General features: G+C 48.9%; 2 protein-coding genes across 3 annotated transcripts; one reads left to right on the top strand and one right to left on the bottom strand.

Annotated features, from left to right (window-relative positions):
- The first annotated feature begins 94,730 nt into the window (after nt 1-94,730).
- Nucleotides 94,731-258,279, top strand: ZNF618 (zinc finger protein 618). 2 transcript variants are annotated; one of them, XM_074608346.1, is made up of 17 exons: nt 94,731-94,894; nt 167,476-167,519; nt 185,671-185,927; nt 189,708-189,803; nt 192,626-192,703; nt 199,604-199,642; nt 213,387-213,470; nt 218,893-218,982; nt 220,397-220,432; nt 221,213-221,290; nt 222,350-222,439; nt 229,913-230,101; nt 233,655-233,738; nt 234,852-234,908; nt 250,039-250,116; nt 255,384-255,485; nt 256,627-258,279. In XM_074608346.1, exons 1-17 carry the CDS (start codon nt 94,847-94,849, stop codon nt 258,138-258,140), a joined length of 2,964 nt encoding a protein of 987 aa, XP_074464447.1. In that variant the 5' UTR covers nt 94,731-94,846; the 3' UTR covers nt 258,141-258,279. The 2 variants fall into 2 exon arrangements, with proteins under 2 accessions (XP_074464447.1, XP_074464448.1); XM_074608347.1 differs by lacking the exons at nt 189,708-189,803; nt 213,387-213,470.
- Nucleotides 258,280-268,576: 10,297 nt separating this feature from the next.
- On the bottom strand, nt 268,577-283,661 carry LOC141751611 (cholesterol 7-desaturase nvd-like). The gene is made up of 7 exons (XM_074608720.1): nt 283,313-283,661; nt 277,854-278,042; nt 275,580-275,758; nt 273,418-273,543; nt 273,007-273,126; nt 271,367-271,543; nt 268,577-269,958 (listed from the first exon to the last, which is right to left on the bottom strand). The coding sequence occupies exons 1-7, from the start codon at nt 283,659-283,661 to the stop codon at nt 269,800-269,802; spliced, it is 1,299 nt and encodes a 432-aa protein (XP_074464821.1). The 3' UTR covers nt 268,577-269,799.
- Nucleotides 283,662-285,048: the final 1,387 nt, after the last annotated feature.

The following is a 285,048-nucleotide window of genomic DNA, read 5'->3' as shown; positions in this document are numbered from 1 at the left end:
TCAGGCACAAGCTGCACCCATGGGGACAAGCCTGCACGGGCCATTTTGCATTTTTTATGATATAGTAATAATGTTAATGTAACAATCAAAGCAGAAGATCAGAGAAAAGCCCGCAAGAGCCAATAAAGCGATCTTTCACTTGGAGTCAGCTACAGCTGTTAAGTCCCAATGTACAGAGACTGTTTGGATTGTGGCCTCCACAAGGAGACGACAAAAAATATTCCTTAGTATTCGTCAAAACCCATCCATTTAAAATTGCTTCTCTCTTGTGTAAAAGTCAGACATTTGAGTTAAAACAAGGCTTTGATCTGCTTGTTTGAAGTGAGTGTGTATACTTTTCACAGTGTTTTTTAGAATAAGAAGGTACAGCTCGCTCTGTCCCACCTGCACTGTCTCTAGCCTTTATCCCTTTAATAGACGTGTTTGAAAACAACAGTGTGTCCTTTCACCATGGCTCCTGTTGGCAGATTTACATGACTCGACTCCAGCTGCTCAGGACCTTAGTTAGAAGCTAACTCCACGCCAAATCTGTTCATGGTTGTCTATACAGCTCTGTTCTTGCGCTCTCGTCGCTCTTTAGAGATCCCTTACTTCCCTAAAGTTTACTCTGCTGTTTAATTTATGAAGATCAATCACTCCTATTCCAGCCTGGCTTCACAAGGCAAGCTTTTCATCTCCTCCTGGAGAACAGGCTCTTCACGCCCCTTTGTTGCACTTGGTCCAATTTTTACTCACCTTTTTGAACCGCAGCTGTACACGGTGTTTCAGATGAGGTTTGATCAACAGCTTGTGCAGCAATCATAACATGCGAAACCTCCTGTGGAAATGCTTTGTCTGTTATTGCCTCGTATCTTTCAGAGTTTGCAGCTACATCATGATAGTGGCAACACAATGACTGTATTTGAGTATTTCTCTACCTCTGTTTCTTCCAGCTGGAAGCCCTATAATATAACAAAATTCTAGTCCTGAGCCCACAAATGCGTGAACTGAAACCTTACTTTGGAATTTCATTACATTTCTATTTCTCCAGCCCTCAAAGTCACCAAATTCTTCAGGTCCTCCACTGAACCACCCTCGCCTTCCAGTTCTGTGTTGGCAGTAATTTCATGACCTCATTCCTCCTTCCTCTGCCAAGCGCACTGAGCAGGAGATCGGTTTGATCTGCTCCAAGGTTCAGTCCTGAAACCTCAGCCCTCCCCTCCCCAAGCCCGACGGCTCCCCTTCCAGCACAATGCGTGTGTGTTTTTTCCAGCTAAGTCTTTAGCTCCTTACAATTCTTGCACTAATCCTCATCTTTTCCAGCTTAAATAATAATTTCCCAGGAGGCACTGTATCAAATACTGTACTGAAGTTCTTGCAGATGAGATCTGCATTTCCTTTGCCTAGAGTATCTGGTATCTAACCAAAAGAGGGTACTGGGATAGTCTGTCTGGAGCTGCCTTGGATAAATAGGTGTCCCTTTTCCCCCTAGCCTCTCACCTTTCTTTGGAAATTTGTTTTAAATCCCCATGCCCCGTGAGGGTCAAACGGCACCGTTCCTGTGCTTTCCACACTATCTTGTTCAGTTCGGCACAGAAATTCAATGTATTAAGTGCTCTGATTCGGGCTCTCGCCTCAGGCATGGGAATGTCCAGTTCAAAACTCTCATTCATCAGCCTTTTCTAATCCAAAGTTCATCTATTAGCATGGAGCTGTTACACCTCATTATTCTAAGCCTTGATCCAGCCTTACTGTCCGGTAGCCCCACATCTCTCCTCAACCTTCTGTTACTCATAAACCTAACACAACCTTTCCTATTCGGATCCCACAACACCGTGGCATGGTGTAATCCTCCTCTGCTGTCTGCTCTCCTCACCTCTCCCACGGAGCCAGCTCAGCCCTTCGCTCCCATCCTCAGACCTCACCACTCGCTGCTGCTATCCTTCCTCAGGTTGCTATTTGTAGAGTCAAATGGGAGACTTCTTCCCTACCATTTCCTCCCCCATCCACTAAGTTGCAAAATCCATGGTTTTGGACCCATGACTTAAAGAAACCCCACACCGCCTCCACATTTAACTCCCTGAGCCCCTGTGTCCAGTTGACTTCCCTAAATAGCTTTCTTAGTTTCTCCTAACTTGCTCTTTTTGAAACCAAAACCCCACTTAGAGGCTTAGTTGTTTTTTTCCCCACCCCTTTAAGTCAAACTGAATAAACTCCCAATCACACAACTCAAGGTTAGCTTCTATAACAAGTTTCTCTATAGACTCTTCATCCCTTGCCAAAACCACATCTAAAATAGCATCCACCTCTTATTGTTTCCATGACTAATTGATGAAGAAAGCGGCCACTGTTCCATCCAGGAATACCTGGCTCCTTCTATTAATAGGACCACGTATCCCCCAATCTATAGCCTGTGAGATGATGCTTACTGCTGTGTTCTTGCTACCAGACTTTTCAGCTCTCAGACGAGGTCTGTAATCCTATTGACAAAATCTTGAATGGATTTTGTGTTGACTCTAGCTATGTAGGAAGACAGGTTTAAGGAGATCTACAAGATCCACAATTGCTATCCAATGCTTATGCTAGAAAACTACTAAAAATACTCAAATAACCCGTCTCCCTACAGCAGCTCTGCGATGAGGTACAGGTGAGCCTATCTGCAAAGAAAATTCATTCATCGATAGCTTTGAAAAATTATAAACTATCATTTTAGACCCTGAAATGTGCAGTGATTTTCCAGTACAGTGCTTAAACTAAACGTGCCCATGGTTAAATCATTCGTCCGTATTACCTTGTGTTGGACACAGTCTCCAGGAGAACACACAGCATGTTGGTACAGGAATGGCAGGGCACACGGCTGGGCAGGAATTAGCCACTGGCCTCTGCTGCTTTTGTGTCTCTAAATATGACATTTATTAGCAGCAGTACCAGGGGAAGATAAAGTTCAGGTACAGTGACCATGACTGTGTAATTTTAATAGACTCTTAATTTCAGTTTTCCCAGCTTAACAGTATTTTAAATCACACTTTAACTTTACAGTCAAGTGATTTCTACAACCGCAGAGTGAAAAACAGAATTAGATTATTATTCCATGTTTACTGAGCCTTGTGGTTTCAGAATCACAAAACAGGGACTGAACCCAGCTTTGTCACGGGACGTCATCTGCTTATTTCCATATTTTCTGAGAAAAAAAAAAAAATCGGTATTTGAGGCAGACGGTGTGACAGTCTCCCTGCAAAGGGCTCAGCAGCTGGAATGGGTTGGGGTTGTACCCAAAGGATGTCATTGTGGACCTTTTCACAGGCGATGCTGCCCACCCGTCATTCCCGCACATGGTTGCCTGAGGAAGACGGGCAGACCCTTAACACCTGGAAAATGCTTCACTTTTTGAAAAACTGTGATTGCCTTTGGACCGCTAGAGGGAGGTGCCTGTGCTGATGGGAGCTCCGGAGCCCAGCAAGCGCTGCGACTTTAAAGCGTTTGTAGATAACATGAAAACATCAAAAAGGAACTTGAATCTGTGTTACGGGGCTGACAAACGGCAAATGAAATATAAAATAAAAGCTGTCAACCAACAAATGTGCTGCTGAGGGTATGGAGAGCTGTCGAAGGAATCAGGCGGGAGGGGAGGCTGTGGGCGCAGCGCTGCCGTGGGGTGACGGTGGGGAAGGAGCTTGGGGGGGGGTCATGCCACAGAAACAGCCGGGAAGGGAGATGGATTTGAAGCAGAAAAGGTGCCAAATCCCCAGAAATTGCACTGCAAATTCTACTCTCTGTCAAGTGTCTGGTCTTGAGCATTGAGAGTCCTCCAAACACCAGCCTTTTTCCTGCCTTCATCCCCCAAGATGTGGGAGCAAAGCTGTCGCCCGAGGCTGCGGGGTGGGCTCGTGGGAGCTACGAGATGGCTACGGGGCTGCGTCGACTTGTGGGAGCAAATGGGTTGTTGGCCCAGGTGTGGTTTATTTTCAGGTTGGGATAGAGGGGGCACCTCACCCAGCAGCATGTGCAGGAAAATGATTTGGGCAATTGCCTTTCTCCCAGCCTCCAGCCGAGTGCAGCAAAGCTGAGAACGAAGAGAAAAAGAGGGCTGTGGTGCGATGGGCCAAGGAGAAGACATATGGAGAACAAGTCCCAAAAACTGCTGTGGGGAATGAATTTTCCAGTTGTGGCATCTGCCCCTCAATTTCATCAAACTGTACGTACTCATGCGAATTCGCCCGTTCATGTGCTTTACCCCCTCCGTCATGGGACGGTGTCGCTGTCACCGTGTCTGCCCCGTGGGTGCAAGGTACAGGGTGGGAGACGCGGTGCTGCCGTCACGTGCTGCCTGCCACATCCATCCCAGCACCCAGCCTTTCCTTGTCTGTCACTTTGTTATGGGGAATGTACGGCAATTAGCAGCTCAGGCTTCTGACTGTTTCCTGGTTTTTGCTTTTTCTTTCATATATTATTCATTTTTCCTACATGTATTAGATGTTTGCAAGTCTTCCTGCTTTGAGCTATGAAGAGAGCATTGGGCTTGAAATGCTTGATGGTGATGACATCTTGGATATATTATGCTAGTGTTTTCTTGGGCAATTTTGTGTATGAAAGTGGAATCGATGAGCCAGGAAGAGAGGCGTGTGATCCGCAAAGCGGGCTCCATCGCTGCCATGGGCGCTTCTGGCTCCCACCAGTCCTGGAGCTTGCTCCTAACCCGCTCTGCACACAGGCTCCTGCCCATCCCAGGCCAGATCTACCTGGGAGATGTAGGATGCTGTAGAAGAATGAGGCTTGACTAGTTTTAGATCATCAAGTGGTTTTTTGTGTACTTTCTGCAAGGTATCTGTCCTAAAAGGCCCCTCATAATGCAAAATGCCCAATCTATGTTCACCCAAAACAGAAAGAACTGAGCTCTGTGTCCCGTGTCATTGAATGAATTTGCTAATTGTTTCTAAGTAGATGCCTCTCACTTCTGCGAAATTCTTTTATCTATTCCTGAAGGATCTATTAACAAAAACGGATAGAAAAATTATTTTAGCGAGTTGGCTCACGCTAACTCACCCCTCGGCATTTCCCAGAACCTTCATGTGAACGTGCGTTTCCCTCAGCACCCGAAAAGAGCTTCTGTGAGGTGCTGGGGTGAAGTATTTCCTGGAGAAGGTTGACTGGACAGGCAGCAGGTCCAGCCAGAACGGCTGAGCACATTTCCAGGCTCAAATGCCAAAGCTAAGATGATATCAGACGGAATATTAACGGCACAGACTCCAATATAACTTTTATTTGGAGACTGCCAGGCAGTGATTTTAAAATGCGGCTTCTAAAAAGATGTCTGCCTTTCAGCATTTAAACAGTGATTTTTAATTCAGTTCACACATCAATAACGTCCTTTGAACACAGGACCTGGCATTTATTTCACCTGGAGTTGCAAGTGCTGGGGTCTTGTGAAGACAGGGTCTCAAGAGCAGAGCTGTCCACAATTGTATTAAAAAATCTTGCTCTTAAATTTTTGAAACATACTACACGAGTTTTGAAGGGTCTGCCTTCAGTGCTAGACATATTCAATACTCCTTTAAAATCTGATTATGGCCCAAGCATCAACATCCTGTTTCAAACTGAGATTGTCGGAGAACAGAAGATCTGTCCAAAAAATTTGAGGAAGGAACATGTATACAGGGGCATTTCTTGCTTTTTTCAGAAGAATGAAGCACCAAATTTCAGCAGATTTTAGACAAAGAATGGGAAGCTAGAGCTGGATAACTTATTTTTCAGAAGGATCAAACTGAATTGCTGCAAATGACCCTTTCATACAATGTTTAATTTGATCAAAACAGAAGAAGAACACCCTCACTCAAGTATTTTCCTTCAATAATGGTATTGGTGGTATTTTTTCCTCTTCTAACCATCCTTGAACAGTATTGGACGCGCTGATATACCCATTTATGATTTTAGTGGTAGCAGTGTTTTATCATACCAGAGGAGTGGGTTTGCCCACTCTTACTAAGATTTTGGTTAACGTATTCAGGTCTGGTGGACGCTGGTGTTGTGTCCCCAAAACCTCCCCCAGGAAGAACTGATCCCCCAGGACAGGTATGGAGAAATCCAACGGGTCAGTCCCTACACACTGATTATAGAAACATCCGCAGGGACTTTGCTTTGGTCAGACCTGTCTTGAAGGAATAATTCTTTCGAAGTGGATCAACTCATGCCATCCGGGATGGACTGAGATGCAAGACGGGGAATTTTTTGCCATTCTACAGAGATTCAGGCCTGTGGGGAACCATTTCTACAGCGGTCGGCATGCTGGCTGGCCGGTGCTACCAGGCAGGTTTGGGAACAACAAACACCAGGGGTTTTGAGGGAGATCAGTTTTGTATCTACCACTTGTCCAGATGCATTTTATTACAGTTGCTTTGCAGCTGTGCAGGAATTTTAAGTAGGATGGAGACTGGAAGGACCTGGCAACGATAATTAATGTGGGAGCTGGGACTCATCTGTGTGAGAAAACAATAACAAAGTTAAAGCATTCCAGCTCTGTCTGTAGCAATCTGCAGGCTTGGGATAATTCTGTTAAAAGGCCTAAAAAATCTTTAGCAATTGATGCTCTGTGTCATTGTATTCGCACACGAACCGAGGAGGAGGAAAAGCTGTCCTAAACAAAATGAAACAAAAACCAGTAAAAAATCCACATTTGCTTTTCTGATGGAAAATAGTAATGAGACCAAGGGAAACACGGGGAAGTTGAAAAGGGTGCTGTGGCGCAGGGCAGAGGATGTGGGGCAAGCGGTGAGTTCTCTGTGTGTTGTACAACTTGTTGGGCATCGCAGGTTTGGTCCTTGCTCCGCTTGATGGGTCTCGCACTGACCGAACTGGATGCGGTTCCTGACCTGTTGGGGTTGTGCCCGTGTAAGAGGACGTCACCTCATCTTCAGTTTCGCGCAGGTCTTGCACCCACCTTCCACCACCTACGGAGTGAAAGCCAAGGTGAATAGAGAAGGCCAGCAACAACTCAGACCCTGAAAGTCCTCAAAATGGGGCAGCAGCTCAGCACCGGGGGGATTCAGAGGCCACTTTCCCATCGCTGGGAGAAGCCTGGGGGGAAAAAACCTGCCTTTATCAAAATGGGTAGGTTTGAGTCATGGCACAGGTCCACGGGCTCCATCAAGCAAGGTGTGATGGCGAGAATGGACTCTCCTCTACTGGGGGAGCCCAAGCCTTTTAATATTAACGAGTGTCAGGGTTTTGTACTCGGTACAGACATGCCTGGAACTACAGAAACAGCTCCAGGGAGTTGCAAGGTGTACAAAAAAAATTACATTAAAAACTGTCCAAATTGGAATAATTTAGAGAGAGTTAAAAAAGGGTATTCAAGAATAGACTTGTTCTAAATGTCTCCATGCTGATTTCACTGCCTCTAAATGTGAGGTACAGGTATTTGTGGAGTTATAAGTAGGTCAGTTATTTTTGTCACTCATTATTACTTGTGAAAAATGTGTGTAGCAAACGTACTAACATACTGTAGCAGCTGAATTTGGGACGCTAGTATTTCTTTTACACGTTTTTCGGATATGTCTAAATGACACGATTTCCTGATTGCAGTGTAAAAGCCAATTATTTCCAAAGTCCAGTATATTGGGACATGCCGCATGAAACCGCATTCTGCTGTCACAAGACGGCCTCTGAAAATACCTGTGTCAATTTGCTGGTCTGCGGTTCTCAAGGGAGCTGGAGGCACCTTGCTGAAGGCTGGTGAGCTTGGGTCTCACCTGAGCCGCAGGATTAGTTCTTTTGCTGTTATTTACAGAAATGTGTTCATCCACACAAAGCACACAGTACTCAAGACCCCCTGGCAGGGCACGCGTAGTGTGCCTGGGTGGGATACATCCCCTCTTGCTTCAAACATCTACGCTGGCTGCCTCCATAGTCAGCAGAGAGACTTGGGCACCCTCAAAGGGGAATCCACGTTGTCTGGAGGTGGCAGATGAACCTTCTCCATGCAGCTTTCATCTCTCTATGGACTTGAGCTGGAGGTGGGCATCTTAGATGTTAATGTTAGGAGAGATGAATCTAGGGTCTATCAACATCAGCAGGGACATTTCCACTAGCTGATGGATGCCCTTGGTGTTCACTCTTTACAAAAACCCTGTTGTAACCGGATGCTGTAGTTGTAGCGTGGAGAAGCTCAAGTAGCAATGTCGGGGAGCAATTCCTGAATGTCAACCCACTGCAGAGGCTCAGGTATGGCTGGAAAATGCACACATACCTTGAAAGTAGGGCTAGGCTGGGATGTGGGGGCTGGGGACAGCTCTTGGAAGAGCCTGAGCTCTGAGCATGTTGGGTAGATGAGGTGCAACCGAGGGCTGTAAGGTCAAGGACAACGGCTGTAGGGAAACGAGGTGCTGCCTCCTGAACTTCCCGAGAGGAGACAGGGACAAATCAGTTTGCAGGGCTGTCCCTGAGGAGTGTGGGTCGTCAGAGGGGAAAAACGCAATTCTGGGCCAGGTGGCGTGCGTATTGAGCTGGGCGCCTGGCTAGGGCAAAATGAAAATGGCAGCTACACAGATTTCAGGATAACTCAATTCTTTTTGGAAAGCTGCTGAACCATGCTCTTTCTTCCTGCGTCTTTCCAAATGGGATGTCATCTTCCAGCATCCTGCCTTGAAGGGGGAACTGCATCTGTCTGTTCACAGTCAGGAAAGAAAATTTTTGCTCCTTTCTTATTTTTCTTTTGAAGTACAATGGATTACAAATATCTGAGTGTCTCCTGGGTTAGGAATATCCTGATAGAGATCTCCCTCTTCCTCTCTGACCGCATTTGCTTCCCGCACTGCCAGCTGTGGCTGATACATGGAACATTCCAGCAAGAACAGAGTCGCTTTTGGGCGCAGAACATGCACAGCGCCCACAGAGACGCCTACAGGAAGGTGAGGTCAGCCCCACGGGGCTTTACTGGGATTTTCCTCATGCTCCTTGGAGTGCGCAGGGGTGATGGAGGGAGGATGGGTTCCTGCACTGAAGTCCCAGTTTGCACTTGGAAATGTCAGTGGCAACCTAGACGTTCTGTTGGTGTTTCAGCTCCTGTGCTGGCAATGTTCACTACAGCTCAAAAGAAAATTTTAGATATTTTTCAGGTAAAACGAAGAAATTTTTTCCCCACTTGCTCATTTCGCATAATCTCTTGGGGCTTTTCTTTTTCCTTGGGGATAAAGACAAAAAGAAAAAAAAAAAAAAAAAAGGGTTTTCTACTTCTTGCACTGGAGGCTAAAATTCTGGCCTCAGGGCTAAATTGTGACTTTGAGTCCCTCAGAGTGATCATTTATTACATTTGCCTTCAGTATTTTTAAATTTCATGTCATTCAACTTCACAGAATATTCTTTGGTGTTCCAAATACGAAAATAATGAATCAGAAAATTACTTCTTTCCTCTCGTCCATTCATTATTTCCCATTACCTTACCCAGTCCCCACTTTTTTGTGTGTCATTCAAAACTTAATACTCCCCATCTTTGAAGTCTCTCTTCTATTCTCCTTCTGTAATACCTGTTTTGAGATGGAGTTCTGCTATTCAGCGATGCCTAAGGGTGATCCTCAAAGATGTTTAAACATCGAAATTCCACAGATATTGAAGGGAATGAGCTTTCTAAATGCTTTTGAAAAGCTGGGGCTTGTACATCTACATTAGGTGTATTTGAAAGCCCAGTTCTGAGCAGAACTGAATGCAGCCGCAGGGATGACACGCAGGCAATCTGGGCAGCGGTTTTAGGATGTCCTTTGGATATTTTATTTTTTTTTTCACTTGTTCCAGTAAATCAGTCAAAAGGCATTTATAGAAAATTGTTGGGTCCATTTGGACACGCTCTCAAAGTGAATCTGTAATTTCATTCTAACAACGGTGTGCGAACAATACTTTGAAATATTCCCTCACTTAAAAATCAGAAAACTTGACCAAAACCAGAGAAATCACAGACAAAATTATAGATGATACTCAGCAGGCAAACAAGGCGTTTGCTGTTGAGCAGGTAGGCGCTTGTGAGCAATCCAGAGCAGTGTTGCCAGTGGCCTTATTACAATACTGACCTGCGGACCCAGATATCCATGGGAAATTTCCCATTCTCCTTGAATAAATTTTCCATCTCCCAAACCTCCCCCTGCTTGTTTAGACCATTCCACTCGTTTGATTTGGCTTTTAATATGTCTGAGACAGAGAAGTTTAACTCACTTTTAAAACTTGGACTCTCATTAAGGTAGTATGGTGCCAGCAAGACCCGGATTTGGCTAGGTACATATAGAGATATATATTTTTATTTTTTTTTCCTCAGCTCAAGGAGAACCCAAATTACCACGTGTCCCAACCAGCGGTAACCAACCCCTGATTAAACCAACACAGGCAGTCAAAAAGGTAGCAAAGACTTAAGCAGAGCCAGAGGTGCAGGACTGAGAAGTGAACATCACCTGCAGAAGGAAGGAAACCCGGAGTTTCGTTATCTGCGCAGGAAAGCACCGCTCCTCTGAATTATGTAGGAATCCCAGTTCCCTTGTGACTCGGTCCCAGGAATCCTATGCAAAAGCAAAAGGTACAGCCTTCTGAATGCTGTGGTAGATCCCTGCTTCCACAGAGACACGAGCTTCAAGCTGGAAATTACATTTGAAAAAAAGAAAAAAAGACAAAAAGGAGGGTGGGGAGGTGCAGTGGAAGGAACACTGTCTTGCATAAAAAACTGCCCTCTTCCTTTTTTTGCATTTTTTTTTCTATGGCGTTTGCTCTGCTGGCGAGTGGTAAAAGCTCTCACCACCAAGGATCCCTCCTGGTGTGTGATGAGTTGGGGGCTGAGGACGCCTCCAGGTGAAGGGACCGGGGCTGCTGCAAGCAGCCTGCGCCGGGCGTAGGGGAGTGGAGAAAATAACTCACCGGCCACTCACCACCCCGCTCTGCCCACAGCAGGGCTGACAAATGGCCCCGTCCCAGGAGCAGAGGAGGAGAAGCGCTTGTGGGCCTTCTCCGTGTTACGCGCTCCCCAGCCGTGTCTCTACATAAGGGGAGGTGGAAGAGTGGAATAAAGCAGGCAAAGATTATTTTGTGAAATGCCCACTGCTGGTGCCGAGAGATATTACTGAACAGCCACGGTCAGAAAGGAGCTAGAAACACCCTGAATCGTGGACGTGTGATTACCCCGATTTACTGTCTTCAGCCACCGAGCGGGTTGAACCATGTCGTGTCCTTCTGCTGGGCTCGCAGTGTTTAACGGAAGGCAAAACCTGACTTGAATCTGTATTATGCTGTGGGTTTTAAAAATACAAACAGAACAGGCTAATTCCAGACATCATTCCTTGTTTTCAAACCGGGCTTTCCTTTGCTGCAGCTTTACAAACCATTTTTAATAACTGAGATGAAACATCAGACTGTGACCTATCACATCACATCGCATCAGTCAAATTGTGTTACATCCAATAATAAACTACCGCAACTGATGTTACCCAACATGACAAGCCAAATATAAACCTAGAGCTGGAGAATTCAAAGAAAAGTGCAGTTTTGATAAGCCAAGATCTTAAAAATATCTGAGCTGCTTTTGATGGTGATTCTTAGATTTATTCTGAAGTCTAAAACCCTTGGAGAAATTGGACTGGCTGTGTGCAGGCATATTTTTCTAGACAGTTTTGAGGATATGTGTCCTATAATTACTTTTAAAATAAACTTCAGCTACTGTTTCTACAGAAACAGCACTTCCTTGCGTGGAGTACTGGAGGAACAACAAGAAAACTGGGACCTAGAACTAGACATTTAGGGTGACAATTGTATCTGGATTTTATTAATCCAAACATCCAGTTTCAGGATGCTCCAGGCTGGTGGTGACTGCCTGTCAAAAGAAGAATGGGTGAAAATGTATGGTAAAATCAGAGCATTTCTGACTTTTCATTGTCATGTGGTTCAGTTAGAAATTTAGTTGCATGGGAATTTTTACTAAAGGCAAGAAAATCTCATCAGTCAAGCCAAACCAATTCGCTCTGGGTGAAACATTTTGGCAATTTTGCATTCGGAGAGCTTTGTTGGTTTAGGACACAGAAAGGACACAGAAAATACATTTTAGATAGATTTAGCTTTAGATGGAACGCAATAAAAATGTAAAGCCCTTCAATTTGGAGCTGAAATAAAAACTCAGTTATTTGCAAAGTCCTAATTCTTTCCCAAGGAGTAGCATCGGCTTCTTTTCCTACATCCACTGTATTGTAAGGGTGTGCACAGGGGGATGAGCGACAGGCTCAGATCTGTGTGTAGTTCAGCGGAGTCGTTTTCAAAATGTGAGTGTCTTGGCACGGTGTAGCCCAATTTGTTCGTGGCTACTTTTGGTCTGGTTCAGTTCTGTATTTTTTCATGGCTAAAAAAAATGTGTACCCTGTAGCAGTAGTATGGTATGATTTGGAATCATCCCATATCTAGTAGGCATCAAGGATAACATTTCAAAAGTGCCCACCTTTATAAACCACTTTGCACCTGCATTTCAGAGGTGCTTATGCGTTCAAGTTGTAGATATTTACACATAAATACCTACTAAAAGCTACTATCTGAGAGTCTAAATCTCATCGGCCATACTTTCTGGTCCTTCTGAGCAGTAGGCCAATCAGGATCGCCAGCGGTGACAAAATCATCATTATTTTGAACTGTGAAAAAGCCATGAGATCAGTCAATTATGTTGGTAAGTGCTGTTTTGGGTCAAAACCTCATGACTGCTTCCCTGAAAAGTCATCCAGAGCCTGTTTCCTGTTGTTCTGGGGTCCGTGACAACACATCGGTGTCTGTGACAACAAATGCTTTCACACAGTGCAATTGAAAGACTGGGTGATAAGGCCACAAGTATTTTACATAACGAGTCATGAGTCATTCAAAGGAAAAATCATATTAATGCTCAAAGTATTTTACTGCTAAAATAAAACAAAAATTGGAAATCCCCAAATTTTGAAATATCTCAGTCTGTTTACTGGACGCTTTGGTATTAAACAAAACTCTATCAAGTTGCATCTACTCTTAATATTTCTGTGTTTGTGAGGAAAAAAATCACACATAGTATATCCACTGTTTCTTACTCCTTTTCCTTTATTTCACACAAAAAGAGAAAAAGAGATTGATAGAGCTGAAATTTGAAGCCAATCTCAAGGGATTAGTTTCATATTCACTTAGTTTCCTGTAAAGCTTCTGCGTTTATAGTTATTTTTAAAGAAAAACTAAACTGAAGGTTGAAAGCCATTAGCAATAACTCACTTGGATTTTAACTCATTCTGATGTTTACTTATTTTGATTTTAATGTATTCTGATATTCTTATGCCGTTTGTTGGCATATTTCCATGTATTCAAGGAGCTGAATTGTTCTTATTTGCAATACTGCAAGCAGGAGGGAATACCGAGTACCAGACCCACCAAATCACCAAGTTCCTTAAGTTTTAATCTATAGATTTAATTTCTATTGATAAAGATTTAGTTTAACCCCTTCCGAAATTTTGTCTTCATCCGGTCTAAGGGATGGCAGGAATCAGTGCTCAGCACAAGAGGTTTGCAGAAATCCTACAACCACTGTTTGTGAAATAATAGTGCAGATATAACTCACGCTATGGGTGCTCACCAGCTTCACCAAGAGCAGAGGATGGGTGGGTTTTGTCCAGCACTGTGTCTCCAGACCACGCGCAGCCAGAGGGTAATTCGTGGCACGGCTAATGAAAAGACTGAGCATTAGAAAGCCGTGGGCCTTGTCACGCTGGCAACAGTGATGATCTCTTCCATCCCTTACGCAAAATGTACCAGAAAGCTCGTAGAGGATCCCCAACCGCAGGGCTGGCAGACTACGCAAACTCAGCGCTGCTCTGCTGAGATGCGGGGGAAGCTATTTTCAGCCAGCAAAAATGTTGACGGTGTTAACCTTAAGACAAAATGTTAAGACAAGAGGTCCCCAGCCACATCCTGAGGAAGGGCCTGTGCTTCAGATGCTGTGATCACGCGAGGGTTTTGTATTTCAAGGGAGCTTGAGGCTTTCTCCGCTGCCTTACTGGTGTGCCGAGGGCTGGCGTCGCAGCTCAGCTCCAGAGGCGGGGCAGAAGGATCTGCTTTTTCTCGGTGCCAGGAGAGGTTGAGCAGGACTGCTAAAAGCAACGCCTCTCCTCCACTGCGTCGCCCTAAGCGGTTGCTCCCGCAGCGACCCTGCCCAGCTCTCCCACAGGTCTCCAGGTCTGCCTGCCCCCAGCATCGCCTCCACCGCATGTTAGAGGTGAGGGGCATGTGTGTGGCTCATGCCTACACCGTGGATGCATGTGTGTGCCCAGCATGCACCCTCCCAGACACCACCGCTGGGTCTTTCAGACACAGAATAGTAAAATATATTCCCAACACACCGGTTCACACCAGCACACGTGTGTGAGTACGCACCCACCCACCACATTTCCACTCATTGACTCATTCCCAGCCAAATCCCCCAGTTGTCCTAACAGGGAGTAAACTCAAGCCTACAAGGCATCCAGGCTTCCCTGGATGGATCCTCATTTTCTGCTTGCAGTCTCCATCAATCTGCATGCCTGTGAGCAGTATTCTTTTTCTCCAACTAAATAAAAAGGTATCATCAAAAAAAGTGAGTGTACCTCTGGCTGGAGAGACCTTACTCTGTTCCTCTTGCATGGGTGGCATTTCCAACAGATTTCACCAGGATAAGAACCGGTTTGATTTTCATCAGCCTTTCTTTCATAATGCGCGTGGTGGCATTCAATGCATACTTGTGAAATCCACCCCTGGGCGTGAGAATGGTTGTGAGCGCTTCATGAACAGCATTCGTGATCATGAGATGTTGGATGAGGAGTGGTCAGCATCTTGGAGAGAACAGTAAAAATGATGAGAGATTGGTAATTATGACCTCTGACGACAGGTTAAAAGAACTGGGTTTCTGTAGTCTAGAAAAGTGGAATAGTCAATAATTTCTCATGGCTGCTTTGGAATAACTTATAGGAAAAAAAATTACGCTATCTTCAGGGTATGGTATTGGCATGGTTTTGCGTTGGACTAGAATATCTGGAAGAGTTGTAGAACATCTTTGCTGTGATATTGAGAGGTGGGGAGCGGTACGCAGCACTTCTCAGAGCAGCACAGCGCACTCTTGGTCAGAAGGTGTCAGCTGAGGTCGCGCTTGCAGGTTCCCAGCTCTCAGGAGTGGAGGAGGGTGCCCTGACTTGCACTTTGCTTCAGGAAATTGGGACCAAATCCATATGCATGGACACCAGTAGCTTGTCATTGGCCAAAGGTGATTTTCCGAGGAGGCAGCCCTGGCTTATAGACATTAGGAGATGACAAAACCATCACTTTCCCCTGTAGTTTCTCCAGTAGTTTATGTGCCTCGCAGTTGGAAACTTGAGCTTTATTTCTCATTTCAGTTAAGTCTGCTTTCATCTTCCAGCCGCTGCTTCGAGCCATGTCTTTGTCTCCCAGGTTAGTAACCACTTGCTCTTGCTACATAATATACCTCCCCATGAAAAATGTAGTTAGGTCACTTCACCATCTTTTATAAACTGAGACCCAAATCCTACTGGACATGTTTGTTTTAGATGTTGTTCCTCACTGGCACCTACTGCATCTCATCTTTTATTAAAGGAACTGATAACATTGAAAAAAAAGAAAACCAAAATTGAAACAAAAATTTGAGCCATCAAAGCTATAAGACCGTAAACGTTCAGAACACAAACCTGTTGTCTGGACCTTTGACTGTCAGTACCTGCAGCCACTCACCATGAACCTTACTCTTCTGCCATCTCCAGGCTATCACAGCCACTGTATTACTGTTACCTTCCGCGATTGCTCGGCGTTAGCCATCTTTTTAATACACAGTGATATCCCTGAGTGCAGTGCTTTTTTCCGAATGCCGGGCAGCGCTGCAAGCGGCGAGTACGATGTGAGCTGTAATCTCACCTGATGGGAGGGCAGTGTCACCAAAACGGAAACGAAGCTGCGAAATCTGCTTGGAAACCTGGCAAAATACTCCTAAATCTTCCAAGCTGAGCTTCACTACCAATTCTTCATCTGCTTAATTCAAATTACCTTAGCGTTGACTACACTAGCTCCATTGCTCCCCCGGGTTGCGGTGTAGACACTCTGTCACGCTGCGCCCCATCCATTATGTCAGCTGCAATGTGAGAAAAGGAGGAAATCAGGTTTGTTTGAAATGGTCTGTTTTTCCATAAAATCCGGTTGATTGACATTCGCCATACTGCTAGCTCTGCGTTCGTTAGCAGCTGGAGCCGATTCCACCTTCTCCATTATTTTGCCGGGGCTGATGTTGGTTTGAAGTTTCCTCAGGTATCCTCCCTGCCCTCTCGGCATACAATTACCGCAATATTTTCTAGATTTTTGCATTGAACTCCCAGATGAGTTCAAAATGAACATCTGTAAGACAGAGACCTCAGTTGGCTCTCTCAGGGCTTCTGGTACAAGCTGCCCAGGCCTGCTGATCTTAAAATGTTCTTGCATCGCAGATGTAGCATAATGTTTTATCTTTGGTTACTGATGATCTTGGAAATACTTCATTGACTTTATGTAGGAAAAATACATCAGCCTCCTTCTTTCCCAGCATATAACAAGTATTTATTGCGTATAGCTATCCCCATTTTTAAATATCCTCTTGGCGGTAAATAACTACCAAAGTAACAAGTATTTTTAAAGTGCCACTGCTGGGCAATCTGCTGGAAAATAAGCATGTGGGTCGTTGTCTCCAGGCAGTGTGGATGCAATTAGCCCCTCTTCTTTTTGAGATGTCCAGAGCGCTGAGGCGTCCCTTTCAGAGAATATAAAGCTGTATCCTAACTCTATCCCACGGCCTCACGCAATGGTAGAAATACTCTCCAGAGTGGTATCACCACAAAACCACCCTGCCTGGGGTCACTGTCTGCAGCACTGATTGCAGGAGACAGAGGAGGATACCAGAATGCAGCATCTAACATCAATAAGGAATAAACAGCAGGGCTGCTAAAAAAACAAATCACGCCAGGCAAACCTGATGGCTTTTATTTTGCTGTATGGCTGAATCGTTCGAGCTCTGTGGCTTTTTTTTTGCTGGTGAAATGAATCTTTTTCAAGCTTTTTATAGTGAAGGTCAAAACACAAAATGTTCAGGACAAGGCTTCTCTATCCTGGAATGATCTGATAAACTCGGGGAAGAGAAACAAAAAATCAGGGGGGGAAGTGTTTGGAGGGATTTGCTCTTGCAGAAAGAGTGAAAGCACTAACTGCATTAAAATACTTAAATGAATACAGTAATATCACAGGGCAGATTCTGTCCTCAATATGTGCCTCCGAACATGAGTAGTGAAATAAGTGAAAGAATCGGAGTTTTATGGATTTGCATCATCAGCCTCCCACAGATAAGAGGGAATGGGATTGAGTACCGCTCTCCTAAAATATTGTTGAAATGATCTGCTGCAAAGTTCTCTGCTCAGATTTTGGCAGCAGACCAGAACTTGGATTTCACATCAATGACAGCACGATACAATGGGTTTTCCCAGCTTGAAAAGCCAGTTGGATGAGACAGACTTTTGTCTAATTGATGCAAGAGCGAGGATGCACAAAAGATACCGGATAATACTGATATAAGATGATCTATATGTCTAATTTCTGACTTCTTTCTTCCCATTGCATAGTCTGGATGCTCCACCTACTGCTAGTGGTGGTTTTGCTGCAACGGCTCTAGCGAAAGTGCGTTCAGGTGCCATGTTGAACTGTGCTGACTGAAGATGTCCACTCTGCAGATGAACAAAACTACAAACTTTCACTTAACCTGCACACTTTCCAGCCCCAGTCTATTGAATTGAGTCTGGTTCTGACTAAAAAGGGATTTCAATTGCCCTCCTTTAGGCAGCAGCACTGCCGGACAAGCAGGCGTCCTCTGGAGGTACATGCACAGCTCCCAGCGTCTTGGTCTGAGAGTCGTTTAAGAGTCTGTAAAAATTGCGTCAATTTAACCAAGACCATATAAAATGGTGCCTTTCATTGGCAGAGTCAACTCAGCATGCAACAAAACCCACTGATAACAGGGGCTGGACCACGTCGGGGCAAGGATAAGGTGTGTTGCCCCAGAGATGGTATTCGGGAGCTTCAGTCACCTTGAACAAGTTACAGGCGTCCCCTGGTACAGCCATCCCGGCGTGACAGAGGTGAAGACAAGACTTGTTCGCTTTTGTCTCAGGGTCGTTCTGCTAGTGCTATAAACAAAAAATATGTGACGTTACCAGTTCACGGAAGAAATTGGTTTTCTTCCAATTCAGAACATGAACAAAATTTTGAAACATCAAACTGGAAACTTTGGCCAGCTGTGAGGGGGAGCTCCTGCTGGTTCAGCCCAGCCTGCAAGCAGAACCACAGATGCGGTGCCAAGAATAAGACACAATTAGTGAGTGGTATTTCATCTTTCGGTGAGATTGAGGATGTCCCCCTGCTGCACGTGGGATGGTGAGGACGCCTGCCATAAAATAACACAGCTGGAATGACAGTGTCTGTCTCCAGGGTTTAGCAAGTCAGAAAAGGGAAATTCCTGCCTTCATCCAGGAACAGCTCTGTACCTCAGCTTTTAATTCAAGCCAGTTTTGTACTTCAGTCTCTACCCAGCTTTGAGAAGAGACTGAAACTGCCACTCCCAAACCAATCACATCCCAAGAGCTGAATCCAACCTAGTTTCAACCTTCTGGTCGAGTGCAATGGGAAGGGGCAACAAGGAAATTATTGCTTTTAGGAGCATATTCACCTGGTATTCCTTAAAAATACACAGGAAACGTACAGTGGTTAATGCCAGTGATCAGCACCAAAGGAAGATTAGGAACTTGCTCAAATACAGTGTTTCCACCTTTGATGTATGCCAATAGTTTAAAGAAGTGTACCTATGCTTTACACTTGATGAGCTGTGGTCTTCAAGGTACTTATTTTGGATGGACCTTGGTCTAATCCATTTGTGTTGTGATTTATCAAACCTTATCTTTTCCTTGCCATCCTTTTGGTCTGCTTGTGGCTGTCCCTCAGCCCATGGTTCATAAGATTCCTCTTAGGGCTGCTGCTAGAGGGGATAGTTGGCACACGTTTTGCTATTTCTATCTAAAAAATCCCTTCTCTAGATGATCACCTTAATCATAATTGAAGGCGTGTCCAATGCCTTGTGAAACACTGAAATAAATGGGAGTTGCAAGCTCCTCTGTTGCCTCTGACCTCCATAAGCTCTGGAAAGCAAGAGGAGGTCAAAGTGGCGTTGGAATGGAGCAGAGGCACCAAAAGGGCCTTTTGGAGCATCTTCCGTCCATATGAGGGCTTCCTGTGCTTTGAGCCCAGCAGGTCTCAGGATCAGCCCTAGCTGACTCCGCTGTAGGCAGGGGGGTTGGACTAGCTGCTCTGCAGAGAAACTTCCACACTCAGTGGTTCTGTGGTTCTATTATCCAGTATAATTGCACTCTTTTTCTCTCTTCTCTCCTCATCCCATCCCTTGTTATTCTGCCTCCTGGCACAAATGAGCTAATACATTGAGATCAAGCCATCAGGTTGCTTTAAGACCCATCCCTGGTTTGTAAAATGAGCAAAATAACCGTCTTCTATATGGCAGGAGAACAACAGTGTCCAAGCTACGGTAAATCACCTGCCTCTATATCAAAATGTGTAGTAACAGCTCATGCAAAGCACTGAGTTGGCACAAAACACGCTGCTAGTTCAAATTTCTCGGAGATTGTTTACAGGGGAAGTTTGCCTTAGCAGGCTTTTGCCTGATCTGGTGTTGCCTGTCCCACAGCCAGCAGAAAGACAGCATTAATGCAATGTCACATGGTCTGGTTAATCCAACAGGAATGCAGTCCATGCTCATGCTTGATCTGGACCAAACTTGGAACGAACTGTGAGCTGAGACTGCACAGATTGCACTACTAGACACAGCCTAAGAAATGTCACTCACCTTGAAATTCAATTAGAGTAAACCTATTCTTTTGCTAAAATATGAACATTAGGAACCCCCTCAAATATTACATTAACCTGCATCTGCAGTGACAGAGCGTTATCAACGAGCATCCTGCAGCCACATCCTTCAAACCTCCTTCAAACCTCCACCGTCTTAGGACAAGGCCCTGTGCAAACGCTGTTGGCAGAAAGTCTGATCACCCCATGGGGCACCCGTGGTTCATCCCTCTTAGCTGTTTCCAAAACCCTCCTGTCACCGAGTCATTTGTGGGCAGATCTGTCTCCCTGATCATAGAATCACAAAATGGTTTGGGTTGGAAGGGACCTCAAAGACCATCCAGTGCCACCCCCTGCCCTGGGCAGGGACACCTCCCACCAGCCCAGGTTGCTCCAAGCCCCGTCCAACCTGGCCTTGATCCCTGCAAACAAGATAAAAGCTCACCTTCTCAACGCGCCCCTTTAGCACACAGGCAAATTTGCTAACATCCTGAAGAGAACTGAAGTGTACAAAATAAAAAGCAAGTTGCAAACCCAGCCGCAGCCGTCGTGGCTGGAAGGAGGGTTGAATGCTTTGCTTCTCCTGTGAAGTGCTGTCAGTTCAAACTGTGGCTGGAATCTCAAATAAAATGAACTAGTTTTTCCTGCCTGGAAACATCCCAGGGCTTTCAAGTAATCTGGTGTCACATTGCCAGCAGAATTGGGCAAATGATTTATTCCACACTTTTGGTCTCTTGCAACATCTGTGAGTAGTTCGGGATGTCTTCAAATATATTGCTTGATCAGATTTCTTCAATGAAATGATGGCAGGGCTTTTTTCCAGGCGGTGATCATTATGCTAGGAAAATCAGACTTCTGCCTTATTGTGAGCTGTGTTGCAGTTTCTATTCCTGTACACTTTCCTGACACCCTTACAGGCTGAATTAAGAGCCTTTGGAAGTTCCCCCAAGCACTCCTGGGCAATGCACGCTGGGATTTAGGTTACTTAATGTATGTAACTCACAGGTGCTCAAAGCAAAAGGAGAAGTTGTCTTGGCTGAGCCAAGTACTATCCCAGTTCCCCTTGTGGGACTGTGTGGGATGCGTGGATGGTGCGTACCTCACCCAAAGAAGAGGGCTGGTGGATGTGTAATGGCAGGAGGAGAGCCATGGCCACCTCTGGAGCGATGCCCCAGAGACAGGGGTGTTTGCGCAGCCGGGAGCAGGAGGGTGAGTCCCTCTCTCAGCCTGAAAGAGGGGTGAACTCATGGTCTCACACCTCAATATTGTGCCCCGCCAGCCAACAGTGTGAAAGACTAGGGCTGCAAACACACTGGGGCTCCAGATGCCTACTAGAGCTTGTAAAGTCCCACTGAAATATTTGAGGAACCGAGATATGCTTGATGGACTTGGCCCAACCACCATTCAAAAGACCTAAGAAGTTACGGCAAAGTCTACTGCGCAACTCCAGAAAAACTGTTACAAGGACTCAAAAGCCCACTAAGGACGTTTAATGAGTCTGTGAAGTGAGGGACAGTGCACATGGACAAGGTGGGGGCAAATGATGGAGGCAGCTGGAGGTTGCCAGTCCTAGCTCAGAAGAGTCCAGGCTTTAGAACAAACTAGAAAGAAAGAAATATTAAAGGTGCAGTGGAAAATGGGGTTCCATGCAACAAGGAAATTGCCTTAAAAATCATTCAATCTACTCTTTAAATGCTTGGTGTATCAGACAGTAAGTCACAGCAGAGTGATTTAGAATATATTTCATTGAAAAAAAAATCATATAGTGCAGATAAGTGTTTCCCTCTTGGCATCTAAAGGAAATTCACAAAACAAAGAGCAGAGAGTGGCCTAGCAATAAATGTAATCCAGGTGAACAGGTTTGAGGTAGAAACCAACAACTGCAGGCACCAATGCCTAAATGTGATGACACTTCCCATTATGAGACTCAGTTTTCACTTTTTGATAACTTTGCTACTTCAATTCACTTGGGCTGTGGATCTCCCAGCCAGGGTCTGCTTCAGACTGGGTTTGAAAAATTGCTGCTGTGGACGGGGTCTAAGGGTAAGGTCTTTATGAGTTTGTTAGCCCTGACTCTGACAGCAGCGTATGCAAGAATGACTCCACATTCTTGTCCTCCAAAATGTTTTAAAAATCGGGAAGCTCATCCCCACATTACATTAAAAGGAGAGTGAGGCTCTAACGGGAAGCACCAAAGAATTAGAAAATGGCAGTGAGGAGGTTGCCCTGATCTGTTGGCCATATGGCCAACGGGCCCCAGCTTGCTGCCAGGCAGGACGGTTGTGTAATATCACTGCGAGAAGTCGAGAGGTTACAATGCCATATAATACCAGATTTTCCATTTTAGCCTGGGAGAGAAAAGATGTGTAAAAATATGACTTTTACATTACAATTTCATTTGAAATATTTACTGCTGTCTGTGCATAACTTCAGCAGCAGAGAGAATCTCCCGTTTCAGGTTTGTTATGACTATTTCAGTGAGGGTCACCAGTTACATCCACAAAAGGGTTTTGGTGCATAAACGTCTCTTCAGCTGTTTCAATCCAGCACACAGGCTCCCCTGACGCTCGCTAATGCTCTGCTTAGCAGCCGTCTTCTCTCGGAGAGACTCAGACCTTCTGTGCTTCTTGGGCTAACCCAGCCCAAGTGCTGGCACTACCTCGCTCCTCACAACCCTGCCTGGAGTCCGCTTCTGGCCGAAACCCGGGTTAAACTCTGTGTCTGATCCAGACGCGTGTTCAGAGCTTTCCCAATGCAGCCAAGAACTGACCAGAGGGAGACCCCAGACCCACCAGAGAGCGCTAAACAAGTGTCTTCTGTATCTAGAAGGGTGCCCTAGGCCAGTGTGGACAGGCTTTTTTGGTCTCCCACACTCACTGGTCGGGAAGAAAAAGGCTTTGAGTGCTTCTGCTACAGCTGAATGGCTTTGGCTTTGGCCAGGAATTGAGGATAGCCAGGTTGGCACCTTCCTCCTTTGTTATGGTGTGAGTCGATCAACACCGCAGCAGGTTGCCCAGGCAGGATGTGGAGTCTCCGTGCTGGGAAACATTCAAAACCCAGCAGGGCTCAGTCCTGAGTGGCCTGGTCTAGCAGGACGAGGTGATCTCCAGAGCTCTTCTCACCCTCAGTGACTGTAATGCTTTACAGTTATCTCTGACTCTTGTCTTCTGAAGACCTATATCCCATTGAGGAGTGAAACGATGAGATCCTTTATTTTACGCAGACTAGATGAAGTCTCAAAATTTGAGGGCTTTATGAAAAGCATTTGCTACTGTGAGATGATAGGATTCGGGAATAATATGAGCTAAATTTGATTTTAGGTTAGTCCTTGGAACAGACGCTTTGCGCTGCTCAGAAAGCTTTTAAATCACAGGCTGACCTTGCCGAGATTTTCAGCGTCTTGCTTCTTTTCGCACACGGTCCCATAGTGCGGATGGGTGGAGATCATGTGAACCAGTTTTCTTTCCATCGGTTTGTTCTGTATTTGGGCATTGTTTGGGTCAATAGTGGTGGGATGTGGCTCTTTATAATCATGTTAAGCTGCCTGCCAGTGCTCTCATCTGCAGAAGAGCTCCGGTCCTGGTAATATCCACTCCAGGTGGATATTATCTTTACCTGGCATGTATTCTTAGATGAAGTTTCAGTGCAGATGCCACTTTCCCTCAAACAAACATGTTCTAATCTGTTGTTCAGAAGGCTGCTGACCTCCGAATGTAGCTGAGACACTTCTCCATCAGGTCATGTCCATTAGAAAAGCACAAACTGGTACTTGGAGGTGTGCTCTGAAACAGCCCCCCAGTAAGAAACAATAGTGGCTAAAAGCGTTGTTAGAGGGTGCTCAGTCCTAGGAACGCCTGTTCTTATCACCGTGAAGTCAGAAGAAATCTCAGCACTGCTGCTGCAAATTTCAAAGGAATCCTAGGACGCCTATGGATGTAGGCACACGCATTTAGTCTGCTTGCAAAGGAAAATTCAGCAACTTCACTCTACCAGGGTAATTATACTCCTACAAGTACAACTCCTCACATGAGCACTTGTACGCCGCAGAGTTTTCTGTTTTATCTTGCATTGCATTCAAAGCAAAGCAAAGCAAAGACACTAAACTGTAAAAAGCATCTGTAGGAAGGGACGTGAGTGGGAGTTGTACTGGCAAAATTATAACAGTGGTATAATTATCCTGATCAATTTTCCATATAAAACAGACTTCAGAAGAACTCATTTGTTAAACTATGTGAGCCTCAGCCTTTACTCTAGTGGCGTCTCTGTTCACCAATCAACATAATGAACATAGGCAATTAAGGTGCACCAGAAACCTGGTTACTTTTCCTAAAGGCATTTCCCAATGTCCAAATGCTTGATTTGCAAAATTAATGAGCTGCTAAGGTCCCTCGGTCTAAATCAGCACATCTCCACTGACTTCAGTTGAGCTCCTCTTATACTCACCAGCTGAAGGTTGGGTCCTTTGTAAGCCAGGGACTGCTCTGGGAAGCAGAATTATGGTTATTTTCAATATTTACAATTTGATCCTAGAAGTTAATTTGGACAATGTAACCAGTGATTGAATTAAATAGCAGCCTCGGCACAACCGCAAGCACTTACGCTGAGAAAAAAATGGCAGTTTCCTATGGTGTGAGATCTGCATAGTGAGGTGCCATTCAATGCCCTACCATAATGGCCAGGCTTACAGCCCCCAGTTTTCATCCAAGCAAATTTCTTCCCAGAAAACTGCATAAAACCTGCAGGATTTAGCCCCCCAGAAATCGGGAACCAGCACTGCCTCCTCATTAGCAGTAGGATATAATAGTAGCTGTGGTACATTTGCCGTTTGCTAGGTGAATACCATTTAAATGTATAAAAGATTCTGGTACGTGATTGTTCAGCAGCAGAAAGCGAATGGATGTCAAGTCCTTTGCTCACAACTGCGTTGGCTAATGCTGCCCTCAGGGGGTGAGACTCTTTCTAAAACCTGAAGTGTTTATGGCTGATTTGAGTGAAAGTGATTTGCTCAAAAACCTCCCTGTATTTAGCGGTTTTAGCGTTAAAGAACCAGCCCTACTCCTACAAAGGATCTGATTTCAAGTCTCTTACCAGCATGTTGTTCCAGAAAAGTGTCAAGAGGAGAAAAAGTGCAGGGAGCAGTGTCAGCGACGCGGCGCGTCCCGCCTCAGCAGCAGCGTGACCCCACAGCTTCATCACCCTGCCCGCAGGCTGATGTTCTTACACCCGCGCTCACGCTCGGGAGCAGCACTAATTTCCAGGGAAAGGTGCTGCTGGAGAAAAGGGAGGAGTCTGGGATCTCAATTTGCTCCATAGCTGCCGGCTGCACCCCTCCCCAGGGCTGCTGACATTCCTCAGGCCCATGCTTAGGAGGTACCATTAGGACAAGATTGATTATTGGGCCGCCTTCACTGCTCTTTTCTTGCATGCTTATTCTTATTGCAAGGCTCCAGGCTACGCTGTACTAATCAAACCTCATGCAAAGTAGGGCTTGTGTATCCCGAGGCAAAAATCCCTAACTTTGGAGGCAAGAGTTTTGGCCAACTAAAGCAGATGTATGGAAATCCTAAAGGAGACGTATAATTTTAAATGGATGATGAATTAGGGCTTTGCCATGAACCTGACTATGTGCGCCAGCTGGCACGTTGGTCTTGTGCCATATCGGAAAGGTGATTGCAGCTCTGCAGCTGAGCTACTGCTATGGAATAGAGTAGAGTAGAGTAGAGTAGAGTAGAATAGAATAGAATAGAATAGAATAGAATAGAATAGAATAGAAATAGAATAATTTCAGTTAGAAGTAACCTACAAAGACCATCTAGTCCAACTGCCTGGCCAATTCAGGCACATCCCAAGCAAAGCCAGCAGAGCACTTCTGTTTGACAGCTCTCAAAATAACCTGAAAATTAGGGTGCACATGGTGACAATGAAGGACAAATTCTCCTGTGCGGCCCACTGCCCCAAAGTATCACTGAGGCCATGGGAACAGAAGACTGAAAAAGAATTAGAAACTACCCCAAACATCATAAAGACCATCAGTGACTCTTAGGGGAGTAAATATGATTGCAATAAGCATTTGTGTTTCTGGGCACATTGAATCACATGTAGAGGCTGGTAGAACTTCCCTAATGTCCTTATGGTTGCAGTCATCCTCTTCAACTGGCTCATCTCCTCTTACCTACATGCCTCGTTTCAACTGGTGTCAGACCCGGTGGACCAAAGTCTGAAATGATGGTAAATAGAGACTTACACCGTTGATGTTTATTATATGGCATTTATTTCCTATGGAAGAAACTGCTTATTAATTGCTTTGACAGAATGTGAGGGGCTGGACTCTAAATCTTACGCTAAGTCAGGAAATTTTAACGTTTTCCCAAGATACCAGCCATGGCACAGAGAGAAGTCAGAGCACATAAAAAAAAAAAAAAAACAACCCCCCAAAAAACCCAAAACAACCACTCAGTGGCAAAATTTTGGTTTGCTTTTGATAGCAGCTGTTAGATGCTCTGAAGGCCGGGCTATCAGGAATAACTCCGTTAGAGAAGATGGGTAGGCTGGTGGGGGACAGATGAGACAGTCAGTGCTGTGTAACAGAAAGACATTTTCCTTGTACATTAGTCACGAGAAAGATCAAGGAAAGGTTTGATTCGCTATCTGAGTAGAGTAAGAGATGTCAATAGGTTACAGGAAGGTGACCAAAACATTTAATGCCTCTTTGGCATTCACTGAAAAAGTCAAATGCAGTCAGACAGAGATCACAATTAAAACCAACGTGAAATGGAAAGTGCTTAGCCTTAAATATTTGCAAGGAGTTGTAAGAGAAGAAGATAAGTATTTGTATTCGACAAGAGCAAATCATCTGCCATTTATTTCATTTCATTCTAAAACTGGGAAAGGAGCTGTGCGGACAAAAAAGGAATTGTATACCTGTACTTTAGGGACATGACTTTCAAGTGTCCCCATTCCAGTAAGAAAGTGAGAAAAAACCAAGGTCAGAGTGAATCCATAACAGGTGGGCGCACAGCTGAGTCCCGAGTGAGTCGTCATCACACACAGAGAGATGTACTGAGAGGGGCTCCCCAGACATCTGCCTCGGGAACAGGATGACCAAGTAAGAACGTGCATTTTAAAGCCATGGAAGACACCAAGTCCAAAGGGTCTGTTAACGCGTCAAAAGACGGGTTCATTTTCAAAATTTCTTGGTAAGCTTGAAAAACCCATCAGGGAGAAAAAAAAAAAAAGAAAGGGTAATACTCAGTAGTGCTTTGGCGCCAGTGGTCCTGGGTGGAACAGCTGGCGCCAGTGGTCCTGGGTGGAACAGCTGGCTGGAGAGCAGGATTTGGGAAGAGATGGAGGGGTACATGAGCAGTGATATTCTGCTGCTACAAAAAGACCAAGCTACGTGCAGGAGTCTATAAATGAGTGTTTCACCTGCTAGATATGGACCACAACCCTGATATTCTTCTTAGTGCTGGGGAGGCCTCAGCCAGAGGTGGGATCTAGCCTTGGGCTCTGCACTTCAAGAAAAACACAGAAAAAGACAGCTGGGGTAGAGGAGAGTGATGAAGGTGACCAGAAGTCTGGAAATTTGTGGGTTGTTTAAGCTACAGTAGAGAAAGAGGGAGGATGTTGTCCAGTCTCTGGGGCAGGCAGGGTGAGAAATGGGGGCTGGATTTGCTCCAGGGATGATTTGAATGAGCTGCTGGGAAAGCCTTCCTAAGGATAACTAAGCACATAAACTGCTTTTGTTGGAGATTGTTAAGTATATGTGTTCGTTAGTCTTACAGAAGGATAAGCTTCTCTTGAGTTTCACATAGACTGAGCTCATCTGGCCTAGGGCAGAGGATGGACCAGGCAGGTCCATTAGGACCCCAATGATCTTCTGACTGTAATTGTGAAGCACTCAGTTGTTTGCCACAGCACTCTAACGTGAGTTTTGTGCTGCCGTCTTGGTGCATAGTTGTAATCTTAGACAGACACACTGGCATGTATGGCTTAAGCGTTTGGCTCCGTACGGTCTCTGCCAGCAGAAAAGCCTGGGAGATCAGCTGTCAAAGATCTGTTCAGCAGCAACGGGACTATGAAGAAGGGTGGGGATGGTGCAGGGACTAAGAGCAGAGCTGTTGCCCCACTATGAAAATTAATCCTTATAGTTCCAGGAGATATTGAGCCACAATTTGGCCAAAGCACAGACTGTTTGAAGAACGCTACACGTTTCGAGAAAGAGTCGCATTTCTTGCAGTACACAAATAGGCCAAGCTGAATGTCCTTCACAGAGCAAGGACACTGAAGTATTTCAGATGCAAGATTTAAAGCATTTTTAATGACCCATTCTTTACTCACATTCATTATTTAGGTCTGACTGTTTCAGAAACCTGACTATTTCTCCTTATTCTTAAAGACAGATGCTGATGCTGAGCTGGAAGTTTTTCATCTTATATTTACATTGAGTTGACCTCTGTCAACTCCTAACATGAACACTGAAACACAGGAAGACAAATCCAGGGTCTTCGTTCTATTCTGAACGGCACAGAGGCTAAAGCCTTTCCTATCGTTGATAAATTGGTGTAATACAAGTTACATCTTTATCCCACTGGGCATCTGGATCAGGCTTATGTCTTTGTGTCATGACTGCCTCATAGCTCTGCAGAGTCCACCCCGCTCCCTGTGGCACCCTCAGACCTCTTCTGATGCTCATCTGTTTTTGATAAAGCAAGACCAGCTCTAAATATTGACATGTTGTTCCTCAGTGGGCACTCTGAGAGTAACACATGTCCCCACCTCCTGGAGAGGGTCATGCCAGACCGTGCAAAGAGCCATCCTAGCCCTGGAGGAGCTAAGTCAGGAATAGGAAGAGGAAGCATAATCATAGAATGTGTACGGTTGGAAGGGACCTCTAAAGGGCATCCAGTCCAACCCCCCTGCAGTCAGCAGGGACATCTTCAACTAGATCAGGTCGCTCAGAGCCTCATCCAGCCTGGCCTTGAATGTCTCCAGGGATGGGGCCTCTACCCCCTCTCTGGGCAACCTGGGCCAGTGTCTCACCACCCTCAGTGTAAAGAACTTCTTCCTCATGGCTAATCTAACCCTGCCCTGCTCCAGTTTAAACCATTGCCCCTCGTCCTGTCGCTACCTGCCCTTGCAAACAGCCCCTCCCCAGCTTTCCTGGAGCCCCTTTAGGGACTGGAAGGGGCTCTAAGGTCTCCCCGGAGCCTTCTCTTCTCCAGGCTGAATGGCCCCAAAACTCTCTCAGCCTGTCCCCACAGCAGAGGGGCTCCAGCCCTCGGATCATCCTCGTGGCCTCCTCTGGCCCTGCTCCAACAGGTCCATGTCCTTCTTGTGCTGCGGGCTCCAGAGCTGGACACAGCAATCCAGGTGGGGTCTCACCAGAGCAGAGGGGCAGAATCCCCTCTCTCGATCTGGCTGACCACGGTCCTTTGCTGTTCTTTGAATTAACCAGCTCAGTTCATTAGTCCGGCACACTGGCTAACTTGCTTTTGCTACCGCAGTTTGCTCTTTGCAGGGCTGGGTATGTCTGCACAGCGTGGTGCCATCAAACAGAGGGTCTGACGCCGCCGAGGCTTTGAGATGTTTCATACGGCAGTGACAGATATATTAAATAGTGCCTGCTCAGGAGGGACCGAGCTCAGCTGGAGACATTAATGTGTCATGGTTACCGTAATCATCACACATGCTGAAAGCAAATATTCACCCATCTCTTTGAAAATAAGACTTCAAATGAAAGTCAGCCTCCAAATTTTCTGCAGCAAAAGCTCAACAGGCAGGGATGAATCCTGCCACCGGCCGCTCGTCTGGGTTTCAGGGGATTATAATGGTTTAAATGGGGCAGAATATGGTGTCTGGGGTGGGGCAGGTAGAGAGGGGCACTGAGGTTTCCATGTAGAGCCAGTTGTTTTAGCCCATGTTTCTTATTTTACAGGTTTTAATGTGTTCATTCTAATTTCTTGCTTTGGTAAAGCCTCTAAAGGTTGCACGTCAGAAATGTGTGTGTGAGAATATCAGTCTTGCACAGATTCTGTAGATGGAGATAGTGTTTTCTGACCTGAGTCTGGGAGGGAAAGACAGGGACAAGTCTCATCCTGCATCTGCAGGTACGTAAGAAAAAGCCTTTTACCTTTATAACAAGTCTGAGCTGCAGCCTGAATTCTGGAAAAAAAATGACTGATGGGGACCTAGCAACCTTTGGTATTTTAGTTCTCATTTTACAGTATCCATAGGCAATTAACATTCTGCAACCTCCTTTAGAAGCTCTTGTGCCCTCTTAGAAATACTCGTGTTCTTTTGGGGAAGCTGACAGGCTCTGCCAAGTCACTGCGTCACTTCAATTCAAAATGTGCAGAATTGCTGTTATCCAGTCAGGAGAATATAAAAAAAAAAAAAAAACAAAAAACCCCAAAAAACAAAACTTCCTGTTTCTACACACAGGCACAATCTAGCTCCAGGGGTATTTTTACGGTCGTACTCCTAAAAACCACAATGGAAGCTGGGGGTACCTGCTGTAGGGTGGCATTCACACAACAGCTCTTCGGCCGTTCAAAGGCTGTGCCCTGCAAAGGGAAATAAATCTCTTTGTGGATTTGTTTTGGTAGTGCTTTGGTTTTGCCTCTTCTGATGCCTCCATTTCGATTTTATATTAAAAAGTTCAGTCCTGTTCAGTCCGCAAAAAACCTCTGGGGCATTTGGAAGTAGATTAATAGGTGTAACAGCCCAGAGAATGGAAGTTGAGCGGTCACAAAGAGAAAGCAATGCTGAAAATGTATTTCTGTGTGTACAAATAAACCGAGCTGTGCACTAAACCCTGAGGTCAAACAAGAGGAAACATTACATTTTGGTAAAAGCAAAGAAAAAAGCATTCCCCCCTCAACTTGTCTCTCTGCGACTAAATATCGCTTCTTTGTGTGGGTCAAGTGGCCAGTACAATTTCTGGCTTTGAAAAAGCATACAATTTCATATCTCTGTGGATATCAAATTAGACAATATTCTGTAAAGACATTGTGAAGAGGGTGTAGGAAAAACACTTGTGAATTCCACAGACAGTAAGTGGACGTAAAAAGCCTACAAGAAAACAAAAACTGTAAATGAACTTTAAGAATTTAAGTGGTGTTGTTGTTCGGTTGCAAAAGAAAATCACGTGGAGGCACTGCAGAAAGTGTTCTGTGGATATTTCATTTTCTTTTATCATCGGCTAAGTGGTCCTTCAAGATTAAAAGACGGGGAAAGGCTCATCCATGCATGCAAAAGGTAGGCACCCGCTTTGATAATTTGGGCTGGAGAGGACCACGTGAGGGGCTGTGGAGAAGACGAGGCTGCGAGCAGTGCAGAGGTACGACGGCATCCGACAGCGCGAACGGGCTGCTCCCCTGCGCGCTCCCCAAAGTACAAGACCAAGGACCGCAGTACGTCCCTGATAATAGATTTTCTGAGAAGCCACTGTCTTTAGAAAAGACTGAAGACTTCAGAAGCGTAGTTCAGAATGAGACTGAGCCTGCTGTTGTCATTTGTTGATTTTTGCTTAATTTTCCCAACAAACCTATAGACCTGAGAACCTGCGACTACACACCTGGGGTGAAGGACTTGAAGGCTGTATTTCTAATCTGAGTCAAACGTGGCTGAAGCTATTTCAGTCAGATCCTTTTCAGGACCTCCAGCCTGAAACGTTAAGGGGGAGGAAAAAATCCATAATGGTTTCTCCTGAAGAAATACATGAAAAATAAAATGAAAAATAGAAGACAGGCTTCACAGACAGTGCAAGGAGCTGAATGCTAAAATCCCTTCAAACAATAAGCAAAATGTGTCACCCAGCTCTGTCTGGGTTACAGATGCTGAGCTGTCTGGGTGTGCGCCTTGGTTTGCTGTGGTGGGACACGCGCCATCCGGCAGGGCTGTGGAGGTGGTGTGTGGAGCACACGCGGCTATCGCATGCTCTCAGTGTGTAGCCGCATTGCCACCTCTCCTTGTCCCCTTGGGTCATTCGCCTTGTGCTATGGGACCGGCAAGTGCCCAGTGCCCCTCCACCCACCAAGCACCAGCCCGTTGCTTCCGCAGCGGCAACGACTGGTCCCTGGGCAGCTTTTGAAAACCAAAGGTGAGGAAATGGATAGAATAATGTCTAATAGATGGCTTCAGTGGAACCATCTTCACATATGGATCGATGCCACAGAAACCTGGGCCACACCGGACAGGTCTTCTCTGGTACTGGCGGCTGTGACCTCATTTTGTTAGACTGATCTCCTGATCCCCGAGGATCAGTGAGCCAGCAATGTGCCCTTGTGGCCAAGAAGGCCAATGGCATCCTGTGGGGCATCAAGAGGAGCATGGCCAGCAGGTGGAGGCAGGTCATCCTCCCCCTCTGCTCTGCCCTGGGGAGGCCACAGCTGAAGCACTGGGTCCAGTTCTGGGCTCCCTGGGTCAAGAAGGCCAGGGAACTGCTGGAGAGGGGACAGCAAAGGGCTACCAAGATGCTGAGGGGATGGAACACCTCTCTGATGAAGAAAGGCTGAGGGACTTGGGTCTCTTCAGTCTGGAAAAGAGACGACTGAGGGGGGATCTTATCAACGCTGATAAATACTGAAAGGGGGGTGTCAGGAGGATGGGGCCAGGCTCTTTTCAGTGGTGCCCGGGGACAGGACAAGGGGTAATGGGCACAAACTTGAGCATGGGAAGTTCCACCTCAACATGAGGAGGAACTTCTTTGCTGTGGGGGTGGCAGAGCCCTGGCACAGGCTGCCCAGAGAGGTGGGGGAGTCTCCGTCTCTGGAGACATTCCAACCCCGCCTGGACGCGTTCCTGTGCCACCTGCTCTGGGTGACCCTGCTCTGGCCGGGGGTGGGACTGGGTGATCCCCAGAGGTCCCTGCCAACCCCGGCCAGTCTGGGATTCTGGGATTCTGAGAGGGTGATGTTCCCCAGGGAAGGAGTAGATGTGGAGTCCAGGCAGAAAGGGTCATGCAAAGTAATAATAAAGTCTGGAAAAGCTGTACAACCCTGGGCCAGGTTTGGTGTGGGTTGTATGGCTTCAGGTTTGGGACTTCTTGGCTTTGGCAAGGTATTTGCCTCCTATCAGGAGAAGTGTCCTCTCCAACACCCCTCTGCTCTGCAGGTTTCTCAGAATTTCTATTTATGGGTGATGACAAATTTTTATATTTCTGGAGTGCCATCTTCTCCTCGAGCTCTGTCTGTCTGCCCTGTTCGCCTGGAGAGATGCTGGAGTTTGACACCCGGCAGAAAATTCCTGTCCACCCTGATCTCCTTAGGCAGCTTTCACTTAATTAGGTCCTCATTACAGTGTCTTTGTCCAGACAGCACCTTAGCTCCGTGCTCATCAGATGCCTCCCCTGACTCACAGGCTTTTTAACCTTTGAGTAAACATTTTTTTATATATACAAGGAAAAAAGTTAGGGAGCGAAACTACTTTTGAAGCAGAATTGAAGAGGACAGAGCGGGAAGAGGAGTGTTTTAAGCAGATTTTGCCACCAGGCTCTCCAGAAAGTGAAACTTTTCCCTAAGACCGTCACACAGATCACAGCAAAACCACCCAAGGCAATGCTTGCTGGACCCCGTGTCCCAAAGCGTGGGCTGAAGAAGGTGGGGATGTCCCATGATGTGCTGGGGCTCGGGCTGATGAAAGGGAGAAGCAGAGGAGAGAGGTGTAGAGGAGCCTGTGAGGGAAGAAATCAAGAGGGAGAAGTTTTAACATGGTAAATTAAAAGGGCTCAAAGCAAACTCAGACCCTGCTGATGCTGGCTCTCAGCTTGAACTTTCTACCCTGCTCCTCTCTTCAGCGGCGTGGGTATCTCTGATGGAATCAGAGGCTTTTGTCTTTGGTGGTTGCTCTGCTCCTCTGGGTTCTTTTGGCTTGCTGGAACCAGCAGGGAAGTGACCCAGCAGCTCCAAAGCCCCATGACTCTCTGCAGATCTGGCACCTTTTCCCTTCTGCCTCTGAGCTACAGAAGGGCATTTTGGCAGCCCGGGGCAAACAGTGGAAGTAGGATTCAGGGATGCAGATGGATCAGATGGGTCATCAGTATTTAAGAGTAAGTTAGAAACACAGTCAATTCTACTTAAAGCATGCGTCTGTTTTGTATGGGTATGAAAGCTTTCTGAGACCTCAGATACAAAGAGAAATTCAAGAAAGGAGAAGCCAGGAATGTGAAGTATGTGCGATGTCAGGCAGAATGGTATTTAATACTCTGGACATTTGATGACGCAGTTTGAGGCAAGAGGGTGCGACACAGTGTTTGCTCCGGAAAGAGATGGGTGGGTGGGAGGCAGAGTAAGGGACCTCTCAGAGGTGCTGGGCAGGTGGTGGCATCGCTGTCCCCCGACTGCGCTGTAGAGGATGTGCGAACACCGACTGTACCAGCTGGAAACCCCCGTGATGGGATGTGACCTGCTCCTGGCAGGAGAGGGAATCGGTTCTTTTTGTCAGGTGCCTGAGAAGACGGGTAATCCCGGCAGTTTCCCATTTAATGGGAAAAGAGCCCAGACCCTGTTGTTAGCCACACTGCTAACACACCAGCGAGAGCTCTTCTTTCCGTTATCAGAGGTGAGTTTTGATGCCGCTGTCGCGTCAGCATCGGGCTGAGAGCCACGCGGTGGCTGCCTTTGGAGAAAACTGGCTGCATCTGTTCATACTAACCCAACTTGTATTTGGCTGTTAGTTTTTCCTGTATTCATGTGCCCCACGCCAGCAAGGGTCTGGGTTTCCCCCATCCCCTCTGCCAGTGGAACCGTTCTGCACCGCTGAGCTCCGCCGCGATTTCTTCTTAACCGGAGGAGAACCACGCCGTTCTCAAGAGATGACTTATTTCAGAGGGAGCGTGCGGAAGCCCAGTGACTCACCCTGCAATATTGTACGTGTGAATTGAAAGACAAAAGGGGCCCGGCATTTTGGGGTGAGGCACGGGGCGAGCGGGTTGCCATCTCCCCTGGCCCTGAGCACCCCATCACCACGGCTGCCAACACGGGGCACCGGGTCCCCTCGGGTCACGGGCAAAATCTGGGTACTGCCGGTCCCTGCCCACGGGACCAAGAGGAGCAGAGCACCCCGGGTGATCTTCCTTCAGGGGCCGCTCATCCCCAGACTGGACACTCTTTGGAAAAGCTAGATATTTTCGATAAAATGCAGTTTCAGTCTTGTGAAGGTCTGGCAGTGCCTCCAGACCCAGGTTCACCTTCACTCTGCGGCTGACACGACTGAAGTTGTCCAAACTAGCACGGATTTTGTGATTGCCACTAATTGCTGCGCCGGGGTAATCAGGCGTGTTTTGCCTTTCCTACAAACCTGCTAACTCTATTTGCCTGCCTGTTTGCCTTTTTCATATTAAAATGTTTAGCGGTTGTGCTTTCTAATTCTTACCGCTTTTAGAAAATAGATTAATATACAAAATAACATCATAAGCAGCAGGGATCTGATAAACTCAATTGGCTAAATGACTGATGGCAGTGTTTTTTCCCAAATTGGAAATCATTATGTAAGGCACAGGATTAAATGAACAGTGAGGTTCGATGGTACGTTGTCAATGCGTGCGTGCAAACGTGTGTGTGTGTCTATATAAGCACTTGCGGGTGTTTTTTTTTAAATCAGCTCAGCATGCAAATATATATATCTGCTGAAATTATGTTCAAACAGTCAAAGTAGAAACAAGATGTTTTGAAAATATAAATATGGGGCTTAATAAATATTTTATCATCAAATATTTCAAAAAATGTCATCTTTAAAAACATGAAAATTCAGCCTCGGGAGGACGAAAATATTTAATCATTCTCAAGAAATTCTTAAAAGGGAATCTCTTTCTATCAGATTCCTTCTAAATAGAAGAATGAATTTCCAGGTGCTGTGAGCTATATTTATTTTAATCAAAATCAGTCACTCAGTTAAAGGAGATAGAATAATCAGTGAGGTCATTATTAAGTGAGATAACAACTTCTGAATGAATGCTCTCATTAATCTAATTATAAAATGGAATAGTATCTTACTAATCAGGCTGTTAATTGAATCACTGAAATTGTAAGGCTGTAATCACCGTTATTTGAACCACGCCAGGCTCCCGACACTGATGCCGTGGGAAATGAGAAGGAATTGCGCTCGCCGCAGCCGTCCCTGTTTGCACCGGTGCGCACGGGTGATGCGGGTACCTGCCGGTGGGGTATTACCTGCAGCTCGTCTTCACACAGCTGAAGGCCATTTAGAAATTGTCTGAAAACCCAATAATTATGAAATCTGCACGCGGCAGCGCCCAGCGCCTGGGGGGAGGGCTGAGTTTGGGGGATGCACAGCGGATCAGGCTGACGGTCCCTTCTGAACTTCTGCCTTCTGCGCCACCCCCTGGTGTTACCCCATGCCTTGGACACGTAGCGAGACCCCATGTGCGTTCCAAGCACCAGGACCTCCAGCAAGGCCCATATTTGCTCTGCAGAGCGGGGTTTATAGCTGGGGGGGCTGTTGGAAAAGGCAACGTTTTTTGGAGGAAGTAGGTTCAGCTGGGCACAGATGGGTGAGGAGGACTCTGGACGGCCATCTGGACTGTCTCTCTGCAGTGGGTTTCACAGCCAGGCTCCTGCCACCCCAGCTTCTGTTCAACCTGGACACACCTTTATAGACAGAAATACCTGGGTTTAAAATTCGGACTTCAAAGACCCTGGTGGTCTTCATACGTCTGCTTACCGCATGGGGGGTTGGACTAGATGACCTTTAAAGGTCCCTTCCAACCCGACACATTCCATGATTCTATGATTATATGAACACACCGGACATGTTCAGATCCTCCAGTGCTCAGCTGTACCTACCGCAGTAGCCTTTGCTTCCATTTTTTGGCATCTTCCCATTTTCTGTGTATATGTTCTGCATTGAATTAATTTCTTAGGGCTTCTATAGTCCAACCTGTGTCATCCAGGCAAGCTGTCCCTTTGGCCTCCCACACCAGGGGCATCCAAACCCACCCTTCCCCAACCGTGGCAAGATCCACTCCATCCGTCGTTGTGAGAAAATGGCACGATGGCAGTTTCCTCCACCAACTTTTCTCTCTAAATTGGTGGTTGCTGGTGCTTTACCAGTGTTGGTGTTCCTGGTCCAGGTAACACCAGGGCGAGGATGTACCAGCAGGCGTAAGCAGGCACATGTGGAGTATTCACCACCATTTCAGGCACGTTGAGTTCCTCAATCACAATGGCTAAAGGAACTTGTGTCTCCCATTGCCCAAAGCAGGTTGGTCAGTCCTGACCTGGCTGCTCAGTCATCTTGCAAAGTACTGGCACCTCTGGCTTTGGAGGGTGCGAACAGAGGAGTTTTTGTGAAAGTCTTTGTGTTTCAGCTCTAAACCCTTCCTCCAGCCTTGCACATGGGTATCGCTCCTCTTCTCAGCTCCGCTCTTTGCTGCTTGAAGGGCAGGACAGTTTGGAGCAGAAAACACTGCCGGAACATCTCACCCCAATCCAAGTCATCCAGCGACCCAGCGGTGGTGGCTCTCTGAGATTGCTCTGCTCAGGAGGGAGAGCTAAAAATTCTTCATCTCCAGCTGATGCCAGGTGAATGAGGAATGCTTGCTTGTTTTAAAATGTGTACTAACAAATATACGCATTGGAGCTTGATGAAAAGCTAAAATGACATGCCCCTGAGTGAGCTTTCCAAAGAGCATAGCAGGTTTTTAAATATTTGAGAAGAAAGATAACATTGTACGAATTGTACAAAACGTACGCAGCTGTACCACTGCACCATAAGGAATGCATTTCAAGGGGAGCAAAGGTTTATTTCTTGCCTGGGTGTTTTCATAAATCCCACCCAGTATCTTTCTGCAGTTTTAGTTCCTAAATTCCTTCAAATTCTGACATAACCATTTATTTCCTCAGGGGGAAAAAAAGAGAGAAAAGATTTTTCTCCTACTTATTAACGCCTGCTAAGAATTTTCACAGCTATTAGTAAAAACACAGTATTTTATTTCACTTCAGCAGATACAGGAGCCAAGTGATGTCCTACCAGACGTGTTTTGAAATTTCCAGTAAAAATACTTTGCCACAAATAATATGGAAAGTGCATGTCATTACAACACTTTATTTTCTGTTGTCCATATAAATGTTCTACAGCCAAGTGCATTCAGATTTTGAAATATGAGATATATTTAAATTTAAATTTAAATTAAGTAAGAAAGGTTCCTTGGAACCTGTTGCAGAAAACGTCTTCCTTCCTAAAAAATTCTGGTCAGTCCTCTGGATTATGGGAAGGAGGTCCTCAGGGAAGTGGAGCATGTGAGGAAAGAAGAGCAGGAGTAGGCTGAGGGATCAGGTTGGAAGTTGCACAGAGGTTGGGCTTCTTTTCTGGTGCAGTAATAGACGTGGTTATTTTAGATTTTCTTAGATGAATAGTAAGAATTACTCAGGTGGTTCAAAATAAGTGCTTGTCTTTGAGACTGGCAGGGACCAGACACACCAGACGCCTTTGCTGGAGGAGGTATGTTTGCACATGGAAGACACCGCATGATGAGGCAGCAGACCTTCCTGCACGTAGAGCTCCTCCTGTCTCAGGCCTCTCTATTGCTTCCAAGCTCTTATTTGAACTTTCCATTGAGGGTAAGTTTTCAACCCCTCATAGTAGCTCTGCTTTCTGTAATTTCATGCATCATATCATACTTGGACAACATCTTGATCACGAGTTCAATGGAGGATGAACTTGGTGAGTGACTTAGGGAATTTTCATGAAAATTTGGAAAGTCATATGCCTGAGTTAAGAAAGCAAGCCATCAGTGTCACCCTCCTGTGATACTGCATTGATGCACGTCAGTCTCTAATATTGAAGTCACTGTCATCCAGGCATTTCCAGAAGACATCAAAGCTACAGTTCAGGAACACTGGGTGCAGTTTGAGAACATTGCAATTCAAGATATGAAACTAAGAGAGCATTAGCCAAGATGTAAGCCGGATTGCCCAAATCAGTGCTAATATATAGAGAGAATTATAAGTGCAGGTTTCTCTTGCCAAGCTATGCCCCAGACCCTGCTGAAAGCTTGAATGTTTCCATGGAAAGTATCCAGAGGCAATGGTCCAAAATCCAAACTGATTTCATTCGGCTTGTTGAGGGAATGGACTTCCAGGCTTCCAGGCTGTGGTTTCTTATGTACAATCCCTGGAGATGGTTTTCGTCTTATTACAGTCATCTACCACAATCTCCTCTGCTCTTTGGGAATTGATAACATTTGTGGGTTAATGCATAACACAATATCTGAGCGTGGAAATGTCATCACCTTTAATGAGTTGGAAGATTTCACTCAAAGCAACCTGACTTAAATTGTCATCAAGGTGCCATACAAACACCTCCCCCTTGTGATGGTGAGGCTGAACAGACCATACAAACATCAAAGATGCCTCAGAAGGGATTGCTGAGGCTTGGTGGGCTCTCCACTGGTCATCAGGACAGTCTTTGTCTGACTGTTGGAGTGAACCAAGTTCATCTCCCCATAGGTTGGTATCTGCCGTGTCACAACCCTCATCTCTCTAAGCCCTGACACAAACATGGTGCTTTTTAGTGTGTCACTGTGTCCCTTGAGTTCCTCTGCATTGCAGCACTCATGTTTGAGGGAAACTATGGATTTGGAATAAAGTAGTCTCCTTCACCATCTAGCATGGCCTTCACAGCTGTTTCATTGAGGTCAAAACTGAGGAAGGCAAAATCCAAAGCTATTACCCTGGTCAGGGGAAAGCATCCTCGGGCAGCACTGCTCCGGAGGAGCACCCAGCTGTGCTGTCTGAGGACACGCTCTCAGTACACAACACTAACAGAGCCTTCCTACATCGTTTTAGTGGCTGCTCTGTAAGCAGAGGAACAGTTTATGACCCAAACTCCCTTAGCACCAATGAAGAAGCTGAGCTCAGGTGTGACACCACACAAAACTTTCCCCTGCAAGATGGAGGCAGCATCCCAGTGTCCATGTCCCAGTCCCTGAACAGGATCACTCCAGTGGCAAGGAGTGTCCCCCAGTAACATCAGCCCCCTCTGACACAGCCCTTTGCAGCCTCAACCCCAGCAGCCGACGCCTCCAGCCCCACTGCAGAGCTCCATCCTACACCTTAGCTTATCCCACTTTGTTACACCTCTCTCCTGCCCCAAATGCCCTCCACCTATGGATCCCAGCCCCTTCAGTGCTCCTGGCCTTCCCCCCTCCCCTCATTTCCAGTGTAGTCCCCTGGCCCCAGGACCCCCGGAGATGTCCCCTGCCTGTCCTGCCCACCCGGATGACCTGGGACAGGCGTTGCCCTCATCCTGCCCCACATCCCCCCGCCCCAGCTCTCCCCTGGGCACCAACGCTCTGGCTCCTGCTCAGCGGAGGGGAACCCCATGGTGGGCTGCACCGCAGGGACCCAGGGAAACCGTGGAGGGGGCTGGCACCAGGCAGGGATGCTCCATCTGCAATGGGCCGGCATCAGAGTACTGACTCCAGGGAAAAATTTCTGCAGAAGGCACTGAAAAGGTGCTCGGGGCCGAATCCTGGTGCGCTCGCTGCCATCAGCTCGGCTGCCTCGCTGGAGCGGGGGGGTGTGTGCCAGATGAAGGGTGAAGCACTTAAGATAAAGAAGAAAATCCACCGTTATTAAACATTCCCTTCCTCCATTTACCAAATCACATAATACTGATACTCTCACTATTTCGCCTCAGGAAAGGCACGGTGGGTTAAAATTAACAGCGATTCTATATTCATTGGAAGCTCCTAATTAACCAGGCTGGGCCGTACTGCTCCAGCCAGATAATTCCTCAATATTTAGCCATTAGTTCTTTCCAATTTGGCCTGCTGCTGCTTCTGGCAAGTTTTGTCTCATAAACAATTATGCTGAATGCCAGATGTCCCAATAGACTGCTCGACTTTCACTGGCGGCTGTCTCATCAGGCCAGTTTTGCTGGAGCTGGGGAGACAGTTTGACATTTGACATCCGTGTGTGTATAAAGCTAAGGGTCAGCCAGAATCCCAGCGAGGACTTTTAATTACAGCAGCCTCACGGGCTGAACACACACATATCCGTATCACAGCGACTTTCTGACAAGCCGGCGCCCACGTTTCATGCTCCAAGGAGCCCCACTGCGCATCCAAGCTCCTGCCCGTCCTCTTCTTCAACTTGAGTCTGCTTTGCACAGGAGAAGGGTTTGGAGACGGTGACCTGGATAGGGGGACGGGGCAGAGCGTGTATCAGTATAAAGTTGATGTTTTACTCTGCAGAGAAAAATAAAAATGCACAAATCGGAGGCCCAGGCAGTCTTTCCAGCTATCCCCCTGTGCGCAAGAGGCCTTGAAGAGCCACAGCTCTTTTACCTGCAGACCCCAGCAGAACCATGCGCAGGGTCATCTTGTGGGCAAGATTCACCCCTCCAGCATAGGATGTTCCCAGTCCAGCTCCGTGAACAGTGGGGCTGAAACTGGAGGTCTGCGTGGGGCACGGTAGTGGTGGATGGTACCTTTCAAATTTCATGACGCCACCGCAGCCGGGTGGGTTTTGCTGAGAGTCCGGGACGTGTCCCATGGCCAGTTCACCCCACAGTGCGAACGCAAAGAGGAGCTGGGGTCGGTGGGATCCTCCTCTGTGGCCTCCCCCAGGAATGTCCTCCCTTCATCGGCTGCTCCCGGGGTCAGGGATCTCCACCGGCTCTGCTTGGCCACATTTCTCTATCCCTGCCTTGGTGGACCAGGGTGCACGATTGCAGCTTTTACCGCAGGAACACAGGAGATGGTGGGCCAAAGGACTGCTTTATTGTTTATCTCAAGGCAGACTTCACTAAAGGGTTGTGTAGTATATGAAGAAACTTTTATAACTGAAAAGGCTTGATTCACATTAATGCAGGGGAAAGCACTTGCCAGCCAAAATTCCCTGGAAGAGAGTCTCATGAGATTCAGAAGAGAAGCAAAGAAATGTGCATTTTAATATAATATTCTTTCAGATTCCCACATAAAACGCTGCATGTTTTTACGCTTAGCATGGCAGCTTACTTTTATTTTAAAATAAACAAGTGCAGGTTTAATGGAAGGGCACTTGTTGACAGACACATTAATTTCTCGCTGGAGAAACAGAAAAAGCGCAGGTAAATTTCTGCGACAAGTGTATTTTCAGATAAAAGGCTAATGACGTTTCGTATTCCTGAGTCGCTGGTGTAAGTAGCTGAGATGAAGTGATCGAGGTGGAAGGTTCAAGCTGGCTCCAGGGCAAATAGTGTGGTGGCACCAAGGGGTACCAGCTGTGGAGACGCAGGGGTGGCACCCAGGAAATACAAACTCTTACGAGATAGGGTTTGGCTGGGACACTTTGCTGTGATTTTTAAGCAAGCTGAGAAATAAAGGAGATTTTCTACTCTGTTGTCATTGCTAAAATACACCACCAGCGTCCACCCCTGTCCTATAACACAAGCATCCTAATCACGAGCATCTCTTAATTTAGATCCTATTCCCATTCTTTGTTCTTTGCAGAAGAACAGTGAGCCTCTTGAAATGCCATTAAATGCACTTCTGAGGAAAGTTGGGTGCACCTCTGTGGTCCTTCCAAGTGACTGTCCTTTCTTTGCCTCCTAAATCAGGTTCTTCTTGGAAAGCACCAGCAGGAAATGACATTTCTTGCTCCTGACGCTGGAGCTATGTCAGTCCAAGCAGAGAGGTTGGGCACCTTCCATCGGAGTCAGCATCACGCTCTGGCAGGCGGGATGCCGTTCAGGACATGCTTCTTCAGGCTGGACCCCCCCAGATGTTCCTGCCTGTGACAGGCAACACACCGTCCCCACAACTCCTTTATCAACAGGGAGTGATACGGCGTTACATTTGGATTTGACTAGCAGAGCCAGTCACTGATAAATTGATTTATTTTGAATTATTTTAGCTCAGACAAATGGAGGGCTCACTTCATTATCTGCAAATAAGGCTCTTGATTTCAAAGAGCAGAGGATAATAAGCCAAATGAACGGAGATGACTGTCCTGAGCAGCTCAGGGGCATACGTGAGGAAGCTGTGGGAATGTGCTGAAATCAAGTATGCAAAAGTATCTGACACAGGCTTCCAAAGCAAGTGGAAAAATCCTGGAGGACCGGGCTCCACGTTAAACACAATGAATAACTTCATCCAAGAGGCTGCAAGGACGGGAAGAAAGAACTGAGCAGCAAATAAACGGACATCTTCAATCTCAGAAAGTGCAGAAAAAAAGTGAGAATTAGTAAAAGTCAAGCTGACCTAAAACCGAATTGAAGCAAATTGTAAAGGACTCATTCGTGTTATGAATGAAAAGAGAAGACAGACAGGGGTTTGCTGATCAGTAGCAGGGAAGATTAAAAGATCTTCTGGATATAGACCCAAAGCTACCTATATATTTTGTGTAAGTCTTCACTAATGAAGAAAACACTGAATGCAGACACGACAGCAGGATGCTGCTGTCAGTGAGGGTGTGAAAACGGAGCCGGTCACATCCGCGGAGGAGCAACTTCTGAACAACTCAATGCACTGGGGGCAGGGGGGCCCGATAATCTCGACCTCAGACATCTAAAACCAACCAGAACATCAAACTGCAGGTCCAGTAACGATTATTTCAAATAAATCTACTAAGTTGAGGGTGGCACTGGAGGAACAAAGAGTAGGCAGGGGAGTTCCCCGGGCAAAGGGAAAGAGCGAACCGGCGCCTATCAGCCGGGTAGTTTGATCCCTGCGGTCTCTGAGCCGTTAGAGCCAATTTGGATAGAGAAGAATTAAAGATATGGGATAAGTGAAAAGAGGTTAGAGCTCAACATGGGTTTATTAAGCTCGATGGTGCAAGACTAACATGATAACTTTGAATAAAAAAAGTGGTTTTCTCGGTAAAGAAAGGTAGTATCTTTAACCACTCACACTGGAGAAAAGCTTTTGATTCTGCGTCATATAGGGAAAGATTATCTAAACTACAGTAAGGGACAACCAGGAGCAGTCTGCAAAGGTACTTAGGAGACAAGCTAGGGCAAAGCTGCGAGGACTGGCTGGAGGGATACCACTAGGGAAATCGTTCTGAATTCAAATGTATTCGATATCTTTGTTAACAAATAGCACAAGGACCGGTATGTGATGTGACTGAGGAAAAGGCAAATGTGAGGCTGGGATGGTTTCAAGAGAAGTCAGGAATTACAGGTGTGATGTGACCAGACACGCTGGTCATCACCTGCAGAGCTGGGTTCGGGCTCTCCCAGAGCCACAGAGGCGGCCAGTCTCCTGAAAAGAAGAGATGACACAAGCTTGTGTGGCCACAAAGAACAGAAACTGATAAAGGGTAGCGTTTTTTTTCCCTAAAGGCAATGGGGAAAAATAATGAAGGAGGAGAAGAATGAGTTGGGAGCAGAAGGACAGCAGCACAGGAGGAGATGGGCGTCAGTCAGGGAAACATTTGTCAGCTGTGTATTGGAAGAAGGTTCATCCTGCAAGGACGGAGCTCTGCGTCTGGTCCTGAGGCAGCGGGGGACACCATGGCATCTGGAGGGAGATGTACCACGGCACAGGAGGCTGGTCCCTGCCCCGTGATCCCAGAGCCCTCACGGATCTCAAACCACTCACGTCCCGGTCTCACCGTGCTTCAGCTGGAAACTGCTCAGCCCTCCACCTAAATTTGAACTGGTGTTTATTAATTCACCAAGTGACGCCCTTTTGGGGGTTCTGCCAGAAATTCTCCATTTTCCCTACACTTTCTCACCCTAAGCCACGATCCACATGTCCCCCCTGAACTATTTCCTATATCTGCTCCGCAACCTTGCTGTAGGCTCACCCGTGCAGCCCACTGCTGCCACACACCTTCTCCCAAATCCTCACCTTGGACTTTCTCAGCCAGTCCATCTCATTTGGTCACTGTAGAACAACTTTTCTGCTTGCACTAAAACCACTTTTCTGTACTTTCTCATAAAAAATGCTCTGTACGTGCTTACTAGCCTATTGAGCGAGTCGCCAGCCCAGACCCTGCCCTGTCTGTGTTATCTTCATCTCTTCCCTGGAAGGTCACGGAAGGATCCCTCTGAAAAGCCCCAAGGCCTGCGTGTGTCTTCCGCACACTTGTTTTTTGAGCCTACCTCGGTACGTTCATCACGGCAGCTGAGTTTTGTGAGTCTCCTTATGTTGATGCTGATGCATTTGTTTAGCAAACCAAATGCAGTATTTATTAATAGTACCTCACGAAAAAGCTGATCACGTTTTTTGCTGTATGTCTCCATATGAAAAATCACATTGCTGCAGAAGTTGCCTCCGCACTGAAAAGACACCTGGATGGAAAAAAAAAAATAAAAAAAAATTAGCCAGTTCTATTTTGAAATATGTCATGTTCAGCCTCTGATTATCAGTATTGCAAATATTTTGACTTCTAAATATCTCCGTAGATAGCTCAGCTGGCTGCAACGGAGTTATGCAGCCTCATCCCTCGATACACCTAGGGTGCTGGGCTTTTTGAGCTGGGCAGCATCTCTCCAGCGTTCATCGATCGCTGCTGGTTCCATGCCCCTGAGGTTACGGCAGTGTCCTGCTGGCGGGAATTCCTCACAAACGCCCCTCCAGCTCCCCCAGAATGTTGCTACTGGAGCATTAACTTCTGCAGAGAGGTGAGTTAATCAACTCCCTGGACGCCCTCGTGCCCAACACAGGGCAGATTTCAGGACTGCCTTTGGTAGCTGTGGTTGCGGCACCCGGAGGAGTCTGTCACGGGGGGCGGATCTCCCCTTGGGCGTCACTGGTGTCATTACTTCAACACCTTCAAAAGGAGTCCTGGCTGGCTTTTGGGAAACAATTGGGAAAAAAAAAAAAATCATTCTTTTTTACCCTAGGATTGTTGTCTCCCAAACTTTCCGTTCGTGCTGGCCTTTTGAAACCCTTTGCCCAATTCCGGAGGAACTCCCATTGCTTGGTCAACAGCTCCTTCTGGCATTGGGAGCATCGAGGGGAAGGAACCTGGAGAAAAGCCTCTGATTTCGAGGGCACACGACCACAGAGCAGCCACCGGCACCGAGGACCAGCACCATCGCGGTGAACAGGCCACAGCAGCTGTCTTTGCCCCTGCCTTCTCTCTGTGAATATTATCTTCTTATTAAAAGAGGGAGAAATAATTAATTAAACAATTAATTAAACTTTCTTTGCTTTTTATTCCAGTTCAGCTTGCAATTTAAAACTAACACAGTAGCTAAGATAACAGTAATTAGGAAGGCCGTCAGGTATATATTGGGATTTCAAGATGAACTTTGTGACTTAGAGAGAGAAAAAAAATTAAATTGGAGGCTCTCGCCTACTTTATCTGAGTCATGTCATTCTTCTTAGGGCCCAAGGAGCACTAAAGTACCTGTACGGCTACAGGAGGATGAATAGAGAGGGGACCGTATCTACCTTTCTGCAGAGAGGCTCAACAGAGCATGTGGGAGCCGGAAAATTCAGCGTGAGCGTTGGTGGATGTCGGGTGCGTTCCTCGGGAAAAGGCTGGGCGCCGGAGCCGAGCGCATCCCGGCAGGAGCCGCGCGTCGCTGCACCCTCTGGGCCAGAGCCGAGCGTCCCATTCGCCTCAGCCTGGCTGCGACAGGGCGAATTTCACCCTGAAAATCTTTCTTCGACATCTTGTAATTCGTGCCATAAACATATTTCAATCACTATTTTTACCGTATGCATTTTAAACATTTTCGCAGCTGGAAAAATGAAGGATTTTACCCCCCCACACGCCCCCAGTAGTTCCGTGTCAGGTGAAAGTTCCTGCCACGTCTGGTGATAATGATCCTACGTCTGTCACAACTCCGATACGCTCAGAGCCTGCTCACTGATTAATGTCAAAATAACAATTCCTGCGCTTTTTGCACGCTTGAAAACTTTTCAGAATTATGCTATCATCAGTAATTATTTTTTTACCCTTATATTTATGCAACTTATTATAGTGACTTTAAAATGTAAATGAAGATGGAGTTTAGGACATAGGACATTGAATAATATATTCACTCATCTGCGTATCACAATTCAGAAAGCAACAAATGATCATTTATTTTTATTACAAGAGGAGCTGGCAGAGCTGCTTTACACTTCAGGTTGCCTGACAGCTCCGTTTTAAAACATTGTTCTGAATTGCTTAAAACCTTGCCAGATCTCGAGGATTTTGTCTGAAACTTTCCAAGTTTGAGTTCCTGTCTCAGATTGATGTTTTTATATATACTTTTTTGGAACTTGAGTCTCAAACAGGTCAATCATTTCTTCGGATGCAATTAAGGGAAATATATTGCTATGCTAATGTTTAAAAGCTCTTAAAGTTGTTTTGTAGAACAGCTCTAATACCTTCCTGGTTTGGAGCAACATTCGAAGGTTGGGAAGGATGGCAGTTTGGCGAGGTACATGTTTTATTGCTTCTGTGGACAACAGCCAGATTTATATGTATTATGGAACACGGGAAAGAAAGAAAAATAATCTTATTTTTTACAAGTTCATGAAGGTGCAGCTGAACTGTCTGAAAGTCCATCTGCGCTGTACGTGCTGTCTGCAGAGCTGGGGGCGGAGGTCTGCGACTGCAGATCTTGTTTCCAGGTGCAGTCAACGCTGAGAGGTGAGGATGGGCATCCCTCCCCCTGCGTCCCTGCCGTCCCCATCACGGGGTGGGACCCGAGGGCAGCAGGGGGCTGCGTCAGCAGGACACGGCCAAGATGGGAGCCCGCGGGGAGGACAAGTGTCTGCGGTTCCTCCATGCAGGCTCGCTGCCTTCCCAGGGCGCACAGGACGGGAGCACCACGGAAAACAACAGTGAATGATCACGTAATGGAGGTCATCTTCAAGTGGGTGGGGAAGAAGGGCAGGTTTTCACTTCTGTTGCCCCAAAATACCCTTTGCTAGGGATGTTTGAATAGGGGTACCATCACCTGATGTCTCCAGGGTTCCGGTCAAGGGAGAAAAGATGGGATTTTTGCTGGAAGCTGCTGGTTTCGCTGCTAAAGCTCCATCCTAATTTTTTCTTGTCGTGCAGCGATGACTGGATCTTCCCCGTCGAGGCCAGAGTCGGGCTGGGCAATCACTGCCATCCCTCAGCTTCGAAAACCACGAGGGAGAAGCAAACATGAGCTGGAGGGTGCAGCCGGTGGCTGGGGTGCCCACTGCGGCCCTGCTGCCTCCTGGCCGGTGGGCATGGAAACCCCCAGGGACCAACTGCCGGGGGGGCTTCACCCTCCCCCGACCGTCCCACAAAAGGGAAAATCTTCATTAGCAATGCAAAGGTCATGGAAGCAGTGAAGGGCTTCCTCGGAGAGCGGAGGCGGGGGACAGGAGAAGGGACGGCTGGGCTAGAATGTGACGTGTGACAGGGGACGGTGGCGGGACCGCGGCAGGGCACGCAGGCCACCCGCGCTGGGGTTTGCTGGGGGATGAAACACAACCCTGGGATGTTCCCTGCAACGGCGTACCTTCGTATTTAAAACCGACAAAACCACTAATTAGAATTTTCTTTCTGCATTTGGCTTTGGAAAAAAAAAAAAATTAAAAATGTATAAGCCCCTCTGTACTGGGTATGTATATTTTATTGCGGTATAATTGGGATCTTCATTAGTTCCCTGGGTGGTGAAGTGACAGGCTTTTCATGTGATACAGACACTAATGCATTGCGATACGGTTCTCTTTTCCTTTTTTTCTTCCGAGATGCTCCTTCCTAAACACATGCAACGCTCCCTAATAAGGACTTATGTACAAAGCCCCTTTTTGGAGGGAACGTTATCCACTGCAGCGTCACCGAAAGACAAGGCTCTGATTGCAGCCGAAGCGGAGGCGGGGGGGACATTTGGAGATCGAGCAAGTATTAATCATGTTAATCCCAAACCCCAGGGTATAATTGCTGCTGCTCTCAAACAAAATGTTACTTTTATCTAAATTACTAAAGTGGGAAAAGCGCAATCCGGTTTAATTTAGTGCTGGTGCTGCTGAGCGGACGTGCGGAGCTGGGCTGCGAAGGAGAAGGTGCCGGGGGCGGGGGTTGTCTCGGCACAAACGCTGTTCCATCTCCTCAAGAGGCAGAGATTTTCCCGGGTCCAGAGGTGTCTGACCCAGCTCCATCAGGGACGGGAGGGAGAGATGAGGGTGTAGTAAACTTCCATGAGGAAGACGACTGACCCTGTGAGGAAAAGGAGATTCCCAGCCCTCTCCTTTTCCCTTTTTCTGACAAAATTCAAGATCCTCTTCCCTGAAGAAGTCTTTCCCCTGCAAGCTGCTGAGAGCAGCTCTCGACCAGGCAGAATCACAGAATCCCAGACTGGCAGGGGTTGGCGGGGACCTCCGGAGATCACCCAGTCCCACCCCCGGCCAGAGCAGGGTCACCCAGAGCAGGTGGCACAGGAACGCGTCCAGGCGGGGTTGGAATGTCTCCAGAGACGGAGACTCCCCCACCTCTCTGGGCAGCCTGTGCCAGGGCTCTGCCACCCTCACAGCAAAGAAGTTCCTCCTCATGTTGAGGTGGAACTTCCCATGCTCACGTTTGTGCCCGTTGTCCCTTGTCCTGTCCCTGGGCACCACTGAAAAGAGCCTGGCCCCATCCTCCTGACACCCCCCCTTTCAGTATTTATCAGCGTTGATAAGATCCCTCCTCAGTCACCTTTTTTCCAGACTAAAGAGACCCAAGTCCCTCAGCCTTTCTTCATGCAGGTTTCGCATTCCTCCTTTTAGAGGCTGGTCACTGACTGATGATTTCCCTGTTCTGCAGCAAAATGAAATTATATATATGTGGCCCAGAAATGCATATTTCTAGGCAGAGGGTGGTGAAAAATTCACATTGCCCCCACAAGGATGTTGAAAGCCAGCTTCTTAAGGCAGTCCAGCCTGGACTTTGGGCACCAAGTCCCTGGATGCAGCAGCATCTCCCTGCTCCTCTCCCCATACCAGGAGTGCTGGTCATCCCACCTGATCGCCCCTCTCCAGTTCTTCCTTCAGCCCGGCTCACCCAGCTGTTGCCTCTCCAGCCTCCTGGCCCAGGCCTGGTCATAGCTGAGCTCCGATCTCCACAGACCTCATCGCTCACCTCCGAGCCTAAAAAGCGTGGAGGGCTTTGCAGCTGGGGGAGGCACAACTTAGACATTCAGAGGGAGGAAAATGAATTGTGAGCTGGTCACGGTTAGAGGTGGCGAAGGGCACGGCTCTGCACACGTGCAAGCTGGGTCACCTATACAACTAAGGAGCTTCATCCATCTAAATCTAATAGACTGCTGGGAATGTCACAGACAATTCACTGGTGAGATTTAGATGTCTCCAAAAGCCACAGATGACTAACTCGCCATGCAAGAATCTGACCCTCTATTTATTATTTCAAGTGCGTTTGAGTTTGGTGGGGTTCTGGTGTTCTACCTCATCAAATTTATTCAATTCATTGTGACAAGCTCTTGAAATAAAAGGTGCGATATGCGTATGCAAGACATACTCTTGTCCTGACCAGACCTGACTATGTGCTCTCCAGGATCAAACAGCCTGGTAGAAGGAGCTTTCAACGCAACAAACAGCGTGAGGAACGCAGAGGAAAGCCAAGTGACTGTGCAGACACTGTCAAGGGCTGGTCCTATCCTCAAAGCATGTGTCAATGGTGCTTGTTCAGCGATTCATGATAAGCTCATTAGAACATGGAGTTACTGGGGGGAAAAAAAAACCCTCCACACCAAGAAATACGCTCATGTCGCTGTTGAATCAGATGTGACACCAGCATACATTTTAAAAAGCGCATTTTTAAATTCTAAAAAACTGTTGACAAATACGTGTCCCAGTTTTTTAAAAGACTGATCGTACTTTTAGTTCTATGAAGAGAATAAAGATCAACATTTTCCTTCGTTGTCAGAAATTCTAATTCACCGCTGTCCACTACTGTAATTAGTCCTTCCATTAAAATGCCCAACTGAGAACCCCTGCATTGTGGAAGTCACCAAATTTGCATCGGGGTCTAATAAGAACGGAAGAAGGGACATTCTGGGTCAGATCCACCCTCCCCGTTACCTGTCCCCCTCAACGGTCACCAGGGGATGCTCAGAAGCAGCAGGACAAACACGGAGTGGCGTTTCCCCCATGAGTCTCCCTGCTGCCAGCAGAGTGGGGCTCAAGGGGTTTTTGCTGAACATTGTTCCGCATCACCAAGTTTCAGACAACATCCTTCTCATGCATAAATCAGTCTCCTGGTCTCTGAACCTGTTTGTACCTTTGGACTCCACGACATGCTCAGACAGCGTGTTATGAAGTGCAATTACGCATTCCCAGGGGATCTCTCCTTTGCTGGTTTTAAACTTCTTGCCTGATAGTTTGAGAGGCTGATTGTGGTAGTTTGTGTTTGGGAAAATAGGGAATAACTGTTCTCTACTCACTGTTTCTATGTCACTGATAGCTGTGTAGGACTTTGTTCACCACCATCTCTCTCTTCCCTGTGCAACCACCCTTCTTCCAAGTTGAGGAGTGGTAGCCTTCTAAAATCTCCTGCTACTAAAGCTCTTCTAAATCTGCTTATCCTTCTTGACCATCTCTAAAGCTCTTCTAGTTTGCCAAAAAATTTTTGGGGCCGTTTCAATATGAATGTGCATCATATTCAAAATGTGATCATTCCATGGATTTATACACGCAGTAAGTTGTTTTCTCTTGCTTCTAATCTAACATTTCCTTTATAAGCGCTACCAAGGGTTGCACTGATGTTTCCAAGAACTCTCTGTAAAGATTAAATCTTTATACATCTTCACATTATACTTTTATGCATCCTTATATCACACCTGGCATGGCATGAGACGTGTCCGTACCTTGTCGAACCCACACCAACCATTGGAAATGCTGCACCGACTGCCCTGTGGTGCCTGTGAATTGTTCTGTACGGTGCAAGTTGGCTGGGAAAAACCAAGCCAGGCTAAAATTTTAACAGTATAATGTTGTAATTAGTGAATTCCAGAGGCCAGGAAGGTTCCCTGGCACTGCTTACTATTGTAGGCAGATTCCCCTGACTCCAGCATTACTCTCTTGAGACATGAAGGTTTTTATTCCTGCATTTTCTCCATGTAATTTAAGTGGTCATTATACCATATAAGGACTTCTCTTTTCATCCCATAACTGCTTTTGGGGCACACTTTATTGAAAGCTTTTTGGAAATCCAAGTGCTCAGTACTCAGGGCTACATCTGTTCTCGCCTCCAGGATGGAGCAGTGCTTTGTTGGTCAGTTTTGGATGAGACAACATCTTGTTCTGCCTTATGTGCCTGCTTATTTTGCTCTTTGTTTTAGTGTCTTCCAGCTTTCCTCGTGAAAACATCAGGCTTCCCAATTCATGGCTTTCCATATTTCCCCTCCTATTCTTTTTAATAAATTGGCAAGAAATCCTCCACCTTCTATTTTCTGGTACCTAGGTAGATTGAAGTGACGGATTACCCAGCACAGTTAATAGACTGGAATGTCTTTTTTTTTTTTTTTTTTGATTCCTTCACAGCTCTTTGGAAAATACCCATCTGGTCTTGATGAATTTTTATTATTCAATTTTTAATTTCAAGCCTAAAATATGAAATGGTTCCTTATACTCATCCCTTATAATGAAAATTCCCCATGTGGGAACGTTACTAAATTCCTCTGTTTATGTAACTTTCCTGCTGCGCCCTTTCTTCCACAGCTCTCCCACTGAATTCTGATCTTCCATGAGCTGTACTAGCCCTATGGCGTATACGCACTTTCAATGCTTGGGGAGGGGGGGGGAAAAAGAGTTATCATTAGTTTTTATGTCTTTAGCAAGTTCTTTCTCATACACATTTTGGGACCATGTTAATATGGTTTTATATTAACTTTCCAGAGTTTATTTTCCTCATTTGAAAGATATCCTTTTAGTTCTAGTCGCTTCTTTTATGCCACTGTATAACCATGGCCAGAATTATTTTTGTCCATTTAAAGTTTTCTAATAACGTTCCAGAGATTCTAATACAATGTCTTTCAAAAGTATTCCCACTACTTTCAATCATTTTGCCCTTCTAGCCAATCCCTTTAAATTCCCTTTTAACTAGACTCTTCTTTTTTTTTTTGTAGTTTCCCTTTATCAGAGCGCTTTCTGCTTCCCCCCCCCCCCCCCAATAAAGTATTGAACTCCAGTCTATTACGGTCACTCTTATGCAGCCGCGCTTTGATGGTTAGACCTTGAACCAGGTCTCCTGGACTGCTCCATGCCAAATCAAAGGTTGCTTCTCCTCTTTCCTATTCTCCAAAGAAACAGTCACTTACTCTGCCTGAAAATGTAGTCTCGGCACCTCACCCCTTTGTAACCGTCACTAATCACCACGGGGGTAATTGAAGTCTACTTTTATTTTCGCGTTTTCAGCCCTGAGAGACCAATGAACATTACTCCGTGCTTGATAACCTCGTGCACCATCATGGAGTTGTCACCTACCCACAGAGCACGGTGTATGGCCACCGTGCCATTTCTTAACACATAGGCGTGAAATTTCAGTCCACAGGAATTCCATGCTACTTATTGATACAGTGAACTTCTCTACCTCATTGACCTTTAAGATCTCCCTAGAGCCTCTTCTCCACGGACGCCAGTTATGCTGCTGCTACTACATGAATGACACCCTAGCACGAACGTCCCACTGATTGCTATATCATTGTCAGGCAATCAGAAGACCTGTTAAGTCGATACTTTCCTTCAGAATTGAGTTTCCCATTCACCTATCTTAATTTTTAAAGCATTCAAATAGATACTTGCAAATATTTGGCATTAGTTCAGCTGCTGATATTTTTACCGTATTCTTAAACGCCATCTCTAGCCAAGGTCTGCTTTGGCCGCGTGGGAACCTGCATCTTATGGGCAGGTTCCATCGATTCAAAAAATGTATTCAGTTTCTAGCAGGTCCAGATCCTGTTCCCATTCACATTTTTCTCTTACATGCCTTGAGACTTCTAATCTGTCTGCTGCGCACTTGGTTCTGAGAACATTTTGGAAATTACACTGTTGAGATCTTGCTGCGTAATATCCGTATTAGCAAATTAAACTTTGTGGCTAGAACTTCTCTGCCGTTCCTCCTCGGGCCAATGGTACTCACACAGACCACCTCCATTGACTTTCCTCAGCACAGGAGCCTACCTAGTCGCCTTATGGTGTCTGCACCATCGTGTCTTGCCCCGTGGTCCTCCCAGAGCAGCTATCCACACGCCCAACAACGGGATCCTCCCTGCTGCATCCCCCACGTGGGACGTTACATCCTACAGCCAAGATTTTGTTGTGTCCATTGGGCAAGCATCCCTCATGTCTTGGATTTCCACATAGGTGTCTCAGATAGCGATAACGGAATAGAAATACAAATCGTACTGGAAAAATGAAAATTATATGTGTGTTCTGCTTGGGTTGGATTTGTTAAAAGTTATTAGGAATGAATGCAGCAAATCAGAGTTAATCCCCCAAAACAACTAGCTGCATCTTTCTCAAAAGCACTTGATAAGATTGCTTGAGAATTTTGATGTCCTGCCAATATTTTTTTTCCAGCAAAAGATAATTTAGAAATTGAGCCAAACCACTATAGAAAAATCTGTGCTATTTCTAACAGTTTTGTGAAGATCAGAACCCTCACCAGTTTCACCAGGGAAAAGACTCTTTTCTTGTAACTCTATTTTTATATTTTAATATTATGAAATGAACTCTTGCCTTACCTGATCCAAGTCACTAAGGATTAGAGGAAATTAAGCCTGGAGACCAAGTACCAAAAACTAGTCTGCACACAGATGACTTACACCTGATACTAGGGCCATAGGAGAGTCAGATGCAATGGAAATGGTGGAGGAATTAGATTCCCAGGGAGGTGGAGAAGCAAGAAATGATGCCCTTAAGTGACAAAACACTAAGATACAAAGGGCAAATTTTTACAAGTGAAGATACAGACACACGAGATGCATGGCCGAGCACGGTGTCAGGAACAGAAACCGTCGAAGACTTGAGCGGGTGGGAGGTTGCCTCTCAAAATGTCTTGTTTAAAAGAGTCTTCTTCAGATGCATGTGCTGCCCTGACCCTCCTGCTGCCACCAGCGGTTCATTGCCATAGCTCAGTCTAGTGGTTAAACGTCGTGATACAGTTTCTGGGGAAACGGGCAAGGCTTGTGGTACTTCCCTAAAGCAGCTGGAGTGACACACGATTAGCCATTTATTCCATTAATGCTGGATTTCTTTTCCTCTCAGAAATTAACTCTGAACAGTTTGTTTTGTATAAATGCGCTCTGTTATTACAAATGTACTTATCATGGGAACATATTTCTATCCACTGATGGCTTTTGACCCATTCACAGTGGTATTTTCCTTCTACTGCTCATTATTTATGGTGAATAAGCCATCACATAAGTCACCTGGTATCGCTTTGGCTCCATGACTGGGTGACTGAAATGTTTACAGATACGTGGAGGGATAGCAGGGTATTTTCAAGCTGGCCAAGCCACCCCTTGCAGAAGAAACGCCAGCGCATGTGTACTGCAAAGGGAGCCACGATAACATTGCTGCTTGCTGCTACAGAAATTGGAAACACACTGAAAATCTCACGGCAGAACAACAAAGATAACGTGCTGCATACGACTTGGGCAATAAAAGCTTTTTTGGGTTTTGGTTGTTTGTTTGTTTTGGGGGGGGGTGGTTCGTATTTGTTTTTTTTAGTAGCAGACGACTTTAACATTAACGAGTATGGAATTAAAAGGGGTCACCAAAGAAAAACATAAATGGGATTGAAGCTGGATCTCCAGTTAGTGTGACTAAGCCCAGCTCAGTCCACGACTGCATCGCTGGACTTGGCCTTGGGAGGGGACACGTTCATCTTGCAGGGTTCAGGGAGAGATTCCGCTTCAGGGGACCATCAAACACTTCTGGGTGGAAGAGGATGAACCTCTCTGTGAGCCCCGACAGCGACAGCTGTCGATGGAGGGGGAAGGTGTGAGCTGGAGAAGGGATGGAACAGGGTACCAGCGGCACGGGCGAGCATTCGTGCTAAATGAGTGGCCCCAGATGCTGAGCTGCATCACTCCGACCAAGAGGCTGGGCTGGCAGCTCTTCAGCCTCCTCTGTAAGCCCTGTAGACGCGAATATGATATTAAAACATCTTTCATTAAAGGAGGCCCCTCTACCCTGAGCACTTCCAGGTGGGAAAGCAATTTTCCACAGCAGTTTTCGGCCAGGAGCTCCCATAGCCGTGTTGCAACCTGTCCCTCATTATGAGAAAGGGCTTTACCCCTGCAAAAAGGCAAATCCTTGATGTTTGGGTTGAGCATGTCTTCCAAAAAAGAAGCCTGGGCCTGAACAGAAGCTATCAGGAGACAGAGGACACTCACCTTCCCTCAGGACTTTGTGCCAGTGTTTAATCACCTCCATTGTTAAAACCTTGTGGCTTATTTAGTCTGAATTTCTCCAGCTTCAGCTCCCAGCCATTAGTTCTTATTATGCCTTTCTCCATTAAATTAAAGAGCCCTTTAGTACCTGGTATTTTCTCCCCATGAAGGTACTTACACGCTAATCAAGTCACCTCTCACTCTTCCTTTCTACAATCTAAACAGATTGTACTTTTTTGAAATCATTCACCGTGGGGCATTTTCTCCCATCCTCAAATTATTTTTGTGGCTCTTTTCTGAACCTTCTCCAGTTCCTGTACCCTTTTACAAGCGTGAACGTCAGATTGGCATCTCATAACCCAGCCTTGATGTGAGCACTTGCATGCGGAGAGAAGGAATCTTTCCTTACTATGACCCCTCCCTGTGTCACCATACATCATTAACTCTTCATACACTAGCCGCTTATGTTTGCTCACCTGCCCACAGTCATCTTCAATCCATGTTTCTGAGCCACTGTTTTCCAGGAGCTCCTTTTTGCCTTGAGATAGATCAGCTTGAGCTTGGCTTCACATTAACACATGTGAATGGGCCCATGTGATCCCAGTCCCTCAATTAACTGCCTCATCAGGAGCATTGCAGACATCTGCTGCATCCAGGCAATGCGCTTCTCCAATCAACTTCCAGTTCCAGCAAAAAAAGCAAATCAGAGTTGTTTGACTGGTTCTAATTGCCATAAAACCATGCGGACCCAAATTTGTTGGTTTTCTAGGTGCTCAGCGGGTGGTGGTACCATTATCTGGCTGAGGCCCTGTGCCAGGCTCGCTTGCTTAGAAATAACTCACAGTAGCCCGTTACCCCGGCTTGAATATCAACACATCACTTGCAACAGGTATTAAAAAGCAGCGTCAGAGTGCAAGAAGTCTCCTCAACCTGCTATTTCAGGATGCTGAAGCGTAAAGCGAGAGATGTGCCAATGTTAAACTGTTCGGATCCAATGGGCGTTGCTTAATATTACCCTGACACCCTAAGGGACAAAAAAACCATACGTCTGCATGCCTTACGTTTGCACGGAGGGTTCAGCATCCACTCATGCTGCCTGAGGGCCGCTTTGCCGTCCAAATGCACATTCAATTCGGGCATCTGGAAAGGAAAACAGCCAAATGGAGTCTTCCTGTATGTCATTTTTTTAAAAATTCTTTATTTATAAAACAAGGCTGACATGACGGAGCGCGTGACAGAGCGTACGTCAGACCGGCTCATGCGAAGGTGATGGTGGTGGGGCTGAAACTATGAAATGAGTTGCTGGTTCTCAGCCAAGCAGCTCCTGGAGAAGGTGGTTTTCATGCAGTGCTACCGGCTCACAGTCTCTTCAGACTTCCCTCTCTCTTCCCTCTTCAAAAAAAAAAGTGTATGTATGAAAAGCATTTGTAATTATCATACAGTGCAGCACATTAGCACAGATATAGCTACAGTTCTGTCACTTTGTAGTGATAACAGTGTATTGTTGGTGTTGTGTTTCTCCTACAATGACAGCACTAAAGGAACGCTAATGCCTGGCAGCCCAGCTGCAAAGATGCAGCATTATTTTACTACAAATATGGGGGTAAATACAACAGATTTATGGCGTGTACAATGTACGCTGTTGGATCAGAGCACAACACAGTCCTTCCTCCTTATGCGCGAGTAAGGCTGCGGGAAGAAAAGGTGAATATTCCACCTATTATAGATCCCAATTACTGCAGAATAACACAGTGGAGCGCGGTCTGTATTGACCTCGCACTCAAATTACGAAATAAATGTGTGTTATGCAGCTCACTGTGCAAGGCTGACATGGAAGACCCGCGGCGATGGATGAACAGGAGGAAGGACTATCACCGCTGAGGAGGAGAATAAACCCAGACCGACAAAATTGCAGCCCCAGGTGCCCAGCAGACCCCGCTCCTCTTGGGTCGGGGTGGGGGGCGTGTGGAAACACCCCACTTTGCCTTTTCCTTTTGCTCTGCCCTTTGCTGGACCCTCTCTCCGCTTCTTGTGCGTCTTTGACCGTCCTCCTGCGGTTGCTGGTGGGCCACCGGTCAGAAAGCGGAGAGGATCCCACCGCCAACCTGGGCGCTTCCCTCGTGCCAGGCTCAGAGAGGAGCCCTCGGGGATCCCCCACAGCAGCCAGTCTGGGATCTCGAGATCCCATCCCAGTGCTAGAAATCTTACTCCTAAACAGGCTGCGAGATGTTTATAGGATGATGATGGCACCATCTGTGCAAAGTATCTGCCTCAGCTCCTGCTTTTACCGAAACGGACTATACTGAATGAAAAGCAGCTCCACATGAACACTGTGTATAAAGCTGCAATAATACAACTCTAACTAGATACCTACAGTGCCCACCAGACAACAGGAGAGCCCACAGACGGTGATTTATTCTGCCGCGATGCTGGTATTTATCTTACCGTCTTAGCACCAGGCGTCCTCAGGACTGACAGCAATTATGGGCTGAAGGAGCAAATGAAAAGACTGACCCTTTGCAAAGTGGGAAGGTGGCTGCGGGTGAACAGGAGCTGCTGGGAAGAGCCAGCCCCAGCCTGGCTCCGCACCATTCGTGGGTCCCCAGTCCCTGCAGCGGCATTTGTAACGAGCGACCCCTGGAGCAGCTCAGGAGGCAGAAACCCGATGTCAACAGCCTGCAAGGGAGCCCCAGTTTGCATTTTCCCAGACTTTCCTTGCCTCTGGTAACAATCCTGAGGAAGCTCCTCGTGCTTACCTCCATCCAGACCAGTGGCTGCTATGCCCCATCCATCTATTCTGCCAAATAACTGAGAAACATCAACCCTATGCTTTTACAACAGTTTGTAGAGACTTACTGGGAGTTCAACTGTACCTGACACAAATTTTCTCCAGCACACACCCTGGATCTTCAGCCTAGCACTCAACTTTCTGCCTATTTCTACACTTTCAGCTGCAGGCAAGGTCATCAGGACTTGTTTGATGGGCAGGGAGTCACTATTTTCTCCTGACACTTGATGCCAGATGCACTATTTTTGTAATATTCTCCGAGGAAACCCACCTGGGAGCAGACAGAGCCCAAAAAATATCAATCCAAAGGGTTTTCAGCTGTGTCCAGCTCTGAGGCTTGGAAACAGGAGGTTGGAAAGGCAAGGTATGAGTAGCCTGATTGCACTCACAGGTGGTCCTACTGTCTCTGTACTCTGTGGACTCTAATACCGATATGTTGCTGATTTAGGGTGACACAAGAGCTACAAGGTGTCTGCAAAGAGCAGAAAGAGGTGAAGAAATGTCAGGCAGCTGTTCTGGCCAGCTTTGTACTCAGTCTTTGATACCTCTAAGGAAACCCTCACGTAAACATCACTGACAGCTCTTGGGTCACCCTGTTGACTGCCCCCTTCCCTTCAGCCTTGCCTGGCAAAGGAAGGGAGCATAAGACATCTTTAAATTATTTGCCTCTGATACTAAGTGAGCTCTGCTCTCTTGTGCCCTCTGAGCCAGGGTCATCTCCCTACACCCCATAACCTGCTCTCAAATGCTCCTTCACGTGAGTTTTCCTTCCTTGAGGGGCATGTGAGGATGTCTGTTTAAGATCTCGGTAAAACGAGGTGGCTTGGCATCCTCGCCATCCCGTCGTAAAGGTTGCATTTTGCAGAGGCAAATTAAGAAGACGGATTGATCAAATTCTTCTGGCATTTTCCAGCTGCTTTGTCACACAGGGTCACTTCTTTGGCACCCTCATGCTAAGCCTTCATCCTGAGAGACTGCTGCCAGGAAATTCATTATTTAACAAGGGAGTTTCAAAGCAAGGTCCGGGGTTCCCTGTGTCACGGCCTGTGATGGGTTTTCCAGCCAGCTGGTGACATTTTCCTCCTGCAGCTCGGCTGAGGAGAGTTCCAAAGGGAAAAACACCAGGCAGCTTTCCTGTGTGAACTGCCACAACCTGCTCCGGGTTTCCAGATTCAGGAAGGACTGAAGAAATAGAGGCAGGTTCTCCACGCTGGCCTTGCAGACATCCGTCCTTCACGCCGACGCAGACAAGCAGAGCGGTTCCTTTGCCATTTCTCTCAGCTGCAGCCTGGTGACCTCTGCATATGTTAAGCAAAGAAGGCTCAAATGTACCCACTCAGTGGTCTAGAGCTGCTCAACGCTGCTGTAAGTAGGAGGAGGGGACACGTCACGGTGAAGATTGCTATTGCCATTAGACAGTGGGTGTGCACACAGGCTGTTTCATTCGAGGGATGTCCCAGAGACCTTGCCCATCAATGTCACCCCTTGCTGTTGCAAATCCAGGTCTCTATTTCAGGGTGCACCCACCGATTCATTTTGCCAGGGAGAGATCAGGTCTGCGCGTGTCTCGCACGTCAATGCGCGGTGCAGGTGAAACCAGGACATCCCCAGGGCATGTGGGTGTACGGTCTGTGGAGGTGGCCAAGCGCCCTGGGCCATCCTGACCAACAGTCCAGATGCGTCCCAGCAGGTCTCGCAGGTTTGCTGACCCCCGCTTCTTTCATGACTCCCACATCTTTTCCCCTACACGATGCAATCGTCACTAACACAGCCTCCCGTGTGTGTCTACCACCCCATGGCATCACAGTTCTGGGAGGCCAAGGAGGCCCCATCTCAAATTCACACCTGATCAAAATGACTGTTTGATGCTGTTTGCTGTTTGATGGGCTTTTTGATGCTTCCCAACATGTTTCCTTGTAGCTTTTGCCTCCAGAAAGATGAGGCAATTGCAGCCGAGCTGTTTCAGGCATTTTTCCTTAGCCCTAGACTGCTAGTTTGAGGAGTAATTGGCCCATATCATGTCTAACTGCTTGGTGTCTTTGTGGAGGGAGCAGTCAATGGAGGTGCATGGCCTTTTGAGGTCAGGCCCTTAGGCCCAGGTCTCCCTGTGGGATTTAGGGAGCCAGAACACTCGAATCTGGGGAGCGCATTTCCTCCCACCACAGGAGACGCTCTTGGTTCCTCTTCTCCATGGGACATCAGGTGAATGTCCCCTGTGGATCTTGTCTGTGCTTGGAATCGTGCCCATTTAGCAGAAGTTGTCATGCCAACATGGGTCAGTTCAACCTGAGGAAAGGTGCAGCACCTACTCTCTCTTCTGTATCAGCCAGGCCTCTGGCAGCTTGCCTAAGACAATGAGGAAAAAGCTTAAGCTCATTGGAAATAGGTCAAAGCAACCACACTAAAAATGCCTTTGCATTGGTTGAATTGATTTAACTGGACCGGTTTCACTCTACGTGGTAGCAGCAACACAAATCCTCCCAAGTGAGAATTTTTGTTTCTCCAAACGTTCCAGAGCAGAGAAAAATATGGAAAGCAACACACCTCGGTGACCTTCAGACAGACGTATATCCTGTAAGTACTCTGTAATCTAGAAGAGACTGTATACTGAGCCATGGTATTACGGTGTCACATGTTGTGCTCCTATAATTAAAGTGTTTCCATTGTAAACTCAATTTTTAGGGGTTTATAACTTTTCTTAAGAGAGTGAACAGCAATGACCTGTTTCTGCATTCTAAGCAGGTTTTAAGGTCATTATGTGAGTGTTAACGTTCCGTTACAGTATATTGCAATGAAATGAGTCTTTCAGAGTAAAAGCATTTCACAGTATTGGCAAAAATGAGCATATTCATCTTAATTTTCGCATCTACTTAATTTCAGGAGCTTTTATAATTAAATGTTTGGTTGCACTGGCAAATAGAGGAAGCAAATCCTTGTCATCATGAAAACAATCCTACCCCATCTGCATGCTCTGCTGGGGAGCAATAAAATAGCTTTACATGGAACTTCTCCTTAAAAAGCCAAATGATGATTTTCCCATACTGGAGGAGCAGATGGGTGTTATTTTCTCAACATACTCACAGGCATTGGATGCTTCTCCACAGCTGGTATCCGGCAATCACCTGCTTGAGAACATGCCCTTTCCAAGGTAATTGTATGTTTTCCTGAACTGCTGGCTAGAGGTTCTGCTACAGCACCAAGAGCGGCCAAACACCACCCTGAAGTTAAACAGAGCTGTAAGGAGGTGCTGGGTGAGAAGCAGAGTGGTGGTCATGGGGATGAAGCTCTTTACAGCTGCAGAGGGGCACCAGGACACACAAAGTCTTCTGCTTCCCACGGGTGAAGGATATGAGCCACCACACATACCACCCTTCCCACAGGCAGGTGACTGCCTTCTCCAGGTAAAAAAGCTGCCCAGGTGACCACAAAATGCATTGAGAAGAGTCTGGCCTGCAGTAATTACCTTTTTCCTAGAGAGAGACCATCGTATTTTGTAGGATTCCCATTGGGATCATTGCTCAGGCGCGTGCCTGCACAGCAATTCGGGACAGCGCTTGAGAAGTTTAGCTTTTCTCAGGTGTATGATTCTACCTTCACCCATAATCAGAATTTCTTTTCCTTTAGGAAACCACCACTCCAGAGTGAGGAAAGCGGACTGTTCCCAAAACTATGGTTCTTGCAACACGGTCACCCACCTGTGATTGGTGATCCCACAACTGGAAATCATATCCCATTGGGGGGCTCCTCTATCAAAAAGCTGGTGACATGTTGGACAGGGGGGAGAGAATGAGAATGATTCAAAGGCCGGAAAACAGTATTATAATTACAAATAACCACTTAATCGTTTTTATCGTCCAAAAGATGTAACCCATAGATTTCAAGTTCTTCCATGGGGAGAGGAGCTGGAATGGTGGATGGTTCTTGGACAGAGCAGGAAAAGGCAGACTGACCGCCAACAGTTAGAAACTAGAGGTAGACATGTTCAGGCCAGAAATAAAGTGCAATTTTTAACAGTGAGGTAACTGATCACGGAAATAGCGTGCTTGGGGGCACAGTGGACTTTTTTCATTACTTGGAGCCCTTAAATCAAGTCTTGCCATCTTTTCTGAGGCATCAAAGAGAAGTTATGGGTTTGAATTATAAATTATTGGCAAGAGTCTTTGGCCTCTGTTAAGCAGAAGGTTTGACCAGCAGTTGCGATGGTCCTTTATGGCCTGACATCCATGAATCCCTGCCTTTCAGCGGATTTTTCAGTCCAATGACAAGAACACCCCCACCTTTTGAATCATACGTCTAAGAGAAGCTAAACTTTTTAAGCACCATCCTGAATTGCTCTGCTAATAATTAGGGTTGGAAGTAGCTGAACTGAAGGATTTGCAGACACAGATCCAGTTCCGGAGAGCACGGCAGCATGGGTTTCTTCAGAAACGTGTCCCCGAATGTGCTACAGCGAGCTCCAGCCTCCATCTGCAAAAGAGAATACGCACACCCCGGGTGCTGCTTGGGGATGGGATGGGGCAGGAGCCGCCTTCATCCTCCTGCTACAGTGGGGCCAACACGCCGGGTAGTGGAGACTGCTTAAAAATCATGAATAGGGAATGAGGAACAGGAGAGACCACGTCAGAAAAAAGGGCTTGACTGGCGTCAGATCCGGCTGGCGGGCTGTAGTTTGTTGAACCGGACTATGAGTTCTCCTTACTCATGATCAAGAACTGCACTCCCAGCTGCCAGGGAATGGGCAGACTTTCTTACAGGAACGAGCTAAAAACCCGGGTCTGAGCAGGCTAGCGAAAAAAAAGTGTCCTGTTTGTAAACCTACGTGGGGGACATCCGGGAGGGAGAGGAGCTCTTTGAACTACAAGTCCATGGTGGCACAAGAACAGATGCTCTGGCCATAGGTATATGAAGGCTGTAACCTAGAAGGATCCAGGCCTCCAGAGAAGTGGGGTTTGGGTGGGACAGGCAAGAAATCAAACTGATTTCCAGATGGGAAGGAAAATATTTATGAGCAGGACTATCATGAACGTGGTACAGCCTTTGTATTGAGGGACACATGCTTAAGATCCTTCCATTTTATGTTCTCCGCTCCTAAATTTCCCAATCCCCATCAACAGAGAGACATTTCCCCTGAAGCAAAGGATTTCCTTCTTTAACGCAGCACAATAGCAGAGCAGGTCCACCAGCAAAGGAGAATCAAAAGAGACACAGCTCTGACTCCAAAACCCAAGCAAGTCTGAGTTGGGGAAAAAAAAGAAAAAAAAAAAAAGAAAGAAGAAACTGGTCCTGAAGCCAGATATGTCAACACTTCTGCCAAAAAGCACCTAGCGTGCACCATCAGAGCCAGGTCAAGGGGACAGCTGCCACTGGCAGGGCTGTCACCAACCTGCCTTTCCAGGATGGTCACCCTGCAGCAATGCTCCCCTCGCACCCTCACCCCGGGGACCTGCTGCTGATGCAACTCATTTGTTTGATGTCACCATCCCAGGTCTCTCTCTGTTTCCCATACACACCTATCCAGGCACATGGGAAATGTTGGAAAGGAGATTATGACAGAACGTGCATTCCAACATCTTTAGTTCTACTAATCTTACCAAGAGAAGCTTAGAATATTTTGACATGTCTTCAAGATAGAGCACTTCCTGAAAAATGAAGCGGTTTATTGACAGAGATCAGCTGGAAGCAGGCAGAGAAATGCTGTTTTTTCTGGTGAATAAGAAAAAAAAGCGTTAGGCTGGGACAAAATCACTGAACAAATCTTCTTTTCATCTCCGATTCTACAGCCCCTGTGTTTGCGTGCACAGTGCCACCAAGGTCACAGCGAGGATTTGCAGGACAAGGGTTAGCAAGTGGCTTGTGAGAATCAGGATTTTTCCCAAGGAAAACGAGAGGAAAGCTATTTCCGAGCCCTCCGATTCACTGCCTCCCGCAGCCCCACACTTCTTCCCTTGAGCATCCTTGCTCTCAGCGATGGGCCAGCTGGGGATTACTGCAACCCCGTGAGAAATCATCCCACCTCTAGGGAAGGGATCACCTTGTTCCCCGGGCAAACAGCAGAGAAAGGAGCGAAGAAGAGTTTGTAGCTGAATGCACCAGGCTCCTGGGTGCAGGGGGGGAGGCCGTCCCAGGGGATCGTCCTGCGTGGTTTCATAGAGTTCACACTGATGCCCTGGGCTGGGACGGGGAGCGGTGCAGAGCAGTCTCTCTTCAGACATTTATCAGAGTTCACATGGTTAACTGAAATATTTCTGCCTCTACAGCTTTAATTCATTCAGAGTAGTTCAGAAGCTTCTGATAATAAGACCTAATTTATAATTAGGCTTTATCAGTAATCAGTTAATTTATAGAACCCTAATTCTCATGGAAGGTATTTCAGAGGCTTTGCTTATTATATTGTGGAGCTAATGCCCATAGACAACGAAATCACAACGATAGGATGGAAACAAATTTCAGGGTAATCCTGCTCCATGACTACTCTAGCTATTTACTTCGAATTTCATGCAGTGGGTGTAACACTGTGTATCATTTCTGCAAGCAGCCGGGGAGAAGGGCACTTCATTCAAACACGTCAGGAATAGCCTATCAGTACCAGGTAACCTTCCCGGTGCATTTAGCCAGCTCTAACCTCCTGGGGATTTCCAGAGGTCTGACATGTGCTGAGCAGCGAGTCCCACACAAGGGACGGGAAGATGCTGGTGGGGAAGGATGCAGCCAGGGCTGGATGGGGAGAGACATCACCTGCAGGACTGAATCGACAGCCCATGGAGAACCACAGAAAGCTTCTCACGGGCTCCAGGTCTGATCGTTCCCACATTGCCAGTCTGGATCAGTATAAATTCCCCAAAATTCCCAGCTCGGGGGTTATTTCTGGCAGAGCTGATTCCCTAGAGGGACGGTCACTTCTCTCTTCTGGCTCTTTGGGATGCGTTCCCAAATTGTGCCAGCCTTTCCTGCAACCATATCACACTGCAAACCCATCTTCACCTTCCCATCAGCTCTCTCCATGCTTTCAGACCTTTCCCACAACTCTGACTCCTGGTTTCTCACCCAGGTAGCACGTTGCTCTCACATCATTCCCTCCAATGCACTGAGAAAAAAATCAAGACAAACCCTCTGTTTCTACCTCTCTAGGCCCTTTCAAACCACGTCGCTCTTCATTCACACTTATTTCTCTTCCAAATGAAGCGCAATCCACAAATTTCTTGCCGTGCTTGTTTTCAGAGAGTTGATAATTCATATTATCATAATTATTCATATTCAGAGGTTGCCCAGAGAGGTGGTGGAAGCCCCATCTCTGGAAGTTTTTAAGGCCAGGCTGGATGGGCTCTGAGCAACCTGGTCTGGTGGGAGGTGTCCCTGCCCATGGCAGGGGGGTTGGAACTAGAGGATCTTTAAGGTCCCTTCCAACCCTAACAATTCTATGATTCTGTGATTCTATATTCAGATAATTGATATCTTAAGACCAAGCACAGACCCCAATAGCCCAGACTGTCGCCTTGCAGTGCAACGCTCTCTTTGGTTGTCATTTCTCCAGCCCGTGAGCCCTCTGAGAGCTCCTAGCCAACCAGTTTCAATTAAATTTCAATTAACATATCTGAGCAAAATGTTATATGCTATGAGGTCGCCAGGAGGGCTGGATTAAAGTACAAACACGAGCAGCTCACCCCTGAGGCACTCACTTCTGGGACTGTGCGGCCATATGAAAAACTTCACTTTGCTCTGAAAAACGCGGCCGTTCCCAGCGACAGCAGGCGGGACCGCAGGCGTGCGAGGGCAGAGCTGGTGGGAGCTGAAAGGACTCACCATCCCACCAGGGACCTCCTGGCCTGCAGAAGTCCTGGGCCAGCACATTGGGTGATGCTGCACGCACGGCACGGTCCGGCTGCTGCACCGCGGCACGGTCCTGCCCTCACCCCGGGAGGATGCAGAGCCCCGCGCGGGCGGTGAGCCTTGGACCACATCTTCCAGTGCATCCCAGAAGCTCCCGACTTCCCTTCGGTTTTGTCTTGTGACACTCATCACTTCGATTTGTTTTACTGAAACTCTCTTTGTGAAGAGAGCTTTTATTAAGTCACTCAGGGTCTCAGCTCCAGCAGCTGTGAGTCACCATCCATTTCATCTTCCTTCCACAGGCACTGCTTTCCCCAACGTCCTTCTCCCGCCCCGTCGGCCCACGGGATATTTCTATTCTCCACATGTGCGATGCCAGCGCAGCTTGTGCTGTTGTTTTCCAGCCCCTGCCTTCTCCCTTTGAACTCCACCTCTCCTTGCTCGCGTCCCTCCCACTCCCCACTCCACTTCTAGGACAGGTTTTCTTTTATCCTCAAATCTACGAGCCGCTTTTTCCTGATGCCACATCAGCCAATTCTCCTTTCTTGTAATTGCAGAGGAGCTGCAGTCTGTTGTGCTTTAATTAAAGTGTATTAGTAGTGGCATGCTATTGATTTACTATACATTTGCATTAGCTGAGTAATTTACACTCTTATCTGATGGGCAAGGGATGGATACGGTGCACCGAGCCTCCCTTGATGAAACACAAGCGGGAGATGCAGAAGGCCCACCTGGGTAGATGCGCGGGGTGCCGGCTGGTTGGCAGCAGCTCCTGTTATTGCCAGCCGCCAATCCAGACGATAAGGCACGAAGCTCGAAAAACAGTTTTATTTAGACTGGCAGAACTTTCCAATCAAAGTCTTTCACATTTCATGCTTCTGTCTTTATTTCCCTGCTCGCAGAACAGAAAAATGCTTTGGCTTGCGCCCCTTCACGCAGGGTGGGAACTGCCCGGCACAGGAAAATACACAGAAAATTGCGAGCAAGTTCGTCCCTTCGGAGCAGGCTCACAGCGTGTGGAAGCCGCATTATCAAGGTTCGTGTGTTATGGTTTTGTGACCGAGAGGATATCCTCTAGGTCTGCAGGGAAATATGGTTTTGTCCCCACCAAGCTGAAAGGGCAGCTCCTGTGCTCCACGAGCAGCAGCACAGCTGAGCCAGAGCCACCTTGGTACCATGCCACGGAAAGGATCTCACTGCGTCCTCCTCCCACCCCAGAGGCTTTGCAGAGATGGGGACATTTCAGGCAATAACCCTTCTCACCGGCTGAATGTCTCCTCCCCTCTCCATCACATGCCGTACTCAGCAGCCTATTCATGTGGCAAAGAGAGGAAGGCGAGACGGCACATCTCAGTGAGCTCAATGAACCCCACTCCACACAGATGGGACAACTTTGGCAAGAGAAAGCATAGAAACCAGTCATTCCGCTGTGATTTCGGTTGAGAGATGGGCTAGGGCATGGTGAGCTGTGGATGGGATCAGGGAACAAGAAGGGCTCCGAGAAGGATCCCAGCTGATCAGACCCGAGTACCTGGAGCTGGGCAAGATGCACTTCACAACTTTTGCTGGGTGTCGTGGCTGTCTGTCGTGGCCGTGGCCAGCTGCGCCATCAGACTGCGCAGCCTCATGGGAGCGTGTGGTGGAGCGGCGGCCGTTTGCCCACCCATGAACGCGCCGGGCGCCCCAAAGAGGCAGGAGCAGCCCTGGCTCCACCGGGCAGTGGGTCCGGTTTCCAGGGGTGGCTGAATTGGACTTTGCTCCATAAGGGTCCGCACTGGGTGCCCAGTCCCACGTGCCCCCAGCACGTGCAGCAGCAGAGGCGGATGATGCTGATCCCGCTCTGGAAAAGCACTTCTGCCCCACAACAGGGTCTCCCGACAGTCCTTAATATCTCGATCTCCACACAGGTGCTATCAGCTCCCGTGTGCCAGGTTCTCCCACTGGCACTTACGCAGCACCAGCTCTGGGTCACACCTTTCCCTGCAGTCTCTTCTGACGGCATCTCGGTGACAGCTGTCACGTGAATCCGTTGGGGACCGGATCCAAGTAGCAGCACATGGCCGTGGTCAGCACACTGGTCCCGCAGCCCAGCGGAGCAGCTTTTCTGGTCTCGTCGGCTGCTGTGCTACAGGGATTGCATATTTTGCAACCGCTGCAGCCACAAAAGGTGCACGGGCTTCTCTGCGGTGTCCAACAGGCCCAGCTCACAGAGGGTTCGGGTATTTCAATATTCCTCTCCTCCTGGCTCTTCTGCACATCCGAGCAACACTGTGAGGATCTTTGCAAGTACCAACAGTGAAACCACATCTCCTGCGTGTGCAGAGCCTGGAATTCCCCGTGCTTAGGCTAGCAAAGGCACCCTTAACCCAGAGTGATGGCTTTTCTCGTTAATGTTAGAACTGATTGAAATTTGTGTCCTAGAAAGCAGATTTATCAAGATCCAAAAGTGTCATAGAGCTGTATAATTTTCAATAGATATTTGGGGCTTAATTTGTTGAAATGCTTGAAGAACAGCGTAACTAATTTTTCTGTAGAAATTTCCTACTAATAATTACCGCACAACAGCATTTTTCATCTACTGGCAAGTTCTTTTTTCATTTTCTTTTTAGAAGGACTATTCACTAGCAGGTTTATTTTATACGAGTTGCAATGTAGTATTCATTCATAAAATACACCTTAAGAAATGGAGCATAGACTAAATAAAAAGCTAAAGTAACAATACTCAAAAAATTGCTATATTTCTTTTTGCTCGACATTTTTGCCCTTTTAAAATATTGAATGGCACATTGCAGGGGAGATTTACTTTTCTGTCCTGTTCTAGTTACCGTGTTTCCCTGCACTCACATTTCATCTTAGCTGGTATGCTTCAATTTTAAGAAATCAAATTTGTTAAATTCTCCAGCAAAAGAGAGAAAAGGCAGCGATTCGCTCTGCACCTGAGCTCTGCTCGGAGCTCTCACCCAATGCTCCAAGCCGGAGCCGCCGCTTCGCTCCCAGGGCCACCAGTTGGGTTTCTGGGCTGTCAGGTCCGTTAAATACTACACCATATAGATCTGGGACCACTCCTGCTTTAAGGGTCAAAATTTCATCATTTCTTCCAGTGACAGCAACTGGTTCTTGCTGCTCTGGCATGACAGGCATTGTGAGGAATGACAGTCTTTGAGCTCTCTGTCAGGCCCAGTTCGTCCTCTGGTGTCTGGCTTTGGGCACCTTGAGGAGCAACGCGTCACCCCGAGGTGGTCCATGGGGCCGGGGCAGAGACGGGGGTTGCGTGCCGTACCACCCCAGACTTCAATGCCATTTCACTATTGCAGAGCTGGACAGAATCAGAGCTGGTGGTGCTCATTGTAGCTTTACCAAGAATTTTTTTACAGCTCATTAGATGGTCAGAGATAGCATCAGCAGAAAATGCAAAAGAGAAACAGCTAAGTCACCCAGAGGACACATCCCCACATCAATATGACCAGCAAGGATGAATGAGACTTTTTGTCTTGCAGGAAGGTTTGCACCTCCCAGCCCAGTGTAAAGTACAAACTCCTGTGGAAGGACCATGCTCGTGGGCTGCAGCTGTGTCCATCTCCTGAGCTCAGCCTGGAAAAGGAGCCAAACACTTAGCCCAGGTCTACAGGAGCTCACAGCCCAAGACCAGGGCTAAAACCCATGTTGGCTCAATGAGGTCTCATGCTCTGGTCCCACCTGATCTTGCAAGCGTGGAGGAGAATGACCCTCCATTAAGGTCCTTACCCATGGACAGCATGGCCATGATCAACATGCCCGTCAGCACAGGAAACTTGACCTCAGACTCAAGGAGGGCTCCCAAAACCAGCGTGGGAACCAGCAGCTTGTCTAGATTCAAGGCACGGAGGGTTTGTGGCTGGTATGGAGGTAGACACCAGCTCTCCAGATAGCATTCTGTGCGCTGGTACAGCACTCCTGCTTCTGGCCAGGTTGTCTGAGCATGCCATTCCCTCCAAGAGAGAAGATGAACACTCAACTGCTTTAAATCTCCTGGGTTTAACATGTACCTTCTGCCTTGGGGGAACAATTTAGTAGTAGAAGCGAACCCCACCCCGCTGGAAAATCCCAACACTCATTGGGAAGTCCCATAGAACACGTTATCTGCAAAAAAGCTTGTGGACCTGCCCATGCAATGGCACGGTGGAGAGTCCGCTCTGCTCCCTCACCCGGCGGGCACCCTGCCCACCCCGGGGCAGCCTCCTGCCCGCATCCATCCGCGGCATTTCCACACTCGCTCTCTGCCAGTGCCCGACCGAGCAGGCAGGGGGGCCTCGAGCAGCGTCCTGAGCTGCTGCCTGCTCCTCGAGACATGGCTGAAGTCCTGGCTAGCCCTGTTTTCCCAGCAGGAAGGAGACGGGAGATGGTGCCCAGCCAATACCACTCCATGATCAATCCCACAGCATCTCCTGCCATGTGAACTTTGGGCCTAAATCAGCAGCAATCGGGCACCTTTCTGCCACTCCAAAAAATGTTCTGCTGCGCTTGGGTAGACTTTTGGGAACCATAATATCTCCTGCTTGCCCAGACAGGGCTTCCTCACAGCTTGGGCATCTCATCCCCGTGGTCCCCTCTTGCTGCCCCAGGTGACTGCACTCCTCGCTCCTTTCTATAGGTCTGTCAATGCAGAGTCCAACGCCATCAACTTTGCAGCGATATCAATTGAGTGACTGTATTCAAATGCTCAGAGAGTTGTAAATAAACAAATCCGCAGTAATTCAAAAGAAAACCGAAATGAGAGAGAGCTGGCCTATATTAATCTCAACTGGTTCTCAGCAAAAATGTATGCAGAAAGCACATTTCCATATGGAGGTGGTTTCATTAGTTGACAAAGATGAGCTAAATAACTCGGTCTTTGTTCTTTGCTATGGATGTGGCAGCTATTTTAAGTATTTGGGAGTTCAGAGTTATCTGCTCCTGCACCTTTGTTTAAATTGATTTGCAATCGTGCTCTATTGATCTTGCTGCATAAAGCAGCTCAAAGAAAATAAAAATGTTAGACCCTCATTAGAAGATCCAGAACAAGCATCAGCCAAGCTGTGAGCATTATCCATCCAGCCACCTGGAGCAAACTTTGCCCTGTGTTTGCATCTAACTTAAATTATCGTTTCACTTGTGTTGGTTATTGCAGAAGTCCTGTTGGCTCTGTGGGCGCAGAGAGGACTCCCCACAGCGAAGCCCAGACTGGGGAGCGAATGCACAGCGAATGCACCACTCGGGCTTGCGATGGAGACAGAAACGGGCTCGGGAAACCACCCAGCTGGAAACTCTGCCGTGAGACTCACCTGCTGTTACGCTTCAGCCCACACTCGTCTTTGTGCCCTCTATGATTCTACGATTCTGCTTCTCACTGCGCTGCTGAGATCTCTGCAAGAGGGCACCTACAAGGGGGCCTACAGGGAAGCCGGGGAGGGGCTGTTTGCAAGGGCAGGTAGCGACAGGACGAGGGGCAATGGTTTAAACTGGAGCAGGGCAGGGTTAGATTAGCCATGAGGAAGAAGTTCTTTCCACTGAGGGTGGTGAGACACTGGCCCAGGTTGCCCAGAGAGGGGGTGGAGGCCCCATCCCTGGAGACATTCAAGGCCAGGCTGGATGAGGCTCTGAGCAACCTGATCTAGTTGAAGATGTCCCTGCTGACTGCAGGGGGGTTGGACTGGATGGCCTTTAGAGGTCCCTTCCCACCCAACACATTCTGTGATTCTATGATCTGCCTAGTAAATCCTCTACCTTGGTTACCATCCTCTCTGTTCTGTGATCCCATTCAGAGACGTTCCCTCCCCTAATTTTAATCCCTGCCTTTCACAGGCCATGTGCCGCAAATGTTGTAGCTAAAGTAACTGTTTCAGCTTCCATGAGAACACTCTGTCTTCACAAACTTGTACCTTTTCCCAAAATTCTCCTCTTGGAATGAATCTGTTTTATGGAAAGTTGGAGGGAAATCAATTTGGCCACATTTGCATTAGGAGAGAAGGGGAAAAGCATACTATTTTCCTACCTTGGAAAAAAAAAAAAACAACCTACATTTTTCATGCAATGCAAATATCTCTAAAATCCTGAAAGTCTGCATTCTGCCCAACCCACTGCAGCCAGGGGTGCCAACAGGAGCAGGACAGCAAAGGGCCAGAGATATAGAGGAGGAGGAAGAAACATGGGGCTGAGTGTTCTGGCATTTTTGGCCACCAGCGTGAGAAATCAGGAAAAGAAAAGAAGAAACTGTTGAACAGATAAACAAACCTTTACAGGCCCAGGTGGAGCACTTTCCTTCCAGTCCCATAGCTTCTACAGTTATGTCATCGGTGTACATACCTACTTACCTTTCTATAGTCCATATGTTTTAAAGGGCTGGTTGTTCTACCTGGATGCAAGTAAGTATTCTCCCAGCAAACCAGATAAAGACACAATAATCCCAGTCCCTTCCCAAATGTCAGAGGGAAGAGTGCAGAGAGAGACTGAGACAAGCCTCCAGTGGTGAATGATCGTTTGAAGACACACCAGTAAAAGTCTTGTTGTACATCATCTGGCTTGACCACCAGACCAGGACAGGGAGGAGCTGGGAGATCTTCAGGGGGGTCTTTCTCAGTTCTTTGCTTATTTTCTGCTTTTCCTATGTGTTTTCAACTGCAACTGCAGTCTCACATGCCAGGTATCTCACAAAACCCAGGTTTTCTTGTGGCTTACTGCCGTAGAGACTTGTCAAGCCAACTTCAAGCTCTCTTCAAGAATGCGCAACTCTGAAGAGAAGTTTCACTCTACGTTAAAAGTCTCTGCTAAAGTCCTGGGGAGCAGCATTTCCCTTGGTGGTTTAAGATAAAGACTCTCTCCCTCCATGTTTTCTGTTCTGTTCCTCAGTGGTTATTAAATAACGCTGTTCTCCTCTCACTGCCTGCAGAATGCTCTTGGTGTTTTTTTCACACAACCAGATCTGAGTGGGAAATGAAGGAAGATTTTAAGACTTCAAAAATTCTCCCACTGTAATCCGGCCAACCCAAAAATTTACAGTGTTTTGTATGAAGCCCTGCAAAACCCTTCACCTCCCTTACGCCCAGTAAGCACTTCATTCAAACCAAGTAGAACAACTTCAACCCAATGGTGATGCAAAATGGCACAATTGTGTCTCTGGTCACAAGGTTTGTCTCTGATATTCCAAACTAAGAGCTGATTCTTGGTGTGAGTCAGCAAGCTGGGAGATCTGAGCGGAGTTTTCACCTACAGCACGAATGTGTGCAAACCAGAGACAACGTGGATGTGGTCGTGGGGGACTGTCCCACCACACTGTTATGCCATGGGAGCACCATCTCAGAGGGGATCAATCTGGCTGACAATCCTTTGGCCTGTATGAGACCTTCTGCTGGGAAAGGAGGCCATGCTCAGCGCTGGAATGAAAACCAGGAAGGGATTTCTGTCTTCGGTCCTGCACATCCCAGTTTCACCCTGTTTCCATTGGGCTGGGACCAGTGAGTTGTTGGACTGACATCTCCAGAAATGAGCCTGTCCTGAGCAAAAAGGACTAAGAAAGAGAGAGCTCGATCTCTTTCTTCAACAGTTTATTCCAATGAATAATTGCTCTCATTGCTAAAATTTGTGCCTGGTTTCCAATGCAAATTTAACTGACTTCAGCTGTTGGGTATGGTTCTTTTCATCCACTTCTCTACTAAACTAAAAATCTCCCTAGTACCTCATTTTCTCCACAGGCACACACCAACACAGAAAGTCTGGACACACTGAAAGTGAGTCAGCTCAATTTTGGTTTTGATAAAGCCAAAATTGCTGCAACCAAAGTCAAATACTTGGCTCACCTCGCTGAGTGGATTTAGACTAGCACACAAAGTGGTGTCCTGTCAAATTAAATTAAACCAGGAAATGTGCCCCAGCAACACTTGGTGCTCCCCATCCACTAATGTGCCACAGGATCACGCTACAGATAGTTCAAAACAACCCTCACAGAACACACACAGCTTGGATGCTGAGTGCTCCGTGCCAGCTGTGTCACTCTAACGTCTGCTCATACTGAGCTGCACAACTTGTTGGTGTAAGCGTTCATCACTCTCCAGAGAGAAAATAGCTCCAGTTTATTTGGGCAGGGTCTCTTACGGAGTAGCTTTAAATGTTGGCAAACGTACAGCGTGCCACAGGGAGAGAGAGGAGACTGAAAGCCTCTAAATAGGACTTTCTGGCTGGTGGGCAAGCAGCTGAACATAGCGGTGTCTTCAAGTGGTGCTACCTGGGTTTGGGCACAGCCTAAATCTCCACTAGTCCAAAGAGTCCAGTGGTGTTTAAGGGTTTACCTTCTGGAGAAGGTGAAGGTCCTGTCTGCATGGCCATGATAAGATTGTAAGACTTTTGGAAAAGCAGTCTTCCTCTGGTCTCTTCCCTCTTCAGATGGTTTGTTCCTATGGACATCATCTTCTTCATTGGAGGTTTATCAGCCACCCCATCAGTGCCCACAGAAGAGGCTGTTACAGAAGGTACTGAAGGACTGTCCTGGTCTACAGGTAAGCAATGGTGGGGTTTCCTTGCAAGCAAGCACAGGCAGATGATGATGGAAAGGGTGCAGAGGTGGGGAGGAATTCAGAGGAACCACCAAGGGGACAAAGCTTCAGCTGTCCACAGTCACAACATGGGTGACTTGGGATGTAAACTAACATTGGTGTACCTACACGGCGGCGTCCATCGAGCTCATCTTTGTGTCTGTCACAAAGGCATGATTTTGCTTTAGCTTAAACCAGTTTCTAATTGGCTAAAAATCAACAAAGGAAACTTGGTCCCATATTCAGTGAAAGGATCTACAGACAGATCTTCATCATTTAAAAATGACGGTTTTAAGCCACGGGATGGCCTTGATGACTAGGTTTCATCAGCTTGCACAGTTCAAAACCTTTTGGTATGTGCCGTGTTTGGAAAAAAAGGTTCACAAAATGGGATGCTCCAGCTGAGATATGAGTAAACACAGACCTGCCAAATTACTGCAGCTTAATGAGTTACCCCTCATCAGCTGAGCTACAGGAACTGGCCTCTTTGAAGTGTAACGTGCTCACGTAAGCCACCCGAAGAGGCTTTAGGTAGGGATTCTTGTTTAGGCAAAGCTTCACAATGGCTGCTGCTGGGATTGTCAAGAATTAGGTGGTTGCTTTGCTAATATTTTCCTCCTGTCCTTGCCTCCAGTTGAGTCTCTACTGCATAGAGTAGCTCTAAACAACATCCCTGAGCTTTTATCTGCAGGTGACAAACAGAGGCATACAAACTGGATTGGCAGGAACACAAAGAAGGCTTTCATCTCATCATTGCACGAGGCACTTACAGTAACTTCTCAAGGAAAAAAGAGATTATGCATCAACATTGTGAGCATAAAGACAATTTAAAAGGGATGTTAAGAAACTTCATGTCAGGAAAATATAGAACATCTGCAAACAGACGAGTGTTCAGTAATAAGCTACGTCAACAATCTTGGAGGAAAGAGCCTGTTTTCTTGCAGTGACAGGCCCATAGAATATCCCGAAGGGGATTTTAACAGGCTAAAGTGCTCCTTGTGGTCAGAAGAATTAGCTGGCTGCGTGCCACAATTTGGGTTCTTTGCCTGGGTTTGCTTCACCTGTCCGAAGCTCTTTGCCTCCTGTCTCTGCCACGTCTCACAGCGAGCTTCACCCTCGGTGCGCGGCGGTGTGAAGTTCTGCCCCAAGACTGGGACAGCTAACGGTCCTAGAAGATTTCTGGGCTTGACATATACACCACCACTTGGTTTCGTGACAGTTTATGGTATTTTGCCCCCATGCTTGGCAGGGATGGGGTTTCAGAGAGGGGTGAAAGAAGCGACAGGAGAGTTGCAGGGTGTGCTACACTCCCTTCTAGGTGACACTGCGACCGGTGGTGCTATGCAGGAGCATGCAGACTAATTGTTATTATTATAATAATCCAGGATGACAGGGAAGACTCAACCATTAAATAACAAGAGGGGTTAACTAGTTATTAGTCCACTAATTAATGCATAACTAATGGTAATACATGTTTATTCCCATTTGTCAGTAAACACTACTTACGTTTCTGCAGCTGATGCTTTCAAGGTGCTTCTATCCACCAGGAAGGCGCTGAGCTGGGCTCATGAGCCAGCACAAACACTGCCAGACCTGCCAGGGTGACACGGTGCCTGGCTTTCCCTGGCTGTCTTCACCTCCTCAGGGCTCTGTGCTCTTGCCTCTGCCAGCTGGATACCACACGTGTGCCAGCTGGTGGGATTTCTAACTTCTTGGAGATGTACCCCCATCTGAGCTTGTTGCCTTCTGCTCCGTTAAGAGTCAACGGAGAGCTGGCTCGGAGGGTCACTGTGGTCCAGGGTGTCACCACTGGGACCACCTGAGCCACCCTGAGGTGAGCCATGGCCCACTGCATATGGCACTTTGCTCACATCTGCACTGATGACCATGTGCAAGTCAAAAGGGACCTCCTTGGGTGGAGTTGGCCAAATGGCTGTAGATTTTACAATATCATCTATTTGTAATGCCCTTTCTCAAACTCCTCCTCCCTACGGTGCCAGGATTCCAGCTGGGACAGGCTGTCCTGCACTTTCTCCAGCTGAGGGGACTGGAACACCTCTCTGATGAAGAAAGGCTGAGGGACTTGGGTCTCTTCAGTCTGGAAAAAAGGCGGCTGAGGGGGGATCTTATCAACACTGATAAATACTGAAAGGGGGGGTGTCAGGAGGTTGGGGCCAGGCTCTTTTCAGTGGTGCCCGGGGACAGGACAAGGGACAACGGGCACAAACTTGAGCATGGGAAGTTCCACCGAAACATGAGGAGGAACTTCTTTGCTGTGAGGGTGGCAGAGCCCTGGCACAGGCTGCCCAGAGAGGTGGGGGAGTCTCCATCTCTGGAGACATTCCAAACCCGTCTGGATGCGTTCCTGTGCCACCTGCTCTGGGTGACCCTGCTCTGGCTGGGGGTGGGACTGGGTGATCTCCAGAGGTCCCTGCCAACCCCCGCCAGCCTGGGATTCTGTGTTTCTGTGAGATTTGGGTCTCAGCAGAGTCTGGAGCCTGTCCCACCAAGGTGCCTGTCTGCAGTCCTGAGGAAGGTGGTTAAGCCCAAGGTACACCCTGCTCTTTGATGCTCCCATGGAGCGAGGCAGCCCAGCGCTCAGCCAGTCACTGCCCCAGCGCTCTGTGGTGCGGGCGTCCACCACAGCATGGCAAAATCCACTTGGAACTCCAGGTGCTGAATTTCATCCCACTGGTTGTTCTCACGAGACCTCCTGAGCTGTACGTGCCTACTGAGCTCCTCCAAGTGAAGATCCTGTCACCTCCATCCACTTCTCCCTCCCCGTTTGTCCTTTCCACTGTCGCTCTGATGGCAGAAGGCAAAGTGTCAACCGGCTTTGCCTGCGGAGGGTTTGGGAGTGCTCCCGCTGTCCCTGCTCCCAGCAGGGCTGGTCGATGGGCAGGAACAAGTAGCTGGCCACGGTTTTTTGCCACTTCACCCATTTGAAAGCAAGCTCATACCTTGCAAGGAGGACAGGGAGAGCCGGGGGAGCAGCGGCGGGGGGGACGGGACTACACAAACCATCTGAGTGCAAGCTGCTTCCTGCATGAGTTGGCTCAGCAGAAAGCAATATTTCGACTGAAACGTTTTAAACTGCAGTGGGCATGAAGGGTGTGAATTATCTGACTCACAGCAGATGCCTGGTGCTGTTTTAAGCACCTAGATGTTTGGCAGGGATTCCTCTCGACTACCCCAAACACCAGCAAGATGTTGCTTCTGCGAGTGACTGCTTTTAGCACACTCTGCGCAGAAAGATGTCCACGCCGTCTGCCGCAGGCTGGCTCCCCGTGCACAGCCCGGGGTGAGACTTGCTGAGATGCACCTCCTCGAGATGTCTCCCGGTCCCTGCTGATTTCCCAGCCGTGTGCCGCCGCTTGTCAAATTAGCCATTTCTCCCCAGATCTTTTTTTTTTTTTTTTCTTCCCTTTAGAAGTGCCTTTTTTTTTGCTCAGGCTGCAAAAAAAGTGATCTGCTTGTGCCTTCCCAGGGACACGGGGCTGACCAAGAAGGCAGGAGCCGTACGTGTGCCCTCCACGGGACAGGACCATCCCCACCCAGCCCAGCGGCGGCGTGGAGCTGGGCTGCAGGGGGGGGTGCTCAGCGCGCAGCGATGGTAAAGCTGCACCTTTGCTGATCCTGAGGCCTCCCTCCTGCCCCGGTACGTGGTGCCGATCGCTTGTGGAGCTGGTCTCGTCTGTGAGCCCTGGGAGACACATCAAAGGTGTGACAGATGTGGCTTAGGGCAGGCATGATGGAGGAGGAGGAGTGTGCGCGGAAGAGAATACACAGGAGACCGCGTGTACTTGTGTCTGTGAAGGGGTTTATTGACTTTTGACCACCTTGTGAGCATCTTTCACATGCAAACGACTGCCGGTGTCCCCACGAGGCAGACTATTTGGTCCACTTGGGAACCTAGATAGCTGAAAAGCCTTTTGTGGACCAGCTGGTCAATACATCTGGATCCCAAATGTGCATCTAGTTTGGAAAAGCCATCTTTATCTACTTGGAGAAATTCCACCCAAGGTAGTGACACACGTAGGCACTGAAACAGGGGTGTATAAACCTCTTTCCCGATTTTAATTGTTTGGGGCTCTTCCTTTCCAGAATGAAATGACATAGATGAAGATCTTAAGTACATGGTCCTTCCTGCCATCAACTGCCTTTCCCAAGTTTTGACTGAATTTCTACTTAATGAATCCAGCTTTGTCATTTAGGGGATGTTCCGGCAATAAGATATGACAAGGTGTGAATTATAGTACAATAATTCATGCCTGGAGCATTGTCAGACACAAGGCTGAAAGCCGAGTGCCGTCCATGCAACTCCGCGTGAATTATTGCACCATAATTCAAGCCCTGAGGAAACAATAAGGGACTAGCCAGAGACTATCAATATGGAAAAAAAAATGGGTTAAATCTATTAATTTTATTTAGGTTGCTGTATTAAAAGGAAAAAATATGCTCTTTGCAAACTTCCTTTCTGTCCGTCCCCATGTTTTTTTCGCAGAGAAGTCACATTTAGAAAAAGTATCCCAGTTTAATGTGAAATGGGAGAGAGGATGGTCCGGGCTCCTCGCGGGGAGGGCGACCAGCTGCAGGCAGGGCAGCTGGCAGCTACCTGCTCATTTTTCCTCCTTCCCTGCTTTAAATATTCAACACCTGTCACTGGATCCTAAAGCACTTCACAAACTTAGCACCAAGTATGAGCCGGGACCGCTTTGCCTGCATCCCGGGGGACATCAAGAGGAGCGTGGCCAGCAGGTGGAGGGAGGTCATCCTCCCCCTCTGCTCTGCCCTGGGGAGGCCACATCTGGAGCACTGGGTCCAGTTCTGGGCTCCCCGGGTCAAGAAGGACAGGGAACGGCTGGAGAGGGGACAGCAAAGGGCCACCAAGATGCTGAGGGGATGAAACACCTCTCTGATGAAGAAAGGCTGAGGGACTTGGGGCTCTTCAGTCTGGAAAAAAGACGGCTGAGGGGGGATCTTATCAACGCTGATAAATACTGAAAGGGGGGTGTCAGGAGGATGGGGCCAGGCTCTTTTCAGTGGTGCCCGGGGACAGGACAAGGGGTAACGGGCACAAACTTGAGCATGGGAAGTTCCACCTCAACATGAGGAGGAACTTCTTTGCTGTGAGGGTGGCAGAGCCCTGGCACAGGCTGCCCAGAGAGGTGGGGGAGTCTCCGTCTCTGGAGACATTCCAACCCCGCCTGGAGGCGTTCCTGTGCCACCTGCTCTGGGTGACCCTGCTCTGGCCGGGGGTGGGACTGGGTGATCTCCAGAGGTCCCTGCCAACCCCGGCCAGTCTGGGATTCTGGAATTCCTGTGAGGCAGGGCAGAGCTCACAGGGTACGGAGGGCGCAGACGGGAGCGTGTTACACGAGGTGGGACCTGCGGGTGAGGGCTGGTCACACACAGCGTAGATGTGTTGTGAGTTGTGTCTACTGCTGAACCCCTTCTCCCAGGCAGAAAAAACCTGAGCGACGGTGGAAAACGGGCTAAGGTTTGCAGCAGCAGAAGAGGCATCTCAACACAACCTCTGCCTTAGCTCAACCGTTGGGCTTCCTCCATTTGTTCCTGCTTTTGACGGCCAGCAGGGTAAGCAGCAGAGACTCTAGAAAAGGTTGTTGCTGAACATTTTAAGGGCTGGTTTTGCAGTTTTCATGTAGTCAGTCCATAGAAGGTCACACTTGTGAAATCTTTTTTTTTTTTTTTTATCTGAGAAAACAGCCCTCAATTTTATTTAGCCTTTCCTAGAAACATGCTACAGTTCAAAAATAAAACACCCAATTTTCCAGGGCTCTGTGAGTGGCAATCTGCCTCCACGAGCCCCTAAAACCAACTCTATTTTGCCGTAGACATGATGCAGCTTGCCCCTGTTTTGGGGCTACAAATCCAAATGCCCAAAAATTTCCTTCCAGGATTTCTTCTGTTGAACAAGGAGGCAAGTCCTCACCCTGCAAGATGTGGATGTCCCCATACGACTCTTGGTTTCTTGGTAGGGGTGTCTCCAGTCCCCCCTCCGCAATGGTAGACCCAGGACAGCCCTGAACAAGAGGAAGTCCTCTCCTTCCCACCTCCGAAACCAGGGCAGTTCAAGGTCGGCTGCTGACTGTGGTGGACCGAGGGGGAAGGGCAATGTAAGGTTATCCAGGGAAAATTTCAAGTCATCATTCGGATCTCAGTTGCCCAGTCAGTATAGATCTCATTTTGAAATGTCTCCAGGTTAATTGATTGCTGTTTCAGACAGTTATTGATTTTCAAATAACTATTCTAATTATTTTTCATCTAGCTGTCTTTCTGTCCCTCTGCTCAGGCAGGTCTGACATAGTCTTGAAAATATTTTCTTGCGGAGTCCCACACAAGAGGCTGATTTTTAGTATTTCCATTTGACAGTGGGACACTGAGACGGAGCAATGCTCGAGGGCAGAGACCCACCTCTTACGCTGCGCCTGGAAGGGACACAGGACCCACCATGACGTCCACCAGCAGTGGAGCAAGGGACGACCCCACGCCCCCTGTCACAGGGCTGCCAAATACAATGGATATTTGTCATGAGTGGAAGCGGGTGACATGTTCATGCCAGCTCTTTGGACATCCAGGACAGATGCTCCGTGTTGGTTTCCACAGTCCTCGGGAGGCCCCACCTTTTGGAACCTGGAGAGCCCAGATGAGCTCAGCTGCTCCTGACCCCCTGGGATTGCACGTGTCCCTGTCCACATTAGGACAGAAAGCTTCAACAGATTTACCCCAGCCTTCAAGACTGCAGGAGATACCAGCTCTACTCCAGCCCTGGTTGTGCCGATAACAAAGGACTCCCTGTGAAACTGAGTATCACTATCACAGATTTATTTACCATTTCACTATCAACGTTATTTAAATATGCCAAACAGGAGCAGGACTTCTGTCCCAAGATCTACACAGATATAAGATGCGATCTCAGCTCCAAAGACTAGAGACAGTCAGTCTTTTTTGAGCCTAAAACCAACCAAGAGGAAATGATAATGGAGAGATATACAATGACAGTGTTGATTTAAAAGTCAGTTGTATTCAGTAAGATTGATTTTTTAAATCACCTGTTTTCATTACGCTTCTCAAAATTTTGAATTACCCTAATTGATCAAAAACATTTCAAAACATCTTTATAACTTATGACATTACAAGTGGGCTGGATGGCATTCCCTCCATTTATTCTGGCGGGGACGCGATTCTGAAGCCCTTCCATTCACGCCCAGATTTGTGCTTGCCTGGCATTGCACAGTGAAGGGGAGGGACGAGTTGGAGGGTCTTGCGATGGGTTGGAGGAACTTCACCATAAGAAGAAACTCAAGGGGTCATGAGCGTATGGATGCAAGATAGGAAGGAATACAAAGAGAAGAAACAGTTGTGACATCTTATCTGGCCATAAATGAGAGGAAGTGGCAATTCTCGCTGTTTTGATAAGCAGCAGCGTGTGCCTGGTGTGATGTGTTAACTACCATTGTGGGGAGAGGCTGGTTGCGGGCCGGTCCGTGCCATCGTACCCCACGCTGGGGGCACCCGGCGGCAGGGTATCAAAAGAAAACTTGCCCTTTTCCACGGGACGTTACTGTGGGAGGTGAACGCTGGAGACCTCCTGCAGGCAGTAATAAAACATCAGTGGCATCTCTAAAATTTATGTATGATAATTTTCTAACACAAAAAAGGATGGCACCTAACGTGAGGTAATTCTATTTTAGATCTTATTATGATGGATAAAGATGAATTGATCACTGAACTAGAAATCGGTGGTTGCCTAGAGACCGGTGATCATGACCTGATTACATTAATTATGGGATAATAAAAGACAGTCCCAACCAGTAATATATACCTGGTGCTTCTCCCTGGATCTGTGAAGCTGAATAAAGAGATGAGTGAAACTCACTGGGAAGAAAAATAAACACATAAGCAAATGAATGAAAAATGAAAAGTTCCCACTAAGAGTTCGCAACCTGGCTAAAAAGTTATATTTCCACTATAATTTTAAAAGAATGGTGTTTGATTTTTGAGATCTTTCTAGGTGAAAATGAAGGCAGCAATTAGAAAAAGAAACAGCATATAAAGAATGGGAAAAGAGGGGAAAAACTAGTAATCAAGATAATTTAACATTTCTGAGTGGTAGAAAATTGATAAGGGAAGCCAAATGCATTAAAGAAAAATCTAGCTGATGAGTTATGGATAATACCAGCTGTTATTATCAACAGGAAAAAGGACGCTAATTGTGGTATATACTGACTACTTGAAAAAGATGATAAAAATGATAAAATTAGATCATAAAATTAATAACAGTGACACAAAGAAGATCCAAAAATGTCAGAGTGTCATTATCTTGGTCAAGCAGCTCATAAGCTCCTCAAGGCATTAGAGGAAGCTTAAATTTAGAGAATCTACAAAAGGCTTTTTCCTTTGAGGGCTTTATGGCGGTGTTGCACGGTGCCTGGACTCTCTGAAATATGGCATTTCCCGCCCTTCGGTCACGGTTGTGAACCACGCCACAGATTGCCGTTTCTCCTGAGTTTGTCCCCTGTCATTGTACTTACAGTATGTAAAAACCACGTCTTCAAAAATCATGGCAAATTGCCCTCTCTGTGTGGATTTTATCTAGGGACCGCCGTTGGCTTATGGCCTGCTGGTGCAGAACATTTTGTGAAAAGCAGACAAAATTATGATTATTTTTTAATCTAAAACCAAGATTACTTGTATAACCACCATTATTAAAATAGCTGAACCCCTTGCAGTCTCTTTATCCTCACAAGAAGCACTGGGGAGGAGAACAGAACTGGGGTAGGTCTCCACTGCAGCTCACGTAGATGAAATGGAGGGTTTGTCTATGAGAAGGATGGGTCCTGCTCCCCATGCAGCCACAGTCGTGTCACCACCAGCACCGTGTCTGTAGCCGAGTGGCTACCTGAGCTTGAAAGCAGGTTTTCCACCCCGTACTGACCCCCATGCCACTACAGCCACGGACACTGGCCTTGTCCCTCAGCTACACCAGCTCCAACAGCCCATTGCTATGGGTGGAGGGTGGGACGGTGATAGAGAATGGGGCCCTCACAGGTGTTTTTAGTGGTGTTTAGCAGCTGCTCCTACACAGACCCAGCATGAGACAACAGCCCCCAGGCACACAAGGAGCTTGCAAAATGGTCGGAACTGGGTTCGGTCTGTAAAGCCCACAACCACGTCACCATCCCACTACGGTGGGATTGCATGATTGTACAATTGTCCTGCTGCAAAAGGTGTGAAGGTGGGTCCTGCAACCACAGGCAGCCACAATACTCCTTTTGAGTTGAAATTTGGCTGTTGTCTCATTTGTTGTTTGCATTTCTACAGTATCAGGAGACCCCCTTGGGAACAGGGCTTCCTCGCCAGCCTTTGCACAAACGTCAAATAAGATGGTCCCCATCCCAAAGAGCCTCCAGTCTCTCCAGCAAGTGGAAAAGGAGGACAAACTGCTTCAGAAATCCATTGTATTTAGTAAAATTTAAAGTTGCTGATTTTTGCCAAGCTGTTCAGCTCTCTGGATAATCCAAATGAATCCACAGCATTTCAGAGCAGGTTTCAGTTACGCTTGCCGCAGGTGCAACGCTGCAGACCTTGGAGCTGTGGGGATGGGTCTCCTGGGCCTGATGGACCCCCCCTTCCTTGGAGGGAGGTTCTCAACTCAGGAGTTTTGGGGATCTTGACCTTTTGGTGCCTCCTCAAAGATGTCAACTACGAACCTGGACAATGGGCTGCCCAGAGAGGTGGTGGAGTCTCCGTCTCTGGAGATATTCCAAACCCGCCTGGAGGCGTTCCTGTGCCACCTGCTCTGGGTGACCCTGCTCTGGCCGGGGGTGGGACTGGGTGATCTCCAGAGGTCCCTTTCCAGCTCCTGCCAGTCTGGGATTCTGTGACCTGACTTTTTAGTAAATACTGGGACGCGCTGGTCCCCACTTGAGCAAACCAACCTGATGCTTGTGTTCTGGAGTCACGCCTTTTTCATAGATTCATCGAATTATTTAGGCTGGAAAAGACCTTTATGATCATCAAGTCCAACCGTGAACCCAACACTGCCAAGTCCACCACTAAACCATGTCGCTAAGTGCCACATCTCCTCCTCTTTTAAATACCCCTGCAGGGGTCCCCAGGACAAGCACGGGGGCAGAGATGCTGAGAGCGAAGCTTCCCGGCCGCGGGACAGGGTGATCCCTGCACACGCGCCATGTTTGCGTGTCATCCCCTGCGGGGAGCCCAGATGCGCAGCTCTGTCAATACTGGTGACGGTTTCTGAACGACTCGTTCCGTAGTGCTGCAGGGGCAGCAGAGCCCAGGTCCCTCGGGTCGGGGGGCCGGCACCCAGGGGTGCACACCTCGGCACCCAGAGGCGAGGGACCAGCCTTGGCTCAGAGGCTGCAGCCGAATCTCAGCCCTCAATTCGTAATTCAGCCCCCGGCAGGGGGAGGGGGGGTGTGGGGGAGCAGGAGCCACTGGGGGCTGCCCGGGGGCTGCAGGCCCCCTCCGCGCCCGCCCCCGCTGCCCCCGGCCCGGAGCAGCCACCGGGGGGGTCCCTGGGCTTGGCACCGGGAAGTGTTTGCCTTGCTCGGGAATGGAAAATATAGGTTTCCAGAATGCCAAAAAGGTAATTTAAATGTTAAAACATTTGTGATTGCATAAATTGCATGTATTATTCCAATTGAATTGTAGTGGGATTAATCTGACCTTAATAGAATACTACTAATAATTTATATTATTATCTTTAATAATATTAATTCTACTTAATTTTTTTCCATTTACTTTGTTCATTTAAGGGCAGCTCCATTGAGCTCTGGAGCGTTTAGCTCTTGGTGTGCGGCAGTCACTTATCATTTGCACAAGTGGGGATTCCACTAGGCAATTTTCAGAGAAATAAAGATCATCTTTCAGTGAAAGGAACTTTAAAAAAATTATAGTATTAAATGAGTAGATATTAATGTGTCATATTTAGAATATAAAACAACCCATAATCTGTTCTGAAGTCTCTTCCACCTAAACATATACTTTTTTTCCTTCTAGAGGGATCTTTTATTCTGCTGTTTAACTTATTAGGCACTACCATTCTAACTGTTAAAATAAAATTGTTAAGATCATAATGTCAGGGAAATAAAAACCTTGGCAGTATGATAGTGCCTTCTGAGCAGAGCATCACAGTTTGTTGGTGATGAATTGGAATTGCGCATTTCATTAGAATTTATATCACAAGCCAAGGGATGAAGCATTATTTCATTAAGTATCTTGAAATTTCACCAACCTAATGAAGCTGTCAAAATTCCATTAATAAAGCACTGGAAATATTTATTTGTTTGTTTGTTAGTATGCACTTGCCATTATTTAATGTTGTATTTGCAATTTGTTAATTTGCGAGCGCGGGCCGGGCGGTGCAGCGGGAGGACGAGGAGCGGGGCTGGGGGCAAGGGGCTCCCAGTTCATGGCGGGGAACCGGAGGGTCCCGCATGGCCAAGGAGCTGCTCTGTCCCGCGGCGGGATGGGGCCCCCAGTCCTGCTTCATGGGAGCGGTGAAAATCCCAAATTACCGCGCACTGCTGAGGCACAGGTGGTCCGGGAAGGATGGGACCCTTTATCGAAGACGATGTTCGCGCCAGGAGAGCTGCATGCCACTGCTTCATTTTTAAAATGCATTTTAAATGTGCCCTTGACTTACAGAATCACAGAATCACAGAACGGTTTTGGTTGGAAGGGACCTTAAAGAGCATCTAATTCCACCCCCTGCCCTGGGCAGGGACACGTCCCACCAGACCAGGTTGCTCCAAGCCCCGTCCAACCTGGCCTTGAACCCCTCCAGGGACGGGGCAGCCACAACGTACTCAATTTTACCATTGACTTACTCAATTTTACCATTTTTTTTTCCTTAGTTCATCTCCGAGGGGTAGCAAACTTCAGCGAGCGCTGAGTAACGCCAGGGCCGATCACCATTAAAGAACTCCCAGGTTTTAGTGAGCGCCCGTCGGTGAGGATCCGTGATTTTCTGCCAGTTGCACAACCGGCTTGAGCGCAGCCCAGACCTATCCGAGGTGGGTCAGCAGCTGTGGCGGGATTATAAATGACAATGTGTTACGTTTTGGTCAGGCTCTTTGTCTGGGATAAGCCCATGGAAGTTTACGGGCTTTTTTCAGAGGCGCTGCTGTCTGCGGCGCTGCGGCACAAAGGGTTTTACTGGCGTGCGTCTGGGACGGACTCGTTACTCATGGGTGACGAAGCTGCAAGGGGATGGTTTGGAGCACCCCAGATGAGTATTATTAAAATTAATTATACCAGTTCAGTCACGTATTTAGTATATTCTATTTGTGACGGTAAAAAATAGCCAGGAAATCTTTCACTTTTTCAACCTCCCATCCCGCGGCCCACACGCAATGTGCTAAAGGTGTTATAATGACTTTAAATGACAGCGTATGGTCATTATTCAAACTAACGCTTATGGCCCGACTCTCCATGTGGCTGGCTGCTTCGTGTTCATAGAATCACAGAATGGTTTAGGCTGGAAGGAACCCTAAAGACCATCTTGTTCCAACCCCCTGCCCTGGGCAGGGACATCTCCCACCGGCCCAGGTTGCTCCAAGCCCCGTCCAACCTGGCCTTGAACCCCTCCAGGGATGGGGCAGCCACAGCTTCTCTGGGCAACCTGGGCCAGGGGCTCACCACCCTCACAGCAAAGAATTTCTTCCTAATAATCTCATCTAAACCTCCCCTCTTTCAGTGTAAAACCCTTCCCCCTCATCCCATGGCTCCCCTCCCTGCTCCAGAGTCCCTCCCCAGCTTTCCTGGAGCCCCTTTAGGGACTGGAAGGGGCTCGAAGGTCTCCCTGGAGCCTTCTCTTCTCCAGGCTGAACCCCTCCAGCTCTCTCAGCCTGTCCTCACAGCAGAGGGGCTCCAGCCCTCCCAGCATCGCTCGAGAGCAGCCCCAAACCTCCAGAGTTTGCGGCTCCGTGCAGCCCTGCTCCGGCAGAGCAGCTCACGCTGGCTGGGCTTGGGCTCCTGACCCCGCCACGGGGGACCACAGGAGCTGGAAGGGACCAAATCCTTACGGGAAACTGAAGGAAAACCTTGCAAACCAGCCTCGCTTCATACACTTCCAGTTATTAACTATCATCTCGTAAGAGTCCGTTCATTGTTAAAAAAAAAAATCTCTGAGTGAAATTTATATATAAGATTTCAGTGAGCATTAATTACACAGGAAGGTTGCAGGGTCTGCATTATTCTGTTAATAGGATCTTCGGGAAAAAAAAAGACAGGTCTGACACAATGCGTTAGATTTGTTAAAGGACCGATTTTTAATTAGTTTTAACTGATAAGTTAATTAATGACTTTGCAAATACATACCCAGGACATGTATTCGATACGCAAAAAGTAGGTGCTGGGATTTTGCAGGGAATGCTCTATAACAAAGAGAGCGTGTGCCTGCCTGAAGTGCAAAATTCAACATAGCCATAACTACAGATCCCTAAATAGTGATTTCCATAATTACACAATTAAAGCAGAAAGACTCAATTTAAGGCATGCAAATATTCTTAATTCGGCTCTGCCATGACACTGTGAAGAAGAGACAGATGAATCTGATTACGGGCCCAGGAAGCGACAACTCCTCTCTAATACCACTCGACGGTTGTGTGTTACGGCACAGCAGAGTTCGAGTTTCCTCGGTGAACTGCGCGCGCTTCTTTTAAGTACAACTTTAACTTTCAATTTCTTCCATTTATACTACTTAGCATGGGGATAACTGCAAATCACTTTAATCTAATTTACCCCAAAATAGTGACGATACATCTCTCAGTATAAACTCCGTCTTAACATAACATCTCTCTAGGAATATCAATACCACATACGATTTTCAATTAAAGCAGAAACTCAACCTTTTCTGTCTGAGGAAGGTTTTGTTATCTTTTTCTAAGCTTACAGCACCTGATGTGTGGATAAAAAAATCCGTCTTCTGGGGATTTTCAGCTAAATCTATTATTTAAATCCCGCTTATTAAGGTTCTTTGCTTCAGTGTCTGCATTTTCTTGGACACCTTTTTCCTGCCAAACGCAATCCTGGGCACAATGCACGGCCGGAGCCGTGCCCCAAGCACGCGGCCTTTGCGGCCGGCGGGGACGTGCCGACCCTGGACATCTCCTGGGGGCTTCATCCACCCAATGGGAGGTTCTCCTTCGGTCCAACATGTGTTTCCCGGACGAGGCAGGGCTGCTCCAGCTCTGCTCACAGCCCTTGCACCCGGCCATCGCTGCCGGTGCAGCCCCTGCGTTCCGAGCATCCTCCTCCCACCAAGGCAGGTGGCCAAGCACTTTTGGCTGCCACCCCATCTGGTGGACCCACAAGCGGGGACCTGCTGCCATTGCACCTCCAGAGAAAGGCAAGGGAGATTCCGGCGCTGAGAGGCGGCTGTTGCGCTATTTGGCGGAGGCAGAAGGAAGCTCTTTGTTGTAGCAATAAACCACTCACCGTCAGCAGAAATGTGTTGTGCGGTCATTAAAGAGTGGGTAAGAGGTGCCCCACCGCTTGGGATTTTATTGCTTTGCAGTTTGCTCTGGAGAGTGTCGCGTTTATACAATCTTAGTGCTTTTAAAACCAAAGGTTTCTTTTTTTTATGTAGGTGAAATAGGCGCTCACATGCTTATAAATGCTCCCACACCCTTGCGTTTCCTCTCGAAATTCAGCTGCGTCCTGAGACGCGTGCTCTTCACAAGCCCACTCAGACCAGGGGGAGCAAAGCACCGCGCACATCCGAAGTCACACCACCGGCTTCCCAGCACGGGGCTTTCACCGGGATTTCCCCAGGACAGGGGTTTAGCGTCATCACCCCCACAGAGCCGATCCTAACGACGCAGCCGCTGCCATTTCTGAAGAGGCTTTGATGCAACAGAAGAACTTGTTAATAATCCTGCAGGGAAAAGAACTGGACCTAACTGTCTTTAAACTGAAAGAAGGGAGATTTAGATTAGATATTAGGATGAAATTCTTGGCCGTGAGGGTGGTGAGCCCCTGGCCCAGGTTGCCCAGAGAAGCTGTGGCTGCCCCATCCCTGGAGGGGTTCAAGGCCAGGTTGGACGGGGCTTGGAGCAACCTGGGCTGGTGGGAGGTGTCCCTGCCCAGGGCAGGGGGTGGCACTGGGTGGGCTTTAAGTTCTCCTCCAACGCAAACTGTTCTGTGATTCCATGATTCTAAACCCATATGGGTTTGGGGCTCCTGTTCCACCCAGCTGGCTATTTGCTATTTGGTGCGTTGTTGGGATCAGCCCACCGCAGCGAGCCCCGGGCTGTGTTGGATATAAGATCATCACAGACTTTTTCGAGGGGCCTGCAGGCGCTGACAGCGAGTGCTCAGCGCACACGCGGTCCTGGCAAAGGAGGGGACGAAAGGGACCGCAGCTAGAAAAGGAAGGAGCAGTTCAGTGCTGACAAGGACAAATATAATCCAACGCTTCCTTTTATGTAACCGTTGGCAAACATCTCTGATGAGCTTTAATGCCTCAGAGTGAAGCAAATAGATGGTCAGGAAGAGTGAAGTGGGGATTTTTTTTTTTTTTTTTTTTTTTGCTGGTCTCACAAATATCTTTGCAGATAGCGGTGATTATAAATAGTCCTTTTGCCATTTCCTGACTGTGGTTTGCCGACTCTGCCTTATTTATGGCAGCACACGAGAAGCGGTCAGCGTTTCGCCCTGGCGTGGGGCTCGACTTCAGCGGTTGGGAGTTCCCACTTCAGAGCGGGCACCGAAATAGAGGGACCCCCCAGCATCCCACCAGAAGAACCTTTGGGGCAGATGAGCGAGTGCTGTGATGGGACTAAGGGGATCGTGAGCTCCAGATTTACTTGAGCAGACAGCTACCAGTAATGTCCTCCTCCAGACTGTTGAGCACGTACCCCGTGGAGAGGCTCCTCACTGGAAGCAGCACAAGTGCCTTACGCAGAATCCTCATCACCTTGCCGGCTTCGCCTCCAGCGTGTCCCAACTTCATCCTCGGCCGCGCTTTTGCGAGACGGAGTTAGTTGTGCACCATAACACCCTTTCCAGGGGCTAATTGGCATCTCCCCCTGCCTCATCCACCCAACAGCCTTCTCCTCTTACCAACGTCCTTCACACAACAGCTCAAGCAGAAGTCGCCGCCGCAGCACGCGAACTCCCAGGGCGCTCCATCGCCTCGTGACAGACAGGGCTGCGACACCCGTACGGAGGAGAAACTCTTTATGCCGAACGCCTTAAAAACACGCTGGGGTAATTCATGCAAATACAGCGCGCTGAAAGGTTATCGGGCTTGCAGAACCAGCCCTCATACCTATGTCCACTACGACAATCTTTAATCATATTATCACATTGCTTTATTTCAGCCAGGACCTCACCTCCTCCAGCACGTGGGAGGTGGGCTCCTACCAGGGACCTGCTCCTCGTTCCTACCAGGATGGCATTCCCAGGCTGCGATGACTGTAGAGCTTCCCTGGGGCCGGGGAAGCACTGCTGCTGCCCCATTTCACAGGCAGGAAAGCAGAGAGAAGTCACTGAGTTATCCGTGGCAAGCCCAGTGCCGCGCAGATGCCGAGGTCCCGGGAGGAATTCAAGGCTTCTACGCTGGGAATCATGAGGAGGTGTGAGCACCACGGTGCCCTCAATCCGCAGCCACCGGGAACTGGAATAAGAAAAGAGACCGATCTTGATTGGAAAGCCATTTTTGAAGCGCGGTGGGGAGATGCGTGGATTGGGCCTGTCCGTAGCTGTCACCCAGCGAAGGTCTGAGGGCACTGCAGAAGTAAGGGTGTGGGTTTTCAGGCTCCAGTCACTGATCAGGGGGAAGTTTTGAGAAATAAAGCAAAAACGTGGTACCAGGCAGGACGGAAGAGCCCACCGAATGGTCCCAGAGTGACAGGCTGGCTCAGCCGAAACGGCTGGCCCTAACACACAGAAGAAAAGGCCACCTCATCACGAGGGACTTCAGCCTGAGTGACACAACGGATATCTCACGCTGCCAGGATTAAAACATCCTTGGAATTCCTTAAACGTCATCAATAGAAATTTCCTAACTCAAAATGTTTTGACTTGCGGAAATTCTGCACTAGCCCTCACCCCGCCGGAGGAGGACGGGCTGTCCTTCAGGCAGAAGGGATCTCCGTTGGATGGTATTGGTTACGCGCAAACAGCATGAAACCCACGCTCGGCAGCAGAAACGCACGCTGGGTTTGGAGGGATGGTTTCACAAAGCCAACACCAACCAGCAGCCAAATTCCTTGGGAAGAAGCATTCAGACTCCGAGATCTGACCAAGAATTGGCAATTCTCTCCTGTGGGGGCCCAACCCCACCACCCATCGTGATGGTCACCTTAGTTGGACAGCCAAGGCAGACTGCCGGCCATTTAAAAAATATATATGCAAAAGAAGACCTGGTTGGTGTCTCCGGCAGTTTCCTGGTTGCTGCTCAATTCCTGCATCCATTCTGTGTCCATGATCAGAAGGAATGGGAGAAGGTTTGGGCTGAGGAAACTTGGAGAGGGAAGACAGACCCCAAAAAAAGGCAAAGGGATAAGCTACCCACACGGCTCGTGGACATGGGATGGCAGGAGGCTCTTCCATGTTACAAACGTACCGAAGGGCAGCAAAACAGCTCGAAGTGAGTCAGGGTTGCATCTTTCAGCAGCGGGGGTGAGGAATGGTTGGCCAAGTCACCATGACTTGTGATGGATTCTCCATAGCTGAAGAGGCTTCAAGGCAGGCAGCGACTGCTCGAAACGGGCCCTTGGACATCATGGTACGCAGGGGGGTGGAATCTTTTCTCTCCAGGCTTTGACTTCGGGAAGGAGGGCAGCGAGCAGCTTTCCTGAAGGCTGTTGAGGGCATCTCTACGCACCTTCTCATCCTACAAACTCCATGTCAAAATGGCATTTTTTCCCAAACCTTCCTCAAACCATACTGTTTGTTAAACACCCTATTTTGCTTTATTCTGGTCCACAGGGGTGCCCTTCTGGCTCCTTTTCACACCGACTCGGGGGGTGAAAGAGCCTTATGAGCAGTTTTTGCCTCTTGACTTCCCACATCCCTTCTAAGCTCATTCGGAAAACATCTTCCCTTGCCCAACATCTCCACCAATTCCCCTGCCCCTTTGTTTTTATTTAGCTCTGTAATTACATTATCTGACTGTACAGCGTTTTGGAATGAAATCTGCATGAAAGATATTAAGAAAAATAAATTTGTGTTTTGCAATATCTTTGAAGCTATCTTTAGTCTGGGCAACGAGAACAAAATCGGCGTTCGACTCTCCACAAATCTCCAGCTTTGTGGAGCTCTTGGGAAAGAGGGTTTCATGGGCCGGGGCAGGGAAATCCATGAGTTCAGGTTATTTTATTAATACTATTAGTAACTATTTTTTGGCAGCGCTACGCAAGGCAGAAAAACACCAGGTATGCACGAGATGTAATTACGTTTATAGTTAATGCTGTATGTTTTCCAGGGGAAGCAAAGCACTGCCTTTTTTGTTTTTTCCCCCCCCTCGCTTTTTGGGGGAACATGGCAAAGTTTGCCGGGGCGGCACCGAGCGTCGTGAGCACGTGTGGAGGAAAAGCTGCGTGGGGATGGCGATGGTGCGGGGCCGAGTTTCAGGAGGGGATGGGGAAAGGCTTTCCCCCCCCGTTTTGCACCATGGGGAAACAGCTCTGAAACACGGGGGGCGCTGGGGGGGGACACCCCTGGGAGCTGCGGGGTACTCGGAGGGGGAGCGATGCGGGCAGGGGCGATGCCGCACAGGCCCCTCTGCCTCCCCCGCACCCCCCGGGCCCCGCTTCTCCCCAGGGCCCTTCGCCTTCACCCGCTGCGAGGAGCGACCCGAGCGGCCGGGGGAAGCTCGGGGGGGGCCGTGCCGTTGCCGGGCTTTCACCCCCCGCCCGGGCCGGGCCCGCGGAGGCTCGGGGAACGACGACGCTTGGCCGGGGCTCCCCGAGGGTCCGCTCCGCACCCCCCGCCCCGCTCCACGGGGGGCGCCGCGGCGGCGGCCCCACGGCGCGGAGCGGCCCCGCGCCCGCCGGTGGCGGCGGCCGGGCTGGGGCGGCCGCGGCGGCGGGGCCGGGCCCGGTGCGGGGGCGGAGGGCAGCGGCGGCGGGGCCGGTCCGGCGGGGCTGCCGCGCTGGGCCAGACTCAGCCCCTTTCTCCCGCCGCCGCCGCTGGCTGCGAGCGCGCTGCGGCGGCTGGAGCTGCCCCCAGAGCGGCTGGTGATGGCGGCGGCGCGGGCTCGGCAGCGGGAGGCGCCCGCCCAGCCCTGCGCGCCGCGCCGCTAGCGGCAGCGCCCGTGCCCGCGGCGGCCGCCCCGGCCCATGCCCCCGGGGGGAAGGGGGGCTGCAGCAGCCCGGCGAGCCGCCCACCCGCGCAGCGGGGGCATCGCCCCCACTCGCCGCTCCTGGGAGGGCGGAAAGGAGGCAGCGGCGGCGGCGGCGCCGGCATTGTGCGCGGCGGATCGCAGGCCCCGGCGGCGCGGGGCTCGCCTGCCTCCCGCCCCAGCCTCATGAACCAGCCGGACGGCTCCGCTCCGGCGGCGGCGACGGGAGCGCAGGTAGGCGGCGGGCCGGGCGGCGTGTCCCCCGGGGGGAGGCGGAGGGAGCGGGGAGGAAGGGAGGGAGGGCGGCCGCCGCAGCCGCCCCGTCGCGGAGCCCCCGCCGGCGGCGCTTTGGCGCAGTGCGCGGGGGGCGCCGGCGGGACGCGGCTCCCCCTCGGCCCCGCACCGGCCCCGCCGCCCCCCTCGCACCGGGGCGGAAAACAAAGCGGCGCCCAGCGGCCATGTCGGCGGGGACCGGCCGCGGCCCGGCCCGGCCCGGCCCGCCCCGCACCCCCCGGCCCCCGCTGCCCCCGGCCCCGGGCCCGCCGGGCGCCGCTCCCCTCCGCGGGGCTTTTTCTTCTTTCCTTTTTCTCTCCCCCCCCCCCCCCCCCCCTTTTTCTCCTTTTTTTCTTTTTGCCCCTTCTCTAATTTTCCTCCCGAACGGTAGGTTTTTTTTTTTTTTCCATTAAAACGACGCCACCTAGAGGAGACTATTTCGTAAATAAAAAAAAAAAAAGAGAAATTAAAATTGCAAAAAAAAAAAAAAAAGAGGAAATATTCAGCTATTTCTCATTTTTGGAGAAAGTCGGGGGCGGCGGGGCCGGGTCACCCCCCCGCACCCCCCCGCCTCGCCCCGCACATCCCCGGTTTGTCCCTTCGGAGGCGAAGCCCAGGGAATATGTAAATGAAAATTAAGCTGGAATTTGAATGAATTCGGGTTCCCTCCCCCCCACACCCCCCCCCCCCCCCGCTGCCCCTTTTTCTGGAGACGAAGGAGCCGGGGGCGCAGCGGGGTGCGGGGGCCAGGGTGGGCACCCCCGGGTGGGCTGCGGGGATGGGGGAGTTTGGGAAAGTGGGAGAATTGCTGTTACGGAGCAATTAGGAATTGTACTTCATTGTAATTTTGAACTTGTGCAGCACGCTGTGCCAAAACTGATTTTCTTCTTTTTTTTTTTTCCCGTTTTTTTTTCCCTTTTCTTTTTTTTTTTTTTTTTTTTGCTGCAGTGCTTAAAGTTATTTGTTTCAAACGAGGAGTTTTGCAGGAAAATTAGAGCATAGAAAATTTGCTGTGGACACACCCAAATTTTTTTTTTTTTTTTTTTTTTTTGGTGATTTTGGATTTCATGCAAAACTGCTCTTAAACAATGAGGTTCTAAACACAGTCCAGGAAAACACGAGGACAAGCAAAATTAAGAGTCAAATGTCAGTTTTATTTTTGAATTTCTTGGCTTTTCGGATGGTTTCTCCTGGCATAATTAAAACATAGTTTCCAGCATTTAATTTCCTACTTCTTTTGTACAGAAAAAAATTTCCATAGTAGGTTTTTTTTTTTTCCTTCTTTTTTTTAAGCACACACGCTGCAACAACTCCAGATACTGGGGATCATATCAATCTAGGATTTACACAGGTTTATTATAAGGTCCGCCATTATATTATGAATATGCATAATTAACAATATTGTGAAAAAAATAATTGCAGATTTAGTGATTTTGATTTTTTTTTTAAACAGTAAAACTAAAGTGCCTTTAAAGGGCTCAGCCATGATTATTTTTCACAATTTCAAAATCCTTTTTCTCTCTGACTCTTGCTGTAAAGCCTTCCTGGAGTTTGAACTGAAAAATATCTTTTTTTCATAATTTTTTTTTTTTTGGTTTTGTTGGGTTTTTTTTGTTTTTTTTTTTTTTTTAGACGCTGTTCTGTGCCTCCTCTTTTGCTGTTTAGGGGGGGTGCCTTGCGACTTCTGGACTGTGCACACACTGGTTTATTATTGTAGGGTTGCCCTTGAATACGGGGGGTCTTGGTATTGATCTTTTTAAAAATAAATAACAAAAGAGCACTGAAACCTGCATTGTTTCAAGAAAAAAAAAAAAAGCAATATAGGAGAGATGCATGGCCTTTCCACCCAAAAGCGGGGGAGGGAGAGGAAGGGAAAGATTAGGTCAACATTGAGTTTTACCAACCTTGACACAGTCTCCTCTCTAAAATGGGGACAAAATAGCAAGATGGCTGGCTCCACAGCTGCAGCAGTTTGGTTTTTTTTTTTTTTTGGTGTGTGTGTGGGGGTTTTTGGTTGTTTTTTTTTTTTTTTTTTTTTGAAAAAGGCATTTTTAAATTTTGAACTCAGCAGTGAGTTTCTGGAGCTGCCGGGCACCCACCCGCAAATGCTGCAATTCAGGCGCTTTAAAAAAAAAAAAAAAAAAAAAAAAAAAATTTCAATCCGGAATGAATTTTTAAATCTGAATCTCAAAGCCCTGAAAAGTTTTTTTTTTTCTTTCTTTCTTTTTTTTTCTTTTTCCTTTTCTCCTTTGATTTTTATTTCACTGTAACTTGATATTTGCTGGAAATTAGGCAGGAGGGCCGGTGAATTTAGGATTCTGGGACTGTTTTTCACCCTTCCTCCCCGTCATTTGTTTCGCATTTTGGGTTGCTCAGAGTGGGGGGGTGAGGGTGGAGGTGGGGGTGGGGGGGAAATGGAAAAAATTTGCAAAGGAGGATAACTCTTGGGTGGAGGAGAAAATAGTCTGAAATGTCAACTTCATTTTTTTTTTTTTTTTTTTTTTGCATTTATTCCCCCCCCGAAGGACCCACCCTCTTCCTGAATCTTTTTTTTTTTTTTTTTTTTTTTTTTTTTTATTTTAAGCAAATACTGAAGCGAGTGCCGTGGTGCCAGGGCAGTGCTGGTGCAGATAGAGCGGGGTGGCACGGATGGGGCAAAATTACACCCGGTAATCTAAATTGGATTAAACAATCCCGGAGAATATTTTATTAGTGGTTTCGATCCAGGAAGCTTTACCGTGGGGGCTTTTCCATATTCTTACACTCCAAAAATTCCCTTCCTTGAGCTGCACCCCGTAACTTTCCCTTACTCGGTGATTAGACCCAAAGAAACTGTTTAGCTGTAATTTATTTTTTTTAATTATTTTTTTTTAAGGTTTCATACGTTTTTATTTTTTTTTTTTTCCAAACGGAGATCTTTTCCTACTGCTTTTTCTCTGCCTGTCACCCCCGGGATGTGGGGAGCAGCACCGTGGCTGTGCCATGGGATGGGGGGTGGGGGGGGGACACGACACACATCGATGGGTGCTGCGTTTTCATTACGAATAACGAGATAGATTCAATTTTGGGTCAGAATGACCGCGTTTTCGCAGTTGTATCAGGCAAGTTTGATGGTGCTCTCCTCAAACAGAGGAACTGAAACTTGAAAGGCCTTAGTTTGTGTCTGTTTTAACCTGTTTTCGGCGGTTGTGGGAATAAGTGAATTTTCTGTGGGTTCGTGCCCGTCACGTCCCCGCAGAGGTGGGAGCGCGGTGCCATAGTGCTGGGCTGCAAGCGGGGGGATGCCGCCCGCCGGAGGTGTGCCTACCGCAACCTTCCCAATCTTTAACTCTCTCTCTATCAGTTTCTTTTTGAACAACGGCTTCCATTATACGTTCCGCCGGTGATGAAAAGCTCCGGTTGAGGTTATAATGGGTTTCTGAATCTAACCTTTCTGCGTGCCGGTGTCCTTCCAAGGGGAAACCTCCTCCTCCTGCTTGAAAAATTTTTCATCGTTTTTTCGTCGCGGTCTGCTTTCAGGGGGATTAATTTTTATTTTTTAATTGTTTTTGTGTTTTGTTTTGTTTTTGTTTTTTTTTTTTTTTTTTTCTGGAAAGTCGATCAATATTTATCATTTTAAAATTTGCTGTTTGGCGGCCTGGGGAGGGGGAGGGGGAGGAAGGGAGCCCGGCAGAGCGATACCAACGGATTTCTCGTGACATAATTGAAATGAAATTTTTCTTTTTTTTTTTTTAAAAAAATACAAGTCCCTCATCCTCAGTGAGGATGAATATAGACATGTTTTCATCCAGGGATGAAAACAGACGTAATATTATTAAAGTAGTAGATAATATTTACGGAGGCGCCGTATAAAACCCTAGGATGCTGTTCGCATAACTCCCGAATAATTTAAATATATATCACTGCCATAACGCAACGCCGGGAATAGTTCGGTTCGTCACGTGGCCCTGGGGATGTGCCCTCAAGTTGCCGTGATGCCAGTGCGGTAGTGAAATCAGTGTTCTCAAAGTTAGATGAATTTAATTTTTTTTTTTTTTTAAATTTTAATTTTTTTTTTTAATTTCTTGGGGTTGAAGCCTGCTCTCAGGCTGGTGCTGATCCGGTTTCGTGTCCGCTTCTTTGGATGCTGTGCCACGGAAGGGATTATTCGCGTGGGAATGATGCTGGGGCTGTGACATGGACGGGGATGGTCCCGTGGTGCCGGGGAGTTTTGCCGGAGGCGCCGCTGGCAGGATGGGCCCCGCTGGTCCCCGAAGTGCCGAGGGGGGCTCCGGCGGGAGGGCGAGGGGATGGGGCGCTGGGGCAGGGACTGCGAGCGGGGCTGGAGGCTGTGGTTCCTTCTTGGAAAGGGACATGAGAAAATGCCACCACGAGATACTTATTTCCTGTAATTTCTAAATTTCTGAGCATCTAGCATGACGTATAGTTAGAAGTTCGCATTTACGGATTCAGCTTGGCCATACCGTGCTTTCTGGGGAAGAAGTTTCTAATTTTTAAAGGTCTTTTATGGATTAATTGCTAGTCATCTGCCTCCTTTTTGCTTTTGTTTGATTCCTTGAATGTCTCTTGATTATTTTGTACTATGTGATGCCAATTTAGTGGTTAACTAGTATGCAAACTACATCTGGACGTGTTGACTTTGCATTAACAATCATTGATTTGTCTGGAGCAAGGGAATAGAAATGAATGATGCTGTTTACCGTGGATAGTATATGAAAAATAACCATTTGTGATGTGTCTTTCGTCAGTGGCGCTGGGCTCTGCCTCGTCGGCAGTCGTCTCAGAGCTGGGGTTTTAAGCCGTGGCACCAGGGGTGGGAAGAGGGAGCCGGTAAGGTGGCGGCACAGGGTGTACGGTGGAGGGGTTGACTACGTGCCCGAGGCACGGCACGGGGCTCCTGGTGACCTTGACTGGCTCTGGGTGACAGTGGGAGTGGGGTAAAGTTGTAGCAGGAAGAGAAAAGAAATTAATATGTATATATATACATATATATAATATACAGCATATATAATATTTGTATAGAGGGCTTTTCACTAGGGCCTGTTGCAGTAGGACAAGGAGTAATGGTTTTAAACGAAAAGAGGGAAGATTTAGACTAGATACAAGGAAGAAATTTTTTACGCTGAGGGTGGTGAGCCCCCAACCCAGGTTGCCCAGAGAAGCTGTGGCTGCCCCATCCCTGGAGGGGTTCAAGGCCAGGTTGGCTGGGGCTTGGAGCAACCTGGGCTGGTGGGAGGTGTCCCTGCCCAGGGCAGGGGGTTGGATTAGAAGGTCTTCAAAGGTCCCTTCCAACCCAGACCATTCTATGATTCTGTGATCATCAAGAGGATGCAAAATTTAATAAGCATAACTAATAGGAGCCCATTGAGCTGATGGGTGGCTTCGGCAACAGCTGGCTCTCTGCAAAGCCCATGGCCACAGTAGCATGGTTGGCTCTGGCTGGAGCAGAGTTTGGTGCCTCCCATCCCTGCCTGGTTGTGGGGAAGCTGAGATGGACCCGTAGCTGCTGCATGTTCGGGTGAGTCATGGGACATAGGAGGCATTGCTACGCATTTGTGTCTTCTTTGGAAGAAGGGAAGGACTGGAGGACATCCCCTTTCTGTGGAGCCAGTCCCTTCCCAAGACACGTGGGTGCTGGAGATGCCAAAGCTGCCATGTACCACTCTTTGGACAGGGTGTTCACAAAGGCAGGGTTGCTTTCCCTTGGTTGATGTTGGATATTTGGACCTTGCATCTGTCCTCCCGCGGTCCTGGGCCTTGGTTGCTGTCTCCTGTTGAGCTCTCATTGCTGTTGGTGAGGGAGGTTGAGCATGAGCACTGGTCTTCCTTTGGGGCTGGGGTCAGCAGGCTCGGCTTTTCCCATGCAGCAATTGCTCTGCTAGCCTCTGAAACGTGCGTCTGCTGGTCGGATACCGACATGAGGGATATGGGTGATCTCCTGTAATGTGGGTTTTGCACCCTGATGTGATTGAATGTGTAAACGCATGTGGAGGTGCCGGCCAAGCTGCATGATGGCTTTTCTGAGGTACTTGCGTCTTACTTACTTGAGTGTCTGTTTGCTGCTCCCAAAGTGAGCAGTGGCAGAAAAAGGAGGTTAAGTAGAGAAAACCCTCCTCCGTACTCTTTGAAAGCACAACCGCAAAGAAGTTTCTTATTCAGAGAGGTGTATTTGGGGGAAGGAGGCCCCATTGAGGGTACGAGCTGTGTAGAAGTGGTATTAGCAGAGTAGACTCTGGACCCCTACTCAAACCACCTCTGTACCCATGGAGAAGAGTGTTTGTGCTCTACGCCTTTTGGGGTGTTTTGGTGATCGGTTGGCAGGTAGCTCAGGTTCGTGGACCGGTCTGTGATTGCTCGTGCTGGGATGCTGTGTTAGGCACCGGGAGCCTCCCCTGAGGAGGTCGGACCAGCTGAACCTGCTGTGCTTGTGGCTCCGGGGGTGAGGATGGGCCCCGGTGACTCTTGGATGAGGTCAGGGCAGAGTTTCAGGCTCCTTCCAGGTGATGAGACTTGTGGTTGATGGAGTTGTGCCGCCTCTGGAGAAGCTGGAGGCCACACATCCCGTTTGGGGTGAAATTGCAGAGCTCGGGGTCAGCCCGGAGTGCATGATGCTTTTTGGTGGTGGGAGCAGTGTCACCGTACCTGTTCCTCCGCTAGGGTAGCTCTTCCGGGGAGTGTCTCCTCTGTCTTCATGGCTCTCTCCTGTGTTGCCCAGGCGCTTCTTAGAAAGGCTTAGCTGGTGTGCTCTACCTGCAAAGATTTAATTATACAGGCAAGGCCTTCCTTGCTTGTAATTTACAGTCCTCCTGTTCGTTTCGCATCTATATTTGGCTGGCGTAACGTGAAAAATAAGGCTGGAAGTGGAAAAGCGGCGACGGTAGATTTTGGCTGTGGCTGGTAACAGGCTGAGCCAGGGAAATGGGAACGTCGGCTGGGGGCTGCCGAAGCCACCGTACACATGAGGGGTCAGTACACGTGTGTGCATGTTGGTTGGTGCACATGGACGCGTCGATGGAGAGTGCAGCTCTCCGGTGAGTCTGGGATGCTGCGTGGACCATCAGGTCTGTGCCGGCAAGTGGCTCGGCAGCGCTGGGGTCAGACCTTGGCGAGCCATCAGTGTCCTCTGTTTTAGAAATTAGGGGTGTTAGCACATGAGGTTCAGTATCTCGGCAGCTGGTAGAAGTGAGACCAGGTGTGTTTGTGAGACCTTTCCACCGGCAGTGAGCTGAGCAGGGCTTTCTTCAACAGCCACGACGGTCCAGACGTGGTCATGACCCAGTTCTGGTGTCCTGATGGCACCACCGTGTTTCCGGGGTCTTCAGGCATTAATACTTGTTGTGATTTCATTTTACTAGATACGTTCGGGCAGCAAGTCATTTTTTGCAAGTTAATTTTTTACGCTGCGTGGGTGTAGGTATCCTCTCCTGCCCGAAAATAGCAACAGAAGTGAGTTTTCAGAAGAAGTTGGGTGTGCTTGCGTTGAAGGCTCATCATTTACGTTCTGTTTCCAGTACGTTGAGAACAATTTTAGTACAAGTATTTAATTGCTTTAGACCTATTTTTAGAAGTATTAAACCTCAGTTTTCAAAACTCTGCAACCAAAGCCAAGAGCTCTGCTGGTGTGGGAGAGCCGGGAGGGGAATCTGGAGGAAAACCCGCAGCGACGTGGGTTGACCCTGTTGGGAGCAGAGCCCGGTCGTGGCCCTTGGGGCGCCGCCGCACTTTGGGGTGCACGCTCGGAATCAAGTTGTCTGTATTTTGGTGAGGGTTTTTTTTTTTTAGTATTATTTTAATTACTTGGCTACACAAGGGGAGAATGAATGAAACCCTATTTCAGCAGGTGTGTGTGATATTTTAGAGGAAGTCTGCAGCCTGTTGGGTGTAGTTTGAACGGAGAGCACCCCAGTGAGCAGCCTGCAGACAGCCTCGGCGGATTCGTAGCTTGAAACCCAAGAAGAGCTGCTGCTTTCTGGGTGTAAATCCGTCGCTCAAGGTCTGATGTGCTTTAGTCTGAGGGCTGCAAATCCTGAGCTTTTACTGGCATTTGTGATATTTGTAATTTTGAGGGTGGGAAGGGAGGGTTGGGAGGACACAGGATAATTATTTGCTGGAAACAAAATACCTTTTTGAATTTCTGTATGCATTTTTGAAACCCGTGTAGGGAGGCACAGCTGGATTTGGATCGGGCTGGTAGCGGAGGGGATCTGAAAATCCCCTTGGGAATCAACAGGATTTCTCTTGCAATTGTGTGGTGCCATCCACAGGAGCCCACCTCGGGCTCTCGAGATGCTGAAGTGCATCGTTGGGATGACGACGGTGGTGGCAGCGATACCGGGGGACGAGTTGGTGGCCCTGGGGTTGCTGGGTGGGTGGTCCCTGGTGGGCACCAGCTGGTGGGACTGGTGTGGGCTGGCAGAGCTGGGGATGAAGTTTGCCAGTGAAGGAATTAATAATTGGACACCAGGAAGACTGTCCCCGGGTGTGTTTTGGCTGCTTGGGGGCATGTGGCTTCGGCTATCTGGTTATGGTTAATACCACTGAGGCACACTGCGTATTAACTCCGAGGGAGGGATATTTTTACCTTCTTATCTGTCTTTATTTTAGAGGCCTGTAAATTTGGCTGGTTGGTGATAACAGCAGTTAGAATTAGCGTTTCTCCTTAATCAGGTTTGTTAGGACACTGCAGGGAGACAGCCTTGGAGGGGGACCCGCTCTGCCGCTAGCCGGGGAGGACGCTGGGCGAGGAATAAAAAATGCAAATGTGTCTAAATAAATTGCATTAGGTGGTGGCAAAATACATCCAGAGTAAGTTTGCAAGGTCCAAGTTGGGTCACGCGTGGTCCGCGGGCGGTGATGCAGTTTCAGCTGCTGGAAGCGGCTTGCGGACATCGGACGGATGTAGGCATGAGTCCACTGGAGCATCCTCAGTGGAAATGGTGATGCCATTCGTAAATGAGGAAGAAACACCCCAAAATCGAGAAAAATGAGAGACCCGTTTCCAGAAGCCTTGCAGGCATTTACATTTTTAATTTTTTTTTTTTTTTTTTAATGCCGTGGTCTGAATTGGTTTAGTTGGTGAGAAGGAGATTCGCTGAGAATGCTGCGGTTGCTTTTGGTTCCCCATAGCGCGGGGGAGACAGCAGGCACACCTTGCGGGTGGGTGTTTGGCTGACTCCGAAATGTTTGTGCTTTCCTGCTTCTACAGAGCTCTTTGGCCTTCCTGCTCCAGCATAAACAGTGTTTGTGATTGTAGTTCATTATGTGATATTTAAAATGTATAAAATGAAATGCTCCTGTCTACTTTAAGCAGACATATGTCTACGTTTTACAAATTAGCCTAATTAAATATATATGTAGAAATTTATGATATTCAGCTCCTAGCATAAGGTACGCAATTAGCATCCATGGAGCCAGGGAGGAATTTTCCATTTGTATCATGACTTTTCCTCATAGGATGTGTGGTTTGGTTGGATTTTTTTTTTTTTTTTAATCTTCAATGTTTTAATTTTTGTTCTGCTTAGGAATTCACTTAGGGACCAGTCCTGCAGGGGTTTAGGCTTGTGGTTAAATTTCCCCACAAGTAGCTTTGACTGAAGTCGGTAAAATGGTACCTAATTCCTGTGCTTCAGCCTGACCCCTTTGACTCTGCGGGACAGAAGGATTTCGTTCTGTTAAGAGACTATTATCATGAGCAAAATATCATTCTGGAGGAAAAATGGCATTAGAATATTTACATTTTTCAAGCCTCTTCCTTCCTCCCACCCAAAAATAGCAAAAAAAATTTATCTGTCTCCTCTGGATTTGTGTAATTTTCAAGTGCTCGGCCAACGTTGTTTCCAAAACACACCGTCCCTCTACCTTAACTCTCTCTATGGCAAGAGAGCCCTTACGCAATAAATACAAGGAACATATTCCATTAATACATGCTTTCATTTAGAAATATTCTGGCACCAGGAATAATACATTTTGGTTTCTCTTCTTCCAAAGTGGTGTTTTTTTTGTTTTTTTTTTAAATATTTAAAGTTTGATCACGTTCTAGTAGTTTGTTATATAAATAATCATTTGGTCTATTTTGCATATCAATGGTTGAATCCATTTTATTCACAAAAAGCCTTTTTTTCCCCCCATAAACATCCCCACTGTTCCATCCCAGAAGGTACTCTTTCTTAGCAAAACCAACAAAGTAAATGACGTTCCCAGCTCAGCTATTTTAATGATCCCACAAACCCAAAAAAGCAGTAGGAAATTTTTCAAAAGCAAACTGCAGAAACTTTTTTTTTTTTTCTGGGACATCGTAACTTTTAAACTTTTTCCCCAGTTATTTTTGTTAGATTTTTTCTGAGTAGACGTCGCAGCGAGCTGTAAACTCGAAGAACTTGGGACCGTTCTTTCTTTCTGGAGACAGTTTAGGGGTTTCAGACGTGAGCCGAAGCTGACTGGAGGAACATCCCCCAGCGAAGCCGAGGACCCAGCAAACACGCTGGCTCCGGTACTCATTTCTGTGCGGGAACTATTAATAATTCTGCACGAGGAAGGTGAGATGTTGGATCATAACCATTTTTCCCCTCTTGGACACCTCTATGAATCCATCCTCCAGCATTTTCCTTCGACTTGCTGCGTTGCTGTGTTTCCCCCTCTCGCTGTTTCAAGGCACAGGAAGTTTTGCTCTGAGCCGTGGCTCCAGACCCATCTCTTTGCAGGAGCTCCCTGCTGGCTCCGGTTGGGGTTGTTGGTGTCTCCCACCCTCTTGAGATGTTTTTGTGCCCTCTCCTGTATGGGGGATGCCTTTTTACATGAGGTGCTGAAGCCATCAGCAGCTTTCGTTCCCGTTCCTCCATCACCAGATGTTGAGTGGCGACCAACTTAATAAATTAGAAGAAGAAAACAGTATTGCAAACTCTTTTCTGCAGCCTGGCCAGCAAACTCTGTAGGGCAGGAGCTGTCTTATACCCAAGTCCTGTGTAACTCCAGGTAGGGGAGAGATGGTTTGCTAATAATAGCTTTATTTCCAGTCCAATCCAGCTCTTTCTTTCTCACCTCTGCTTCACAGTGCTGTGCCCACCCTTTGGAGGCTCCTGGTATCTTGTCCCCAGGATGTGCTGCAGCCCCTCGTTATGTGGATTTTCAGTAGCCTGGCGTTACCGGCCGACGAGGCGATGATTTGGATAATTGCAGCGTCTGCAATTTATTTAGGCAAATAGGAGCATGAAAAAATATTTGCTTTCCCTTGCTTGCGGGGTTTATTTTTGGGGTTTAGCTTTGTGCTTTGGGAAGCAGCGACCTTGCCAGTAACTTGGCGGTGCTAGGTTAATGGTTGGACTTGATGATTTGGAGACCCCAACATCAGAAGGACATGGACCTGTTGGAGCAGGGACAGAGGAAGCCATAAAAATGGTCCGACGGCTGGAGCCCCTCTGCTGTGAGGACAGGCTGAGAGAGTTGTGGGGGTTCAGCCTGGAGAAGAGAAGGCTCCGGGGAGACCTTAGAGCCCCTTCCAGTATCTGAAGGGGACGTACAAGAAAGCTGGGAGGGACTTTTGTAAGGGCAAGTAGTGACAGGACGAGGGGTAGTGGCTTCAAACTGGAAGAGGGGAGATTTATATGAGGTATCAGGAAGAAATTTTTCATTCTGAGGGTGGTGAGCCCCCGGCCCAGGTTGCCCAGAGAAGCTGTGGCTGCCCCATCCCTGGAGGGGTTCAAGGCCAGGTTGGACGGGGCTTGGTGCAGCCTGGTCTGGTGGGAGGTGTCCCTGCCCAGGGCAGGGGGTGGCACTGGGTGGGCTTTAAGGTCCCTTCCAACCCAAACCATTCTGTGATTCTGTGATCTTAGGGGTCTCTTCCAACCTTAACGATTCTATGGTTCTATGACCTGTGTGTCTGTCCTTGGGGTGCTGCTCCTCAGGGCAGTCCATGGGCACCCTGTGCACCTCAGGGGAGTTTCTCTCCATGGATCGCCCTTGTCACCCTCCTTTGCTTCCTTTCTTCCCGTTTTATTTCTGCAACCGCTTTCAAGGTGGGCACACCAGAACCGTGTGCAGTGCTCTGGGTGCAGCTTTATGCATTGGCACATTTTCTGTTTCTTTGCTCAAATCCATTGTTGCCTTGCTGGCTGCCATGGAAGGCCGTGCTCGTGCTGCTGGAGAAGTGCCCTCAGTGTCTCCTCGATCGCTTTTGTGAATGCTAATGTCTAATTTAGATACCTTGATTTTGTGTATGTTGTCGTTTTCCCCCCGGTGTATTCCTTTCTCCAGATCTCACTTGGTGCACGGAGCAGATGTCTGCGGGACCCCACTGTGATAACGAACTATTTCTGCCCTTTATTTTCCATCTTTTAATCAGTTGCTAATCAATGAGATGACTTCTTACTTTATCCTGTGCATATGAAAGTATTCTGAGTGTACTTGCCGTAAGACTCTTCGTAGAGGAAACTTGCCTAAGGCTTTTTGGAAATCCAGGAATGCTGCACCGCTCACCCGCCCTTTTCCGCTTGGTGCTTGACCCTTGCCAGGGTCCTCAGCGCTCAGGGAGTTACGACCGTCTACAGAAGCCGTAGCGATTCCTGGTGTTCCTTTTTTACCTGTGAACACTGATCTTTAATTTCATTTTTTTAATTACTGCTTATGCTAATTTTTCTGCTCCAAAAATGAAGTTCTGCGGTTCCTAGTTCCTTGGATCTCTTCCATAACTCTTCTAAAACGGGGGGATGCCATTCATTACTTTCTGGTTCTTGGGTACTGACGTTGATAGCAGTGATTTTTGTGGTAGCTAGGTAGTTTTGATAGCTTAATGTCTTTCAGACTTTGGGATGGATACTGTCTGGCCCTGTAGATGTTTATCTTTTGCTGTTAATTTTGCTAGGCAGGTCTGCATCTTTTTCTGGGGACCCTGCAGTTTGAGGCAGATGCTCAGCTCGTTCCTGATGAAGGAAGAGTCCAGGAGGGGAATTGCTGAGCCCTGTCACAACTGAGCACTAGTGCAAAGAAGTTGAATTTTTGTCCTGTGGTTTTAGCTTTCTTCAGTGCTTGATTTATACCAGAATCTGGCAGACGTCTGGTGCTTGTGTGTTTGATTTTTATTTTTTTTTTTTTTAAATCAGGTTTTATTCCTTCAGCGGCCTGTTTCTCAAAATCTTTTTCTGGATTGGAGATCTATGGCTTCAAGTGCAGCCTCCTTGAATTTACATTCTTGTAATTTTGATTTCTTTCTGAGGGTGTCTTTTTGTTTCTAATGGCCTTTTTCACTCTGCTTTTAAACCATGCTTATTTGTTTAACAAGCCCCCTTTGGTAGGTGATAACCATCTTCTTCAAGTTCTCCACCTCACCTGCAAGCCCTTTTAGCTTCTTTTTTAACACATTTTCCTAATTAAGATCCTTTTCTTTAGCTAAGCGTTAGCATAATCACTTCTTTTGTGTGGCTTTTTGTGTTCTGAAGACTTTTGGGGTTGGCCGCATGGTGGGTTCTACAGCAGGGCAGGGTTTTGGTGGTTATCTCCGGAGTCGCATCTGTGTGACCAACCCCAGAGGGGACGGGAGCTGCAGGGCTGAGGGGGGGTTGAGGAGCTCCACAGAGCTGTACCTCCATCCCTGATGGTGCCTGGATTCCTCCTGCTTGTGCCAAGGCTCATGGTCCACGAACACCAGAGCAGACAGACGCATTTCCCAAGGTGCAGGGAGAGGTCCTATGTGGGACCAAGAGCATCCTTTCTGCATCAGACCTGCTCTTGCAGGTTTCACGCAGGCACCTCGGAGTCCTGGTGGACAACAATTTGACCATGAGCCAGCAATGGGCCTTTGTGGCCAAGAAGGCCAATGGTCTGGGGGGCATCAAGAGGCGTGTGGCCAGCAGGTGGAGGGAGGTCATCCTCCCCCTCTGCTCTGCCCTGGGGAGGCCGCAGCTGGAGCACTGGGTCCAGTTCTGGGCTCCCCAGTTCAAGAAGGACAGGGAACTGCTGGAGAGGGGACAGCAAAGGGCTACCAAGATGCTGAGGGGACTGGAGCATCTCTCTGCTGAGGAAAGGCTGAGAGCCTGGGGCTGTTCAGCCTGGAGAAGAGCAGGCTGAGAGGGGATCTCATCACTGCTCAGCAAGAGCTAAAGGGGGGGTGTCAGGAGGACGGGGCCAGGCTCTGCTCAGTGGTGCCCAGGGACAGGACAAGGGGTAACGGGCACAAACTGGAGCATGGGAAGTTCCACCTCAACATGAGGAGGAACTTCTTTGCTGTGAGGGTGGCAGAGCCCTGGCACAGGCTGCCCAGAGAGGTGGGGGAGTCTCCGTCTCTGGAGACATTCCAACCCCGCCTGGACGCGTTCCTGTGCCACCTGCTCTGGGTGACCCTGCTCTGGCCGGGGGTGGGACTGGGTGATCTCCAGAGGGCCCTGCCAACCCCCACCCGTCTGTGATTCTGTGTGGTTCTGTGATTTGCATTTGCAAGTCTCTGTGGGATTAACTGAATTCCCCTATTAGTGAAATCATATTTTCTGCCTTGGCAGAGACCTGCAGCCTCTCTGGTGTTCTTTGACGTTTTGAGCATCCTTCTCTGCTCGCCGATGCTGGAGCTGTACTCTGTTTTCTTGGATGGGCTTCCAGTCCATAAAGGTTCGCTGCTACCTGCTGGCATAATAATCTTGTTTAATTAATTGGGCTGCATTTTGCCTCTTCATCAACACAGCTCCATCGTTCCTCTGTAATTTGGATATGGACTGTAATGCCTTGGGTCTTTTGTTTCCTACCTGAATTTTTATAGTTTTTCAGGGATACGGTACATTTATGACCTCATCAATAGAAAATGCTCCACATAAACTGGATGTTCTCCTTCCTTAGTTTGATTTTTCTCAGGCTTTAGTTTAAATAGGCCTTTATTTGCTGGCATCTGTTTTCATTTTGGTTTTGATGGCATCTGGCTTTCTCATAGGGGCTCTTCATTGCCTGTGGCATAACCCCGCCTTCGCATCACCCCTTGCAGCCGCCTTAACCTGCCCGGCCCTGCAGGTGGGTCCTCAGGGGACTTCACAGAAAGGTGTCATCTGGGTCTGGAGTTCGACTTCTTCAGGATCTGTGGTCCTCTCTGTCATTCACAGGTGCTTTTTAGCAAAGGGTGGTGGCTGCCATGAAAGAACTGCGGTGTGGGTTTCAAATGGCTGTAAAACGGGGCTGTGGGTTGTGTGGTGCAGGACCCCCGCGCTCCCCTCCCCTCCCCTCCCTCCCGCACGAGCAGGATCAGCTCCGCCGGGAGCCGGGCAGTGCTGCGCGGATGGGAATTAAGGTGGGGGGGGGGGAGGGGGGGGAGAGGAAAAAAAAGAGGGGGGGAATAATAAAAGGAAGAGATGACAGTTATCCTTGAGTTAGAAGTTATCAAGTGCAGAAAATTGATAAAGGAAGTTAAAAACACAAGGGAAAAAATCTGTGACTGTCAGTGGAAGGAACAGTAAGAAAGTATTTGTATTAGGAACAAAAGAAATTCTAATAATGGTTTGTGTAGACTTATCACAACTGAGGAGAGGTAAAATGCATAATAAAGCAGAAAAACTAGACATGTTTAATAAATATTGCTGTTCCCTGTTTGTAAGGAAGAGGTGTGACACACGAACAGCCTGTGTGCAGAAGAGCTCCCGGGCCCAGCGTGGTGCTGGGCAGCGGCTGGGAGCTGGGAGCGTTTTCCAGCCGGCAGGAGTGGGTGATGTTCACTGGGGACTCCCGTGGGGTCTGGCTGTTGGGTTTCCCTCTTTTTTCTCCTCCTGTGCAGCTTGGCTAGAGTGAAAATATTCCAGGAAAACTGGCGAATGATGCCGTTGTGCCATCTTAGCCTGACATCGGTCTGGGGATGAGGACTGACAAAGCAAAGGAGCGCGGAGCGTAAAGGGAGGAGGTGATGGGAATATCAAACTGAATTTGTTCTTCAGTCAAAGTGACGGAGGATGTCGTGTGCCAAGCTGGGAAAATGTTTTGATGTCATGCACCAAAACACCCTCTGGTAGCATCAAGCTGGTGTGAAAGAGGTTGTGAATGGAGTCGCAGATGACCCTGTGCATCAGCAACCCCACAGGGCTGGGGGCTGATGGTTGAGCATGGAGATGCCCGAAGGGTAGGTGGAAACGGGGTAACGAGGGAGTGCAGCTGTTCGAAGGGATTGAGATCGTTTTGATACAGTGAATGGTAGGATTCGTGGAGCCGGAGGCAGTGCCTGTGGGATAGGGAGAGCAGAGAAGGAGCAGAGATGCCACACCAGGCTTTGGGGTGGGAAAGGGACAACTGCAGCATGAGCAATGTCACCGAGCGTGGGAATGGGATAACGCAAACCACGGGTGTGCAGAACAAGAGAGCTATGTGAAAACAGCTATTCTGTCTTCTCCTGGTCCTTATGCTTTAATACAATATCGCCGTTTTCAGTTCTCTCATGTTTTTAAGAGATGTTGAAAAGTTGGAGAAGACACAGACCGTGTGAGTGGAGTGAAGCGATTTGAGGAGTCAAAGGAAATACTCGTTGGTATTTGTTCCTAAACATTTGGGGATGTGCACCATATTTTTTGAAACTCTCTCTGACAATGAGAGTCTGAAAAAAAAAAAAAAAACACCTCACTGTTGATTTTTATCTTTATGGAGCCAGTTTTCCATGGGTTTAAAAAAAAAAGGCAAAAAAAAAAAAAAAGCAGGTACCAAAGAGCCCTTCGTTTTAGCAAACTGCGTAGCAAGAAACAATACCTGGAAGCTGGATCCAAACATGCAGATGACAAAATGAAGACGCAAAAATATTTTTAAGAGTAGGAGGTGGAAATTTTGAACAGCAGGGGAGATTAGCTATTAGAACAAACTACCAAGGGAAACTGTGGACGCTGCATATCTCGATGCCGTTGCTTATTCTCTGCATCTATGGAATATGTGTTTCAGAGTTTTCTGGCAGAGCTTAGCAAGTTAGACAGGGGAGAATTGCTGTTATGCTGTAAAGAATGGCTATTCTGTGGTTTAAACAAAAGATCTCGCTTTCTGTCTCTCTCTCTGTTGGTATCCTGTTTCCCAGTGTCCAGTAGCAGATGGTTAGGGAAGGATTATAAGGAACAGAAAATATTGAGTGAGCCTCCCTTTAATATACTCTCTAGCTCCTGCTGAATGGACCCTAAATTACTCTCACATCCAAACCCTAAGGGATGCTCCAGAACCTCCTCCGCCAACGTGGGGCCGTTGCACGTGTGTACCCCCGCCCCGGCATAAGCCCTTGCATGAAACCAAAGCGCTTGCAACTCGGTTTTTCCCCCCCTAGTAGAGACATAACTAATGAAATTCATAGGTAATCTCCTGTAACATTGAGCACAAAAGGCTATTTGTTTACTTTTTCAGGCAGGAAATGATAATGAATAAGGTAGTTAGGGAACACATGGGACGCAGTCATTAATAATCTGCTTAATATTCCTAATGCAAAAGCGATAGGCAAAGCAGTGGAGAGAAGTGTGCCTAAAGCGATACGTGAGAATATGGATTTTTCTCAAGAGTGCTTCGTGGTCTAGGGGAGGCTTCGTTCCCTCTCCCAGATATGAGGGAATCGTGTTGTAGAAAAAACGGGAGGTATTTACAAACTGCTGTAGAGATCAGAGAGGAAATTTCCCCCGGTTAACTCCGAAATCAGGCAAAAAGCAGCAACGGAGCTGAGGTGGCTGAGTGAAGATGTAAACAGTATTAGAAGCAGTAAGCAGTAGGCTTTCAAAAAGTATAAACAGTCTGGTAAGGAGGAGGATAGGAAGATCTATTAAAATAAGCAGAAGGCAGTTAAAAGGATAATTAGGAAGGCAAAAAGAAATAGAGAAGATCTAATTGCTAAGAATATTTTGACTTCAAAGGGCTCTTTAGATACGTTCAGAGCAGGCAGAAGCTCGCAGAGGAAACTTGTCCGCTGAAGCTGATGATAGCGATTGGTGGCAGGAGATCCGGGAACAGCCTGTTTGTAAACGAGCTCTTTAATGCCTCTGGTAGGTGTTTGGTGCCCCTGGTCCGGGCTTGGTGTACCTGCCTCCGGGACCCGGGTTGTGCCACGTGCTGGGAACTCCGAGATCAGCAAAGGGAGTTGCAAAACACTCGGGCACGTTCCTGTTGTGCGGATATTGTTTTTAAATGAAGAGGTATGTGCGATCTTGCCAAGAAGCTTGAAGTCTTCTCGTGGCGCAAGAGAAATGCTTTGTTGCTGCACTCAACCTGCTAAGTGTAGAGGTGACCTCATGCCACAGACAGTCCCGAAGGACTAGCTGCTTCTTACGACCTTCACAAGGTACATATATATACATATGTGTGTATATATACATATACATGCATATATTTGTATATATCGTGTGAGTGTGTATATAGAAATATTTTGCACAGAAACACAAAGCTTGTCACCTGGAAAGGACTGGTAAAAATGACCGTTTTTGTGTGTGCGTGTTTGGCGCCTCCTTCGCTTCCAAAATCCTCCCTCTCTAAGCTCAAAACAGGCACGTAAATCAGGAAAAAAAAAAAAAAAAGGTAATGCCACAAATGGAATTATTTCTGGCTAGAAGTTCGTGAGTCTTGTGCATAAAAACCTGGGGACAATTTATGCAGTTACTTGGTAAGCTCACTAGATTTTCTGTTTTATGGTCTACAGAAGGGGCCTGGAAGCTTTGATCAAAGTTGCTTTTCTCAGCAAGCTGCCCTTGCAGCAGAGCTGGGGTGTTACGAACTCCTTTGTATGTGTAATTAAAAGCTGTCTTCTATCTTGATATCACACTGTGGTTAATGTTTCGTTTGGAAAAATGGCTTGACTTCAGCAGGCTGGGAAAGCTGGTGATTCTCCTGGTGGCTGCTGCAGGGGCGGCCGGGTCTGTGGGCTCCTCCTGGCCTGCGCACCCTGTTTTGCAGACTAGGATGAGCAGTGCCAGAAGAGCTTGTTTTGTTCTGCTTTTTGTGTTTATGAGGATGAATTCCATGTGTTACTACGCTAGATAGTTGTCACAGCCTGCGGTGGGGAGGCTGTCCCAGCGGTGGACACCTCCTGTTGGGTCCGTGCCCCATTGCTGGCTTGTCAAAGACATTTCTGCAGTCCAGGGTTTGAATTCCTCCTTTTCACCCCGCCGCCGCCACCATAATCTGAATTTCAACAAATTTGGGAGGAAATTAGTAATGTTTCCAGCGGCGGCAGCGCACGGCTCATCGTGTCTCTTCCTGGGGTGCTGCGGTTGCACGGGCAGCGCCTCGCCAAAGACCGGGTTTCCATGTCAGCGAGCGCCGGGCGGCTGGTGTCACATCTTGTCTGGAGGGTACAATTCGCCTCGTCGGGAATGTGACCAGAGCTATTGTTCGTAGATTATAGCTTGTCCCTTAAAACATTACAACGTTTACGCAGAGCCTTTCAGACTTGCAGCCTTGCCTGCGTGTGTTTGGCTCGGGGTTGCCAACTCCATCTGCTTGAATGAGGTGTCCAGCTGTGCACGGCGGTGATGCTGCTCTGCAAGGCCCACGCTCCGTGTCCTCATCCCGGAGAGACCCTTGGGCCTCCTGGATGCTTTTCCCTTCCACAACCTTTCCTTTCTTTGCAGGCAGCGGAATAGCAAGATCCTTCCTTGGCGTAAATGAGCTGGTGGGGTGGGAGAGCGGGATTCACACCTTGGGGTGCAACCAGCAGATAAGTAGTTAGCCCGTTCTGTGATGGCAGCAGGATGGTATTCTTTAAGTTGTTACGTTTCTAATGGAGTGGAGAAATGTCCTAAATATCTAATACTTAAGTTTTCAAATGGGATTTGAGAGGTTTCATATTGAACATTATTAGCCCAGATAAGAAGTTATAGTCTTAGGAGTGAAGGAGCTCCTCGTGTAGAGAAGGAGCTTAGCATTGATAGTGGGCAAGTTCCAGCAGGTCCGGAGTGGGTGTTTTCCATGTGCCCACACTGTTTTCATATTAAACCCCTCTATTTTCACCTGCATCAAGTGCTAATGAGACCAGGGTGTCATTTGGGCTGAATGGGAAATAAAGCAAGACGAGAACGTGCCCCATCTGTCGTCGTGCTCTGCCTTCCTCTTTCCCTCGAATCTGATGTCCTTCAACTTGATGTCATTCGACGAAATTATGACCAGAGGAAGATGGTAATTTGATTCAAGGGGAGAAAAGTTAAATTAAAGTCAAAACCCAGTATGTGGGGAGGTACTTGTGCAGAAGTCACGTAGATCTTGAGGAAAAGCTTTTGTAAACCAGCAGATGTAATCGCTGGCAAAGGAAGTTGTGTGTTGTACTGGAAAAGAAAGGAAGAGCTAGGAGTCCTGGAGCCATCAGCCCAGACAAAGAAGAGATGAAAGCGAGAGATCCTGATGGAGGGACGGGTTTGCTAACGAGATGTGGGTACCGCACCAAGCCTCACCTGTGCTGGAGCTGGCACGGCTGCTGTTTTCAAATCACAGCCCGCTTTGGAGAGGAAAGTGAACATATTGCTTGCAAGCGTGCCCGCAGCAGAGGACCTGCTCTCGTTCCAGCTTCTCTGAGCATGTTTGTGTGCTGCAAACTCAGCACCGGTACCTTGCTTGGGTGGAGGATGAGAAGACTTGGCGGTTAGTGTTCAGATGTGAGAGGATGTGGAAGTACCTGTAGCTTGTTAGACCTGCGTTGCGTTGTAGGAAAATCAGAAATATGTCCTGCGAGTAGTGAAAACTTGAAATTTTGGCGGACCTGGTCTCGAATTCCTTGTTTGCCCTGCAGCGATGCCCGGGTTAGCTAGCCGGCTCATTGTGTGCACCCCAGAGCTGACTGCTGCGGCTGTCAAACCCGCGGTGCCAGTCATCAGGCGATTTCCTCCCAGAGCAGGAGTGACCGGAGGTGATGGTTTTCACTGGACACAGGGGCTTAGGTTGGAGCAAGAGCAAACCAGAAGATGTGCCTTGGTTGTAGAAGCGAAGCTGCGGGCGAGAAGTGGCAGGGCTTGTTGCGTAGCTCGGCTGGGATGCGCAGCAGTGCTGGACTCTGCTCTTTGATACCAACCCTCCTGGTTCATTATGTGGAAAAGGAAAAATGTGAACAAACCCTAAGAAAATTTCAGATGTTGTGACCTGTCTCTGTTCCTCTTCATGGAAGATAATTGAGGGAAGAAGCTTGAAAATGAGATTAAGTCTGTTGTCTAGACTGCGTGAGAGCTTCTTTCCCTGTTTCTGTAGCTTCCTGGGAAGTTCATCCTTGGTATTTGCTGTGGGATTATGGAGCCGCGAATGTGCTGCACCTTCTGTCCACCATCAGCTGATGGGAAGGATCTCCTGTGGTATACCAAGATGCTTTTCCTGTTACAGCAGCAGCAGAGGACTTTGAGGCTGCACCGAAGCTGGGAGGTTTTATTCTTGTCCCCAGATGGACAGTAAGAGGTGCCCAAGGAAGTCTGCGTGGTGCATCAAGACGTGAATACTCTGTGTCTCAGAGTAGCCCAAACCGGTCCCTGCCGCGCTGAGCCGTGTGCTGTGTCACACACGGGCTGGCTGCTGGCGCGGGGTCCAGGTTGGGCAGGGTGCGTTGGCAGGGTTGGCGCAGGAAGAATATCTATTTCCATGTTGCAGATTTGCCATCAGCACCTTTCCCAAACCATGCAGACTCATTTCATTAAGGTCTGGATCACCCCCAAAGCTACAGCTCCTTGCTCTTTGGGGTAACATCCCACCAGTGTGTTCAGGTGGAGGTTGGATCTCCGTGGATCTTTCTGCTGTTTAAACATCTGCAGTTCCCGCTGGTGACAAAGACAAGGTGGTCTGAGACTTAGTTTAGAGTCTGAGTGGTGTTTCAACTTTGGCGCTTGTGCCAGTGATAAGAAGCAAAGGAAGAAGCAGGATAACAGCCTGTGTGTTTTCCGAAGGGTTGAAGGGCAGGGATGCTGGAGGCCTGTTAGGAAGATCTCACCGTGCTGCCACGGTGCGAGGGATCTCGGAGTAGGCATGGGTAGGAGAAAAGAGAACATTCATGGAGGAGGTAGGACAAAGCCAAGCATGACACAGGTGGGCAACATTACCAAAAATGTGGTGATGTAATTAATATTCTTAGGGGTCAGCCTTGTTGATGGAACTTGCTGATTCGCTTGGCGTTCGGAAAGAACGTAAAAATTAAATCTCTCTGCAGTGCTGATACCTCCACTCTGTCCCCCCGCGCTTCAGTGGGGAACATTCCTCCCATCAGCCCAAATGCAAACCAAGGGGGAAGGAAGGAGATGACTGAAAGGAGTCTCTCGGTGTGCCTTTGGGATCATGGCACAGGTCTGAGTGGCTGCAGCAACATCACCTTGGGATGCAGGACACCGTGTTGGGACTCATCGCTCTCAGGAGACCTTGCATCCCTGGAGCTCAGGTCCTGGCAGAGGAGAGGTAGTTGCACAGACCTTCTGCCTGTAGGAGTGGTCGTGGTGGATGAGACCGAGATGTTGCCTAAGGTGCCTGCCATGAATTGTTCTGTCTCTTCTCCTCTCTTGTTTTGGTGAGAGATTTTCCAACAGTCCTGTCCTTCGAAGACGTTTAGTTTGAGGTCTTGCTGGTTTTGATCCACCCCAGTTACTGGATTTGTAGTGAAATGTTATTCCTAAAAATAAGAGATTCTGTTGTTTCTATTTCTAGAGATTAATCTTATTTCTTCACTAGCTCTTCCATGGAAGGGTTCTTGGGAGCCTTTAAAGGCTGCATAACGTAATTCTCACCCCAGTGAGCTTTCAGTAATTGACCGGTTTGCATCAGCTCTTACGACAGCAAGCGCAGAACTAACTGCACACGCGATCCCGTGCATTGCTCGGTGTGACATGCCCTGCGTCGTAACAGCCATCGGCACTGGGCTGTGTTGCGTTAGTGATTTCTGACCTCCAGCGAACAGCTGATGTGTCCTCTGGAGATCCTCCTGCCATGCTCCTGGCTACGCTCTTGTGTCTTTTGGCATCCGTCGGCAGAACCGTGGCTTTGGCCGGCGCTCCAGCCCCGTTCCCTGCTTGGCCGCTGCCGCTCGAGCAGTGTAACGATGTGGTGTCAGGCTACCAGATCCAACCCATTGACTCGTTGGCTTGACGTACCTTTGCGGCCTCCTGCTGCATTCGCGTTCAGAACCAGCCAGGATTTCCTTTAAAAATAGCTGTGCGCTTTTTATGAGGAGTATTTTCCGAGTGCAGTCTGAAGGCAAGTATTTCCCAAGTGCAATTTGCAGGCAGACCAGCACGTTACGGTCTCCTTAAGTTTGCCGGCAGCCTTAGCGAGTAAGTCGAGGTGTGAACTCCCCTAGCCCTCGTTTGTTGGATGTTAATGACACTGCTAGTCATCCCGCGGAAGGGAGGAGTGGGTGGCAAGCAGAACCTGCAAGATGGGGAGGGAGCCTGGCCAAGAGCATGCTGTTGCCAAAAGACGGAGGTGCTGGTCCTCTGCCTTCTGTCCATGCTCTTCTGCTGCTGATCCCGTGGGCTAGTGCTTGCTGGAGCCTTCTGTGAGTTGATTTATCTCCCTAACCCAGGAAAAGCACATTAAAAAAAAAAACCAAACAGGCTATGGAGAGGAGGGAAAGGCAGGGCTTTCTGCCACGTTGGTGAGTAAATTGGCTTATGGGGTGGGGGAAGGCACAGGAGAGGAGGAGAATGGGTGGGAGGAGGAAGGCAGCCCACTCCGTACCATTTGACCACTTCAGCTGCTCAAGGGCTCGCCTCCAGCGTGGTGAAAGGGGCTGAGGACTTTGGTATTAAAAATAAAGAGGTGACTGCAGTTCAGCGATGGTGCCGATGTGAAGAGGGAAGTTTCCTTCAGCAGCTCTGGCGTGGTCAGCAGTAGGATTGCGGCTCACGGTGACGTGGTTGAACCTGCTGTACTGCAGCTCCTGGGGTTGCTGTCACCTGGGTGGGGGTGTCACCGCAGTGTCATTCAGCAAAAGCCAACACCTCATGTCTTAATGACTCACTTCTCAGACAGGCTCTGCTGTCCTTGGACTCACTGTCTCTCCAGGTGCCTCCCTGCCAGCATCTGGGGACATCTGCCCTGCCTGCTGCCTCCCTGCCAGCTTCTGGGGACATCTGCCCTGCCTGCAGCCCGTCCCAGCCACCATGGTCATGGCCACGGTGCAGAGCACAGGGCTCAGCTCCGTTCCCGCCACGTGCTTTAAGGCATGGCATGGTTCAGGCTTAGCACCAAATCTGGAGTTGTCACCCCCTCTGGTCACATCAGGTGTCCAACACCCTTTTCTGGCTCGACTTGATGGCGGCGGCTCTTTGGCTTGTGTTACATCAGCTCCTCAGCGTTGCTGGCCGAGGTCAGGTCTCATGGAGCTGAGCTCCATAGAGTCACGCAGTTTCTGGTCTGGTTACAAATGGTTGAAGAATAAACCGTTCCCAGGGGTTGTGGAGGCACGGGCAGGAGCAGGACCTGGCTTTCTGAGCCCTGGAGCAGTGCCAGGTCCCCCGAGTCACGGTGCCACCCTGCTGTACCCCACCTCCACCGGACTTGGACCAGACCCCGTGTGAGTTCCCGTCACGCCACAGAGTCCTGGGACAAAAACACCTCCAAGCCACACTGTCACCCTTCCAGCTGCTGCTTGGCCTCCGCTGCATTTTTAGCACATTAACTGTATTTTATGCCTGCAGGCGTCACCGCAGAGTTCGGTAATCTGCCGGGTTGCAGACGGTCAGCTGTGACCTTGCAGTGGCCATCGGAGCCCTTGTTTTCCAGGAAGCTGGTGGATCTTAGTCTTAAGATGAAGTCAGATGGAAAACTTAGTTCAGGCACATGCTATATAAAAATATTTCTATCTCAATACCTTCCTGCTCCCTGCAGTCACTGACGTGCCAGGTCTTGCCCTGAGCTCCTTGCAGCCCAGGGCAGTCCTAGAAGACTCCGAGAAGACACATGGAAACCCTTGGTCTCGCTCCTGTCACCCTTCCCAGCCCTCTGCCCTCTCCAGACATCTTGCAGCCCTTTGGATGTTGTCTGTGAGCAGTTGCACTCGCTGGCAGAAGCGATTCCGGAGCAGGTTCCTTCAGATGCAGTTTGGTTCAGAGTAGAGCTGTTGGGTGGGGGGTCCTCTGGCAGTGGGTGCTCCTCCCGCAGGGCGACGGCTCCTGGCTGTCACCCATGAACTCGGAGCCCGTGGGATGAGGGGGACCTTCCCGTCCTCTGCTCTGACCTGTCTTCTCCCAGGGGACTGGGAAGGGAGGTGTGCTCTGGGCAGCTCCAGCTCTGAGGCCGATGTTAGAATATTTCTTTTAATTTCTTCCACAATTTGCAATGGATTCCCAAGCGGCAGCTCACCAGGGTGTATAGAAGGCTGGTGAGAAGAAATGAGGTGAAAGCAAACCTCCTTTTCCCAATTTTGGAGGAGGCCGGTGTGCTGCAGCGTGCTTTAGATCAGTACCATACCTTAGGAAAAAGGGTAAAATCCCAGAATTAGGGAAACCTGGTAATTTTCCTGAGACACTGTTACTCTTTATGCGAAACCTCTTTATCAGGAGAGTGTCAATGGAGGGCAGCACCTAATTTCACCTGGGACCAAACTCATTTCTGAGCAAACTCCGCTCTGTTTGCTGGTGTTACCGCTGGGATGGACGTGAGTGAACCGGCTGGGTTTTCCTGCTACGGTGAGAATTTATTGCCGTGTTTTATTTAGCCCGGCTCGCAGTGTCAATACCTGCCTTAGCCTTTCCCTGTAATTCTGGCGGTGCCGTGAGGGCAGCCGCTGCTGATCCCCAGGCGCTGGAGGTGGAGGTAAAGGGCCTTTTACCTCCTGAATTTTGAATAAGGCACTCTCAGCTTCTATATTTTAGGGTTTTTTTCCCATAAAATACTAGTGGGCAGAGCTACCCATCCCTACCCTAAGTGTATGGTTCCTTAAGTATTGGGTCTGATGGTTTATTGAGACGCGTTGCGCTGCTTGAATTTACATTAAGTTTTCACCCTGTTACTGGGATTCTTTTGAGCTAAGCTGAAAAACGTGACAATAGCTATTATTGGTTTAAGGTGTCGTTATGTAAAAAGTACTTTTTAAAAAGAAGTTAAATAAATTGCTTGAATATTTAAGAAAACATCTTTTGTAGTTCTGTCCCCCGTTTCCCAAGTAACAAATACTTCAAGCTTCTGCCCGAGATGCCATCGCCGTGTCCTGCCCTGCCTCTGCACCGGTCCCGGCACAGATCTTGGCACCGGGGCCGGCCGCGCTGGAGTGATGAAGTAGTGAAGCTCGATGGATTTCCGTTCCCGAGGTCAAACAAGGCATAATTCATCCCCTGCTTCCTTTCCCTCTAACTCAAAGGACGTTCCCCAGCGAGCCGGAATGGGACCGAGTGGTACAAAATACTGCACCTCCCTCCAGGTGAAACGTCTACGTGTCGCTCGGGGGAGGAACGGCTGTGCCCGGGGGTCTGCCCTCTCGGCGCCGCGGTGCTGGTGCTGCCGTGGCCATCGCCGTGCGCCGGCTCGGGTCTTTGCCACCGTGGTGGTGTCCAGGCTGGAGCGGTGCAACCCCCAACCCTCCCGTGCTCACCCCTGCAGTGCTGGAGGATGCATTTAAGCACCTTTCAGCCATCGTGAGGGATCCCGTCTCCTTTTCTGCCCCATTGCCTCCTCTCAGCTGAAAAGTTCTGGTTCATTTTAGTTCTGCTGCTGATGGTTTTACTCTTCGCCTTCCCCAGAGGTCGCTTGTCTTCAGGACAGGGTGGCGAAACCTGCAGGCTGTGTTCAAAATGCAGGTGTGGTAGGGACGTGTACGTGGCACAACCGTGTTTTCTCTTCATTTTGCCTTTTTTAATGATTCCTTCCCTTTTCTTTTCCTCTTTGGCTGCTAATGAGCACTAAGCTGATGTTTTCCCTCCACATCTAAGACGTAAAGGAGCAGAGATCGCATTTGACCCTTTCCGAACACAAAGCATGGATCTGTTGCTTTTTTTGGTAGCTCTACTCTGATTCGAGTGGTTTTCTTGATTTTAATGGTTTCTGCCTGTCGTCCCACTGGTGGTTTTGGCAAGTTCTTACCACTCCGTTTATCCAGTTCACTCCGAAACCTTCTCAGCCGTGTCGTGAAGATCTTTGCTGGTGTTTGCAGGGGCAAATGTAGTTAATTGTTTGTGGGGATGAGGGGGCAGACCAGGAGTGAGCCAGGGGAGCATAAGCCCTGAAGAGACTCAGACCATCAGTCCCTGGGGCGGCTGGGAGGCTGGTTTGCTTTTGCGAAGGAGAGGTTTGGTTTTCAGACCCCAAGCCTGCATGGGAAGGAAGCATTTCACACGTTTTAATGCAGTAATTAGAAATGCCTTTGGGGGGGTTAAAGCCTCTATCATGAGTGTGGGCTCCATCTGCAGTGGTGGTGGCATGGGAGGTGCCACCCGCGGGGTGCCCCGTGTTGCCGCCGCTCAGAAAAGGAGCGACTACCAGCGTCCTCGGCGCTGCTGGAGGTCCTGCTGCTCGCTGCACCTGCCTTTGGGCTACGGGAAGATCTGTGCCTTGTGTTGGACCTCATCGATTTATTGAGCTCTTGGTGGCTTCTGGGCTGGTTGTGACCAGATCTTGTTGATACCTGGCAGGTAGCACGCATGGTTGCACATACTCGCAGCTCCTTCATTGGCTGCAGGAAGGGCCTATCTCGTCCCCCAAAACGGTTTTGGGGGACGAGATAGGCCCTTCCTGCAGTCCCAGGAGACTAGAAAACCCCCTGTTGATGTTTGTTTCTGCTTATCCCTGCTTGGGTCAACAAGCTCTATTTGCAGCCTTCGAAGCTGGTTGTTCTCCAGTAACTTGCTGGTTTTGCTTTGTTTGGAGACATAGCTCATGGGTGATCACGTCAGGTGGTGTCCATCCCTGTTGAGGAGTTGGTGAGATTTTACTATGGACAAATAGACCATCAGCTTGTTGAAAACAGTGTGGGTCCTGGAGTTCTTACTTGGATTTTTTCTGAACCGTTTCTCTCTGACGGAGCCAGAGGCAGTGGTGTTGGTGTCCTGCTGCCCGAGGACCTGTTTGGCAGGGGTGCAGCCCTGCAGGTGTTGCCTGTTTGACTTCTTCCACCGTTGGCACCTCTTGTGTAGGTTTTGAGGCAGCATCTCACGTAGGTAGGGGATGAAAGCTGGCTTTGGCTGCTGCCTCCATTGCTAGCCGAAGCCACCGAGGTTGTGGATGGACATCTCCCTGTAAGCAGCAGCGCTGGTGGAAGAGCTTACTTGACTTAATTTGAGCAGAGTCACCCGGGCTAGCATTGTTGTTTGATTTCTGGTCTCAGCTATCACACTTGGTTTCCCCAGAGCAGTCGGGTGCATGCCATGGGCTGCTGACCCCACGGTCCTCTTCCCCGCGCCCTTCTGCTGGGCAGGGACAGGTGGAGGAGCCGTGCTGAAGGCAGCGAGCGAGCCCCGCTGCATCCCCTGTGCAGAACGGGCTCTTCTGCACCACCATGGTCCCACCGCGGCCAATGCTGCCGGCAGCCGGCCGGCCGTGCTCGGCGGACGCGGTGGTATGTGTAACTACCGTCACATTAAGCATTAACAGAAAGGCAGCCTTGCCCCCAGCTGCGCGGGTGAGGCAGCACGAGGCTATTCCTGTTTTCTTGGAAGAGCGGATGCCTGTGCCCGCTCCCCCGCGCTGCCCGTTGTCGCGTTGCTGCTTGTGGTCTGGTGTTTGCCGGGGCTGGGATGACGCTTGTGCTGTTGGAGCTAATCCTCCTCTGGTTGCGCTCCTCTGCTTCCCCGAAGTGGGGAAAGAGGCTCTTCTGAGCTTCAACATCCCCCAGCCCAGGGGATGATGCTCTGTCCCGCTGGCCAAGAGCGGACACCTTGCTCCAGCTGTGCCGGCACAGCTTGCTGTGTGGGACCAGGCACGACCCTCACGTGAGACATCGGAGTCTCAGCTCTGGTCCTGTCGATGCTGGAGCAGATGTGGGGATGCCGGCGGCGTCCGCGGGGCTGGTGGCACCTTTCCCGCTGGGAACCATGCAACCATCCTCAATTTGTGCATACACTTTGCAGCCCAGCCTTTAGCCGCGAGCTCACAGAGGGGTTTTTCCCATCTCCTGCTTGCACGGAAGGGCAATTAATTAGAAATGTGTGGTGGCTGCCCATAGGAACCAGCTCGGATAGCGGCTGTAGGGCAGGGGATGCGGGCAGGGGATGCGGGCAGGGATGCGGGCAGGGAGAGGAGGCCATCTGGCCCCGAGCGGCTGCTGTTTATTTAGGAAGGGAAATGCTCCAGGTCGGGTCTTGCCCTTCAGGAGTGCGTCCCCGTACGGGTGAAGGAAACTGGTTGAAAAGTTGGATTTTTCTGGACCACGCTGTAAGTGGTTTGAAACTGTTCTTGAAGTTTTATTTGACTGGAAAGCATTTAGGAAGTGATTTTGAATCCATTTGGTTGATTCACTGCTATTCCTGCAGTAGGATGCAGAGCAGTGATTCTGTAATTAATTTAATTACATGCTTATTCAATCTTTCCTAAACTAGTAAAATTTCAGAATGCTTTTGAATTCAATGAAATGTGATTTTCAGGGACAGGAGGAAAGCAAGGCAGGGAAATGGAGAGTGATGCTCTTTTTCCCGTGCACGGTGTGCCAGCCCTCCCTCCCCGCCGTGGCCATGGACCCGCGGTGCCCGTCGCCCCTTGGCACCCCCAGCCCTATTTTGGTCATTTGCCAAATTCCTGCCTCCGCTTGGTGCTTCCCAGCCCAAGGGAAACCTTTTCAAGAAGCATCACAAATAAAATAGTAAAAAGCCTTTCCTTTTTCTCCTGTCCCCCACCTCTTCCATGTTTGCTGTTCCCTAACGTTCGCTTCTCTCGCTGCTTTTATTGCCTTTGGATTTGGCCAAAACAATGTATTATGTAATTGGGCTAATGAGTTCCAACCCACTCTCCATCTTCCCATCGCGGTGCAGCAAGCAGCTAATCTCTCCCCGGTTTACCTCTTTCCCCTTTTCGGTTGTTAATTTAAAAGTATCATTTCCGAATCTGCCTCTCCTCCTCACTAAGTCTCTTTTTTTTTTTTTTTTTTTTTTATTCTGCATAAGGCCTTGAATGAGTAACCGAATATCTCCTGGGCTCTGGAATTTAACAGTCTTTGCCCTTTGTTCGGCTGGGTCAATGCATGAATTCACAAGTTCCTAAATTAAAAAGGAGAGGGAGGAAAAAAAAAAAAAAAAAAAAAGGCAAATGTCTGATTGTGGATTGGATTTGTATTTTCTCCCCTGAAGAAATGAAGTACAAAGAGGAGCTAGTATTTTCAAAGTTTAAAAAGTAACAATTTATTTTAAAACCTAGTTGTTGTACCCAGGCCAATTTTTAATACAGAACTAAACATTGAAGTGTTTTTCTAAAGGGAAGGTGGTAAAATCCAACTTTCTATATTTAAGAAGTTAGAAAATGTAAATCTACTTACAGCGTAAACGGGTAGACGGGGCGATGTTTTGATGGGCAGAGGTTATAACTGGAGTATAAAATTACCAGGATGTCGAGATGGTTTCCTTAATTTTTCCTGCATGAGGAAGAAAAGAAGTGTCAGGTGTGCTTTATGGAAACTCGGGGTGAAGCAGCAGGGCAGGGAGCGCATGCGGGTCCTGCTGGCGAGGATGAGCTGCGGCAGCCGGAGCAGCCTCTGCCCGGTGAGCCAGGACAGACCGCCAGTCCATTTTTAGTGAGTGTGTCTTTATAAAAAAATAAAAATTACAGAATCACAGGATGGTTCAGGTTGGAAGGGACCTTAAAGCCCATCCAGTGCCACCCCCTGCCCTGGGCAGGGACACCTCCCACCAGCCCAGGTTGCTCCAAGCCCCGTCCAACCTGGCCTTGAACCCCTCCAGGGATGGGGCAGCCACAGCTTCTCTGGGCAACCTGGGCCAGGGGCTCACCACTGATGTTTCCGTGAAAAAAAGCATTGAGGGAGCAGCGCTGGCTGGTGTGAATGGCTCTGGTTTAGACCAAGCTGACGGTTTGGCCTTGGCTGTAGCTTTATTCCTAAATCAGGAGCCATTCCCTGGCCAGGATGGCTCCCGACGTGGGAGATGGGCTGGGCTGGTGACTAGGGCAGGAGGACAGGTGTGGGGATTGCTCCAGTCTTTGTTGCTGCTCTTTGCACAAACGTGAGGATGCTTTTCCGTACCTTTTGATGAAGAGCTGCCCAAGCAGAGATTCCTTGGGAGGGACGGGAGGAGCTTTGAGCTGTTCGCAGGGATCCCGCGGTTGCAAAAGGTGGGCTTTATAGTGCTGTCAGTCTCCACAAATGACTTATTTACAAATAATGGGACTCGCAAATCTCAGCAAGTCAGTCACTGGGTTTGGTAATGTGTAGGAGGGATCGCTTGAACTTTGCTTTTCTTCTCACTCCTGTATAGCACAGCGAGACGGCCGAGCTTTGCCTTTGGGTGGGCGGGAGGGATGGCTGTTGGAGCTGCAGCAGTGCCTTTGGGGGCTGCCTCATGCTTTGCGGCTTCGCAATATTTTCCATGTTTGTGGGAGACGCCTCCCACCCTCCTCCCGATGGCCTTTGAGTCAACTCTGAAACATGCCGTCCTCTGCCCCAGCTGCTCAAGAAGATGACTTCCATGCTGCCGCCGCCGCCTCTTCGTCCTCTTCATCATGTCTCAGTGTTTTTGAGCTCTGAATGGCGGATTTCCAGAAGTTGAGCTGGCTGGTGGTGTCGGGCAGAGCTGGTGGCGTTCGTGCCCGGTGCTGGTGTGAGCCCAGACGAGTGGCACTTTGACTTGGGGACCATTGGGTCTACTATGGGAGGTGGTTCAACCCCAAACTTTAGTTTGTCTCTGTTTCGTGGAGCGATGGCAGTTGATGTCTGGTAACGTGTGTCAGGAAGAGACTTGAAGCCCACATTCTCTTAAATAGAAATGCATTTTAGTATATTAAAATTGGCGGCCGTCTCCAATTTGGGTGACTTTGGCTGTTGGCTCCCTCAGCATTGCCTTTGCCTTGAGAACTTTTTGCATTCAAAATGATAAATGCAACTAGAGACCTTAAGTGACCCTAATTTCTCCAAATTGGATGCCTCATGCCCAATGTGACAGCCTCAGAGTTAAAATTAATACAAATTTTGTAAATCAGTAGACTGACCTTTTGGTGAACTGGAAAGAAATGTCAAATTTCTGTTTTTTTCCCCCCCTGTAATCAGCAGTCTGTAATGAATGAATTATTCCTAATTTCAAGATTGTAGCTCAAAAGGGCACTCAAATGGCTGAAATCCCATAAGAAAGGCTGACCTTTTGGTTGTCTCTGATGAAAATTCAAGATTTTCCCCGAACTTAGCAGTCTGTAATGGACTGCATGAGATGCTGCTGTAGCTCAGCAGGAGCAGCTCCCCATTTCTTTTTCTTAAAATATTTATAGTAACACTCTGTGGTCCCCAAAAGCGCCTTTACAGTCTCGTAGGAGCATTCAAGGCATAGTTAAGGTTCGGTGCCAAGGCATCTCTTAAGGTACAAAGCAACTGTGAAATAAATTATTCCCCTCCTACTCCATGAAGAATTGATTATTTGTCATCCCCTCCATCGGATGCAGCGACTGCGTTTTCCCTGCCTGCTCCAAGTCACTGCAGGTTTGGTGATGCTGGGTACGTGCAGGAGGGTCCTTCAGCTCTCTCTTGCTTGAGATGGGTGGACTTTGAGGCCTACAAGGAGCAATAAATCTGTTTTCCCACAAGATGTTGCCAATGACTGTAGATCTTCTTTGCTCAGAAACTGCTGGAGAGAGTTCTGGATTTGGAAAACGCATTTCACAGAATCCCAGACTGGCCGGGGTTGGCAGGGACCTCTGGAGATCATCTCCTCCAACCCCCGGCCAGAGCAGGGTCACCCACAGCAGGTGGCACAGGAACGCGTCCAGGCGGGGTTGGAATGTCTCCAGAGACGGAGACTCCCCCACCTCTCTGGGCAGCCTGTGCCAGGGCTCTGCCACCCTCACAGCAAAGAAGTTCCTCCTCATGTTGAGGTGGAGCTTCCCCTGCTCAAGTTTGTGCCCGTTACCCCTTGTCCTGTCCCCGGGCACCACTGAGCAGAGCCTGGCCCCATCCTCCTGAGACCCCCCCTTTAGCTCTTGCTGAGCAGTGATGCGATCCCCTCTCAGCCTGCTCTTCTCCAGCTGTCCCTTTCCTCAGCAGAGAGATGCTCCAGTCCCTTGATCATCTCCGTAGCCTCTGCTGTCCCCTCTCCAGCAGTTCCCTGTCCTTCTTGAACCGGGGCGCCCGGAACTGGACCCAGTGCTCCAGCTGTGGCCTCCCCAGGGCAGAGCAGAGGGGGAGGATGACCTCCCTCAAGGTTATCCTCCAGGATGTCCAGATGTGGTATGTCCTCTGTGTGGTACCCAAGTGTGCTCTTGGTGGCGATGCCTTACCTACCGTGATGGAGAGGTGAGGAATCAGACGTGCTTTGCCTAAGTAGCTTTTTTTGTTGTCTCTGTAGCACGGGCTTCCTTTTAGGTACAGAAACGTGTCTTGTAATATAAAACAACTGAGTGTAATTTATGGAGAGGAAAAGTTTCATAAAACTCCCCCATGTTGTGAAATGCTGAACCCCGCGGGGCCGGCAGAGCTGGCTGGCGGCTGGCATTGTCCCCAGGGCGGCGGTCGGTCCTGCCGTCGCGTTTCAACACCCTCAGCCACGAACGCCCAAGGCAGGGGCTGGGGCCGAGCCGCGCTGCAGAGCCCCCCGAGCCCGGCAGAGCCCCCCGAGACCCCAGCGCTTGCTGGCTGCGGCGGCCGATGGTGGTCCCTGCCCTGGGGCTTGGGTGGGAGCATGGGGTTGTCATAGCTGGGCATCACCAAACTTTTAAAAAAGGAATCCACATTTATTTGGGAAAAAGGCGACGCTGAAGTGGAGTGGCTAACTCCTTCCTTACATTGCTGGCAGAGACAAAGGTTCCTAAAACCAAATGAAGCAACGCATCCATCCTGTAAAACTCTTTGCATTCCTTGTAGAGGGGAAGGCCGGCTGAGATCACTTTTGCTTTTCATTTTCTGGTTCTCCTCCACAGCTACAGCACGGTAAAAATTTTGGAGGCGGCGACGTGAAAGCAATATTTAAACTTACGCCCAGTTTTCATTTTAATTTTATTAAATCATGAAACTATTTCTAGTAGAAATAATAGATTTTGAAGTAGATTTTGCAAATTGTACCGCCAGCAGCTTTAAAATAATAAATGTCAAGTGTTAAATTATTTGGCACTGTTTCTGAAGTGTCCAAATGCTGGATAACGGTTTAAATCCTGGTCTCCTGTCGGCCTTTTCAGCTCCTCTCTCAAATAATCGGGACCATGAGCCCTTCAGCAGAATATTTTGCGTGGTGAAGCGCTATCACGTTGAGCCTTAAAAAATAATAGTAAAATAAAAAGAGGAGCAACTTTAATGTCCCTAAGTTAGTGTAGTTAACTTAAAAATCAAAAGAACCCCAAGAAATCCTGATTTTTATGGATTTTTTTTTTAACCCTGCTGTAAGTTGCAGATACATAATAGCACGCGTATGGGACTGGGAGAGCCCGGTGCCTTGGCCTGCACTGAGGGCTGTCCCCAGCTTGCGATGGATCCCTTGGATCTGAACGTTTGGTTCCGAAACGTTGCGTAGCCCACCTCCTCGCGCCTCGGAAATGGTTGGTAACAGTCAAGTGTGCCACAAAGTTTTTGGTTTTCAAAATATGCGTCCCTCTTACGCGGCGGGGGGAGGGCTGGGGGGGGAACGTGGAAGGGGCCTCCTCGCTGTGCTGCTGCTGCTTAAAAATTAGTTCACGCCACTAATTATCACAGAATCATAGAGTTACGCTCTCAGCCGGGGTGAGGGGCTCGTGCGTGGAGGGGGATTTGTCAAGTCGTGGTTCGATGGCGCGGTGCTCTCCAAGTCACTCTTCAGTCGCTCCGTCTCCGTTTTCTTCTGTGCGTGTGAGGTGTTGACGCTTCACTGAGCGTTTTAAAATGTGTTTTTTTGTGGGAACGCTTCAAGCTTCTTCTGTCCTGGATTGTTTTTGAGAATCTGGCGTTAGGTTTTATATTTACAAAATAGTAAAAAAGCAGCAACTGGATAAATTCATGAAAGAAATTTCTCCCAGCGGCAGCCAAGCGCCTCTTGCCCATGAAGCCCTGAGCTGCAGCTCGTTGGAGGATGGGAGATGGTTCTGGAGACGTCCCACTTGGGCTTTTCCTCATTTTATCCGCTTTCCGAACCCAGCCGCTGCTGGGGCCAGAATGGTGGCTTATATGGCCCCATGGTCTGAGCCCGCTCAGCCTTCCTCGCGCAGGCGCTCTGGCGCAGGGGTGGTCCAGCTGCTTCTCCCACGTTTTGTCAAGGGCTGGGTGACAACCAGAGGGAAGAGGAGCCAGGTGACAAACAGGGTACAGGAGCCAGAGCGAGTTTCGCATGCGGTGCGCGGAGTGACAGGTCTGGAGCGAGGGCAGGACTGCTGGCACCGTGGAAGGTCGCACCCCGAACCAGGATGTCTGCCTGCACCGTGTCAGCTCGGTCATGACGCCTTCCTCTCGGAGAAGGGCTCTGTTCAGCTAAGAAATGCCAGAGAGGCATTTTTCATTCAAGTCTGCTGGGATGTGCAGCTCCCATTGCTTTCCCTTGCGCTGTTCACCGCGCTTGGAGAGCGTTGCTGGAATGAGGTGAAGAGCCCGAGCCTTCATCTGTGTCCGGGAGAGTGTACCCATGATGTGTCCAACTGGGCCCAGCAGCTTTCCTGGTGGTACGGGATGTCTCCATTCATCGCAGTCGTGACTGTAATGTTGGTTATGGATGCAATCCAGACGCGAAACTCCTTGGGTGGAAGACAGTGTCTCCTTGGCGGTGTAGCTGTGGTGTGGGGGGTGAGGTGTGCGCGGGGAGCTGGGGAGGTGGGTGCTGCGGGGGTGGACGGAGCTCTGAGCAGAAGCGGTGGCCTCCGTCCACGTTCGGGTGCAGCAGGGACCCCTCCCCCCCTCCTTTTCCCTTCCCCGAGATCCTGCTTGCTGCAGAATCAGGAGGTTTGAAAATGGTCTTAAGTTGCCTTTATCATTCGGTTCAGGATTGCACGTCACATTTATACATAGATTCAAAATTTGTGTTTCCTTTTTCCTGTGCCTCGCCGGGCACTGGAAGCGCGTGTCAGGAAGCTGTTGTTACTGGCAGTGTTCAGACCGAGAGCGTAGCTCTGCAAAGGGGAAAAAATACGCCGTTCCCATCCCTGCTTCTCCAAACTCGGGCACGGGTTTGGGTGGAAATGTTACTCCGAGCTGTAACCCCCTTTGCGATGTTGTTCTCAGGTTCCACCAGACACTGAAATCATCTGAGCCCATGGCAGTGAGGTTTTAAATGCAGGATGGGCTCAAGGCTCTGGTTCCCATCCTCCCGGGCTGAATTACAGACAAAAAGCCCTAACAGTGTTACTGGTCTTAATGGGTAACTGGTCCAGCTGAGCCAGCAGGGTTATGGATGGACCTTTGGCTGTTTCTCGGTTTGGAGCCCAGCAGCCCGGATCATCCCTGCTATAAATGCTGATGTTCGTGCTCCGCGTCCCCTCCCGTGTCTGCTGGGGAGGGGATGTAGTGGCAGCGCTGGTTGTCACTGGGATGGGTACAGGCACCCCTACGGGGCTGTACATGGCCAGCAGAAGGTTCCTGGGAATGCCGACTTGTAAGAGTGCTCACACCTCTGAAACGTGTGAGAAGGCCAAAAAACCCTAAAGACTGAAACCTGGTCAAAACCCCCCAAAGCGCCGAGCAGAGCAGAGCAGCCTGTGGTGGGGCTGGGAGGAGCTCCGCAGGGAGGGTCAGTCTGGATTTAGCAGGTCCTCGCCTGCCACCCAGCAGCTTCCTGGGCCTGTCTCCTTGGCACTTCAGTGTGTGTAGTTCTGGGCATCAGGAGCTCTCGGTTGGTTTCCGTGGTGGGGTCTGGGTGAAACCCCCTGTTATATGACAGTCTCTGCTTCTGCTGCTGAGAGCTCCCGTCCTGCCTTTGTCACCTCCCCTCTGCCTCATCCCTGGTGAAAGGTGCAACTGCAGTAACTTGTGTGAGTTCCTTGGACTTCTCAGGTGTGCCTGAGGGTGATGAGGAGCACCTTCCCGGGGCATCCGGAGATGGAGAGCTGAACCTCTTGCCATGGGATGACCTGGTGCATGTCCCGAGGGTGCTGGGCAGTGCAGGCTGGGGCTCTGCAAAGGCACTGGTGGCTCCTTCAAATGGTGCTGAGCTTTGCTTGGAGGCTTTCCTTCTCTGTAAAGGAGAGAGCGTGTCCGGGAAAGCACATGTCCACGTGGGAGTAGGGTTTACCTCTAAGCAGTGTGAAAGACGAAGGTGCTTCCGTATCACACTTGTGTTGTCTTCTCCATAAATGAAAGAAAAAAGGACAAAGTTCTGTTTTTTGGTCCTTCCAAATGTATCTCCTCATATGATAAAAAGCTTTTGCTATCCAGCCCTTGTGCGTAACTGCTCGAACATAGACAGCCTCCAGTTTTCAAGAAGGCGAAGAACTTTGACTGGATGAGGGCTCTTTCCATTGGCTGTGCAGCTCCCCTGCGTGCCCTTGCAAGGGATGTCTGAGCAGTAACAGGGTCACTGGTAGGAAAACGACGACCACCGCTGTTACCCAGTAGCCCAGATTCCTGATGGTGGCTGCAGGGGGTGATAGGTTTGAATGTCAGAGAGCCAATAAATGCAAAATACCTTTGACGTAAAGTGTCTAATTTTGAAAATACCTTTCTGGTCATAGAGTCTGTGTTGGCTTTTGTCGGCCTCCTCATCATAGAGTTCACGGCAATCTTCATCTGTCTGTCTTAAAACTAGCTGGGATGGGTGGTTTCTCAGCTAAATAGCTAATGTGCCTCTTGAGGTGGGATTTTCCAGTCTGGTATTCAGAGGCTTAAGAAGACAGGAGCTGTATAGTGTTGCAGGTAAAGTCCATAAAAATAAAACAGGAAATAAATATTTGGCCCTGAAAATAAGTGCATGGGTAAAATGGTGAAGAGTGCAGGTCTGTGTAGCAGGTGGAATTGCTCTCTTCATCAGCTTGTTTTGGTTGATTTGTTCTACAGTTCATTAAAAAATAAGTTAGTGCTCGTTCAGGCTGACATTAACAAGTGAAACCCAGAGTTGAAGGCCCTCAAAGTTGTGGGTGGTCACAGATAGTGGGAACCGTTTATGGTCTTGAGCAGTGTTTGCCAGTTAGCTCAAAGCTATGGAAGAAGGTCAGAGAAAAATAAATCTTGTGTTCACTGAACACCAGTGGATTGAGATTTGTGCTTTGCATTCTGTTTTTATGTTTTCCTACACATAGCTGGCGGAGGACAGTAGTTGCATTGGCTTTGCAAGGACATAGATTAGAGCCTTAAGACCAGAAGTAGCTCATCTGGCAGTTTGCATGCCAAGCCATGCGTGCTGGCCAGCCACTATTTGATGCCTGGCCAACGTGCTTGGATGCCCAGCCACCTCTTCAAGTGTCATTGCCTGCTATTCCTGTAGGAGTGCTGACGCTGCTGGCCATAAAAGCTCTACAGGTGCATTGTATGGCTGGACAGGAACTGAGGATACCTCCAGTTGCCTGAAGAGCAAATCCACTTGGTTAGTCACCAAAATGGGGTCGGAAGTGTCACTTCTATTACAAGAAGTTACTGTGCCAGGGGGTGACTTGGAGCCTGGGCTCTGGGTATTTGAAGGCTGGACCTTTGATGGAGAGCCTGAGAGTGCTCGGTGGATGGGTTGGGGTTTAGGGTGAGGTCTAGACTCCAGTTTGATGGTTAAGAAGGAGAGGCCAGCACAGGCTTTTGGATTTTGGGCATTCACGTATTTTTGCCAAGCCCAAATGTCACGTTTGGTAGAAGCGGGAAAATGGTGGCAACTTTTTGATGTTTCCACTTGTTGAGTTTGTGTTTCTGCTCAGCAGCAGATCACAGTGTCTGGTGTGTTACCTGCCATGCAGACACAGACACTTCAGGAAACCTTCTTTTTTTTTTTTTTTTTTTTTTCCTCTCTCCTGCGAGAAAGCTACCAACGGACCCCAAAGAGCCGTACCTGGTTCTATATCGTAGTTGCTTGTGTGTCAGTCTGCATAAATGTTCTTTGGATAGTGTTCGCCATCACAGAGTTCACCACCTGGATCCATCCATCCTGGAACACCCTTCTTAGCTTTGGAAAGCCGTCAAATGACCCTGTTTTCATTTAATAGCAATTGCAGTAGCAATAAGTGGTTTGGAGTGCTCTTAGTATTTTTCCTTTTACTGGCCAGGTTGTGTCTATTGGCTTTTCGATGTCTTGACTACCCAGGAGAGGCTGGGGGATGACCCTAGGCACTTAGATAACCTTTCCAAAACGAAGGAATGATTTTTTTGAATAAAATGCAAGACTGAAATTCAAGAGATAAGTGTCCGGTTCTCAGGAAATCTTTTTCTGTGGCTCTGGGCCAGTTGTATAATCTGATTTCGCAGCACAAGAACTGAAGAGAAATTACTTCATCAGCTCGCATCAAAATTGTCAATAATAACTAGTGTTTGGGAGACATCAGGATGTTTTAGACATTTTGCTTGGTGTTTCTTTTAGCTTTGAATGGTCGGAGTGATTGAGGTGAGCCTCTGGAGCCATCTTTCCGTAGAAACTATCTTCATTTGCCTAGTTCTTGTCCTCTTTAGAGGTAGAAAAAAAATACCATCTCATAGCTTCAAGGTGGCTTTGTCCTGGTAGACTTGACCAAATTTTTTGTGGGCTGTTGATAAGCAACCAGTTGGGCATCAGCCAGCAGGCTTAGCAGAAGTCCTGGGGATTTTGGTCCATAAGGAGATCCATTGCTGTGTCATTATAACGGTCAAAGTTGAGGTACCCCAACAATAAACTATCAGCACGTTGAGTATTTTATGCTCAGTCTGCGGATAAACTCCTTCTTCATTGCTGTCAGTCTGCCATCTTTCACTGGCGTTGAATTTTCTTCCAAAGTAGGAATAAATAATAATAAAAAAAAGTTGCTTCTATTTTGTTGTTTTGAGTGCTGACAATAGCCTTTGGAAAAGTCCGGTTTTCCTTTCCGAGAAGGTCGCCATGGCTACTCTCCGTGCAGCATTTAACAGCCGTGCTGGCTAATGCAGCAGAAACAGATTTGGCTTTTCCTTTTGGATGTAATGAATAGCAAACTGCTGCGTATTCATTAAGAGAAGCAACTTGCAGAGGTTAAGTGTTTCATTTCTGGAGCTGCCGTCTAGGGCAGTAATAAAAAATAAATTGGGCAGCCAAGGAGGAAAAGGGGTTTATAAGACATAAAGTGGGAAGAAAATAATTGCTACCTTGTTCCTTCTTTCTTTCCTTGGGTTCTGCAACTGTAAGTCAGGATCCCTGCATCCCAGCTATGCAGATTTTTGTTAGATGCGATCAAATTTGCTGGAGAATTAGCTTTATTTTTGACAGGAACCCATCTGACTAATTCAGGAAAAATAAACAGGCTCTTGGACTGCAGTCATGCAGTCCAGGAAGGATTGAGGAAAATAGGGCTGGCTTTAATGTCTGAGTGGCACCGGTGTGAGTCCAGATGATGCTTTGTCCACCTCTCATGGACCTGTGCCTTTCAAGGCTGGAAGGGCTGGTGGTCATCCAGTCGCAACCTCCTGCACTGCCCCGGCCACCAACTCTAGAGTCAAACCCATGGGTTTTGTTTGACCCAAAGTTTATCTTTAGGAAAAGGTCCGTAAGCCCTGATCTCAAGACTCTGGAAATGGCAGTACTGTCTGCCAGTTTTAGATGTCCATGGTCATCCTCAGCGAGGAGGGTTGGGCACATTTCAGATAGCTGCTGTAGGATACGAGGAGTTGGGTAGTGGATGAGCCTCTTTGTCTCCCATCTCGTTTGTGATTGTTGCACGAGAAATGGAAACAGCACAAAATAACAGTGTCCCTGGTGGTGTCGGTCCATTGCACAGCCTCAGTGTCCTCTTCTGAACACCCCTGGCCACCTTCTCCACGGCCTCACGTGGGCAGCAGGACTCCCTTTGGTCTCCACCACGACAACGAAGCGGTTTCCAGCCGTTCTTTCAGGACACTGTCCATCTGCCGGTTTGGGTTTTTTTGTTGGTTCCCCCCCCCCCCCCCCCCCAGTTGTACACTTGTGTTTGGCTGCATAAAAATGCATCTTGTTTAAATGAGTCCAGCACACCCATCGATCCAGATGGCATTGTATTAGTGACCTGTCCTCTTTGATTATGTGCAACTAATTTTTAATTTTATGTTCTCTGCAAATGTGACTGGGAACGATTTTCTCGCTGCTTGTAAATCATTGATAGATATTGAATCCTTTCAGGGATTGCTTTCTCTTGGAAGAAATGAGGATTCCTCCATTACAGTTAGTTTTCAAAATTTATCAAATAGCTATTTTTTTTAATCCACTTAGCATGTGTTTACATTGATTTCTCTTCTAGGGCTGATTGTTTTGAATCAACATCTTGTGCAATAGGAAGCCCTGCAAAAATCTTAAGTCTCTTACGCTAAAATAGTTATCTTTCTAAGCCAAAACCGTAAATCTTACCAGGAATTAATGCCAAGTCTGTTTGAGAAGGCTGGTTTTCTTTATTCTTTCCCAGATGAAGACATACGGGCTGAACGTCTTGCTAAGACATTTTTAGCCAGGTTGGCACGGGGTGTTCACACCTGCAAAAAAATCATTTTGAATCCTTTCCCCACATTTTTCTGTCTGAGGTCTGTTCGTTGTATCTGCCCTGGGTACTGGCGTCTCTCTCTCTGGTCTGGCACCATCACACAGTAACTACCATTTCTTCATAATTATATTTTCTCCACCTTTTTTGTTAGGGAGGACAATGTCGTGTGATGCTTATAGAAACAGACTGAACTGTGAGCTGTTTTGAAGCTCCAGCTATGTTAAAAGTCCATATTATTGTTTCCTTGTGGCCTGACCTCTTGATGTTTGGTGTGGTAGGACGTGGTGGGGATGTCCATCAAAAACCCAGTCCGTGTTTAGGAGTCGGAAAGGAGTCTGAGGAGGAGGACCTGGACTTGTGAATAGTCCAAAGGAAATTAAGGGATGGGTGTCTGTCCACCCTGCTCGTGGTCATGGCCGTATTTTCACAGATGGGTCGACCCCAGCTGTTTCATGTCCATGAAGTGCCTGGGTATGGGGTGGTATGGCTGTCCCCAGGGCGCATGGCAGCAGGGACAATCAGAGCTGTCACCTACAGCTCCTGAATTCGACTGGGTTGAAAGTGGTGTGGAAAGTTTTAGGTGTCTTCATAGCTTGTGCCTAGGTCCATGTTTTAAAGACCTCTATTTATAACTCAGCTGAAACACTGTCGTGGAGGGGATGGCGCACATAGGGGTCAGCTCTGTGCTTCCCCCTGGCTGCGACTGGGGTTTTTGCTGATGGAATTTTGGTGGCCGGGAAGGAGTTACCTACCTCATGCTGGCAGTACCCATCGGTTGAATGGGTGTGAAAGTCATTAAATCGACCTCCCCAGTGAATTTTTACCCTTGAGTACTGGTGTTTAGGAGTCAGTTCCTTCTCTAGGTAGACCTCACGGTGTTTTCTTGGGGAAGAACGTGGTCGGTGTTGGTGGGTGCGTCTGACTCATATGGGCAGGCTTTGGGGCAGAGCTGCCCTGCTGCTCGACCAGTGTGTTGCCTACGAAAGGTTTTGTTAGACGAGAGCTATGTGTCCTGTTGAGCATCATTAAGAGGCCCAGCGAGCCCTTTCCAAAGGCCGTTGAAGTCAAATGAAAGGACTCAATAAGCAGGAAAGCCTTGAGACGAGATTTAGAGAGCAATAAGAGTTTTTGAGTGTGTCTCTATGGGTCTGGGGGTCAGGGAGTGCTGGAGGTGTGAGACCTATTTATCCTATTCTTCAATCTCTGGGGCAGGAGGCTGTGAGAACAGCTGAGGGGAATGTGATCCCATGGGTGTGGTTGGGAGGAAGATGAGAAGCTGGAGAATGGAGGGACCGTATCTGCACTATCTGTCCCTTTTGGCATCAGACTCCTTTTATTTTTCAGGTTTTAGGTTTCAGGTGTTTCTCCGCAGTTTCTCTCTACGTGACTGTCCTTGGCAAATCCACAGCTGTGGAAGGGATGGAGAGCTTGGGTCTGCTGGGTGTTTGCAAAATGAGATCTAGTCCAGTCCAGCCCCCGGCCAGAGCAGGGTCACCCAGAGCAGGTGGCACAGGAACGCGTCCAGGTGGGTTTGGAATGTCTCCAGAGACGGAGACTCCCCCACCTCTCTGGGCAGCCTGTGCCAGGGCTCTGCCACCCTCACAGCAAAGAAGTTCCTCCTCATGTTTAGGTGGAACTTCCAATGCTCAAGTTTGTGCCCGTTACCCCTTGTCCTGTCCCCGGGCACCACTGAGCAGAGCCTGGCCCCATCCTCCTGACACCCCCCCTTTCAGTATTTATCAGCGTTGATAAGATCCCCCCTCAGTCGTCTTTTTTCCAGACTGAAGAGACCCAAATCCCTCAGCCTTTCTTCATCAGAGAGGTGTTCCATCCCCTCAGCATCTTGGTAGCCCTTTGCTGTCCCCTCTCCAGCAGTTCCCTGTCCTTGAACTGGGGAGCCCAGAACTGGACCCAGTGCTCCAGATGACTTCATGTACTGGAGCCGGGGTCTGGGTCCTGTGGGGTCCTCGTAGGTCCATGGTGAGCAGCTGCCCTACCCCGTGCTGCAAACCTGCCATCCAGTGCCAGGAATCAGCCCCGGGGCCTGATTTCTAGATTGAAGTAGGACCCTAAGGCAAGAAGGAGCTCGACAGCAGGGTGCCGAGCCTAAGCAGGAGCCAGTGTGTGTGAAGGTCTGTGAATAAGCATTTGTTTTTCATGCATCGGGCTGGAATGCTTTGGTGCCATTATGGGTAAAATGAAGCCCGGTGGTGAATCAGTTCCTTTAAAATGACACGTAGTGCTGGAGATACGGAGCCTACTGCTAGAAATCAGTGACGGTAAGAACGCCAGAATTTTTAAACATCTTTATTTGAACGCTGAAAGCCTCCGTGGTGAATACAGCGCAGGTATGAAGGTTTTTATTAGAGAGAGAAATCCCTGTAAGTTTAGGGTAAAAGCCAGCCACCGGCTGATCAGATTAAGCGGCAGCATCCTCATGCACGGGATGGTCTGTAATTGCGCATTTCACAATTTCTTCGCCTCTTTCCGCCTTTCAGGTGGCAGTGGCACTGCCACAGTCAGGGCATCGCTTCTGCTGCCGTGGCCCGTCCCCGCAGCCGGTTTGTGCCGTGGGACAGAGTCTCGGGAGGTTGATTCTGGGGATGTTTTAAAGGGGGAGATAATTGACTTGTGGGCTGGAGAGATGGGACAAAAGAGGGGAGTTCGGGCCTGCGGAGGCAAAGGCAGTGCCTGGTTTAAGAAGAGGTACTGAACCCTGAACAAGCTAATGGGGCAAAACTCCCAAAATTGTGTGGTTCTGAAGAAGGACGGACAGAGCAGAGAGCAGATGGGTGCAGAGCAGCGCGCCGTCTGCGTGGGAGCGGTTGTCACGCTCCTTGGGACATTGCCAGGGAGGTGGGCCGGGCGGCGAGAAGCTGGGAGAAAGGCTGGAGAACGCTTTAGAGCCCGCCTTGGAGAATTTTTTTTCCGATGAAGCAGAGGGAGAAAATGCAAAAGAATTTTGGAAAAGGAGAGTTGCAAAATTAGCATGGCGTGGTGCGACGCAGGAGAGGGACAGTGGCCTCTAATGGGAAGATCCCGATGCTCAGTGAGATCCAAACTGAGAGATCACATCAGCGATAACACAGCCCAGGAGTCATCAAAACTTGCCCGTCTCCTGCCCGGTCACGATGGAGATGGGTGCAGGTGCCAGTACTGGTGCTCTTATCCAAGTCGTGAACAATACTTTGCCATATTCAATTTTTACTTTACTAAAATGAATATCATGGGCTTCTTAATAGTCATAGGAGCATAAAAATCTCAGTGTATCACAATTCATCATCCTTTAAAAATTGAATTTCTGTTGAATTATGCCTTGCCGCTGTAGTGCTGTGGAAAAGCTCTTATTATTCATAACTATAAATACAATGATGTCGAGATTTAACTGGTGCCTGAAGGCTTTATGCTGTACTTCGGTATTGACAAAGCAAACAGTCTTATGGATCGGTTTAAGTTTATGGGACTGGGGGCGGCTGAGCCCTTCCCCACCGTTGGAAGCAGCAGTCCTCCTCTCCAGCCTGGAGATGTCTCTGGGAAGACAGGAGGAGTTTGGGCCATTTTGGCCCTTCAGGACTGAAATAGATGGCCACCAAAAAAAAAGGAAGTAAAGTCCGCGTTGGGAGGATGGTTGTCCTCCTGGGTGCTGGCTTGGTCAAGCTGCTGGAGGACATGTTTTGGGACCAGCAGCAGCTTGGAGGGAGCGCTTGGGTTCGTGGTAGAGGAGAGCAGGTTGCATGGGCTGAAGGACAAGAGGGAAGAGCTGGAGAATGAGAAGGATCCTCAGAAACCGCCTGAATCTTCCCAGTCTTCATCAGCACAGAGGAGCAATTCGACCTTAATTAAAGAGACTTGCCGTAGGAAGGTTCTCACATGCTCTCCTTGGTGGGCATCAATTAATACTTTCATGTTTCACCTCGTCCCAACTGAACGTTCACACAGACATTGGCCCCATCGTGCGATTGCTGATGAGGACAGACCTGGCTGGGGAGAAGTTTGCTTGGATGTGAGCATCTATTTGGGGCCTGAAATGTGGAAAAGTCCCCTCATTCGGTGCTCAGCCGAGGCTGAATTCAAGCCATTCGCATGGATTTTACTGTAACTCGAAAGAGAAGTGAGTTAATCTTTTACAGGAAATAATTAACATATGGAAATAATTTTTAAAACTGTGATTGGGTAAATTTGGTCTCTGGGGACAAAGTGGGAAAGATTCTCATTGGATTTGGAGGGATTTTTTTTTTTTTGCTGTGGTTATAATTAGAAATTTACACATAGCGAAAGAAGTATTGCTGTTGGATGTTGGTTATCGTGGCCTGTAGGTTGTTTGGAGTTTTGTTTGTTTTATGATCTCTTTTCTTAATATAGTGATTGGGCCTTGCAGAAATTTGGCAGTGGCACATTTAACTTTTGACTTTGTTTGGACATTCAGTATTTTTGTTACAAAATAACTCTGCTGCATTTTTTTTTTTTTTTTTAAAAAACAAAAATTCGTAATCTCTGGGGAACTGAAATTCTGCATTTGAGAAATTGCAAAGCCTCCGTTTCGGGCTTTCTTCCACTGAAAGCAAGGCAATGTAATTGGTGATTTCACGGTAGTTGTATTTGCTAACATATTTCAAAACTAGTTTCCATGTAGCCACATAGAGAGGTACAGAAAAGTGTTAAAAATCAGATGCCTTAATATTTTGCCCTATAGCGGGTCTAAAAACCGGGCTGGTCATTAAGTGATGGTGGAGATGTTGAGCCCCTACAAGGAAGGGGCTCGACACCATTTGTTGGCCTTGGAGTTATTTAAAAATCTTGCTGAGTGTGCCGGAGCCTTGCTGCCATCGCTGGACGCGTGAGATGGGGCTGGTCTCTCCAGCTGGGTCTGACACCCCCTCACAGGTCAGGGCTGTGGGTTGTGTTCAGAGGAGGACGAGGGTGGTGCCCATGGTGGGACAGGAATTCTTCCCTTTGTTTTTGCAAAAACGTTGTGGTTTTGCAGGGAAATGACTGGTACCTGATCAGAAATCATCACCATGGAGGAGTTTCTTCCCTAGTGAAGTTGTTGAACCTTCTGGGTGGTGACTCCTGAAGCAGGAGAAAGGGGGTTCTGTGCTGCTGTGGTTCTCAATTTATTGTGATGCTGCTTCAACAGGAGGAGAGTCGCTGGGCTGGACCAGACCTCCTCCTCCTCCTCCTCCTCCTCCTCCTCCTCCCCCCTGCTGCTGCGGCACTGCCAGGGAACAGCCCTGACCCCCTGCCCTGGGGGGCTGCGGGCGCCAGTTTGGGGGGACCACGGGCACTTCACCGGGGGACACGGGACACTGGGGCTCCTGGAAGCTGCCCACATTGGCGCGGGGACTTGGGGGGTGGCAGTGGCGGGTGCCAGTGGTCGCTTTGGTGTGCCCGCTGCACGGAGAGGAGAGGGAGGTGCTGGTGCAGAGGTTGAGATCTGGCATCCAGGGCCCCCCAAGGGCGATTTCGGCAGCATTTCCCGGTGCGAGCACCCAGGAGATGCTCCATCACCCTGCACCACCTCCCGCCTTCTGTGGTGACCATTAATTTGAAGGAAAACAGGAAAAACTGGTTCAGTGCGCTTAGTAAACTTGAAAATGAGAGGATGAACGTACCTGCGCATCTAGACATGGATGAGGCGGGGAATCCTCACGCTGGCCGGGGGAGCCTGGACCTTCCCCGCTCCCCCCGTGTTCTCACCTGGAGTAATTCGGGCTCAAGCTGTGCGCTTCGTCCCCGCTCGGCACCCTGCCTTTGGGAAACTGGGATCGGCTAAATGGGTAAATGCTGCCGAAAGAGGGGCTCAGGCTGCTCCCAAAAGCTCGCTCAGACTTTTTTCAAGGCGCTTTTTCAGTAAAAGACGTGGGTTTTCTGACTTGGAGGGTCCCAGAGACACGGGACGCAAATCTCGGTGTGGAGGAAGGGCAGGTTGATCAAATGGATCCCAAATTAAAGGGGAGATGTGGCTTGTTGTCCTGCGAGCCTGGCTGGTGCTGGGGAAGCCATGGAGGGGGAACACTCTGGTTCCTGTGGGTGAGATGCGGTGGCAGCTGCCGAGATGGGGACACCTCGGTGACAGCAGTGCTCACTTCTTGCTCCCAGCACGTCGGGACGAGGCCATGGGTTTGTGTTTTGCACGCACTGTTTGGTGTTTTTCCATGGGAATGGGCACTTTGTCACTAAATTGGAGCCTCTCGGGGCTGGCGAGCGGTTCTGGCTCCTGAAGGGTGTTATTTCACGTGACTTTCCCCAGGCAGGCCGGTGTGTGGAGCTGGCGCCTGTTGGCCTCCCTGGTTAATGATTGCCCCAAGACTGCTCCTGACTTGACTGGGTAGATGCCTGGAGCGAGCACGGAGCCGTTCCTGATGAGGGGGACCATGTCCTGGAGATCATCCCGCATCCCGGCACAGAGAGCCATGCTCGGACAGGACAGCGTTTGGGTTTTATCTGTCTTCCTTCCAAAATTTGTATAGTGAGCTCCAGCGCTCTGCTCAGGTTCAGAGTCTGAACATGAAAGGGATTGGAGAAGTGATGCTGGGAGGACTGGAGCCCCTCTGCTGTGAGGACAGGCTGAGAGAGCTGGGGGGGTTCATTCTGGAGAAGAGAAGGCTCCGGGGAGACCTTAGAGCCCCTTCCAGTCCCTAAAGGGGGCCTACAGGAGGATGGGGAGGGACTCTGGATCAGGGATTGTAATGACAGGACACAGGGTAACAGTTTCAAGCTGAAAGAGGGGAGATTCAGATGAGATCTCAGGCAGAAATTCTTGGCTGTGAGGGTGGTGAGCCCCTGGCCCAGGTTGCCCAGAGAAGCTGTGGCTGCCCCATCCCTGGAGGGGTTCAAGGCCAGGTTGGACGGGGCTTGGAGCAACCTGGGCTGGTGGGAGGTGTCCCTGCCCAGGGCAGGGGGTGGAATTAGATGCTCTTTAAGGTCCCTTCCAACCCGAACCATTCTGTGATTCTATTCAATGAAATATCACCCACTTTCCAGAGCTGAGCCTGGGGTGGTGGCACCTGTGATGGCACCCCCAGTCCCCGGTGCATCAGCAAGTCGGCGGAGGAAAATGCGCGTCTGCCTTGATTTGCGGTATCTAGTTTAAATACAAACTTTACTCATTGCGAGTCTCCTTCTTGCAAGAGAGAGAAACTCCAGCTCGGAGAGCCAGGCCTGCAAACAGATTTTTTCTTTTATTAAATAAAATGGTTATCGCTGTAGAGACGCTTATAACTGTGGGGTTTTTTATATATATCTGTGTCCCCCTTGATGCTCTCGGGGGTCCAGGCGTGTGTCACGGGGGGACCCGTCGCAGCTCAGCCCCCTCCGGTGCCGGGACCCGGCGCCTTGCGGGGCCGACACCAACCCCGCCGAGCACCCAGCTCTGCCTGCAAATTACAGCCACCAAAGGCCATTTTATTTTTGTCGATTTACCAACAAACCGGTTATTTCAGCAATGACTGGCTGCTGCTGTTGGTCATTTCTGGGTGACCAGTTGGCTCCGCGTCGCGTGGTTTAATGATTGCATACTTTGTGCTGGTTAAATAGTGCTCAACAAGGAAACAGGAGAAAAACCACACTGGGATAATCTAAGAAAAACAAGGATTATAAAAATGGCTCTGAGGCGCTGACTGCTGGAAGCGAAGCCTATTTTGTGGGTTTGTTGCTGCACCTTTGCTTCAAAAAAAAAAGAAAAAAAAAATCGGAGCAGTTGTTCCACTCGTTTTCTCAGCAGATGGGCTACTCCATCGCCGGCACGTTCACCCGTCTGGAAAGTAATTATGTCGCTTGGCCCCGTCTTGATTTGCACTTCTATTAGCGTGCGCTTAACTATTACTGCCTTTGGAAGAAGACTTGGTAGATTAGTTCCCCTTTAGAACTAAAAAACGAAAACAAAACCAAGCCTGTGATGCACCACAGAAAAGAAAAAGCAAAAAAAAAAAAAAAAAAAGCCGTTTTGATTGAAAATGTTTCCGAAACTGTTATAAAATCAACTTAAAGTTCAGGTTATTGGTGCCAAGGCAAGAAGAAATTTAAAATAACGTTACTGATTGCTGCGTGCCATCTCCACGGCCTTTTTTACAGCATCGTCAGCCGTGGGAAATTCTCCTTGTGTAGGTCAAGAAATTCCCCGTCGGTGTTTTAGGTTTAATTCTCCTCTTGTTATAGGGAAGGGCACGATTCGTGACATGGGCATTCCCATGCCGCCAGCAGGAGCTGCTGTGGAAAGCTCCGCTCTCGGCATGTGTGGAGGTCTCCAAAGCTGGCCGGGACTGGGAATGGGACTGGGACAGGGGACTTTTATCTCTGGTGTCAGCCAGTAACTCAAAATCATGGGGGCGAACCTCCCAGTCACTTATTTTAGTATATTTGCTAAAACTTTTACAGGAACTACAAAAAAAAAAAAAAAGCCCATATAAAGCCCTAAGTGTTGGGTTTTCTTTTTAGTTTATGGTGGTTTTTTTTTTTTTTTTTTCAGTGCAAGACTTTATGAGCTTGAGGTATTAAAGGCTTTCCCAAAATTCAAATGCGCTGGCGTGTGGGTTGGGATTTGCAAAGCACCTGCGTGGCGGAGCCGGTGCCGCGGGCAGGCGGGGGGTTTGTGCTGGGGCTGTTTGTTTAAATTCTTCCCTACTTCCTTATTGCCCAAACCTCTCTTCTTTTTGTTCGCCTGGCAGCAGCACCGAGAAGGACACGGGCTAGCGATGCTTTTATATTTATTTCCTAGTTCTGTTTGAAAAATAAATGAGTGGGAGTTGCTGGTGGCTCCGCAAGGTTACCGGGCACGTGATGTGCTCATGATTTGTTAATGTTATTTCGTCTTCACTTCATCAAAAAAGGAAAAAAATTACCCAAACAGCCACGAAAAGACCCTTTTGACCTCAGTTTGCCCAGTCCGCGCTGTTTTTTGTCACTGGTTGTTTGGTGCTCACGTCCTTGTGTTGCCCTTCCTCCTGCAAATGGTTAAAGGGGTTGGAATTAACTTCTCCCGCGTTCAGCAAAATTTTGGCTTTATTTTCCCGGCACCGTCGAGCGTGGGAGGAGGCCAACCTGGTGCTGGGTGCCGGTGCTGCGTACCGCTGTTGGGTGCTGGCATTGGGAGCCGGCGTTGGGTGCTGGCGTTGGGTGCTGGTACTGGGTGCCGAGTACCGGCGTTGGGTGCTGGTGTCGGGAACCGGCGTTGGGTGCTGGTGTTGGGTACTGGTGTTGGTTGCTGGTGCTGGGTACTGGTGTTGGTTGCTGGAGCTGTGTGCCGGTACTGGGTGCCAGGTACTGGTGTTGGGTGCCGGTGTTGGGTATTGGTGTTGGGTGCCAGTGCTGGGTGCCGGGTACCGGTGTTGGGTGCTGGTGTTGGGTACTGGTATTGGGTGCTGGAGCTGGGTGCCGGTACTGGGTGCCGGGTACCAGTGTTGGGTGCTGGTGTTGGGAACTGGCATTGGGTGCTGGTGCTGGGTGCTGGTGTTGGGAACCGGCACTGGGTGCCGGTGCTGGTGTTGGGAACCGGCGTTGGATGCCGGTGCTGAGTACTGGTGTTGGGTGCTGGTGCTGGGTGCCAGTGTCGTCGGGCTGGGGAGAGCCGCAGGCTGGCGACTGGTGGTGGGAGGGCCCATCTATTTTTGTGTATAATAAAAATACGACTTTGTTCATTACCCGGGGAATATAGGCCGTGACTGACAGCCATTTTGCTCGTCATTAATAGCTCTACTTAATCTCCAAACAAGACTCTTCCTGTGATATATCTGTAAAACAAAGCAAAACAAAACAACCTTTCTTCCTTCAGTATCTCTAACGCCACCCCCCTCCCAAACAAACAAAAAAAAAATCCTCCTCTCCTCTGACGAACAATGACTCATTCAGCTTATTTTTTTTTCTTTACTGTTTTTTTTTTTTAATTTTTTTTTTTTTATTTTTCATTTTGGCCCGTGCTTCCCCGCAGTGTCTGCGTTGCCGGCGGAGCTGGCAGCGCTGAGGATTGCCCAACTCCGACGAGCCCCTGTGTTCGGCTCTTTATAACTCTGCCAAAACTCCTGAAGTGTTGGGGATGAAATTTCCCAAGCCAGGTGTCTGCCTAAGGGGGAAATTTGTGGGGAAAAATTGCAGCAAAACCCACCCCCAGCCGGTGAACGGGGTTTCGGAGCAGACGGGTTTGCCCACGGTGAGCCCAAAAAATCGCCATGGGTGTCGGGGAACGCGCGTGGTGCTGGACCCCGGCGTTTCTGGCTCCCTGCCCCTCGAGGGGTTTTTTTGTCTTTTACTGATCTTCGGGAATTTTTGTGGGTTTTGAGACCTTCCCTCCTAAACGGGGTTAAACGACCCGCCAGGCTGGGGCGGTCACCCAGCGCTCTGCTCCTCCGTTGGGCATCGAGTGGAAAATTTGGAGAACTTTTTAGTATTTCAGGGATGTGGCGCTGTGGAAAAACACGCTGATCCGGCTGAATTGTTAACCTTGGGAGGTACTCGAGCTGCGAGTGCTCAGCCAAGCCTGGAGGGGAAGGGACGGCCGGGGTGGCACACAGCGGGGCCAGGAGGCGAGCGGAGCATCCCCCCTGCATCCTCGGTGTCCCTGCATTGCCCAAACCCCGGCACGGCGGAAAGAACAAATCCAGGAGCAAAAAAAAATTAATAAAAAGAAATTTCAAATTATTTCTAAAAAATAGTCTAAAAATTTTAATTCTAAGTTAAAAAAAATTACGCACTAACGTTGCAGAATCAATGACCCAGGCAGTCAGGACAGTCTGGCTGGTAGAAATTTTATTTTTATTTTTATTTTTATTTTTATTTTTATTTTTATTTTTATCAGAGTGAGTGCTGGAAGCGTCGAGGGTCCCGGGGAAGCAGCGGGGTGGGTTCAAGCATCTGGGGGTCTCATCAGAGCATGGGGCGGGCTGCCGGCACACCGCACCGGTTGGGGAGGGGGGGGTGGATTTCACCAAAGCGTTGGCATTTTCCAACTTCTGATTTTGCAACTCTGTTATTTTCCCGTGTGGTTTTAACTCAATCCGTGCACGGGGTGAGGTTTCCAGTCTGGGCTCTCAAACCTGGATGTCTTCGCCGGCACGGCTGGTTGCTGCCCGGTGGCCGCGGTCGGTCGCACTCGCCGCCGGGCTCCCCAGCAGTTAGGAGCCTGTTGGTTGATGCATCCCCTTGTTTAGTTTCACTTTATCTGCTGATTTCCAAATTCTTTCACATTTTTCCTTTCAACCTAATGTCTTCATTCTGGTGCTTTATTAATCCATCTAATTATGTTGAGTTCAAGTTGTTTGAAATCCACTTATGTCGGTATAGGAAGTACTTACTATATTAATCAAACCATCCAAGGTGGCTTCTTCTCTGAAGTCCTTAATTTGCGCTATACATATTCCTCCTAATAATATCCAACTTTGTAACAATGCGTGTTTCCTCCATGTTCCCAAGGAGACACCGAGATAATGTTAATTCTGTGATTTTTTTTTTTGAGTACACCGATCATTCATCCTCCCGGGGTGTGAGGTTCCCTCGCGCAGCCCCATCAAACGCCATCGGTCTCCAAAATCCCAGCAACGGTCCCTCCGTGGGGTCTGCAAAGCTGCTTATACCATAAAATAGCTTTCCTAAAGATTTCAAATATAGTAATAGTTGAAATAATATATTGAGTATTGAATATTTGAATAATATAATACAGAAACATAATAAAAAGTTCTCTTAAAGATTGGAAAAGCTTATTTCAGTAAGCTTTTAGGAGGGAGCTTGGGCGAGGGAGCGGACCCTGGGAGGGCTCTCGTTTTGGGTGGAAAGCATCACTTCTGTGAGCACCATTTTGTTTCTCTTTCTGGGAAAACAAGAAGATGGTGGCACTCGGTTTTGCTCGGCCTGTATTTCTGAGCAGACGCCGTGGATGAAGACGTGCTCCGTCTCTGCAGGAGCGGAACGGTGTTGCCCATGTGTATTTGTTGGATTTTCGTGAGTGTTTTCCCGTGCTGGGTCATATGGGCAGCGAAACCGCGTAAAGGCGGCGGTTGGGTTTTCCCCCAAATTTTGCGTCCCCCGCGCGCCCCAGCTTCGTGCCGGCCACCGGACAGGGGGAAGGTCCGTAAAAACCTGCAGAAATGGAGTTTCTGAGTCAAACTGGGGGTTCAGAGCGTGGGATTTAGCTCTGGTTAGAGCCGTACTTTAAATAAAGCAGTCGAGCCGGGGAGGGGAGGGCGGCATGGGGAAGAGCTAAGCTTAATTCTAGGTTTGAGTAAATCTAGAAGCTAAATCTATAGGGTTTAGTTAGAGGAGCTCAAAAGTGCTTGAGAAGCAGCATTGCAGTGGCTGAGACAGCGGAGACAATACCAGCCATGGTGGCTCTCCTTGGGAGGAGAGGAGAAATGTTGCAAGTGGAGCCATTGAGGACCACAAACGGAAAAAAAACCCAATTTTTCCTCATATCTTAAAAGTGTCTCCCCATCCAGAGCCGTGCGATGCCGTTGGGGACGCCAGGGAAGCGGTGGGACCAGCCCATGGCTGGATCTCCAGCCTCCGAAAGCGTCTGCCCGGCAGCAGGCTTTGCCCTGTGCTTTTTTTGGGTCTGGCATAAAATTAGTTAAACGAGGCGGTGTAGAGCTTTGAAGACTTAGTTTAGTGTTTCTAAATAAATACAAAAGACGGCTCGTGCGTGAGCGTGCCGGGGGGGAGGAGGGGTTGGCTCGTAGGGGCGACGAGCATCCTTCTGCCTTTGCATATTGACACCGGTGACTTTGTTTTTCAGACAGCAGCTCCCAGAATAAGGGCCGGGTACCTTTTATTTTTTTTTTTTTTTTTTTCTCCCTCGCGTCCTGTTTGCGCTCCTCTGTCTGTGGAAAATGGTTGGCTGTCCGTTGGGTGGTTTGGGAGCAAGAGTTTCCCCAGTTGGGCTGGTCCTTGCGGCATCGGGCGCGTACCAGATAACGCCCCGATCCTGAGCCTAAGTGTGTCACGCCAATAATAGCATTAAGGTTTCGAACTGAAGGAGGGACACTTTTTTTTTTTTTTTTGTGGTGGTTAATAATTAATTAGGTCAAATTCTCCAAAATTAGACCGCTGGAGAAGGAACGGGCCAACGATTTGCATTTTGACAAAACCTTGCGACCGAAGCCGACGGGGGCTGATTCCACCTCCTCCCCCCGCACCCGCTGTCCCGTGCCCCAAACTCACTTCTCCCCAGAAGAGGCTCATTTTAAAAATTGTATCCATTAATATCCCAATTTCCTTTCCCCCCCCACTTTTCAAATCTTGCATTAAACCCCTGTAGATTCTGCTTTAAGTAGGCAATTAAGCTAACAACATAATTATATCCCTTAATGCTCATTTTAACGGGTTTAGAGAAGAAACAAAAAGGGGAAAGCAGCTTCAAATAGATGGAAATAAAAGCTCCGTTGTGAAGATATTTTTGATCCTCGCGATAATTTGTGCGAAGTGCGGAGTTTGCCCATTAGCGGCGACGGGGAAGCCTGGGGGTCACGATTAAGAGCCTGACACCCACCGTGGAGTTCTACCTCTGGAACGGCCTTTTCCTCAACCCTCTCCCGGCTGCAAATTTTGGGGAATCCCAGGAGACCCGAGAGCGTGTCCACTTCATAGTCCCGTATAGTGGCTGCAGAGCTGTAGCCTGGTAGGTTTTTTTCTTTTTTTTTTATTACCGAGGCAATTAGTCACCAGAGACCAATACACCGAGTCTGCAGGCTGCCGCCTTACCATATGTGTGAGCGGAAAATAGAGCGCTGCAAAATAACGTTGATGGAGAATTACTGCAGTGACCGTGGATGGAGCGATCGTCCACGATGACGGATGAGGGAGCGCAGCTCCGTCGCTGCCCGTGCGGAGCCGGACCCCGAGGGCGGCCGTGCCCTGGTGGGAGCACGCAGAAGAGCTTTCGGGGTTTTTCTGCAGAGCGCCCAACGTCCGCAACAAACTGTATGCAAGGCACAAAGTTTCAGGAAAACCCTCCAAGCTTAGAGCTTTGGTGTCTCGGATCTTGCTGGGCAGCCCAAGGACTTGGCTGGAGCTGGACTTTCTGAGGTTGGCAGGTGACTCTGCTGGGGTGATGCTGCAGAACAGGCACAAGTAACCAGGTGCCGCTGGCCTCTGCAGAGACGCATGTTTGTTTTCCCCTCTCCTTTTCCCCACACTAATTCCAGCAAGGACACGGAGGTGCCGTTCAGGCAGTTCGGCCCGTGTTTCTGGGTACTGGGACAAGCATCTCAGAGCTGTGAGGATCCTGTCTCAGTACGCGAGTGGCCGTGATCGCCTAGTTCTAGTGAGGAGCACCAGCTTGACCATGTTTTCTGGATCATTCGGGTGGACACAAAACAATATTTATCTTTCTTAAGAAAAAGAGCTAGGGATAAGCTGAGCTAAACCAGCTGGGATCCTTGATCAGAACCACGCCATGGTCATGTTGCCTATCTGTTCACACTGGCCATGACTTGTAGGCACCTCGGTTTCTGGGAGCAGGGAGCTTAGGCAGGAAAATATTCAGACGATCGCTTCTTCAGGAGCTGTGATTAGACCTGCAGGATGCTTCTTCACATGTTCACCCGTCCCTGGAGGAGGCCTTGCAGGTGGTATCAGCCGATGTTCCCTGGACAACCCACCCTTTGGTTTCTCTGCAGACGGTGTCCACCAGGAGCGCAGTGAGCATCGCTTGGAGCTGTGGCTTCATGGGCTGGGGCTTCTGTTAGCTTGAAGGAGAAGGCAGCTTACAATTTAGTTTTCTTTACGCCAATAAATAACCATTAGTTAATAAGAATTTCCCATTTTTGCTAAGGTTTGAAACCACCAATGCAGGAACTAAAAGTTGTCAGTATCGTTCCTGGTGTGTAGGGAGATGGTGTCCCTGACATACAGAGTTTTTGGGGTGGTGGTTGGCAAAGGAATACAGTATAATTTACTGGATATTGGCAGTCTGTCTTTAAAATAAATGCTAGGTAAAGAAATGATGGAATTTGATGGAAAGATGGGTGTTCCTCTGGTTTGAATAATACCTATTGCACGTCTCACTAATGTGAGAGGGGGACGGTTTTCAGTGTGATGTCCTGGGTTATCCCAGTCCCAGTCCAGGCACCATCCCACCAGGTATTCAGCTTGTCTCGGCAGGTTAAAGTTGTCTGTGGGACATTTGCTGGGCTCTTGAGAGGTCTCTTGAGAGACCTGGACAGGTTGGAGATCTGGGCAAAGAGGAACCTTATGAAATTCAACAAGGGCAAGTGCAGGGTACTGCACCTGGGGAGAAATAACCCCGTGCACCAGGACAGGTTGGGGCTGACCTGCTGGAGAGCAGCTCTGTGGAAAGAGACCTGGGAGTCCTGGGGGACAACAGGATGACCATGAGCCAGCAATGGGCCCTTGTGGCCAAGAAGGCCAATGGCATCCTGGGGGGCATCAAGCAGAGCGCGGACAGCAGGTGGAGGGAGGTCATCCTCCCGCTCTGCTCTGCCCTGGGGAGGCCACATCTGGAGCGCTGGGTCCAGTTCTGGGCTCCCCGGGTCAAGAAGGACAGGGAACTGCTGGAGAGGGGACAGCAAAGGGCCACCAAGATGCTGAGGGGATGGAACACCTCTCTGATGAAGAAAGGCTGAGGGTCTTGGGTCTCTTCAGTCTGGAAAAAAGACGACTGAGGGGGGATCTTATCAATGCTGATAAATACTGAAAGGGGGGGTGTCAGGAGGATGGGGCCAGGCTCTGCTCAGTGGTGCCCAGGGACAGGACAAGGGGCAACGGGCACAAACTTGAGCATGGGAAGTTCCACCTCAACATGAGGAGGAACTTCTTTGCTGTGAGGGTGGCAGAGCCCTGGCACAGGCTGCCCAGAGAGGTGGTGGAGTCTCCGTCTCTGGAGACATTCCAACCCCGCCTGGACGCGTTCCTGTGCCACCTGCTCTGGGTGACCCTGCTCTGGCCGGGGGTTGGAGGAGATGATCTCCAGAGGTCCCTGCCAACCCTATGATTCTGTGATTCTTGGGCCTGTGCCCTAACACACTGGGGCAGTCTCACCTTACTTTTTCTCTGACCCTGAACATGGGTTACCTGTTTATTTCCTCTTCATGGAAAATAGGATATTATGGCTTATTGCCAGGTGTCCGCCAGCCCAGTGCAGGTCTCTGACCTGCAGTAGCTTTAGCAGGCGTTTTCCGTAGCTCCAGCCTGGGGTGTCTACTCATCCTTCAGGGATGTGGTTCAATGGCTGAGGAGATGTAGGGTGTATTTTAAGAACCGGAGATGCCCTAAGTACGTTGCCAGCTTGACAAAGCAGGAGAAGGCTGGGGTGAAGATGTTTTTGTGTGTTTGTAACGGTGAAGCTCCCCAGAAAGGCTCTCCGCACCCTGTCCTGCCCTTGTCTGGGGGGGAGCGTCTCCCGTGCCCATCTCTCTCCATCCAACCTTCTCCTAGACTCAGGAGTGTCCTGTGGCCTCCTTTATATTTAGGACAATGTCAGGGCAGAGTGCATCAAAGTAGAGGTCCCTCACCCAGGATGGAGTTTGGGGGTTAAAGGACAGTCCGCAGTATTCACCCAGCTTTTACACGGATGCCCGGAATTGTCACGGCTTCCCATACTTTAAATGCCACACTTGGAGTGTTACGTGCAGAAAACACTTCTGGGGCTGAAGAAATTTTCCATCTGTTCAGTAGAATAATTTATTGGAGATGATGTGCTTTAATCCAGCCTGGAAGTTTGTGATACACCATGTTCCTTGGGTACAAAACAGTCCATATAGAAAATACCCGTGGCTGCTGCTGAGGTTTTGTATGATCTGAGTGGAAAAGGATGCTCCCAAGGTGGATAATTGTGGGGCTGCCACAGCATGAAGTGTAGGTGAGCATCATTTTTTTCTTTTTTAATGGGAAGAGCTTTGTGGAACCTGGCACACGTGAGCTTTTCCCAGCCCAGCGTCTTCTGCAGTCGGTACCCAGGGCCGGGGGGGGACCGGAGCAGGCTGGTGGCTGGAGGGTTCCTGGTGACACGTCTGCAGGAGGTCACAGCCCTTGGCCTAACCTTTTTTTCATGCCAAGGACCACAGACCCATTTCAGTGGGTTCGTTGCTCCTTTCCCGACCCGGGGGCAGAACCAGCCCCGTCTGGCTCTGGCAGCAGCAGCCTGTGGTGGGGGAAGCCCGGACTTGAGTTGGAAATTGGGCTTCAGCGCTCGGGCTCGGGGATTCCTCGCTCTTAGCCGTGACCCAGGGCCGCGTCTGCGTTTCGGGGAGATGATCTCGTCTGCTGCCTTCCCTTTCACGAGACTTGGCGGCAGCTGCTGGCAGGGGACTAACGATGCCGCCTGCAAAATTCAACCCCGAAATGGATCCTGTAAGAAGAGTTGTACCTTTTTCACGTCACGGTGGCAGTTCTGCCCTGCTCCAGCAAACCTCTCTGGCGGCAGGGCTGTGCACATCGTAGACTTTTTTTGGTTTCCGTGAAGCTCTGACAAATTGAAAAATTCCTTTTCAGTTTGAGCCAAAAAAAAAAAAAAAAATACTGATTTTAATTTTTGTTGTTGACCAGCAAATAAAGAACGTCATTTGGGGTTGCATAGTTTTGAGTTGAACGGAATCTGGTGCTTCTGAGTGCTTCGTTTGGATTTTGAACACAGTTCTTGCTTTAAAAAATACGTAGGACAGGTATTTTGCCTGTATGAATCAGAAAATTTTAAATGTCAGGCTGTGCCGCTTCCACTTTTTTGAAAATGAGCGTCATATTCTGATGTGTGAATGGTTCAGCAAAAAATGACACTAATCCATGCAATGGCCGGTCTCGCTACAGCTCCGCTGTTGGCTGGCAATAACTTCCCTGCAGCTCTGTGCCCTCGTTTCTTTCAGCTCCGTGAACTACAGAGAATTGAAGGTCGCGCAGGTCGGATCCGGGTGACGTTTGTCCCGTACAAACTGCCTGAAAAACGGTTTCTTTAAGGCCGGCCACTGGCTCGGAAGCGTCGATGGGGAGTGACAAACGCGGAGGTGGGTGGTAGGGGGTGACATCCCGCTCTTCCCAAGGCCGTGCCTGGTTTGAGGACTGTGGGCGAGGGCTGCGGGGTCGCCGTCCCCTCTGCCCGGGGCAATATTTGGGTTATCTCAAGGAGAGAAGCGGTGTCTCAGCAGGGTCGCTGCTGCACCCTTCACGGCTTTAAATGTACCCAGGAAAAGTTGTTTTTCCTCTTCCCTCTTTTTTTCCAAATTGCCATCGTTCTCGGGAAGCCGGCAAACCCGCCCGCCCTTGCGGAGAGCAGCGAGGCTTTTCTGTTGGTTTTTTTTTGGTCTTTTTTTAAATTTTCGTTTCATTTTTCTTTGTGTTTTTTTTTTATTTTTATTTTTATTTTTTTTAATCTTGGAGGTTTGTTTGTTTACTTATTGATTTATATCTGCTCGGGGAGTCGATCTGGTGATATTTATAGGATTTGTGGTTGGCTGATGGGAGTTAATTTTGCAAGCAGAATTTCTAAGATTTCTACTTTAAGCCTGCTTTTTCTCCCGCTTCCTTCATTCTCCCCCTTCGTTCTCTTTTCTCTTTTTTCTCTTTCCTCTTTTCTTTTCTTGCCTTTTTCTTTTTTTTTTTTCATTTTTGAGGGAGCCAGGCAGACTAAACTCTTTCTGAATTTCCCCCCCTGTAATTACTGCTCTTTTTTAAGTTTGAAAAAATTATCCAGCTTTGTGTGCCTTCCCCCCTTCTTACTTTTAGATCCATGTGGTTTGACTTTTTTTTTTTTTTTTCCCTTTCCAAAGTAAAATTACCACCATTTCATGGTATTAAAAAAAGCCAATTGTACAAAACTGGGAGAGAAGGTGACGTCCTGGAGTTAACTTCCCAACAGTAAATGTTTGTTTGGTTTCAGCCTCTTAGCCCATCTCTAAATGCTACAAGGGGTTTTGTTTATAAGGATAACGTTTATATTTTGCAAATGGCCAGCCCTCCCCACCAGCACTGGCAAAGGGTGTCACGTAGTCTTGGTTCCAGCCTCACAGGGGACCCTTGGCCAGCGCTGGACCTCTTTATAGTTCTCTTCCTAACACCATCTCACTGCGATATTTATCAAATTATGCATTTTTTTTTTAATTCTAGGCAGTAATTTCCTGCCTTGGATGATCATGTGTTTGACAAATGTTTAATTTTTCATTGCATTCCTTGGATTTAAGCTGAATGTTGTCAGCAACTTGCATACGTGCAGTGCTGTTAGTTATGGAGGGGCCCAAAGCATTCTTCAAAATTTACCAAAAGAAAAAAAAAAAAGAGGTAAAACCAACTCTAAAATGTACAGTTCGGCCCAGGGATCACATTACTCCCACTGAAACGCAGATGACTTAACCATGAGCTGGAGCAGCTCCTCTGGGACATGCTTCAACGCCTCTGCAGATTTAAAGGGCAAAGTTTCAGTCTTATGAAAGCTTCTTCCAAGAAGTGCTTCATCATGGGGCTCCTTCTTGGCTCTGAGATCCACGATGCTGTGGCCGGTGGATGTCCCACCAGTGCAAGCGGTCCTCTGAGGTTCTTAACGTGGATTGGTTTTGGTTTTAATTTAAATTTTTCCTCCCATCTTGGATTGGGGCTTCTTGGAGGTCACAGGCTCTTGTGAGGGACTAGCAGGATGATCCATGTGAGTCTCTGTCCTTCTCAGGCTGGGAGGCAGCAATGGGACTTTGAGGTTTCATGGGTAGATGGGAGGTACGCAGTTCAGAGATGATTTATCCTCTAGATACAGGCATGGCTCCGTCTTTCTCAGACTCATTTCAGTGCTCAGAGAGCAGGATTCCAGCATCTACAAGAGCTCATGGTACGGGCTGGCCTGTATCTGATGGGCCATCTTCTTCTCAGGTACTTGACCTGCTTTACCTTGCATCAGGAATACAGGCTAGCCATGGCAGAAGATGCTCCCGCATAGTGTCCATGTTGCAGTCTTGCACCTGAAAAGTGCGTTTGGATTTGAACATCCTGCAGTCTGAGAGCTTGAGGTGTCTCCTGGCTGGTCTTTGCTTTGGCCAAATAGTGTCAAACTCTATGCCCACCACCTTCACGCCCAGACTGCCCAGGAGGCCCTGCTCGCCACTACACGTCTCCAGCCACTGTGAAGCCCTGCTCTCGCTGTGATTGCACAGAGACTTATTTTGGGGTAGGTTAAGCTGTTCCTGGTACACTTGAGATACAGAGGAACCCGGACAAACTCGAGAAGTGGGCCCGTGTGAACCTCATGAAGTTCGACAAGGCGAAGTGCAGGGTCCTGCACCTGGATTGGGGCAACCCGTGGTATCAGCACAGGCTGGAGATGAGGGGATGGAGAGCAGCCCTGCCGAGAAGGGCTTGGGGGTACTGGGAGGTGAAAAGCTGGCCATGAGCCAGCAACGTGCATTCACAGCCCCGAAACCCCCCGCAGCCTGGGCTCATCCCCAGCAGCGTGGGCAGCAGGGCGAGGGGGGGATTCTGCCCCTCTGCTCCGCTCTGGGAGACCCCCCTGCAGTGCTGCCTCCAGCTCTGGGGCACCAACAGCAGAAGGACACGGAGCTGCTGGAGCAGGGCCAGAGGAGGCCCCGGAGATGCTGGGAGGGCTGGAGCCCCTCTGCTGTGGGGACAGGCTGAGAGAGCTGGGGGGGTTCAGCCTGGAGAAGAAAAGGCTCCGGGGAGACCTTAGAGCCCCTTCCAGTCCCTAAAGGGGGCTCCAGGAAAGCTGGGGAGGGACTCTGGATCTGGGAGGGGAGCCATGGGATGAGGGGGAAGAGTTTCAAAGCAAGAGAGAGTGGATTTAGTTTGGATCTCAGGCAGAAATTCTTGGCTGTGAGGGTGGTGAGCCCCTGGCCCAGGTTGCCCAGAGAAGCTGTGGCTGCCCCATCCCTGGAGGGGTTCAAGGCCAGGTTGGACGGGGCTTGGAGCAACCTGGGCTGGTGGGAGGTGTCCCTGCCCAGGGCAGGGGGATTGGACTAGACAGTCTTTACAGTTCCCTTCCAACCCAAACCATTTCATGATTCTGTAACTTCTACAGAGTTCTTCCATGTGTGGTGGAGATAAAATGGTTTCTCCGGTTGCCTCCCGTCAGCTGAGCTGCGGTGGGAGCCTGTGCGCGTGCTCCCGGACCCTCCGCTGGCTGGTTTGTCTTAAACTCAACTTCCAGGTCTTTCCCAGCGCATGATGGGGATGGGGAAGGGCTGGCCCTCTGCAGGGGGGTGGCTCCTGGTGGCTCCTGCCGGGGGTGGCTGGTGTGGTGGGGAGCAGTCGCTGCCCCATCAGATGTGGCATTTCAAAGTGAAGCCGTCCCACGCGCAGCAGGAGATGGGCCTGCTCACCAACGCCCGAACGAAATGTGCTTGATGGCACTTCTGTAGTAAAATGTGTGGGATTCCATGTATAAATAAGTCCTATTTTGTTTTTTTCCATGTGCACTCGTAGCTTGTTAGATAGGTTTGTTTTATCAACTTGGAAAAGTGCCTGTAACAGGATTTTTGAAAAATTGATTTCCTGAGAGTTTCCTGTGAAACTGGAAACCTGGAAAAATGGGTGGATTTCTGAAATGCTATCGCGTGGCTCCTTTTCCCCCCTCTTTTTTCCCCCAAGTAAAAAATAATAATCCCCTCTTCCCGCCCTGCCCCCCCCAAGGTTTCATTCCGTATACATTTATTCTTTAAAAATATTTCCAGCTGTTTCTTTTGCTGGGAAACTCATACCATCTGTAAACAACTGTTTGATGCAGATAATTCTGTTGTTTTGCCTGGTCACTCTTATTTTCCAGCTTTTATAATAGGAGAGTTCAGAAGTAATCAGTAATGCCTTTTCTCCTCTTCACCCTCAATTTGATTATTTTTCTCATGAAGAATGGAGTAAGGAGAGCACTGAGCAACAGGAGATGGCAAAAATATTTTGATTACTTTTCAGTTGCTTATAATCAAGGAGTAACTCTTTAAATCCAGACCAATTTGCTGCATTGATTTAATTCATAATTTTAATTTCATGACTGTTTTGGGAAAAAAAAAAAAAAAGAAGGTACGGCAGGTTGAAGCTTTTTAATACTTGTGTGAACATTTGTAGGTTTAGGTTGAAATTTATTTAATGTTCCCTTTTCTTTTTTGGTCTGCTTCTGCTAATCTGAGCTACTTGAATTTCCCTGGGCTGCCGCGGGAGAAAAAATTGAAATTCAAAGCGCAGATTCTGCCAGTACTTTCAGCAAGTTCATAAAATTACTCCTATGAATATTCCCCTGACTCGAAGGCAAGTGCTTACAGCCCTTAAACATGTCTGCGACTCTCTGCCCATCGGGAGCCGAAGCCAATGGCAGCGACATGAAAACCTTGGGTCCTCCAAAAGGCAATTTTTTTTCCATTTTGGGATGGGAAAAGCGCTGGCATGGTTCGGCGTCCGGCCAGGCTGGTGGTGATTTCGTGATGGGATTTTTCATTCCCTCCATGGTTTTGGTGTTTGCACGACTTCCCGGTTCGCAAAACCCTTTTTCCAGCAGAGATTCGACCTTTTTCAGTTTGAAACTTCTTTAGAAGAACTTGTAATTATGAGTTACTGAGAGAGCTCGGAAATTGGGCGGATGCAGGCAGCACACCCCGGTTATTAAATTAAGATTATAAAATGGGAAGATAATAAACAGTAGACAAGAAGTAAACACAATGAAACTGAATGAGAATAATTTCTAGATTTTTAATTGTGATTTTTTATTATCATTATTCGCCTACTTACAATTTTCGCCTCCGTGCCGCAACTTTCTCTGCCTGTGATAAGAGTTTGGGGAGAAGTTTGAGCAAACCCAAATCTGCCGTTTGCAAGATGAAACAGTGTTGGGGGGAAAAAAAAAGGAAAAGAAGAAAGAAGTTAAAAGAAAAATAATTCTCCTGCCAATACAAAGAGAATTGAAATCAGTGCGGAGAGGGCCCCCGGGTGAAGTCAGAAGTGAAACGGCAAGAGCTGAGGGGATCATTGCCGTCTCGTCTTTTCCAGTGAAATCCCGTGCTCAGCCTGACCTTTGCGTTGGGCTGCTCAACCTCCTGGCTGGTTTCGTCATTAGTGTTTGTTACTAATTAGGATTTGAGAGGGACCTAGCAGCTTCGTGGCGACTGGGAACCCACGGGAAGGCGAGCGGTGAGAAATGCCGTAAGCTCTTCGTTCCCCCCGGTACCGCGGGGACGGGCACCGGGAGAGGGAGTGACTCCACAGCTCGGCTGGTGGGACTGGAGGAGACCCCTGGGGTCACCTGGGGTGGCTGGACCGGGGCCAGAGTGTCTCCTCCACAGCTGTAATGGTCTCTCGTGGTGGGAGGTCCTGGGTGTCCATGCCGAGTGTGGCCATCCTGCAGTGCCGTTGCCCTCAGTGGTGGTGGTTGCTGGCTTAAGGTCATCTTTGACGTGCGTTCTCTTTGGGCGGTTGGCCACCAGCAAGAAGGGACATAACCAGGGGCATGGCCAAGCTTGGGTGATGCTGTATTCCCATCGAGAAACCACTCTGATTTCATTTTTAGGCTGAGCAGCCATCTCCAGCAGGCGTTTATTCGCGTGGGTACATGTGGTGGAGGTGTTCGTGTGGATGAGGTGGCTGCTCAGTAAACCGCAGGAATTTTTTTCTGCTCAAACACGGTCCAGACATGGGGGTTCAGAGCAGCTGCGTAGGGAGTGACGAGCATCATGATGCTTCGTCTGTCCAACATGGGCACGCTGGGGATGTCGCGTCCCTGCAGGTCACGGTCACCTCAGCACCTTCCTGTGAGTGAACCTGGGAAATCTCAATGTTAAAACACGCGTTTCCAAAGCTGGGCTTCAATAATGAGCACCCTCCTCTCACGCTGGAGACTTCCCCGTACACTGCGTTAGAGCCCAAACTAGATCTTTGGCCTTCACGGTGATGGGTGATCCATGGGCTTTTGGTACCACCACATCTCAGATGTCCCCATGTGCAGGGGCGTGTGTCCCCATCAGGTTTGGTTTGTTCCCATTGTCAGCGGCTCCGTCATCCTTCTCGCCTGCTGGAAAGCTTGTCCCTGGTTTGGCCGGGGCCGGACGTACTTATGTGGCCGGGATGGGAGTTGCTGCCTTTTTCTTGTGATGACCTCAAGTCGAAACCACTCCTGCTGTTCTCATCTCAGAGGGTTCAAAAATCTCAGATTATTTTTTTTTACTGTCGGGTTTTCCCCCTGGCCGAAGGACAGGCACCGACCTCAGCCCATCCACACACTGTTTTTTTCCTGCGACTGCCACTGAGTTAAAAGTGTGAAATTCCTCACAAATAATTTTGACACTATTATTTTTTAAAGCTGCCGCCGGCATCCCCACTCCATGTCTCAGGCCGGGGGTGTTTGCAGCCCCCGTGATGGGCTGGGGTGGACAGGAGACCCTCAACTGCTGGGGCTTGGCGCTGCCACGGGGCCGGAGAAGGTGCCTTGGGTAGAGCTCAGATTTCCTCCCTGCAGATTTATTTTTTTTTTTTTATCGTTATTATTATTATTGTGGTTATTTCTTGAGGGGGGAAGCTGCAGCTGAGGAAACAGGCAGCGCGTTCCTCCGGCCCAAGGAACTTAGTTGTTCCCTGGTAGAAAATTCATCCCTTTCGGAGGCTGCGCGTGGATCTGCGGAGGGAAAGGATGAGCGCGGGAGGTGGTTTTCCTTTGGGCAGGGGATGCCCTGGCTCTGGGAAGCACCCGGACACGGCTCCCGCTCAGCTCCCCCATCGGCTCACCGTCTCCCTGCTATAGACTTTGGGGGACAGCACTGACCCTGGGAGGGTGAAGGACGAGGTGGGGGTGATGTAGGGGACAGCAGTGCCACGCAAAAGCCAGGGCTTTGGGTTTCCTTAGCCAGGGGCAAGCAAAGACACCTCCTCCCCCCCCCAAAAAAAAAAGGGGCACAGGCGTATTTATGGGTCCTTGTGCTCTGCAGATGTTTCGGTGCGATGCGGAGCTTCTTTTTTTTTTTTTTTTTCTCCTCTTTAATGAAAATTAAATAGGAAACTGCCAATGTCTTGCCCTTTGTTTAAAAAATAAAATAATAATAATAAAAAAAGGCACTTCCTGCATTTTCTGTTGCTCTGAAGTTAATAATAACAGACAGCGCAGGTAGGCAGGCCTGCAGTTATTTTTATGGCGCATTCCTTTGTGAGACCTGTTTTCAGTTGCTTCTCCCGTTGCCAGATTTTAATTATTTGGGGTGAAATTTTTCCATGCTGGGTGCTGCCGGCTCATTTCTAAACTGTACGTGTGTTTTTTTGTGTTTCACCAAAAATTATTCAGCTGCCTTTGGGAAGGCGTTCAGGGAAAGTAGGTTGTGGGTTTTGGGGTTTTTTTTGGTTTTTGTTTTTTTCTTCCTTTTTTTCCTCAGGTAAAACAAACAATTCAGGGCTTTTACAAAGCATCTGGAGAGTAAATCTGACTTTCCCTGCCCTGGGAGAGGGGCTGGGGCGGGCGGCTTCTGCTCCTCCTCCAAATCCCAGGCAGAATTAGGAGCATCTCCCCTCGGCAGAGCCGGGATGAAGTTCGGGGGCAAAGCATGGGGGGTGTGTGTATGAATGAAAAGCTGTGTATGAATAAATAAATGAATTTAAACCCTTTTTTCCCTGGCGGTGGCAGATCGGGGGTCCTGGCACCCCCGTCCCGCGCTGGGCGTCGCGCCCGTGGGAGCGGATCCGCGCGTGGCGTATGTGGATGCAAATCCGAGTGATTTGAATAATTGTTTTTAATCATCATTTAAGCGATCGGGCAGAAAGCCCGTGCTTAAATCTTCCGAAATCTCATTTAACATTTTTATGGTTTTTAGTTATTTTGTTGTTTTGCAGTAACTGTTAAAACGTTGGGGGTTTTTTTCCCAATGTAGCGTAGCCCTTTCTATAAACATGCATTTCTCAGGTCAGTTATACATCTGCTTGGACTCCGAATTTTTGACACTTCATCCTGCTAGGAGATGTTGACTGATACATTTCTTACTTATCACACGATTTACTTTTCGCTTACGACTTGAGTCGAGGAGCATATGGCCAGAAACCACATTCTGCTTTCGTGCATTTTAATGTAATAGATATTTATTGGCGTTAGTTAAACAAAACTACCTTAAACGTACCCGATATGTACAAAAGCCGCTTCAGGGAATCGTATTTTGAATTGTAAATGATTTTACGCGAGAGATGGTATGACTAATTACCCAGCCTGTGTTTCAGAGCCCCGCGTCCGTCCTCCCCTGCTCGCCGATGGCCGGCAGGTGCAAACTCGGCTCCTCCGCTTTCTCATTTATAAATGAAGAAGTCCCCGAATTAAATTACCTGGGTAAACTGGTGCGCAGGAGGTTTCTCTTCGCCCTTCCCAAAGATGCTACTTTCTGGAAAGCTGCTCTGACCCTTTTCAGCCCAGTCTGGTTGCTGGCAGTTCAATGGTGATTTCCAGTAAATCACCACTTTGACTTGCTGACGATCTGTGTAGTCCTTAAATACGGCTTTTTAGAATTGAAATGCAACAATTTAATTTTAAATGGATTAATAGCGTGGCCTGCAAAAGGCATCATCCCTTCACATTTGATTCCAAATGGGCTGACTGCAAAATAGAAGGAAAAAAGCTTATTTTAGCCAGATATTTAAAAATATGTGGGTAGGAACCTCCTAGACTTCCCCCATGCTGACGGTGAGCCCCGAGCGGAGCGGGAGAGGAGGAGGTCGCCTTTCGGGTAGGGTTGCAGACGAGATGTCCCCATGGTGCCACCATGGGGTGGAGACGTTCTGCTGAACATCGAGGTGGCCATTGCCCAGGCTGCTCCAGGGGGTCTTGCCAGGCACGACGGCCAGTTCTTTGGTCAGCACAGTTGGTGCTGCCACTCAGCCCTGCGCCAAAGACACATCCAGCGATTTGAGTCCCTCAGTCTTTGGTGTTGAGGTTATTTTTGAGATTTGCTTTGAGATTGATGAGGCTTGGAGCCGGCCAACGGGGACCTGGGCATTGCACCATGGTGGCCATGCCTCTTTCCATGGAGAGCTGACAGACATCGCCTAGCTCACTTACAGAATCACAGAATGGTTTGAGTTGGAAAGGACCTTAAAGCCCATCCAGTGCCACCCCCTGCCCTGGGCAGGGACACCTCCCACCAGCCCACGTTGCTCCAAGCCCCGTCCAACCTGGCCTTGAACCCCTCCAGGGATGGGGCAGCCACAGCTTCTCTGGGCAACCTGGGCCAGGGGCTCACCACCCTCACAGCCAAGAATTTCTGCCTGAGATCCAATCTAAATCTCCCCTCTTGCAGTTTGAAGCTGTTCCCCCTCATCCCATGGCTCCCCTCCCAGATCCAGAGTCCCTCCCCAGCTTTCCTGGTGCCCCTTTAGGGACTGGAAGGGGCTGGAAGGTCTCCCCGGAGCCTTCTCTTCTCCAGGCTGAACCCCCCCAGCTCTCTCAGCCTGTCCTCACAGCAGAGGGGCTCCAGCCCTCCCAGCATCTCCGGGGCCTCCTCTGGCCCCACTCCAGCAGCTCCGTGTCCTTCTGCTGTTGGTGCCCCAGCGCTGGAGGCAGCACTGCAGGGGGGTCTCCCAGAGCGGAGCAGAGGGGCAGAATCCCCCCCTCGCCCTGCTGCCCACGCTGCTGGGGATGAGCCCAGGCTGCGGGGGGTTTCGGGGCTGTGAATGCACGTTGCCTCGTGTTGAGATTCTCGTCAACCAACGCGTATATACACTTTCCCGCAGTAATTTTTTTTAAGCTTGTGTTTATTTTGCAAAGTTTGAGAAGAACACCATGGCGCTTCTTTATTAGACTTTTTCACCTTCTCATACTGTGCGCAATCGGAGGAAATTACCTTCCCGTGTTGTGGCTGGACGTGCCGCGGTCTCGCGTCGTGCGGGTGGCGGTGATTTATGATGAAATCACCTCGCAGCCTTAGGATGGGCCGGGATTCGCTGTGCCTGGCGCTGCACAAGTGCTGAACAAAACAGAGCTGCTCCTAAAGAGTTCGTAACCGAGACCGTTGCGTGCCAGTTAATTGCGTGTTTGGAAAGGGGAGCAGTGTGTGGAGGTGTCTCCTGGTGGCACCTTTGGTGAGGACGGGCTTATTTAAGCATCCAGAAACCTCTAGGACAGCTAGACCTGATTTCCTTCAGCCTTGGCTTGCTGGTGAGGTCTAATGGATCCACACGAAGGAGTCAGCCGTGGGCTTGCAACAGCCCAAACCCAACCGCGCCAGCTCTGCCCATCTCCGTCGGTGGGTTTTGAGTGTTTCCCCCACAGAGAAGCCCAGGAGATGCCCCCTCTCCAAGAGCATCTTGGCCGGTGTGGGACCATCTAGATTGAGCGTTCTTATTTCTTGTGGTTCCTTTTGTTTCTTTTTTTTTTTTTCTTTTAAAATAAAGAACGCCCCTCCCCAGTGCTGGTGGGGTCGCACTGCCGCACCCTCCCTCCCTGTGCTCCTCATGGACTTCTTGTCCTCTGCACTAGTATGTGCTACGTCTCGAGAGAGGGGAGTCCATGAATCGCTCATGAGAAGAAGTCAAAAAGCCAGAAAATAGGCATTAGAAAAGAATTTTTTTTGAAAAAAAAGGACAGAAGGGGAAAATGGGGCAGGGCAGACACACCCAGAATGGGGAAGGTAAGCCAAAAAAGAAGTAAATAATAAGATCACATATTGGCCCTAGAAGGTGCCGTGCAGGCGGTGGTGATGGTCGGGAAGTGCAGAGGCCGCAGTCGCCATGTCACCGTGTCATTTATTTCCGGGAATTCACTCGCTCAACTCCAAATACAAATATGAAAAGGAGCATAAAATGAATTACACGCGTGATCCTTCGCAGAGTAATACTTGCGTTCGGTTGGGCGGTAAATGGCACCGGAGGCCCCAGCTAACACGTGTGTGTGTGTGCCCAGGAATAACATACGGCATCGGGACACGGATAGGCTTCGCGTCAGGAGCACAGTCCCGGTACAACGAGTTCCCAAAATTCATGTGTATGTAAAGAAATTCTTGCTCACCTGGAGGATGAATAACTTTGCAATCTCACATGGTTTTCCAAAGTTGAGGTTTGCTGTGTGCTTCCCAAATGGAAAGATTTTAATTTTTGGTAATATTTGGGTTGACGTTTGGTGTTGTGACTGGGGTGGTCCTGCAGGTGGTGTGGAGTCGAGGGGGTGCCTTTAGCTTTGGCTTCTGCATTTTGCGGCTTCCACGAGCGCTCGTCCAGGCGACCTTTACATTCAGCGGGCGTTTTTCACGTGGAATTATAATTGCAGGAGCCGGGGCAGTTTCCCTGCGACTGGGGAATGTGGCTCGCGGGGGGGGACTTGTGAGGTTGGGTTGAGCAGAAAGCCCTTCAAACGGACAGGAATGGCAGTGAAGCGTGGCTCTGGGGGATGTGGGACAGCAGCGATGCCCCAGCACCAGCACCCTGCAAGGTTTCTGCCCTGGCTGTACATTAAATCTCCTTTTTTTTTTTTTTTCCTTTTTTTTCCCTTTTTTTTTTTTTCCTGTACACACAGATCTAATCTTCTAGAAAATGCCCCGAAGGTTTGAGCAATCTACCAGTTGCAGGAACCCATAAAGCTTTTTTTTTTTTTTTTCCTTTTTTTTTTTTTTTTCCATTGTGTAAGCATGACAAATCATTAATTTTTGATTGATTGCTTTGAATTATGGGTGCTCCGACATCCTTTCTGTAGCTGAACAGCTGTATAACAAATGAACATATCAGTGCTCACAAAAGATTGGAGATCTAACAGAAGCAATTACATTGTCAGCTCCTCCCTTCTGGCTTTTCCCAGGCAATGGAGGGAGGAAATTTTTTAACAGAAATTCCTCAAGTGGCTAACAATAATAATAATAATACTAATAAAAAAACCCCCTTTTTTGTAATTGAATTAGATTTTTATCTCTTCATTTCCAGTGGTTTTCTTAAACCTTCAGAAGGCAGGACGTGTTGCTGCCGTGTGTAACTCGGAGAATCCCTTTGAACAAAATTTCACAGGACGAATTAAAAAAAAAATAAAATCAAATTGCAATTTTCGGTTGCTATTCCTTTAAGATTTCAGAATTGCACCAGTGCACTAAATGTGACCTCCATAACTTTTAAATTAAGAATTTATGCTGGCTTGAAATTTATGAAATATTTCAGCATGAAAGAAAGCCTTTTTCCCTCAGGAAAATTGAGCAATAAATCACAGCACTCTCGATTTACTGCCCTACAGCCAGCCAAAGATAGGATTTTTTTTTCCTTCCCCCCTTCGTTCTGAAAAAAAAAAAAAAAAAAACCCTAAAAAAAAATGTAATCATATAAGACAGCTTAGCTGCTATCCTCCCACTCTCTAGAATTTTTAATTTCAGCTGTTTCTGCTTGGATTTATTTCCAATATTCCTGCTCGGCTTTTCAATTTCCTCAGTTATTAAATTTTAATTCAGTGCATTAGCATTTAAATTAAAAAAGGGTTTATTTTATCGAAATCGTTGGCTAGCCCCCATCCTGCTGCACATGAATTGCCTGTTTCTGCCATTTGCACAAAATGTGAAATGCAGCTAATATCTTTTAACTTGTATTTGCACAAATTCAGAAATAAAATTTCTGGGTTTGGAATAATATTGTCTTTCCAAGGAAGGCTCTCATCAGAGAGCCGGGGGAAGGAGGCGGAAAGGAGGAGACCCTGGTTACTCCCTGCTAATGGCCCGGAGGGGCTCAATTAGGCAGTTCGTCGCTAACGAAGGGAGGTGGGCTGGACCTGCCCCTCTAATCCAGGAGCGGGGCCATCTCAGCTTGGACACAGCGTTGAATTTGGCTATTTTTGCCTTATTTCCCTCCTGCAAATAGCTTATTTTTGCATAGGAGGGATCATTACTTTAAACTTGGGTAAAGCGTGATAAAATAATTGCGCGAGAGCAGCCGGAGGGAATCGGCTCAGAAGGTGGCCCCCGTGGTGGGGCTGGGGCTGAAGCCCTGCCCTGGCCTCCTGCAGACCTTCAGGGCACGACGTGTCCCACCAACACGGGGCACGAGTGTAACTCACAATGGAAAAACCCCAGGTATTTCGGTGCAGAGAGCTAGCAGGAAGAGTTTGGAGGACAGTCTTGCCTTTCTTAACCTAAACAGCCTTTTTTTTCCCATGTTTTTTGCCCCCTTAGGCCGACGAGAGCAACAGCAGTGGGCGGAGGAGCTCTTCCAGCAGGTAGGTGGATGGTTTTCTCTGCTGGGGTGGGACGTGGTGGGCAGACGTGGCTCTGCTCGGATGGGGCTCTCCGTCTCGGAGATGGGTGACGAAGGGTGACCGCACGAGAGGGATGAGCTGGGAGCTGTTTAGAGCACAGGATCCATACACGCGTTCTTGGATTTTACTGAAATGATAGATGCAAGAAGGATCGTTTTGGCCATGTGGGCGGCGAGGAGATGTTTGCATGCAGTGCGGGATGGGACTGCTGAGCCCCCCCAGCCCCGTGCCCACCCTGGGGTGCAAAGACCGTCACAGGATGAGGTTCTTGGATGGAGACCTTGGGCCATGCTGTGGCGGTTGGGTGCGGACACTCCTGCTCCCACGCGAGAGGAGAGGATGGGGGCGTCCCCCCACCCCAGCCCTCTCAGATCCCACCAAGGGGTGTTCTCTGCTGCTCCCACTCCGGTGGGTACAGGACATGTCAGGTCCCACATAGGGGACTCTGCTCCACGTGTCCATTTGCTGCCACCCCTCCTGCTGATGCTGTAGGGCATCTCGCCTTGCTGGGTGTGCTGGGATGCAGAAAAGATGGTGCTTCTTGGTCCCTCTCCGTGTCTATTTGATGGAAATCAGTCCAGAGCTGGGGAAGCATGGACGAAGGGGCAGCTTTCCTTCCTTGGCAAATTCCTCGTAGCTGGGTTTCCTGTGCAGAGCAGCGCTGGGCGCTGGGGAGGTGGTGGGAGCTGAGAGCAAAGTGTGGCTTTGGTGACAGTAGGATTTACCTGGTCCCGTGCATGCTCAAAGCCCGTTCCTGGTTGTCTGCCATCCACAAGCAAAGTGGCAAACTCACCTTCTAGGTTTAAAAGGTTTTGTGGAAATATAGGTGGAGATGTAGGAGATTAGAGGTGCCAGGCTGGAAAGAAGGGCAACGCTGGAGATGCCCCAGGGAGTGGCCCAGAACAGGGGGTGGGCTGCAGCCCAGCATGGAAACGTCCACGGGAGTTGGAGGAGATGGTCAGAAAGTCAGGGAGGTGCCATCATAGACTCATAGAATGTGTTGGGTTGGAAGGGACCTCTAAAGGGCATCTAGTCCAACCCCCCTGCAGTGAGCAGGGACATCATCAACTAGATCAGGTCGCTCAGAGCCTCATCCAGCCTGGCCTTGAATGTCTCCAGGGATGGGGCCTCCACCCCCTCTCTGGGCAACCTGGGCCAGTGTCTCACCACCTTCAGTGTAAAGAACTTCTTCCTCATGGCTAATCTAACCCTGCCCTGCTCCAGTTTAAACCATTGCCCCTCGTCCTATCGCTACCTGCCCTTGCAAACAGCCCCTCCCCAGCTTTCCTGGAGCCCCTTTAGGGACTGGAAGGGGCTCTGAGGTCTCCCCGGAGCCTTCTCTTCTCGTGTGGTGGGATGATGCCCAGCTCGTTGGGGGGACCACTGAGTACCTGAGGCACGTTTGTGGGTTACATCAGCGTGGAGAGGGGGACGACGGACAACAGAAAACCAGAGCCAGTTTGGCTGCTGTGGAAGAAAGTCCGCATGGTGCTGGGGGCTGCACCCCGTCCTGTCATCGTCTCCAGGAGCATCACCTGCCCCTTCCTCAGCGAGGGGCACAGCAGCATGGGGACCCCCTGAATGCCGCAGTGGCATGAGCAGTGAAGCAGTGATGGTGTGGCAGAAGCCACTGTGTCTGCATCGGTGAGACGTGTGCGGAGCGAGACCAGCACCGCTGCACCAGACAAGGTTTGCCGGTCGCCGCTGCCAGGCCTGGTACCTCCACCCTGGCCAGGGCCAGCCACTGGCGCTGCGGGGAGCAGACCCCGGTGAGACACGAGGCGTTTCTCCACGCACCCACCGCCTTCAGCAGGGAAGCGGCGACCACCAGCGCTGCTGCCCCCCGCACAGCTCACGCTGCGTTTCCGTCCCCCGCTTTGCACTCCAGTGGTACCGTCTCTCCGCTCACCAGATTCCAGAGCACCCTCCTCGTCCCTCTGAAGACTTGAAAGCGCTGCTGAAGTTTTACCCATGAGGTGAAACACATCCTTCCATGTTAAAACCCCACTCCGCTCTGAAACGCCGCGGTGTGGGGTCCTCCCCTGCCTCCACGTGCTCCCCACCACCACGGAGGCCCCTTTCCCAGCACCCCGGCTCTGCCGCTCGGTGCTTCACAATGAAATCCCCTCATTACCGGTGGGTTTTTGGTACGGCGGTGCTGCCCGGCATGGATCGCCTCTGGGGTGCCCGCTGGGTTGGGCTTGGCAGGGGTGGAAGGGTGGGCAGGTAGATTTTGGAAGCAGCACCAGAATCGTGTGTCCTATGCAGAGGAAAATGTCTTTTTTTCCTGGTTTTGGGGTGGCTCATCAGTGTGGTCCAGCAGTGCTGGCCCTCGGGATGCTGGGAATTAGCCTGAACAAAGCGCTGGGAGGAGAACGGCGTAGGCTAAGGAGCAAGGAGCCAGGCATCGTTTCATTCCTCTAAATTCTTTATTCTGACTTTTAACTCAGTTTCGTGGCTCTTGCCGCAGGGTTTTGCAGAGCAGGTGGGTGAGCATGGTCTCCAGGTGGGAGCTGACCCTTCGGGGTGTCCCCCGTGGGCGCCCGAGCGTCCTCCCGGCCTTCCCAGAGGGTACCCGAGCGCCCGTCGGGCGGCGGAGCTTCCCTCTGGTATCACTGCGGTTTTGTACCTGCGTAGAGAAGGGCGAGACGGGACGTCAGTTGTTCTTTTAGGAAAGTGGAACCGAAATCCACTTCAGCATCTACCTGATTGAGCCAAAGATGGTCAAAAAAAGGGAAAAATGACCAAGTCCGTTTAAAAAACCAAAATGGAATAAAAATCTAGTATTTCAAGAAAGCTGTGTCAGGGACTGAAGGTTGAAATTTGTCTTTGATGAAATCTGTGAGGCTGTTCGTGGCTGGAGATACAAGGTAGATGTTTTTCAAAGTTGTTGCTGCTTGAAACTCTCACTAATTGCAAACTGTTGAGGAAGCTTCTAAGGGTTAATTTATATCGGTAAAAAATATAAGCAAAATAAGGTTGCCGGGACAACTCTACCTTTCTGCAACTTGTTTTTTTTTTTTTTCCCTGTAGCATGCTCGATCTTAATGTGGTGACCGTTGTATTGGGTCGATACTATTTTTATTTATTTATTGTATTGAATTGATTTTATTCTGTTTCAAGTAAATGTTAAAAGCTCTGAAGGCGGAGGGTTTTCCTGATCCGATCCCCCCGCAGCCCCGCTCGGGCCTGTCTGCTGCCTTTGAAATAACATGGTTCAGCGCGTGCAGCTGTTCGCCGCTGAGAATCAGCGGTGGTGGAAAACACTTGCTCTTCTCCTGCCTTATTAACTTGTGTGGGGTTCCTGTACCTCCCTGTACACTTCCTAACGGGAAATTTTAAAAAGTGAAGAGACTTATTAGGAGCTTATAAAAAACCCCTTCCTTAAAGGGAGCTAGAAGGAGATGGCTGTTTGCCTTGGAGAAGATGACAACTAAGAGACAACATGACAAAGCTGTGCGTGTTTTTGAACACTCCAGAAAAGGTAGATCAGAGACTTCTTTCCTCCTTTTGCAAGGAAAAAAAAAAAAAAAAAAAAGTCAACAAAATTAAAAGGCAGCAAATTAAAAGCCAGTCAAAGGCAGGATGTTTTCTTGCGTGATGGGCAGTTAGCTGTTGGAGCGCATCGCCAAGAGTTGGGCACTCGAGGGGGACGTGGAGGGGACTCAACTGGAAGATGCCATCAGTAGGTGACGTGGGCCCTCGTGGATGCAGCACGTTGCCTGGGGATCCCTTACCCTGCTGCTGTCTACTGGGAAGCTTCTTGAAGCTTCTTCTGAAGCCCCTTCTGCACATGGTAGACATGAGCCAACAATGTGCACTCGCAGCCCAGAAGGTCCATTGCATCCTGGGCTGCATCAGAAGCAGCGTGACAGCAGATCCAGAGAGGGGATTCTGCCCCTCTGCTCCGCTCGGGGGAGACCCCACCTGGAGTGCTGTGTCCAGCTCTGGAGCCCTCAGCACAAGAAGGACATGGACCTGTTGGAGCAGGGCCAGAGGAGGCCACGAAGATGATCAAAGGGCTGGAGCCCCTCTGCTGTGAGGACAGGCTGAAAGAGCTGGGAGGGTTCAGCCTGGAGAAGAGAAGGCTCCGGGGAGACCTCAGAGCCCCTTCCAGCACCTAAAGGGGCTCCAGGAAAGCTGGGGAGGGGCTGTTTGCAAGGGCAGGTAGTGACAGGACGAGGGGCAATGGTTTAAACTGGAGCAGGGCAGGGTTAGATTAGCCATGAGGAAGAAGTTCTTTACACTGAGGGTGGTGAGACACTGGCCCAGGTTGCCCAGAGAGGGGGTGGAGGCCCCATCCCTGGAGACATTCAAGGCCAGGCTGGATGAGGCTCTGAGCGACCTGATCTAGTTGAAGATGTCCCTGCTGACTGCAGGGGGGTTGGACTGGATGGCCTTTAGAGGTCCCTTCAAACCCAACACATTCTGTGATTCTATGATTTTATGATTTTGTGATTTGGTACCACTCACAGGTGTGAGTCCGTGTGACAGCCCTGGAGGCTCGGAGGGACCAGAGGGCAGTGGGAGTGGGGGAACGGTGCTGGGAGCTGCCGACCTCGGGGTAATCCTTGGGAGTCTACGTAACGCTACTGTAAAACTAACTACTTACCAGTAATTAATGTCAGCGTTCAGATGGTGGGCTCTGGATCTCGACAAGAAATAATTGAAAAACCAAATGTGCAATTATGTCTGACAAGCAGCGTGTGCTTTTCTTGGTCACCAGAGCCTTGTGTAGTCATGTGTTAGACACGGTTTTATATAATTATTATTGTTTATGTGGTGGGTGTCAGAGGAAGGAAGAATTTTAGTTTCAAGTCCTCCTTTGGCTATTTATTTTAAAGTCATTAGATTTGTTTTCAGACTTAACTACGCTTAATGTGCGAGACTCCTGCTGAATAAATCAGACCCTGATATAGGAACTGCATCTGTTTGCGGAGGGAACGGAGCCAGCTGGAAGCTCAGCCCCCGTCTGCACCAGGGCTGTCACCAGCCGGGGAACCCGCTCGCAGCACAGATGTAGCCGTGCAGAAAAGCATGTTCTGCTCCCGAAACGGAGGTAGAATCCCAGAGCTTCTGGGCTTGTGAGCTGGCTGTGAGGGCACGGGTGGCTCTCATCTTTATTGCAGCGTTAACAGCACTGTGGTAGAGGTCCCGGCAAGGGTGGGAGGTCTCTGGGAGATGGAGGTCCAGCAGAAGGGCTGGCCTGGAGCGGGGCAGGGTGCTGTGCAGGCAGGAGCGTTTCCAGCGGGTCCTTTTGGCTGGAGGTCTCCCACTCTGACATGATGCAGTCTTCCCCAGTACGCCAGACCATGCGGTGGTGCTGAGATAGTCTGGTCATTTCAGTCTCTAGCTTGGAAGGTGGGACTTCCCAGCTGGAGGAGAAGGCACTGAGAAGTGGTTGCACCTATTGCCTTCTCAGTTCACCCTTCTCCAGCCTCACCGGTGGCATATTTCCCTCTCCTGCCCACAATTCTTGCTCCGTTTGCAGACGCATCCGCCCGAGCAGCTGTAACCCAAGGTAGGCTCTGCCCTGGGATGGCACCAGCTCTTCTGCAGGCTCCTCTCCCAGTTGACCAGTCTTCACCAGGTCCCCAGCATTTGGGGAGGACAACCTCCGTGTGTCCCCACACTGGAAGCTATTGTCCTAACTCTGGGAGAAGGCTCCACACCCTGTGGTGGGACGAGCCAAGGGCTGAATGTTTCCAAGAAGCAAAATTATTTAAATTGTTTCCCCTTTCTTTGAAAGGCCATCTGTGGGATTTTCAGTCCCACAGCATGAAGAGCCTCGGACTCATCCTGTGTCAGAAAGAGAGATAATTAGGCAAGGTATTTAATAAGCCGTGCTGCTCTCTGAAGGGTTCTCACCAGCCATCTTCAAAAAGAAACAAACCAACCAACCAACCAGCACAAACCCCCCACAAAAGTCCCCTCTGGCCAATTTAAGAGAAGTGGATAGTTAGTTCCATACTGTGACCAGCACAGAAGCTGTGGGAAACCCAGGCAGGTTTCCTTGAAACCCAAAAGAAGGTCAAATGTACCCATAAGAAGAGATGACGGCACTCAGCCGCATCCCGGCTCCCGTGGGATTTTCTGTGCAATCCACGCCACTTTGCCAGGCACCAGAGCCTCGGAGGGCTTCAGATGGTGTGAGGTGGAGAAATGTCCCTTTCTGGAGCTGTAAAGTACTGAGTCATGGTAGCTCTAATGTCCTGTGCAAGGCCAAGTTACCAGGAAATGGTTTTCCTTGGGTCACCCCCTCTCCTGGCCAGCTGGGGGTGGTTCTGGTGTTAAGAAGCGCCGGAGCTTCTTTACATTAAATGCATGCGTATCTCCAGCAGCAGGACATCTTCAGCTGGATGGCACCAGTTTTCCCGGTCCCATGGTCCTGTCTCCTCTTCTGTCCATCTTTTCCCATTCCTCATTTTACCCCATTCATCTTGCGGCCGTGCTGTGCCGTGCCGTGCCGCGCTGCTGCCGACGGGTCGGCGGCACGGTCCGGTGAAGGCTCCTCGTGGCCGTGTTGAGGGACCTACGTACGTTTGCAGACAACTGTCACCCCCCCAGTCATTTCTTAGTCAAGCAGCACAGAGCTCTTTCACCGATATAAATAAACCCTTAATCTATTCTCTTTGTTTTTCCCTGAATTTCTTTGTTGACATTTCCATGCTTGAAAATTTAAAGACGCTGGCAGCTATTCTATTATCATCTTAAATTTAGTTTTTAACCTGCATCATTTGTATGTCGCATTTTTTATCTGACTGAATTCTTTTGCTTTTGGCAAACGGCGCGCGTTTGTTTTTTGTTGGATAAGCCAAATTTTTTTTATATTTGGTTAGACTTTTCAAACCATCCTCAAGATATTCCTAATAAGGACTGAAGGGAATTTGTTTTGCTAATACCTTAGGAATTCTTTGTGGCTCTTGACTATTGTTCTGGTTTGTATTTCAATGTTTAATTTCTAGAGGAGAGGCAGCCTGATTTGGGCCTGGAGTTTTACCTTTTCTGAAGGACTTGAAGCTGCCAAATGTCCCTGGAGGAACGCACGCACGGTTAAATTCCTCGTACACTTACTGAAGCGGTGTTTGTTGTCAGGAAAGGTTGTGTGTTTTAGTAGACCAAGATAATTGGAAAAATTACGCTGCTTTGTTTGTTTGTTTTCCCCATATTTCAGCACTGACACCACACCACACCACCAAGTGTTGCATTAGTTATTTGGGGGTTTTTGGAAGCTTTGCCTCCGTTTTTAAGAGCTGGCTGCCTTTAGAGGCAGTGATCCTGTGACCAAGTGATCCTACTTGGGGCATCTCTCTTCTAAAAGGCCTTTAGGTCCTTCAGAATTTATGAGCTCCGTAACAGTATTGGTATTTATTGAGCAGATTTCTTCCAGGAAAACCTAAATGGCAGTCACTGTTGTACTTCTGCCTGCAGAAGGATGTGGTCTCGTGCTCTCATTTCAGTTTATTTTAGGGGGAGAAAGCAGAAAAGTTGAATGTGTGCCAGGTAAGGACAGGGGTTTGGGCCTACTCTCTTGTCTCAGAAATTTTCTTTGTGTGCCCAATTCGTGCGATGGCCCCAGATAATTGCTTGAAGTGGAGCATGGGGCTCACAGCCTTTGAGAGTTGCACATTCATCCTGGTTAGCTTCACCTTATTTTGGACAGTTTATAGGTGAGTCACGTATACAAAGTCACGTATGGCAAAGGATGGATCCCCCAGCCTTGGGAAGAAAAAACAACCAGTCAACCAAGGATGGAGCCTATAGGACCATGGACAAAACAAGTAGAGAGATTTGAAGTAACACTTGCAAACGTAGCAGTGACCTTGAAGTCCTTGAAGCATGAGGTTTACATGAGCATGTTGCACATGGAACTTGCCCTGAAGCTCTCACCAGCTTTTCCTCTTTTTCCATTTTTTAACAAGTCTTCACTGCTCTGCCACTGATGGAGGACGGAGTTCTCATTCTCCAAAACACCTTCAGAGAATGAGTGAGCAGGTTTTTCCCAAAGCGTTTGCTTTCAGCGGTTAAACCCCACGCTCGGAGAATGTACAGTGTCATCTTGAAAAGTGGTGATTTTGAAGAGAACTGAAATCTGGTGGAACACGAGTGACCACGAACTCCTTGTACCACTCTGTGACCAAGAGAAAATTTGGGTTTTAGACATGTGCACCAACATGTGCTGCCACCGTGTCGGTCATTCAGAGTGCTGGTGGCATACCTTGTCCTGCTCCGGCATCCACGCTTCAAAGTGTGGACAGGCTCCCAAATGCTCCTGGAAAGAGTCAGGAATTAGAAGGCATATTTTAGTGCGTACACAGTATTCATTAAGGAAGTGTGTTTGCTTTGCTTCGGTCAAGAGACAGCAGAAGAGGTGGTTCCCTCCTGTGGAGGGGTGATTCTGGTACCAGAATCTCTTTCCCAGCAAACCAAGTGGAGGGTGGCTCAGTGGCCGGAGGCATCAGTCCGCGCTGGAAGTACGGTGCCTGTTTTGGAAAATAATTACTCAGAGGAGGGACACAGAAATGTAATAGTTATTCCAGCACTTTGCGCATCAAAATCAAGACAGGCTCTGTGAAAGAGGCACTGGCTGAAGCTGCTGATGTGGTTTTGAGAGAGGAACAGCTCTGAGAGCTGTGGCAGAGGGGGCCACGTTGGATAAGAACGTCGGTCTCTTTGGCTTTCAAGTCTGCGAGGGAAGATCTGAAAGCTGAAGCATGGAGGCACGGAGACTAGAAGCAAAGCGTTCAGCTGTAACACTGGAAAAAATAGCTCCCATCTTTTCTCTCTTTTAATACCGAACTTGAAAATATTTTGCCTAGTAAAGTCTGCAAAAGAGATGTCCCCGGTGAAGGACACCAGGCGGTTCCTCTTCTTCCTGACCTGCTCCACCTCCCTCCTCCTGGTGCAAGGCACGGTGCCCACGCAGCTGGGATGCTCCAGGGAGCAAACGAGAGCTCTGGGGAGGGGGTAGGAAGGCCACCACAAATAATTTATCAGACAAGCAGATTTTAAATTTACATCTTTCTTTTTCGGTCTCTGCTTGCATCATCTCCATGTAAAATGAGAGTTCATTTACATCTGTTCTGCCTATTCCACAGCCCTCAGCTCCAGTCATGGCAGGAGCCTTCTGGTTCTTTTAAAACCATGGCAAACATCTGGAAACTGAGCCCGGTTTCAGCCTCCCCCATTTTTCGCTTCCTTTCTGCCAGCCTTTTGATTTGACGTGGGACGAGCCAGCTGCACGTTGGTTTCAAGAAGACAAGTTGTAAGATCGTACTGATGGTATTGTCCTGGTGGGCTCTGCAAAGCAGGTTCCTTCAGGTGCCCTCTGCGTGGTCCTCCTTACTGCACTCTTCTGAACCTCTCGCACCCAGGACCGTACAAGAGCGGGTTTCAGCAGTGTGAATGGGCACAGGATGCTCAGCCACAGGGGAGCTGGGTATCCCCATCACCGACCTCATCCAGGCATTAGTGATGCGTCTCTGGTTCTTCCAGCTTGAGTGGCATCCAGGAAAAAACTGAAGATGCTCCACGTTTGCTGCTGGGGCGGAAGAGCTTTGTTTGTAGGTGTTGATTCAGAGCGGTATGTCCTCCTCCACATTTGTTTCCTTTTCCTCTCCTTTTGAGGAGAAAATACACAGGAGCTGACGTTGAAGACTGATTCTCTACTGATCTCACTTTGCCCCTCCCAAAAAGCTCAGCAGGATGTGTGCTATAAAAATAGCCTCATTAGAAGCCATCTGAGTACATATGCAATCACAGATCACTCAAAAGGGAGCACAGAGCATGCATGTTTCTGTTGCTGTCTTCAGAGAATTACATGACAAATTATTCCTAGCTGGAAGAAATGTCCTTTTATAATTGGGTTTTTTTCTCATTCTTTCATAAGGGAGGAGTGTGTGTTTTTTAAGTAGCTTTTAGTCACTTTCATTATTTATGAGAATGCTACTCCAGATCAGAAACAGCAAACTGCAAACGCGAGTTTCTTCCGGCTGCAGCAGCTGATGGGCCCCATTTGCTTTCAGTCATTCCTGGTTCCGCTTATCGCAGCCAGAAAGAAACACTCTCCAAAGATGAAAACGGCACCATATTGCAGCTCTTTGGTTTGCACCCCTTCTCCTCGCTTCTCCTTGGAAACCGACTGGAAGGAGGTCCGCTGGCTTCATAGTATCACAGAATGTGTTGGGTTGGAAGGGACCTCTAAAGGCCATCCAGTCCAACCCCCCTGCAGTGAGCAGGGACATCTTCAACTAGATCAGGTCGCTCAGAGCCTCATCCAGCCTGGCCTTGAATGTCTCCAGGGATGGGGCCTCCACCCCCTCTCTGGGCAACCTGGGCCAGTGTCTCACCACCCTCAGTGTAAAGAACTTCTCCCTCAAGTCTAATCTAGGCTTCGTGGGTGGAGTGTTGTCCTGCAGAGCAGACGGATGCGAACGGTCAGCTGTTGCCTTCAGTCCTTCCAGCTGGAAGAGCTCCTTGCATTGCCCTCGCATTGCTCCTTGCACTGACGCCAGCGAGGCATCATCCAGGCTGCTCGGCTTCATAGCCAAAATTGTACCCCTTGCGTGGTCATTTGTCCATGCCTGAAGCCTTTGTGGACTATGGTGGGTGTAGGACAAAGGGAAGCTGTACCTAAATGGGCCCAGGTACCCATTTTTACCCTTACCTTTCTAGTTCCCCACGATGAGTCTTCATCAAGGCCTCCTTAAATCTCTTCTGCCTTCACATGCTTGTATTTGACATGAAAGTGGCCGTAACGTCATCAGAAGATGAAAGTCTGATGATCAAAGCAGGCAGCAATGTTGAAATGAGCATTGTGAGATGGCAGAGCTGGTAATACAGTAATTGGCTATGTGGCCTACTTAGTCGCAGGAGTGATACATGCAAGTGCAATGTTTGTTTGCCTCTTTAATGTTTAAAATCCATAGAGTCTGTTCTGGAAAATGAAGCAGTACCTCACCTGTAGGAACAGCCAGGCACGCCATTGAGTGACGGTGTGAGCAGCGTGTGATCCCAAAGCTTCTGCCTCCTCTCCTCGGCAAGGAAGAGCCTCTTGGATTGCCAAACTCCACAGTTCAGTAAAGACAAGACATTAAACAGTAAAGGAGGTTGGTGTTCCCCAGGAAAGCTCAAAGACACGGAGAAGTTGTTAGATGCACCCTGTGGAAGGAGGTAGGGTTCAAGGCAGATGTGCCTGTGCGCTCTGCTAACCTCTGCTCTGATTTCTCTGAGAAGTTTTTGTCCTGTGCAAACAGTGCTTTGTTTGAAGAAGGTCCTCTTCCCAGGGAACATCATGCCATGGATGTTAAATGCAGGTTGGACCTGCAGAGGGAACTGCAGCTGATCCCTGGAAGGCCACACTTGAACGCTGTAAAATTGCATTGTTTCACCCAGAAAAGTGATGGCGTGAGGCTGAGGACTGCATTCAGAGCCACCAGGAGACGGATGGATGGCTGCAGGAGTGGGATCTGACTCATGGTAGGTTCTCCTGTAGTTCCTGTGCGCTGCTGTCTCCACCAAGTGGAGGCTGTGACCACATCACTGGTACCAGTCTGTTACCCGGCAGAGCCCGCAGCGATTCAGGAGATGGGGCTGATCTCTGGGTTAGCACAGTGTGAGCTCTGTGCCTCGCGGTCACAGCGCTCGGAGGCACAGTCACCTCACGGTCGTGTTGGGGAGTAATTCTGCTTCCAGCACGAAGTACTGACGTTTGACTTAGCTGACATCCTGGAAACTGCGTAGTTCTCTTCTCTCTGTGTGCCCGCACCCAAAACCAGTAAGACATCCTTCCAGCCTTGGCATCTGCAGAACTGACAATTCTTACACATCCTCTTTGACACCTTTCCGGCAGTTGTGCATCAGCTCCGGCGGTGCTGCAAGCAGGAGAGGAATGGCAGAACCAGATCTGGACACGGTGGTGCTGGGGCCCGATTTCTTCCCTCCATCAGGCAGCACGTTCTCTGTCACCGTGGCTCTTGGGGGGAATTTCTGGAGAAGCGGTGTGTTCTGGATCCGCTGCCGCTTTATCTTCATCTCGAGTTGGAGGCTCTTTGTGCTGCTCAGAAGTGCAGTGTCATGGGCTCGCAAGGGATGCAACATCCAAGGACCAAAGAAATGGTAAAGAAATGATGTTTTACTGGGTCACCTCTCTTGGGTCAGTGCGTGCCTTCCCTCCTGGCTTGATGCCGTGCTTGATGGAGACTGTGGCGAATGCTGTCTCCTGAGTGAAACCTGGTTCTGCTGTTTTCCAGTGTTGGTAATTTCCTTTTCTTTCCCATTTTGCTCTATGATGCTGGTAGTGTTTCCCCAGCTAAACCAAGAGGCTTCAAACTCTGCTGTCCCATGAGGATCGTTCCTTCAGCCCAGCTCACCCCTGCACCCTGGGGACAATTATACCCAGATCGACGCAGCATCACTTCAGCAAGTCGAGCATCAGATCCAAGAAGCCTCAACTGATCCTAGTTTTGCTCGAGTGACAGGAGCACTAACTGGATTTCACATGGAACCAGAAGGAAGTGGTCTCCGTGGATGATGCTAGTTCTTGCTAGGAGTGCTGTCTTCCACCATTGCTGCCACCTTCTCTCTCCAAAGCTGTGTAGCCCCCAGCAGAGACACAAGTGAGCTTTTCGAGAGCTCAGACCCGCTCCCAGGGGTTTCAGTGCTGCGCCGTTGGGGCGTATGGTCATCTGCAGCAGCTGCTCTTGTTAGCCCTGCACCTCCTGGCCTGGAAAGGGACCCACCTTCATGCTTGGGGAGCATTTTGGGTGCGGTGTCCAAGCAGAATGAGAGGTTGGACCGTCACCGGACAGTCGTCGTGTGAGTGATGATCTCTGTGATGCTGTGCCGTTGGGGACCGCTTTCTCTGTCACTGCTAGCAAGGGCCAGTAAAGAGTCGATCCCATTGCCCGTCAGGATCTTGTTTTGGAGTCTCCAGACAAGTTCTCCTGGGTAATCTGTCCATCAATGCTTTGGAGGCTGTGAGGATAGGGATGAGGAGCATATTGTCCACCTACAGGGAAGGTAGGAGGGGTCCACCGCCTTGACCTGCTGGTGTCGGCAGCTGGTGGTGCTTCTCTCATGCATCATGTGAAGTAACCAGAGTCTCCCGGCTCCTCTGTCCCTGGCGTAGCACACCCAGAGGAGAAGAAAAGAAGGTGGGTCTGTGTTGCTGTTTGATTACATTTATTTGAAGATATTTTGCAAAACCGTAGTGTTCTTCTGGACATTGAGCTGGAGAGAGTCTGCAGTTGAGCGTTGGCTAAAGCTTGGCAGTGGCTAGAAGATCTCTGGGAGATACGAAATAATAAGAGTGACATAAGAACACAGCTCTTCCTTCTTAAGTGAAAGGGCACTGAAAAAGGTAGATAAAACCGCTCTTGGGTGGTGTGGGACTGATTCCCAGCCTCGTGCAGGTCAGGAACAAAGCTCGTGTTGGGGGATGGTGTTTCCTGCGTTTTGTCTCACACAGCCGGGATGCCGGGGCCCTGGGTGCTGTGAAGCAGGATCTGGCCCGTGCAGTAAAACGCTGGCACCTCAGGGTGTCAGCAGAGGATGCAGACGGCGTCCTGGGGCTGCTGTGGCAGAAGGGGGTAGGAGCGGGGCGCGACAAGGGGATGCTGCCAGAGATGCAAGTACCAACCCTTCTTGTACGTATACAAGCGTGTATGTGTGTGCACGTGCACAAACGCACGCATTTATGCATATATATGTATTTTTATTTTTATAGCTACATACAATCTGGGGAAAAAAAAATCTTACTGCTTATAATTTATTCCCTTTTCAGCACCTTAGGGCTCTTTCCCTGGGATCTGGGCAGGCCGTGGGTCTGTGCAGAGCTGGGTCCGAGGGCAGTGCCTGCCCTCGCGCGGTGCCGCAGTGCCGGACGGGGAGCCCCGGGGCTGCGGGGTCCCCCCCTGGCACACGCGGTGGGTACGTTAGTGCCCATTCTGTAACCTGCGTACAGCTGCTGGCTGCGGCTTTCTTCTCTCCTAGAAAGCATCAGAAGACAGAGAAGGTCTGTGTTGTAAGAACTGGCCCAGGTTGCCCAGAGAAGCTGTGGCTGCCCCATCCCTGGAGGGGTTCAAGGCCAGGTTGGACGGGGCTTGGAGCAACCTGGGTTGGTGGGAGGTGTCCCTGCCCAGGGCAGGGGGTGGAACTAGACGATCTTTAAGGTCCCTTCCAACCTGAACCATTCTATGATTCTAAGATTGTTGTAAAAATCCAGTGGTCCTGTGTTTTTTTATGGTTTTGCGTATTTTGTTTTTGAAAGGATCTACAGGCTCCTTTTCGGGGCTTCTGTGCCATGAAATCATGCAGAGGACAGCTGCTCAAGTATCTGGGGCTGGTGTCCTTCTGTGCACTGAGTACCTGCTCGGGCCTGGGACACGCGGGGCAGCGTCGGGGGAATAGCATTGCTTTTAATTCGTATCTGCAGGTTTAGGTCCCACCTACGAGCAGACAGCCCAGCCGGGAAGTTACTTTCTTGGCAGAGATGGATCCAGAAAGTCATCGAGTGTGAAGAACAACGTTTTTGAGGGTCCATCGGTCTGGTCTAATAATTGATATATTCCTACAGCTTCAGGCCACCAGCTCTGGCCAGTGCACATCTGTACGGAGCCCAGTAACCCGGGGCCGGCCAGATACAGATACTCCGGGTTTGAGACTTGGAGAGATTTGTTCTCCCTGAGCACATCCTTTGGAAAACAGTTGTTCCAGTGGACCACCATCCGTGCTAATATTTTATGCCTCATTTCAACTGGTTCCAGCTTCCAGCGATGAGCTCGTATTCTACTCTTCCCTGCCAAATTAAGGAAAGGCAGTATTTTCTCCCCATGAAGATGATAATATGCTGCAATCAAATCATCTCTCAGTCTTCCTTTTGGCATGAGAAACAGATTTAAGTTGTTTGGTCTCGCAAAGCCATAAAATATCTTTTCCCAGTCTCGAACCATTTCAGTGCCTCTTTTTTGGACCGTCTCCAGCTTTTCTAATCACCTTTTAAAAACGAGGGTGCTCCGTCTGCACTGGGACGGGCTTCACCACGGCTTCCTACAGGGAGAAAATCGCCTCCTTGTTCGATCTCAGGCATCTGTATCCGAAAATTGTCGTAGTCGTTTAGGTCAGAGCGTGGCTCTGTGTGGCTGCAGCCTGACCTGCCTGCGGGGATCACGGCTCAGCACCGTGGGTGCTCTTTGTGGGTGCACCCACGACCCTGGACGCGTTTGACTACGCTACGACTGCTGGGTTTGGGCAGAGCCAGCGTAGGGAGCGATGGCTCCGCCGGCCTTGGGTCACTGGTCGTTTTTAGCAACAGCGATGTTCAGTTTAATTCCAGAGCACGAATAAATCTGCCCCACAGCAACCACTTCTGTGGAAATACCCCCGCTCGGGAGCAAAACCCCTTGAGGTTTTGCCTTGCAGCTCATGGCCCATCGCTCGCTTCGTGTCGCGTCCTGCTGCTTTGGTTTCTATCCGAACGGGGTGCGATGCAAAGCTGAGCGCTGTCAGAAGGTCCCTTAGGTTCTTACCCAATTTATAATCTTCTCCGAAAGCCGTATCCTTAGCCTCGCTGCTAGTTGTATTAGCTTTTAATTCCACATGACTTGGCTCCTGCATTGATTTTTCTGTTGTTTTGTCCGGGACTGGCAAGTAGAGGTTTCTGTATCATCTATAGCTGAGGCATTTTCCCTTCCCTTTAGGTACAAAGCTGCCTTTCACTCGCTGCTTTCACCTTGCTGCCTACCCGTGGGAATTGCGCCGGTTTGCTTTTGGTCTTCCTCCGCTGTTTTTCCCCTCACCCTATCGCTTTTGCTGCCTTTATCAGTGTTTTGCGCTTCACACCTTCTCAATTTGATTGATTTGCAATTAATCCCACCCTTTGCTGATTGCTGAATGTTTTGCACTTCGGCTCCCGGTGCTGCCTTTCCCCTGGCTTTAGATCGGGTGCTCAGCCGCGCCGCTGTCGGTGAGATTGATGGACCTTTTGGGCATCCAATAATATTACCATAAAGATCGTCCAGCTTTCAACCACATTTTCTCTGTCTTAATTCATCTTTCTCACTTGTAAAAGCCCCGTATGATGTTGGGAGCATGGGGGGAGTGTGTGTGAGGAGGACGGCAATGGGGGGGGGCAGGTCAAGGCTAATTCTCGCTGTTTAGGGGCTATTAATTGTACGTTTCATTCCATAATGAGAATGGAGGGATGAATAATAAAATATCTGGCAATATGATGTGACTGACCCATTTTGAAAGAGCAGCTCCATGTCCGTGGAGGAGGTTGTGCAGTAATTATTGCAGAAGATTGTTCTCTTCGTTCATCTGCTCCTCTCGTCTCCATCCTCCCCAATCACCCGCTGGGCGCTTCCGCCTGCAGTTGCAGCGTTTTGATTTCTCTACCAGCTTCATGCCTCCTGTCAGAAACCATTGCAGGTGTTAGTTTTCTAACATTCGTACTTTGTTCTGACTTTCTATGAAGTTCCAAGTCATGGGATTTCCTTCTCTTTCACTGTTGTATGGTCTCATAACTCGCATCCATAAGTTCAGTCTATTTTTCACTTAATTTTATCTATTACTTCTGCTTAAAATGTTTTCAAACACCTTCAGCGGTTCCCAGTGTTTACATGACTCTAAATATGTCACAGTCGTCAAAATCTCTGTTTTTCAGATAGTCTAAGCTATTGTTATATGTTCAGTTCTTCTGACTTCTGCACAGACTGAACCAGCAATTATTTTATCTTTGCATTGCATGTTGGAATTTATTAATAACCAGTATTAAAAATAGGGAGTCCGTGAAGATGCTGAGGGGACTGGAACACCTCTCGGATGAAGAAAGGGATTTGGGTCTCTTCAGTCTGGAAAAAAGACGACTGAGGGGGGATCTTATCAACGCTGATAAATACTGAAAGGGGGGGCGTCAGGAGGATGGGGCCAGGCTCTTCTCAGTGGTGCCCGGGGACAGGACAAGGGACAATGGGCACAAACTTGACCATGGGAAGTTCCACCTCAACATGAGGAGGAACTTCTTTGCTGTGAGGGTGGCAGAGCCCTGGCACAGGCTGCCCAGAGAGGTGGGGGAGTCTCCGTCTCTGGAGACATTCCAACCCCGCCTGGAGGCGTTCCTGTGCCACCTGCTCTGGGTGACCCTGCTCTGGCCGGGGGTGGGACTGGGTGATCTCCAGAGGTCCCTGCCAACCCCCACCATTCTGTGATTTCTGTGTGATTCTGTAACAAGTGGTGGGGTGGTGCATTTGAAGAGGCTCTACCCTCTGGATGGTTACTTGGTCCTCACCAGTCGTGCCCAAACTCCCTCTGCCTTTTGCCACCGTAGCACTTGCTGATGTTGTTTTACAGCTTTGGGGGGTCCAGTTTCCTTCCTTCTCTTAAGGGGTTTGGAATATTTATTTATTTAGATTGTTTTCTCTCTTGTCTTTCTGGCTTTTTCTTTCCAAGATGAAAACACATACTGTTTCCTTCATCTGCTTCTAATAGACTGGACTCCTCATTTCTTCCCCACCCATCACGATTCCTCTGTCATCTTTGGTATTTGTATCTGTCCATAACGTAACAGTCTACCTTAATATCATTATACTACGGATGATCCCCTTTGCTGATCACCATGCATGTTAAATAAGGCCATACGAATACCATAGGATGTTAGGTTGCTTTGAAGGGTTAAAAGAGAGGGTGCGATGGCAGATTAACCCATGGAGGAGTGCACTAGGGTGGAGATAGCTCCAAATTAAAAATGTCAGGAGGATATGGCTTTTCTTGTGCATGTACGGACTAGTCTTGGCGTAATATTTGATGGAGTTGTGCTCCTGACCTGCCAGGAACCAGGTGAAACTCTGTGCTCTCGGTTAGTGGTCAAGTCTGTTTATGTCTGCGACTATTGTTTGTGATCATTAGGGTTATTTTCATTACTAGCAAATGGTTTTATTACTTTTGTCTGGTTAAATTTTAATTACTTACCATATATGACAGACAAGCATACCTACCCATACTTATTTTAAATAAATTGCATTGCAAGAAAGTACCTTTGATTATGTCCTAGTGATTAGAAAGTGAGCGCGTGACAATGAGGATTCATGTTTTCTCCTCTTTTCTCCCCATTCAGGGAGTGTTTGAAGAGGAGCCCACGGAGCCCGAAAGCAGAGGGCTCCGATTCGGTGACATCTCAGTCCTCACCCAGTGAAGAGGCTGGAATGATGACTGAGGTGAAGGTGAAAACAGAGGTACCAGATGACTATATCGAAGAGGTGATCTGGCAGGATGACACCAAAGATTCCAAGAAGAACATAAAAGATGGGCCGGGAGACGTGCCCGCGGAGATCTGCGTGGTCATAGGCGGGGTCCGCAACCAGCAGACGCTCGGTAAGCTGCGGGATAACCTGCCCCATCAGTTGGTTCCCTGAGTCCATGGTGTTGGGGAGAGGAACAAAGCTCCAGAGAGCCGTTCCTGGAAGCTCGGCTCTGCCAGGGGGACCAGAGCCAAGGCTTGTGATTATTGACCTTCTTTAACTTTTGCTATCTGTTTGCATCTGGTCACCCCTAAAGACTCAACCAAGATCAGGGCAACTGTAAGAAAAGGCTTAGTATCTTTTTTTGATGTGTTAAATGACGTGCCCATCAGTCATGTGCAAAGTTCACGGTGAACCCAGGGCTGGGGGTAGGTGTGTTGGGCACAGAGGAGGAGACAATCGGGAGGAAAACCTGAGAAAAAGTTGAAATGCTTTGAGGAAAGCGGCTGCTTTCTGTGAATAATTACATTTAGCTCAAAAACAGGTTTTACAGGTTGCTGTTTTTTTGGTTTTTTCTGATTGCCAGTAACATTGTAGGAATAATTTTGACTTTTGGCTGGCTGTGGTATGCCACTTCCAAGATAGTACATTCTATCCCACCCCACCCGGAGCTGCCACGAGAAGCTTTTTCTTTTTTTCTGTGAACATCAAGACTGTCCTCTCCTCCTGCTCCAAGGAAAGGGCTTTCTGCAGATCCTGGAGAGGCCCTGCTCTTGCTAAAGGGACTCCTCTGTTGTTTCTGACATGGAGCAGGTCCCAGCAATGACTTTTGAGAGCCAAAGGCAGTTGCTGATGTAGAAAGAGCAGTTGGACCCATGTTTCCTTTGAGGCACTCAAGAGAAAGCTAAGTTGAGCTGCACAGTGTTGCTGTTGGGGTTGGTTTTTCTTGCAGGAGGAGGGAAAAGAGCTGCTGATGTTAGATTTTTCTCCTGGATTTTGATTGATCATTGTCCGTGCTGTTGGAAAGAAAACTCTGGAGGGTGTCATTAGCTGGTGACTGTATTGGGAGCATCGTTGTCCAGTAGGACAGCCACTTAGAATGGCAGGGTTGGAAGTCACTGCTACTTACACAAGGTCAAAACATCTAGGGAAAGCCAAAGAAGTCCGTAACTGTTTCCAACTTAAAGATCTTACAATTTGGAGGAAATACTCTGGGTATATTCAGAGCTTTTGTGCCCGCACAGCTCTTGAGAGGTTGGTCACTGCACGGGCAACCCTGAAATGCAGAGGTGTGCCTGGTGCCCCGGGAGGGATGGGTGGAGAGATGACCACTGATGGGATGCAAAGGACCTTCTCCTTCAGCCATGGTCACCTGCCTTTGATGAAAGCATCTGCAGCTCGGGACCATCATGTAGGACCCCGTTCCCCCATGGCTTCTGGCTGGGCAGCAGGAGCTGCTCTGCAGATGATGTCCCCTGAGTCGACAATGGTATTGTGCAGAGCGGGGAACGGGCTTCTGCTGTTGGCTAACTTGGATGTACAGCAACATGTTGTACCTACTGAGAACTTTGGGGACAGGCTCGAGTGACAGGGGACACTATTCAACGTATCGGCACTGTGGGGAGAGGGACAGAGAGTTATTTACTACTTAACAAGTGGTGGTTGAAAGCTGTAGAAAGTAAACTGGAGAACTTCTATCTGGAAGGGCCTTTTCAAATGAAAAATGTGCATCATATTTGTTATTTTATAGCCTCGCGCTGGGTTTCTTTAAAGGCAACTTGGTCCTGAGGCGATTGGCAGTTGGCGGCCGATTCCTTTGTGAAAAGAGCCCTGTAAGTGCCCTTATTCATCCGCCATTCACATAACTCTTGTTTGTTGGGGAGGTGGCTCTGAATAACTTTTCTGTTTGGCCACCAAATACTGCGCTCTGTGTGGACCGACCGTGGTGCCCAGATATCAGTTCCTTGTGGTTTCTTGAACTGGCTCCCAGTCAATTCTTCTGGTCCCCTCCATCCCCCCGCAGAAACCACAGACAGGCACTGTTTCCATCGCTACAGACATCTGGGTAACTCGCACCAGAAACGTCCCGCGCCTGCTGCTTCCCTGGCCATTTTGGCTGCTGCTCTGGAACAGCCCAAGATTGCGAACAGCTGAAGATGCCGGTGCCTCCTACCTCCGGAGCAAAGGCTTCATGTTCTCTGCTGCTGCTCACGGGTACTTCCAGGAGTTTTTCCCCCTGAAGCCTTTCTCGTGATGTGATCTGGTAGCCCTGTATCTAAATCACCTCAGCCGTGCAGAAAGGCAAGGCTTTGGTAGAGTTTTATTCACCTTCATCAGGGAAGCTGAGATTGGAGGTGTTAACAGTAGTAGTAATTCCTGATGCAGGATGAAGGGGTGAAGCGGGAGTAAATGAATCCCTCTCCTTCACGTGGAAATGCCGGCCCCCAGACGGTCGCCTTCCATGGCGTGCTGGGGATGGCCCGTTAAACGGAGATGTGTTGTCTGAGCCGTGGCCCTGAAGGCTTCAGGGCACACGTGGCTCCAAGTGACAGACAGCTTTCCTGTGGCGCTCAGCTGCGGGACTTGGCTGAAATTCGCATTAGAAGATTTATGTCTCTTCTCTGAGTCACACATCTCCTGCAGGAGCATGCTATATTTATATTTTTAGTCGTTACTTGGAGCAATTTATAACAGGGATTCCCAGCTCGGTTCCTGCTATTCGCTTGTAGCATTTTCATCAAATTAGGCCTTGTGTTTGCTGCCACCTGTTTGGTTACATGTTCACATGCCTCTCCCTGCACTTTGGACTACTCCAGACCCTGTTTCCATCTGTCCCGAGCAGCCCAAACTCTGCGATGGATGAGACCAGGTGCAGGGAAGCAGGATGGGGGCTGGCAGCGGCTGCAGCCCCCCAGCCAAAGAGCCGGTGCTGATGTTTTTGGGTTTGGGCCATTTCTCTTTCATCTGCTTTTCCACAGAAGTCTTGCAAGCTCCGTGGGGTCCCACTTTGGGCATCCCAAGCAAAGAAAGCCAATGGAGAGGTTGGCTCTGACCCAGGGTCCGGTCAGCAGCAGACCGGTGGCTGCGTCTGCGGACCCCGCGCTCCTCCCCATCCACCCACCTGTCCCCCTGGTACCGCCGGCTCTCCCTGCCTCGGGTGGCGTGCTCCTGGCACTGCACAGCTCCGAGATGCAGTAGTTCCTCTTCTTTTCTTCTCGCTAGCTTCACGTGCTGGCCTTGGGCCAGGGTCATTTGAAGAGCTCCACCACGTGAACATTTCTCAGGGCAGGGCCGTTGGGGCAGAAAGGCAGAGGAGTCCACCATGAAGCTCTCTAGAAAGGAGAGGAAAAGAAAATGCCACCTGTGTTGTAAATCAAGAGAAAGGGGGAGAGACCATTCGGCTGAATTGGGTCATTTTCTGATGTCGGGAATTCCATCCGGTCAGTATTTGTGTTTTGGAGGATGGAGTTATCCGCGAGTTGATCAGGAGAAGTTTTGCACAAGACTCTCAACGTGGTCCGTACTTCACGAGAAACATTTTGGAGAGGATTTTTCAAGTAATGCATTGAATCAGAAACGTTTCTGAGACAAAGCGAAGAGTGAATCCTTCTGCTTTGAGGCTGTCAGTCTAACACGCACATGCTTGACTCACGTCGTGATGCAGATGTCTCGGGTGCTGAGCTGCTCAGCACACATAATTCAAGAGCGCTTTGGATTCTCCCTAGTTCACACTGAATGAGATAGGGCTGCATAAGCCTTAAGAAACTCCATGTGACCTCTGACGTTTTGTTAGCAAGCCACAGGGACAGATGGGTCTTGGAAATTTTTAATAGGTTTCAGCCATCATTATTCTTTGGAAATGCATCCACTTTAAGGGCTCTTTTCTGGTGTTTTTTTTTTTTGCACAATTTAGATGGAAAAGCAGTGGAACGTGACTCTCCCGTTGGATATACACGAAATCGATATTCAGGGACCTGGATTTTTGACCATGCATTGAGATACACGTCCGGTATGTGATGGAAGGGTGTGAAAGTCTAACCAGGGATCAGGGAGCAAGGGAAAGCGCTGGATGCAACGGGTGTGTCACCCAAATTCCAGCTGCGAGGCTCAGGAAAAGCCTGGCAAAACTGAATGCACCAACTAACCAAAAACCTTCCTCATCTCCCCTCCTATTACACACAGCTTGAACCCGCATGACACATCCTGATGTGGACTAAGTCTGACATAAACCACGACCACGGTGGCAGTGTCCAGAACAACACAGGCATGTTCTTTGTAAGGCCTTGACACAGAGCGATGTCTTGTTTTTCCCCACTTCATCTTTCCTGCACTCTAATAACACATTTATTGTGGCAAGTCATTCCTCCTTTCTCAAATACAAGGATCTGTGCCTTTGCCCCCCAGATTGTGGTGTGCAGAGTACACAGTTGTGGCTGTTGAGTTGTCTTTTGGTGTGTGCAGGACTTCAGATGTGTGTCATAGAATCACAGAATGGTTTGGGTTGGAAGGGACCTTACAGACCACCCAGTACCACCCCCTGCCCTGGGCAGGGACACCTCCCACCAGCCCAGGTTGCTCCAAGCCCCGTCCAACCTGGCCTTGAACCCCTCCAGGGATGGGGCAGCCACAGCTTCTCTGGGCAACCTGGGCCAGGGGCTCACCACCCTCACAGCAAAGAATTTCTGCCTGAGATGTCATCTGAATCTCCCCTCTTCCAGTTTAAAACCTTAAGATTCCAGCCTTCCCCGGCTTGCACTTGAGACCTGGGTGCCTCAGGACACCTGCACAACAGCACGGACCGTGGGACACACCGGTCCCTTGGGTTCCTGCCCTGGCTTTCCAGGCACAGCCCCTCGCCTGAGGGCTGCAGCACCCCTTGGGCTATGCAGTTACTTGGACGGGTTATATTCTTCTTGAAGAACTTTGGCACAACCAACTGCCTTTATGTGCCATAGACTATCTCCAGAGGAAGGGGGAAATACAAGAAAAATGGGGAAAAAAAACCTCACCGTAGAGTTCTTCACTATTTTTTACCTGTTTTCCCAGTGCTCTGTGCACGTTAGCGCTGGTTCAGGGTGTGGGCGGGGGCAGCAGCATTTTGGTGGTGGTACCTGAACCTCGGCTGCTGCCCAGGGTTAGTGGATGGGGAGCGTGCTCATCTTCTGGCCATGCTGCTTTGGGGCTCCAGCTGGAATAGTGTTCAGGAAAGAATTTTAGAGGTTGGCGATGAATATAATCATCCTTGAGCATGGAAAATGAGGGCTGGCAGATGCTGCCGACTTGCTGATATCCAGGATTTCACTTAGAAAAGCCTGTATGGAGTGACCATGGGTGATGACTGTCCCATATATTTATATATAAAAGACAATTAGCTGTGATAATTAAAAGGCTATGGAGCAGATCAGACATCGTCAACTGACTAGAATATCAGTATTTTAGAGTATTTTTTCAGATGTGTACTCCTGTGTATCAGACTGTAGCGGATTGCCTCTTTCAGCATCAATGACACACTAACCTCCCGAGCTCAAAAGACAGTCCAAAGCGATGCTAACAGTGACGGGCAGGGAATTCAGCGCTGTTACGAACTGGAAGGGTTGTTGTCTTCCCAAGCTGTAAAAAGTACGGCATGGGAAGCGAAAAAACAACCCATGGGTACAGTGCGTTACAAAAACCACGGTTGGTTTTGTTCCTGGGAAGAGCTCACTTTGAGTCGCGCCGGGTAAGTATTGCTGTAAAATGATGTTTGGGAATATCTATTGGGATGTGTGTGTGTGTGTGTGTGAGTGTTTTGTTCTTGTTTGTGGCTCGTCCCTGAGTTTTACGGGTTTGCACGGTCAGAAAAAGATCGCGCGAGGAAGCGTCCATGGAAATGGAGTGCTTCGTTCACACAGAATAACGTTCCGCCCGTTTTCCTCCCACCTCCTCTTCCAGTAAGTGCTGCTCCCGCCCCGCCGAAGGGCGCAGGTAGGATCGCAGTTACTGCTGACGGGCAGCGAAGAAATGCAATACATTTTGCCAGTGAGAACTTGAAAGGTGAATTTATAGCCTGTTCGCCAACTTGGAGTGGGGGGAAAAAAAAAAAGGTTGAATCAACTTAAATAACAAATCTAAGGAAATTTCTGTGTGCCTGTCCAATAAACAGAAGAGGCTAAATTCATTGCATAATTTCATCATTACAAATGATTCTCCCAGCTCTGTTTCTCTGGTTTCATTTCAAATGACTGTTTGCAGATGTGTGTTTTCTGGAATTAGAGACACAAATTGAGAAGAGAGACTACTGTGGTCATGTGCTTTTCCTTAAAAAGGTCAAAAGTTCTATTTGTATCTATTTGGTTTCCTCTGGGTGGATATTTACCAAATCTCTGTGGGTTTCTTGAGAAATTTGTGCATTGTGCATTTCTTGAGAAATTTTGAAAACTCCTTGCCTCAAGATAACATATTGCCTTCTTTTTTCAGTTGAAAAGCTTTTTTTCCCATATACTAGGAACTTACTGAAAAGTAATTCAAGGTTATTTCTGTCCATAGGAAATATTAGTCATTATTATAAAATTATAAGTCAGGCTATTTTGAGAGTGGCCCTTTCATGTTCGCGAAGTTATAAAGATCTGCTGAAAATGTAAGTTCAGGGTAATATGCCAAGGAATCTTAAATAAGGCTGAAAAAAGGATTGAGTCTGGGATAGTGATTTCCTGCATTTATCTCCATGAACCTTCCAAAAATTACTCTGCTGCATACTGCATTCTTTTGTCCCCAGTTTACGGATAAGTATGTGGTGAGGCTGTTTTTCCTGATCTAATATGGTGGTGTATACTTTTCTCTCTTGTTTTTCAGGGTCTTACGAGTGTGGAATATGTGGGAAGAAATACAAGTATTACAACTGTTTCCAGACCCATGTGCGAGCGCACAGAGGTATCTCACTCCTGCTCAAATCTTGGGGAATCCTGGGGTTAACATTCAGGCTCGGGGACTATTTTGGGGAAGGTCTAGAGTGCTCTGCTGCTTCTCTGTTCGTCAGTAACGCTTCTTTCGGGTGGCCCGTTCACAGGATAAATGCTGGGGCTGGCTAAGCTTTGTGGCTCTCTATCGCAGCAATATTTCTTCTGAGGTCGGGAGCAGCTCTTGCGTTCGGTGCAGTATTTACTGCCCGGAGCTCTCAGGGGACATCGCTGTGTGTCGGGAGAGCTGCAAATTGAAAAGTTTCTGCTGGCAAGCGATAGCACGATCCAGCAGCGGAGTTACCCCCACAGGAGCAGGCGGCTCCCTGAGATGTCCCGTGTTCCTGCCCTGCTGGGGGTTCCAGTCCATCCCTGTTAAGCCAGGAGGGGAGGGTATCAAGGCAGGTACCGGCATTGCTATACTGCTGTGTTTTTATCTCAAAATGTTAATTTGGACTCACCCCTGTGTCCCTGCTGTCAGCCGAGGTCACTTTTTAAATGTGCTGTTCGTATGAAATACCTCCTGCGTAGTCAGGAGTGACTTTCTTTGAATTTTCTAAGTCCAGCCAATTCAATGTTGCTTACTTGCAGAAATATGAAAGTTTTGCTCGGTGTTTTGTAGCATTAGCGTAGTTTGTATAATTTGGAGAAATACGTATCTGAAGTAACAGAAGAACAGGGACTTGAAACCATCTCATGAGCCTTTCAGTGATTTTATTTTCTTTTGCCGGAGTTGAGCACTAAGGCTGGTGTCGGGCTCGTAGGAGCATCTGCTGTAGCTCCTCAGTTGTACGCAGCAGCGTCAGCGCACGTGGCCTTCAGTAGCAATTCAGATTGACTGGAATGTCTAAAGCAGCAGCAAGGAAAATCCCAGTGAAAAATTTGAAAATCCGTGAAGAACGAAGGCTAATGCAATATTAAATTTCAAATGTGTAAACTCTCAGAAGTCAGCAGATGCAGAGCTGAAAAGTGAACATACATCCTGAACCCCTCAGTTTTTCACAGTCTCATAATAAATACATCCTTTAATTGCATGGTTGCTCATTTCTCATGCACTGTTTAACATCACAGAGCTGCTTCTGTATCCTTAGATACATGCAGAATTGTTTTTCAATGCTGGTATTCCTTTCTAAATGCCAACAAAATTCCTAAAAGTCCTTTAAATGTAACTACAAAGTAGCTTCACTCTGCAGTTTAAGAAAAAAATTCCCTAAAATAATAGCGAGCAGCAGTTATTTGCTGACATGCAGAATGCTTTACTCTTGCATCACAACACTGCAATAATTTTGCAATGATAATTGCAGTATTTAGATTAGGGACAAGGATTGCTTTTATTTTACTTCTCTTCCCCAAGCACTATGGGATCTGTAATTCAGCTGGAATTTTAGGAGCTATATTAGCAGGAGGTCACCTCCCAGCGTGTGATCCAACTGATTTGTAGTTATACATCTATTTATATTTTGATCATGAAATCAAGCTATATGCTAAATGGTCTGGATGGATCAACACGCACATGTACCATTGATATCCATAGTTCTGTCATGAACTCAGGGGAGACGTGACTTTACCTTTTGCTTCCAAAGCCTTTTTAATGTGTGGCTATAGAAGATGGAAATTTTCAAAATTTGAATGTGGAAATTTATTGGTAATTTTCACATCAGCGGTGGAAAAGCACAATTTATAGATGGGAAACTTAAAAAACTTGGTTTATGTTGCTGTAAATTGATGCATGTAGTTGTAACATTTAAAGTGCATTTGAATTGCCTGAAGACAATAAAAATCAAAATGAGATATTTATCCATGTACACTCCTCACAAGAAATCAAACTGAAAACTCGATGCAACTCTGTAAATGTGATTCTCCCAGAAACAGAACCTGAGCTGGCAGGTAGAGCAGGGGGGAGGTGTACCTATCTGCAGAGAAACAACGGGCCGGTGAATGGGCGGGTAATGTATAGTTAGGAAAAAAAAAAAAGCAAGGATTATATGGAGGAACGCCCTGTCTGGTATTAGCCCCTGAGAATCGTACACGGGACTGTACCTGTAACAGTGGTGGAAATAGCGTAAGGCTGCAGGACTGAAAAATCTTTGTGAAAGCTGCTTTTATTGCCACGTGTATCTAAGGTTTCAATATAGAAGTGGCTGGTATCGCACCATCCCACCAAATGGGAGACACCGTGGGGGTTAGACGTGCGCTGAGGATGGGATTCTGCGCTTCCCGTGTTCTCTCTGCCTATCTGCAGCCCGTGCCTTGGATAAAACCCCAGGGCACTGGAAGCAGCTCTCCTAGCTCTGCTTGTCCTCGAAGCACTGAGAATTGAGCTCCCTTGGCATCTTACGTTCAATTATCAGCTGCCAGAAACTCAGATCCTGAATCTTTTAGTCATTTTCTTTTTGGCTGGGCAAGGAAGGAGCCGTACCGCAGTGGCAGGACCTGGCAGTCCCTCTGTGCCTGATGCTTTTTCCACGACGGACGCGGTTTCCCCGAGGTCTGGGCCACCCATCAGTCACGTAACATCTGCCTTGCCCGAAGGTTTGACTGATCCTGGGTAAACTCACCAGCTCAGCATCGGAGTAGCTAGAGCAAACTCAGGCCCCTTTTTTTTCTCTTTAGGTGCTTTCTTCCAGGGCTTTTTGGGCATTCAAGCAGAAATATCTGCTTTTTGGGATTTGCTGAAGGATACACCTCTTCCCCTTGAATAGCCCTCTGCTTTTTGCTTTCTTGTGTGGTTCCTGTGGCACTGATGGTCCTTGGCCAAGCTGTGGGTTGGTCCTGCAGACGGACAGTGCTGGGGATGCAAAAGGGGGAGCAGATAGTAATTGCGTTGATCTGGTTTGGATCTTTGGGGCAAAACCACCAAAAAACCCATCTGTTTAGCCAGCTCCACTGTCACCATTCAGTGACCCGACTTCTGTCCCCAGGCCAGGAGGTTCGGAGGTCCCAAGTTGTCCTTGCTTTGAACGGAGTTATTTCTAAGCTGGTTTTTGTATATCTCGGTGTGCAGTTTGGAGCCGCAGCAGTTAAGCTAGGGGCTTATGGCTTGTGGCCAGCGCAGGGGGGAGCTCTGTTGCCCTCTTGGCTCTTGCAGTTAGTCCTTACTCGTCAGTCCCTTCTTTTGCCCTGTGCAAAACTTAAATTTCTTCTCACCCTTTGAACTGTTCAGTTCCACATTAAGACTTTCATGCTGGCAAGATCTCTAAAGGTTAAAAATTACATTTTTCTTTGTAATGATCGTTTTTTGGGAGAAACTCCCTAGATAGCTTTTTAAATCTGCACCTGCCTCCTCTCTAGATCTCCATGGCAGAGAAGCAGTGTTGGAGGTGACCCGTGTCCTTTAGGCTGATGTTTTTTTCTTGTCTGCCTTCAGGAGTGGGTGGTTTCTTACTGGAAAATGGGGCATTTTCTTAGTTTCTTGAGCCTTCTCTGTGGTGCTCAGCATTGGCTGGAGAATTTCAGGGAGCGATTGATCTCCTGGCAGTTTGCAAGTGCGAGGGTTGAGGCAGCGCTTGTTGAAGACGTGCTGCCTCGCAGGGGCAACCTCCCTTGCTGCTTTGCTCTGAAAGCTGAGATGCAGGCGCGGAAAACCCCACGTAAAGGGTTCTGCAAAGAATCAGAAACGTAGGTAAGAAGTTTACTCACTACGTTTTGTCAAGGAAGAAATGCAACGGTTGCGTTCCTTCGCCTTCGCCTCCCCGAAACGCGCAAATAAAATAAAAAAGAAACCCAACAAAAAAAACCCACAGTGATGTTGTGGAGCTGAAAGGCTCCTTTGTGAGCTGTTGTGCAGCCCCGCAGGACTGCAGCTCCTTCCTCCTGCCGAGCTGCTGGAGTCCGGGGGGAGCAGAAAGGCTGCGTGTTGCTGGTGGCGATGGAAGGCTCGTCCCAGCCATCGGCGTGGACAAACGTTACCGCTTCGCCGACATGCAGCCCAGGCCTTCAAAACGTGTGGCTTACAGTGCTTTTTGTTGAGCTGTGTGGGGTTTTTTCAAGTCATTAAAAGGTTTGGATTCCCTTCAGGAGTTAGTCAGCTAGAAAGTTTTGTTTTGTACGTTTGCTCGTATTTAAGCAACACAAGCAGCAAAACATCTGCATGTTTTGAGTCAGGAAAATTATTTCACTTTTAGATAGCTCAAAAAAAAAGAAAAAAAACCCAGCTGAAATTACTTTATTAGACTTTCAGAAAGTAAATTTAAAAACCTCTGGGCTGAGGCCAAGCAAGGGAGATTTTTACCCAAAGGAGAATTCTTCAGAAAGCAAATGAAAGAAAATAGCAAGGCTCCGGTTTAACCCTCGCAGGATATATCGCCTCCGTCCTAATAATTGGTGGAAGTTCTCTGTTTCCAGATAAGGTTTTCTGGGCTGAACGATGATTTTGCTCAAGTTGGGGTTTTTTTAATTATTTATTTACATTATGTCGTTGCTGCATTGCCTCCCTCTGAACCCACCAGCTCTGCGATAGCCTCCCGCGGGGGTGTGCCAGCCCAGGGGCCGGTCTGCCGTCGCCAGAATGGGTGCGGGATGCACTAGAGTGGGATTGTTCTCTTCAGGCAAAGTTTCTAGTTTAACCAATTGTTAAAAAACTTCTCAAAGCTTTCAAAGTTTTGGATTAATATTTTCCAAGAATGGGTTCCGCTCCATTCCAAAAATATGAAAAGGAAGATGACTCGTTCAAACCGTGAATATGGAAAAATACGTTTTTCCAAAGCGCACATTTTTGGAGTCTGAGTTGGAGCAGTTCTGTGGCTGCAGCAATTTTGAGGTGAGAAGATGAAAATTAATCGCGAAATAACCATCGCTGAGGAGAGATGGTGTTTCTGAGCTGAAGAAATTTGGGTTTCATTTGTGTGATTATCTGCCACTGAAAAATCCTAGGATCTGGGGGGGGCCTTTGCCCTCTGTGCTGCATCCCAGGCATCCATTTGTTGCTGTGTACATTTCCCGGTCCATAGCAGACTTTTATAGGAGATGCAGAAAGTTGCTTGAGACACAGGAGTTAACTTGCCTATTTTCCAGCTTTCCTGCCGACCTCCCTACTCTCTCTTACTTTTGCAGCTTTCTCAGAAATTGGTCTTTTGTTTTGAAGCTGTAATTACTTGGTCTCAGCCCAAAGGTGATTTCGAGTGGGCCGTTAGGGGATTTTTAGGTGGTTTTTTTTTTAATTCATGAAGACTTTAGTCTGCTTGATGACTAAGAGTAACAACATTTCTTAACACAGTTCAGAAATGGCTGCTCCTTAAACCTTTGTGTGTTGCTCCATTCTTGTTAAGTTGGACTGAGGTACTTTTAAAAGCTATTTAAATGACAGAAAGGGCCTGCTGCATGCACAGTACATCGCTTTTATGGTTTATTTATGCCGTTGTCTGTGAACGCCAGGACAGCATTTTGCAGAACTCCATTGTGCCACAGCTGGCTTTTTCCTTGAGTGATAGGTGGTAATTCAAACAAGTAGCAGCTGTGGAAAAATACAGGGGTTTGGCTGTCGAGGTTTTGCATGTGATACCGAGGGTTTGTGATCTGGCCCCTCAGTTTATGAAGTTGTGCCAAATTAATAATGTTGCCTAGAAAAGTGATCTAATCAGGCAGGTTAATCAGGTAGAAATATACAAATTCACAAACCCACAATCATTTGTTTTTATTATTTTTAAGAAATAAGGAAATTAAATGCAAACAAGTGTTCATTACTTAAGGTTGCAAATTTTAAATTCAAAAACGCTGTGACATTCCACAGCTGTGGTTTTCAGAGCAATGCAAGCGTGATTCCAAGAGACATACGGAATATTTTGAAACGTAGTTATGTTATTAGATAATGTGACATACAGTATTTGCAATTTAGGATGAATATGAAACACTTCAAAATGTCTTGGAAATCCAAATCATTTATGATCCTTGACTTGTAACACTGGGTTTTCTTTTCCAGCTTGCAGCTTTGCGCATTGCGTTCATTTTGGGCTTGAATGTGATCTTTGCTGTGTGCTTCTTGCCGTCCCATGTGTTATAGAGTGGAGGGAGCTTTTCCTCCCACCATTCCTCATGTTCCTTCATTAAGACCAGGATAGAGTAGCCCTGGGGGGGATTCTCGTGGCCCATCTCTGGTAGAGGCTGTGCCGTGGCTGGCCGGGGAGGGGAGACAGGCCATGGGAGGCTGAGCGGGGTGACCTGTTCCCTGTTTGTCTCCCTGGGTTAACAGCGCTTGCCCAGGAATTAAGCGCATGAGCGATTTCAACAAACCTTCAGTAGAAATTAGGAAACGCATCATTATGAGCTCCACTGATGACGGTGGTGGGACCGTTGGGGTGCGTTGGTCCGGGCTGTGCACAGCTCGGCAGGGCCCCTCCGCTGGGAGGCAGGGCAGCAGCTGGCCTGAGGCAAGGAGGGCGATGGCGGGGCTGTCCCTGGGCAGAGCCGGGGGGCAGCCGCTCCCAGCCACACTGGTGGGCAGTCCTGGCACCCCGCGCCTCTCCGGAGCCCCCCGAGGCTCCCCCGTGCTGGCTCCTGGTATGCAGGTCTCACCATCCCGTTTGGAATCCAGGGGAACAAGAGCCCCGGTGTTGGAGGCTCTTCCAAAGGCAGCTGTGTTCTAACAAACAGCCCTTGAGCTGGCCCGCTTCTGCCCCGCAGCCCGGCCCCGCTGAGGGCCGCCAGCTTTTCGCAGCCCGCTCGTCGACAGCTGCACCATCCCGCCGAGGGAGCCCGCGCCTGGCATGGGGCAGCTGCTCCGGGGAGATGCTCTGTGCCGGGCGTCGCGGGCTGCCATGGCGGAGAGGAGCTGCGGCCGGAGGAGAGCGAGTGAGCGAGCGAGGAACTGTGGCCAGCCGAAGTCGGACGCGGGGCAGAGTCGGCCATCAGATCTAAGTGCAGCTCTTTCTCTTTGCAGACACTGAAGCTGCCTCAGGTGAAGGAGCCTCACAAGGCAGTAAGTACTCATGGCGCTGTGGGTGCGTAAGCGGGGATGGGGGCCTGGCGTGTGCGAGCACCGCGGGCGCGCTGCGGTGCACAGGGCCCTTGTGCGGGCGCTCTCCCCTCGGCGGTACGGCCAGCCTGGAGCCCGCCGCACCCCTCGCCGTCTCGGGGCTCGGTGGGGCGGGGAGCGGGGCGGCGGGCGGTCTGCGGGGGCCGGCGGGGCCCTGCCCCGCAGGCCGGGGCTGCGGCCGGCAGAGGGCGGCCGGCGCCGCGGAGATGGCGGCGGCGGTGGGCGGGAGGCGGCGGGGCAGGGCCGGAGGGGCGGCCGCCTCACGGCACGGCCTCCCCGGGGAGAGGGGCCGCGGCGGGGACCGCGGTAGGCGTCTGCCGTCGTCTTCCCGCCGTGAGGGGAGCTCGGTGCCCGCGGCTGTGCGGGCTCGGGGGGCTGGGCAGGGCTAGTGGACGGAGGGCGGCCATGAGGAGAGCTCCCGCCGCCCTGCTGCCTCAGCCCTGCCTCAGCCGCCGCAGGGGACACGCTGGGCGCTGCCAGCCTCTCTAGTGTGATTGGGTCGTGCAGGATTTTTAAACCTTAAACCTACAATTTGGGGCGTCTGTTCCTGCCCGAGGAAGGGGGTTGATAAACCAAGCGGGTTCAGCACAGGCTCCTGGGCTGGTGAGGTGAGGAGGGGCATGGGGAAGATGGAGCCAGGCAGCTCACAGTGGCGGGAGAATGTCCACAGTGGTGGAAAGAAGAGAGGTTGAGGCTGTGTTGAAGGAAAAGCTTTTCCGCATGCTCTGGAGCAGGTTGTCCAGAGAGGTTGTATCTTCTGCATCCTTGAACGTTTACAAGACCAGCCTGGATAAAGTCCCAAGTAGCCAAGTCAGAGCTCAGAGCAGACCCTATTTTGAGCAGGGGGTCAGACCAGAGACCTCCTGAGGTCTCTGCCGACCTGGATTTTGCTGTGATCATGTTAGGCGGGAGCCACAGGTTCCATTGGAAAGGTAAGTTACCAACCTTGGTAGTTACAGAGGGCAGCCTGGAAGCACCACGCTTACCCTGGGTGTATATGAAAATGTTAGGTAAATGGTAAAGAAAAATAATAGTTAAAAAGTACAACCATGCCACCTTTTTTGAGCTGCTGTTTCTTCAGGCCCGTTCTGCGATAGGTGAAGAGTTGGGGTTAGCATAAGGGAGTCTTGGCTTTCTGTCTGCAAAAGAAGCAGGACTGACTTCACTGCAGGCGAGGGGTGAAGATCTCAGCCCTGAGCCGAAACATCTCAGTAGCAACCAGCCATCACACAGTGTACACCCACTCCTGGTGCCCACTGGAGGGGAGATGGGCTCTGCAGCTGGGCCCTTTCTGTTGACCCAGTGACACGTGGTGTCAGCTCCACGCAGGGGATGGAGACTCCTTCCCAGGCCCTGTTGCCTCTTTTCCTGTCTCTTTTTTTTCAGTAGTTGCTCTGCTGCTCGTCGGTGTTTTACTTATCCTGACTCTTTCCAGGCTCATCTCCTGACCCCCTTGCTTTGAATTTTGACACAGGGCCCTACTGTGTTTTGGGCTAGGCTGTGTGCATCCTGGGATTGCCAGAGCTTGAGAACCACCTCGTGCAAAGAGATGTTTTTTTCTGTAAATCAGCCTTTCTCCTTACCTGTCGTGGGAATTCTTTTGGCTGAGAAAGACAGGGCAGATGAGATATGCAGAGTTAGAGGGGGAAAAAAACATAAGGGTTCATGCCCCTGCTGTGTGCGCAAACCCCGTGTCTTTGGGCCACAGAAGGATTTTCTGTGGACATAACTGCCTCTTCAGTGGTGTCTGGGTTTCAGGGAGCTGGGGAGTATGGAGAGTCACAGATGACAGAAGTCACTTTTGGGAGAGAAGAGCAACAAGCAGCTGCTCTCTGTGCCAGGCTTCAGTGAAGCTGCCGTGGTAGCCGTGGAGGTGGAGCAGGGAGCAGTAAGAGAGGCAGGGACTGCTTCCATCTTCATGCAGCACTGTCCGAATCTGGCTCCCTCCCCAGTGCAGGGATTACTGAAACCTTTTTTTACCTGTCACACTCATTGCTATCCCAGGATAGTCTCATCTAGCTGAAAGAGGTAGAGGCAAGACCAAGCCACCAGAGCAGAGAACTGGTGAGTGGTGGGCTGGGGGATGGCGAAGGAAGGTCCACCACAGCCATCTACCCTGGTGGAAGAACAGGCTGTGTGCGTCACCTGCCTTGCAGAGTGTACGTGAAACTGCTCAGCCAGTGCTGCTGTTCCTAAGTGCAGATGGTTGTAATTTCCTGACGAAGTCATCTTCCTCTTCCCCTCCTTGCTGCCGCAATGAAATAGTTCAGCTGTCTTCTTTCTTCCCTGTGCCTTCCCCTCTGGGGCTGGATGAAATCCCTGGCCTACCCTGGTTGCCTCTGCATGGCTCTTCTCCTTTTTCCACTCAATGGCCCTCTTGTTTCCTTGTCAGTCTGTTTGCTTCTCATATATTTTAGGAATTTTTTATTTATCTTTCCTTTCCTGCTATTTTTGTTTTGCCTGCTGCTCCAGTGCTATTCCTCTGTGACCCGATTTGGCTGTTTACACCCTTTCTATTACAGACATCGGTATTGTTCAAGTCTTCCTTTGCTATTTCTATCTCATTGGGAACCTCTAGAGTCATGGGCTCTGCAGTCATGGTTTGCTGCCTTCTTCCAAAATTTCTCACTATCTAAAAGATACAGCAAGATCTTTTTTTCTCTCATGTGCTTCTCTCTGGGGCATAGATTGCATCCATCCTAAACTGGTGTGGATGAGGAGCTCCCTTGGCCAGCAGTGGGTCCTTGGCATTAGTTCAAATACCTAGAAGTGCAGGGTTTTAAAAGCTGTTCAAGTTTTCTCCATGATGACTTTCTGGAAGCAGCTGTTACTCATGGCCACAGGGAGCACCTGAAAAGTTTTGGTGAAGGCAACTTTGTGTGTCAAGTGAGGAGACATCTCAGCTGCTGTCTCTGCAGAGCACAGCAAGAGAATCTTTGCGTGGTCCCAGAGTAATCGAGCTTTGGTGGCAGTTAGCTGAGTTGTGCTCCGAAGACTTATCCTGAGAGCAATGAGTTGTGTTTGTTCTTGGGAGGCAAAGTCTGCATCTTACCATACTGGGTCTGAGAGCAAGGCGTGCATGTTGGGAGGATGAGTTACTGACATGGTGGGTGAAGCTGTGTTGTAACCTCCCCTGCTTTCAGGTCCGAAGGACTGTGGTAAGAAGGGCTGCCATGGGAAGGGCTGGCCTGGTCTTTTTTTTCTTCCCTGGGAAGAAGGGAGCCATGGGGCAAGCTGGGACGCAGCTGAGGCCAGTTGTTTGTTTGCTGCCTGCTTAAAAAGGAGACAGTGGTGTTTAGATTTTCCAGCTGGGAAGGCACTTTGAAGACTCCCATGAGGGAAAACTGTTGCATTTGGTTGGTTATTTTCAGCCTTTGGGGGTTTTAGTCTATAGATTGTATCTCTGGGACTCCCCCTTTTTTTTTTTGACCCATTCACGGAGGGACACAGATCTGTGGTACTGAGGAGACGATGTGCTCCTGGGGACATAGTTACATGGCTTTGGGAGATACTTTTCTAGCCTTGGCTCAGGGTCCAAGACCAGAATTCCCACATGTAGAGAGAAGAAAACAATGCAACCCACAGTGCTAATGTGCTAATAAAAAGGCTTGTCTAACTGCTACCAATTTTGACTTTCAGGGAGGAGGAAGGGAGGAGAGAGGTTTTGAAAAAAACTTTCTATTTGATATTTTTTCCTATCAGTTTGACATCTAGGTCACTGGCTGTTCCTGTAGGAGAGTCTGGCAGTCTTTTCTGAGATGCTCATATGCATCTGTGGTTTGCTCCAGACTTTTGGAAGTCCTCAGAAAGAAGGTGTTTGGGCTAGATCTGCACCCTCATTCTCCATGGAAATTCCAGTCATGTTTAGGGGAGTTGCAAACTTTGTAAAAACAGTCTCCCTCCTGCTGCTCACATACCACGGTAAATTCTTGGCAACCTGACAGGTAGCTAAATAAAACCACTGGCAAGCAGGGGTCCACAAGCCCTGCACCAGCAGGGTCAGTGTGCCGGGGACGCGGCTGTGGGAAGCATCACCTCTGACATGAACAGGTCTTTGCACTGTGCTGGGTCATGAAGCAGGTTGTAACCAGCGCACGTCACAATTTGGGGCAATACTTTTAAGAGCTAGGCTCTGTCAGCAGTCCTACACACTGGAGTGCCTGTACCTGGGAGCTGCGGTTGGGTTAGGAAGAAAATCCAGGATGGTCTCCATGCTGACAGCTTGTTTCTGGGCTCATCTTCAGGAACTTCCACCAGCACAGCCCTGGGCTCCAGAGCGTGGTAGCCTTCGCTGTTTCCAGATCTGTAACTCTGCTACAGATTATGGACTGTAATATTCAAGATATTGGATTTTGGTATTATTCCTGCCCTTTTCTGTAGGAAAGAGGAACTTATGTACAAGAACATCTCCAAAATAACCATAAGTGGCTTGCAGAGGTCAAAGTTAGACTGTGAATTTTATGGTTGCCCATGAAACCTTAATTCATCTGGGAGTGCGTAAGCATCTCAGTTTCTGCCTGCCTGCTTTTTCTAATAGTGTCTCTGCCTCTTTGGACCAGCCTAGGACAGAATTAAGGTTGCTCTGGCAATTGTTAATATGGCACTTGCCTAATTACAGCATACCAACTTGCCTATTTTCAAAATACCAAATGTTAACAAGTACAGCAAATAGTGTTACTAGTCCCTAGTACTTCCAAGCCTTTTGCCTGGGTGAGCCTCGGATCCCTTTACAGAGGAGTTTGCTGTCCTGCAGGCAGGCGGGGAAGCAGCAGAGAAAGTGACTTGCCAGGGGCAACCAGCGGGCGAGTGGCAAAGGAAGAGAGCGCAAGTCTCTGGGCTTGCAGCCCAGTCCCTGTCTGCTGGGTGCAGCTCTGTGCTGTTGGATTGCATTTCTGTGCCCTGTGAAAGAAAGCTGAACAGCAAATGCACAGAGAAATGGGAGGGGAAGAATTGCTAAAAGCTGAAGGTTTCTTAAAGTATAGCTGGTTTATTAATTTCACGTGTCTCATTAGCTATTTGAGACTTAGTGAGCGTTCCTTTTCTCAGGGGAGAAGTCCTGAGCCTGATGGAACAATACTGATTAATATTGTGGGGAAGAATCCTACCATTTCTGGAATCTTTAAATAAAATGCTGTTAAAAGTGGGAATAATCAGGAAGAGGTGATTTTGGGAGCCTTGAATTCATCTCCATTGTGTCAGTCAGGTTGGCTGAGTCTAGGGAAGCTTGCTGATAGCGTGGTTTGCTCTGTTCTCTTCTCTTGCCCTGGTAACAACTTTTTTGAGGACCATGACAAGCAGGTTGTAGTTTAAAAGCAGGTGATGCTCACAGGCAGTACTAGCCATGAGTGTGAACTTTGCTCTGTCAGCATGGCACCAGCCAGTTACTCTGTGGTGTGCAGGAAAACAAGACGAGAAAGCAGTTCCAGTAAAACAACCCAGTTCAAATGCTCCACTTGCTTTCATTCTTAGCGGTGTTGCAGTTTGTTACTATGGCAATTCAGTGACATTTGCTGGAGGTTGGAAGACCAATAATGTTTGGTTTTTGGTAGATCCTGTTCTTTCTGTCTCCATCTCCTGCTTTTGCATACGTACAATTCTGTTTAAGAGGCAAAGCTGGATTTTTTTCCATTTCTGAAAAGCAGATCCCTGTGCTCATGCTGCCAGCAGGTTACTCCTACACAGCTCTTCGGTGGACTCCACCATTTGGGAGATGCCTGCGAGTCCAGCCTCTCCAATCCTGTCTGTGAGCCCAGACCATCCTTTGCTTGCCAGTGCCTGACAGCCTCCTTCGCTCTTGCTTTAAATCATAGTAGAAACAGGAGCAACTTTCCTATTGCATTTGTGCTTGCTGTGTCCAGCCCCATAGGTTGAAAGCTCCTAGGCCAGATCCCACAAAATCCTTAGATTGATCCCAAGTAACACAACCTGCTTTTTCTTTGTTCCTGTTGGCCTCTCTGTTGTGTTGGAACTCTTTTTTCCTGTTCACAGATAATTTTTGAAAATTAGCGTTACCATCTCACAGGGTGACGATATTCATCAATATTTCAGACCGCCACGTTGAGTTACCAGGTTGCACGCAAAAAGTGGTCTTTGGATATTGCGTGGCAATGTTATGTCACCTCCACACACCCCAAGGAGCGGCTCTTCCCAGACCATTGTGGTATGAAGTTTTTCTGGGGTAGATGGGAAGTTCTGGCACTACAGAGAGAGTGTCCTCCCTAAATCTCTCCTGGAAGGAGGCAGGAGTGTCTCCATGGTGCCCTTTGGAGGAAAGAGGGAAGTGATGGTATTTACTGGGGCAGAAAAAAAAGGCTATACCAGAGGCCTTAATGTTCCCGTGTCTGGACAGTGGGGAGAGAGGTATATGGGACCTGGCAGAACCAAGGAGGAGCAGCAGCCCCTGCGTGCCTGAGGCACGGCTGAGGACAGCAGCGGTACACAGGGGAGAGGGGCTGCATCCAAGCCGTGGCCAGCAGGGCTGGGGGGAGGCACAGGCTGACCTGACAGAGTGTGATACCCCTGGGCCAGAGCCCCCCAGCCCCCTGAGCAGGAGCACCCTGTAGAACAGGAGTCGGTGGCACTGCACAGGAGCAGCCACCCAGCCAAGCTGTGGAACAGTAACTCCCGTGCCCTGCACAGCAGCAGCCTGTAGCCTCCCGCTCGTCCCCTGCAGAGGAGATGGGTTTCAGCAGTGCTCTCCCAAGGGAGGAAAAGCCTTTCCCCTGTGGTCAAGTAAAAGTGGCTTGTGCTGGTGTCAGTAATGGATCTCACTGGAGGAGCTGCCTGAGTTAGGGACCCTGCTGAGAGAGGGGTTGGAAAGACTGTGCAAGAGACAAGCTCATAGCCTGCTGCAGGGCGCAGAGTGAACCGGCGGCATTCATCAGGCTGTATGTGAGGGCAGCGAGTGTCTGTTCATTAGGAGCAGCTGCTGATTGCTCCGGCAACTAGAGTTCATGACTCTCAGCTAGCATTGGAGTGTACTTTTCCTTCTGGTCATCTCAAGAGGACTCCTTTCCCTTGCACAAAGGCAGGATAGAAATGACCAGATGAAATTGGTGATTGTCTCTGACAAAAACTTGCAAGTTCTCATTGATAGGTGGGAGCTTGCAAGAATTTTAAAAGTAGATTTGGGCTCCAGAAAGTTTCAGTGCTTCACAGATAGAACATCCTCAAGGCTGTTTTTCCAGTGTGTTCTTCAGAAATTCACTGTGCAGACGGTTCCCTCAATGTCTCAGACATGTGGCCTTTCCTACTGCTTTCCCTGCTAGCGCCGGGTGGGATTTTCTGCCTGTAGGCAATCTTAACTCTGCTTTGCTGCAATTAAACTGAAGTCTCATCTTTCCCTCTATGGCCAGACTTGATCACCCTTCCCAGTTTATAGCAGCTTTTTAATGTGTTATGCGTTGCTTTCCGTATTGAAGTGAGTTGTGTTACTGTGTTGGGGGTACAAAGTTTGTGTTATCGAAGGTTTACATAGATACTAGTATCCTACAGAGAGAAAAGCACAGATACGTCTTCCAGGGAAGACAGGGCGCAGCTGGTGATACGAAGAGTTCGTGAGCTCTTTTGTTCCAGTCCAGGCTTTAGCATCCTCTCCAGCTCAAAACTGGCCCTCAAGAAGAGACTGAGAAATGGATGGACCACACTCCCCTCTCCTCTTGAGTGACAGACTGCTGTAGTACAGCCTAAAACCATACTGCAAACTACAGTTATAAAAAGCTGAGAAGCATTTCAGCTCCAAGGCTACCAGTTCTACTGGTGCAGTCTAGGGAAGGAAATGCCAGTCAGCACATTTTCCTTGGGCTGTGTCACATAGGAGCAAATACCAAGGAAGGCAGGGATGCACAGTGTCTGCTGCAGTGTCACAGAGTTAAAAATAACTGCTTTTAAGGATAGATATCCTTGTGCAAGAGGTAACTATGTACAAGAGGTACCAAAATGATCTTCAGAAGAGGTATTCCAGTCCCAGCTATGTACGTGGTGAAGCAGGCAGGACAACCCACTATCTCTTGGGTTTTGTGTTACTAGCTGAGTGCCATCGTCATCAGTGGTCCAGAGCTTGACTCCAGCTTGGGCTTTGCCATAGCCTGGAGGGAAGCACATGGCTCTGGTACAGCAGAGCTGGCTGCCAGGGACATTGCCAGCCTGTTCAGCTCTCTCATGCTGAAGCTCCCACATTGCAGCACATTTTTTAGTGGAAGCCGCATGATGTCTGACTCATTGCTCTTTGCCAGATCTTCAGTCCTTCTTGTCAAGTACCTCGATGTAGTGAAGCATTTATGCCTCAGTGCAAAATGTGTTGTAGTTTGTGATCGTATCCCAGCTCCTGGTAGCTGGCTGTAATTCTTATCAGGCTGACGGTGGGTCAGGAGGCACGGCTTTAAAAATTAAATACAGCTGTGCTGTCATCTGTGAGCTTTATTTCCTCCTTCCCCATTCTTAGTAGTATCATACTTGCTTATTGTGTGCTAGGTTGTAGCTGGGTGCTGAGCCAAGATCAGACATTCGGTGGTAGGAAGGGCACTAACTTTCATCTGGGTCTGAGGATGTTGTAAGCTGCACATAGAATGATGTTTTTCTTTCCAGTTTCTTAGCTAAATGCATTCAAACCCGTCACCTGTGTACAGGGCAGCGTCCGTGAAGAGTGTGCGTCTGCACTATGTCACATTATTTAGTTACAAGAGAGAAAAAAGAAAATTGCAAATTTTTTTTTTCCAAAATGGAATACATAGTAAATATTTCACAACCCCATAAATAAAAATGATTGGCCTGATCTTTTAAAAACATATTTCCCTTTGGGCTCTGACTAAGCATGAGAAAGTTCAGCCTAAGAGGGAATTTATTTGAAAAAGCAGTGAAAGGTTAGAAGCGAGGATGTGGGCTGGAATATGCCTTGCAAACGTTAACTGTGGAGGCATACTGCTAATGCCTTGCATGTGCAAAAACATTTTGAGGGTTGTGAATTTAAACCATGAAATTAATATATTCAAAATTAAGGTTTTCTTTCCCAGACCTTAGGCATACAGGATATGGTGTTTTTAATGTTCCGACTGGTGACGGGAAGATATATAAGTGGTTTGCTGGTGTTAATTTAACATTAAGGATCTTCGGCATCGCCAGTTCTTGATTAATTTTAAATATTCAAATTTGCAACCTTAATGTTTCCTTGAAGTAAATTTTAGCTTTTGATTTCCTTGTACTTTTTGAGAGGTAACAGAGCAAAAAATGGAAAGTTCCACTGTTGTGCTCGGTAAAACTTACTAATGCCTTACACAATTAAAAGCCTGATGTAAATGATGTGTGTGTGCGTGCACACCCACGCACACTTGCCAAAGTGAATGGTTAGTCATTTACAACTTTGTGATTAATTTTTCCAATGTTCTTATTTAATAATTCTCCCACTCCGTGGGGAGAGCAATAAAAATGGATTTTATTTTTCTAATGCGTTTGCATTTTAAGTAGGTAAAGTCTCTTTAGATTCCCATTTGCCTAACAAGTAGATGAATATGTTCATCTTCAAATTTCAATGACCAATGGGCTGAGACCAAGAATGATAAATTTCAGTGCAGGAGGAGGACATTAAGAAAATAATATGGAACTTAGTTTTGGGATCTACAGTGTGAAGAAAATGTTGACCTTAAGGCCTGAGATCTGTTCCGTCAGTGCTGTAGGTGTTGCCTTTCACAAAAGCACCTTTGCAGCTCTGGGCTGGGGTCGTTCACTCCCCCCTGGAACAAGACTTTCTTGCCAAGGTGCAGTGCTGGCCCTTGCACTTTAACACAGGTTACTCCTGTCTTGCTCTTGCATTCTCCTCTGAGGATATTGCAGGACTGGAATGGGAGAGAGTTTATCACTGGGGTTTCTCAGGTGTTTGGTACCATGGGGGATCCATTTCCCTTTGCCTTTCCCTGCTGCTGTTTGCGGCTTCTGACCCAGGGCCTTCGCATTTACGGCACCAGCATCTTTTTTGAGGCTGAGTGAAATAGGTAACAGTTCCTATTTTTTTAATAGGGTAATTTTAATAGGGTAAATTTGAAGTTGCTCTTCTGACATAGAATCACAGAATCATAGAATGGTTTGGGTTGGAAGGGACCTTAAAGATCATCTAATTCCACCCCCTGCCCTGGGCAGGGACACCTCCCACCAGACCAGGTTGCTCAAAGCCTCATCCAGCCTGGCCTTGAACACCTCCAGGGACAGGGCAGCCACAACCTCCCTGGGCAATGTGTTCCAGTGCCTCACCACCCCCACAGTAAAGAATTTCTTCCTGATATCCAATCTAAATCTCCCCTCCTTCAATTTGAAACTGTTACCCCTCATCCTGTCATTACACTCCCCGATCCAGAGTCCCTCCCCATCCTTCCTGTAGCCCCTTCAGGTACTGGAAGGCCACTATAAGGTCTCCCTGAAGCCTTCTCTTCTCCAGGCTGAACCCCCCCAGCTCTCTCAGCCTGTCCTCACAGCAGAGGGGCTCCAGCCCTTTGATCATCTTCATGGCCTCCTCTGGCCCTGCTCCAACAGGTCCATGTCCTTCTTGTGCTGAGGGCTCCAGAGCTGGACACAGCACTCCAGGTGGGGTCTCACCAGAGCAGAGCAGAGGGGCATATATATATATATATATATATATATATATATATATATATAACATAACTGTTATACTAAGGGCTCTTTTTGGGTGTTCTCACTTCGGGTATCCTGTTGAGTGTCTTGCCTTATAACCACGTAAAGTGTGCTCAGGAGCCTGACACCCGGGCAGTCATGCTGGAGGTTGTGACGTTCATGCGAGTCCTGCAGTTCATAGCTCTGGAGAGGACCAGTTGCTCTGTATGTAGTTTAAATACAAGGCTTTAGAAAAAGAGGCTTTCCAGTTGTCTATAAATCTGATCTTCACATGATCTTATACAGAAAATTGATAATATACCCATAAAAATGAAATCTCTGCCCCTTTCACAGATGCTGACCAAATAGACCATGTTTACAGAAATCTGGATGTTAATACTTTGCAACACATCTCGTACAGAGTTCCTAGGCAGCAAAATTGATGAAGAAATGTATTTATTCTACTAAAAAAGGATAAGAATTTTAGTAATCCCAGACTGTTCTGATCATCTGTCAGTTTGTCCTGAAAATGCCAGGAGAGCTTTATTGAAGGTAGAAATACATCCCTCCACCATTCGTTAAGAAGGGATACACTTTCCATCTTCCGACATGGTTCACAATTTAGCAAGAGAAAAGGTGTACAAACAGCAATGCCATTAATTATTCCAGATTCTTCTTTCAGCCTCAACAACCTTTGTCTGCTGAGCTGCATTTTGGCATTTCAACTATAAACCTGAATAGCACACAAAAAACCAAAACACTTTAAATATTTTTTTTATTTCTTGAAAGCTCTATCCCAATCATTTGTAAGCCAAAAAAGATGCAGCAGCCTGTACTGTTGAGTAATCCAGCTTGCCTCACCACAGCTCTCATTAGTGTCACTTGTAAGGATCTTAATAACCAGGGAAGGCAGAGAAATACAAGGATTACCTTCTTAAGGTCTCTTCCTTTCAACCTAAGCAAAAAGGTTAGAGTTCTCGATCATCTTACCTGATTGTACAGAGGAGGGCTCTGCATCCTTCCCAGTTTATTTTAATTTGGTTTTCTTCTTTATGAAGATTTGTGGAGCCAGGATCTCTTCTTCAGTGCTGCTCAGTCATTTAACTACCACTTTTCCTTTCCACTTTGGAAACTAAGCAGTGATACTCCCTGTGAATTCCCATCTGGAAATGCGAGAACAAAATCTCTAGTCAAGAATAAATGAGTAGGAAAAAGTCAAGATGAAGCTTGCTTTTCCATTATGAAACTCTCGGTGCTATGTCATTTAATCTGAACAGTTGTGAAGCAGATAGAGTAGTGTATGTTCCCAGCCAAACTATTTTGAAATATGGCCTTTATTGTCTTTAGTGTGTAACTCCATAATGTGGGCTGAACTGAGTTTTTTTTCACTTAAAATTTTCGCTTTTTTGAAAAAATTCAGCATCCTTGTTGATATAAAAAATAAAACTTATTCCATCAACAAGTTACGTATGTACAAGTACACTTATTTTTTTAATTATGCTGTTCCTTGTCAAGTTGCTGGTTGTAGGATATTAAGTATCTCTTTTCAACATTCTTTATCTTACACTTAGTTACAATTTGAATAAAAAAGAATTCAATGCTGCCCTGAAGTGACACCAGAATGAAAAGTAGGAAACTAGATCTGCTGCTGTTACATTGTCTGGGGTGTCTGAATTGTGCCATGGAGTCTGAATATCCTGGTTTGTAATGCTGAGTTTGGGGATAATCATTGACCGCTGTAATATTTTCACTTTAAATTGCTGGTATTTGCTCTCTGCGTGGACTCAACTTTAACATACTTTTAACTATGGGAGAAGGAAATTAATTGACGTGCAACACCCTGAGAATGCCTGGGAAGTCTTTTCTCTCTCAGCATCCAGTGAGTAGTACCCAAAACACCTTTTCCCCAAAATGTTTTTAAAAAAATACAGCATGTGACCATCAGGCTATTGATGAATAATTAATCAGAAAGTAATTCAGGATATTCCCCTCTGTATGGAATTTCCTGCTAGTCTGGCATCAAGTTTCCAAACGTGGAGGGATTACAGCCCGCCCTGGATGGTTGCATTTAAGTCTCCATCGTGCTGATATGTTCAGCTGACACATGGTTTGGATAAAGCATCACGGAATTTGTAGAATTCACTGGCCAGCTACTTGAAAGCAGCTTAAAAAGTGCTGTAAGGTGAAGTCAGGCCTGTAGCTGCTGAGTGCATCTGCAGCAGCTCTTCTTGGGAGCTGGCACTAAGCTCCGAAATGCTTCACCGAGCAACCGAGCACAAGCCTGTGGCTCCATGCCCTCTCACCTGGCATTTAGCCCCTTGACAACTTGAAGGTGAGCTAACATCTTGTACCCTTTTTTGGTAATTTCAAGGGATTTGCCCCTCTGTGTGAGAGTTTGGGATTACCTTTATCTTGACTTGGTAGTTTGCAGACCGAGGACGCCCCTTCGCGAAGCATGGGAAGCACCATGCTGGGTTAAGCCAGTGCGTACCCAGATGTCTCCTGTGTTCCTGACAAAGGCCAAATGTTTGTGGGAAGGAAGTAAACGATCGTTAAATGTGTGATCTTGGAATAGTTTGCCCACAGGGAAAGTTTTTTCCTAACCCCCAGTTAGGAGCTGGCTTGTGCCTTTGTGTGTGAGGGTTCCTGCCCTTTCCAAATTTCTGGATTTTATTATTATTTAATCCTTACTAATGTAACTTCGAATACTTTAATCCTCTTAAGGGGTTGCTGCTGACTTTGGGCTCGGTCCTGCTCCCTTTTCAAGGAATTTTGCCATTAGACACCTTTTAAGTTGAGCTCTGATGTAGATTGCAACTGATTTTACTGGCAACGCTCTACTTGACTGTAAAATGCAGGTGTAAAGCTCGTAACTTCTGTGCAGGAACACAGTTTGAATGAAGAGTAGATAGAGGTCTACGGACCTGTGTCTGCAAACTCGCATTTTACCTCTCCCCACTGCCAGTCCACCATCTAGAAGGAAGCCCCTAATGATGCCAAAGGGTTAGGTCAAAGGAACTGTCCGTGAACCTGCGCGGGGAATATCCTGCTAGCTTAGGAAGCCATAAATATGTTCCTTTCCATCTAGGTGCCCCTCTGGCTGCGGAAAGGGAGAAGAAGCCTCTCTCCAGAGCTGTCTTTGTGCTGCCCTGGATGGAATCCACAGAAACAAGTGAGGGTCCCAGATGTTTTTGCTCCCTGCTCGGTTGTAAGGAAGCAGTAACTTCACCCTGGGTCTTCTGGGGAGGCTGCTCGGGTAGTCGCTGTGCTGGACACAGCTCGGAAAGGGGTTTCCCAGTGACAAGCACGTGACACGTATCTCAGAAAATGCCAGCCTTTCCTGTTTCTTTGCATCAGGTGGTTTAGTCGTGGTGGTTTTGGCTCTTACTGAAGAGTGTTGGAGTTGCTCATGGTTCCTTTCAGTGGGGCAGACATCCCAGGGAAGATGGTGCTTTTTTCAGGTACTGCTACGCAGCCATTCACCAGCTCCAGCCCTCTGTGTTTGTCACCAGCAAGACTTGTAAGGACTGCAGCATCTGCCAGCGGATTTTCAGGAATGAGTTAAGGAATGTGAAACTGAGCATCAGAGCATCTCATGGATTGTCCTTTGATCCACTGGCTGTGGCTGGAGGGACGATGCTGATATTTCATTGTCACATAAGCCTCACTAAGAAAGCCTGTTTGGGGGGAGAAACATCACAACCTCAAATAGAGAGATGACAGATGAATGTATTGCAGCAGGCTTAACTGTAAGAAAACCATCCCCCCTCCCCTTTCAGAAATGCTGCTGGACTTTACGTGCTGATTGGGAAACCTTGTTTCCCGAGGTGAGCCAAGAACGTGGAACTCCTGGAGTTCGGTGCTTCCTTTGCCGTTCTCAAACCTTCTGGTGTAAAGGTGCCACCTGAGCGTGGGGCAGGACAAGCAGTGCTGTCCAGACTGCCCACTCTTCTTTTTAAAATTTGCTGCTTTTTTCTTGACTGGGACATGGAAGACTGCTGGATTTTAGGAATGATTCAGCAGGCTGTTGCGATCTATTCACATTCAGCAGTTTTGCCCTTCCACGTTTGGAGGCTGGCCCTACCTGACAGCTGTTTCTGCAGTGCTGTGTAACAGTAGGATCACTTGGGATTCAAGAGTACCTGCAAAGTGCCTAGTTGTCGTGAGAGCTCCTCTGTCAAGTTGCTTTTGTGCCTTCTTCCGTTTGAAAGGTCAGTATGAATTCTGGGTCAGGTGAAAACTGTTCTTCACCATGGAGAAGTCCTTAAAGAAGCTCCTACAGCCTGCTTGTGGAGAGACCATCATTCTGGACCCTTGTTGGGATGTGCTGTCATCATTGCAGAGATGTCATCTGGATGACGTATGTGACTCTTTCCAGCTCGGGTTTCTGTGATGCTGCACAGACCTCTCTGAGCCCACTGCAAACGAGTATGTACACAGGTTTTGTGATCTCAGATTCCTGCACTTATGAAGGTGGCTTAAGTGATCTGTATTTTTAGCTTGTGAAGTCCTGACTTTTCAACAAATTTCTCATCGCTGTTGTTCCCTTCCTGGGTTTCTAGAGCAAAATCCACCCAGTCTCTGGTCCAAGTGCCGAAAGGAAAGAAGCCTCTTCTTCTGCCTGCCACTGCTGGGCATGTGTTCTCTGCCCACCCTCTTTCCTGACGAAATGAAATACGTGCATTCTTCCCTGCTGAACATTTGAAGCAAAACAACAAAAAAATCTCAAAATACTTAATGCAACACCTAGGAAGGAAGATGACCTGGCTGATCATCGCTAGGGCAGGGTATTTCAGCAGCTACGAGTCATTGCTGAACACAGACGGCATGACAGGAGCCAGCTGGCAGCAGCCCCTGGAGACAGGCAGGAAAGAGCAGCACGGTCCCTGGCTTTTCCTGGAGGTGCACTTGCAAGCAGAGCGGTCAAAAATGCTTTGGGGTCCCGTGGAGTTATTTCTTGGGGTATTTGAAAAACCTGCCTGTTTGCCGTCTCAGTATGTCAGTCCTTTGTATCCGAGGAACTGCCTTGTAACAAGGCTGCTGCTGCCTTTTTTTCTAGTAAGATGTGATGCTGTATTTTGGTGCGTGTATTACAGGAGATTAAATGTGGGCTGACTAGGGATAAAGGCTCCTTAGGCCTCTTTCTGGAATCGCTGCTCCCCTTGGAAAGACTCATGAGCATGAAGGAGGAAGGATATTTGCTGGAGTTTGGTTTTTAACTACATGTCTTTTAAGCATTTTGGAAGTCTAGATTTGCAGCCGTGTGATATGGTGATTGCTCAGCTTGCAGCAAGGATGTGTTTTGCAGGACTGTTGCCTGAATACCAGTAAGGGACAGCAGTGGATCTCTGTGCTAGTGGCTAATTAGTATCTTTCCCTGCAGTCCTAATAGTCCTAGTAGTCCTTTCCTTAAGTCCTAATAGTGCCTGTTGGTATGTTTTTGCTTTTGGTGGAGCTGTGCTGTGTTAATGTCTGCTTGGTGATAGGAGACAGCTTGAATCTGAGTGGACTTGCTTAAGTCGCGTTAGTTCGGCTCTGGTTGGTACCGTCTCATCAGAGGTTTAGGGGTGGGGGTTTCAGTGGGGGCTTGCAGCACACCTGAGCGCTCTGAGTGCCTTGCAGCTCTTCCCATTGCAAGCTGTGTTGTCACGTATATTGGGTATGGCGCCCCGGCTAGAATCAGCCTTGGTCTAGTAGTTATAACCCGGAGCAGGAAAAGTAGTAGCATACAGGCTAATTCTGCTGAGTGAGTTTCTCGCTCGGAAAGTTGCCACTGCTGGGAACAGCACTGGAAGGATTTGACGGCTGTCAGCACAGATGGCTTTATTGGGTAAGAAGGAAGAAGTCTGGCACTTGGGTGCAGCCCTGGAAGAGCCGTTGTTCAGAGAGGGTAAAGCTTAGCTACACATTGGCAGTCTCCTGATACTTCCTGAATTCTCCATAAACCTCCTTGTCTCTGAGACTTGGCACTGTTTGCTGGGTGTTACCTCCTTTAAAGAGTCGAGGAGGAGATCAGTACCAGGACCTGCTGGAACAAAGTCTTACTTCTCATAACGACTTGTTTCACTATAATCTCTGGAGGTCATTCTTCCTTAGGGAAAACGGTCCCCTAACAAAACAAGCAAAAGCCTATTCTCTTGTGGTGTGCAGTTACATTTTCTATCGTGTTTTCATTTTGCCCCCACTGCCGAGGGAAGGGAGTGACCGTACCCAGCATGTGCTGCTCAAGCCTCCGCTGCTGGCAGTGAGATCCCCACAATCTCACCTAAGTTACAGCGACTACAACTAGCCGTGCCTGTTTGAGTCTCTGAGATGGTGCGCCTAGTGCTTAGTTTTATTCTGTTCTAACAAGTGTCCTTATTTATTGAGCGCTTTTCTTCCAAACTAAGGCCGTAGTAGGTTTTGTCCTCCAAATGGAAATTCTGAAAGTGCTTGGTGTTTGGTGCTCCCTTGAAGGATTAGTCTTCAGTTCGTCTACCGCATGGCTCGTTACACTTCAAAAAGGACGCTGGTTTCTTGTCTTTGGGACAGCCAGCAATGTGGGACTGATTACATGGCAAGTTATGAATTTTCGCTGCTGTATTTTTTTTTCAACAGATATACAGATATTCACTAGCAATCATTAGATTCTCTTTGCTGTCGAAAAGGGTGCAGGGTGGACAGACCCTCAGCATCGTTGTATGGCCACAGGAGACTGCGTAAGATTTTACAATGAAACATGATTCAATGTGACGCACGGTGCTTTCATCACTTGAATGTTCTCACAGTCGCGTTTTGCTTTTCCTCCTGCTCTTCCTTAAGCAGTGCAGTGTCTGCAGCAGCCAGTCCTTTTCATCTCAGTGTATACACCTGGGCTCTGTCTCGCGTGTTCAGCCTAGGCTTTTTAAAATCCCTTAGATCTAGCTTAGCATTGCTGTGCTCTGATTAAGATACAAATATTTTTTGGTAGCAGAAGTAAAGTTCCAGGGCCCGGCCGTTTAACAGCTTTTATATTTGGCGTTTTTCTCTTATAGATCAGCATAGCTTCTACTTTCATTCTGCCAAGCAGAATGAAGGGGTGGAAAGTGATTCTTCATTTAGTGTTGAAGCCCCGTGTGCTGATGGACTGCAGTAGTGAACCCAAGTGAGCAATTAGACTGTACCAATGCATACTAGCTTAAAATACTTACTTATTTTAAAAATAAAATTATTAGAGAAGTAAAATAAAAGCTTACTTCATGTGCATACTCTGGTGCGTTTGAATGCAGTGTGGAAGAGGTAAAAACAAGGCTTTAACTTTTCTAATCGTATGGACACGTGAATACAAACAGCTGAGCTCCTGCGGGGGAGCTTCCAGAGTGGCAGCTCCTCGGTGGAGCCGTGGTAGCTGATGTGTACACTCCTACCTTGCTCCTCTTCTGAAGTAACACACGTTAGTTTTGAGATCCTTTGTGGCTACACAAGCTGATGCGTTTCACTTTGTTTGCAGCGGGCTAGTAGCACGCAACCCATGGGCTGCTGTGGTCGGCTGGCAAGTACAGTGCTGCAAGCTGCAGTGGGGCGAGTACTTACGGCTGTCAGTCTGTACCCCGAGGTGTATGTCAGATATCAGACGATGGAAAAACCTCACTAAGTTGACAAGCAAATTAATCGTCTTACACTGATGTGATAGCTGAACCAAAGACATGTGAGGGTGGTGAGCCCCTGGCCCAGGTTGCCCAGAGAAGCTGTGGCTGCCCCATCCCTGGAGGGGTTCAAGGCCAGGTTGGACGGGGCTTGGAGCAACCTGGGCTGGTGGGAGGTGTCCCTGCCCAGGGCAGGAGGTGGCACTGGGTGGGCTTTAAGGTCCCTTCCAACCCAAACTATTCTATGATTAGTTGTCCCCAACCAGACCAAAATGAATTCATAAGCAACTCAAGCTTTTTTGCATCTGTCTTCCCCATGGCTGTGGTGAATGGGGTCTGTTGCTGCTGGGATGAAGGAGGGGGGGTCCAGGGTACAAACATATATGAAACCAGGCTCCAGCAGTCCTCCTGTTCATTGAGCACCTTACTGTCCTGCGTGTTTTGGATTGTTGGTTCCCTTTGGTTTTGGTTGTTGTAACGTGCCCATGTGGGATCTTGGATGTGGTCAGTAACCAGTAGGCAGCAGCAGTGAGACCCAAGTGTGGTACGAGCGTGCAGGCACAGCCAGTCCGTGTTGTAGTTGGCAAATTAAGGCTTTGATTTCTAACAGCTCGTGCATTAGCTCTGTGTTTAGTTCTGCCACTTTGTCCCCATTCTGACCAGTACTTGCCTACTATAACCCTGAACTTCCAAAGGAGATTTCAGCAGGGCCTGCTGCTCTGCGTCTTTGTTGCTGCGTGGTCTGACGGAGGCCGTACTGCGGAACAGGGCTGCCTGAATAGGAAACAGCAGATCAGAATGTGCCCCGAGCCATAGCCTGGGGCATGCGGGGGTCATCGTGAGGCAGTGGTTGTCTGCGTGCTATAGAGATTTGACAGAGCATGTGGGATGAATGGAACTGCATAGGGGCGTCTGGTTGAGCAGCGTTGTCTGGAGTGCTTGCCTTTTATCTCAAAGTTTCTAAAGTGGCCTGTTTTCTTCTTCCTACAGACAATTTTAGGTACACGTGTGACATTTGTGGGAAAAAATATAAATATTACAGCTGCTTCCAAGAGCACAGAGACCTACATGCCGTGGATGGTGAGTACTGTTTTGACACTCAGACACCCAAATTAGAATGAGATGTCATTGGGAAAGCCAAAATGTGGTTCTGCAGGACCGTGCGGCCCATGATGTACAGGATATTGCACAGCATGGCTCACTTGCCTTTGTCAGTGGAGGCACCGTCCACAGGCACTGCAGAAGTTTATTGCGCTTGGTTCGCTTTGTGTGCATCAAAATAACACCCTCTGCTGGGACCTGTGGTCCTTGCAGTCCCGCTGTCTCTGTTAAGGTTCGTGGTTAGGACGGGTGGGCTAGAACTGAGTGTCTCAAGGTAAACTGTCAGTCTGGCTACTCACTGGGCAAGAGTTGGTTGTCTTTGGATTTTTCACTTCACAGCTTTGTTCCCAACATGCTCCTTGGTGAGAAACCACATTTCAGAGTTGAGAAATGTTGCTTCATTCTTGTTAATCACTGTGGTAGTGAACTGATGCAGTTCTCGGTGGATGTTACAGGCCAATTTTTCCTCTGTGCATGTAGATGTGGCCTAGGCTGGTGACACACAGACAGAAGCAGGCACCCTCCTCCTGAAGCAGTGGGTTTTTTTATATTGGGGGAAATAAAAACAACATACTTTCTTTGGCTTGCCTGCACACACTTAACTAGGCATCTAAAGCTCTTCGTCTCAGAGCCCACAGATACTCCAGACCCTCGCGGCGTATGCTACAGGCCTGTTGATATTGCTCCTCATTCAGCCATGGAGGGACCCCTGGCAGAGTTTTAGAAAGAAGCTGCTTGGAAAGGAGAAGGTTTTGAATGGCTGGGCTGTCTTGAAAAAGCAAGTGGTCTTTCACAATATGCTGTGTTGAAAAAAATTGCTGTTTTTAACTGGAACACCCGGACATCTGAACGTGCTCTAAGAACAGCCAGCATTCTCTTACAGTGCTCCACCGCAAGCTCCCTTCCTCCCATGGGGAGCCAAAATTAAATTACTGGGACTGAACGTCACCGTGAGATGGACACGTCTGCTCCTGTCAGAAATGTGTCTTCATAGCTATGGTTCAGGGAGCTCTGCCTAGCGTTACGAGAGGGCTTTGGAAACAGCTTCCACATGTGTCTTGCAGGGACACTGTTTGTCTCGGTCCCTCCAAGGGGCTGGTTGGGTCTCGGCAAACACAAGTGTGAGGCAGCTGTACATCTGAACTTCACGTGGGGCTCTGTCAGTGTCAGAACAAAGGCCTTGAGAATTTGTGTATATTAGGGCTGGGCATGCTCAAATAATTCCTGTGTGGATGCTGCTGGGAAGAGGAGGGACTGGGGCACAACGCCTGGTTTATTCTGTGGGGCTGAAATATGCTGAAGCGGTGCGTGGAATACAGGAGGAAAACAAGGCCATTTAAGAGGATTTAATTTCTCTTTTGTTTCTTCCCCTCCTTCTTCTATTCTATGTTAGTTTTTAGTGTGGAAGGGGCCCCAGAAAACCGGGCAGGTAAGCCGAGATCCTTCATGTGCTTTATTTCACAAACCTTTTCAAACATTCGGTAATTCAGGCACAGCAGGTCCGATTCTGCGCTTGTAAGGAGTTTTGTCACTGACTGCAGCGGGAGAGGAGCCTCCTCTCTCCCTCCCCCAAAGCGTACAGCCAGTAGGTTGATGCCCAGCCCTAGTAGATACCAGGCTTTTGTTGTACATACACTTGGTCAGGCTTTTGAAGATCAAAGAACCAGACGTTTCATGTCTCTGGTGATTTAGTGAATTGTTCAAGGCATAAATTAAATTATTTTTCAAAATGGGTTGGGTCCTGATTTGTTCCTAGCTGCGCTATTAGATGGTAGAACGTTCCTGGTCAGTATTTGTTAGGTGACTTGCTTGCAGACTGCATTACTGTGCCCACTTTCAGACAGTATTACATCATTAGATAGGAGATAATCTGGAAGAAAATCAGAAAATACGGATCAGGCTTTACAAAGTGGTTTTTTCAGTCTTTCTCTATATTTTTTTAAACATTATATACCTATGAGACATGTTACTGGGCTGGAAGGGGGGGTAATAACTGCCTGGAGCACCCGAGGAGAAAGGAGGAGGAGGAGGAGGAGGAGGAGGAGGGACAGGTCAGACAGAGGGGCCATTGGGTTTGTAATTCCTGTCTTGAAATCTTGTTACAGATCGAAATGTCATTACAGATGCAGGAGCGCTCAGTGCCCATGCAGCTGTAGAAGGAAAACCTGAGGGGGTTGTCAGCTCTCTTCCTGGTTCTGTTCTCTTGCAGACCCCTACGACCAGGCCGTCATAGCAGCAGATGAAGTGAAGGAGGAGGAGCCGGAACCGTTCCAGAAGATTGGTCCAAGTATGAGTTATTGTACAGTTTCAGACACGAAAGAGACAGTGCAAGGGTTTCAAATCTGGCATTAGCTGGAGTACCTCTAGGAAAACCAGAAAGCGCTGTGTTATGCAGAGGTGTTGGGACCTTAGGGGTGCTGAAAGATATGTTTAAATTCAAATCAACACCAAACACCAGCAGCCCTGGCCCTAAGAAATGCAGCTTTGTGATGTTTTCTGCTCAAGAGCTCTGCAAAGAGAAGAGGAAAGAGGTTCAGGAGAAAAGCAAGCTAGCAGCGATTAGAGAGTGTCTGAAGGTGTATTGGCAGAGGTGGCAGGTGATTGCATTCACGTTGCCTTTGTGGTGGGTTCATCAAACAGATCAGAGTGAAACAAAGAGAGAACCAGACTTTGCCGAGGCATTTCTCTGAATTCTCCATTTTGGAAACAGTTGATTAACCCTGGATTTTCCTTTGGCTTGCAGCTTGCTGTCAGTTCCGTACTTCCCACCACTGGCAGGAGCAGGAGGTGTCAGTGTATGGTTACACTACTTCGTTATTTCAAGTAATCCCAAAGCAGGAATTAGCACAGTTATTGCAGAAAAGCCCCTCCTCCTGTAAGAGAAATCCACAATTCCAATGTAAAAGTTCTGTCGTTAAGACTTAAACTTGACAACTTGTTTCCTAGTTTCACTGTTCCTGTTGTCCCCACGTGACAAACTGTGTGTAACCAGAAGACAAAACTGTGTCATCTGTCATCTGACTTTAGAAAAGGATTCTCTGTTTGTTTTGCACAGTTACTTGGCTGTAATTTTGGGATAATCTCCTCTATTGTTTTGGGATAATCTTCAGTTCTACTGGACTTTTTATGCACGGTCCATCACTCTGGACACTGGCTTTAACTGTTTCATTTGTTGGGGAAAAGGATGTGTGATTTACAGGGCAGATGAGTTCCAAATGCATGAAGAACGTGCTCTAGTTTTTGTCACTTTTTTGTCAGTTTCTATGTAAAAAGTCAGGAAGTAAGAGATGTGTGTGAGAGGGTGCTGCACTCCTTTCTGATCTTTGTATTTGTTTCATCTTCACAGAAACTGGCAATTACACCTGTGAATTCTGTGGCAAGCAGTACAAATACTACACTCCCTACCAAGAACATGTGGCACTGCATGCACCTATTAGTGAGTATCCTGCTGGAGATCTGTTTCGTTACTGACTCTGATTTACAGTGGTTGGTGGCAGGAGAGAGTGTCGTTCTTGTGGATCCTTCCACTGGACCTGTGGGATTGCAGCTGGCAGGACGTAGATGATGTGCTGACCAGGGCACTGTAAAGCTGAGCTGGAATCTCCTCTCAGAGGGACACTGTTACTGTTAGGTCTTACCAAAGTCCATGCAATTCTACGTAAGGTCCTCAGGGGTTTGATATTTTATTTTGTTGTTTAACTGAAGGTTCTGGTACCTGAAGTGCACATGACAAAGTGATGCACAAAATTTTTAGACTCCCCTAAATAATAAGTGAACGTACATGCTAGGGAAGAAGCATCTTTCTTACGAGCTTCTGAGAAATTATTTCAGACAGTGAGTTAAAACTGGTTTTCAAAATCATGTATATTACCCTGGCAGCTTGCTACTAAATCACAGGCAATAAAATATTTATTTCAGGGAGCTCGGGAAAAGGCAGTTCTCAGCATACTACACGACACTACGATCTGCACTCTGGAGGGACACTACGATCTGCACTCCCCAGACAAAGGGCAGGTTTTAATGAGCAATTAGGTGTAATTTAGTGCAAAATCTTAGTGAAATAGTTGAGAGAAATTCTTGATACGTGCTGGTTTTGGGTGCTTTGAAAGTATGCAGAGAAGTTCTTTACACCTGAACTTCATGCTTCTTTCATAGCATCGGCCTGTGCTTTATTGGGATTTTACTGCTGTGAGCCATCATGGTTGCTCTTTGCCCATGTCTGTCCAGCTGCCAGCATTTTGGCTGATGATGAGGAAGGATGAGCTGATCTCAGCTTAGTGGGTTTCTTTAGCTGCTCATCCGCAGCCAGCAGAGGGAGTGCACACTCCTTCCTCACCAAATTCAGCTTTAGTTAGGTTTTTAAGTTATTATAATAAGGCAGCTTTGGTTTTAGACATATATAGAAATAAATTGGGAACGTGGTCCACCAGACTATCACTTTTAAGGTGGGTCAAGGCTTGGTGGCTCCTGGCAGCTCCCGTACGGGTTCTCTGGAGCGTGGAGGTGGACCAAGGTCGTGATAGAAGATATAGGGCATAAAACACCTCTACTGCCATCATTACAATGTTAGTCTTATTGTCTCCCGCCTGCCCAAAGGGAACTAACTCAGTGCTTATGATTGCACTCATAACAGTTATTCCTAAACACCCCTGCACCCACAAATTCCATCTCCTAATTCAGGTATTTTCAGGTCCTTAGAAAAGCTGTTGGTGGTGGTCAGCAGTAGCTCAATCTCCTAATATAGGTGGCCCCTCAGACACCAAGGCTTTGGTGTCTCTAGTCCACTCCTGTTCAGATAGCTAAGGAGCAGCGTGCTGTAAGGACTGTGCATTGAATCTCTGCTCAGCAATAGCAGATTCTTAGCTTCCCAGTACTTCCCATTTCAAGGGGTTTCATCGCTATGGGTATCTCTCCACTCTCCCAACCATCTGTAGCAATGGGCCGCAGCTGCTGATTCCAGTCCAGGCTATCCAGCATAAAAAGAAAAACACAGCAGTTCGGTGAGAAGCGCTTGCCTGAAGTGGGCCCTGCGCGTCTGACTGCAGATACGAATGGTCCACCCAGATACTGCCCTTCTCCCAGTGCAGAGTGCAGCTGCAGGTGCCCGCTTTTTCACCACCAGAAACCACTTTTGGAGGAGGAGGCGCGTTCTTTTGAATACTGGGGTTGAAGCCATTCTTGCACAGTGGTTTCTGCTGTAACCTTTGTGAAAGCAAAAGAAGCTGCCCCTGCTTCAGACTAGTCACTGCGGTGTGCAGATGGATTTCCAGTCCTTTCAGCAAATATCTTTAACTTTGAGGACGCTTAAGATCAGAGCAGGGTAATAATTTCATAAGGCGTAAAACCCCTCCCCATAAACTTTTCTTTTTCCTTTTTTTTTAACCTTTTTTTTTTTTCCTCTCCTAGTTCCCATGACCAGTAAGATTTATGATTTACAGCGACAAACCACTAACCCTGATGAGCATGCAGGAGAGGGCGTGATTAGCTCCCAAGGCAGGCTGGCCAGTACATCCTCCCACCTTTCTGGTGCTCAGACTCTGCTCTTTCTATAAACCAAGGTCCTGTGCAGCAGATGTAAACACATGACTTCTGAAAAGCATAACTAGCTTTTCTCGTGCCCTAGAAGTCAAGTAAAGCTGAGACTGTGTCTTTACACTGGTCTTGTTCTTGTGGTTATAGGGCACGTGCAGAAACATTAGCGGTAGTGGGAGCGGGTAAGGAAAACACTTCAGCGTTACCAGTTCACCTTTCTGAGTTTTGAGTGCAAGCTTCCCTTCCGGAGCCTGTCTTTCTGGTTTTCTGTGATAATGGATTAAAAATTATTGAAAATGGGCTAAAACAAGGACTCGTATCCTGCAGGGTCAATAGGCCTTGCAGGATAATTTTTGGTCAGTGCTGCTGGATACCTGCTGTGTGGAAAAGAGCTCTGCTGTGGGGTTCCCTGGAATTGTTAATGCCAAACGTCTCCTTTGAAAGTTCCCTTTTGTTAGGGAGGAGTAGGGGCTTTTTCATATGCTTAGAACTGGGCCATTACTCTTTTTAAATACATATTCTTATGCTGTTTCTGTCAGCCTATTCACTCTTTCTAAGAAGGGTGTTGGAGGCTGTTTCCAAAAAAAGTGGACTGTAGGCGCATTCATTGTCCCAGTTTTAGAAATGTCACTGAATGCAGGGGGAGGGTTCAGAGATTTCTTTCTGTCTTCCTCCAGGCTCTGTCTGCTCTGTAAGATGGAACTGATTTACTGCATTTGCAGGTGGCTGGGTTACTGTGATTGCTCTTAGATGATGTGTTTGCAGTGCAGAGAAAACGTAGCACGTTTGGGATGTGGACTGGCTAGAAAAGCCACCAAGAGCAGGTTTTAGCTTGGTAAGTCCAGGCTCAGGAATGTGCACTCACCACATCCTCTTCTGGTAACTGCAGATAAGGCAACAGACTCCCTGGTCATGGAAGTATGTGGTGAGAGCACTAGAATCTGCACAGCTATCTGTGTCTGTTCCTTCCAGGATGAAAATCTAACGTGATGTCATGGTCTCGAGTGCACTTCTAGGTCTTAACGGTCCCGACCAGCCTCACATGGGGCCTCCGCCCACATTCAAACCCACTGTTTCAGCTCAGCTCTGGACCATCAGTCCCTGCCGGAGCTACGCTGTAGGATGTTGGTCTGCAGGTCAGTTGTAGACATGCCCATGGATCCCCTTGGTCTATACCCCAGCCCACAGACTGCCTTCCCAGCTTGATGTCAACCCTGTCTCGTCACTCTGGACCTCCCCGAGGATCACCGGTATGTGTCTGGCCCTGGTTATCCCCACCGAGCTGATCCTGCTGCTGACCTGTGGATTGACTTCCCAGCTTGACCACGGACCTGTCTCATTACTATGAACTTCCGGATGATCTGGACTCTTGGTTGAACCTGGCTGTTATCTCTGGTCCTGCTTGCTCACCTCTCTGAGGGGCTGTGGGATGGTCCCCGGCTGTCAAAGACCTGCCCTGTCAGCCCCGTGATTGTACTTGTCTCCACAGGGGACAGACAGACCCTGACACCTGAGATGCTCAAGGAAGTTCATCAAGCCTCTTTGTTCAATTACTTTTCTTATCGTGAAGGACACTGGATACAATTTGTTCATCAAAAGTGCTTAAACACAGCATTTCTTCAAGGCAGCTGCCATCATGGCTTTTTCTCTAAGGGAAAGGGATCCTTTTTGGTAGTGCATTGAAAACGCAGGTCCTGCCTCAGCAAGAGAAAAATAGATCTAGATTCCAGTTGGATGGTGTGTCTTTGCTTCCTCCATCTCAGGAGTGAAATCTGTGAGTTCCAGTGTTTTTCCCACTCTCTGGTCCCACAATGCCTTAGTAACACATTCCACTGGCAATATTTGTGTGTATGTATAAAGAAGCACATTAAGAATTTGGTAAGTTTGAGGGCAGGGTTTTTTCTGTGGAAAGACCTGTTTCCAATAGCAGAGGTTTCCGCTCAGCATATTGAATGTCAGGACATTGTTAAGGAATCACTTTCCATCATATTCATTAAAGATTGTTTTTTCTCCAGAGATGGTGCTATAATTCCATCTGAACCATCTGAATGGTTCCTTACCCGTACTGACAAGATCTTTCTGCAAGAATGTGATACACAAATTATTAGCCAGAATTTTTAGCTGGAAAAAGCTGAGATAATTTTTATCCGGAATTTCTACCTGGATTTACCAGAATTTTTACCTGGAAAAAGTTACTGAGATAAGCTGACCTCCGTCCTGTTGTGGTGGCTCATTGTGGTAGTGTGTGGATTTATGTACCTTTAGAGGAGACATGTTGAAATGTCTGCCAGATTTTCTGCTTTGCTGTCACAGCTTGCCTTTCACAGAGCTTGAAGGTCTTATCAAAGGCAGGAAAGCCATGAGGGACTACTGATCTCTGGACTGACCGGAGTAATGGATGCTCTAGGATTGCCTTGATTAGTTACTCACATATATGTTTTAGAGAGACATCTAATCTTGCTGTTAAGAGTGACAGAAAATACAGCAATCTCTTAAGGTGATTATTTTGATGAATTATTACCCTCATTAAATTAAGACTAAAAATATCCAGCTGTAGCTTTCAGAAGCTGGATCGTATTTATAACTTTGTCTGCTGGGTGAAGGAGGAGAAGGAGTTACCAAATTTCTGTCCTTGCTAGACCTTTGTATAACCCGCTGTCAAGTCACTTCATAGTGACTAACCTCCCAGTTAAGCCCAAAGAGTGACTTGATGTTTCCATTGTAAGGTCTGCTGTTCTTGTCCATTATTTATCCTCTTGCCTTCGCATCTGAATATTCTCAGGTGTGTTAACCGCCTCTGTGAAGGGCATGCACCAGTATTGGGTCTAGTGAAGGAACTTAGAGCTAACGTTGTCTTCCCCATCCCCTTTGAAAGTGCCCTGATTGCATACCCAAAGAGAACCTCAGTCTTTTTAGGTACATCATTGCCCTGGGAGCTCCTCTACAGCCATCACGACCAAGGACGGCAATGAACAAGCTCTTTTTTCCCTGCCGCCAAGGCAGAGCCCCCCATCTTTTCAGTACCACCTGCGTCATCTGGATTCTTTAGCACACCCCCTGCCGTCCTTGGTGGCTGCAGCACAGTACATTCACTTTACCAAGTGATTGGAGAACATTCAGTGAGACTTATCCTCTACATTTCCCTTCTCCTGCCTTCTCTTCTCCAGTATGTCGGCCTCAGCGGGGACATATCTCAGATGCTTTCTGAGAAAATGTAGAAAACTTCATAGCAGCAGTTATGGGATCGTCTGTCTATAACGCTGTCTCCAGTCTCGCTGTCTAGCTGCAGATTTTGAGGCAGGAGGTTTCTGTAACCATTCAGCAACTCAGTATTTTAATTCTTGTAAATATCTTGAACTTGGCTTTTCATTAGCCCAAGACAGCGAGTTCCATAGTGAAGATGACTTCAGAACAGAGGAGCTCTGGGATCATCTCTACCTGGGTTACATAGTCTTCAGCAGGAATTTGTCATCTGATGAACTAAAGGCTAAAACTTTTTTTCCAATTAATTATTAGCATCATCCAGGCTGCTAGAACTAATATTCTTCTGTCTGTCTTGCCTTGCTGTCTGAAACTATGTCTCTGTCTAATGTCAGATGGAGCAGCCTTCTCTCTGGGTTTGGATTTGAAGACATACTGTTTGTTTAAGTTGGTAGGAAGAAAAAGTAATTTTGAAGGTCCTCATAGCATTGAGACTTTATTCTTCAGACCTCAGAGAGCAGTCGTTGGGTTGCAGAGGATTCGCAATGGTGCTCTTTGTTTCTGACACTGTATGGTTGGCGGATTGCTGCTTCTCTTGGTATGGACAGGAAATAAAGCAACAATTGGTGGGAATGGGCCTCCTGGGAAACTAGATCACACATAAGCAGGGAATTGTCATATCTGACTACGTTTTTGCTGGCAGTTTGGCAGCAACTGGAGGACGGTTATCCATGGAGACTGAAGTATAGGAAGCCAAAGCAAGCCTCTTGCCTATTCAGCTGGCCAGAGACCAAGTAGAGGAGAAGTATCTTGACCTGAACGATGAGAACGCCTAGTGCAGAATCTGCTGCAGAAGCACGCTAACATTTACGGGAAGTGTCATCTTGGATCTCTGTATCAGATCAAGTGAAACAATAAACTGTTTCCTTTGAGTATCTTTTTGCAAGCTGCTCTGAAATCTACATATCCTCACTCTCCAGTGCTGCTGACTGCTGACAGGGAAGATGAGAGCAGTTCACATTCGAGGTCTGTAGCGTCTCGTGGGATTTTGGAAATGAGCATCCAGTCCTGGTCTGGGTGACTTTTCTCCACACCTGTTTCAGAGTCAGGCTGTTGTGCTGCCATGGCAGTCCATGATGGAAAACTGCTCAATGTGGATAAGTGTTTCTGAATTACACCGTATAAAGGATGAACAGGTTGTTCAGGACAACAAATGTTGTCCATCCAACTTTAGGCATCCTAAAATATCACTCTGTAGAAATTACTCATAGTGAGCTTGGGCTGTGGGTTACATGAACCTTGTTTCTTAGTGATTCTTCATGGCAGATGGTTGGAGGGAGACTTGGGCTTCAGGAGCCGTATCCAAATTTCCATGAAAGAAGCCACTGAAGAATGCAGGGGCTTGTTAGGTTGTTTCTCCATTTTTGTAATTGTTTTTTTAGTCCGTGTGGTCTAGACAAAGGGCTGTCCTCCCGAAGGTTTTTCATTTGACTTTTGGCATTGAAAATTCCTGGTGATCCTCACTGTGCCTTGCAGAGACCAAAATATAGATACATTCAAAGAGCATATCCCAGTAATATTCAGAATTTCTCCACACGTCGCCAGTCTAGAGATGGTGGCCAAAAGGCCTTTCCTGACTTGCAGGATGAGAACTCTGTCTCCTAATTCCCTTCCATTACCAACAGCCCCCTTTCCTTTGTGTTTGGTTAACGAAACAAGGAATGTAGCTGGAGATCTCTAGGATTTATGCAAGGCTCAAGTAACAAAGATGTAAACTTTTCCCCGTTCAGAGCTCTGAGTATCATATTAGAAATTGCTCTCAAAATTCCAAGTCTTGCCTACATAGGAACGGAGGGCAGACATGCAGGTACACCCAGCCAGGCCATGGCAATCAAGTAGTACTCCTGGATGGATGGGGTGATTCCTGCTGGAGGAGGAATGGGTTGGTCACGTGGCAGTTAAAGGTGTGGAAGGGAACTAACAACTGCAAGAATCTGTCCCCTCGGGTGAGTGGGGAAACCAGTTTTGTTACATGGGATCGGTGGATCCACAGTCGCTGCAGGTCCCCATGCAAGGGATTCGTGAGCATGGCTGTTAGAAAGCAACCCTCCCAGAAGGCACACGGTCTGGGAGCTGACTGACTGTCCAGGCACTAGTTCTGAGTGTTCATATCCAGAGTTCTCTCGATCTCCACTCTTCGTGGCAGTGAAGACACAGGCGAGCCAATCCAGCAAAAAAACACCGGCTTCAATAAACCGATGTTCTACCCTCCTGCACCGCACCCCCTCCGGTGTCCCACCGGCATCCCAATCCCAGATGTTCCGCGCTCCAAATTCTGGATCCCCAGGAAGCAAGGCCATTACAGGTACCAATTGCCTTTCTACCATCAACTTTCTTAACTGCTTAGTGTCCAGTCCTGCCCTGGGTTGGCTCTTGACCCTTCCTGGACTCAGTCTGCTCCATCCATGACTGTCCCAGAAAAGCTACTCCCAGAAGCAGTAGAGCGGTTTAGATCCTTTGTCACGTTATAAATAAAAATTTAGATCAGCAGTAGGTCTTTATAACCTCTTCCCAGTGACAAGTTGGGTTTTTTAAGCATCGTGCTAACCATGAGGTACAAAAGACCCTGTTTCAAATCCTGGTGTCACAAACTGAGGAGAGCTTCCTGACAAGGATTGGCATCGTGGCTTGTCAGGTATGGGGATTTTTGTTTTGTTTGCAGCTTTGTTTGGCATTTTAGTGTTTGTTTCCCTCAAGGAGATATTTTCAGGGCTGGGCCTGTGCCTGAGGAAATGAAATGGAGTGCAGGTGCTTTCACAGTGCTCCGCTCCTCATAGGAACCATTGAGAGAGAAGCTGGGCTCCAGCAGCAAAATTAATAGTACAGAACCATTACAGATGTGTTAGCAGACTCTCGTTAAAGTAGATCCTCTCATAGTCCCCATTTCCTCCTTCCAAACAAGTTCAAACCTTAAAAAAAAAAAAAGGATTAAAAAAAAAAAGAAGGCAAAGAGCACTGAAAAATAACTATTAATAAATAGGATGTGAGACGTAGCGCTCACTTGTCCAGGCAGTGGGGAAGCAGTCACTTAAATCTGTGGGATTGACAGGTACATATTCCATCTCAGTACAGAAGAAGGGCTGGTTAATCAGCTGGTGTTTAAACGCCCCTGAAATGTCTGGCACAGACAGATGCCAAGTAGCAGAGGTGGCTGTGGTGGCTCTCCAGGCCACAGGATGCGGAACAGGGATGCTTTTTGTCGATGGCACACACGTCCGCAGCTACCAGATGTTGCAGTGAGTGACCTGTCTTCTTAGAGCTTTGGAGTCCTGAGCTGCCATATTGTTACTGCACCTCCTAAACATTTATGTAATTTAATTACTAATTTGAGGTCCATCCAGTTCAACCAACTCAGGAGTTAAAGCTGAAAAACCTTTTTCAGTATTTACTTAAACTTGCAACAACTTCTTCCAGTTTCATGTCTCTTCCAAAAGTGGAAAAACTGGGAGCCTTCCTGGGTCAGAGGCCAGATTCATCTGGGCAGTAACTGGGAGGTGTTTTTTGTAAAGGCACTTTCTTCCCGCCACTTCTCTAATCAAAACGTGTGTCAGTACTTTGGGTAAAAACTTCCAGTTGTTCTCTTCCTATATGGAGGAAGGAATCACAGGATGCTTGAGCCTGGTAGGTTGATCTTCAAGCATATTAGTCTGGGCGTCCTGCCCTGTCTATCTGGTGGTGTCATTTCCGGGGTGTATTTCAAGGCAGTGTCTTGTACAAATGCAATCTGAGCGGCTTCTTGAATTTCTGGTACAAACGCATTGACCATAACACCTATCAGGAAGACAGTCTCCAGAAGGGATGCCTTCCCAGTGCTGTGGTTAGAGGTGTTCCACGTGGGCCTGGATAATACCAGAGACGGTGGAGTCCCACTCCACTGACAGTGTTTGCACAGACGCTTAGTAGAGTGGCATTTAGTTTCTCTGTACAGGCGATTTTGCTTTGTGTGCAGAAGGTTCAGGTATGAGCAGAGAGAGAGAGAGACAACTCGTGTCAACTGCCCTCTCCTGTGTGGAAGGGACACACACAGTAAGTCCATGGAGGTGCGTTAAACCATTTTTTTCTCATTGCCAGACTTGGTAAAAAAAAAAAAAAAAAAAAAGGATAGGAGATGAGGACAAAAAGGACAAAACTACCATGCAATTTTTTTCCAAACGTTTTTGGAGACCTCCAACTCACTTTCACTTGTGACATAAGCCAGGATTTGAACCTGGGTCTCGTGGGGGGGTGGGAGGGTTGGTTGGTCTAAACAGTCCATGTCATCGTAGTCACTTTTTCCCACTGTGCCTTGAGGCCTCTCATTCCTATGATTTATCTATCAAGGGGGATGGACTAGCTGATGTCTCCAGTTCCTTTTCAGCCCTGTTTTATGTGATTCGCTTTTAACTGATTTGATTGCCAAGTTTTCCTGTTGTCTTGCATTTTAGAAAGAGTCAGGAATGTAGTAGATGACAGAGAGTTTGAGAAGCCTGCTCAGGATCACTAAGGATTGGCTGGACCAGAATTCATGGGCTGGGAGCTTCATGCAGTTGAGGTCTTTTCCAGCCACATCAGACATGAAGCCCGTGTGTCTGAGCCCAGGCTTCGGCACGGCGAGGCTGTGAGGCTGCAGGGAGCTGCAGGAAAGTCATGACAGCAGTTCTCACCACTCCAGTGGTCCGCAGAAATACGTAATGAAACGATGATCTGATATCAATTCTCAACAGTCCCCGTCACTCCTGAAGGAAAGACTTCTTTCCCCCAGCTCCCTCCCTGTACAATTCGCACGCCACTGAGCCCAGCAGAGCCTTGCTAAACCATGTTCAGATGAGCCCATAGCGTGACAGTGGACTCCATGAATGAGTTCACGTGTGGTAAGAGTCTGGTATACAGCATAGACCATACACATTAGTTTGGCCAGTTCACCTTTCATTTTATTTATTTCTAGTTTATTCTTTGAGTCACTGCAGCAAACACATTTGCCCCGATATTGCAAACCTAGCTGAAGCGAGATGAGACCTCACGCTATTTGTACTGTTGAACTTCTGCTAAGGGACACCAGCTTGAGAAAGTGGGGGGCACCTCAACTGTGCTGCACAGTGATGTTTGAGGACACTGCAGCTACTGCCAGGGTCAGGAACCACCTCTGGAGGTGGAGGAGTCTTCCCATTCCAGTTAGGAGATGGCCCTGTGCTGTTGCTGCAGCGTGCGAAGCAAGTGACCTGCCAAGAGCACGGGCTGGCAGCATGGCGTGGAGGAGCAGGGCCTGCCTGCTCAGCCCTGGGGAGGGGTAGGGTGGTGAGTTCACTGTTGGAAAGCACAGAGGACCAGAGGATGTACTGTAGCTTTTCCAGACATCATGGGCAAGCTCTGAGACAGTCCTTCAGTCCTCCTCTGGAACCTTCCAGGGAGGGTGTTTGAGAAGGGAATGCAGGTTACTGGCAAGCACAGGGACATCTGGCATAGTGCTTCTGTAGGTGACATTCTACATATTGGGGTGAGGACCTGGTCTCCTGTCACCTGGTCACCTGTGCTAGAGGCTTCAAGGGCTGCTTATTGTCTTAAGGAAGAGGAAGGTAAGGGTTGGGGTTTTTTTTCAGGGGAGGAAGCCATGATCCTTCTGGTTCAGTCAGGGCTGGTGTTTGTGGGCTCCCTAAGAGTCAATCCAGGCCACCTCAGCCAGAAGGTGTTCAAGAAAAATATCTACCTGTTATCCCTCAATGAATCTGGCCCATTTGCCTCCAAAATTAGGTTATTTGACCTTTCTGCTGTATTCAGGGCGTGCAATTAGGTAGTGCAGAAGCATGTTGTCTTGCTTTCTGTCTGTGTGGTTCTGCGTCCAGTATTGACCAGTCACCATCCCTGCTTTGTTCTCCACCCAGCAGAAAGTGCTTTCAGCAGGAGAGTGGAAGGCAAAGCGCAAAACAACTTTGAAGAAACAAACAGCAATTCTCAGAACTCCAGCGGTAAGTGTGTTCACTCCCTCCTGCTGTTGTTTACCATGTCCCTCTCCAGGGCAGGATTCAGATGTGATCGGTGATGGTTTATATATTTGGGGTACCTTCTTTCTGCTTGCAGGCAGCTAGCCTTCCTGGGGTGGTGTCCTCTTCTCAGTCCTCCTCAGGTTCCTGGCCCTCCAGAGCCTGCAAATAATGTTGATGTTGGGATCCTGCTCCCGAGGTCTCCATACTTTAGCACAGATTTGTCGATGGGGAGCAAAGATGTAGAGAAAGGGGAATACGGATGGAGATGAAGCAGTGCTCGTTCTTTGTCTGTGCATCAATGAAGTCCTTGTGAAGCAAAGCTGTTCGCAACAAGCAAGAGGAGTTTGAGCACGATGAGTAGAACAGCACTTTGCATATTACAGTGATGCTAAATGTGGCAGTTTATTTACACATCACTGTAGCTGTTTGTGAGTTTGCTACATGGAGGTAACAGCATATCAGATGTGATGAAGTGGGACCAGAGTACATGTGCTAGAAGGAATTCAAATTTACCCCACTTCCGGAGTTTCCTTTGAGTTTTAAGTCCGAGTGGTAGTAATTAAACAGAACCACTGGCTTAGGCAATTTTGTTTAGGTACACGGTTTATAGAGTTTTCTTCACAAGATTTTTGTCTTGCCAATGTATCCCCCTGCCTTCAGGTGGGACACTGCCATTCTCTGATGCTCCCTAACTGGAGCATAACAGACGGACCAGTTGAAATGTAATTTCAGCATCTTGATGCAGAGATAAATAACATGCCAGCAGAAAAGGCTGGCCTCCCTCCATTCCCCATGCAAGAGTACCAAAACGTGTGGTGTTGCAATGCCGTTAGCTGGAATGGACAGGTAAGGGAAGGGATTTCTCCCTGGAGCGGGCTACACTGCCTCTGTGGGGGGGGGTTATGGCTGCCGCTGAAGCAAATACGGGGCTTTGTGGAACCATGTTGAAAAGGAATTAAGTGATGTTGGAAAACCCACGTGGAGTAGCAGAGTGGGTGATAGTGAATGGGAAAGAAGTTGTTTGTTACTAAAATACTGCGTATTATGTTTTGGGGAACAATCCTGTACTAATCGAAGCATTCACCACAATTACAGCTGTTCATTCGGGGACAGAAAAACCTAAAGAAAAGAGGTGTAAGCAGAACCCATCAGGTGAGCTTGTCTCTGTGTTTCAGGCGCTTGTACTCTTTAGTCCTGTTCCCTTTGGGTAGCAGCAGTCAGGAGTCCTCAGGTCTGTCTCCAGTCAGCCCAGCCAGGCTCTTAGACGTGACACAAAACCGCAGGTCACTGACTGCCAAGACTTACTGGCCTGACTTGCTGCTCTGAAAGTGGCCACTTGCCTCTCAGCAGGTCTGCTCCTCAGGTCTTGTCTTCTGTGGGCAGTAAGAGTGGTTTGTCTGAAGGGTTTCAAAGCCTTTAACTGCACGTCTTTAAATGCCGATACACCATTTGGGTTCCCGACTCCTCTGGGGCCCTTTGAAAGCAGCAGCCTTAGATTGTTCCTTTTTTATTCCTGTCAAGCCCTGTATAACCTACAGAGGAATGACAGAATTGTCTTCCTTCCTATCAAACAGCTCGTCTGTAAAGCCAAGAAAGCTGCAGGAGGGGAAGAGAACCCCCAGCACGGGAGGGGTCCAGGAACCACTGGCAGGAAGCACACACAAAAAGAGTGGCCGTATTGAATAGTCCGAGACTTTAGTTCTGCCTGAACTGCTGTTAAATACTGACCCATAGTTGCTGTGACGCATCTCACAGATTCTCCCTGCCATCTCCTTGTACCAGCTCACATCACACTCATCCTTCTGAATCTGTTTCTGTCTGAACTGCAGCTTTTAAAGGACATGAGTAAAAGCTCACAATAAAAATCAAAACAAAGCCAGAAATTCTTACAAATTGAGTAATGAGTTTTATGTGATTTGCTTGTCTTACTTCATTGTAAGATGTGTTTCTGTCTGCAACACATATATGGTCGGTTGATTTTAGTGGCTTAGTCTAGGGCCTGGCGGGCTGCAGGGTAGTTGCAAGGTGCTCACCTAAATTTTTTGTGTGAGCCAGGAAACCCGAGGAACTGGAGTGAGCTGCTCAGGACTGGTTTGAGGGGAGCTGGGCTCTGGTTGGAAGCAATTCTTTTCTGCGTTAGGCAGCTGACACACTTCTCAAAGCCAGACTGGTGCATGGGGATGTATAAACTTCTTCCCGTTTCCCACTTGCCGTATCTATTCTGCATCCTCTTTTCGTCCTTAGCCTGCTTTCCCCCCTTGACTCCATCTTTGTGCTGCTTCCTGTGTGTCCCATTCAGCGCTCTCTTCCAGCTCTTGCACCAAGCCATTTCTTCTCTTTTATTTCTTCTTGTTCTCAGGAGTCGGTGTAAATGTTCTCATTGATAGCAGCCTGAGTGAGACTCACCAAGTCACGCTGTGAATGACACTGGTGATTAGAGAGGCCATGGAAATCTCTGCAGGCATCTCTGTGCTCGGGTGTCCAAGCAGAGCTCTCAGTAGCTTCCTTTTTGAAGAGCTGACGTGCTCTTCGCCTCCCCGTTTTCCTTATTTCCATGGCTGTGTTTCTGTAGGTGGGACAAACTCTGCGCGGCTCCGTGTTCGGGTGTGTGATGTGAACTCTTGGGAGTAATTCTAGCATTGTCAGCTTGTCCTCTCTTGTGCTCCAGCCAGCAGATTTCACACAGGCAGGGGAGCAGCTGGTGATGATGTGGTTGAGAATGACACCAGGACGGACACTTCCGTCCTCCCCACTCCCATCTGCTGCTTATCACCCAACTCACCCTGCTGTAAAGAATAATTCCGAGGTTTGGGAGGTAAATGTAGGTCCCAGTTGAGCAGCCTGAGAGCTTGAGAGGCTTGGCCTCATTGAATGCTTGATTCCCTGTGCCATTTGCTCTTTGTGGATGTGAGTTCAGTGCCACAAGCTCAGTTATAGTGATATCCAACAGAACAGCAGGATTTTTTTAAGCCACCATATGGTACATTATGCTCTTTCCCTGTGTCACCATCCTGACTTGCCGTGCCACAGACCGCTTCGTGTCTGGAGTGATGGGGAGGACCAGCAGAGCAGGAAGGTCAGCAACTAACCCACCTAAACTAGACTTGGGTACAGCGCTGTAGGGAGTCCTAAGTGGGAATAAGACAACTGGAAGGGAAAACGTTGGATTTCAGATGTCTCTTCCCTGTGCATAGCCCCAGTCCCTGCCATAGCGAATGCAGGTACCTGGTATCCTTATCTGAGTAACCTGGCATTTTACTGTCCATAGAACAGCAACAGTTCCTGTTCCGCATGGCAAACCCTGCTCTGGGGCTGCGTTTGAGTCCCTCTACCAGCAGAAAGTCCTTTTCTCAGCAGGGCATGATGGAGCCACAGAGGGGATGGAGAAGGACACCTCGCGACTGGGAGAGTGTCCTTTGTCTTAATAGGAAAGAATCTCCACAGCTCCTTAAACTTGCTTTTTGACGAAACCTGGAGGTTTCACAGTGCTTTAGAAATAGTATCTGCTAAAATATGCAGATTGCTTCCTGGTGTCACTTCTGGAGTGCAGGCAGCCAACGCAGAGGTCCCACGTCGCATGAAGCTTGTGATTATTCACTGCTGAAGTAAGCGAGGTCCAGAAAACAATGACATGCCCTGATCCCGAAAGGTGGAATTGGCTCATTGCAAGGCGTAAGCTGTTGATCAGCTGAGATGCTGTAAAACTGCTTTCAAGAAAACATTCCTTGGTAGTAGTCATTTTGCTGAGTCTTGATGTGTGCAGGATTTTTCTGTGCTAAATTCCAAAAAAATATTTGAAGGCCAAGCTTGTGAAATCCTTCTCTTGTAAAAGCTAGTGATTATCAGCCGGAGCGTGGGAAGAAAGAAGCCCCCGAAAGGGGCAAATATGTGGATTGTGTCCAATAGTGAAGGTTTGCTGCCTTCCTCTTGCAGCGTGTGCGGCTGGAGTTGGGGGAGAGCGTTGGGCTGGGACGCTGCAGGCTGGGCCCCGCGGTGGGGTGGGGTGGCACCACGGGTGTGCTACTTCCCAAGCTTTTGGATCTCTCCCTTGTCTCACTTTTTGTCTGACTTCAGAAAACCGTCTCCAACTTAGTGTTTGCAGCATATTCCAGCCTTGACCAGTTGTTTTGGACACTTACGGATGACTCCCAAGTAAAATGAAGAATTTGCGGTTACACCACCTGTAGGCCAAGAGGGATGAAGGAAATCGTGAGGCTTTAAGAAGAAAAAAAAAAAAAACAAAGCAAAAAGGGGGAAAAAAAAGGTCTTTAGTTTAATACCTTAAAATACAGCCATCAAGGAAAAACACTAATTGAAATTGGCAGTATTTATTGATGTCTAAGCTTGCTAGATGTTATGAATGTGAAAGAGACAAAATTATGTAGGGAATTGGGAAATATTTTTAACTTTCAAGGTTGATTTTAGCTGTGTAAATATGTCTCAATTTCATCTGCTGCATTAGGTAACTATTACTGTCATAAGTTCCAGCGGAGCAAATTTTAGCATTTACAGTTTTTAAAATGTCAGTGCTTTTCATTCATATTTACACAGGGAAGCTTTTCTTTCCAGCAGCGCTTATTTCGGGCTGGGTGGAAGGGCAAGGGAAATAACTTCTTTTTTGAATCAGTTCGTGCCAAGCTGAGGTGAGATTGAGATGAAAAAAAAGTTAATTTCCTCCTTTTGATTTAGAAGTAAAAAATTTTGGAAAAGGCTGAGAAGTGCCAGTTCTGAAAATTTAAAGGACGTACATAGGACCAAATTTTAAACACACGCTTAGTGGGATTTTCAGATTTCCTGATCTTATATGCTGGATTTCTTTCTAGTGAATCAATTTTAAGTGCAAAACGTTTTTCAGTAGTGCGCTTTATTTTCCTACGTATGCGGCACACTCAAGATTTAGCTAGTGAAAATGTACACAAGCAGCATCCTACAGTACATTAGGGATCCTAATTCCTGTCCAGTTGTAGCATGGAACTATTTCAAGCAGAAGGATAATGAGAAATGTCTCATTTGCCACTTGCCACATAAACCCAGTGTTTTTAGCGTGTGTTAAACAGCGTAGTCTCTCAAACAGACATAGGCAGTATGAGCAGAACTAACCTTCAGTTTTATGGAAAGCAGCAAAAAGACAGAGTGCAAATCAGCGTTAAACTTGTGATATAAATCTCTTCTGAAGCTTTGTTTGGTGGCGATGGGGGCAGACAGAATGTCTGCGTGAGCTCCCCGTGCAACTTGGGTTGCAGGAACAGGAGTTCAGTTCCTGCTCTTGCCCTTACGCTGCCAGGTCCCGAAGCGCACCCGCAGGGGAGGCCAGACTGGGACACCCAGCGGTGGCTGCTGCCAGGCTTCTGGGATGAAGCAAATTGCATCGTTGTGTTGAGACTGTCGTCGGCATTACTGTGTGTTCGTGAGACTTGAGTGGATGGATGATCTCGCTACAGAGTAAGGACGTTCAGGTTCTCACACTGCCAGCTCATCCAGGAAAGCTGGTTTGCGCTGACGGTGCCAGTGTCATGGTGCACATATGGGAGGAGTCAGCTAGGGTGTGTTACAAACACTGAGATCTTCCTCCTGCTTTGTTGTTGGCCACACATTCTGCTCTTTCTCTGTAGTCCAGTGATCATGCAGCACATCCACATCTGCTTGGATTTCTTCTGGGAAAACATGACTTTCAGGCTAGGACTTTTCATAGAGTCATAGAATGTGTTGGGTGGGAAGGGACCTCTAAAGGGCATCCAGTCCAACCCCCTGCAGTCAGCAGGGACATCTTCAACTAGATCAGGTCGCTCAGAGCCTCATCCAGCCTGGCCTTGAATGTCTCCAGGGATGGGGCCTCCACCCCCTCTCTGGGCAACCTGGGCCAGTGTCTCACCACCCTCAGTGTAAAGAACTTCTTCCTCATGGCTAATCTAAACCCGCCCTGCTCCAGTTTAAACCATTGCCCCTCATCCTATTGCTCCTATCGCTGTTTTGGTGGGTGAATACAGCTTTAATGCTTGGTGTGTAATAATTCTTGATTGTTGATTACAGTCTGATGTTGGCACAGCCAGCTCCCTACGCCTCTGCCTCCTGGACCAAAGCACAAAATACAAATCTCATGCAACTGATTCATCTTTTGGTAAATCTCATCTATTGGTTGGTTTGCAAACAGCACAAGCCTGGTGCTGCTGGGAGACCCAACCCTGATAATGATGGAGTTTGAGGAGTGAGGAAAGGGGGGAGGCTGTCATTATGTGAGCTCCCACGTTGTCATAGCTAAGCTTGGTCAGTAATGCTGACCAAGGGGCAACGCAGTTGCACGTGCATAGAGCTGCATTTTTCAAGGCAGCCTAAAAATGATGGCCCCAGATGAAGGTTTACCATCTGAGTGCGGTTCTCGCCGTTAGAAGAAGAGTAACACGGGGAGAGGCTCCAGTTAATAAAGTGTCACTTTGCTCCGTCGCATAAAGATGAGTTGCTGTGTCGACTGGGCATTTGCGTGGGACTGAGGTTTCCAGGAATGAACTGTTTGTTTCTGGTGCCACATTTATTTAAGTTGTTTCAGACTTGTCATGTTGAAGGGGCAACTTGTGGACAGGAAGAAAGGTAGCCTGGTTAAAGTGACCACTCAGCAGCAAGTCTCTGTGGGTGAAATCCTGCCAATTGCTCGGGAGCTCTGGGACACCAAGAAGGACATTGAGGCAAGAGTGTGAGCAGTCAGCAAAATTGGGAACAAAGAGCAGTGGTACAAGGTGTGGATTGCAGCCTTCAAACGCAGATACTGGGCCGGGCTGGGGCTGGCCAGGACGTGGCAAAAAGGGTCACTGATAGATTGATGTATGGGGAGAAGAAGATGAACAACTGCTTCAGTTTTTCCGGGAGGATCTGTGGAATGAAAGATTAACAAATCCCTAAGCAAGCCAAATTATCATTAATCATTCAAACTATGACACTTCTGTGACTCTTCTCTAAGTAGTTGGCAGTAGTGGAACTGATTGTGCTGAGGCAGGGACGTTACAGTGCATGGATACCAAAATGGCCCATAATATAAAGACCAGAAAAATCCCAACAGTCTTTCTTCACTTAAAATACCGCAGTAGCGATGTTTAGCGAGTGGCCTGAACTCCTGTTGCGGACTGACGGTGGTTTTCCCGTGTCTAGGAAGTCAAGCACAACGAGGAGACTACGTTAGCACTCCTGGCTGGAAAGCTGCCAGAGAGTGTGTTGAGAAGTTGTTGGGGTGTATTAAGCGGTGTGTGGCACTGCTACGTGCCTCTTCCAGATGAAGTTGACTTCCAGGGGGACGGTAAAATGCCGGGTTTTAGCCCTCAAAAGCTTACTTGCCTTTGGGGTGCTGAAAAAACCCTTTAAAGTCTGAAGCCATGGGATGATCCAGCAAGCATCCATGTGTTCACTGAATAAGTGCAGCGATTCCCAGAGCAGAGGCAGAGAGTACAAATACTGCAAGAATGGTACCCGGAGGAGCCTGCCCTGTTCAGCTGCTCGGTGGGACCAGATTGGGAACCTGTTTCAGTGAAGATCTTCCTCCAGGTACAAACTTCATGAGCTGCAAACAGCGCTCTTAGTGCAGCACTGGGTAATAGAAATGTGTTCAGCGATCAGCAGCGTTCGTATCCAGCTGGTGCCTTCCCTGCATTCCCTTTCCATAGCACTGTCTGTTCATGTATTTGCCAAGCATCATCCATGCCTTCATCTTCACTCCTTACTGGCTGGCCCTGGCAGCTGAAGCCCTCTTCAACAGCTCAGGTCCTCATCATGGTGAAATATTTAGCACGAAGGCTCACTGTGCTTGAGCTGTGGTTAATGAGTTAAGTTTTCCTTCCAAGCAAACCAGTCCAGGTCTGACCGTCCTGAGAGCCTCGTTCACCGATGTGTCAGTTCATAACTTTGGACTTGGGACCGTTCTGTAAATGCCCTGAACTGATGAGTGACTATTTAACACTAATGGTTTCTTCCCCTCTTGCAGGGGTTTAACACTAAAGGACCTCACCTGAAAACTGTAGAAAACTGCAGAGGGTCTGAGGGGCTGAGAATCACTGCTTCTGCTCCAGCCCACCGCGGGGTGGATGCAGACGGCCCCTGGTTGACCAAGGGCTCGTTGAGCATCCGGGGTTTCCATTGCTTTCAGTCACACCTTAAAGAGGGGAAATCTGCAAGGTGTGCTCAGCGGAAAATGGGTGTTCTCAGCCTGAAGTACGGGGCACTGCTTAGGAACTCTCTCCGTTGGCATACCATCCAGTGAGCCTGACACACCTTGGTTTTCTTTCCCAGCTTCAGTTTGAGGAAGCTGCACAGTGAATCTGAGAATTTGTGTCTGGGCCCCAAAAAAAGCATTTGTAATGGGTGTCTTGCCCCCTTAGCTTTTCTTCTGCTGGCCCTCCCCACTTGACTGTTTCCATTACTATAGCATAAGGTGTATGTTAAAATCTCTGGACATTTCAAAATGGGAAGGAAAGACGCAGATTCCTAGCCATGAGAAACTTTGCAAGACACTGAGAGAGAAAATTCACAGCTGGACTTGTCATAATTTGCGGTAAACGGAGACCCCCATCCTGCCGCAGTTAAATCTGGAAGTGCGGAGTAAGGATAAGGATCAGTGAGCGGACAGGTGGAGCTGTGTAGCATGCAGCGGGGTCTCTGCCAGTCTCAATATTTAAATCTCTTTCTTTTTTGCAGAAACCGCAAGTCCCCTGATTTCAAATCCTTTCCCGCTTTTACAAAGTAAGTGTGATGGATGTCTGTGGTGCACAAAGGCAGGGACTTCCACCCTGCAGCCGTGCTGGCCTGCCCTCTTAGGATTTTTCATGAATAAATGTTTTTCTATTGTGAGTCCAGGTGTCAGGAACAAAATGCCTCACTTCTGTGGCTCTGGTTTCTGATCTAAATCCAGCAGAAATCCTTCAGGGTGTTCCTGGGCAGCGTGTGGCTGCTAGACGATATAGACTCACTCACAGCCTTCTGGGAGTTAAGTTTTGTGAAATATGCCAGTAATAACGCGTTCTGAGAGACCAAGGTTTGAAGACTGGAAATTAATCCATGTTCAAGTTATATTTATGCTCAGGAAAACTTGTCTTTATGGCTCAGCTGACGGCGCGGCTTTGCAGAGACAGTTCCCTTTGGCCTGAGAGCCCAGATGAGAAATGGGAGCCCGGGCCATGGCGGTGAGCCGCAGGAGGGGAAGGAGAGCAGGTCTGGGATGGGTGGAAGCAGGTGGTCTCTGCTCAAGATTCTGCACTGGGTCCTCGATGCTTTTAGCTGGCAGATCTTCCTCCTTTGCCTTACAGTGTGGTTGGTTACTGCTTGGCTTGCGACTGGGTTTTAGGGGTGATAGTGTCTGCGCCAGCCTCCAGGACCACTGTCCCTTAGCGTAGGACAGCCCGGAGCGCGGCACCCTGAGCACAGCCACGGCGGCAGAGGGCGTTCATTCTTTCTCCATTTTCAAATATGAGAAAATATGAGAGCTTGGTTCAAAACACGAGAGTTCGCCTTGGAAGAGAAATCCAGTTATTGCCAACAAATTTAACAACTGTGATGTATTCGGGACTCCCCTTTCTAAAGCATGCTTCCCAGCACCTTTTTATGTAGCACCTCTTTTGTTGTCCGAGATAGGTGGCAGTGACAGAAGTTCTGCTTTCAAGAAACTTCCACTTACTTTGGTGTGTGATGGCGTTTTTCTTGGAGACTGCTGCCGATTCTTCGGTTTGTGTCAAAGGTACGGGAAGATGCAGTTACACTGTTATTAAAGTTAAAGCCCACGGAAACATTGGGCGAAAACACTGAGAGGTTTCCCTCACAGTTCTTCTGCATTTGTTTTTCATCAAAATGTGGATAGAAGTGTTGAAATGTGGGTCTTTTCTGTTGAGGCGAGAGCTGCCCGGGGGCCTGCTCCCTGCGCTGCCGTCAGTCGCTGAGCTGGCTGCTGCGTTCCACTTGCGCACAAGCAGCTCAGGGCGTTTTCTCTTGAAACTTTCTGTTAAAAGCTCTCAACTCGTGTTCCCTCCTGGCCTCAAACCAGGCTCTGCTATTTTCTCTGGCTTAGATGTGGCAATGAGACTTAACATGGGAATTAGAGTGATTTATTTAACCTAAGCACAAATGCTGGTTTTACTCTGTCTTGGCTCATGCAGCCTGGTGCCTCACTCCGGAGCCTTGTTTGCTGGGTATGTATAAAGCGCTAATAAAAATGTCTAATAATAACCCTGGGGAAAGATGTTTTAAAATGTGTAACCAACTGTGAGTGTTAGTTCTGTGTGGCTCGAGACTGAAGAGGCTTCAGCAGCTGCTGGTGCTTTAGGGTTCTGTAAAGGTGTTTTCAGAGAGTACCTGGGCAGCCGGAAAGGGTGAGGTGATGGCGTGTCTCCCTCAGAGCGGAGAGGGACCTGCCTCGCAAAGGAGGTCGGTTTTTCTGGGGAAGGATGCTTCTGGGGAGAAGGAGCGCTTTGTGCTCAGCAGCCGGTGCACCACCGACAAACGTCTCTTATTTTCTGGGAGGAAAGCTCTTTGGTGCTGGATAAGGAGAACAAAATGCCGGTGCTCGGGGGTGCTGCAGTGCCTGAGTTTCAGACAGGTCGCAGGAGGCTGTTAGAAGTGCCCTGGGATGGGTGTTTGCAGTTCCAATGGCACTTCTTGCTTGCGCGGATTTTCTTGTGCTCTCCACAACCCTCTACGTTGAGGGAAGACTCCCCTCAGGAGTCCGCTGAGATCAGCTGGCTGTACAGTAGCCCTTTTCTGCTGGCAGACAGAACCTGTTCAGAGTGGTTTCTTCCTTATTGCAAATTTTCGAGTATTTTGTCTCGGAATTGCTGTTCAGAGACGGGACCCTGGCTCAGCTGCTGGATTGGGGACAGTGTTGCCGTTCCAGGGACGGCCATCTCCAGGCGCTGGGGTCTGCTCCTCTGCATGGCAGGCAGCGGGGAGGAGCGACTGTGAGTGGAAGGGGACGGGCAGTGAGGAAGGAGGGATAGGAAGAGGAAGGAGGGACTGGAGGAGGAAGGAGATGGGAGAAGATGGTGGGTGGACAGAGCGGGGGAGCAGTGTAGGCCCTGTGCAGCCGGTCGCCTGTCATAACACTCCATGCTGTACCCTCTCCCCTTCTTCACCGATGCTGTGGGGACAGGTCTGGCCCACGCAACATGTGCCATTTCATGCACAGACTTTTTGCTGCCAAATTTAGGCTGCAGGATTGCAGAAGGCTTCTGAACGTACAGCACCAACATAGAGCCAGAGAGGTGGTGGGGCTAATGCGGCAGCCTGAACTCTCTGAGGGTCCAGTTGATGGTTTGTTATCCTTTTGTGAAGACTTAGAGCCTGTTTCCATCCCTTCCACAGCAAAGCCTCTTGCGTGCAGCTCAGCCCTGGGGCAGAAGATGGAGGATCGGAGATCCCTGCACAGCAGCATGTGTCAGGGGCCAGGCAGAGCCGTTTCCCTGTTGCTGCACAGGCTCTCCAGCTTTTCCTGCTACTGCAGGGAAGGGCGTTGTAGCTGCGGCTGAATATGAGCCCATGGGAGAGCTCAGGATGTATCCCAAGGCCTGCAGAACACGCAGCGTCTCTGACTGCTGCCCCCGCGTCACGGCCGTGGTCTTGGCTATGTGAAAAGCTTGCTTTCTGGAGGTGGGTAGAGGAAGAGCCTGGCATTTCATCTTCTGAGATGTTTAGCGAAGTGTGAGAATGCTGGGCTACAGGTTTGGAGTTGAACGTTGCAGGATTTTAATGGCTTACTTGTTAATGTGAAGTTTTTGTATAGGATGCACTGGTGGCAGTCAGTAACAGAGGCCACAGTCTGCGCCGTGCAAACGGCAGGACCTTGTGCCTAGGTCCCAGCCTGGCCAACACAGCAAGAGCAACCACAGCTCGGGATTTCAGCCCGTAACGGGGGAGTACTCTGAAGGCAGCCTGGGTGAGAGCTCTCTGCCTGGCTCCTGCCACCTTTTGTGGCTGCGTAAGGTGAGCTTTGGGCTGTTTTCACACCCTCCCTTCCCATCACCCAGCTGCTTTAGGTTGAGCAGTGGTGACTAGGAGTGAGCTGTGGCAACAAGGAGAGGAAGGGAAAGTTTCTCATGCAGCCTGGTGAGTTAATCCTCCACTCCCTTGAGATACAAGTGTGAAGGAAGGTTGTGCGAGTGCTGCATCCCTGAATGCCCACTGGGAATTGGTGGGGTCTTGGGATGATGCAGCCCACGTCCTGCACTAGCCCAGGAGGCCTCGGGGCTCTGGGAGCTGTGGTTATGGCGTGAACTGGAGTCCCACCCGCAGCCTGAGCAAGCCAAATACCCAGCAAGAGACCTGCTGGCACCGGTGTGTCTTTAGCATCTGCCCAGGGCAATGCGAGTAGCGGAAGCTTGGGGAAAGCAGAGCACCCTCCTCCCCAGCCCACGCCAAGGGAGCAGGGCTGGAAAGTTCACAGCACCTGGCATTGCCAAGAGGCCCGTGCGCCCAAGAGAGAGCCAGGAGCCTGTCTGAGGACGGGAGGTAAATGGCTGGTTTTTTCTCATTGAAAGGGGATCCTGTTGCTCCTGCCACAACTCCCACCCCCTCAGATGGGGAGCAGCAAGAGGAATTGGTTCCTGAGAAGCAGTGAAGGGTTTGAGGAGGTGAGGGAGGTTTCCAGCAGCATGAGACAGACTGTCTGGGCAGTCCTGCCGCAGGTCGGCAGTCTCTGAGCCATTTCTGGGCCGTTTCTGAGCTGACTGCGCAGCCGCTCGTCCTGTTCGCTCGTACATACAAGGCCTGTCGTGACCACCCAAAACAAATGGGGCTGTTGGGGAGCACAGATGGTCTCAGGGGGTTGGTGCAGGCAGCACAAATGGGTCCCGGATTTCCTTGTACCACCACCAGCAAAGCCAAGAGGGAAAGGAGGCGTTCGTTGATTGAAGCAGAGAAGTTTTGACAACTTTTCCAGTTAACTGTACCTTTAAGTTGCAAGGAGAAGTCAAAGGGAGGGGGAATTCATTCACTGTGTGAACCAGCCCAGATGAGCAGTTCGTTTCCAGCGGTGGCTTTTGCCTGGTTTCAGGTAGAGATTGCCTCTTTCTTCTCTCCGCTGTCCAGATCCCTCTCCCTCTTCTAGCACTGACACATCCCACCCTCCTGCCACCAGCCTGACTGTTCCCAGCTCTCTGCGCCGTGGAGCAAAAGGGAATCTGAGAAGTATGAGGGTTGAGAACGCCCTGGGAAATAAAGCGAATTCTGTCATTCCCACTGGGATTCTGCATGTTCTCCCAAGCATCCCTTCCCTCTTTCCTGGGAAAGAATTTTGAATTGTTGGATGAATTTAAATTTTATCCCTGGTGTTTAACTGGATTCGTTTTGTTTGTGGCAAACTGTAGATTTCTATGACTTTTTGTCTCAAAAGTATTTAGAAAATGTTTTGGCGTTTTCAGAATGTGAAATCAGTTTTTGAAAGGAGACAATGGTTTTGTTTCCAGAGGTGGATGTTTCTGTGGTAGAACAGAAGGCGACGCTTTTGGAAATGGGATGAAAATCAACAAGGTATTTTCTGAGAAGAATCAGAAATGAGAGACCTTTCAGAGTCACTGAGTGCACAGTATGCTGCTGAGGCAGAGGGAGGAACTTGAGATGAACTGTGGAGACCTTGGTGGTCACTGCATGATGGATGGAGATGGGAAGGACACAGAAAAGACTGGTCAGCAGTGGAGTCAGGCAAGGGGAGAGCTAGAAGAAAGACAACACAGGTTTATGGTGATAAAATAGCTGAGAATATAACAGGAGGAAGGTAAAGCAGCTCAGTGAGACAAAATAAGCTGAGAAGGAAATAAGAGGATGTAGTGAAACAAGAGAGAAAATGAAGGTGAGAAATGTGGTGCTTGGAGGGTGCTGGGTGTACGTGGGTGATTTGCTTCCCAGTGAGGCTCCCTGTAACTGAGCTTAGGGGAAGAATTGTTCTGGTGGCCACTCGGAAACCTGCTTCTAGGGGAGCTGTGGAGTTCGTGGACTTGTCTGGGAGCAGAGGAGAGTCCTTGGACTGCAGCAGTGAAGGATGGATTGCTCCGCCACTGTTGTCTCTGGTCAAGGTTACTACAGGCAGAGATGGCAGAAGGGAATGCATGTGCATGCTCATGGTGAAACAGCACATGGAAACCTGGAAGTGTCCCAGAGAACCATGGTGTGGCACCTCTACATTTCAGACTTTCTGAAGCACCCGAGGTGTACGGGACTTTCTGTTCTCCCAGCTCTTGTTGTAGGGGAAGGGTCTCCAGCAAAGCAATGGGGCAAAGAACGGAGGTGGTGGCTTTGTTGGCTGCCCTGGCTGCAGCACTGCAGCTCTTCTGACCCTGCCAGGAACCTGTCAGCAGCCTTCAGCAGGCTCTTTGAAGTGAGACTTCTTTCATTAAATTAATCAAATGTTAATTTTGACACTTGAAGCGGGGGAGTCAACCCACTTAGTTTGAGACGTTTCCATCCGAGCAGCCCAGGCTCCATAAGCAGCAGAGGCAAGTAGGTGCATCTGTAACACAAGTCATCTGACATTGAAATATGTATCTAAGGGGGATGGTTTGCACACATGTGGGGTCGTCTCCTCTCTGATAATTATAAAAGAAGTCTAAACAATGAGATTACGTTGTACCTCTTGTGGCATTTTACCACAACTGACTATTTCATGACTGATGATTTCAGCAGAAACAGCCTAATTCCCCTGTCCTGAAATTCCTAAGGGTGACGCTCAGCTGCCAAAGTCTTCCCTTTTTCTCACAAGCACAGTTACTTAAGTACAGCATTTACAAACTTCCTCACTCCAGCACAACACAGGAGTAGCATCACCAGAAAATACAGTAAGGTAAATAAAGCATTGAGCACAGCTCCTCCAGGTGGGGCTGGCTCCATCGTTTCAGAGGGCTGTAGGTTCTGGGAAGGGCACAGCAGGGTGTTTAACCTTCGGCATAGAAGTCTAGCGTATACAAACCGTTCCTGGTCTCTTTTATGTTTTTTCCTCACAGCCTTCTGTAGCCTTCTGATGAATTCTGGGGTTTGCTACCTGAGATAGACTTCTTGCAGATTATAGCCGAGTCAGGCTTGTGCTTTCCTGTGTTTTGGTTCTTCCGTCCTGGATGCTGGTGCTTTTGCTTATTCATTGATACAGAATATGTTTTTCCCTTCGAACATAGATACAGATTTCTGGTGTGTATATAGACCTTGCTCTGTGTGCGTGCCAGGCATTCAGATGCAAAGTTGTGTATATGCCAAACGCTTGCGTTCGTCCATTCTGCTGTTAGGAAAGAGAATGCCACAGTCTCGGTGGTGGCAGTGTGCTGGTCTGTCTGGAGGTACAGAACCGAGCTGCAATGTTAACATAGTTCAGCCACTGTAGTTGGATATTACATCTGTCAACTAATGCGCTCAACTAAATCTGTTTAAACGAGCAACTGCAAACATTTGCTATTAGGTTAATTCAGTGGAAAAAATGCACCTTCAACATACTTGTTAGAACAGAACGAAACGTGTCTTTCGGCTCACGAGGGAGCTCTGCGCCCAGCTCTTTCCTGACTCCGGCTCATCCATATTACTCTGGCAACACAGCTCTCCTGCTCTGCTCTCGGCCTTCTGGCACAGCTCTGATTCCTGTGCTTCTTCCCCTCCGCCTCTGCTTACCCCGGCGACTTGCTGCCGCCGAGCCCAGTGGCACCCACCATTCCCCAGTCTTGCTGCACTTGTTGACAGCCACAAAAGCCCCCACACTGAGCTCCCCCGTGGCACTTCTCCATGCCCCAGCTTCTGAGCAACAGGATTTTTCACAACCTGGTGCTCGTCTTACTGAGGAAAGGCAGCAGAGACTGCAATTTGTCAGAACTGGATATAAAATGAATTCACCGTGCTTTACTTTCCAGGCTTAAAAAGAACAAGAGCATGCTTAAAACAGCCTGCAACAGGCAGGAGCTGGCAAACCCCAGTCAGTGTGCAGCCTCGCAAATCTTTGTGCAGCTTCACTGAGATCCTCCACCCACACACCCCGCAGGTGCTTTACTTTAGTGCCCGAGCTGTCCCTCTGCCATCCCGGGCCTTCTCGTGGCAGTAAAGTGAAGTACGTGGAAAAACGCCTGACCCCAGCCCAGGAAGCAGTGACGTGCCCCAGCGCTTTCCCGGATCCCAGCCCGAGCCCTGCGGGTTCGGTTCTCGGGAGCCGCTGTGACGTGCACACGTGGGCTGAGGGGACAAGGGCCGGGCCCTAAGGCGCTGCCCCGCTACTGTACAAACTGAAGTATGCACGTGTGCTGCTTCCCTGCATACTCTGTATAATTCTTCTGAACTGATTTCTCCCAAACAGAGCCTTACACCTGTGGAGCTTGTGGAATCCAGTTCCAGTTTTATAACAATCTCCTGGAGCACATGCAGTCCCATGCAGGTAAGCTGGGCACTTCGACTCGCTTAAAGCGGAGAATTAAATTCTGCGCTGATGCCTGACGTTGACCCCGTTGTGTGTCAATAGAGCTTTTTGTGCTCACGGTTTCCAAAGCCCCAGTAATTTCACCTGCAGCAAAACAGATACTCAAAGGCTGGAGCACACAGCAGCGGCTGCAGCAATGCGAGCCTCAGCTGTGTCCCAAATAGCGCTCCTTGCCCTAGGAAGGGAGGAAACGTGCCGTGCACAGAGCACGTCGAGCTCCTCATTCCCTTTATCCAGAGTAATCTAGGGAATGCTCATTGCGTAAGCATTAATGGGTCGCTCCTACAGCAGATGGAATCCCTCCTGCAGGAAGGGGAGTTCTCGCTGAAGCCGAGGAAGCAGCAGTGCTTGCAGGGCAGCAGGGCCTTCGCCCACACGGGTCTTTTTCTGTGCTCCTGTCTCCTGGAGTTCTGCAGAGGACTGAAATGTGTTCTCAGGAGAAGAATTCGCTATTTCAGCAGTTCTGTTCGTTTCCTTCTCAGCTCTCTTCAAAAGAAAACTCTGAGGAGTGGCTCTACTACTTTGTTTCTCAGCCATTTTTTTGGTCTTCTATCTCAATACATAAAAGACAATTCTAAAATTTCAAAGCCAAAGTTGTTTCAAAGGCACCGTTCAGAATATTAAAACAAGTAAAAACAGGATTTTTTTTTACATTGGCAGAATTTTTTTCTTTTTTTCCTCTTGAATGAAAATTCAAGTGAGTTAACACAGGTTTACAAATTAACTCGCCTTTGACAGACCTGTGTTCTCCGACAGACGGCGGCTCTGTGGAGATACACGTTCAGTATCCGCATTTGCCCTCACTTTACAGGTAAGACCTGAGCTGAGTGGCACGGAAGGACAAGTGGCTTGAGGAAAAGCGTAGTTTCTAGTCTTTAACAGTGCAATTCTTATCAAAGTTCTTACCTTGTTCTGTGTTTCAATTTTGGTCCTAATTTTAATGAGTGTCCCTTGAGTTCTGCGTGGTTCCTCGGTTCCAGTCCAGTTCTTAGTGGTGAATCTTAGTGTAGGCTTTGCGTGTTGTTCAGCAGCTGCTTTATTTATCATCTTTGTAATGTTACGAAGAGACATTTAGGGTGATTTGGTATGAGATGGTATGAGTTTTGTGGATGTTATTCTCTGTTAGAGTGTAAGCTGGTTAATGTGGAGTAAGTGGACTTCACGGCACTCCGAGGAGCGGTGCAGCTCCGCTGGGGGCAGCAGCTGCTGTCACTCCGCGGTGTTGGGGCCTGTTCTTGCTGTCTGTCGATGGCGGTTTCTGCTTCCCTCCAAGCCACGTCCCGACCATCCTGTTCCTTCTTCTGGTCTCTCGTGCTGAAATGCAGCATTTTGAGTTACAGCTCTTGGTGACGCTGAGTAGAGGAGCTGCAAAGGAGGGCCCAAGGCTAAGGTGTCAGAGGAGGGGAATGGCAATTCACTGGCACGATGTGAGCTGTTGAAAATTTTAAGCTAGTGCTGTCTGCAGCTTCTTCCTTCTCTCTTCTTTACAAATGACCCGTGGCCTCTGGGCTTGTTCACCTGAGTTACTTTGGACACAGAACAGGGCTGGAGGGAGCAGGTATCTGTGATCCAACTCATGTAATGTCAGCAGAGATACATTAAAGGGTAAGTCCGCTCTCCCCAGTTAAGGATTACTCCTGTTAAACTCTATTTTCTCATCTCTCCCTGCTGTTTCTAAGTCCCTGTCTTCTGCTTGGCTGCCTCTTCCCGAATGTCTCACGCATAGGACTGTGTCCAGGATCACCTCTGCTGGAATTAGAGAGTATTTCATGAGTAACCTTGACTTTGAGTTTTAAGGCTACTAAGTTTTGTCCCTGCTTATGTTGGAACTGTGAATGAAGCAGTAAAAAAAAACAAAACACAAAAGTAATCCGTAGTTATCCAAGTTTACTTGGAAACTCAACTTTGTTAAGGTACAAGTGACGGTGACAGCAAGCTTGTCCAAGTCTTCTTTGAATGCGTTCTCCAGGTGTCACCGAGGCTGCCCCAAAGCTGTGGCCTCTCTTTGCGTGGCACTTGCCACTCCTTTCCTTGTGCCTCTTCCTCTGGAGGGAGCAGCAGCCGTTCCTCCAGATGTGTGCAGCTGGGGGCGAGCGGCACGGTATTTGCTGCTGTGGGGTGAGGGCAAAACAAAATGCAGAGGTGTGAAAGCTACAGCCAGCGTCGGTGGGTGTCCGCTTCTGGATGTTGTGCTTCAGCAGAGCGGCTGCGGAGATTACACAGGGCTTGCAGTTGCCCTCGTCACAGTTTGTTGCCTGTCAGAGCTTGGGAATTTCCATATCCAAGAAAGCAGCATTGGCACAACATCTCCGAAGTCTGAGAGTGCAGAGACCCTTGCGGTAGTCAGCAGGACTGGTGACATGGGATCCACATACCGAGGGCACTGGCATAGTAGCGGTTTATACCAGTCCATATGCCTGGCTCAAGGAACGTTTCACTATGGGGATGCAGAGATACAAGAAGCCCATATGGGTTAAATACACCCTCAGTTAATGTGTTCAGGGGTCCAGTTTGGCTTATCAGGTCTGATGCAAGGAGCAAATCTCTTCCAACTAAACATGGTGCATGCACTGAGCCCCTCTCGCGAGTGACTGAGGACAGAGAACGTGCTCCTGGCCTCAAGGAGCAAAAGCAGGGACATACTGGCTCTTGAGTCATTCAGAGGGCTGAGCCTGTAGGCTAGAAGGTAGTGAGGTGAGATTATAGCTCCATAAAGCAGCTACACAATGAGAAGAAGCAATTAGAATGTAAATTGGATGCTGAGAGGCCGAAACAGAACGGCAGAACACCAGGCAAAGGAATTTGTTCTGTAATTACACTGTACGATATACAGCTTTGACTCCCTTTAGAGTACTTTGTTCAGGTCGAGTGCTACCATATAATGCCCTTCTTACAATCTAGAGCTGAAAAAATGAAAGGACGACTAGGCTGAACCTGGATTAAAGGATTGGAGGCGTGAAGAGGAGTTAAAGAACCATGATCTGTGTAGTTCACAGACTGCCTGATAAGGAAGGTGAGGCTGAAATGCACAAATCTCATTAATGCCATATTGGACGCTGGCAGATATTTGTACATAATAAATCCCCTATTATTATGAAGTAAAGTGTTGGGGGGAGGAAAAATAGAGAGTTTCTCCTGCGCCACACGCCTCACCAAGACAGGGAAGGCCTGAACCATGAACAAAGTTAGTAGGCAACATCCAGCATTTTCCTTTGCCTGCCCACAGATGTTTGGAGTTGAGGACGCTGGTGGCGTTAGCTCAAGAGCAGTTAGTCTGGGCAAATGCTGGGGGAAAAGTGATGTGTTATATCTGATATCTGGCATTCACTGGAGCACCTCCTGCTCTTCCCATCTCTTCCACACCTGCAAAGACCGACATCTGACCACAGTCCTGAGCACGGCAATGCCACCAAGTACCAGCCCCAACCAGTGAATTCCCTGGGCACATACTTGAGCCAGTCCCAGTCTACCCTGGTTCTGCCATATCCTGGATTACTCTGAGGTATTGATCCGGTCTGTGGCCAGTGCAGTGCCCCCACCTAATAATAATAACTGTGCGGTCCATGGCTGTTCATCAGCAAGGTTTGAGGTTTGTGGATGCCCCAGCAGTTAACATCCAGTGCTCCTTAAATTCGAGAGGACTTGCTTGTAAGGAAGAGAGCGCTGAAGTTTCATCACATCGTTGCTTGTCTCTAGATCCTTGCTGGTCTCCCTTCTCTCCCAGGTCATGGCCGCTCCTGAAGGAGAGCAACTTTGCCCCCTCCTGCTTGTTCTGATGGGCAGCCCACTGCTCTGCCCAGCACCGGATCAACCCGGGCTGCAGAGCAAAGCGCCTGTGTGTGCCTTCAGAAGGCATTCCTCTAATTGGTGCTCTGCTGGCTGGTGCGCTGGGGCAGGATTCATTTCGCTGCAGGCTGGTGTGCCTAGGCTATAGATATTGGCACCTGAGCTGGTCAGCTCGGACTCGCTTTATAATCAGTGGAGATGAAGTCGTTGACTCCAGGTGAGTTCAGAGCATGATGGATCTTATACTACAAGAGACATCTAGTTCTGCTTGGGTGACTGAATCGCACTCTTAAGCCTGTTTTGCACCACTGAGTGTAAAAGGAGCATCAGGGAGCCACTTTGAAGAGAGCGGTGTCTAATGGAGGTGTCCAAAATTAGGTGAGATGAGTCCAACTGTGATGAGTAAAGGACCTGCTTTGCCTTCTTTGGTTTTAATTCCATCCTTCTGTTCTGCCTGGTCATCAGTCTCTCCATCTTTCTCTTTCGTCTTCCACCTCTCTTCATTGTGCACTTTATTGTTGCTTCACAGCCTGTTTCAGAGCCCAGTTTCATACTGAAGCATACTAAGAACTAAAAAAATATCCTCTCGAGGGTGGGGAGAAGTTCTTGGGGCACAGGGGAAGAAAGAACATGGATACGATACAGAATTTACTCACCTTGACTGCATGTCCTTGAAAGATCCCATTGGATTGACAGCCAAAGTACTTAGCCCAGTTACATATAGAGAAGTGGGAGCACGAACACAAAGGCCCCTAGGGCCGCGGGTATCTGCAGCGATAGGAAGGAGCAATCTCTGATCACACTCCAGAAACATGGGTTTTTTTTCTTTTTGTTTCCAGTCGGACGCAGCAGCGGGCAGCCCAAGAGGCGATTGGCCCTCTATCTACAGTGGGAGGAAGCCACATATGAAGATTATAAAAAGATCCTTAGATACAGAGGAGCCGAGCATAGATTGGAAAACAAATTATTTAACAGTAAAGAAAAGGGAAGCCACCTGCAGTACAGAAAGAGGCAGTAAAACAAAAGAAGGATAAATGTTTGTTACGCCTCCTTTCATTTCGAAAGCAAGCAAATTGCACGAGTCAGGCTGCACGAGGAACATGTATTCCTCCTGGTGCGCAGCGTGAGTTGACTGGGAGACATTTCTCAAGGTGTGCTGATGGCGCCAATGGCACCGATGCACAGAAAAAGCCGCTGGCGTTTCAGCCACGTTCTGGGAGGTGATGGGTTGCAAGTCCAAAGACACTTTTCAGGGTTTCTGAGAGTACTTTGCCATCTCACTGAAAACTGATTAAAGGCTACAGAGAATGTAGTATGCTGTTCCAGAAATTAAGGGAACCATAAGTAAATGCTGAGCAGATGGGTACTGTCTCCCCTTCTTTGTGCTTTAAGCATTATTATCTTGTGCTTCTAACAGCTCCCTGTCTCTCGCCCCACAGCTGACAACGAGAACAATATTGCCTCTAGCCAGCCCAGATCGCCTCTAGCTGTCGTTGAAGAAAAGTGGAAACCGCAGCTCCAAAGAAATAACGCCAACAATAGTACGTAATTTGCCTTTCTGTCCCGGGCTTACCTGTCCGCTTTGAACAAGTGACTGTCAGAGTGGGTGCAGCAGTGATGGGCAATGCACAAGGCCCCTCTCCTCACCTGACTGCTCTTGATTTCGTCCGTAATTCCTGTCCTGCCCTGCAGAGCAGAGCACCCATTCCCATTACAGGAGCGCTCGTGTGCAAAAAGTACTGGGAACCCTGGGGAAGCGGTAGGAAAGGTTTGTAAGGAAGATGCATTTGGGAACTCCCAGAAAAAGTTAACTTCTGATCTAACGTCAGACTTCCTGGCCTGGGGTTAAAAAATTAATCTAGTCATCGTGGTGGGACATAGGCATAACCTGTCACTCGCTGTGCTGACAGGCAGCCGGCGTCTGGCTTTATCCCCAGCTCGTCCTGAGAGCTTGCGCTTCACCACGGGAAAAGGTAAAACACAGCCCCGTGGGAAATGGGTTCTGAAGCACTTGAGCCTGAGCAGCCTGGGGGAAGGGTGATAGAAAAACATGGTGCTTTTATGTTCTGCTCTGGCCAGAAATGAGATTCACGTTGCCCAGAATCGGCCACACAAAGTGGGGTTGCTGGATTTCAGAGGAAGAAATGGAAACTCGGGCTTCAGCAGTGTTTGAGGTGGCGGAGGGAGTTATATGCTTCACTGAAGCAACTCCTCTTAAAATAACTGTCTCAAAGAAAAGGCTCAAGTCAAAAAAAGGAAAGATGTCCAGATTTCCAGCTGGGCTAAGCTGTGACCACCAGCCCATAGACGTGGATAGCAAACAGCACATGTGATTACAACTTACCTGGGAGGTTCCTCAGTGAACACCGCAGAGATGCCATTGGGTAAGGCACTGGATCGTGAGTAGAAAGTGTGCGCGCTGCCTCAGTCCCCGCACCAGGGAAAGCACACAGATAAGCTCTTCGCTGCTCTAAGCAAGAGCAAGGCCTGTCCCTGGAGGTTTCTCTGTCCATAAACCCTTGGGGGAAGAAATCCAGGGTTGGAGATGTCTCTGCCATCATCTGGGCATGTTCCACCTCTTTAAGTCTCTCTCAGAATTGTTTTGTGACTTCCTCCCCTCTCCCATTGCAGAGGAGCAATTCTCATCTGGTGCTTTCTCTCCCTCCTTGTATCTCACTGCAGCATCCGCGAGCGGTTCGGTAGGGAACAGCGCGATCCCAGAGAAGGAGCGGCAGAACATTGCCGAGAGGCTCCTGAGGGTGATGTGCACTGACCTTGGGGCTCTGAGCGTGGTGAGTGGGAAGGAATTCATCAAGCTAGCGCAGACCCTGGTGGATAGCGGAGCTCGCTATGGTGCCTTCTCTGTCACCGAAATCCTTGGCAATTTCAACACACTGGCTCTGAAGCATTTGCCTCGGATGTACAACCAAGTGAAGGTGAAAGTCACCTGCGCCCTGGGCAGCAACGCATGCCTTGGCATCGGTGTCACTTGCCACTCGCAGAGCATCGGCCCCGATTCTTGCTACATCCTGACGGCTTATCAGGTGGAAGGCAACCACATCAAGAGTTACGTCCTGGGAATTAAGGGCGTAGACATTCGAGATAATGGTGATTTTATCCACCACTGGGTACAAAACGTGCTCTCGGAGTTTGTGATGTCGGAGATCAGGACGGTGTACGTCACGGACTGCAAAGTCAACTCCTCTGCGTTCTCCAAGGCAGGCATGTGCTTGCGTTGTTCGGCCTGTGCCTTGAACTCAGTAGTGCAGAGTGTGCTGAATAAGCGAACACTACAGGCTCGCAATATGCACGAAGTGATCGAGCTCCTGAATGTCTGTGAAGATCTGGCAGGATCCACAGGCCTCTCGAAGGAGACCTTTGGCTCCCTGGAAGAGACCTCTCCCCCACCCTGCTGGAACTCGGTCACCGACTCCCTCCTGCTCGTCCACGAGCGCTACGAGCAGATCTGCGAGTTCTACAGCAGGGCCAAGAAGATGAACCTCATCCAAAACCTGAACAAACACCTGCTCAGCAACCTGGCAGCCATTTTGGCTCCGGTGAAACAGGCGGTGATCGAGCTGAGCAACGAGAGCCGGCCCACCTTGCAGCTGGTACTGCCCACCTACGTCAAACTGGAGAAACTGTTCACTTCCAAAGCTAACGATGCTGGCGTAGTCAGCAAACTCTGCCACCTCTTCTTGGAGGCGCTGAAGGAGAACTTCAAAGTCCATTCGGCACACAAGGTAGCCATGATCTTAGACCCTCAGCAGAAGCTGCGGCCCGTCCCACCGTACCAGCACGAAGAGATCATTGGCAAGGTCTGTGAGTTGATCAATGAGGTGAAGGAGTCCTGGGCAGAAGAAACAGAATTTGAACCTTCAACCAAGAAGCCTCGGGCAGCAGGGGAAGCCACAGCAGCTCAGGAAGAAGATTGGTTCGGGAAAAATGAAGTCTATGATTATTTGCAAGAACCTCTCTTCCAGGCCACCCCTGACCTGTTTCAGTACTGGTCGTGTGTTACCCAAAAGCATACAAAACTAGCCAAGCTAGCCTTTTGGCTCTTAGCAGTGCCTGCTGTTGGTGCCAGAAGCGAATGTGTAAATATGTGTGAGCAGGCTCTCTTAATCAAAAGGAGACGGCTACTCAGTCCAGAAGACATGAACAAACTCATGTTTTTGAAGTCCAACATGCTTTAAGACTGTCTTTTAATTAAAACAAAACTTTAAAACACTGTTCCAAACAAAGAAAAAGAATTTTAAGTTCTAAACACTGTGGACCTCATTATGAATGCCCCTGGAAACCAAGTGCTTTTTTATATATATATAAAAATATAAATATATATAAAATTAAGTTTGAAAGGAAAGCCGAGCACGTGAGAGAGACAGCCCTCTGCCAGGAACGTGCTCCTTTCCATAGATAGTGTGTGGACTTGACAGACTTTCTAATGTTTTCAAGTGGGCAGACCAATGGGAGGCTGATGTTCTAAAGTCTTCAGGCAGCTGAGATCTAAAGTGACTTGAAGTTTCTTTTGTTTCTCCTCCACCCCACCTTTCCTCTTGTCCCCTGGGCCATCTTGCCATGGATAATCAGACTACATTGAACAGACCAGTTCTGCACTGGACTTTGCTCCTTTGAATAACTGTACACCTTGAGGGCATTTGTCTGCAGCCTTCTTGACATACAGTGCATGTTATCAGGGCAGCTGTTTTATGAACACCGGTATCTTTAGAAATCAGGAAGGGAGACTTTAAGGGTTGTTTTTAATTTTATTTTTAACTTTTTTCATAGACGGTTTTCGCAAAAAAACCGAAAGTTACTCTGCTATCTCCACTCCCAGTTTTGAGTTAAAACGCGTTAGCTAGTGCTTATAAGCTTGATTTAAAACTAAGAGAAATGGTTCATGGCAGAAAATGTCTGTGTTACGTTTCTTGGATATTTTTTTTTACAGCATAACTTCTTTTCTGAATTCCCAGTGTTAATTAGCTTCTCTGTGAACTCTGTACATCAGGGGTCCTCAAACTTGTTCTAGAGTAGCCCGTTCGCAATTAAATAATATCCTTATGGGAACCACAGCAGTTGCTCATACGCTAGAAACCAGGAAAAGCAAGCACGCGGTGACAGCACAGATGCCTGTGGGCCACCAGCAAGCTTGCCGGGGTCTGCCAGCTGCCATTGAGAACCCTTGTACCTCAACTTTTTGTAGACCTTCTCAGTACCCACACTCAAAGTAACCTTCGCAAGGCCAAGGACAAACCAAGGTGTATGATTTTTCAGGGGAACAAAGATCATCAGTTTTGTCAAACTGGGGTTTGAAGGAAGCTTAGAGAAGTGCATGGGCTCAAAGATCCTTCTGAATGTAAGTGCTCCTGATTGAGTGCAAAGAATATCTTCCCATTTTGTTTGGAATGGTTTCCTCTAGTAGCACGAATGTCTTTTTAATACCTACAGTGCATTACACTACTTGTTATGTTGCTGAATCATTCTGGCTAGGAAGGCCGCGGGCCCTTAAACGTTCACACTTACCGACTCACCCCAAATGCAATTAGAGATCATCATAATGCAAAAACATCTCAGTCGCTCTGCTGTCCACCGAGGCCGGTGCTCCGCTGTGTCCCGTGCCTGTAGGCACAGTTCCTGGGCTGCTGGACGAGATCTCCGCAGGCTGTCAGGTTTGGTGCCTCTTGGACAATTCCCATCTTCTGGTGCCAAACTGTAAATTTTTCATCACTGGGACTTGTATCCCGGAGGCAAATTGAAGCAAATTCTTATTTTTGGAGTAGTTTCTCCTGCTTCCAGTAGCGTGCTCTGGAGCTGCGGTCACAGCGGCAGCAGAGCAGCGTCGGCGGTTCGGGAGGATGGACGCGCTGGGCCCCGAGCAGGCAGGCTGGGGGCTGGAGCCCTTCCGCGGCGCAGGGGTGGGTTCTGGTTGCTGACAATGCGGTGGTGAGACTGGGGACCCTCTGTGAAGTGCTGCTGTTGAACAGATGTTAAACCAAATCCCGCCTGCCCGTCTCTGGTTGTAATAGAAGTTGCAAGTCCCAAGACGTGAGAAATGGCAAACCCAATCTCTCAGGCTTCGTGAGCAGATGCCTTGAACCTGGCAGGCACCAACTGGCAGCGTCACTGCCAGGGGGCTCAGACAGGGAACGGTTTGCGTGGCAGAGACCTTCCCTAGGTCAAGGTCGCTGAGGGTGGCTCTTTGCACCCAGCTCTCTTGCCCCTTTCAGCCTGGAAGCAGGATCTGCTGTTAGGCCTGAGTGTAGCATTTGGGTTGACCTCTCGGCACTGTGACCGGCATCAGGGCAAAACTACTCGTCTCCTAAATGTAAGTTTTGCGTATGGATATCTTAAAAGACACAGTCTGCAACGCCCCTGACAGCTGCAGGGGGAGCAGCACTTGAAGATGCGCTGCCGAGGCAGAGGCGCTTGGAGATCTGATTTCTCTGGCAGTGGTTTTTGCAAACGGAGGTGTTGGTTGTAGGGCCAACTTTTCTTCCTGCCGGTTTTATTTTCTCCCGTACAAATTCTGCCCGCCCAGCCACCTCTTGCGCCCACGGTACCACATCTGTTTGCACTCGCAGTGCAGGAGAAGCCTGTAACAAACCATAACTAAGTCTCCAACTACAAAGCATTTGTGCTGTGCTGCTGTTCCCACTGAAAAGCACAAGGTGTCCTGCTGCAGGAAGACATGGCTGGAGGCTGAATCCAAAGCAAGGTTAGCTTCTGAGGCTGCAGAGTGTGTGCCCTGCAGCTCAGCTGTTGGGCAGAACTGGGGACAGGATTTGTAGTTCTTTCTTCTCGTGGCACCTTTTAGCTTGAGACCTGAGACCCTGAGAGCCAATCCCAGGCTCGTCGGTGCTCGGGCGAACGTGCAAAAACCTTTGCATTCCTTTGGAAAGAAAGCTCCAAACCCCAGCACTCCTTTGCTATGGGACAGGCTGATGATTTCTGTGGGATTTGACAACTCGGGCTCATTGTGTTGTCTGTCTGCAAGACATTAAGGGTGGGGAGTGGACGACGCAGAGTTAGCACAGGTTTAAATCCTTGGAATTGAGAATGAGGTAAAATTGCAGTCATTTGTGCAGTCATTTGATGCCCGGCCGTGCCCAGCAGAGAGCTGGACCGTGGCTGCACAGCCAGGACACGCAAACAGAAAGGCCGCAGCCACCATTAACTCCCAGCCCATCTCCCCTTCCCCTTTTCCCAGTGTGGTTTTGGCATCAGATCAAGAGCTTTCTTCCTGTGACGACCAAAGAGAGGGATTGAGGGGCCCTCTCCCCCGGCCGAGTAACTGTCAACTCCAAAGCAACTTTGGTTATAGTTGCACTAATGATGGATGTTAAGCAAACATGCAGCATTGTCTGCTAGATGAGATTCTCCCAAAGACTTAAAAACTCAACGTAGTAGCTGAAAAAGCAAAATAAAACCCAAAACCCTAAAATGGAGCAGTCTGTGAGAAGAGGAGCTGGTTGGCCAGCCGCCTTCTCCAGCGACTCAGTGGAAGAAGCCGCAGCTTTTCATGAGGCTTAATGTAGTCACAAGATGTTCTGCTCAGAGGAGCTGGTCGATGTTCTGCTCGTGGCGTGTCTGCTCACAGGCTGACTCGTCTGATGTACGTCGGCTTCATTAAAAGGAGGGAAGCACATCTGGAGCACACGTATTTACCCCGAATGCCAAACTTTTGCTCCTATTTCTCCTTACCTCTTCAAGACTTGGATTTGCATTCTAGGGAGCATAGATACTTTACCAAGGTGTGAATTTTGGAAGCTCTTCATTTGCCAGGTTACTCCAACCGAAACTATTCCGTGATTCGGTTCTGTGGTTGGCTCAGTGGTGTGGAGCAGCACTCGCGCTGTAAGGAACATTGTCCATCCTGGGGTGGGAGACCGGAGAGGAGAGGGTTTCTTAGTTTGGCCAGGGCTGTAATGAGGTTCTGCTCCATCGGAGCTAGGAGGAGAAGTCCTCAGAATTGGGATCATCCTCTGGTAGGTCACGTTGGGAATTTGCCTTCTGCTTGTTTGTTTCCTTTACTTGCACTTGAGAAATGTGGTGGGATACAAAAGTGGTGTATGTGTCCTCCAGGCTTTCATTAGTTTCTGCTGCTTACTCTGTGCCTGACCTCGCAGACTTCTCTTTCTGACTTCCCAGTTTGCTGTGAGAGGGGTTGTCATCTTCAGGTGGGGAGCAAGCACCAGCAGAAGATGAACTGTAAAGAGTGAAGGGCCTTCCAGTCCTGTCTGAACATCCTTGTTGCTAGAAAACGGAGAAAGCAGGGTACAAAGGCAGAGCTCTTCAAAAGAGAAGGTTGTTTCTGTGTGAGTACAACAGCCAGAGGGTCAGTGGAGAACATGGAGCCCAAATTTCTTTGCTGTGGCTGTCTCTTCTCCCATGTCTCTACTGGTGGCCAGTAGTTGTGTTCTGGCTTGCAAGGTGGGCTTGGTGTCTTGCGCCTGGGTCGGTTTCAGATGGAAGTAAACTTTTCTTTTTGTCAAAGCTCTATGTCTGTTCGAAGAAAACTGATTTGGTTGTATTTGAACTAGTGCAATCTGGAAAACTGTCTGTGAAAGCCGACTGCGGGCTCAGGTTTTGTCTAATTCAGTTGTCTGTTAATTGCTGGTTAAACCAGTTTAACTTTGGGATAAATTGGTTTAAGCATCCACATGAATGACCTGCACTGATTTAACTGCGCTTGCTGGGTGTTCTCCCCTGCTGATCGGAGGATACGTCCAGAAGCAGCTCAGGGAGTCACGACCCTCACGGGAATTTTGCAGATGAAGCTGTGGCAGATCAGGCTTAAAGCTCGGGAATGACTGAAAATAGAGGGGGGACGCTTCTGAAAATTGCTTGGGCTCTAAATTGTGGTGTCTGAGTTAATCCAGTGCGATGTCTCAGGTTGGTCGGCTCATTTTTCTCCAGCTGCTTGCAATAACCTGGAAGGTTTAGCGTGAGAAGAAATGGCGGCATAGGTTCATCCTGGGGGTTGAGTCCACTCAGCCTCGCCCCGTCTGAGGGACCGTTCCCACCTTCTGGGTCCCGCAGAAGGCGAGCCAGGACGTAGTGTTGCGCAGGAGCAGGGTGACTGAGACATGGTGCGACTCGGAGAACGCCGTGCGCGTTTCTAAACAGCACCAAGTTCCTATAAATCAAAAGACAGTAAGAGAGCGGGCAAAAAGTTACGGAAAGGCTGGGAGTGCTGCTTTGTCCTGAGGAAAGACCCAGATCTCTAATTGCATCTCTCTGGCCAACGGAGGTGGAGAGGAGCTCCTGTGAGCCGTCAGAGGGAGCACCCACAGGAGGGGACAAGGTATTCCCTATGGAATAATTAGGAGTAACGGGATGAAAATGAACATAAAGACACTAAAGGCAGATTCTGGGAAACCTTTTCAGGGAGGAGAAATCTGTTCATCTGGGAGGAGTCTGTTACGGGAATGTTTTTTGAGCCCTGTTGTTTGGAACAAGGCTGGACAGCCTCCGGGAGTCCACTCCGTACGGCACGGGGCTGCCTGGGACCTTGCTGAGAGCAAAGGGCCTGGCGGCAGAGGTGGGAAGTGATTCCTGCGTCTCGACTCCAGTCCTGCCTGATAGGTCCAGGGGGGTTCACAGAGCGTTTTCCTCTGCATCTTCCCAGTCACCGCAGCACCGAACCCTTCCCAAAGCTCCAGTACAGACATGAACCGGGTTTCCAAAGGAGGGAGGCAGTGACCGGCAGAAGGGGCAGAGGAGGAAACACCAGTTGAGGAGCGAATGTCTTGTCAACCCTTACGCTGCCAAGGTGAAAGAATCGGGGTGGGGGAGAGTATTAAATGTTCCGCTGCTTCTGCTGCGCATTTTCTGTGCTACGCCGTGATCTTGAATCCACGGCATCCATTGGGAACGCCCCGAAACATCGGCTGAGACTCAAGGTCCTGTGTCAGGTACTTCTGAAGATGGCGCCCCGTAGCAATAAGAACTCCCTTTTCACAGCGCCCGGGACCTGTCCCCGTGCCGCGGGTTATCATCTTCCTGGGGCTTCTGGAAATGTCACCGAACAAAACGAACGATGATGAAAATAGGGAGGGGTGAACCCAAGCACAGCTCCGAGCGGAATGCCTCCTCGGTGCTGTGGGGTAGTTTGCTTACGCTAGGCCAGAAATGGTAAACCAATGAGAGTGTATTGCCCTGAAATTTAATTTTATATAGTGAATGTTTGAGGGGTTTCTGTTGAAATTTGTTTTTTGTTTGGCTGGTTAGTTGGGTTTTTTACTGCTCCTCTTAAGAGTTTTAAAGCTTGACGGAAGAGTTTTGCTCACGTTAGACAGCGGCGCATCCAGTGGACGCGTTAGGCTCTAGTGATCCGTAGGCAGCTGGGTTGGAGTTATTTTTAGAATGGCTTCTGGGGTGAGCCACAGGAACGGCTCATTGATGCACAACATCAGCCGCTGACTGAAACGATTTTCCTCCTGCCCGTCGTTCCGGCGTCGTTGGCGGTGGGCAGCGCGGCCCGGTACCCGGCGGGTGGGCGGCGCAGCCTTGGCCGTGGGGGTGGTTTATGGTGGAGTCGATGAGTACAGGCACGTCAAACCCTTGCTTTTTACAACCAAAGTTCCTTAAAACGACACTTCCAGCCTCATCAGCTCGTTTGCAGTCTTCTGGGGGGGCCTTGTGGCGGTCTCGGCAATGTGCGTGGGTAGGATGGGGCTGGTTTTTTTCCAGCGGGCTGGGGGGTGGGAGGAGGGATTCTCTTTTTTTTTTTTTTCTTGCAATCCATGGAGAAGGACCTTTCCGCTCGAGGAAGGCGGCATGTGTTCTGGAAGGAACAACACTCTTAGGAGCTGTTTGCCACGGTCCCTTTAAAGTTATTGGGACTTCAAATTTTATATATTTTTCATTATTTAAAAGGAAAACTGATAACGGATGAACTGAAACATTCGTGACAGGTGGCTAGTGGAGGCCGTAAGGCCGGGCGGAACGCACGTCGTCCGGAGCGGGAGGACTCTGCTCCGCGCCGGAGCTAGAAAGTGTCATGCCGACAAACCAAACCATCGGGAAATCCTTGTTTGCAGCCAGTCTGAAAAGAGAAGCTGTTCCTCGTTCGTGTGTTCGTTTTTTTTTTTTTCGAAACCTCCTGTTGGGAGCTGAATTCTTGTCGTTTCATCGAGCAAACAATTAACGTTCTCCTTCCCCCCCCCGCCCTCCCTGCCCTCAGTGACTCCTGCGCGTTTCCTTCCTTTCTGTAGATGCAGATGTTCTAGGCAATACCACAGATGCACCTGCGCGTGTCTCTACCTGCGAGTGCAAGAATCTCATGTCATCTTAAAAAATACAAAAAAAAAAATATACAAAAAATATACAAAAAATATCTTTTTTAGGCCAGAGTTTTCTACAGGTATTAATGAATATTTTTCTTAATCCTTATAAGTTTTATGTGTTTAATATTTCTTAATACCGGTAGCATTAATTTATACTTTTGTAGCAACACAATATTTTTATAAACCGCCACCGCTGGCTTTGTCTTCATAATGGGGAAAAGTGCGGGCAGCTGGCCCCGCGCTGTACCATGTACTGTATTTAAAAGGTTATCTAATGTCACACTTGCTGTGTTAATAAACAAAACAAAACCTGTTTGAAGTCTCATGTATTGTTGGTGTGGATCGAATGACTCAATAGAGAGCAATATTGCACGGGGTTGAGTTGCTGATTTTCATTGTGATATACGAACGCTTGAGGCCAACTCAAGTTCTTCTGATTTTTTTTTTTTTTTTCCTTTTTAGGATTTTGGTTTTGGTTTGGTTTGTTTTGTTCTTTTTTTTTTTTTTTTTTTTTTTTACAGCTAAATAAATTCAGTGCTGTTTGAAACTTAGACTGACGTCAAATGAAAAGGATTATTAAAGAAAAAAAAATAAAAATCAAGGTGTTTAAATGTTGCTGTTTTTAACGAGTCTGTTGCTGTCTGAATGGAAATATTCCACGAGAGAAGAGGAATAGTTCCACTTAGCTTCCAAACGAGCTGAGCGCTCCAGGCCAGAGCTCGGTCATTTGGAGATATCTTAGAGACATGTTTCTGCAACATTCTTTTCAGAGTTGATGCCAAGGCAGAAGACAAACTGTAACTGTAAGAAAGCATCCGTTGCTTGAGGATTTTCATGTCAGTGTTGTATTTATGGTTTTACAATAAAACAACCTTTAGGAAAAAAAAAAAAAGTGTCTGGGGTTTTCTATTTTTCAAGCACATGAAGGGACGTCGCCGAGCGCTGGGTGTCTTGTGAGGAGGGGAAACGTCACCTAAATCTCAGCAGCGGTCCTCTTTGATGGACCTCATCAGCTGTAGAACTCCGTAGTGGGCTTCTCCCCGCACCCCTCCTGCGCCCAGAGCTCGCTGGAGCCTTTTCCAGAGCACCTTCTGTCTCACGCCTGGTTGCCGGCGCAGTGAACCTGCTCCTCCCGCCAGTGAGATGTTTCTGTGTAGCGGAAGGAACCGAGAGTGGCTGGAGGGGCTGCTCGGCACGTTGTAACGCAGCGTTTGGATTCACAGCCCTGGGACGGGTTCAGCTCAGCTGGTTTTTATGCTGCCGCGGCGGTGCGAGCTGCCGCTGGGCACCGTAGTCCCGACTCACAGGGAGCATGTTGAAGCTCCGCGGTCAGAGATTCCGCGCTTGTATCAGCAGATCCACCCGCCAGCTTGCTTTCGCCCCAGGAGAAAAGAGCATTCGGGCACTGGGCAGGTTCACTGCACGAGTCAAGGCCCTTGACGGCTGTTCATAACCGTAACCAGAGTAGGAGAGGGCACGGAAAGTCTTTGGAGGCTGTGTCAGTCGGGACCCGCGTCAGCGACTCTCCGGGTCGGGAGGACATGGGGAGGGGGGGGGAGCGCTGGCTGTTCCGCGTGCAGGGACGCAGCTGTGCCAATGTTCTCTGGAGCTCCCAGAGCCACCTCCTGACGGACCAGAAACCGCCGGGGAATGGTCCCAGGTGGAACAAGTGCATGGAGCAGGGTTCAGAGGAGGAGGCCAGGCCTGCCGCTGGAAAACCCAAGGTACGTTGTCCATCACCCTTCAGGTGTCCTTTTCTTGACCGGCTTTGCCATCCTTTGGGGTTCTCTAACTGTGCACCCACCCCCCAAAAAAACCATTGCTTGAGGATTAGGAAGTTTGTAGTGAATTTGTTAGTTGGGAAAAAACAAAACCCAGAGACGCGGAATGGCGATAGTTCTGGCAATGGGATAGACTCTCCTGGGTAGCGGTCACGCGTGACGAAAAGCCACAATAATAAATAAAACTATCAGAATATATTAGTAAGAACAGCTGGAGCTTTGCAACAGACTTGATGTGAGAGTGATTTCAGTAAACAACAAGGTTAGGTGTCCTCACGTCCTAACCAGATGGGAGTTAGGATTTGTTTGGAAAATCTAAACATATAAAGTGGATAATGTACAGCCAGACAGCACGGAAGGCTGGAGGCCGGGCCTCCTCGGCATGCCAGTGTCTGCCAGCACTAAATGGTCCTTTTTGCTAGACCCGTTTAAAAGGATAAATAAGATCACAAATGGAAACATCAGAGGCTTAAGCTAATCCTGTCTTATTTCCCCATTCTCTAATTTCTGCCTTAACAGGACGCAACTACTTCAGCCTTAGTAATAAAGGAAATGGTAGCTCAGAACTTGGGCTCTGCTGGAGGTATCCCATAGTTTCCTCTCATTTCGGAATTAGCAAAGCTGACAACTCACCATCTCTAATCTGGTCTTCCAACAATTTGTCTGCCTTGGAGGTTTGTCCGTCCTGAGACGCTGTACGTGGGAACGCGGTCAGGAGCGGGGTGCCACAGCCCGGCTGTGTTCAGGAGCTCTGTACTTGTGCGCGTGAGTCTCTGCGTGTGGTGGCCGCGTGTCCCCTTGGGTGTGTGGGTGACCCGCGCCATGTAACGTAACATCTCTGTCCTGGTAGCTGAGATTTCAGCCTCTCGCTGCTTCTCCGATGACCCGTCACCGCGAGGGCGGCTGCTCCCTGAGGAACGGGGTGCTGGGAGCCGCGGGGGTCCCACCGCCCCCGAGCGAGGTGGGCAGGGCAGGCCCAGCGGTCACAGCCAGGCTCGACCGAGAGCCCGGATCATCGGGCAAGCTCGTGGTGATGAGGCAGGTTTGAGGCCAAGCTGGGAAGTCAATTTGCATCTCGGGGTTGGGATCTGCTGAGGGTAGCCAGGGTCCGACACAGCCCAGCAATCGCTGGGCAGGTCCGTGGTGATGGGACAGGGTGGAGGTCAAGCTGGGATGTCGGTCTGTTGTGATTTCAGATCAGCCAGGCCTGGGCATGTCTGCGGCTGAGCTGGGGACTTCCCACAGTGTAGCTCAGGACAGGGGCTGAAGGTCCACAGCTGAGCTGAAATGGGGCTCCTGGGCCATGGGCAGGGGGTGGACGAAGACCCAGGTGAGGCTGCTCAGGGCCACTGAGACATGATGGTGCTCTCAGGCCCCTGGGAGGCTCAGGCTGTTGAGTTGGACAATGCTCCTTGTCCAAGCTCCTGCCACCTCCTTAAGTTCCTTGCTGGAGATCCCCTGCGGCTCCTGAAGCAGGGCAGCGTGGCCCAGCTGCAGAATCACTTCTCCCATGCAAGGACACCCCACAAAGCAGCAAAGAACAACAAACTGTGACCGTGACATCAGCTTTAAAAAAAATTTATTAGTGAAATATTGAGAGCGCGATAGCCAGGTGTGAAGGGTGAGGGCAGAGCTTGCACATGGTTACCTGGGATGCTGTCGGGGTGGGCGATGGTCCTGCTCCCGGTCCTGCTGTCAGGGTTAATGGTGAAGGAGGAACCAGAACCCTCAGGGAAGTGCAGAATTCACAAGGCACAGGCAAACGCCCAGCACGTGAGACCGGCAGCTACCGGCCCCCATGGAAAGCTGGATTTGAGCTTTTGCTCTCGCTGGCTCTTGGCACAGAGTAACTGCCAGAGTCCTGCTGCCTGTACAAGGCAGGCTCTGCCTGGGGAGATCTGGGGTTTCTCTAGGGTACGCAGCAAGGCAGAATTTAGCCCTTTGGTACAAAGCATGTAGGCACAAAGCACAGGAGAATTTGGGCCAGTTTTCGTCAGATTTGCAGCCTAGCTGCATGTGTTGGCTTCATTTCTGATCACGGTGACAGTGGGTGACACCCATGGTCTTGCCATGAGACAAATTTTTACAGCCGACCATGTACCCAAGGTATTGCTGGAACCCAGGGGTACCAAAGCAGGATCTTACTCAGATCCTTGACCTGCAGAGTTGTTGTCAGTCTGAGTGATCTGGTCACCAGGATACTCCCTCGTCTTCCCAACTAGGTGCATTAGCTCCGTAAGGAATTGACTCGTGCAAGAGCTCAGTAGGCTTGAAGGAGCCCACAGGTAAGGCAAGGACACGGTGGGCAGCTAAAACCCATGCTGGCCTGCCTGCTGCCACAGAGAAGGAAGACGGCACGCGTCTGCGGGCTTTGCAATCACACCCCGATGCCACGCAGACGTCGGCCAAGGCTCCCCTGGGGAGCTGAAGCTTGGCCCAGCCAAGGGGATGGCGCAGAAGCAACAGCGGCCTGGCTGGGAAAGGGCACTTCAGGCAATAAAAGGCCACATGTAAAGCTTTTCATCTAACTATGCAAAATGGTAGCAGCAGTGAGAGACAAGGGCACTTTAAAGGCAGTTCTGGCAATCTTAAATTCATGCTCAGCGCGTACGTTGGAGCGCAGGTACAAGAGCGTGTGACACCCTTTGAGCTTTGATGCCCGACACGAAAGGTAGAAGAGGATTGCCAGGGCTCAGGCTCCGCTCGCTGGGCAGGGCCAATATTGGTGACATTGAAGATGCCCCGCCGACACCTGGGAGCCACTGGCCACTTCTGCAGTGAGGTCCTCACCAGTCCAGGCCCTGCTGCGCCGGGAGCCTCGTGCTCTTCGCGCTGTAGAACTGGGCGTACCAGCGCCGGTGCTTCTGGATGCCCGAGTCCTCCCTGACCAGCAGCGGCTTGGGCAGATACTGTTTGTTATTCCAGATGGTTATATCGCGCTCGAACTGGGGGGAGAGGGAGGGTGTCATTCAGGTGGGGAAGCTGAACCGGCAGTTTTGTGCGTGCTGCCTGACGCTAGGTTTATTTTTTAGCCTTTCTCCCAAAAGGCCGGTTTGGGACCGCTCGTGCTATTTGTTGTAACTCTACAGCTGTGTCTGCAGTTAGCAGACCTTCAGCCCATCGTAGCTCCCAAATGAGAAGCCACTTTCAGCTTAGACTCTCCCTGCCGTACGAGATCCTGTAAAAGAAATGGGTGTTGTGTAGGTAGGAGCTGCTCCAGCTGAGATTTTTTTCTTTTGTTGGGTACCTCCAGCCAACCAGGGCGTTACAAATTCAGCATCTGCGTCTTAAACTGCGCTCAGACACAGGTGCAGTAAGATTTATTGAGTTTTTCCCTTGGCAGTAAGTCTCTGCAGAAATGAGTGCTGCTCATTCACATTAATAAGATGCAAAATATTAAGCCAGCATTTATACAACACGAGGTAGCACAGCCAAGTTTGATTTGGGGTAGGTTTTTGGCATCTGAAAGTCATCTCTTGGCAATTTTTACTCTAGTGCCAGTGAAACCCTCTCTGGTCAGACCAAACAGTTTCCAAGCTTGAACCCTGACAGAAGGGAAGGACATGAACTCTTTGGACTGCGTGAAAGGGGATGACTGCAGGGATGATTGTTCTTGGTAGTGCCAGCTGGTGTAACAAGGAGCAACAGCTGCAGGTTGCAGGTTGAAAAGTTCAAAATGGACATTAAAAATAAAAACTAACAATAGGGGTAGAGCAATAATGGAATGGGTCACCCAAGGAGCTGGAGAGATGGGGGCATTCTCCAAAGGAGGAGGCCTTCAAGGCCATGCTTGGCCTGAATTTGGCAATAGTCTTCCCCCAACTGAGCTATTGAACCGGAGACCTCCAGAGGGACCTTTCACCACTTTCATGAATCCCTGAGGAAAGGACCTGGAAAACCTCCGTCAGGTGGGGTAAGAGTTGCCACATCTCAGGATAACAGGAGGATTTCTTGGCAGAGTGCTCACCAAAGGAGATAGGATGATCTTAGAGCACCAGCCTGGGATGCTGGAAGTCTGAATGCAGTTATTAGTTCCCTCAACGACTTCCTGCAGCTTGGGAGAGGCTGGCTAATTCATGTGCCCCAGTTCCACCTCCACAGGAGAGGAATAGCATCTCTCTGCCATCCTCCACAGGTGACCCACTGCAGGGTCTCCCTTTACTAAACCTCCAGTTCAGTTCTTTGGGCTACTGAAAATGAAAGGTCATGCCAAGCACGGAAAGACTCTTTCCCACGAGAGCTTTCCTCCCATGTATATCTGAGCCCATGTGGGACATTGCTTTTCCCTCCCACACCTCCTAGCCACGAAGCTCCAGGGGACCACCTTTGGCTGGTCTTCCTGGGAGGCGTTACCTGTATGCACTCTGCTCTCAGGATGAACTTGGGGATTATGGCCGGCACGTTCTTCTGGTAGTAGATGGTGTGGACGACATTCTGCAGGAGCGGCTCCAGGGGAGTCACCGTCTGCAGGATGATCCCACGGCCCAACAAAGCGTGTTCAAAGAGCAGGAAAACCAGGCCTGGCCCCACCTGCAGAGCAACAGAGCACCCTCAGGAACGGCGTCGGATGGTCCAGCCCTCTGGTAGAGCAGCTCCCACAGCCTGAGACCTGCCTGAAATGTCTCCTAGACTGTGCTCAAGTCCCCCTTTGCTCTATCTTTTCTTCAGATAATAACACAAATTCAAGCTACGCCTCAGGGCTGGGAGTCACAGAGTGCTCCCAACCGGGAATGCTCCGCAGCCCAGGGGAAACCCAGCAGAGCCGTGCAGCCCGCGCTGGCCTGGACATTCACAGATGTGTCCGGGCTGGATGGCTTTGCCATGGGCCCATGGGAATTCATGAGTGTTTCCATAGCTCTACTGGTCCCAAAAAATTTAAAATCTAATCTTCTAGGAAATGCTTCCAAATTTTCACTTGGTCTTGTTGTTCATCAATGAATGACCTTCAGGTTGTTGACACCAGTCCTGGGCTCCGATCTCAGCAATACAATACGGAGGTAACACAACATCCCCGCTCCTGCTCTGCCTTTCTCCTTGGCACCTACAACACCCACAGCAGGTTTTAGCTGAAATCAGGATCAGCCTTTTGTCTTGCATGACACGAAGTACCAGGTCTGTGCTCTTTGACGTGCGCCCAGACACGCGGGTGCATCATTGTACACTCGGTCCTTTGAAACACTGCAGATATTGCTGATTTTTCTCAGCTACTTTATGTACGATTCCTTTAATGTTTGGTTGGGTACAAACTCTTTGTAAGGTTATTTTAATGTCTTTTTTTCCTCCTGTTCATTGGTATCAGTGCTAAATAGCACAGATCTAAGAACTGAACAGAGATACAATCAACTTCCACTTTGTGATAATTCCCTCATTACACCAAAATCTACCCCTTATCAAAGTTTTGTGTCGTGACTTGCTATTGTTCTCAATTTGTAATATGGGAATAGGTCAAATGCCTTCAAAAATGTACTAGAACAAAGTTATTAGTTTTATCAGGCAAGCTTAGCATTTCAAAAAAAAAACCCCAAAAAACACAGAAACGAAGTGAGAAGATCCAGTTCCCACTGGTTCGTGTTTAGTGGCATTATTTCTGTTGTCCTTTCATTCCCCTCATCCAGGGCTGGTCTTGGGCTACAAGACAGGCTGTTCCTGGTTGTTTGCCTTTCCCGGGCATGTCCAGCACGGACTGAAATTGCCCACACGGCTGTGTTGTAAAGAGCCATGACAAGGTGGTGTGAAGGTCCCTCCGGATTGTCCCCGCTGTCTGCTCAGGTACCAGCTTTTTATTTTCCCGGTTGTTTTGTGAGCAGAGCAGTCCTTACGAACCCTCCCTTCTCTCCGCGCTGCCCGGCCGCGGAGCAGCCCCAGTGCCAGGTTTTGGCCCGTGTTCCCGATGCGCTGGGTTGGAGAGGCCACGCTGGGCACAGAGTCAGCCTTTCGGGTGACAAAGCCCTTCAGCTCGGAGTGCTGGTGGTGGTCTCCCGCGTGGGACATACCTGCCTGGCTGAAACCGTCAAATCCATCAAGGAGACGTGCTTCCCAAAGATGGTTGCGGAGTGTTGAAGCAGCAGCCGGGAGCAATGCTCGTTGGGCTCCGGCTCCGGCCGCCACTCCGCCTGGAGGGAGGGAGACGGAACAGCTCAGTCCAAGAGATGGGGAGACGGGAAGACGGGCTGAGGGGAGGCAGCAGCCAGATGGTGACGAGAGCTGGGTGTGAAGAACATCTAGGGATGAGCACAGATGAGGGAGTGCAGCCAAAACCCTCAGAGACACAGAAAAAGGACTGGACCTGAAGAGTGGGGGATGCAGCAGAGGGGTGAGGCGGGACTGATGCCTTGAGACAGAAAGGGGACCTGGTTTGAAAGACTTTGAACTCCTCATGGCTAAGAGGGGAGCTAGGGTCTTACCTTCCAGATGTGCTTCATAAAATCCCACAGCTTGGACCTTGTGTATCTCAGATCGGATCCACCCAGGATAGCTGGTCCATGGACGAAAGCCAGGTGAGCTGTGTCAGCCGCGTTTTCAGGGATTTCCTATCATTGGGCAACAATTTGCCATGGGTGAGAGCTGACTTGGGTGGGAGGTGCCTGTGTTTAAGAGCAGTATTGCAACGACGCTGCCGTACAGCCCAGGGCACATCATAGAGTCATAGAATCGTAGAATCATTCAGGTTGGAAAAGACCCTTGGGATCAAGTCCAACCATCAACCCCACTCTACAAAGTTCTCCCTTACACCATATCCCCCAACACCACATCTAAACGAGCCTTAAACACATCCAAGGATGGTGACTCCACCACCTCCCTGGGCAGCCTATTCCAGTGTCCGACCACTCTTTCTGTGAAGAATTTTTTCCTTATATCCAGCCTAAACCTACCCTGTTGCAGCTTGAAGCCGTTCCTTCTTGTTCTATTGCTAATTACCTGTGAGAAGAGACCAGCACCAACCTCTCTACAATGGCCTTTCAAGTAGTTGTAGAGAGTGATGAGGTCTCCCCTCAGCCTCCTCTTCCTCAAACTAAACAGTCCCAGCTCCTTCCATCGCTCCTCATCAGATTTATTCTCCAGGCCCTTCACCAGCTTCGTTGCCCTCCTCTGCACTCGCTCCAGCACCTCGAGATCTCTCTCGTATTGGGGAGCCCAGAACTGGACACAATACTCAAGGTGTGGCCTCCCCAGTGCTGAGTACAGGGGGACAATCGCCTCCCTCCTTCTGCTGGTCACGGCGTGCTGTGCTCATCGCGCCGAGCACAGCGGGATGCTCACAGGTACATCTCACTGCAAGTGGCAACCGAGCGAGCGGAGGAAGGGGCCTCGGCACAGACCGACTGGGACTAGTCCTTCACTACTGTTCAGGAATAATTTAAGCATGAAGCTCAGAAAATTCAGAGTTCATTTTAAGTTCAAAGAAGTCTATGCGTGTCAACTTCTGCAGCTGCACAAGCTGGGACTCCAAACAAGTCCGTCCTTTGGCCCTTTAAGAGTTGCAAGGAATAGAGCATTTTTGTGTTTGCGCTCCTCGACTACTCTTCACATACTTCTGAACCTTTAAACCCCACCGGCCTGCGCTCAATATGTCACTTTTGAAAATGTTTTAACTGCTTATTACTCAAGGACAGCAGCTTTCCACCAGTTTCACAAGTAGCACAGCCTGGCCCCTGTGTGCGCTGTGTATAGACCTGTGTGCACTGAAAAGCAGAGATGAAATAAATATTACTATCCCATCAGTCTCCCAAATTCTCCCTGCTTGTCACAACTCCTCTGCCCACTCCCAGAGCCGCATCTCCTGTGTCTCGTGCACATTCTTCTAATAATTCTTCATTTCTTTCTAACCCACTCCCCTTTTAGCCGTGATTTAGTCCGCAGGCAGGCGCTGCCTTTGGAGAGAAGCGCGTTTTACGTTGTCATTTTTGTCACTGATTTTTACAAATAGGGCTGTTCTGCTCAGTGGCAAGTAGCTGAAAATCTCCCCAGGTCCAAAGTCCTAAGGGACTGCCCATTTTCAAACCTGCCTCTCCCGGAGGAGCCCGCCCTGGCTCCCTGCGAGGAGCGCGGCCACGGTGGCTTCTGTTTGGTGCTGCAGAACCCTGACCCTTCTCCATCCCCGTTTCCACGGAGGGACGATGGAGGCGACAGCCAGTTTGTTCTCCCCGGCACATCTGTCAGCCTGTGACGGTGATTATGAAGATTAACAGCAAAATAACCCTGCGCTTCCATTGCGGTGATCGATGAGTTGAAAAGGCTCCTGACGCCAAGTGCCGCAATCCTTCGAGAAGCTTTATTTCAATTACATCAGTTATAAGTCAAAGCAAATTATCACATTCCCTTTAAGTACCCGGAACATCTGCTCTCTGCTCAAGAAGCCCACGATCCGTGTTTGGGGAACATACGCTGTATGCTGGATATACGGGGCATATTTCTAGGTCTGAGCTCTGCCGGCAGAGGTGGCACTGGGCGCAGGTGGAGCCCGGTTAACTGGGAGGGAGATGTCCCTGAAGGGGTTAACTGGGAGGAGAAGTCCCTGAACTGGACTGTAGGTGAGGACAGGCCTGGAGGGGTGCGGGCTCCCTACCTGGATGTGCGCGTCCACCCAGTGCTCTGTCTGTCCGCGGAACACCCACTCCTTGGTGGCCACCTCCCGCTGCTCCGGCACGGCCCAGGTGGGACCGACCCCTTCGCAGTGGTACCACACCAGCAGCATCCCGTTCACCTCGCAGGACGGCCAGGTCCGGACCCTGGCAAAATCCGGCACTGCGAAGGAGAGAAAGGAATCGGTTACAAGCGGCGTCTCCCAGGCTGACACTGGGGCTGAGGGTCACCTCGCCCTGAACCACGGCCCAGAGCTCATCGTTGTGGGCGGCACTCACGTGGCACGGACTCTCTGGTGACACCTGCCACCTTTCAGGCTGCTGAAGAAGGACAACAGCTTCTGAAGTTCACAGAAGAGTGTTTGCTTAAATCAGTTTTATTTCAATTGGGTGTTTTGCATAAGTTTTTTTTAAGGCAGGAGCATGGCTGGCGGCTCTGCAGCCGCTGTCGCTACTCAAAACGGTTCAAATAACAAAGCATCAACGGACCCTCCTCAAGTTTCAGTGACCCAAAAGGAGACGGTTTTAGTCATAGAAGTGCAGAGAGTAAAAGCCACCTCTGCCTCTTGAGTTCCAGGCATTCTCTGTTACAGTACTGCAGTACCATGGGTTGCCTTAAGAATGTATCTGCAGCCTTTCCAGTGAAATGAATTTTGGCATTTATATTTACCCAATTGTCAGAAAATGTATCTTCTACTGGACCGGAAGGTTTCTGCCTTCATTACTTTTTTTTTCTAATTTGCAAACAGGCATGGAGCACAGCGCTTCCTTGTTATTCAGCCTTGGACAGTCATGTGGGAGTTGAAATAACAGGAGAAATTATGTTCCTCCTTCAGTCAATGAGTATCAGAGGTGGCAGGAGGAGACCTCCGCTGCGATTTCTGATTGGAAAAATCATGTGCTTTGGGTGGGATGCATCTCATGAAATTTGAAAAGGGGCCTCACGCGCCCCCACGCAGCCCCAGGCTGGGCTGTGGCTGGTGTCCCCTGCCAGCCCCGTGCCGGAGGAGCTGCCCTTCCCAGCTCTCCAAAACCCCCTCCGTCAACGTGACCTGCATGAGCACAGATGGCTTTTAAATCTGTCAGAATCACCCTGACCCGTTTGGGCTGTACCGGGAGCAGGGCAGCTCTCTGCAGTTACCCTCTCTTTGTATCAGGTAGCCACGACTCTGAATGCAGCAGTTTCAGATGAAACAACACATTTTGGCAAGCGTTTCAGTATATCCAGAGTATCCATTCTCATTTTGTGATGAAACACATCTTTGCTTGTTATTTGGAAACAAATTTTCAATCAAAGGCAGCTCCTGAGTGAGTATGTAAGGGGAAAAAAATACAGCATTGATCTTTTTTTTTCCCTGAAAATATCACACACAAAACAAAGGAATTGCTGTTTAGTGAGATCTATAAATTGTTCACCTTGTCTCATGTAGACGGCGTGTTTCTTTCACTTTGGGGAAAAATTGTCTGTTCAGTAGAAAGACTAACTTTTGCTGCTAATCAGTGTTTTCATTGCTACCCCAATCAACCCCAACCAGAGGAAGCTGAACTTCTCAGGAAAATGACTAAGCGCAAGCCCAAGCAAAACTCAAGGTCAGTCTGTTTGCTGGTTTCAGCCGCATCGAGACCCGTCGATTTAAACCAATGAGTGCAGCCAGATCGAGTAACTGTTAATGTGAACTTTAAGTAAGATATTCTTCCTACACAGTCACTGCAAACCATAGCTAAGAGGTAGGTGTATGCGAAGAGCTTTCCTGGATTCCAACCAAAAATTCCCTTCACGCCTTAAAAGGAGAAAATATTGCCATAGAGAGACCATTCTGTCATGCTAATGCGACAGATTTAAGCACTGACGTGGTATAAGCTCTCACTATAGAGTACAGAATCATTTCTGAAACCCAACAGCTCCTCAGGATCCATCCCTGCTGGTGCCATGCGTGACTCAGAGTTAAAAATCTTCTTTTATACCCTGCTTGCTGAATGCAGGAGTTGTAGGATTATCGAAATCAAGAAGGGTGGTTATTTAACTATACCAAAGTTCCAGTTACCATCTAACATAGGAAAGGGCACTGGAAAGTTATGCCCTGACACGGACAACCCAGGAGGAGAAGCAGGGCATTGCGTGACGCAGGGGAGCAGGATGGAGGGTTGGTTATTTTTCCTTAATGGACCATTTTTCCTTAATGAAATAGCTTTTAATGAGGACACACGGGGCACTGCCAGTGCCACAGATGCTTTCTGTGGATCTGGGGGAACTTCACCTTTTTCAGCATAGGGGATGCGGGTGCATTTTCCGTCTTCTCCTCGAAACTGCCAGCCGTGAAACGGGCACTCGATGCAATTGCCCACGACGCGCCCGCCAGCGGCAAGGTTGGCCCCGAGGTGCGGGCAGTAAGCATCCACCACGTAGACTTGGCCATCCTGGGTGCGAAACACAGCGAGCTGTTCTCCTGCAGAAATACGAGGTTATGAGGTTGTAGAAACAACATTCCCACATTGAGGTGCTGGAGCGTGTCCGGAGAAGGGCAACGGAGCTGGTGAGGGGTCTGGAGCACAAGCCTTGTGAGGAGCGGCTGAGGGAGCTGGGGGTGTTCAGCCTGGAGAAAAGGGGGCTGAGGGGAGACCTTCTCGCTCTCTACAGCTCCCTGAAAGGAGGGGGTAGCCAGGGGGGGTCGGGCTCTTCTCCCAGGGAACAAGCGATGGGACAAGAGGAGATGGCCTCAAGTTGGTCCAGGGAAGGTTAAGATTGGATATTAGAAAAAAATTTCTTCACCTAAATGTTTGTCAAGCATTGGAACAGGCTGCCCAGGGCAGTGGTGGAGTCGCCATCCCTGGAGGTATTTAAAAGCCGGGCAGACGTGGTGCTGAGGGACATGGGTTAGTGGTGGGTTTGGCGGTGTTGGGTTAATGGTTGGACTTGGTGGTCTTAAAGGTCCCTTCAACATAAATGATTCTATGATTCTATGAGGGGGATGTCAGCAAGACACATATTGCTTGGCCCCTCATAAAATCACAGCTTAGTTTGGGTTGAAATGGACCTCTAAAGGCCGTCTAGTCCAACCCCCCTGCCATGGGCAGGGACATCTTCAACTAGATCAGGTTGTTCAGAGCCCCCTCCAACCTGACCTGGAATGTCCCCAGGGATGGGGCATCCACCACCTCTGAACCTTCTGAACAGGCTTTTACCCAACGTTGTAGGCATCTGCCTGTGCAGAGACATGCAGAAATATCCTGCTGAAAATTAATACTGAAGGTTTTCTTTCCTTTCTAGTGGAGGAGCAGTGGCAGGACAAGGAATAGGCTTGCTCCGGAGAAGTTATTTAACCACGAGATGGCACCAGGCAGCTGCCAGAGCTGAAGCGGGCAGGGGAGACCCGCGGGCAGGAGCATCTGCTGACAGCGAAAAAAGGGCCATGCAAAATTGGGCTGGAGCTGCTGCAGCAAATGCCCAGGCCGTGGTGGCCGTCGGCTCGCTGCCGGGGCGTAATAGACAACCCAGAGCAGGGAACGGTTGTGCCACAGCCCTTCGCAGCCCGTTGTTTCACGTTGGCACCCTGCAGAGCCGGGCAGCTGCCCGGTGTCCCAAGGTGCCCGGTGTCCCAGGGTGCCCCGTGTCCCAAGGGGCTGCTGGAGCACAGACACCAGCATGTTGAAGGCTCCAGGCAGGGGCAGCATAACTTCTCCTGGTCGTCTCTAAACCCTCGTGGCTTTGACCCTCAGCCCTGATTTTTGAGCTCTGGGAGCCTGTTTCAGCTGCAGGATAAAAGTTGCCTTCAGAGAAGTATTTAAAGATCTAGGGTGCTTCCCCTGCTAAGGGAGGGATCCACCCAGAGCAGAGCAAGAGCTGCAGGTAAAGATAACGCCGTTCCTGCCCCTTTGCCTGAGAGGTTTAGAGCAAAGAGCACAGGCTCATACATTTCGGGCATCTCTGGTAATGGTCGCTGGAAGGAGAAGCCCTTCATCCCTTTGCTCATGAGCTCCCAGAGCTACAGCTCGGCAGCAGAGGCCTTCCTTGGGCACGGGTGCTGTGAGCCAGGGAAGGGAAGGGAAGAGGGAAGGGAAGGGAAGGGAAGGCAAGAGGGAAGGGAAGAGGGGCGGGAAGAGGGATGGGAAGGGAAGGGAAGGGAAGGGAAGGGAAGGGAAGGGAAGGGAAGGGAAGGGAAGGGAAGGGAAGGGAAGGGAAGGGAAGGGAAGGGAAGGGAAGGGAAGGGAAGGGAAGGGAAGGGAAGGGAAGGGAAGGGAAGGGCCTGACTCTGCTCCAGGCAAAGAGTAGAGGGCCGGTGCTGGTGTTGCCACATTGCCCCAGCACTCAGACTTGCTTTTCTCCATCACTGGGCCCAATTCCCTCTGCTCCCTGAAGCGAGGTGAGGTTTGCCCTGCTGGGGTCTGTCCCTGCTCAGCCCTGGGATCCTCCTCTTCCTCCCCACCCCCAGGGCAGCACTGCTCAGCTGAGCAAGGAATTATTAAACTGGAGAGACAGACATTTCCTGGGCTGTAGCCGAAGATCTGCTCATGGCATGGCTCCACCCAGCAGCGCAAAGCAACCACGGCTGAATGGCGTGTCAGTATTATCTAAATAAATGCTCTTCCTGAGGGGACGGAATCGCTGCCAGATGCTTGCCCGGCCTGGCACAGAGCTGCTCCGAGGGTGCTGTGGCACCACATCCCTGCCAGCATCGACATCCCTGCCAGCAGCTCAGAGGAGAGGGGCTGCTCCTCTGGTACCTGGCTTGAAAGCAAAGTTAGACCTGCTCCAGTGTCCCCTCAAGTCACGTCCTGGTTGGAAGGGGATGCAGCTGGTCTGGGAGCTCAGAAGCACTTGGGGGCTCTTCATACAGATGTGGCCACCGAGTTAAAGGCCAGGGTGCTCCAAGATCCTCTCTTCCATACTGTGCTTCAGGTTATGCACATACATATTCCAATTTCATCAGCTTGTGTAATCTGGTGGTTACAGCAACTGCTGTAACCTAAAGCTCAACAAGTGAGATAAAACCAAACTAAACTTTGGGAGCCAGGTCCTGTACGTATTTTCCCAGACAGCCACGCTGATGCCAAGTGACACAGTGTGAGCTATCCCACCCAAACCCACTTTCCTTGATTGAAGTTTTGTGGCCCGGGCAAAGAAAAGGAAACCCTGCAAGCTTTCCCAGCCTTCGAGCCTAGGAAGGATTATTTCCAATATCTGGTTGTACTCCAGTGCCTGGAGATCCCTCCTTACCCAGGACACCTGGCTCTGTTGTCCCTCCAGTCTTTCTGGAAGGCTCTCACACACCTGCTGGCAGCAGGCACAGGGGAGTGGAGGCACTTGAGGTGCAGGTCCTTCTCGCTGCCCTGGGTAACAGGGATTTATTCTAAAACATCAACATTTTCCTCTCTCTCTAACCTGCCTCTCTACCTGACCTGAGGTTGAGGGCAAAGCAGGGAAAGGGTTCCTGCTTGTTGTTGGAGGGGTTGCAGGTTCACCAGGAGCAGCGGCAGTGTGAAAACGCAGAGGAGCAGCGTTGGATGGGTCAGACCAGAGCACTTGGAGCCCGGATGGTCCCAGCCACCTGCCCCAAGGAGCAGCCCTGCAGCCTGGTGCTTTGCCCACCCAAGTTTTAGGATGGTTTTACTCCAAGAAGGTCCCACCTCTAGAGCTCTCCTTCATACAAGCAGCCTGGAGCCTTGAAGATCTGACCAAAATCCTCGCCCAGGACTCCTGGCCAAGCGCTGCTTTTGCCTCCAGGCTTTGCCCTCTGGAGCCAGCAGAGCCAGGGGAGAAGCTGATCTCTGCTCTGGCTCGCGCATCAAATCTGATGTCTCCCCACTTGGGACAACAGTATCCTGGCCTAAAGTGTACTGAGAAGCTCTGCTGCAGGTGAATATTAGAATATTAACAGCCACATACTGATGTTTTCCTACTAAATTAGCCTATTTCTTTTATGGAAATCAAAACGCAATTGTAGCAAGAATAGCACACGGGATGTAAAGAGCCCCAGGCCACCGTGCAGTTCTGGGCCCTTGGCTCAGAGGGTGCACTCTGGGCTGGTCCTGCACAGGAGCCTCACGGGGTCTGAGACGCTTCCCTGCAGCAGGCGCCCGGGCAGCGGCACTGACAGCGCCCCGCGGAGCAGAGCCGCTCTCACCCCACTCCACAGTCTCAGGAGAGAATGAGGCTTTCCTGCGTGCTCAGTGCCATGTTCTGGAAGGTGTCCCATCCCAAAAGATGAGTCTTGCAGGGGCTGAGTCAAATGATTTTTGTGCTTTCATCTCCGCTGGCTCGCTGCCTCTGGAGCAGGGCTACATTTCCAGGCTGGGCTCGGAGGCTCCAAAATAAATTAGACGCCCACAAACCTGGAGGCTACAGGTTGTTTAACTGTCTTATTTACTGATAATCTTCCTGGCACCAGTACGCCACTGTCACTCTGCCACTAAAAATGATTTTACAAGCACATTTCAGCCAGACCCAGAAGCCTGGGTGCCAGGAATCAAGCTTCAGGCAGACAACCAAGGGAGTCATAACACATATAGGGCTCTCTAGGCCATGCGTATTGGATTGTATAAGTCCCAATATACAAAAATAACCAAACCCAAACAACTTCACAGGACAGGATGGCTCTTGAAAATAGAAAAACTCCCACAGTTTCACCACTGAATATGAGGGATATCACTGAAGAAACAGCCCTCCTGATGAGGAAGGCACCAGCACAAGTCCAAAACCACCTTCAAGGCAAAAGGACCCTGGAAAAGCACAGCACCCCTCTGCATGTGGCTGTGAGGCCCCATCCTGATCTCCCCAGGAGACGGGGAGCTGCAGGCAGCGATGCCTGGGAGGAGAGCCCAGGCAGTGAGATGCTCTGGTGTCCCAGCAAGGAGCTCAGACAGGGGTGCCCTGCACGCCCTCCAGGAGCCTGTGCCATGATGTTCCCAGTGACCCAGCAGGGATACCCAGTGCCTATTGTAAAAGCCCAGGCTGTGACATCCTTGGTGCCCCACGCAGGTGCCCTGAAAGGAATACCTGGGCAGAGCTGTCCCGGCAGAGCCCCTGGCAGGGATGCCCAGGCAGGGATGCCCTGCACACTGGCAAGGAGCCCGGGCAGGGACACTGCACTTCACCAACTGGTGTGGATACCCCAGTGCCTCAGCAGGACACCCAGGATGGGGCGCTCCAATGCCCTGGCGAGTATGTCTGCTTGAGGATGTCCCAGCACCTCAGTGGAGGTGTCCGGTCAGGGATCTCCCTGTGCCCCAGCAGGGATGCCCTGTTTCCCTGGCAGAGATGCCGCCCAGGTTTCCCTGGTGCCCTGGTGGGGATGTCCAGGCAGGGATGTCCTGATGACCCGGCAGGGATTCTGGCTGGGATGTGCCAGTACCCCAGCATGGGGACTGGCCTGGATGCTGCACTGCCCTGGCAGAGGTACCCAGGCAGGGATGCCCTGGTGCTTGGTGGTGTGCCCGGGCAGGGATGTGTCATTCTCCAGTGGAGATGCCTGGGCAGGGATGCCCTGGTAGGCATACCCCAGTATCCCTGCAGGGATACCAGGCAGGGATGCCCTGGTAGGGTTGCCCCAGTAGGGATGTCCTGGTAGGGATGCCCCGGTATCCCAGTGGGGGTGCCCTTGTAGGGATGCCCCGGTATCCCGGCGGTGATGCCCGGGCAGGGATGCCCTGCACACTGGCCAGGATCCCGAGCCTCATCGCCCCCGTTGCCCGGGCGGGGGTCGGGGCGGCCGGCACTCACCGAGCAGTGCGATGCTGCGGGCGGCGCCGCGGGGCAGCTGCGCGGAGTCGAGCAGGCGGTACCAGCCGTTGGGGAAGGGCGGTGGGAGGACGCCGGGCCGGCGGGAGCGGCGGGCGCGGCGAGCAGCCTCCCCGCGGTTCAGCCCGGGGGCCGGCAGGTAGCCCACCTGCCCGGGGCCGCGCCGCAGCACCAGCGGCCGGGAGCAGCCCAGCAGCAGCAGGACGAGGAGGAAGAGGAGGAGGAGGAGGAGGAGGAGGAGGAGGAGGAGGAGGGGGGGGGGGGGGAAGAGCAGCGCCCCGCGCCCCGGCTCCCCGGCCAGCTGCGCCGCTCCGCACCACCCGCTCCCCATAGCGCGGCCCGTCCCGCCGCCGCCGCCGCCCCTTATAGCGCGGCCGGCCCCGCCCGGGGAGGCGCTCCGTGGGCGTTGTGGGGGCGGGGGGGGAAGGGACTCCCCACCCCGGGGACCCCCCGGGCATCCCCGGCTGCATCCCGGGCTGCGGCGGCGGCGGCAGCGCGGCGTCTGCTCCGCCCCGGGGGGGGGCTGCGACCCCTGGGCTCTGGGGTGGGGGTGGGGGGGGCATGTCGGGGGGCGAGGAGAGGTTCTGCCTGGGGAATGGGGGGCAAATTTGGGGGGTACAAGTAGAGCCTGCTGCCAGCTCGGGGGTTACGGAGCAGAGGGAGCCGGGATCTTCTCCGAGACGCAATGAGCACAAGGTGCAGCAAAGGGAACTCCACTTGCACATAAGGAAAAAATACTTCCTTTAAAGAGTGGTCTTAAATCCAGTAGATAGATACATTAATTAGATCAATAAATAACCTCCTGAGCTGCTCTCCTGGGCTTAGAAAGGAGCAAGCTGATGTTGGGGCTGGCTTTGACATTGGGCACCTGACAGGAGGGTGACGGATCCCTCGGAGTTCAAGAGCAGCTCAGAGAGGTGCCAGCACAGAAAACGGGTAACATGGGATGTTGATCCCCTCCGTGCAGAGAGGATAAATCAGGGCAAAGCCAAGGCTGAGCTATTTGAGCGTGCCAGCTGGCCGGAAAAGTGAGGCAGAGAAGTAACGCTTGATTTAGTCTGAAGAATTGCTCAGGTTTGAGAGGTAACTGTAGAAAAACCGCCTGTCATGTAGATCTACCAGGAGAAGCAGCAACCCAAAATATCCACCACAGTACTGAGTAATTGAAAAGGGAATAGAGCACCTGGGTGAAGCAAAAGGAGCAACTAAAAGGGTGAATTCAGGCAGGGTGAATTGCCTGAAGACCTCACATGAAGGGCTCAGGTAAATATATTTATGACCTATTGGAAACTTGTTCTAGGAGAAGAATGCCGGTGTGGTTATGCAGGAGACTGAAAACAACAGTTGGAAGTAAACAGACATCCCTGCCCATGGCAGGGGGGTTGGAACTAGATGATCTTTAAGGTCCCTTCCAACCCGAACCATTCTGTGATTCTGTGATCCCTCAGAGAGGGCCAGGCGGGTCCTGTCTGAAAGGGGAAAAGGAAGGAAGCAGCAGCTCTGGCAAGTGAAGGGTCAAGTCAAACCAAGACAGGTCAAAGAGGGATTTTCAAGAGTGACTTACTAACGGCATAAAAGGACATAATAAATACATCCGCTGCACAAAACCAGAGACCTGATGGGTGGTTTGGGGACCACGAGCCTCAGTGCTGTGCTGGGCAAACCCATGAGACACCGCAGCGAAGGGGCTGAGAGACACAGGGGCAAACGTGCTCCGC

This window comes from Larus michahellis, chromosome 15 (assembly GCF_964199755.1).
Source record: "Larus michahellis chromosome 15, bLarMic1.1, whole genome shotgun sequence".
Lineage (NCBI taxonomy): Eukaryota > Metazoa > Chordata > Aves > Charadriiformes > Laridae > Larus > Larus michahellis.
Note: the sequence above shows the minus strand (reverse complement) of the source record. Positions and strands in the feature narration are given on the sequence as shown.

Excerpts from the sequence above, each read along its gene's own strand:
- ZNF618 (XM_074608346.1), top strand. The coding sequence starts at position 94,847 with ATGAACCAGCCGGACGGCTCCGCTCCGGCGGCGGCGACGGGAGCGCAG. Across the intron at positions 222,440-229,912 it reads GGCACTGCATGCACCTATTA|AGTTCTCTCGATCTCCACTC; the intron begins GTGAGTATCCTG and ends GTTCATATCCAG. Across the intron at positions 234,909-250,038 it reads GTGTAAGCAGAACCCATCAG|AGCCTTACACCTGTGGAGCT; the intron begins GTGAGCTTGTCT and ends TCTCCCAAACAG.
- LOC141751611 (XM_074608720.1), bottom strand. The coding sequence starts at position 283,661 with ATGGGGAGCGGGTGGTGCGGAGCGGCGCAGCTGGCCGGGGAGCCGGGG. Across the intron at positions 278,043-283,312 it reads CCGCAGCATCGCACTGCTCG|GAGAACAGCTCGCTGTGTTT; the intron begins GTGAGTGCCGGC and ends GTATTTCTGCAG. Across the intron at positions 273,544-275,579 it reads GGGTGGACGCGCACATCCAG|GAAATCCCTGAAAACGCGGC; the intron begins GTAGGGAGCCCG and ends GCCCAATGATAG.